The sequence below is a fragment of the Aotus nancymaae genome, unplaced genomic scaffold (genome assembly GCF_030222135.1).
Source record: "Aotus nancymaae isolate 86718 unplaced genomic scaffold, 86718_ANA_hifiasm-v0.15.2.pri h1tg000025l, whole genome shotgun sequence".
NCBI classification, from domain to species: domain Eukaryota; kingdom Metazoa; phylum Chordata; class Mammalia; order Primates; family Aotidae; genus Aotus; species Aotus nancymaae.
The window spans coordinates 24,384,873-24,616,700 of record NW_026988438.1 but is presented as its reverse complement, the minus strand read 5'-3'; the positions used below and the strand labels follow the sequence as shown (position 1 = coordinate 24,616,700).

Sequence of the window (231,828 nt, the reverse complement as noted above, 5' to 3'; positions counted from 1 at the left end):
AGTCTGGGCAACAGAACAAAACCCTGTCTCTAAAAAAACCAAAATTAAAAAACCGAAAAGAACCAACAAGTGCTTCACTGTTATGTTATCACATTGGGAATTAAGTAAAAGGAAAAAAAAACAACTACAACTGGTTATCTGTGAGCATTTACTACGTACCAGGTGTTATTCTTGGTGTTTTGCATGCAGTATCTCAGATCGTCTTCATAAGACCTTATGAAATAAGCATTGAAACTAAAGTTTTGGTCACTTTTCTGAGATCAGGTGGCAGACCAGGATTTGAACTCACCGTGCTCCAGAATCCACATACTTACACTCTGCTGTTTCTCAATAAGAAAAAGAAAATTTAACCTAAAGAAGAGGGGCAAATAATATTAGCAGGAAATGCATACACACAAATCCAAAGAGACAGCAAATATGTAAAAATATTACTAATAAAAATATAGATTTGAATGAATGGCAGTGGGTTATTGGCCCACAGGTGATGAAACCATAACCAACATCTCTGAGAAACAAACTTACACTCTTACTGGGAATAGAAACTGAAACAGCCTACTTGGATGGCCATCTGGTAACTTCCAGGAGTCTACTAACACACAGGATCAGATTGTCAAATCTGACTCCATGGATCAGAGATCTAACCCATATCAAGCTTTATGCATAGTTTCAAGGACACAAGGAATCACAAAGCCCTGGCAAAGCAAGGAGAGGCCTGTGTCATCCTGCATGCCTCCCAGGCTCTCGTTCCCACAGGAGACACCTGCTCTGTGGCCCAGCTTAATAGATAAGATCTCAAGGGAGGTTTGTGATCATCTCAGCAGGGAGGCTTCAGGTATGGAAACATTGCATTTTATGCCCTACATCATATAGTTTTTGTGGCTTTCTCTGAGGAGTCTCATCTCACAAATCCATACATTCTAAGTTTATTTACTGTAAGCAACCCTTAACCAGCCATATCCTACTAAGCGCTGTCACATATAAGAGTTCTCTCAGAAAATACCATTTGTCTACTTACTAGGATGTTCAGTTCTTAGTACGTTTTCCAGAATTTCCCTTACTGGAATCAAGGCCAGCTGTGCTAACTCTTGTCTCCCTACTTCTCAGACAAACTTACATGTGAGCAGAGATGTATACAAAAGGATGATCATTTACAATACTGTTTTTTATCTATCTATCTATCTATCTATCTATCTATCTATCTATCTATCTATCTCTATCAGTCAATTAATCATCTACCTGTTTATTGAGACAGTCTCTGTTGCACAGGTTGGAGTGCAGTGGTGCGATCTCAGCTCACTGCAGCCTCTGCCTCTTTGGTTCAAGTGATTCTCCTGCATCAGCCTCTGGAGTAGCTGGGATGACAGGTGCCCGCTGCCATGCCAGACTAGAGATAGTTTTTAAAGGGGAAAAAATAGAAATCAATAGTGAAAAAATAATCTACAAGCCCATTAGCAAGAAATTATGGTACATTTTTCCTACAAGACACCATGTAGTGGTCAAAAAGAATGAAGCAGGTGTATATATATTGACTTGGAAAATTTTCCAGAGCAACTTATGGGGGAAAGGGATATACCATGCAACATGGAACCATGTATGTAACATAGATGCACATCAATAGCTAGATAAAAGCGTGGAAGGAACCGCATGAAGTTGTACATGGGGAGAATGTTGAGAGCAGTGTGGGGTGGAGGAATGCTTTGACCTTTGACTCTGTTTTTAGAGTATTCGATATGTTTACAGTGAGAATATTTTCGTATATCACTCATGTATGTGGGCTTGTGAACACTTCAAAAATTAAAATCAAAATGAAGAATGAATGGAAGACTGAATAGAGACTTCAGGATATTGGATTGTGAAGATAAAAGCCTAACTGGGACAATAGCTTGGTGGGAAAACATTCAGGGAAGGATATTGCTGGGACTTAGAAAACAATTCTCCAAAAACAAGGCCTCGGAAGCAAGAGTTTTTCTCTGATCTTCTCCTGCCCTTCTACCTCTCAGTCCCATGCCCCTCCAGGGATAGCCGTGGAAACTAGAACTCCTCGTCCCCATGGTAAGTCATAGAAACAAGAACCTCTTTTCTCCAAAGCCAGCCTCAAAATCTAAACATATTTCTCTGACTTTCCATCTGCCTTTCTGTGTAAAACTGGCCATAAAGAAATGTTCTGACTGGCTGGGTGCGGTGGTTCACACCTATAATCCCAGCACTTTGGGCAGCTGAGGCGGGCAGATCACCTGAGGTCAGGAGTTTGAGACCACCCTGGCCAACATGAAGAAACCCCATCTGTACTAAAAATACAAAATTAGCTGGGCGTGGTGGCAGGTGCCTGTAATCCCTGCTACTTGGGAGGCTGAGGAAGGAGAATCACTTGAACCTGGGAGGTGAAGTTTGCTGTGGGCTGAGAGTTGTCCACTGCACTCCAGACTGGGCAACAAGAGCGAGACTCTATCTCAAAAATAAAAAAAAGATTTGACCTACCTTGTTTGACTGTACATGAGACCCCCATTCCAGAGCGGGTCCTGCTCCACACCCAGAAGGAAGGAATACGGCTCAGAGAGGCCAAGAATCTAGACAGGCCTTGCTGGCTTTCCCTGCACAGTCTATTTGCATTAAAAAAAAAGTTTTTTGTCCAACTTCTTCTACACATTGGTCTATGCTTTGTTGAACCTAGGCATAAAAATGGCCAATTGCTCTGGTATTTTTGGGCCTTCCTTCTGAAGGCTCCTGTGTATACACATTAAATAAATTTCCATGACTTTTCTCCAACGAATCTAACTTTGGTGAATTGATTTTTCCATGAACCTTCAGAGGGCCAAAGATAACTTTCCCCTTGACCTCAAGTTCTCCTTGGCCCCTACAGTATTTTTGAATGAGGAAATGGGCATGTTACTCTGCTAATGAGGAAGAGCCAGTGGTGATGGACAACCTGAAGATACAACAAAGAGTATAAGAGATGCGGAAAGATGAATTTGTGGAGCAGGATGAAGGGTAAGAGGACCCAGAAGATAGGTGGAGTCCAGAACTCCATGCCTACAGCATTTGACATGGTAGTTCTGGGAGTAAGTAAGTACTGAAGCAATGGGGCACCCAAACTATGCAATCATGCAGGACGAGGCAGCTGTGGAGTGATCTGCAGGCCCTACTCCTCATTCATGAAATAGACTGGCCAATGGGAGCCCTGGGGAGGCAGGTGCAACTGCAATGTGAAACAACTGTGCAACTGTTTCAAAATATGAACCGGGCACAGCCAACCGTTGCAGACAGGGAGACTCTGCAAAGGCATGTAGGGCAGTAGTCTCTAATCCCTAGAAGAGTTTATACCCTAAAAAGAGTCTAAACCCTAAGAAATGATATGCCCTCTTCCCACTTCGCAGTTGATATTTAAAATCTTGTATCAGAACTTTAAAAAGTTGCAAAGGATATAATTTCCATTATATTGGGAATAGTAACATTTCAGATTCAAATTTTTAAACAGGTTCGGTGGTACCTGCTTGTAGTTCCAGTTACTTGGAAGGATCCCTTAAGCCCAGAAGGTTAAGGTCAACTTGGGCATCATAGAGAGACCACATCTCTAAATATATATGTAATAATTACATACCTATAATTCTTATATTACATATATAAGAGTTCTATATTATATAGACTATGTAGAATAGAATTATAGAATAGAATATATATAGAATTCTATATTCTATATATAATAATTATATAATTCTTTTAATCAAATCCAACAGAATCTAAATGCAACTGTAACTTGATCCCACCATCATCTATTTAAAAATACACAGGATTTTAAAAAAGATTTTTATAGTTTATTGAATTGCTTTAATTCTCTCACATAATTTTATGTTAATGTAATTTATGTTTTTAGGTTTGAGAAAAATAAATCAAAATTTTTATTTATTTATTTTTTAGAGACAGTGTTTTCCTCTGTTGCCCAGACTGGAGTGCAATGGCGTGATCACAGCTAACTGCAGTCTTGAACTTTCGGCTCAAGCAATCCTCCTGCCTCAGCCTTCCAAGTACCTGGGACTACAGGTGCCAGCCATCATGCCTAGCTAAATTTTTATTTACTTATTTAGAAATTAAATTTTTTGGCCAGGTGCGGTGGCTCACACTTGTAATCCCAGCACTTTGGGAGGCCAAGGTGGGTGGATTACCTGAAGTCAGGAGTTTGAGATCAGCTTGACCAACATGGTGAAACTCTGTCTCTACTAAAAATACAGAATTAGCCAGGCGTGGTGGCGCATGTCTGTAATCCCAGCTACTTGGGAGGCTGAGGCAAGAGAATCGCTTGAACTCGGGAGACAAAGGTTGTAGTGAGCTGAGATTGCACCACTGCAGTCCAGCCTGGGCTACAAGAGCAAAACTCTGTCTCAAAATAAATAAATACAATTTTTTAAATGTTATGTTATATATTTTAATAATGTTATATTTTAATGTTAAAAATTATTCTGGATGGAATTATTACATTTGTTATTAGTTTACAATTGATCAAAATAAACATTACCCATTTGAAACATTTTAAACATAAATAATAAAATTTTATAAGAAATATATTTCTTCATGAGATAGATGGGTTTCTTTATTGATTCATTTATGGATGAATAAATGTTTGTTTTTAGAAAGAGGCATGGTTTAGCAACAACTCTATTTCTTTTTCATTTTTATAGATAACTAAAGTAGACAAAAATGGAAGGAATTTTGTTATAGCAAAGTCACTCAATTCCTTGAACTTTTAAATGATTGATCAAAAATTATTTTTAGTAATAAACTCAATTATTTTTAGCTGATGTAATAAGCAGGGTACAGACTATGCTACTATAAAAAAAGAATCATAGCAAAAATAGAAGAGGTAAAACAAGATAGAAGTTTCTTTCTCATAGGACAGTACAAAGAGGGGACTGGTCCTGGGCAGAGAGGTGGCTGTGAGCCTTCAGTGTATCCAGGGTCCAAGGTCCTTGTCCCAGACATAGCCTGGCCCTTGTCCTCATGCAAAGCCAGCTCACCTGTATCACATCCATGGTCCATCTTTCAGGAAAGGGGGAAGTGGAGAGCTCATTCCCAGTCATTTTAAGATCAAGACAAAGAATTTTCACACATCACTTTTCACATCCGTTGGCAAGAACTTAATCACACAGCCATACCTTGTTGCTGGAAAATGTAGTCTTTAGTTGAGTAACCACAACCACCCCTGCTGAAATTCACCAGGGTTCTACTAAACGAAGGCAAAATATGGTGCATTCAGGGGACTATCAGCAGGCCTTACCACTACTTCTAAATCCTTCCATTTGGTTGAAAGAAAAGATATGAAAACCACCTGACTTGAAAAAGGATTTGTTATCTGCCTTTAGAGTCCAGGAAAACCAGTATTTGGACCGTCCCTTTTCTTTTAGTATTGGGAGGGTTTTATGTCCCAGGAAAGCGGCTGTAGAGAGTTAGGCAGGAAGCACGACTTTCCTGTGTAAAGTGGGAGTGGAGGGGTGCCATTGGGAAGGCAGGGAGGAGGGAAGACAGAACACTTCAAGCAGTTTGACTCAAACAAGAGGATAGCAAAGTGGCTTCATGCGCATGCGCCCTTTAGGAAGTCTTCCCAAGCTCATGGGCAGGCGCCTGCCCAGATCTAGGGTATTAGGTTGTAACTGGCAGCTTAACTTCAAAATGCATTTAAAAACATTTTTTCTTTTTCTCCTGGGTTGAAGCAAACTGCAGGAGCCTTTTCCCTAAGCCTTAAAACAGACTCTGCGTCCCTCCCTTTCTCACCGTATATACTCCCTTCACGTTTATCCAACGTTATGCTAATACATAACTGTGTGCCTTCTTAGGAGTTCCAGAGGCTAATCTTGAGACAGACCCATCCTGGAGACACAGCTGCAGAATTCCAGAGATTACTTCAAGGTAACTAGTTAACAACCTGGTCATTGTCGAGATGACACCAGCCCAAGATCCAAGCGGACTGGGACCCAAGATAACCACCAGAACACGAGACGCAGTCACTGTTCCGAGCACAATTCTTACATGCCTTCCTTATCAAGTTTTCCTTTTTTAAACTCCTGCCTTCCCTGCAAAAAATCAAAGTGGTTGCTTTGGATGGGAATCTGGTCACTTCTCTACTAATTTTGGTTAATAAAATCACTTTCTTTCTACCAGATGTTGTTCTTCATTAGACCCTGCAAGTGGTGAGCATCCAGACCTGCAGTGGGTTACACGGTCATGGGGTGCGGTGTGAAGGTATTTACCAAAGGGCAAATCAGAGTGTCCAGGGCACATGGCAGTATCTCCCAAGTGCTGAGCTTTCATGGTCGTTTCATTGTCATATCGTCCTTGAGAAGGAGAACCCTTGGAGCCACAGCTGGCGGGTGGGAGCATTGAGTAGTGACGGTGCCCTTCCTGCAGGCAGCGAGGTGTTCGCTTTCTCACGCTCATGTATAGCTCGCCGTTCTCTCCTTCCTTAGAGAACTCCAGTTTCTCATGTCTTTAACTATATCTGTATTTATCTACTTGTCAAATTTATATTGACTATTTCCTCCAGTACTTTTATAGTTTTGTTTTGGAAGATTTGCTATCTATAAACACTAGTCACCTTATTGAACTACTTGATTAGTTATAATAATTTTTCATGATTCTTTTTGGTGTTCAGAGATACCAACCTCAAATAATAATAATGTTTCCACCTTTCCAACATTTATATCACACCTTCTATTTTTGTTCTCCCAGAACGATATAATGGTGATAGCAGGAATTCCTGATTTAATAAGAACGTTTGGGTATTCACTATTAAATATAATACTAATTGTTCATGTGAGATAGATCTTTATTTTTTGTTATATAAAGGAAATTTCCTTATATCCCTCTTTTTCAATGGTCCTCAGTTTCCAAATTTATAATCCAGATACAAAAATCTGACATTGCCCCCAAAAGGAAAGTTATGAACCACATTACTTCATAAATTGATGCCAGTTTGTGTCTGTGCTCTGGAAAAATTTACATAGCCTGGAATTTATCTGCTTTTTTTCTTTCCTTTTTTTTTTTTTGAGACAGTCTTGCTCTGTCACCCAGGCTGGAGTGCAATGGCACTATTTCAGCTCACTGCAACCTCTGCCTCCTGAGTTCAAGTGATTCTCCTGCCTTAGCCTCCTGAGTAGCTGGGATTACAGGCGTTCGCCACCACACCCAGCTAATTTTTGTATTTTCAGTAGACACAAGGTTTCACTGTGTTGGCCAGGCAGGTCTCAAAACTCCTGACCTCGTGATCTGCCCACCTTTGCCTCCCAAAGTGTTGGGATTACAGGCGTGAGCCACTGCTCCTGTCCCGCTTCTTGAATATGTTAAAGACTTGCCCCTACAACAACCTAGTCTTGGTACATGCTTTGGAGATAGTTTGTGTGTTAGTTATCTATTCCTGGGTATCAAATTACCCTAAAACTGAGTGGCCTAAAATGACAACATGTAGCATGTCACAGTCACTGTGGGTCAGGAATCTGGACTCTGCTCTGGCTCAGTCTGTCACAAGGCCACAGTCAGGTGTCACTCCTGGGTCTACTGTCCATCTCAAAGCTTGGCTAGGGAAGGGTCTGCTTCCAGTTCACTCATCTGGTTGTGGAAGGATTCAATTCCTCACATCATGTTAGAACGAGGACCTCAGTTCCTTGCTGGCTCTTGGTCAGAGGATACCCTCAATTCCTTACCACAGGGGCCTCCCCATAGGGCAAATAGCAGTTTCAACAGAGTGAGCCAGCGAGAAGAGCCGGGGTAGTACAAGCAGGATAGAAGTCTTGTTTTGCAACCTATTCCTGGAAGTGGTATCCCATCACTTTTGCTATATTCTATTTATTAGAATCAAATCACTAGATTAACCCATGCTCAAGTGGAAGCAATCATTGGGGGGCATTTTAGAAGCTTCCTACCAATCTTATTATAATGTTTAATTTTTTCTGTGTTTCTTGGCTCATATAATATTTCTACTTCATTTCTTTAAAATAATTTTTTTTTCAAGAGTGCAGTGGCACTATCATAGCTCACTGCAGCCTTCCTGGGCTCATGGGATCCTCCCGCCTCAGCCTCCCAAGTAGCTGGGATACAGGTGCACTCCACTGCACCCAGCTAATATTTTTAATTTTTTTGTAGAGATGGGGGCCTTGCTATGTTGCCCAGGCTGGCCTCAAACTCCTGGCCTCAAGCAGTCCTCCCTCTCAACCTCCCAAAGTGCTAGAATTATAGGCCTGAGCCATCATGCCTGGCTTTATTTCTACCTCTTAAAGAGATCTGGTAATTGATCTATCTCTAGACACTCATTCATACTTTAGGCTTTTAAATGTAAAACTGTGCATTCTATTTCCAGATAATTAAAATAAATTGTTTTTGTTTTTGAGACAGGATCTCCCTCTGTCACCCAGGTTTGAGTGCAGTAGTGTATGGCTCACTGCAGCCTTGACCTCCTGGGCTCAAGGATCCTCCTGCCTCAGCCTCCTGAGTAGCTGGGGCTGCCAGCGTGCATCACCACACTTGGCTGATTTTTTGTATCTTTTGTGTCTTCCAGTCTATTTTCTTCCCATTGTTCAGATTGGATAATTTCTTTTGTCCTATCTTCCAGTTTACTAGTACTTTTTTTCTGTTCTCTTTATTCTGCTGAAGTAAAAAATCCATAGAGTTTTAAATTCTGATTATTGTATTTTTCAGTTGAAATTTCCACTTGATTCTTCTTTATGTCTTCAACTACTTTGCTGAGACTTCCTATTTTTTTAAATTTGTTTCAAGTATGTTTGTGTAATAGTTGCTCACTGAAGCATTTTTAGGATGGCTGCTTAAAATCCTTCTCCGATAGTTTCAACATTTGTGTGATTTCTGTATTGGCACCTCTTGATTTTTTTTTTTCTTGTTCAAATTGAGATTTTCCCGGTCTTGTATAAGTGATTTAAATATTGTGCAATGGACATTGAGGGTATTATGCTATAACACTCTGGATTTTATCTGAACCTTGTGTTTTAGCAGGTCTTCTCTGACATCGTGCTGGTGGGAGGGAGGGGGTCTTGCCTCATTTCTATCAGGTGGGGGTGAAAGTCCAGGTGCCATTGGCCCTTGGGGAGGCGGGGCTCCTTGTTAGTGCCAGGTGGGTGGGAGTGGGAGTCCATGCTCCCACTAGGCCTCTGTGATAGCACCCAGGCTGGGAAGGAGGCATCTTGCTAGTGTTCCTCAAATAATCTTCACTGCCAGCAGGAGGGGAGGGAGTGGACAGCAGTGAGACATCCGGCTTCCCATGGACCTCTTCTAACAGTGGCAGGTGAGGGGAGCTCATCATCACTGGGCGGGGTTGGAAGTCAGGATCCCAAGTGGCCTCTACTGACTCCGCAAGGCTCCTGATTCCTGCTTGTCAAGAGTAGAAATCTAGGTACCCCACCTGGCCTTTGCTGACATGAGTAGGGGTAGGGCTGTGTATTTTTCTGTGGTGTTTGGCTGAGCGAGGGTGATTACTGTCATTTTCTGTCTCGTTAGACTGCTGCTTTCCTGCTCCTTTGGCTAGAGAGTGCAGGCTGCCCTTGGGGGCTTTCTGTTGTTGCTGTTGTTGTTGGCTGCCACTGACATTTCTGGGTTGTGGGCTTCTCTAGCATCCAGTTCAAGATACAGCATGCAATAGGAACACCCAGAGAAGTCACTACAGGTTGCTACATATGCAGCATATAGGCTTGAGTATAGCTTCCTTGGGTCTCAGGGCTTCTAGAGGGCCTTGCTTTTCTTCTACCTTTCAGTCTTCTAATGTTTGTTTTATAAATAATGCCCAGGATTTTAGCTGTGCTTAGCAGGGGGAATTGGGAGAAATTTTTCTATTCCATCTTGGACTTCTTGATTGATAACTGTTTATAATTTCATGGGTTCTCAAGCACATCTTGTGGGGTTTAATTATGTTATTTTAAAGGATCCTTTCTGTTATGGAGTAAATTGTTTCCTTTCTTTTCTGTTTTTTGTTTTGTTTTGTTTTGTTTTGTTTTGAGATAGAGTCTCTGTTGCCCAGGCTGGAGTGCAGTGGTGTGATCTTGGCTCACTGCAGCCTCTGCCTCCCAGTCTCAATCCTCCCATCCTGAGTAACTGAGTCTAAAGGTGCATACCACCATACCCAGCTAATTTTTGTATTTTTTTTGTAGAGATGGGTTCTCACCATGTTACCCAGGCTAGTCTCAAACTCCTGAGCTCGAGCAATCTGCCCACCTTGGCCTCCCAAAATGTTGAGAATTCAGGCATGCCTGGCTGTAAATTGTTTTCTTTAATCAATTCTATTAAGAAGTGTCCCAAAAGCTGTGAGTTGTTTTTAACTGCCTAGGCAGTTTTGGTAGATTACTAGTAAGATTGAGTATCTTCACATGTGTTTATTGGATCTACGTATTGCTTTATTTGTGAATTTCATGTTGGTGTCCTTTGTCCATTTTTCAGTTGTCCTTATTATTTGACTTATATGTTAGGGATATTGGCATTTGGTTGTATGTGCTTACATCTACGCTCATCTCCTTTACTAGCTGTGCAATCTTTAGCTACAGATTGAATATTTTAGCACCTACCACATAGATCTATTGGAAGCATTAAATAAGACAATGAATGTTAACTCCTCAGACCAGTAAAAAGGCAAAGAGTAAGTTCCCAGTAAATGGCAGTGATTATTTATTGTAGCATTAACTGCCCGAAAAGATCTGGACACAGGCAGAAATAAATCTCTTCAGGCTAATTGTCTTCCCAAGACCAAGATTTCTGCTCTTGCACTCTGAAGAGGTTTCTGGGAATTTGAAAATGCCTAGAAATTCTCTTGGCAAAGAACAACACTTTATGCCATTTGCTGAAGTTTTGTCACAGAGAAAATAACAGTAATACTGCAATTTTAGAATTGGCTACTCTCAATTATAATATCATTTTATTAACTTCAAAACTCCCTTGAGAAGTTAAAACAACTTTTACTTCTATAAAAAGACTGTATAAAATGGATTTAATTTGCTTTCTTCCAAAATTTAACAGTTTATGTGATTGAAGTATTAAAAAAAAATAACCTGTACTTCACAAGGTTCACAGGTTTGGGTGTAGTGTATGAAGTTTAGCAAAATGTGAGACTTCAGACTGAAAATGTACCGAGTCCAAGCTTATTCTGCTCACTGCACGACAGCCAGTAAGTGAAGAGACAAGGAGTTGAAGGAAACAATTTTATTTTAGAGAGCCAGCAACCAGAGAAGGTGGCAGACCAGTGTCCTAAAGAATTATCTTAGAAGGCATGAATCTCAAGCTTCTTTGTATATTTGGGATGGAGGAACAAGGAGGTGACTGCTGACCATGGGAAGCTGGGAGTCAGCAGAAGGAGGTTGCAAAACTCCTTTGTCCTTGGTCAGGTCACAATGTTCCTATAAATCTTTTGTTGTTGTTGTTGTTTTTGAGATGGAGTCTTGCTCTGTCGCCCAGGCTGGAGTACTGTGGCATGGTATCGGCTCACTGCAGTGTTCGGGTCGGTGTTAGCTAGCCCTTTTGTTTCCTTGCTGTGAGAGCAGTGCACATGAGCTGCTTCTAGTCTGCCATCTTGGTCCAATTCCATCTTGAAAGCCTTTAAGTAGGATGACAAACTCATCTAGTTTGTCCAAGACTTTCCTGGCATTAGTATTGAAAATCCTGGGAAACGCCTCTGTCCCAGACAAACCAGGATAGTTGGTCATTTTACTTAACCTCCCTCCTAGAAAAAGTTGACCATATTGTCATTATTTATTTAACACATCTTTACTGAGTTGCTGCTGGGTGCAGGCCCTGGGGTAGGGCTGGTGACGTCTGGTTGACTATGACATGGTCTTTCCCTACAAAGAGTTCACAGAGTCCTCTATATTTGCTGTGAGTAGTGAAAGACAAATGTCTGTGCTTTAGAATTAAAATTCCTCTTCAGTGTGACTGGTAGAAGAAGAAATGAGAATGGCTTTATATAGAGAATCATCTTGATATCTAAACATACTTTGTCTAATTGTGAGGGAATTTAACTTTCTTCATGTCTTCAACGATGGTTTCTTAACACAGAAAAGTTAGTGAAGAAGATAAATTGTAGCCATAATCACTTGATGTTTTCTGGGCTCAGTGCCTTTTGAAATATAAGCTGAAGGCTTTTCAAACCTGACAGTCCACTTGTGAAAGAAAGCTGTTGACAGGTTGCTGGCAGGTTTTGCTCATGGCTTAGAGACAGTGTCTCTGTCCCTGAAGGTGACAATGTTACGTGTTGCATTCTGGGCTCGATAGCTTGGTAGCTTGGAGCTTCTTTATGAAAGAGTATTACTAGTGAGGTAGAAAATGCTTTGCAGCCACCAGACCTATGAAATCTAAAATGCTGGGCAATATCTGACCACTAGATAACAGCTCCTTATGAAGGGATCTGGGCTTCCAGCACCAACCCACCACCTGGCAGAGAGGAGAGGCTTACTGCAGTTCTTGTATTGAATCAATTCGGATGAAAAATGAAAAAAAAAATAACCTTATTAAAGGTTATTTTAATAAGTGGTAAAGTGCAATTTAAAAAAAAATACATTAAAACTTTAGTTAATATATAGAATTATTGCAGGCTGGAGAAGATGCGGGAAGCAGATGCTGGTGATTCCTGTGGAATTCATCTTCTGCTCTGGTTTGATTAGGTTTCAGTTGACCTGGACAGTGCACATTGGTTGTTTACATAAGGAAGAGCTATATAATTCATTCTACAGATTCCTGCTCAAAAAAAAAAAAAAAAAAGGCTGTCCTTATAATACATGTGATGAATAAAAGGGAATATTTGAGCTGTGTGTGTGTGCAATCTCTTATTATGCTTTCTTACTTTATGTGACTTTTTCAATTAATGATTGCATTAGATAAAAGGGCTTCTTCTGAATTTTAATTTTAACATTTTCCCCTGTCACAATAAGATTGTGTATGATAAATTCTGTTTTTAAGAAAATGAATGTTTTGAGCTCACTGGCTGGAAGTGTTTTAGAAAAACTCTTAGGCTTTGTCATAAAACTAACTCTTGAATTCCACTGTTTGTCTCAGAGCAGTGGAAAGAATAGCTGAAAAGTTAAACAATAGGTTTGACAACAAAATAGGTAAGTCATCTCAGGCGACTCTTGACACGTTTCAAATGCAGAACATAACAGGGTCGGAAGATACTGTCATTGCTGACCTTGACACACTGGCTAGTGGGAATTAATTTACAAAAAGTAAATAACTGAGGACTCTCAGATAGGACTCCTTCCCTCTCTCTTTTAACATAAATAGTTTATAACTTCCATGTGTCTTGAGGCATAATAAGATCCCAGACCTATTCCTAATGGCCAATACAAACACACACAGTGATCATATTCCTGGAACTAAAAGTCCAGAAAACTGGTTTGCCAGTGAGACAGAATATTTGAAATTGAGACATGAACTTTACTTTTTGTTATGGATTTATATAAAGAAAGGTTTGTGACTGTTGCTAAAATTACTGAGAATATAAATTTGGACCCTCCCTGGAGAGCTGCCTGTAATATTTCTATTCTATCCCTGAGTAGGCCTTTGGAGACGGGAGATATCTCTCTTAGCCAAGGGAGGATTCAAGGTCTCACTCCAGGATCTGCAGATAAGAGTCTCTTAGGAAGAGGAAAAGAGCATCATGGGAGGTTCGAGTTCTCACAAAGATTCCAGACAGTGGCTTCTCAGACAACAGAATCTCTCCCGTAGGCTCCAAGCTTTAGACTGCCTCCCTGTCCCCCTCCTCCAGCCCATCTCCAACCTTACACATCCTCTGCAAGGCCAAGGGGACATGCCCACCCAGGGCCTGCATTTCCCTTTCTAGACCATGCTCTGGCATCGAGTCCTCAGAATTCCCGCCCAAATGGCTGGAGTCTGATTCTGGGGCTGTGCGGGCCTCTTCCCTGGGTGGTCTCTCAAAGGATAACCAAGATGGATGACTGTGTTTCCCTAACCCTGAGAGGTCACTAAATTAATAACTGACATGCTTTCCTAGTTTTTGTCTGTTTCCAAGTGAGGACCAACCATAGAAAGCCAAACATGTTTCTGTAACCAATCACATAAGATGCACTGCTTCTACTTAACCACCTCCGGCTTCCCCATGCCAACAACCTCTAATCAGGGCATATTGGGAGCCTTCCCCTTTTATCCCTGCGATAAAGCCGTCCTCTGCCTACCTTTGAGTCTCTGCCAAATTCAAGTGACAGTAGCTGACTCCCTTGCTAGAGCAAGCTCTGAATAAATATAAATAGTCATTCTCTGTTCTCCTTTGGGTAGTCTTTGTTTATTTCCACAATTGCCACAGTTTTTCAGTCTCCCTGATTTTCATATCTAACCCAAAGGCTGAGAATGATTAATAAAAATATTTGTGTCTTTATTATTTATTTAATACATTTAAATGTTATGTAGAGTTTTCTGAGGAAGAGTGAAAAAATTCAAAGTATTGAATGTTGGGAACCTAGGAATATGTATATATATAATTGATTGCATTAGAAGAAGCCCCCCGCCTTTTTTTTTTCGTTTTGAGACAGGGTGTTGCTCTGTTGCCCAGGCTGGAGTGCAGTGGTGTGATCTCATCTCACTGCAACCTCAGCCTCCTGAGTAGCTGGGATTACAGGCGCCACACCACGCCTGTCAAATTTTTGTATTTTTAGTAAAGGCAACGTATCACTATGTTGGCCAGGCTGGTCTTGAACTCCTAACCTTAAGTGATCAACCTGTCTTAGCCTCCCAAAGTGCTGGGATTACAGGTGTAAGTCACCACACCCATCCCAGAAGAAGCCCTTTTGTCTAATGCAATCGACTAGTTTAAAAAGTCACCTAAAGTGGGAAAGCATAAAAAGAGATTGCACTCACAGCTCAAACATTCTTTTTTATCACATGTATTGCAAGGACAGGCCTTTTCTTTGAGCAGGAGTCTGCAGAATGGATTATATTAGGTTGGTGCAAATGTAACTGTGGTTTTTGCCATTACTTTTAATTGAGGTTTTTGCAGTTCAAAGTAATGGCAAAAACTGCACTTATGTTTGCACTGACCTAAAGACAACCTCTTCCTTACATAACCAATGTGCACTGTCCAGGTCTCTAAAGAGAGCTAAATTTAAATACACTTGGGAAAAAATATGTATATTTGTGTATGTCTTTTATTTTAATTCTTATAAAATAGTTCTTTATAAAATGTTTACATTTACATTTTCTTTTAACAATTTGATGAAGATCTCAGTCTACTAGTGTGACTATCAGACTATTAGTATGAATTTGTGGGATTTATGATAAACATTTTGGAAGGAAATAGCACATTATATTGATTGCTTGTCAATCAACATAACCTCTTTGAGTTGAAAGATTGTTGATAACTTTAGCGGTAAGTGGTAAGTGTACACTTGCAGTTTCCAATCTCACCCATCAGATGGTGCCAATACTTCACTAGTAGTTTTGCCACATTACTTTGGTATCCTCTGAAGTGGCATTTGAGAAGCATTGAAAAGTTGATTACTTATATTCTTGATAAAGTTAAGGTTTTTATTATTAATTCAGCTTTAGATGTAGTTAAAAATGAGTACAAGTGTATGACATCCTTCTGATAAATTTATGCCAAAGAATTAAGCAGCCTGAAAGGAATGGAGAGCTATTTATTTTTTATAACTATATCCTACTTTATATTTAATTTATGCAATTACCCAAAACCTGTTTCTTTATTATTATTATTACACTTTTAAGTTCTGGGGTACATGTGCAGAATGTGCAGGTTTGTTACATAGGTATACACGTGCCGTGGTGGTTGGCTGCATCTATCAACCCGTCATCTACATTAGATATTTCTCCTAATGCTATCCCTCCCCTAGTCCCCCACCCCCTGATAAGCCCCAGTGTGTGATGTTCCCCCTCTGTGTCTATGTGTTCTCACTGTTCAACTCCCACGTATGAGTGAGAACATGCAGTGTTTGGTTTTCTGTTCCTGTGTTAGTTTGCTGAGAATGGTGGTTCCCAGCTTCATCCACGTCTCTGCAAAGGACATGAACTCATCCTTTTTTATGGCTGCATAGTATTCCATGGTGTATGTGTGTCACATATTCTTTATCCGGTCTATCATTTATGGGCATTTGGGTTGGTTCCAAGTCTTTGCTATTGTAAATAGTGCTGCAATAAACATATGTGTGCATCTATCTTTATAGTAGAATGATTTATAATCCTTTGGGTATATACCCAGTAATAGGATTGCTGGGTCAAATGGTATTTCTGGTTCTAGAACCTTGAGGAATGGCCACACTGTCTTCCACAATGATTCAACTAATTTACACTCCCACCAACAGTGTATTTCTCCACATCCTTTCCAGCATCTGTTGTTTTTTTACTTTTTAATGATCGTCATTCTAACTGGAATGAGATAGTATCTCATTATGATTTTGATTTGCATTTCTCTAATGACCAATGATGATGAACTTTTTTTCATATGTTTGTTGGCCACATAAATGTCTTCTTTTGAGAAGTGTCTGTTCATATCCTTTGCCCACTTTTTGATGGGGTTGTTTTTTTTCTTGTAAATTTGTTTAAGTTCTTTGTAGATTCTGGATATCAGCTGTTTGTCAGATGAATAGATTGCAAAAAGTTTCTCCCATTCTGTCAATTGCCTGTTCACTTTGATGATAGTTTCTTCTGCTGTGCAGAAGCTCTTTAGCTTAATTAGATCCCATTTGTCAACTTTGGCTTTTGTTGCCATTACTTTTGGTGTTTTAATCATGAAGTCTTTGCCCAAAACCAGCTTCTACAAGTTAGATCTTTCCAAATTTTCATGTGCTTGCCATCTGCTGCACTGTGGACCAGCCATGTAATATGAAAACTTGCTCCGAAGCTGCACGCTTAACTGCACTAATTATTAAATCTCAATTACTTTTGCACCAACTGAATATCTCCTGGAGTGCTTCCTGGAGCTGGCAGTTTGCACCTACCTGGCAGGCAGAGGGGAAGTCACTCAGTGCTCCTCAGTGTCTTTTCCGGGTTCCTGATGGAGTGGAGGGGACTTCTGTGGTCTAGTCATTCCTTGTTTCTTTTCCTTGACTCCATTTATTTGTTCAGTGGTGTTTCCTGAACAAAAGAGGTTATAACTTTTCCTCCTTAAGCTTTGTGACTTGACACTCAAGGGTTGTCTAGAAGTAGTGGAATGCTTTGCTCAGAAACTCTGCTTCTCTTTTGGAAGATGACCTTGAGCTCACTGATACCATGGAATTTACTCAAAAACAACCATAAACAGTTCACATAAGTTCTTTTATCATAAATTGAAAGCATACATAGGAGGTCTTGGTACTCAATGAACTGGGAATGGGGATTTATAAATTAATAATCAAATGCGGATGTCCTCTGGTTCACAGTTCCTTATCTGAAATTCTTTGGGCTAAATGTACTTCGGAATTCAGAATGTTTTGAATATGTAGAGCTAATATTATGCATATACTATCTATTACATAATGCTCTGGAAGGGTCGAGGGCAACTCCCTATAATCAAGCAAGTAATTTTTCTGCAGGGAAACATAAATGTTCACATTAAGTGGGATAAATAAAGCCTAAATTGCCTTGTGTCAAGGCAGGTCAGGTTGGGCCTCCAAATTGAGCTATGAAACAAATCTTTGGTCGTCAGAGCTTTTTGGATTTGGGAAATGCAAATAAGGTAATGTGGACTTGTATTAGGTGCTTTGTGTGTTGTTTCTTCTAGTCCTCATAGAAGTGCTGTGTTAAATATAAGGATATAAGAGTATGAGGAGCCTGAGGATCAGAGTGGTTAAGTAGCTTTCCTAAGGTTCTACCACAGAGCCAACACTCAAACTATGGCCTGGCTCTAAACAGGCTTAATGTTGCATCGGTTTCCACTTCACTAAATTAGTAAACTGCTAAAACTTCAACTTCCTTGCCTATGTTTGGCTTTCTGCCCATATTCTGCACTGTTCTTTATTTTCTTTGGCATCCATGAGAAAGAATATGGTTACATAGTGAACAATTTGTGCTCTGAAGGATGGAGGGAAAGGCTCTGGGTGGCACCTTTGCAGAGCAGTAGACGGGCTTGGGGAGAGAGCAGGGTCGCAGTGCTGGAGAACAAAACAGTCAGCTCTGCGAACGTCAGATTTTCCAGTGGTTGGATACTCCTGCAGTGCACTTGGTCCACACAGCCCGTCAACCTTGATGTCTGCAAAATTATCCAACATTTCGTTAATGTTTCTCACTTCCTTTTGCATGTTGTGCACTAGCTTGGACTTCTGCTCCTTTGAATGGGGACATCAGAAGTCACTTGGCTTAATCAAGTTGTCAGCAGGCCAGGGAGGAACCATTGGCTTTATTTTGTGCATTGTCTCAGAATGGGAATGAATTAAAATAGTTATATTTTAAAATTGTGCTTTCAAGGTAATTCACAAACCACGTTCCTTTTTTGCATCCTAATTATCCTTTTTCTCCGTTCCCTTATTTCTTTCCCTGTGCCAAATTATAACCCAGTTTATAGTCTAACATTTAGGGGTATGTGATAGTTATATTTTAAAATTATGCTTTCAAGGTAATTCATAAACCATGTTCCTTTTCTGCATCCTAATTATCCTTTTTCTACTTTCTCTTATTTCTTTCCCTGTGCCAAATTATAACCTATTTATAGTCTAAAGTTTAGAGGTATACAATCTTTTTCTTCCCTGATGTTTCTTTCTTACAATGAAATCAGTAACTTAGCAAAAGCATGGATGAGAGCTCTTTTTATATGCCTGTAAAAATATTGAAGGACACAATAAACTTCGTAACATTTTAATGGACTAAATCTTTTATAGACTTTCAAGATTTGTTAGAAAAATGATTCATCTATAGAAGTACGTATACCAATATGTCATTCTTAAGGTGCTTTTAAAAGTCCCCTTGGCTAATTTTTATGAAGATAGATAGTAGATACATACAGTCATGCATTCGCACACCCAGCCTTCTATCTATCCATAATATTTATATGCAATGACATGCACAAATCATATGTGTTTCATTCCATGAGTTTTGATAAGTGCACGTATCTGTGTAACTCAAACATTTATCAAAATAGAGCCAATATTCCAGAAAATTATTTCATGTCGTTTCCCAGTTAATCTCCAGCTCTCCTATCCCCAAATACTTTTCTGATTTTTTGCATCATAGATTAGTTTTGCTTGTTCTAGAATTTCATATATATATATGCATATATATTCAACATATATATATTCAGCATAATTTTGAGACTCATTTATGTTGTGTATATCAGTAGTTTCTTTTATATTGCTGAGTTGTATTTCATATTTTTATTCATACTGATGGACGACTGGACAGGTTTTAGCTTTTATTAATGAAGCTGCAATGGGCATTGTTGTACAAGGCTTTCCATAGACATGCGATAGTCGATAATTCAGAGAGAGCTTGCTGGGTCATAGGGTAGTGCATAGTAAGTTTTATAAGAAGCTTTTCAAGAGTGCTTCTATTTGAGAGTTTTAGTTGCTTTACATCTTTGTCACCACTTGCTGCTCTCAATCTTTTCATTTTTGGCCATTCCGATGGGTATGTAGGGGATCTCTCTGACTTTACATTCCATTTACCTGATGATTAAGAATGTTAAACATTGTTTTATGTGTTTTTTGGACACCTCTATACCTTTCTTTGTGATGTCTATGTTCAAAACTTTATTCATTAAAAACATAAGTTGCTTCTTTATTATTGAGTTATAGGAGTTCTTTAAATATTCTGGAGTCATTGTCAGACCTGTGTTTTGTTGTTTTGTGAATGTTTTCTCCCACTCTGTGGTGTCTTTGAATGATCAAAAGTTTGAACTTTTGTCTAATCTGACAGGATAATGTTAATTCTTTCTAAAAATGGATTTATCAAGTTCTTTTTCATTTTTGATTATTGTTTTTATGTCTTGTCTAGTAAACTCCTACCTGCCTCTAAATTGGGAAGATGTTTTCTTCTAGAAGCTTTTAAAGTTTTGGCTTTTACATTTAATTCTATTATCTATTTTTGATTACTTTTTACATAAGGTATGATATAGAGGTAAATATTCATTTAAAAAATCCAGTTGTTCCAATGGCATTTATTGAAAACACTTTTCTTTTCTCTTGGTTTCTTCGGCACCTTTGTAAAAGACCATAAAATGAGGTGTGTTTCTGGTCATCCTATTCTGCTTCCATTGAGTTAGTTGTGTGTCATGATGTCAGTAACAAACTGTCTTGATTATTATAATTATATTATACATTTTAAGTCAGGTAGTAAAATATCTCTATATTTTCTTTCTTTTTTTTCCCCCAAAATTGCTTGACTAACTTAGGTTCTTTGTATCTCTCTGTATATTTTAGAATCAGCTTCAATTAAAAATATCTTATATTTAGGATTATATTTAATCTATATATAAATTTTAGTAGAATCGAGAACACTGAGCTTTTAAATTTATGAATATGGCATTAATATATATACATCCATTTATTTAGGTCTCTTAAACGTTCTTTCAGCAAGATACTGTTTTCTCTCTCTTTCTTTTAAACTTTCAGCAAGGTATTATTTTCTCTCTCCTTCCTTCCTTCCCTCCTTCCCTCCTCTTTCTTTCTTTCTTTCGTTCGTTTCTTGACACAGCTCCCTCTGTCATTTGGGCTGGAGTGCAATGGTGCGATCTTGGTTCATTGCAACCTCCACCTCCCTGGTTCAAGCAATTCTCCTGCCTCAGCCTCCCAAGTAGCTGGATACAAGCATATGATGCGTAATAATCACATCAGGGTAAATAGGGTATCCATCACCTCAAGCATTTATTATTTCTTTGTGTTATAAACATTCCAATTCCACCCTTTTAGTTATTTAAAAATTTATAATAGATCATTCTTGACTGTAGAAACTCTGTTGTGTTACCAAATACTAGATTTTTTTTTTTTTTTCGAGATGGAGTCTTGCTCTGTCACCCAGGCTGGAGTGCAGTGGCATGATCTTGGCTCACTGCAACCTCTGCCTCACAAGTTCAAGCGATTCTCCTGCTCCAACCTCTTGAGTAGCTGAGATTACAGGCATGTACCACCAGACTCAGGTAATTTTTGTATTTTTAGTAGAGATGGGGCTTTGCCATGTTGCCCAGGCTGGTCTTGAACTTCCAATCTCAAGTAATCCATCCGCCTTGGCCTCCCAAAGTGCTGGGATTAGAGGTGCGAACCACCGTGCTCAGACCCAAATGCTAGATCTTATTCCTTCTATCTAGCTATTTTTTTGTACCCATTAATCATCCCTACTTTCCTTCCCTCCACTGTGCCTAGGATCTTGTAACTATCATTCTACACTCAATCTTCATGAGTTCAATTGTTTCAATTTTTTAGCTCCTACAAATGAATAAGAACATGTGACATTTGTCTTTCTGTGACTGGCTTATTTCACTTAACATAATAACCTCCAGTTCCGTCCATGTTGTGGCAAGTGGCAGCATCTTGTTCCTTTTTATGGCTGAATAGTACTCCATTGTGTATGTGTAACAACATTTTCTTTTCTTTTTTTTTTTTTTTTGAGATGGAGTTTCGCTCTTGTTACCCAGGCTGGAGTGCAATGGCACGATCTCGGCTCACCGCAACCTCCGCCTCCTGGGTTCAGGCAATTCTCCTGCCTCAGCCTCCCGAGTAGCTGGGATTACAGGCACGCACCACCGTGCCCAGCTAATTTTTTGTATTTTTAGTGGAGACGGGGTTTCACCTTGTTGACCAGGATGGTCTCAATCTCTTGACCTCATGATCCACCTGCCTTGGCCTCCCAAAGTGCTGGGATTACAGGCGTGAGGCCACCGCGCCCGGCCCAACAACATTTTCTTTATCTATTCATCTGTTGATAGACACTCATGTTGCTTCCAAAACCTTGGCTATTATGAATAGTGCTGCAAAAAAATGGGAGTGCAGATATTGCTCTGATATACTGAATTCCTTTTTGCGGGTATATACTTAGCAGTGAATTGCTGGATCAAACAATAGCTCTATTTTTAGCTTTATGAAGAACCTCCAAACTGTTTTCCATAGTGGTTGTACTAATTTACATTCCCACCAACAGTGTATGAGGATTCCCTTTTCTCCACATCCTCACCAACATTTGTTATTGCCTGTCTTTTGGATATAAGCCATTGTAACTGAGGTGAGATGATACCTCTTTGTAGTTTTGATTTGCATTTCTTTGATGATCTGTGATGTTGAGCACCTTTTCATATGTCTGTTTGCAATCTGTATGTCTTCTTTGGAGAAATATCTGTTCAGATCTTTTTCCCATATTTAAGTTGGATTATTAGAATTTTTTCCTGTAGTTGTTTGAGTTTCTTATATATTCTGGTTATTAATCTCTTGTCAGATGGATAATTTGCAAATATTTTCTCCCATGCTGTGGGTTGTCTCTTTACTTTGTTGATTGTTTTTTTTTTTTCTTTTTTTTTTCTTTTTTTTGAGAGAGTCTCACTCCATTACCCAGGCTGGAGTGCAGTGGCCTAATCTTGGCTTACTGCCACCTCTTCCTCCCGGGGTCAAGTGATTCTCGGGCCTCAGCCTCCTGAGTAGCTAGAATGACAGGTGCACACCACCACACTCAGCTAATATTTGTATTTCTAGTAGAGACAGGGTTTCACCATATTGGCCAGACTGGTCTTGAACTCCTGACCTCAGGTGTTCTGCCCACCTCAACCTCCCAAAAGGCTGGGATTACATTGTGAGCCACCACGCCTGGCCTGTTGATGGTTTCCTTTGCTGTACAGAAGCTTTTAAACTTGATGTAATCCCATTTGTCTGTTTTTGCTTTGGCTGCCTGTGCTTGTTGGGTATTACTAATCTTTGCCCAGATCAATGTCCTGGAGAGTCTCTCCAGTGTTTTCTTTTAGTCGTTTCATAGATTGAGGTCTTCTGCATTTGGATATCCACTTACCCATCTGTCATTTCATGTTATCTACTTTTTCCATTAGAGCCCTTAGCACACTGGTTACAGTTATTTTGAATTCCTAGTTTAATAGCTCTAACATCCCTGTCATATCTGAGTGTGCTCTGATGCTTGCTCTGTCTCTTCAAACTGTTTTTGCCTGTTAGTGTGCCTTGTACTTTTTTGTTGAGAGCCAGTCATGACATATCTAGTACTACTTTAATTGGGCCAGGCATGGTGGCTAGGGCCTGTCATGCCAGCATCTTGGGAGGCTGAGGAGGGAGGATTGCTTGAGGTCAGGAGTTTAAAACCAGCCTGGGCAACATAGTGGGGTCTCGTCTATACAAAAAACAAAATGAAACACCCCCATCCCCCACCTGCCACCCCACCACTTCTATTGGATGTTTCTGCTTCTGGGTTTCTGCTTCAGTGAGTTGGAATTCTCTGCCTCTGCCTCTCTTTCCAATGCTTAGTAAATGATTTGCCCCGTGACTTCAAATCTCTGACAGATCTAAGAAGGGGTGTTGATGTTCAGCCTGTCTAACCTTTTTCTTGTTAGGATGGAGTAACAACTTTCAAACTCGTTACATACTGGATCAGAAAACAGAAACCTCTCAATGTAGTTTTAAATTACATTTATCTAATTATAAGTGAAGTTGAACACATTTTTATATTTTTTTATGTGTAAGGTGCCTTTGATTTTCTCTGAACTTTGGCCATTCATTTCTTCTGCCAATTTAAAAACTGAATTGTTGGCTTCTTTCTTCTTGCTTTTTAAGAACTCTTTATGTTCCAGGGAGATTAGCTCTTCATTTGTGAAATTGGGAATGTGTCCCCCCATTTTGCCACCTGTCTTTTTACTCTACTTATGGCATGTTTTCACCTTTCAAAACCTTTTAAGAAGTCAATTTATTAATATTTAAATGGTTTCTGGGCTGGGTGCAGTGACTCACTCCTGTAACCCTAGCACTTTGGGAGGCTGAGGGGGGTGGACAGCTTTTAGCTCAGGAGTTTGAGACCAGCCTGGGCAACATGGTGAAACTCCATCTCTACAAAAAATACAAAAATTAGGCGAATGCTGGTGGTTTGCACCTGTAGTGCCAGCTACTCAGGAGGCTGAGGCTAGGGAATCTCTTGAGCCTGGGAAGCCGAAGTTGGAGTGAGCCAAGATCTTGCCACTGCACTCCAGCCTGGGCAACAGAGTGGGACCCTGTCTTGAAAACAAACAAACAAACAAACAAACAAACAAACAACAAAAAATGGTTTCTGGGTACTGAGTCAGGCATAAATTCTAAAGGAGTTTGGAAATGCATAATGTTAAAGAGGAATTATTTTATTATTATTATTTAAAACATCATTTGCCATAACAGCTCTGTCTCCCAAGTGGGTGGCATCCTTTCCCTCCAGAGCAGACTTTTTGGCAACCCCTCCTTGCCCCGACTAATGAATCATTTAATGTGAAAAGAGAGTCCTCAGAGGAACAACGTCATGAGAGAAGAAGTAATTTGGTCTGCACAATGATAAAGACTGTGTAAGTTTCAAGGAGTACCTCCCTAAGGGCCTCAGGGGAGGAGTGGAGGGAGAGGAGGAGCCATGAGCAGTGTGGTGGGGCCGGCTGCAGAGGAGGGGCCCAGTGGAAAATTCCAGGATGGGGTGCTAAAAGGCAGGGACATGTGACTGACTTCCAGTTTTAGGTCATCTGCTATTCTGTGCTGCAGGATAACTTTCTACATTATATCCAAACCATCATTAAGTATGCACCGGCACAGCCAACAAGAGAATGGGATAAGGTATGGTCAAGAAATCAGAAGAGGCCAAATGTGGTGGCTCACCCTGTAATTCCAGCATTTTGGGAGGCCGAGGCTGGAAGATTGATTGAGCGCAGGAGTTAGACACCAGCCTGGATAACATAAAGGGAAGAGGTCAATACAAAAACTATAAAGAAAATTTAGCTGAAGGTGGTGGTGTGTGCCTGAGTCCTCACTGTGGGAGGCTAAGGCAGGAGGATTGCTTGAGCAGGGTGTCAGGGGAGGGGGGGTCAAGGCTGCAGCATGCTGTGATTGTACCACGTCACTCTAGACAGAAATAAAGCAGAAGAAGGCTAAAGTGGACTTCTAGCAAGGAAGATAAGAAGGTGCAGTTCAGGTCTGACTCAGGAGTAACTGTGAGGCAATTTCTTTCCCCCAAATAGCCCAGAGCAGTGGTTTGCCACCTGAGCTGCACAATAGAATCACTCCGGTAGCACTTTGGAACTACAGATGCCTCGGATTTTACCTAAGCCAGTTAAATTCGATGTTCTGTGTATGGGATGCAGGCGTCACAAGAGTTTTGAAAGTTCCCAGGTTATTCCAATGTTCAGCCATAATTGAAAACCACTGTCTACATCAGTGCTTCCCCAACTTTAACGTGCAAACAAATCACTCGAAGATATTGTTTAAATGCAAATTATGATTTAGTAGTAGGCAGGCCTGAGATTTTGCATTTTTAACAAACTTCCAGGTGATGCTATTGATGTTGGTCTGAGGACCACATTTTGAGTAGCAAGTGATTGAGGTAGCTGACATGTGGGTTCCACATATTGCCAAATTGGCTTCCAGAAGGTTCTAATTTACACTTTGTAGAGATTGCTACTTGTCCTTCTATATCTATCCTCCCTTCTCTCCTGGTAATAGAACTGCCTATTTTCAGTTATCCGCTTGGCTAGACAAACGTTTTTAGCTTTCTTTAAAGCTGCATGGCCATGGGACTGAGCTGGGCCTCCTGGGGTGAAAGTAGAAGTTGCATCTTCAAGGAAGGAAGGGTGGCTTTCCTCTCTCCTTCCCTCTTCCTGCTGGCTCACATGCAGTCCTGGTGGTGTTGCTCGGGATGCTGTCTTGAACCACAAAATAGAAGTTACCTGCTGAAGGTGGCGGCAGCAGAGAGAAGGAGTCAACATAGAGTCCTGTCTGATGAGCCTTGTACCACCCACCACTGGGTGTCCTTTATCTGAGAAAAATAGCCTATTTTTTTTTAAATAGAAAAACCCTGCCAGGCCTGGTGGCTCACATCTGTAATCCCAGCACTTTGGGAGGCCGAGGTGGGCAGAACATGAGGTCACGAGGTCACGAGGTCGAGACCATCCTGGCCAACCTGGTGAAACCCCGTCTCTACTAAAAATACAAAAATTAGCTGGGCATGGTGGCGCATGCCTGTAGTCCCAGCTACTCAGGAGGCTGAGACAGGAGAATCATTTGAACCCAGGAGGCGGAGGTTGCAGTCAGCTGAGATAGCACCACTGCACTTCTGCCTGGGCGACAGAGCAAGACTCTGTCTAAAAAAAAAAAAAGGAAAGAAAAACCTATCATTACTCTGGATTTTACCCACAAGCAGCTGAACCTAATCCTAAAGATGTATATGCCCTCCAGTGGACTAGGAGTATGTCGGTATGTTTCCCTCTATGACAACCATGCAGGAGCTGAATCTTGAAAGAGGAGGAGTATTCCATTTTCCTGGAGGAACAGCCTATGGAAAGGCATGGAGCTGTGAGAGGGCAAACCTGGGTGTCAGTTCACTGTCGCTGCATAAAACCCCCCTCGGAAACTCAGAGGCTTGAAACAGGAAGAGTGCATTGTATCCCATGGTTCTATGGGTTGGCTGAGCTCGAGCTGGGCTGGAAGGTCCAAAACTCTCCTTCACACTTTTGAGTCCTCAATGTGAGCTGAGGTACCTCGGTTTCTTTCCATGTAGCCTTTCTCCTTCATGTAGTGTCTCATCCACTAGGGCTTCTTTTTCAGGAGCATAGCCTGACTTCCCCACATTGGTGAAGGAGTTAAGAGGCAATCACTTAGGCAGATGGTAAGGGTATGGGAGTCCCTGGTAAGTCTTTTCTCTTTAATGAAAAGCAGCCCCAAATCATTTTCTAACAAAGAACATCCTGTAAAGTCAAGCTGCAGACATAGATAAGCAAGCTGAGAGCTTGCATGGGTGAATGCTGGCAGGAACTAGGGACTACACATGTTCAAGATGGCGGCTCCATCTTCCCTTCTCTTTGTCAGCCACGTGTACAGTAAAGAGCAGACAAGATGGTGCTGATCAACTAAAAAGCTAATTTGCATAATATGATTAGGGTGGGTGACCAGCCTTCCGAGGTATGTAAATATCATACCTGACAAAACCAATCTGTGAGCCCTTAGTAAATCAGAGACAGCCTTCTCCAGCCTATCTGTAAAATCTGCTGCCTCTCCCCTTTTTGGATGTCTTTCTCCCTCTCTCTGTCTCTCTCTCTCTTCTCTCTCTCGGAGCTGCTCATCTCTCCTTTCTTCTATTAAACTTTCCACTCCTTAACCCACCCACATGTGTTTGCATCCTGAATTCTTTCTGGGGTTGAGGGAGACAACAAACCCCAGGGTATATACCACAGACAACGTAGCCTTTCAACATGGTGGCTCTGAGATCTAAAATAATGTAGAGAGGGCAGCTTCACTCCTAAGGGTAAGGCCTGGGTGTGGCAGTCTCACTTGCACTTGCTTCTCTGAGGGGTGGGAATAGTTGCGCCTCTCATTGGAGGAGCAGCAGGCACGCATGGCAGGTGGCCATTGTTGGCAGCCAGCTTTGGAGACTTACCTACAGCCCGTGTTTTGTAATGACAAGCTTCCTTCCTGTGACTGGGATGCAGGATCAAAGAAGAAATGGGCGGGAGAAGAGAGCCTGCAGAGACATGGACTCTGCAGGTGATGCGTTTGGAGTTTATGCTATAGGCAAAGCTGACTCTAGCACATGTGGTGGTCAGACCACACCCTGGTTCTAATGCTGCTAAGAGCCACTGTTCGTTCACCACTCAGCATGTTTTACAAACATCATCTTCATAATAAATGCAGGGTAGCCTAGCAGCTAGGGCAAGGACCCTGGAGCCAAATGGCTTGCCTTCAACTTCATAATTCATCACAGTATTATTATTGAGACAGGATCTCACTCTGTTGCCCAGGCTGGATTGCAGTGGTGCGGTCGTTGAACTGGGCTCAAGCGATCCTCCTGAGTAGATGAGTATATAGGTGCACCACCAAGCCTGGCTGATGTTTTATTTTTGTGCAGGGCCTCACTATGTTGTCCAGACTGGTCTCGAACTCCTGGGCTCAAGCGATCCTGCCTTGGCCTCCCAAAGTGCTGGGTTTGCCCTGACTCATCATGTATTAGCCCTGCAGTCTCAGGCAAGTCACTTAATTGTTCTCAGACTCCTATCTGTAAAAGTAGGGAATCATGTGGTTGCTGTAAGGTTAAGTGAGATCATATATGCACTCTGCTTGTCACTTAGCCTTCTGTAAGCATTAGCTCTTGTTAATGCTCACAACGGTGCTGGAAAAGGTACTATTGCTCCCATTTTAAAAAGGAGGTAACTGAGGCACCAGGAGCTTAAAGCTTCCAAAGCCTGTTGCTTCACGAATTCCCACTGATTGTGTTTCAATGTGTCCCCAGCTCCAGGAGGCAGCTGGACAGAATTGTGTTCTTTTCATGAGGCTTATATGAGCCTGGAGTTTCTACCTGTCCCTGAAGAGTCCTCTGCTCCCCTCGCTCAACCTCCTGGCTCCAGCTGATATTTGCAGAGAATCACTGTAATAATATTAACAGCTGGGGGCTTTTTTGAGCCTGTGCAAAGTGTGCATCTTGGAAGGCAGAGTCCTCAGGTGAAACTGAAAGTCTCTGGGGTCTGAAGCTGCCTTGTGCCTGGACCAGTCATGGAAGCCCTTAGTGTGTCCTCTCAGCCATCCTTCTGCTGAGGTTTATTGACTGGCGCTTTGTGAACCTGTGAGTTACATTTGCAGCCTGAAGCTGGAAGACTTTCTATAACTGCTCCATGTAATTAATTATAAACAAAGCGACCAGCCAGGAGCACAATAACCAAAGAAATCCTTAGCAAGCCTCAATGTGTGCTCCTTAGTTTTCCTCTGCCTTTCCATCCATCCAAGAGCTTCAGAAGTGTAATCCTCCTGAACGACCGATTCATGATGATGAGCCCATTATTTTTGATACTGCAGTTTTAAGAAGTGACCCAGAAAACAGGCTTTAAAAGCAACCTCTTCCCACTCCCCTTTACTCTAAGCAAAGGCCCAGATTAAAAGAGCCTTAGCTTGTATGAATATTTATGCTAGAGCCTCTGCCAAATCAGATTAGGGGAGTTCATCCTGCCAGGCAAACACGGATTCTGTACTCAGATTTAATGAGAAACTGACATGTTAATAGCATATTGATGCATCCATCCATCAGGAAATTCATACAGCACAACAAATGTGCACTGCACATCTTGGGGCCTGGAGAGATGCTCTCTGTCATTTTCGGTTCTTCCAGGAAAGCTGCTGTTGTAATAAAAGGGGTTCCAAAGACATTCTGCCTCACACCAAAGATGAGGGTTGGGAATTCTGGTCTTAATATACCTGGGAAATCCCTCCCTGACACTGCCAGGGAGTGTGTTAGACAAAGGCTAATTCCTCTAAACAGCATCTTCCAAGGTGCTTCTGAAGAACCGGACTCCACAGGGTGTTAATAGGTATCATGTGAGCAAAAAGCTTGGGTCAAAATGTTGGGTGAATGATGAGCTGAGCAGACATTTTTACTGCAGGACTTCCACTCTGTGACTTTCCAGGAAGCAGATAAATTATGCTGTGCATCCAGACTTTTTAGACTGTGGAGTTCCTCCTTCTCAAAGCACCGCCCCCCGGAGCATACAACCTTTTTGTGCCATGCAGCCCCTTGGCAGGTTGGGGAAGCCTGAGGATCGCTTCTCAGAGTAACGTTTTCGTTTTATTTTATTTTAGACAGGGCCTTTCTCTGTCACACAAGCTGGAGTGCCATGGTGAGATCATGGCTCACTGCAGCCTCGAACTTCCAGGCTCAAACCATCCTCCCGCCTTAGCCTCCTACGTAGCTGGGACCACAGGCATGTGCCACTGCACCTGAGTGATCTTTTTGATTTTTCATAAAGACGGGATCTCACTGTGATACTCAGGCTGGTCTGGAACTCCTGAGCTCAAGCAATTTTTCTACCTTAGCCTCCCAAAGTGCTGGGATTACAGGGGTGGGCCACTATGCCCAGCCAGAATAACATTTTAAAAACAAAACAAAACAAAACAAAAACCCAAAAAATCCAAAAAGCAAAAAAACACATAGGGTTACAAAGAAAATCAATTCTATTGAAATAGAATATTAAAGAATATTTTGAGATATTAAAAAATGAGCATGTACGAATATATGTGCTTCTTTTGAATGTGTTAAATTGAAGCAGGAGCGGCTGCAAGAAACAGACCCCTCGGGCACCAAACTAGAAAGGGAAGGGTTTTATTATTACGGCCCGGGAGCAAGGCTTTATGTTTTGTCCAAACGACCAAGCTCCCCTAACAAAGAGAAGCTCTGCCTTTATATAGGTTTACACTCTAGATATTACAAGTGCAAGGATCTTAGATTTACAGCCTTAGAAATTACAAGTGAAAGGGTCTTGGGTTTACAGCTTTAGAAATCACATATGAAAGGGTCTTGGGGTTACAGTTTTAGGAATTACATGTGAAAGGGTTCTGGGTTTACCGTTTTAGGGATTACATGTGAAAGGGTTCTGGTCTCCAGATGGAGGAGTGGGGTGGGGGTTTGATCTTGTTTAAGTAAAAACAATGTCTTCCAGAGAGATTCCCCCATACCACGCCTGCTCTCTTATGGTGATTCAGTAATCGCTGCCAGTCGGCCAGCCTTTTCTTCTATTGAAATGCAGTGTGTAGGTCAAGGGGGAGGTGATCCCAGATGCCTGGGTCTCCTTCCTCAAAATAACAAGATCCAGAGTTGGTTCTAATAACTACAGTTGTTTTGAAATATTGATGACTGTAAATGATATTTCAAGATATAGTTGATCCTCATTGTTTGCTGATAACGTATTTGTGAATTTGCCTCCTTGCTAAAACGTATTTGTGACCTGAATGTATATTCGTGACTCCTGTGCAGTCCTCAGTGCCCATGCACAGAGCAATGATAAATTTGAGCTGCCCAACTGCCACGTTCCCCAGCTGAGATTGGTTGGCAAGGTGGTTTGGCCTTCCTATTTTTTTGTTTGAAACCAAGTTTTGTTCTTGTTGCCCAGGTTGGAGTGCAATGGCACAACCTCAGCTCACTGCAACCTCTGCCTCCTGGGTTCCAGCGATTCTCCTGCCTCAGCCTCCAGAGTAACTGAGGTTATAGGCACACACCACCACGCACGACTAATATTTTGTATTTTTAGTAGAGATGGTGTTTCCCTATGTTGGCCAGGCTGGTTTCGAACTCCTGACCTCAGGTGATCCACTCTCCTCGGCCTCCCATAGTGTTGGGATTACAGGCATGAGCCACCACGCCCAGCCAAGTTTTGCCTTCTTGTTTCAGCTCTAATGCTGCAAACCCGTGTCCTCTTCACAGTATATTTAGTGCCACATTTTTGGCATTTTGTGCTTTTTCCTGGTGATGTTGCTGTTGAAAATGGCCATGAAGGGCAGTGCTGAAGTGCCGTCTAGTGCTGCTAAGAGCTGTGTCACAGAAGGCTGTGATGCACCGCGTGGAGAAAATCACCCCAGTGGTAGATGAGCTCTTTACAGTGCTGTTGCCTGTGAGGCCCGTGTTAATGAATCCACTGTGTATCAAATAAGGTGTCTTTTCAACAAAAGCCACACAAGTTATGTATTGATTGGTTGGTGAAAACATTGAGACTGCAGGCTCACAGGAACCCCGCCTTGTACTTCCCCTAAGGACAATGGTTCAGTATGTGCTAATTCAGTGTTCGTGGCAGCTTTATAGAACATAACTGCTACGAAAAATAAGAATCAACAGTATCTGCAACAACTGCAATGTGATGTGAAAATATTTGTGACAGACTAATTCAGCTGTGTTTTGTTACCTACATTCATTATGAAGTGGTATTGTTAATTTTAGCATTAGCATTTAGAAGACAGTGAAGACTTACTTTTTTCTCATTCAAGTTTACAGGCACTCTTAATTCTGGGGATCCCTAAGGACCCTAGTTAAGAATATTTTCTCGAGTGAAATTAAATCAGTGACAGGGAGCAGGGATGGATAGGGAAACTGGTGAGGATTTCGGGGAGATTAAGGTCCAGTTACATTGTGTATCAATACAAGGCCCATGTAGAGATTTTTATCTGATCTGCTTTTTCTGGGGGACTGACATTTTTTTTTTTCACCAGGGCCTAAACCCAAAAAGGCTCAGCATGAAATGAAAAAATGCCAACGATGGGTGGAAACAGAAATTTTGGTAATTATTCATGTGGCAAATGGTGAGCTCCACTTCAATAGTGAAGGGCAAGCCAGGTCTCTCCTCTGATAACAGGAGAGAGTATTTTTTTTTTTTTTTTTTTTGTCTGAGACAGGGTCTCATTCTGTCTCTCAGGCTGGAGGGCAGTGGTACGGTCTGGGCTCACTGCAGCCTTGACCTCCTACTGGGCTCAAGTGATCTTCCCAAGTAGCTGGGACTGCAGGCATGTGCCACCACGCCCAGCTAATTTTTATATTTTTTGTAGAGACAGGGTATCGCCATGTTGCCCAGGCTGATCTCGAACTCCTGAGCTCAAGCAACCCACCCATCTCGGTCTCCCAAAGTGCTGGGATTATAGGTGTGAGTCACAGTGCTCGGCTCGGGGAGAGAAATTATAATAGAGTTTTAGGGTGTCTAGATGAAGATCACACAGGAGCCCCAAGTCCCCTCACCAAGTGTGCCCACAGAGGAAGGTGCCTCTGATGGCTTTTCTTTCTTACTCTTCTCACCATGAGGAGCGAGGAGCATGAATCAATGGGTCTAATTCAAATGTGTCAAAAAAGAGGCTGCTAATTTTGCTTTTAAATAGCAAGAAATAACAGTGTGACCTGGAGAGCAACACTAACTTCTCATTCATTTATTCATCCAGTGCTATTTCTTGCGCATCTGCAGTGGCCAGGCATTGTGTTGGGGGGATGGATACAGGAGTACACGTGAACGACCAGGTACCGATCTCATGGAGCCTCAGTTCAGGTTCTGGTGCTTCTCTCCACAGCCTCTCCAGGAATGGGGAGATGGGGAGGGCTGCATGCCACCCTAGGAAAGCCCTTCAGGTGCCTCTCAGCAGACAACCCTCATACACCATCATTCCAGAAAACTTGAGGCTGAAGACAGTAGCTCAAGGGGCACTAGTGCAGAAATAAGGGATAGGTGCTCTTATAAGTACACAAAGCGCAGGGACAGGGCATTCTCAAGCCGGAGAGAAAGATGGTCAAATCTCAAAGAAGGAACATGTCTGGAGCATAGAAAATGCAGGCAGAAGTGAACGGACCTTGCTCAGGTTCCTGAGCCAGGGGAGAAGGCCTGACCTCAGACTTCAGTTTTGCAGACAATGGTGGTATTTAGTATTGATTTCTATGTAGTATTTATTTGCAGTATTTGCATTTTCTGAAAAAGTGAGATGGGGTCACTGTCCTCTTCTATCCCTTGAATCCTTGGTGCTGTGCCTCAGAGTAAGATCAGAGCTCAGGACCTGGGTACCTCTGTTTTCCTGCCTGAGCCCATTCAGAAGATGGAACTAGTTAGATGATTCCCCAAGGTTGTGGGAGGTCAGGCCTAAGAGAATTTAAACAGTCTCTTTTGAGGGGTGGGAGTGACAGGTTCAGAGGAGACATGTAGGGTGGGAGAAGGGAGGTGGTCAGGCCGGGGGACCCTCCCTTTACTCTGGAGTCTTCGTATACATATTAAATAAGTGTACTTGGGGTATCTATCACCTTAAATATTTGTCTTTTCTTTATGCTAGAAACATTGAAATTGTTTTCTTCTAGTGATTTAAAATGAAACGTACAATAGCATTTTGTAAACTATAGTCACCCTACTGATCTCTCAGACACTAGGCCTTATTTCTTTCATCTAACTGTATATTTATACCCACTAATCAACTCATAAAACATTTGAAAGGAAAAAAATTGTATTGTCATTTTTCTGAACTTTGCGAGGTTATGGTACTAGCCAATTTTCAAACATTCATCATTTGTTGTGATTTCTTTCCTCATTCTAAATGCGTATTCAAGTTCATATCTAACTTTGTATTTGTAGTTTGGTGTTATGTTTTTCAAGGGGGCCTCATGAAGCCTGCTCTGCCCCTTGTGTGAGTCCTTGGCAGCTGGCCAGCCGCCTGCATAGGAGGAGCCTCAGCTCTCCAGGCCATTTTTAAGACGTCAGCCACACAGGGAGGATCAGTCCCTGTCTTGCCAAGACCCTGGGTGAATTGCTGAACATTGCTGGACTTCTTAAGTGTTATTAGAAGCTCCTTTTAGAACAATTAGCTCTAAAGGGCACAGATACTCTCTTGCTTGGAATGGCACCCAAAGCACTTTATTAAAGGTTATTTCAGGAACAACAGGAGGGTTACTTATCCCAGAAGCACACAGCATTGCATGGTCATTCAGATATGCTCTTCATTGAGAGAAAGGCATTTTGCAAAGATGCTACTGAAGGAGAGTCCTTTAGGCCTGTGATGTAGCAGCCCCCATAGGGTTTGTGGAATGAGTTTACCTAAGCCTCTGCCTCCCTGTGCTCCCCAGGGGTGTGTGCTCCTGAGATGCTCAGTGCCCCCCTTGGTCTCCAAACACCTCTTCAATCTGAGGGTTGAATGGATTCTCCTTTCCCAGGACTTGGGGCCACTGGAGCTGCACCTTCTCCCATAAGCGATCTGCCAACATCAGCAAAGCCACCTGTAAGAGAGAACCCAAAGGAGGAGGAAAAGGGAAATTAGGACAAATCACTTACCAACAAGATTTCCTACATGCTCTCTGCTAGAGACAGCCTCTAGGGTGTCACCCTGACTCCCGCACCCACTTCTCTGTATAATCTCCCAGTAGTGGGATGTAGGAGTTCAGTCAGGGTGATGGGGGAAAAAAATGGACACAAACCTTTTTGAAGGCCGGAAGGTCTTGCAAAAGCCTCGGAATAGGATTTGGCTGAAGGCAGCCAGATTCTCTTATCCAGTGTCTGAAAGCTTAAGTTAGATAACTAGGGATGTAAAGAAACTGATCTAGATAAGTTAGTTTACTTAGGCCTCTGAACCTGGCCTTTAATCATCTGTAAGACTGCTCTCTCTGGGAGGGTGACCATGTTAATTATTCACAAGTGTGTTGACTCAAAGCCTTTATCATTAAATCTATACTGAATAAATGCCTGCAGTGCCAGCTTGTGAGGGCCGTGGCTGCTAACTCTTTACAGCACCCTCCTCAGTGTCTGGGAGTGGCCTGGACCCCTAGCCCACTCTTTCACGAGATATCTGTGTCTGATTGCATTTGTTCATCCATTACTGGGTCAGAGTCTGCAGGACAGACCTGACAGCAGGACCCATCACTTGGTTCTAACAGAGGAAGTGTGGCCATGGTGAGGAGATGCCGCCTCAGCGATGGTGTCACGTTGTGTGAGGCTTGACCTTGCTAGTGACTTGCTTTGGAGGCCCTCCTTTCTGGGCTGGAGCTGACGGTGACCCAGCTGCCATCCAGCCTGAACTGATTCCTCAGTCCTGCAACCTCACAGCAATGAATCTGCCAACAGCCCGAGTGAGTTTGAAGGCAGTTCTTCCCCAGACAGGTCTCCAGATGAGAACGTGGCCTGGATACCACACCTTGATTTTCATTTGTGAGACCCTAAGCAGAGGACCCAGTTAAACTGTGACCCACAGAAACTGTGAGATCATAAGTGTGTGTTGTGTTAAGCTGCTAAGTTTGTGGAATTTGTTTTTTCAGTAATAGATTACAAATTCACTTTTTCAGAAATCCACTTACTCATTTATCTGTGGACAGCTGGCATTTACTGCAGGCCTAAGGCTTGGGTTTTAGAGATGAGCATGGTGCATTTTTCCTTTAAGAAAGTCCTAGTAAGGTAACCAGACATGCAAAATGACACCACCAAGCCCACAGGGAGGGCTTGGAGGAGAATGCACATACCAGAAAGGGAAGAGGTGCCCCTTCTGTTGGGTGGGGGAAAGGGTGGGATTTCTCTGAAGAAGGTGGTAGCTGAGATGAATTTCCTAGGAGTTCCCCAGAGATATGATGTGGGGAAACAGTGCAATGGTAGAGGACACAGCATGTGCAAAGGCTCAGAGCTGTGGGAGAGAATGGCATGGTTGGGGAACTACAGGTACTGGGAGTGGAGGCTGGCTGGGTACCTGACTAGGGGTGTATCTTGGCAGGCTGTGAGTGCATGGAGTCCAGCCAAGGCACGAGAGAGGAATTTGCTTAATGCACAGCAGGCTCGACTCTGGCTCTCCCAGCCTGAGGCTTGGACTCTGGCTCTCCTAGCCTAAGGCTTGCTCTCTGGTTCTGTCATTGCATGTCAGGTTTCCCTTTATCCATGACATTAGCTGGGTCAATTCTTGGTTGTCCACTGTCTGGCTTGTCATTAGCATGCCTTTGAAGAGGACACTCTTTCTCTGCAGACAATGCCCTCATTTAGCAAATAGGAGCTGGCCAGGCCTGCAGGCTCCAGATGGCTCCAACTCAACAGTGGTTTTCAGTGCTGAGCAGTAAGAGAAATGTGATTGCTGAAGGCCTCCCAGAGGGAAGCCATTGCTCAGGAGGGATGCTCCACAGGGCAGCTCGCAGTCCCCTTCCTAATAGGCAGCGTGGCCAACTCGGGTCTGGGCCCAGCCCTCTCATCTGCACATTGCATGGGCGATAGTACATGATCCAAAGTCCTTTCTGTGTCCAACTGTGTGTGAGATTTTAGTAGTTAGAAAAAACTAGGACTGATCGAGTCACTGCATCAGGTCCCTGGCATTTTAATGTGTTCTGAGCCTTCTGAGGTGGATGCAAACTTCCTCTCATCCTGCTGTGTAACCTCAGTCACATCCATGCAGTGTTTCTCCCACGGCATAACACACACATACACCATATCCCTCACAACCCCACACCACACATACATATATCACACACACCCCACAAACACCACACACACCACACTTACATTTATCACATACACCCCCCACACCACACACAAACACCACACACACACCACACATACATACATCACATACACCCCCACACACGACACACACATACACCACACCCCTCACAACCTCACACCACACATACATACATCACACACACCCCACAAACACCACACACACCACACACACCACACTTACATATATCACATACACCCCCCCACACCACACACAAACACCACACACACACCACACATACATACATCACATACACCCCCACACACCACACACACATACACCACACCCCTCACAACCTCACACCACACATACATACATCACACACACCCCACAAACACCACACATACCACACACTAACCCCTTACAACCCCACACCACACACATATACATCACACACACACCCCACACACCTCACACAGATAACCACCTCATGCACACTCACCATGTACACATATCACATACACACACAACCCTCACTACACACATACACCACACATATACTACTCACACCACACACACCATACATATACAACACACCCCCACACCACACACATGTACCCCTGCCCCCCCAACTACACATACACCATACATACACATACCCCACATATACCACCAACACACCCCTACACCCCCCACCTCTCACACACACACACCACACAGACACATACAAACACCACACATACCTCACCCCCCCCACACCAGCCACAGAAAGCACACAGATACCAAACACACAGAGAAACCACACACCATACACACCCCACATATACTTCTTTGCACTTAAAAGCAGGAGCACGTCAAAGGCTGCCTGCGAAGCTGGCCTGTGCTCCAGGGAGGGCCGGATCATCTCACACAAAGCAGTCAGGACCTTTGAAGACAGAGGCCTGGGCTTGTGGCTGTTTTCCTGCCATTTCTCAACAAAGGAAACTGCTGCCAGGTCTGTGGAAAATTACTGGTTCTTCTGTTTTGTGTTATTGGCTTTCAACGTGATATACCTAAGCTGCCTTTCTAACAGTTATGTGGTACAAGGCTTTTATTTCCCTATGTGTGTTAATAAGGGAGGAGACAGGGTGAGGGCAAGAAGAGGAAAATAAAAATAAAATAGCTCAGATCTGAGCGTTTGGTAACTGTTTGGTTTGAAAGCAATTAGTTGACTGTCACTCTAATAGGGAATAAAATATTTATGAGCAGGCATTGAGAAAATATTGGGTCTGAAATGAGACTGGCACGCTTATCACTGAACTAGAGACTTGTGATAAAATGATCCACTGAAATCATTCATTCATTTGACAAATATTTACTGGGCACCTACTGTGGGTTTCTTATACCACAATCTCCTGTTATAACTCCCACAAGGCACCGCACAGGGCAGGGCACAGCTACCCTTTCCTTTCTTTATCCAAGTTGTTTTCTTTTTTTTTTTTGTCACAGGATTTTTCTCTGTCACCCAGGCTGGAATACAGTGGCCAGATCTTGGCTCACTGGAACCTCTGCCTCCCAGGTTCAAGCGAGTCTCTTGCCTCAGCCTCCTGAACTGATATTCTTTTGTGCTTCTCCATTCATAGTCTAAAATATAAAGCAAAGCCTGTTCATTTTAGAAAAACTGAAACCCACTTAAGCACAAAGAGAAAAACAGAATAAAAGTCATCTGTAATTAAAATAGAAGTAGCCTCTGTTAACATGGGGTGTAGAACCTTTGTGATTTTGTATATATATATATATATACACACACACACACACACACACACACACACACACACGTACATACATATATATATATATATATATATATATATATATTTTTTTTTTTTTTTGAGATGGACTCTCCCTCTCTCACCCAGGCTGGAGTATAGTGGCATGATCTCAACTCACTATAACCTCCACTTCTCAGGTTCAAGCGATTCTCCCACCTCAGCCTCCCAAGTAGCTGGGATTACAGGAACCCACACTACACCCAGCTAATTTTTATATTTTTAGTAGAGACAAGGTTTCACCATGTTGGCCAGGCTGGTCTCAAACTCCTAACCTCAGGTGATCTGCCCACCTCGGCCTCCCAAAGTGCTACGATTACAGGCGTGAGCCACTGCACCTGGCCCTGATTTTATATCTGAAAACACACACACACACACACACACACACACACACACGATTCCTCTTGAATGTCATTTTATAATCTGCTCTTATTGAAGTCAAATTTAGAAATAGTAAAATGAACTCTCTTTGGTAAACAGTGCTATGAATTTGACAAATGCATACAGTTGAGTCATTGTTCCTATAATCTGTAGTCTGATTGTATTTACTTTGCTGTACATTATAAACACATTTCGATGTCACTAAAGGTAGATTTTTTTTTTTTTGAGACAAAGTCTCGCTTTGCCACCCAAGCTAGAGTGCAGTGGCACAATCTCGGCTCACTGCAACCTCCACCTTCCAGTTCAAGTGATTCTCCTACCTTCAGCCTCCGGAGTAGCTGGGACCACAGGTGCGTGCCACCATGCCCAACTAATTTTTGTATTTTTAGTAGAGATGGTGTTATTCAGTGCATAGTATGCTATCACATAGATGCAAGTTAATTCATTTCATCAGTGGAAACTTTTATCACATACCCTCCATCCCCAGCATTTGTCCTCAGAATGAGAGGATGGAGACACCCTTCTTCTGCCAGTTCACACAACCTTGGCAGCTCAGGAGGGTCATCGGCTGCCCTACTAGGCATGTGTGTGGAATAAAATCTATTCCAGAAGAATGCTAGGGAATGGGTGCTTTGATTAAGTGGGATCTTCTGGTTCATAGAAATTCTTTTCCAGGTATTTTCCTTTGTAGTTGGACATCTTTCAGAGCCCACTTTCTTGCTAAGTTGCATATAAACACATCCAATTCATAACCTGGTAAAGCCAGAAGTGGTTTCTGAGTATATCAATTTAGTTTCTTGTAATACAGCATGATGCTTCGTTCAACCACCTGATGACCTGGAATCATGCTGGCCATCCTTACATTGGTCTGTGACCACTGAGGAGACTGTGGGAGGAGAGTGGGCACAATCTGTGCTGACTCCAGCAGGCACTCGACTTTGATTCCTTGAATAAAATCTCTGATAAGAACTTGCCTCGCTGTCCTGTGACTCTGTGTGGCCATTAAAAAAAAACTTTTTAAAATACAACTTTTCTTTCCATTTTTCTTTGTCCCTCTGGACTGGTTCCCTACCAAACCATCCTCCACGCTGCTACAACAGGCATCTATTTAGAACACAAGTTGGATCATTTCATTCTTGCTCGAGAATGTCCAGTGGCTCCTAATCTCCCTCAGGACCAAGGTCAAGCCCCAGACAGATCTTCCATGATCTAGTTTCCTAATATGCTGTAGATTCCTCCCTCTCAACTCCACGGTCATATTCTCCAGCCGCACTGAGCGCTTTGCTTTCCTCTAATATGCCATGCTTTATTTCATATTCAGGTCTTTGCCCATGCAGTTGCCTCTGCTCAAAACACTTCCTGTAACCCTTCTTCGCTTCCCTTCACTCTACTAGTTCATGGTCTTAGTTCTGACATCGCCTTCTCTGAAAACATTTTCGAAAACCCCCCTCTCCCATCCCACCTCGTAACGCTCTGTGGTGTTCTGCACTTGCACAGTTGAAGGCATTTACTACTTTATAGTTAATTGTCTGTTTACTCATCATTTTCCGACTCTATACTATAATTTTAACTGGCAGGGCATTTTCTTGTTCACTCTTGAATTCTCACTGCATTTGACACTGGGTAGTCACTAAATAAATATTTTTGGATGGCACATAGCCAATCTGGACTTTTCAGCTCAATATATGTGATAAACAGGCAGGCTTTAGGCCTAGCTGTTTATTCTTGCCCACTTTATCACTGGCTACCGGCACGTGAACAAATCTTGCAGGAATAGCATAAGATTATGGCACATATCGATTTTCAGTTTTGACTGTGTTTTCAATAACCAGATATAGGTGAAACTGTTTGAGTGCAAGATAGAGCCTCAATTTGACAGACCTTGAATCCCAAAGTCATTTTAAGAGTCAGGGACAGAATGGTTATTTGATAGATGGGATAAATATATCCTGAGGGATAAAACAAAGCTGTCTTTGACCCTCTTGTTTTTAGCTTGTTCCTGACATACTATGTGAGCATCTTTTCATATGCCCATTCTCTACAGAATCAGAAGGGTAAGATGCTGTTCTGTTCAGAGAATGATAAGAACTACGACCTAATAACTGCTAGAAAGAAGGGATAGACAATATACACAAACTCTTCTAAAACCAAAGACATCATTTTTGGGGGACAAGACCCTGATATTTAACCAGAATCTAGCCAATAATTTTCTTTGATCAACTCATCCAATTGATACACAGGAAGGTTAGCTATTCAGAGGTCATTACTCTGATTGTGTGTGTGTGTGTGGGGGGGTGGTTATTTAAATCTGTGAGGTGGACATTTAGCACTTACTTTAAAATTTGCTCAGCATTTGTGGGACACCACTTTTACTCATTTGTTGGGGAGTGGGCACCCTTCTTTTCCTTTCGGAGGTGATTCTTAGCCCTGCCCATGGGCACTGGCTGAACCTAGAGTTGGAGGAAGGTGGGCTGTGTTCACTTCATTCAGGCTCCTGAGGGGACAATCAGCCCTCTTGTGGCCTGGGTCTCAATGGCCAGCCAAGGAGCATCCCCCAGGCACGCCCATCAGGTTTGTACCCTTCGGTAGCCACACGATGCTTCCCCAACAGCTCGAGCAGAAAGGCTCTGTGATGTGGGATTCCCTGAGAGTAAATAGCCCTTCCTTCCCCATAGAGGAGCAGCTTTCAACATTTTACAAGTGGCAGAGCAACTCCCCTACTTCTTTTTCTTCTTAATAAAGAAATGTCATGAGTAAGTCCAGGACCATACAACAGATAAAAGTGGAGCTTCCCTGGTTGAAGCCAGGATAATGGGATGGGAGTGGAGCCGGGAGGGGACAGAGTCCCACCCTCTGGCTCCCCTTGCTTTGTGAAGAGACCGGAGGAGAGCTACCTGACAGAACTGTACTTTGGATCCTCAATGAGAAACAGCTCTTACTGCAGGATACTGCTAAGGACATCGTTCTCCTATACAGCACCCTTTCTAGAAAGATCCTTAGAATAAATTTCTTGTGGGTCTCACTTCCAAAAAATCCTTGTAATTTTCCTTCTTCTTCTTTTTTTTTTTTTTTTTTGTTTTTTGGAGTCCTTGATTTATTTTTTTAATCTTATGGAAGCCATGGCTTAATGCCCCTTTTAGCATCGCTGCTAGAAAGCACAGAGTTGATTTTGTAAGCCCCTTCTGGCAGTTTCTCAGGACTGCCCTGCACATATTTTATGAATTGTAGAAATTAAGTCAGGAATCCAGGTATAATTTCTACTCTATTTTCCTATTGTCCCGAATTTCACTTTGTTTTTTTTAAATCTTCTATCTTATACATGTGTGTACATTACCTCAAGTCCTTTCTGGAACAAAACAAGATAAAAACAAACACATGAATGTGTAAGGGCAATTAAAAACCAACAAACCAATAAACAGCCTTCTGCAACCACCGTGTGACTGCGCTCACCTCGTTGGGGTGGAATCCGTCCACGGGCTCGATGAGCTGCCAGGGCTGCCCGCCTCTCTTCTGCCACTCTTGTATGACTGCAGGGCACAGAACCAGAGGGTTACAGACACACTTGCACAAGCAACAGCCGACGTCCAAGGGCAAGGATATGAGAGCTGCCCAGGCCCTCACAGGCCCATGTTGACCCAGCCACGGCTGCCCCTGAGCTGCTCTCTTGCACTGGGGGCTTTCTGAACAGAAATGATCTTCCCACTGTGTGTGTGTATGTACCTTTTTCTAACTCAGGAAGAGAATACGTGAGAGTGTTAGATGAATGTGGTTTGTGTAGCAGGGAGGGCAGTGGGAAAAGGTGAGCTCTAAAATATTCAAAACCGATTTCAGTACATGTCATTTTTCAGTGGTGCGGTAGGATGGTATTACAGGAGGGGAAAATCCAAAATTTTGTTAACATCCCCTTTCATGGGTTGCCATTTGCAGACTCTGCCTGCGTGTGTCAAGCACTTGCCTTTCAAAATCATACAGTACGTCAGGAATATAATTACATAAAATTATCTCATTGCCACATTTAGAGGGAATATGGCTGCGGAGAAAATATTATGAGCCCCAAAGTGATGAAAAGCAATAAAACTGTCCTTCAACAGGGGTGAGAGACCAAGAATGTCAGTTGCTGCAAGGCAACAGCACAATTAACTCGACATCATTCCATCATACAGTCAGTAAGAACTCCTCAAGGAAACTTTAGATCCCTAGGGAGCCTCCAGAGAGCAGCATCTGAGCTAGCTGCTCCCGGCAAAGTTACGTCTTCACTTCTCCAGCGTCCAGTGAGGGGTGCAGGCACAGCTAAGATTTCTCCTCTTCTTTACTCTTCATTCCCTAGTAAACTCAAGAACAGAGGTCTGTGCCCTCTGAATCTCCCTTTCTTATCCCAAAGGAAGGATGGAGATTCTGTTGGGGGCTTCGATTGGACAAGAGGGGCTGGGCTTCCCCAGGCTGAGTCAATACAAGGCTGCTTTTGCAATTAGTCCTAATGTCCCAGCATGCCATCCCCACTTACTACCCAATCCCAGTTCCCTGGGAGTGGGGGGGTGGGGGTGCTGAAGATAACACTGCCCTTCTCAGAGCTCAGGAAAAAAGTTCATGCTAATGGTTTGGAGTCCTACACACTGAATTGGGGTTCCTGCTAGCTGACTCTCTGGTAGAATGACCGTCCCTGAGCCACGGTTTCATATTATGCTTCTGGCTTTTACTGGAGGCTGTTAGAAGAAGCAGCTGTTGGTAAGTTGCCTTTGCATTTCTTGAAAACTCAAACTGAGGATACTGTCCACTGTGTCACGTGCTGTCTACCACACAGAGTCTCAAGGGAGAAGCAGCAGCGTGTTGGTAAATAACACTTCTCTCTAAAGAAATGGTAGGCAGATCTGCACTGATGCTTAAACAGCATTCACTCTCATGAAAGTTTATTTGTTCTGCTAAGCCAGCATGCACCTTTCAACAATTTCTTTCTTGCCCTTGGCCATAATGTCTTGTAAAGGCACAGTTTTGGAGAAGCTTGCCTGGCTCAGTCTTCAGTTTGCCTGTTTTTTTATGCATGACCTTGGATTCCAACCTTCTGCTTGAGGTTCAGTTCTAACTGCCTCATCTTTCCCTCTGGACTTGACCTTCTGAAGCTTCTGTGCATTCCAGACTGCCCTCCTGGCTGCAATGCTAGCTTTGCTGAGTCAGGGATGCTGTCCAGCCCATCCCTTGCCATTCCCTGATGCTTCTTTTGGGCTCTTTGTTCTCCCTGTTATCCAGGAGAATGGGCCAATTTCTCCCTTTTGGGTCCTGCTTTTCTATTTTCTAACTCTATGCTGATTCTCTGTCCAAGCTACCTCCAATCTGGACATCCAACAAATTGCCCTTAATGGAGAACCAGGCATCTGGAAATATTTCTTTAAATGCAGAGTTAGGATCATCACCACTGAGCCCTCTCAGTTCTCTTTGTCCTTTTATAATCTTTGTCTCATCTCTCCTTGCAGTCCCACAGTAGTCTCTCAAACAAAAATTGGCAACGATGCAGAAAAGCCCAGGCCAGGTGAGATGTCAGCCTCCCAGTCCCCTCTGTGACTTCAGAGGTGACATCATCTCCATCCTACTTGTGCTCCTTTTTGCTTCACCAAAGTTCTTGATGAGCATTTTGTCCCTTTTCCCTTTATTTCTAGTTGGGTTTCACCTTATGCTATACAGATGCTAACAGAAGAAAGAAAAGAAAGAATGAAAGAATGAAAGAAAATCCCAATAGGGTGTTGCCAGGACTGAATGCTTGTGTCCCTTCCAAATTCCTGTGTTGAAATCCTAATCCATAGTATGATGGTATTAGGAGGTGGGGGCCTTTGGGAGGTAGTTATGCCATGAGGATGGAGCCCCCTTCATGGGATTCATGCCCTTATAAAATGGACCCCAGCTGGGCGTAGTGGCTCATGCTTGTAATCCCAGCACTTTGGGAGGCTGATGCGGGTGGATCACAAGGTCAGGTGTTTGAAACCAACTTGGCCAACATAGTAAAACCCCGTCTCTACTAAGAAAAAAAAAAATTAGCCAGGCATGGTGGCAGGTGCCAGTAATCCCAGCTGCTCGGGAGGCCGAGGCAGAAGAATCTCTTGAACCTGGGAGGCAGAGGTTGCAGTGAGCCAAGATAACACCACTGCACTCCAGCCCGGTTGACAGTACAAGACTCTGTCAAAATAAAAATAAAAACAAAAACCCAGAGGGCTCTCTCACTCTTTTTATTTGTTTATTTTTTTGTTTAACCATGGGAGGATACGACGAGAAGTCAGCAGTCAGCAACACAGAAGGGGGCCCTCACCAGAACCTGACCATGCTGGCATCCTGATTTTAAACTTTCAGCCTCCAGAACTATGAGAAATAAATTTTTGTTGTTTATAAGCCACCCAGGTTATGGTATTTTATTATAGCATTCTGAGATGAGAGAGATATTAAAAGATTCCCAGGCATGCTAATAAGAGCAGGTCAATGGGAATTGGGCCCAATCAAGACCTCAGACAGAGCCTGCTAAAAAGTTAGGAAGAGTTGGATGAATAAGACATGAGGCAGAGTCCTTTTGTAATAAGCAGATGCACAGCAAGCCATGGACCTGACCTGGAGTACCCTGGTGTCACCTGATGCAGTAGGGGTAGGAAGTCTCTTCAATACTTTTTGACTCTCCATGTTTGTACAGAGAGTTGAATGACATGTTGAATCAAACCCACGCCTGCAATGGGTAAAAAAACGTCTAGGAAAGGGTTATGGTGATCCGGAGCTCTGGAAAATCTAAAGTAGAAAGCAAATTTGAACCTGTTAAGGAAGCAGTTTAAACAAGATTGTGTTCCTTGACAAGAATGTTTACTAGGAACCTGATATTACCAAGGTGAGATTTGCTTATACATGAGTTTCTTAGACTGTGATTCAATTTTGGCATCTAGGCTTAAAGTAATTTTAGGCTATTTTCATTTTGATTTTCATTTTATGTGTGTTATTAATTACCAAACTAAAAACTATGGCCCTTAGAGAAAGAAAGAGAGGTGTTGATAGATATCTTCATGGAACAAGATAATTAATTCAGTTATCAGAGATAGTGACGCAGGTTGAGCATCTCACATCCAAAAAGCCAAAATCCAAAATGCTCTAAAATTAAAAACTTTCTGAGTGTCAACATAATGCTCAAAGGAAATGCCCACTGGAAAATTTTGGAATTTGTACACAGGATGCTCAACTGGTAAGTATATGTAATGCATATATTCCAAATTTGAAAACATCCCCCCAATCCAAAATCTGAAACATTTCTGGTCCCAAGCATTCAGGATAAGGATATTCAACCTATACTATGTTTTCAAAATGAGAAGAGATGGTCATTCCCTTTTCCTTCCCTTGGAGACTTGAGCAATTCCAAAACTGTGGGAATTATGGAAGAAAATCTCAGGAACAAAAACACAAAGAAAGAGAAGGGATATTTACTTGCCAAGATTTGCAGGGGAACAGGAGCATACCCTAGGGTTAGGGGCAGTGGGAGAGGTCTACCTTTTATCATCACCATAGTCCAGCAATTCTAAATGATGTCGATGATAACACATTCCTCCCTGCTAGGAAATTATTCCTGTCTCCCAGCCCCCATCCCTTCTCTACATTGGGTGACAACTACAAGGGAGTCTGGCCTTTGGAAGAACTTGCTTGCTATATAAAATAATACAATAGGTGTTAAAAGAAAATTCTCCAAGTTTACTAAGGCTACAATCTATCTATTTACAGAGGCAAACATCATTTTTCCCCCATAGGATTATTATGTCTGTGAGGGCTATGGGTCATCACATATATGTAGCCATCAGGACAGTAAAACTTAAGGGAGCCTCAGTAACTCACAGGCAAGTGTTTAGAATTTTAGCTGTATCATGACCAATGTCAAAGGAAAGATCCTTTGTTTATCTCAGGATGAAATTCTGCTTTCTCGGGAGAAATGCAATACCAGACGCTGGTCTTTTTACTTTTTCCATAATTGATTTTAAGGTGGGAGTTCCAATCAAAGATAACATGGTAAGTTGGTCAGTTTCCTTTCTACTTAGGAACCATAACTTAAAACAGAGCGATGAGTTCCTATTTGTTCTTCAGAAGATCTGGATTAAGTTTCTTGAATGATCATGGATGATCTGCGGAGATTTGGAGCATAATGTATTTTGTTTTGTTTTCTTCTTCTTAATGTATTTTCTTTATTTGTAAAGTCAAGGAAACTGCTAATCACCAGCTTTTCAAAAATGCAATAGAAAGAGTGGAGGAAGACTCATAAAACACTTGGTAGCTCTTGGGTGAACAGCAACACTAGCAGATATTTTAAAGAAAAGGCTGCATTCTGGTCAGCACCATAAAGTCATTGGCTGATTTTACAGATGTATTCATGGTGGCGGGAACCAAGAGCCAGGTTTCCTCCAATTGAGCTGTCTGGGAAGCTGAGGGCAGCTGGAGATATATTTAAACCATCGGTGTAAAAATGGCTTTGTTAGCCAAGTGGCATTTTCTTTCCTTTGTTGGGGATGTGTGCTGCAGACAAAGAGAAAGAACATCACCTGCTCAAGTTGGCATTCCCTGAAGGGAGGAAAAGTTACTGCCTCTGTTTAGTTCATAACCAGTTGGAGAATGAGTCAGCAAGAGATAAAAAAGAGTCTTTGGAGATGAGCAATCATCTTTCAGTGCTGGACTGAGTCTGTCAGGGCAGAAAATGAATAGGTCTCGTGTCTACCCTCAAGTGACAGGGACCCTCAAATGCAATTTGCTCTGTCACAAGGATGTGAAATTGTGAATTTTAGTATCATGAAAAATGAGAATATTTTTGACACAATAGTCAGCTCACATAAAGTACCAAAATGAGAGAAGAGATTTTCATGGGAATATTAGGACTGCAGACTTAATAAGCGACTCTGTAGGGTTTTAATTTCTGATAGAAAATTACATTTCTTCTTGGTAATGAGTTGCATTTCTACCATACCTTCCTCAAAGGAACTCAAAGTACTTCACAGGCATGAATGGAGCTGGGGGATGGGTTGGACCTCAGAAGTGAAGGAGATGCTTCACACACACTGATGGTGGCAGTGGGGGATGGCTGCTAACCGTTATTGAGCCCTTACAACTTTACACGTTTTGTTTCAGTTAATCCTTACATGGGTTAGTTATTTCTATCCTACATACAAGGAAACAAAGGCTGGGTGGTTATTTAATTCACTTGAGGTTACCCAGCTCCTCTGTGTCTGAGCTGGAACACAGTTGTAAATTCTGTGCCCTTTCTATAACCACACATCGTACCCACATGAGGTGGGTTTCTGGGAAGATGAGCTTCCCAGGCACGGAGGTGACACACGGAGATGGGTCTGGGATGGAATTATCCCTCCACCTGCTTTGGAAATGCTAAAATTTCAAGTTAAAAATGTGTTTTGCAGTACCTAACTCTGAGCTTAAGTTGAGACATTACCACAGTTACTGAAAACCAGACAGAAATGCTGGCTCTTTCGGGTGTGGACATGGTGGCACTGAGGCATCAAATGCAGGTGCTGTATCAGATGTTCATGGAGGCAGGTCCCACAGTGATCCCACAGTGCCCACATGCCTTCGTTAGTGGGGTGCCCACTAACTTCCTGAGGAGAAGGCGAAGGAGGCCCTGCACAAAAACTGGATCTTCACATTTCTTTTAAACAAATGGCAGGACATTACAAAACAGGAAATTCCTTGAACTGTTGATGGGAATCACTAAGCACGGAGAAATGGCTACGAGCTTTCTGCCACGTTGATGTAGACTGTTCAGTTCAGCTTAACTCAACTTTTTGCTTTTTCACTGCATTTATTATTGCTGTGAGGACAAGAAAGGGCTGATGAGGCCCTGCTTCCAAGCATGTCAGTTCACCAGTAGAATTCTGGCCAGTCAAGAATAAAGCTCTTCTGTCTGTATTCTTCATGGAGATAAGGACTCTTCTGTTTTGTTAACAATTATGTTCCCGGCACCTTCATAGCTCCTGGCACATAGCAGGACTTACAAATCTGATGACTGACCCAGCTCTTAAAGCATTATAGAACTCTGTTTATTAAAATTTATTTTTATTTTTATAGAGATGAGGTCTCTGTCAGCCAGGCTGGAGTTCAGTGATGTGATCACAGCTCACTGCAGCCTCAACCTCCCAGGCTCAAGTGATCCCCCGCTCACCTCAGCCTCTAGAGTAGCTGGGACTACAAGCATGTACCACCATGCCTGGCTAATTAAAAGAAAAAATTGTAGAGATGATTTTTTTTTTTTTTGATGGAGTTTCACTCTTGTTCCCCAGGCTAGAGTGCAATGGTGCAATCTTGGCTCACTGCAACTTCCGCCTCCCAGTTTCAAGCTATTCTCCTGCCTCAGACTCTTGAGTAGCTGGGATTACAGGAATGTGCCACCACACCTGGCTAATTTTTGTATTTTTAGTAGAGACGGGGTTTCGTCATGTTGGCCAGGTTGGTCTCCAACTCGACCTTGTGATCTGCCTGCCTCAGTCTCCCAAAGTGCTGGGATTACAGGCATGAGTCACCACGCCCGGCCATAGAGAGGTGAGGTCTTGCAATGTTGCCCAGGCTGGTCTTAAACTCTTGAGTTTGAGCAATCCTCCCATTTCAGCCTCACAAACCATTTATTAAACTTTAATGGGCATAGAAATGACCTGTGGATTGTGTTTGAATGCAGATTCTGATTAGGTAGGTCTGGAGTAGGGCCTGGAATTCTGCGTTTATAACCAGTTCCTGGGCAGTGTTGATTTTGCTTCTCCACAAGCATACATTGAGTAAGGAAATGGTACCTTTTCTGTGTACCAGGCATAACATTTAGGAAGCTGGCACATTATTTCATAGAATCATCACAAAGATTTGTTAGGAAGATACGGTATCCCCATTTCCAGGACTGGAAAGGGAATTTAGAAATATTCAGAGAATTGCCTGTAGTCCCAGAGATAATAAATGACAGAGCTAGAGATCACTCTGGAAAATAAAAGCCCCATGTGAGTGTTAGGCATTATTATATTTTTAATAACTTTATCTATATTCAAGGTTGATGATGATCAAAGATCACTTGGTGGCGCATTTGTTTACACCAGGAATTCATTAATGAGTCTTTAACTCTGCATTGTAATGAGAGGTTATTTATCAAAATGTCTCTCCCCATGAGGGAAATGTGTATCACCTAGGCAGGAAATCTAGTTAAGGGAGATCAGTCTTGTTGAAAGGATGTTTGGAATTGAACTACTAGAGTCTGCAAGGCAAAACCTGTCAGTGAATGTAATATTTGATAATTCATGATGGCCATCTGCTCCAACCCAGATGCTGGGGATGGGGCATTGGGAGTGTCGGACAGAGATGATAAACCATGAGGAATCTTCCATCTTTTGCCTGTACCGTGAAACTCTTCATTAGCATTATCTTATCTGGCAGTCAACAGGGGGCTTTGCTCTGGTATAAAAATTGCTTAGCAAAGAAAATGAATCAGGAAGGATTACACTCAATCAGCAATAATTTTTCAGACTCAAAATGTAAAGGGTAAATCAGTAGCTGTAGTCATCACACCTGTTTTTGTGTGGCCACTTAGCAGTGACGCCAGTGTTTGGACAGAATGCTAAAAACGAAACTTAGTAATGTCCTTTCCAGAAAACTGGGACATAGGTTGATCACTTTGCCACAGGCAAGTTCTTTGGTCCCTCCCTTAGAGGTTCTGATTAGGTTGGTCATGTATAGGGCCTGGGAATCTGCACTGCTCATGAGTCCCTGGGTAATTCAGGGTCCACTGTGAGAGGTGCCAGCCTATCTGTCATTTCTGTCGCATCCATCTGTGACCCACAGGTAACCAGGGCATTTTACCTGGCAAGAACACGTTAGTGAGTGCATTAACCTGTAAGTTGCCAGCCCAAAGCTCTTTCTAACCAGTCACTGGCGCTATTGCATCAGGGATTGTAAAATGATGGTGAAGTGCAGAGGTAATGCTGAGCCCAACCTTCTCAGAAAGAGTCCCAGATTTTATCTTTTTTCAATACCAAGAGCTATTAATGTATCAGAATCGGTAGTAGTAGCCCTGCCCAATCTGCTGCCTGCTGGCTTATAAAACCAGTTGCCCAGGCCCTAAACTAGCTGCTGCTTTCAACTTCTGTCAATACCCAAACAAAACCACTTACTTTCATGGAAGGCAAACTCCACGTAGAAAAGATGGAAGTTTGTAAATTTCTCTTCGGCTGCAATTTTTTTCAGTGTGTTGGAGAGTTGCTCTGCTCTCTGAAGACAGAGGAAACAGGGAGAATTCTGTGAAATCTAGACTTTGACTTTAGTGAGATAATTCAGGCAGAACAAAGAAATCGATCTTCCACATCCTATCCCACTTTCATTTCTCCAAGCAATCAGCATACCGCAGTTCTGCACTTTCAACTCTATTCACGTACAAATGGCCAATGAACATATGATGAATGTTAACGTTCATTAGGAATCGAATCAGTGTAAATTAGTGATACTAGTTTTTCCACCCTTGGGATTGGCAAAGGTAAGATAACCATAATATTGAATGTTGTCATTGGTAGGTGAATGAGAATATCATTAACTTAACCTTTCTAAAGAGCAATTTGGCAGTATGGATCAAATCCTTAAACACGGACATACTCTTTGGCCCAGTAATTTTTCTAGGAATTTGTCTTGAGGAAATAGAGATGTACACAGAGACATACATCTTTAGATATATGACTGTTCATCACAGTGCTATTTATCACAGTATAAATTTGGAAACCATCTAAATGTCCAACACCAAAGGATGAAATAAATCATAATATATTCACATGTATGAACTTTCGAATGGTTACAACATCATGATGTGGAGAAATAATCTATGAACACTGGAAAGCCTAAAAGAGTATGTGCATTCTCATACTAGGTAGGCAGAAATCAAATATATTGATCTCTGGAAGTGGTAATGGAAAGGCATACACATATACTGAATTTGGGTGGTGGAATTTGGGGTGATTTTATGCTTTTTTTGTGTTCTCCAAGTTCTAAAAAATTAAAATATGCTTTTTATGAAAAAATATTCAATGAGTCTTTTTTTTCCTTTTTTTAAGACAGGGTTTCCCTCTGTTGCCCAGGCTGGAGTGCAGTGGCGTGATCTCAGCTCACTGCAACCTCTGCCTCCAGGTTCAAGTGCTTCTTATGCCTCAGCCTCCCGAGCAGCTGGGACTACAGGTGCCTGCCATGACACCCGGCTAATTTTTGTAGTTTTAGTAGAGACAGGGTTTCATCATGCTGGTCAGGCTGGTCTTGAACTCCTGATCTCAAGTGATCTGCCCACCTCCGCCTCCCAAAGTGCTGGGATTACAGGTGTGAGCCACCACGCCCAGCCTCAATAAGTCTTTTACAAACAGATTAGTCACCATCTGTGAAAGAAGTGCAAACCATGGTCTTTGAGCAATGGATTCTCTAAGAGAAGGGAGGAAGGTTCTTATTTACCTCAGGAGAACTTTCATCATGCACAGGGGCCAACCGCAACCATTCTCTCCACCCCAAAACTATGCTTAGGACCAGCTTTAAAACATGTGTGTGTGTGTGTATACACATGTGCACACATAAGAGAGACAGTGGTTGAGAAACACAGTCAGAGGACAGACCCAGAGCGAGGCAGAGGGAGACAGGGTGCACCAGGTTCTCTTCGCTCCCCAAGCACCAGGGAGGTTTTGGAGGCCATCCCCCTGCTAGGATCTCATCCCCAGTGAAAACTCTGCAGCAAACACAAGGAAAGAATGATCAAAGATGGTATCAAAAGGTCTGTGACAGTCGTACCTCTGAAGTGAGAGTCCTCAACGTCTTGTTGGAAGACATCCAGCCGTGGCAGGGGCTGACCTGAGAGCAGGAAAACACTTTGATTACAGAGGAACAGGACGGGCAAGCAGGCTTGAAGCAAGTCAGTGAGTGCTCACCTGGAGGCAGTTCAGGAAGGAGTACAGCTGCGCATAGGTCACGTCTTTATTTAGCTGGCCTGGAAAACAGAGAGGTATGGTATGTTGAATGCACTCGGCAATAGCAGCGTTTAGAGACACTTGGGGGCTTCCCTGCCTCTCTTGTAGAAGGTCGCATTTCCAGGGGGTTGCCCTGATTTTTCATGCAGCATTGCTCTGCAAGAATGCCTGTGCTTTTCTCCTTTCTGAGCCCCTAGAAATTCAGACCCAGATTTGGGGTCTGAACTCCTGAGGAGTTCAATTGCATATAGAGCTCTGAGCATGGGCTTGGATGGGGCTGGGGCAGCTGGCCTCATCTGGACTCAGGAAAAAGAAATGCAAGTATCCTACAGCTCAATATGAACCAGGATGCCTTGAACAAAGCCCTTTAAGGATAGCACTTTCTCCTGGCCCTCGTATGAAATGCTCCCTGCATGGGACACGGGGAACATTTGAGGTGGCAGTTGACCTAATTCCCTTTTCTAGGTTTATGAAATGCTCAGGCCTGACCAAATTATCCCATGCCGATGGCCTGGCAGGACATTCTGAGTATCTGAAGCTTTGATCACGTAGTTCTCTGCAGTTTGGTGAACTGAGAGTCTTCAAAAATGCTTGGGTGGCCCACGGGATGGGGAAGATGGTACCTCATGTCTCCCTTCGTGGCACTGGAGTAAGGGCGTCCAGTGGATACCTTATTTGGCCCTAATTAGTAGATAGCCCTACCCTTATTTTTCAGTGCAGCTTATAGGGTACATAATAAAAGGTTCATCTGGTTCATGAACCAGGTGAGGGTTCATCCAGTTTTTCTAAATATCAGCTCTAGTCCCAGAATCTGTGGAGGTGATTTCTTCTCTCTTCCAACACTGCCCCACCCCGCCTACAGCATATCCACCCCTCTGTAGCAATTCAACTTTCATGCTGTGGCTCACAAAAGCCAGGTCTCCCCAGTCTCAGGGGTGAATGACTGACACTGTATCCATTAACACCCCTCACACTCTTGAAAACATAAAGGAAGATGATAGTATCTATCTCAGAATGAAGAGAAAGATTGAAGGTGATAGAACACAGTCTTATTTTTCACTTATACCTCTGATTAGTTAGACTGGAAGATAGATTCAATTTTCTTGTCATAGAGAAAAATTTTATTATCTCTCTGTGAGGGTGAATGAGTCCCAGGACGGGAAAGCCTCAGGCTCATTACGGCCACTTAAGTCACAGTGACCCGCCAGGTCTGTCTTCTGCACAGGCTTCTGTATCTTCGCATTTTAGATGAATCCCAAGTCCTTGGCTTTTGTCCTTGCTTTCATTTTATGGGCCCGACACTGAGGTCCCCTTTTCCCCCAAATTCCTACTTCTACCCACTGAGGCTTTGTTCCTTCTCTGTGTGTGTGTGTGTGTGTGTGTGTGTGTGTGTGTTTTGTCATTTCCCCCCTTCCTGAATGTGCCCCAGTTGCAGTGACTGACACCTTCCTTCTCCACGCCCCACCCTGGGCCCTCCACGTGCTCTCCTGGCTTGGCTCTTTCCCCCTGGGGGCTGCCACTGAGCCCCAGCTTTCCCTCTCCCCACCTTCTGTGAGGGCCCAGTGTCTCTGAATGCTTTTGCCTCGGTGCCTGGCACCATCTTGTCCCTATGTTGGAAATGGGGCCTCATAGTGAAACTTACGTAGCCTGGCTGGGGTCCTGCCACACTTCTGGGCCTTGGTGTGCCCCTCCCCCAAGGGGTAGCATCTCTCTGCAGCCCGACAGGAGGTGGCACCTCATGCCTGAGCATTCACTCTCCCCTCCCCACCTTCAGGCCTGGATTGCTTTGATATTCAGAGGGGCCAGAGTTTGTCCTGCTCCTGTGACACTGGGAACTTCATTGCCGGATCCTCCTTGGGAATGAAGGCCCTCCTCAGCCTTGTTGCACCCTGCCTGAGGCCCTCTCCTGCTGTCTTACTGCTGACGGCCAGCACAGGCCCTAAGGGGTACCCTCCTTCCACACCTCCTCCAGTCCTTCTCCCTTCCCCTCCGTCTCCTGGCTCCACCTCCAACTGGACCTTGTTGAGAACGGGAACGTCCTTACTGTGGGGAAGCTAGGTCTGCTGAACAGGAGGAGGGCACATCAGGTGCATTTAGAAGGACCTGGGAAAGTTGTAATGAGTCAGTGTCCCTCCTCTCTGGTGTCTCAGCCTGTTAGAGGGTAGGGACTCTGAAGCTGGACACGTGGAAGACTGGTTAGGGGTGCTTGCGATGGGCTTATGGCTTCAAGGAAGGGAAGAGGGAAATGGTTCTTAGGCTTTCTGCTTTATTGGTACCATCAGTTGGTCCCCCAATCTTTCTTTTTAGGCATTACCTTTTCTCTTTGTTGCTTTAATGTAATTTTTGCCTATTGATCTTGCCTCTATGGGGATCCTACAGAGAGACTGTATCTGTGACTCCCTGGTCAGAAAGTCCCTCTGGATAGAAAAGCTGATCAAGAAAGCCCAGGGGCAGGCCAGGAGGACTGTCCCACAGTGGCCAGGAATCACCAGGGGCCGAGGAGCTCTGTCTGTGTTTATCTGTGTATCTTTGTGTGTGTCCGCATGTCTGTGTCTCTGTGTCTTTCTCTGTGTCTGTGTATATATGTTTCTGTGTCTGTGTGTCTGTGTCTGTTTGTGTGTCTGTGTCTGTGTGTGTGTCTGTCTCTATATGTGTGTGTGTGTATGCGTCGGTATGTGTGTGTCTGTGTGTGTGTCTGTCTCTGTGTGTGTGTGTATGTGTCGGTATGTGTGTGTGTATCTCTGTGTGTTTGTGTGTCTGTGTGTGTATCTGTGTGTGTGTCTGTGTCTCTGTGTGTATGTGTCTGTGGGTGTGTGTCTGTTTCTCTGTGTGGGTGTGTTTTGAGTGTCTGTGTGCCTGTGTGTGTGTTGTGGGGAGCCAGTGGGCTGGCCCAGTGTTTGCCACAAACTCCTCTGAAGATCAAAGGCATGTTCTTCCCCAGCTGGCTAAGTGACGGTTTGTGTCTTTGTAATCTGTAATTTCTTTAGAGCAGGGTTTCTCGTATCTATTTAATTCTGGAAACGTAATTGAAATCTTAGGTACCATATACACTTAGTTCCAACAAAGATCAGTCATACCTCCATGAAATGCAACGTAAATGTATTGAAACCACATTCATTCAGACAGATAGAAACACCAAAGTATTTTAAAAAGACATTTGGTTTCAAGTTTAAGAGTAATTGGAGTAAGATGAAGTTGCTGTTTTGCGGCAGAAGCCCTTCAAGGCAGGCCCACTAGCAGACGAATTTGCAGCCAGGAGTCCCTGGCTTCCTCCCAGAGTCTAACCCTTGGGACGGCCCTGGAATGCCTGTGACTTGCCCATCCTCATGGACACTCGGCACATTCACCGTCAGGGTCCACAGAGTCTGTGTGCTGTGCTCCCCAGCGGAGTTGTCTTTTCTCTCTCATGTGAACACACAGACTGCATTTTATGTCATCTTTACTCAAAAGCACAGAATAGGAATCTCAGATATATTTCTGGAATGATCGCCTTCCTCACAGAGCATGGCTGAGAGGGCTTGTAACCGGCCAAGCTTGACTTTTCTTAAAAGACCTTCATCAGTAGAATCCCAATGTGCGAGGCTCGCTGTCTGGTAATTCCTCATAAAGACAATAAACTCTCACCAGGAATTTTAGTGACTGGTAGAGGCTGTGGGGTGCTTCGGTGGCCAGCGACGGATTGGGTAGTGAGTCACAAACCCAGCTGAGGAGGAGGGAGGCTAGGAGGGGCTCGTCACCCCCTCCTTCCTGGCAGGAGTGACACAGGCACCCGTTCTTGTTCTGGGCCTCTGTGACCTGCTGAGTGGGTGCTGTGGCATCTAACTGTGCCTTCACTGGTTGCTCAGGCTGAGTTCTTGCCTGTCCTGAGGGGAAAGGAGGCAGCAGAGACTCTGTCACTGACCAGGGGCTCCCCCAACACTTCTGTTCCCTGGACTCTTTCCTAATCCTCAAGAAGTGGCCAAAGTCAAGTCTAGACACTATTATCACCACATTTCTAGGCTCAAATTAATGGAACTCACCCCCTTCTTCCTGCTTTTTTTTCTTTGCACAACGCCCTTAGCACAACCCTTAATATGGTGGCCAGGAATCAGACTCGAGTGTCCAGCTGCTGACTAAGATGAGATCTACAATGGCCTAAACAGAGCAATCAAGCCCTGAGGCCAGTCCAGCACCAACCCTGCTTCACTGCTGGTGAGATATCCAAAGATGGGGTTTGGAGTAAGAGCAGAAGAGACACAGCGTGAGAGCAAGAAATGAAATCATTGTGGTTAATGAAAGCATCTATCTCACAGGGTTATTCTCAGAATCATACCTTCCCGGCCAGGCATGGTGACTTATGCCTGTAATCCCAGCACTTTAGGAGGCCAAGGCGGGTGGATCACCTGAGGTCAGGAGTTCGAGACCAGCCTGGCCAACATGGTGAAACCCCACCTCTACTAAAAATACAAAAATTAACCTGGTATCATGGCAGGTGCCTGTAATCCCAGCTAGTCAGGAGGCTGAAGCAGGAGAATTGCTTGAACCTGGGAGGCAGAGGTTTCAGTGAGCAATGATTGTGTCATTGTACTTCAGCCTGGATGAGAATGAGACTTCATCTCAAAAGAAAAGAAATCACACCTTCCTAATGTGGCCTCTTTTGAAGTCTGTTATGTTGTGTGAGTTATGAGACCTGCCAAATGAGGCCTGGGGATGCTGGACGAATCCCACCTACTTCCCCAGACTTTCTAGGAAGGACCCTGATGCTTTGTTGAGAAATTTTTAATTTATTTCCCATGGCAACCAGGCAGTAGAGATAATTTAGGATATGAATATTTACTTAAAAGCATCAAACAAATTTTAGATGGTTTCAGCTTTCTCCATGATTGGAGTTTTTTTTTTTTTTTTTAAACTGCTGATGTTTCTATAGAATGAACTTGTTCTATCTTTTTCTTCTTCCCATTTTGTGCTGTGACATGCTAGGTTGTGATTAGCAGCCAGAGAGAGTCCCCTTGAGGAGGACAAGGCAAAGTCTAGAGTCTTTCAACCCTGCATGACTGACAGTCTTGGTTGTGGGTGCCGTCTTGTGTCTTACAGATGTTTAGCAAAACCCCTGGCCTCTACTTGCTAGATGCTAGTTGCACCCCTCTTCTTCTTGATTTTTTTTTTTTTTTTTTGAGACCAAGTTTCACTCTTGTTGCCCAGGCTGGAGTGCAGTGGTATGATCTCAGCTCACTGCAACCTCTGCCTCCCGGGTTCAAGCGATTCTCTTGCCTCAGCCTCCAGAGTAGCTGCAATTACAGGTGCGTGCCACCACATCCGGCTATTTTTATTTTTACTTTTTGTATTTTTAGTAGAAATGGGGTTTCACCATGTTAGCCAGGCTGGTCTTGAGCTCCTGACCTCAGGTGATCCACCCGCCTTGGCCTCCCAAAGTGCTGGGATTACAGGCATGAGCCACTGTGCCTACTCCAGTTGTACCCCTCTTCTGTCTCCAGATATGGTAAAAGTGGGGTGGGGGTGAGTGGGTTGCCCCCAGTTGAGAACCACTGGCCTAGAGAATCTACAGAAGTGGATTAATCCCCCAATCATCCTTTTTTCTTTTCTCAGTCCTTTCCAAATTGCATGGAGTCATTCTCACATACCATTCTTGCACTCTTTTTTTTTTTAAGACAGAGGTTTTTTGTTTGTTTGCTTTTTGCTCTTGTTGCCCAGGCTGGAGTTCAATGGTGCGATCTCAGCTCACTGCAACCTCCACCTCCTCAAGCAATTCTCCTGCCTCAGTCTCCAAAGTAGCTGGGATCACAGGTGTACACCACCACACCTGGCTAATTTTTGTATTTTTAGTAGAGGTGAGGTTTCACTATGTTGGCCAGGCTGGTCTCGAACTCTTGACCTCAGGTGATCCACCCGCCTCGGCTTCCCAAAGTGCTAAGATTATAGGTGTGAGCCACTGTGTCAGGCCTCATTCTTACATTCTTATGTTTTTCCTTCCCTTAGTCCTTTCCAAATTGCATGGAGTCATTCTTACATTTGGTCTCATGTTTATGAAACCAAACATGTCTCATAAATCAAGTGAATTGTATGGCATATCGGAAAGAATTTATGGTGATGGCGTAACCAGAGTTCATGGAAACAAAATGGGATTTGAAAGCAGAAAATGGAAGTCAAGTCGCTATGATTGTGATGGAGTAAATTGGGAACAAACTTGCCTGCCTTCAGCTTCTCTTTCCTAAGCATTTCTTAGTATGGGAGAGACATTTAGAAATCTGAAAGAATCAGTTGAGGGCAGATGTACAATTTTCATATCCTGCAGTTCAAAGAGACATTTTTAGCCCAGGTTGTTATCCTTAATGCATGCAAAGCAGCCCAGAATGGAGTGAAGTTCCATGTGTGAGCACGTGATTTCTAAGGGGGCGTGGTCAAGGTTGCATGAACTATGCTCTACTTAGGTGAGGCTGGACAGCGTTTTGCTTGGATAACAGTATTTGTGACACACTAGTAACTCAAGAGGAAAATGGCTTCATCCTTATTGGTGGAGAATCTGGAATGTGTATGTCCACTATTGTCCCTCCAACTAAGAGATCAGGGCTCTTTGAGAGCTGGCTAAAGGACCCTTACTTTTTTCCCAGGTGGGGAGAGGTGGAATTTCCTGAGGGAGAAGTAGAATTGGACAAGGACTGCAGGAAGACAAGGGAAGATTGAAAAGATACACGCAAAGTTGTATATGCAAGAAAATGCTCTTGATGGCCTGAAATGTGAGTCTTGCTCCCACCCCCACACTCTAAGGAGGGCATGAAGGAATGAGTTTCAGGTCTTTGAATTTCTCGCCTGATTCCTAAGAAGGTGCTTGGACTGCCAGCACTTTTTAGTGGGTTGGGCTCAGGAGGTGAGTGAGGTAACACCAGGGAAGGGATAGCCCTTTCTTCATGATAGTTTTGTGCAGGTGCTGTCAATATGGGGCTGAGAGGAGGGTACCCAGGCCTCTTCTTATAGTTGCTCAGCAGGGATGACTGAGCCAGCTCCCTGTTCCTCTTCCTTGATCAGTTTTCTTCCTGTGGCACTTATCACCCTCTGACATACTTTTGAGTCATTCTCCCACTGTAATATAATCTTTCTGTGGGTAGAAACTTAACACTGTTGTGTTTGCTGCTGGTTACCCTGTGCCTAGAACAGTGTCTGGCACATAGTAGGCACTTAATAACTACATTCGTCCCTGAAAAACAGAAGGAAGAGTCCTGCTACAACCAGCTTACATATTCAGCGAGCTCTGTGGCATTTGGCAAGCCACCTAACCTCTCTGAGCCTTGTTTTTTTCATCTATAAAATGAAATTATTGTGGTTGATGAAAACATCTATCTCACAGGGGTAAGGATCACACCTTCCTAATATGAATTACTGGCACTTTTATGTTTGTATGGTATCAGGAATATGTGAGTTGCCATTAGAAGGTCCAGGGACATTTTAGAGCCATGGACCCCAAGAGAGTGTAGAAGCAGGCAACGAGCAGGCTGGAGGACCATGCTCTAGAGAATTCTAACAGGCCACCAGGAGGCACTCACCAGTGAGGTTCAGAGAGATCCATGCCTTTGACTCAGGGGTCTGTCTCCTGTTTGGGCTTCCTTAGCTCATTTTACATTTCACCTTCTGTTAGAGAAGTTTCTTGGTTTGAGTGCTTACCTTTCAGTGTCTTAATTCTTCATGAATTACTTCTACCCTTTCTGGCTTTAGATCTGATTCTGCCCACCTCGGTAATGACCTTTAGATACTGCACCTGGGGGCTCTTGCCTTTATCAGCTCTGACTCATGTTCCATGATGGCATTTTAGGCACGTTTCTATATGGCTTGAACCATATATACATTGAACTATATATACATTGATATTGTTAAAGAGAAAGAGAATCTTCAAACTGGTACCGAGAGGATGATATCTGTTGTGCAAATTATCCCAGAGAAAGGTTCCATCTGGTAAGCCATAAAAAATAACATGGCTGCCATTGGGCAGGTGGGAATTTAGATACTTCAGAGTCTGCATGATGTTGGAGTAGAATTTCTCAGGAGTGGTCATGGCTGGGACTGTGTCACGCTTCCTGTTGGTGGAATAAACAGAAAACATCTTGCTTAATTATAGGGATAGATGCATGCAAATTGCAAGCAAATACAAAATACATCACACACACACACAGACACACACACACACACACACACACACAATGGTGGTCATTGGGGCTATATACAAAATATTCCTGGATTTCCATCTTTCTGGCACATAGTCAGACTATATTTCCTGACTTCTCTGTGGTTGAGTGGAGCATGTGACTAGTTCTAACCAATGAGTGGTGAGCTGAAGTGACATGTGTCATATTTGGTGATGTGACACCTTCTAGAATGCTCTTTTCCTTTGAATGGGTATAGGGAACATTCAAGATAGCTGCTTAAACAATCTGAGTCCCAGAACAGAGTCCCATGGTGATCTCTGATGGACAAGCAGTATGAGAGAGACGTAAACATTTTTTGTTTATGCTACTAAGATTTTAGGGACTGTTTGTTCCTGTGTTCCTGTAGCATAACCTCACTGGCCTGACTTACGCAGTTTTTGAAATGAAAGGGGTCTGGTGTTGCTTATGATTTATTTGTCACTTTGACATCTGTAACTTGGTCTTTAAAACTTTTCAAATGTATCACAGTTAGAAAACAGAATCTTACTGACAAAGTTGTATTATACATCCACACTATATCTTGCTTTTTATCCTTCAGTTTCTGCACTGGATTTGGACTTGCATGCATTTCCTGATGGACTTCTATTCCAGGCTATACCCTGCAACACCATTTCCAACAAACAATTCCAGCTTGCATTATTGTCTTTATAGAGTAGTGCTTGTGCTCTATAGAGGGTATTTGAAATTTTAAGTTATATTTTCTCTTCTTATTTTGTAAAAGTAAAATAAACAAATAAAGTGCTGAAAGTAGTTATGAGAAACACAGGCTTAAAATCAAAGCACGTCAGATGAAGGTGAAATTCCTAAGTGCGCTGAAAGTGGCCAATCTTTACCCTCAATCAGACATTTATTGAATTTAAGCTGATTGACTTATTTTCATTTGGTTTGGAAAAGAAGTAAGGAATGTACACAATACTACAAAGATATCATTTGAAGTTATGTTTAAATTGTGTTCATTAATTGATTTAAAGTTATATTTCATTGGGTACTCTGCTCACCACCAGGGTGATGAGGTCATTTGTACTCCAAACCTCAGCATAACACAATATATCCATGTAATGTAATGAACTTGCACATGTACCCCCGAATCTAAAATAAAAGTTGAAATTATTTTAAAAAGCTATGTTTAAAAGGCAAGGGATCCTAAAATATTTTTGGCATTAATATATGTTTATTATTGTTCATTTTTTGCACAACTGACTTTTGCACACACCTTCAGGAACACACCAAATATGGATTAGGATCCAAACCTCCATTAACTTGGGAGTAACATACAGAATTTTATAGGGTTTTCATCTATTCTTTAGGCTCTAACTGCCTGTCTTTACCCTAAGTGGAATAATGCTACAGTGTTACTTTCTATTTTGTGTACTTAAAATTCCAGTTTCCCTAATGATCCTGCAGTGGGTTAAATAGTGTCCCTGAGAATATGACATTACTTGAAAACAGGGTCTTTATGGCTGTCATTAGTTAAGATAAGGTCATATGGGATTAGTGTGGGCCTTAAATTCAATGACCGAATCCTTCTAAGGAGAGGAGAGGACACATAGACACATGCCAGGATGAAGGCCACGTGAAGACAGAGGCAGAATCTGGGGTTATGGCTGCCAGGAGCCAAAAAGTGCTGAGGATCGCTGGGGGCTGCCAGAAGCAGAAAGAGAAAAGGAAGGATTTTCCCCTAGAGCTTTCAGAGGGAGCAGGACCCTGTGGACACCTTGATCTTGGACTTTTAGCATCCAGAACTCTGATGGAACACATGTTTGTGTTTTGAGTCATCCAGTTTTGGTACCTTGTTACGGCAGCTCCAGCGAACTTAATATAGACTGTGAACTAGATAAAATAAGTCCATCACTCAGAGGCTGGACGCAGGGCATAAGTGATCTGGGAAGAGGGGACAGAAAGGGGTCCTCAGGGATCCACACTTCTCACTTTTAAGGGAGCTCATAAATGAATATTGGCACTGTCTTTTTGGAGGGCAATTTTTAAAGATGTATCCAAATTTAAAGTTGGCTTAACTTTTGACCTTGAAATTTCACTTTCAAGAAGTTATCCTACAGTAACATTTCCACAAATATGCAAAAATGTACGTATGAGTATTGCAATATTACTTGGTATAGTGCACAACTGGAAAAAGATAAAAGCCTAAATACATAAATTATGGTACACCCATACAATAGAACTCTATACAGCCACTACAAAGAATAAAATAACTAGATACCATTGGTTGAACAACACAGTGAACTGGGAATGCTACTGAATTGTTTGCTTTAGAATGGTTAGTCTTACATTATGTGAATTTCACATGAATAAAACAAATGAAGTAATTTGTATGTATTAATATAGAAAGATGGTTAAAAAGTACTGTTGACTACAACAATACTTTTGGAGCTGTGGGGGTAGCCAGTGGGGTGGCAGCTGTGCTTGGTGTATGTGCTTCTACCCTATGTAATGGATTGCTGGAGTCTCCTAAGCGGGGAGAGAAGAAGATGTCTAATTTTACAAAACCTCAGGATGTAGAACTGCATGCTAAATTCATGTTTTCCATTGTCATGAAAAAATTATACTATTTTAAAAATAAAAATATTTCTAACCTGATAAAAAGCAGCTACAAAGATTTGCGACTAGGCAGCCTACCTACTAGGGGAGAGAGGTGGGGAGGGGCTTTGACTTAATTCCCATATGCACAGAAGCAGCGCTGGAGAATCTGCCCAAAGTACCCAGGTTCTATATTCACTGTGTCTGAAGTGTGAAGTGACAGCAAGGGTGAAATGAAAGGCAAGTTGGGTGTCTACATCCTTTTTTCTGTCATTGGTAAAGCTAGCACACACTGCCTGTTAACTTTTGCCTTGCCACACCTTTTTTTTTTTCTCATGCTAATACAACAGCACTTTGGCACAAAACAATTGTGCTGAGCTAATGTTCTCCAACCACATAAAGGCAAGATGAGTTAAGATGGACAAAGTCTCCCCAAATCCCCATTGAATAATTAGTTTTTTGGTTAGAGACACAACCCTGATGCTAAATGAAGAATTTGAGCTAATTTGTGCTTATGAAAGGGCACCCACAAATTAAGCAAGTATAATCAACATGGTTAATTGCTAAGTGAAATCAAAATGGAAGCCTTGGTGTCGCTAATGGAACATTCACCAGTTATCTTTGTTGCATCTGGCACAACCATATAATTTACTTTAAATTTGCAGAGCAACATCAACCAACTCTTAGCTCAGGTAAGGGCAAGGGAGTCTATGTGACTCATGGGGGAATCGCCCCTTCCAGATGCCATAGAAGATGCCTTCTGACTTCTTCCCTGAAAAGTTTTCAATGCCATTTTGATCTGTGTACTCTTTCTCCTCTGGTGATGCTTGGGGAGATTTAGTGCTAGTATTCTGGAGATCAGAGAACCCTAGTGATTGGGAACTATCTCCTAGGTTCTTTGGTGTCTGCCAAAGAACAAATGGGCTGAGCTGAAAGTGTCTAACCCTTTTCAACTCAGGTGTCCCAGTCACCTGCCACCCTCAGTTTGCCTGCCCACCCCAGTGTCCTGGCGCCCCTTCTCACAGTGAGCTCACTCCAGACACTCAGATGGATAGTTGAGAGATCAGGAGTGCTAAACTAACAGAGAAGATGTGAAAACCAGCCTGGGACACAGTGGCCACACTAGGAAAAATAATGAGAGAGAAACTGGTGCTCACTGACATGATCTCACACATGTTGGGAACACATGACCGACTCAGAGCAGATGAAGAGCCTCACCCCTGAGGGTGGCTCTGAAGCCTGTCCTGCCCTAATGAATTGTGTCTGATCAGGCAAAATAAGCCTGATCATTTCATTACCCTGGCAGGTAAGCCAGCCAGATTTTACCTGGCTGGTGCCAGAGAGAGGTATCCCTTCTCAAGGAAGAAATTGATCAGCTTGTACAAAACATCGGCTTCCTAGAACCATAGCGAAAGCCCAGATCACTGTAGTGATCAAGTGCTCAGACCTCACTCATAGCTAGATCTGTGTTTTCAAAACACCCATTTAAAAGGGTTAGCCCTTTTCTTCATGCCAGCCAGTTGCAATCACATCATTGGGCTCCCATCCAATCCCCTTGAAGAGTTTTTTTTTTTTTTTAAACAGATACAGGGTCTTGCTCTATCACCCAGGCTGAAGGGCTGTGGTATGATCATAGCTCATAGGGTTGAACTCCTGGGCTCAAGCTATCCTCCCACCTTAGCCTTCTAAGTAGCTGGGGAGAAGGGGCATCTTAATACAAACTGGAAATGGGATGAGGACTTCCACATTACCCCATGCATAGAGATATATTAAACATCCCTTAAAAGTGGGTGTGGCCTGGAACATGCTGGTTGGTTGGAACTTCCTTATCTTTCCCTTTGCTACCCATGTCTCTGACTGAAGAGGCTAGGAGAGAGAATTCCTCTGAGCAGCAGGAGCTCTGTCCATTCCCTTCCCTGCTGGCTTTTCTATCATCTGAATAAATAGCATTGATTGTTTCTCACTAGTCCAGGCTCCTTGGGGCCTGCGACCTGTCAGTGCCTTGGCTGGCTTCCTCTTAACACAGTGCTGCTGCCCAGGGTGTAACCTGAAGCACTGGCATTGAAGAAAAACAATGGTTGGGGCCAGAGGGCACAGACAACCTGTGTGGGTGGTCCTGACTCTCTCCATAGATTAAAATGTATAATGTATTCTTTCTGTGTATTCTCCTAAGAATATGATGCTTATATGAATGCCATCTGTCCTGTGATTGCCCACTGTAACAAATGAAACCATATCCATTTATGGGGCTAGTGCTAGACGCTTGGATAATTCTATGGCATTTCCAGCAATTACCATGTTCATTTCAGGGATGCCATGCTGGGATGTTGGGGAAGGGTTGATGCTGGGATGTTGGGGAAGGGTTGTCACTGGCCTTTATGATTGGATGTTCTGAGGTCATTCTCATTTCCCACTGCTGCCTCTGCCACCAAGGTTCTGCTGCTGTAGTTCCCCCACATTTGCCCTGTTTTCAGGAATGTTTCTCCTTCCATATCACTCATATTACATAGCTCTCAAGAGCAGTGATCGGAAAGGCATAAAGGAAGCTGAGTTAGTTAGCCTAAATCAAATTGAGCAGGGTCAAAATGAGAAAGTCAGGTTCTCTATATGACCTTTCTTTTTGACTTTCTGATTCTAAAAGCTATCTTCCTACTGTGACCCTCATTCATTTAACAAGTATTTGTTGAGTAACTGCATGAGTTTAGAGAATTGAGAAAGAAACACATAAATGCGTTACTTCAGTAAGAACTAGCATCGTCACAGAAAAAGAAAAGAAAAAGTCAAGCAAATATCCTAAAACTTGTTCCAGGACAGACTTATTATGTAACTCGTTGCTGCCTGAGCTTTTTATAAAATCCCTTTGCTCATTTTGGGAAATCTACTCCACCTTGACATTCTGGCAGATGGGGAGGTATAGTTGCCATCTGTCTTTATTTTTTTAACCCCTCCACAGGACATCACAAAGTGGGCACCGCAGGGACATCCCATACTGCCAACTCTGTTCTTTCACCCAAATGCTTGCTGTTTCTCTGCCCAGATCCCTAGCAGGGGAGAGGCTGGCACAGGTCTCCGGCTGATGTCTGCCTGCCCTTTAGCTCTTCGGGAAAGGAAAAGTAGGACTGGGCTGGAGGGGTCTGGGTAGGCAGGTTGTGCTGGAAAAGTGTGGTTTCAGGGTTTTGGCTTTTGGAGCCAGAGTCTCTTTCTGCACATGTTCTTTATTCAGTATAGTCAGTTTGCTCTCTGTCCCTCTTTGGAAGGACATGCTCTGGGGGCTGGGAGAGCACTGGCTAGTCTGACTGTGGCTTTATTCTGTTTCATGATGGTGACTAGGGGCTGAAGCATGGTGTTTCTCCTTCCATTAGCTTCTTGATGTCAGGGGCTGTGGCTTCTTTGCCATTGTATCCTAGAGCCTGGCACAGTGCTTGGCACATTGTGGGTGTTCACTGTATATTTAAAAAAGTGAAAGAGTCAAAGAAAGGAAATAAGACAGTGTGGACTATAGAAAGGGAATGGAATTTGGTAGAGAACCTGATTTGGCTCCTAGCTTTGATGCTCGATACCAGAACAGGCAAGTTCCTTATCCTTGCCAAAGCAGTTCCTCATCTGCTAAATGGGACAATCATCCTTGCCTCTTAGAGCTGCTGGGAGGATGGAATGATAGAGAGTGATGTACCTCTTGGCTCATGGCAGTCATGGTGTTTGCTGTTTATTAGAAAGTCCCAGGTGGCTCTTCACAGACCTTGGTGCCCAGCATGTAGCCTTGGCAACTTGGGGTTCTGAGGACATCAGTAAACTAGCCTAAGGGCACCAAGGTGACATCTGGCATATCAGTCTCTGGATCATTTTGTGGTATATCCTGCCCTGAACGCACTTCACTGATTATGTCTGCATCTCCTTTGCCATCTGAATTTTGTCTGTGTGGGCAAACACACTTTAATACTATTGAGTTTTGTTTTCAGCGCAGGCTTGGAAAGCCTGGCAAGCAAAATACAGGAAAGCAAATGGGGCGAGTGAGCAGGGTGGCCACTTCTAGCATAGCTGTGGTGGAGTCCAGCTCTGCCATTAATCAACCCTGTTGCCTCGGGCAAGTCACGAACCTCTCTTGGCCTTACTTTTCTGTTTCCTGAAATAGCGAGTGGGTGGCTATTGCTACTGGGGAGTTGCTCTAAATTCTGTCTCACTAATTTTTTTTTTCTTTTTTGGCCACAATCACAGGACAGATGGCATTCATACATGTATCATATTCTTAGGGGTGTACACAGACTTTGAGAAAACTCCCCAAATGTTGTATAGGAACTAAGGAATTCACCATTTTGAAGTCACTGCTGATATCAGCAGTTTAGCAAAATTACCTTCTTGCTAGGGGCCATGGGCATAGATAGGATTGGCCATGAGTTATTTGCAGTTTCTTTGCAAATGCTGTAGGTCTATGCATCTATGCTGTCTCTTCCCCATGAGGGCGTAAAGTAGGTGAGAATATGAGTGAGATCGATATTCTTATGGGGTAGCTGTGCTTCTGCCTTATTTTACTAAAAAAGTCACAATTCCCAGTCTTGGATTCTCAGTCAGTAGTGGCACATTTCTTGTGATATAACTGATGAGGACATACTCATCTGTTGTTACATCAGAGCTGATAATTAATGGAGCAGACATTTTCAAAAGGGGTTTTCAGCTTCATAGATTGGTTCTCTTGATTTCATATGTGTCTAGGACTTTTTTTTTTTTTTTTTTTTTTTTTTTTAAGACACAGTCTTGCTCTGTCATTCAGGCTGGTGTGCAGTGGCATGATCTCAACTCACAGCAACCTCCACCTCCCAGGTTCAAAAGATTCTGTTGCCTCAGCCTCTCATGTAGCTGGGATTACAGGCACATGCCACCACGTCCAGCTAACGTTGTATTGTTAGTAGACATGGGGTTTCGCCATGTTGGCCAGGCTGGTCTCAAACTCCTGACCTCAGGTAATCTGCCTGCCTTGGCCTCCCAAAGTGCTGGGGTTACAGGCATGAGCCACTGCGCCCGGCCATGCTTTTAAGATAGAGAAATTCAACTGAAGAGCAGGCTGCTATAATGGAGTGGAGTTGGTGAGGAGTGGGGTGGGGAAGAGCTCAGAGCCAAAGAATCTTGAAAATACTTTTTCGCAATAACTCACCCATTGCAGACATCATTTCCAATCATGGCATATATAACGATGGCGGGATGGTCCAACATCTTGTTTCTAGACAAGCTGAGAAAGCATAGATGGAATCCGAATGTCAGAGACTTGGAAACCTAGCTTTGTAGCCAGTGACACCTTTGAAAATAATCTTGGTATAACCACTCTGTTGGCAACTTTTTGCTATTTTTCTTTCATTTTAGTACAGCCAACCACCATTCCCATTTCCCATTTATTCTCCATAATTATTATCCCACTTGCCTATTACAGAAAGGCCACATAAATGCATAAAATTGAAAAGAGTGGATTGAAGTCCTGGGTAAACAGACACAATACTGTCTTCTTTCACAGTGATTGCATCAGTAAGCACAGGTGAGTTATTGAGTTACTTATGTCCACGTTCTTAGAATATCCTGGCAGCTGTGGACCCACAGTCAACTTTGAAAAGGCAAGGGCTTCTTGAGGCTTCCGGTCAGGATACCTCAAGCCTTGCTTCTGAACTTTAAGCCCCAAATGAGCACAAAAAAGTTTTCTCGTTCATAAAGCAGGAATATGACATCATCCTTTTGTCTTTTCAGTTACTTCTGACAGACCTAAGTTTCACCCACTTTGTATGCATCTTTATCACCCTTCTTTGAGGACATATGCAAATTAATCACTTTCTATGCTCACTGGCCCAAGGAGTGCTATCCTAGAGTTTGCATAGTGACCAACAAGCATTTATGCTCAGTAAAAATGATTATGGGATAATAACAGAGTTTTCATTCCTTATTCAAAATGAGAAACCAAATTAAAAACAACTTCTTATCTTCCGCTTACCTTTCTATAAATGTCTTCAGGTTTTGGGAAGATGCACCTGAATAATTAAAATTAAGAAAACAATTAAAGTTAGTGAGTTCAATTTCACACCATCAATGAGGGAGTCTGATTGACTGAACTCATGAAAGCAGCATTACCGTTTGGTCAAAGGTTGTTCCGACCAACACGCTGATGGAAATAATTTCCTTCCAATCAATTTCTGTAGTGTTTAATCCTGGAACTCTCCTTAAGGGCTTTTCTGTTTATTTAGCAGTATATTAACATAACTAAAATTTCTTTGGATTCAGGGGTCTTCAGACATTTCCTAAGCATGAATGAGTAAACCTTCTAGTAGATGTGAGAAAAAAGTACGTATCTACCACCAAAGAGACAAACTACTGAAAATATTAAGGAATGAGTTGAAGAATTAGACGAAAATGAAAAGAATGTTTTAAGAATCACCCACCTCCTTGGAGAGCCCCATTTAATCTCCTATAATTCCTGCACACTCCCAGAGCTCCCGCAGGCTGTCTGACCAGCACAAGGTTCAGATTGTAGAGTTTATATATTTCAACTCTTATAATATTATGAATGACCATCCTGCCCCAATCCCTGTTACCACCTGTAACATATCTCTTATATGAAAATCCAGGCCGGGTGTGGTGACTCACGTCTGTAATCCCAGCACTTTGGGAGGCTGAGGCAGGCGGATCACTTGAGGTCAGGAGTTTGAGACCAGCCTAGCCAACATGGGGAAATCGCATCTCTACTAAAAACACAAAAAAAGTCAGCCAGGCATGGTGGCACATGCCTGTAATCCCAGCCACTCGGGAGGCTAAGGCAGGATAAATGCTTAAATCCAGGAGGTGGAGGTTGCAGTGAGCTGAGATCATGCCACTACACTCCAGCCTGGGCGACAGAGCAAGACTTCATCTCAAAAAAAAAAAAAACAAAACCTGTTTGTTGAATACTTATTTTATTCTAGGTGCTGTTAAACATTTAGAGCTCATTTAAGCTGTGTTACAATTGTGTGAGGTAGGTACTGTTGTATTCCCACTTTTAAATAAGGAAACTGAGGCCCACTTAATTGGCTTTCCCAAAGCCACACAGGTACTCATCTGAAGGATTGCAGTTCAAACCAGTCCCTTCCATCTGCCATGCTGAGCTCTGGCTTCCTAATGTTCCTCTAGGCTGCAGCTGAGAAAGCGTGAACCCAAACCAGTGTACTGCCTTTTTGTCCCCAAGAGGCAGATCTGCTAGAAATAAGCAAGTAATTGTTAGGTGGGTGGTGCAACTCAGTGGACGAGTGGAGAAACACCATTCAGTTGCCCCTTTCCACAGGAAGATTTTCCTATAACTTCCAGCCTTGGAAGCTTGGGGACAGGTGCATTTCCCGCAGACCCAGACATGTTCTTCCAGTTTCACACGGGGAAAAAGGGCAGTGCAGAGCCATGAAGTCTGGGCTGGCCTGTGTGTCCCTGAAGCTGTGTAGCTGTGCATTGATTGCCTCTCTGTCACATACAGCTAGTTGCAAGCTGTACAAGCAGCACTGATGTTCTCTTGGTTGATTCAGGAATGTTAGCACATTAAATGGATATTGCTTTTTGTCTATTTTATTATGGTAAAATATACATCTCATTTCATCTTTTAATCCCTTTTGAGTGTACAATTCAGTGGCATTAATTGTTGTGCAACCATCAGCACCATCATCTCCAGAACTTTTCCATCATTCCAAACCAAAACTTGAAATGCATTAAAGAATAACTTTCCATTAACTTCTCCCTCCAGCCCCTGATAACCACCATTCTACTTTCTGCCTCTAGGCATTTGACTATTCTAGGCACCTCATGTGGATGGCTCATGCCATACTTGTCCTTTTGAGTCTGGTTTATTCTACTCAGCATAATGTCCTCAAGCTTCATCCACATCACATTTTGTTTATCCATTCATTCGTTGATGGCCATTTGGGTTGTTACCACCTTTTGGTTGTGAATAACGCTGCTATGAACAGTCCCTGCTTTCAAGTGTTTTCAGCATATGGTATACCTAACTGAAAGTACTGGGCTATATGGTAATACTATGTTTAACTTTTTTTAGAATTGGCTATACCATCTTCTTTCTTTTTTGTAGTGAGGCAAGGAATCATCATTATTGTTTTAATTTCAACTTTTATTTTTGATTCAGGGCGTCCATGTGCAGGTTTGTTACTTGGGCATATGTGTGATGCTGAGGTTTGGGGGACAATTGATCCCATTGCCCAGGTACTGAGCATAGCAAACCCAATAGGTAATTTTCTTTCTCTTTTAAGTTCTGGGGCACACATGCAGGATGTGCAGGTTTGTTACACAGATAAATGTGTGCCATCGTGCTTTGCTGCACCTATCAACCCATCACCTAGGTATTAAGCCCCGTATGCATTAGCTATTTTTCCTGATGCTCTTCCCGCCCCAGCACTCCCCTGACTGGCCCCAGCATGTGTTGTTCCCCTTCCTATGTCCACGTGTTCTCATTGTTCAGCTACCGCTTATAAGTGAGAACATGTGGTGTTCCGTTTTTTGTTCCTGTGTTAGTTTGCTTAGGATAATGGCTTCCAGCTCCATCCATGTCCCTGCAAAGAACATGATCTCATTCCTTTTTATGACTGCAAAGTCTTCCGTGGTGTATATGTATCACATTTTCTTTATCCAGTCTGTCATTGATGGGTATTTGGGCTGATTTCATGTCTTTGCTATCGTGAATAGTGCTGCAGTGAACATACACGTGCATGTATCTTTATAACAGAATGATTTATATTCCTTTGGGTATATAACCAGTAATGGGATTGCTGGGTCAAATGGTATTTCCGGTTCTAAATCTTTGAGGAATTGCCACACTGTTTTCCACAATGGTTGAACTAATTTACATTCTCACCAATGGTGTAAAAGCGTTCCTATTTCTCTGCAACCTTGCCAGCATCTGTTTCTTGACTTTTTAATAATCACCATTCTGACTGTCATTTTCAATCCTTGCCCCCCTGCTTCCCTCCTCACATCTAGTACTCGTGTCTGTCCTTGTCATCTTTATGTCCATGAGTATCCATTGTTTAGCTCCTACTTGTGAGAACACATGGTACTTGGTTTTCTGTTTCTGCATTAATTTGCTTAGGACAATGGCCTCTAGCTGCCTCCATGTTGCTGGCAAAGATTATTTAGTTCTTTTCATGGCTGCATAGTATTCTATGGTGTAATGTACCACATTTTGTTTATTCATTCCACTGTATGGGCACCTAGGTTGATTCCATGTCTTTGCTATTGTGAATAGTGTTGTGATGGACATATGAGTGCATATGTCCTTTTGGTAAAATAATTTATTTTCTTTTGGTTATATACCCAGTAACGGGATTGCTGGTTCAAATGGTAGTTCTCAAAGCTCTTTGAGAAATCTCCAAACTGCTTTCCACAGTGGCTGAACTAATTTACATTCCCATCAGCAATGTATAAGGCTCTTCTCTGCAGCCTTGCCAGCACCTGTTGTTTTCTGACTTTTTAATCATAGTCATTCTGACTGGTGTGAGATGGTATTTTACTGTGGTTTTGATTTGCACTTCTCTGATGATTAATGATGTTGAGTCTTCTTTCATCTGCTTGTTGGCTGCTTATATGTCTTCTTTTAAGAAGTGTCTCTTCATGTCTTTTGCTCATTTTTAAAATGGGGTTATTTGGTTTTTGCTTCTTCAATTGTTTAAATTCCTTATAGATTCTGGATATTAGACCTTGGTTGGATACATTGTTTGTGAGTATTTTCTCCCATTCTGTAGGTTGTCTGTTTACTCTGTTGATGTTTTCTTTTGCTGTCCAGACCTCTTTAGTTTAATTAGGTCCCACTTGTTTTTGTTTTTGTTGCAATTGCTTTTGAAGACTTGGTCATAATTTTTTTTCCCCAAGGCCAATGTCTAGAATCATGTTTCCTAGGTTTCCTTCTAGGATTCTTATAGTTGAGGTCTTACATTTAAATCTTTAATCCATTTGAGTTAATTTTTGTAGGTGAAAGATATTGTATGGTGAAAGATACGGTTCTAATTTTATTCTTCTGCCTATGGCTTGTCTGCTATCCCAGCATCATTTATTGAATAGGGATTCCTTTCCCCATTGCCTATTTTTGTTGACTTTGTTGATGATCAGATGACTGTAGGTGTGCCTTCTTATTTCTGGGCTCTCTATTCTGTTCCATTGGTCTATGTGTCTGTTTTTGTACCAGTACCATGCTGTTTTGGCCTCTGTAGCCTTATAGTATAGTTTGAAGTTGGGTAATGTGATGCCTCTAGCTTTGTTCTTTTTACTTAGGATTGCTTTGGCTATTCAAGCTTCTTTTTTTGTTCCATATGAATTTTAGAATAGTTTTTTTTCTAGTTCTGTGAAAAATGATATTGGTGGCTCCATAGAGATAGCATTGAATCTATAGATTGCTTTGGGCAGTATGGCCATTTTAACAATATTGATTCTTCCAATTCATGAGCATGGAATATTTTTCCATTTTTTTTTTTGTGTGTGTGTGTCATTCATGATTTCTTTCAGCAACGTTTTTTAGTTCTCCTTGTAGAGATCATTTACTTCCTTGGTTAGATGTATTTCTAGGTATTTTATTTTCTTGGGATATTAGAAATGGGATTATGTTCTTGATTGGCTCTCAGCTTGAATGTTATGGATGTATAGATACTCTACTGATTTTTGTACATTGATTGTGTGCCCTGAAACTTTGCTAAAGTTGTTTATCAGTTCCAGTTCCCGGAGCCTTTTGGCGCAGTCTTTAGGTTTCTTGTTTTGTTTTGTTTTGTTTTGTTTTTATGGAGTCTTGCTCTGTTGCCCAGGCTGGAGTGCAGTAGCGTGATCTCAACTTACCACAACCTCTGCCTCCCAGGTTCAAGCGATTCTCCTGCGTTAGCTTCCTGAGTAGCTGGGACTACAGGCCTGCACCACCATGTCTGGCTAATTTTTGTATTTTTAGTAGAGATGGGGTTTCACTACATTGGCCAGGCTGGTCTTGAACTCCTGATGTCGTGATCTGCCCGCCTCGGCCTTCCAAAGTGCTGGGATTACAGGCGTGAGCCACTATGCCCAGCTGTCGTTAGGGTTTTCTAGGTGTAGAATCACATTGTAGTGAAGAGAGATGGTTTGACTTCTTCTTTTCTTATTTGGATGCTTTTTATAGCTTTCTTTTGCCTGATTGCTCTGGCAGGGACTTCCAGTACTATGCTGAATAGGGGTGATGAGAGTGGGCATCCTTTTCTTGTTTCAGTTCTCAAGGGGAATGCTGCCCAGGAATTATTAAAAATACACATAATCTTACAAATAAAGAGTAATCAGTTCATTTCAATGTGCATTTGTTCCTTTACCTACTCCATTCATTTCTTGAGCACTGGCGTGTGCCTGCCATAAAGCAGGGATTAACAGACGAGCTGGACACAGCCTCAATACCTTCCCAATAGTATCTATGGGGGTAGACACATAATTGAGCACTGGGAACATTTTTTTTTTTTTTGTCTGTCACCCAGGTTGGAGTGCAGTGGTGCAATCTTGGCTCACTGCAAACTCCACCTCCTGGGTTCAAGGGATTCTCCTGCCTTAGCCTCCCATGTAGCTGGGATTACCAGTGCCCACCACCGTGCCTGGCTAATTTTTGTATTTTTAGTAAAGATGGGATTTCATCATGTTGCCCAAGCTGGTCTTGAACACCTAACCTCAGGTGATCCACCTACCTTTGCTTCCCAAAGTGCTGGGATTACAGGCATGAGCCATCACACCCAGAAAACAATTTTAAAACGTTAATGAAAATCGAATCCCAATGCTCAAAAAGAGGAATAGCCAATGTGATTTGAGGCTTATTATCTCTGCTCAGGGAAGGTGCCGGATTTCATAACACTGAGTGCTCGGTAGAGGGGATCCTGTCTTTCCGGTTATGAGTGGTCCCTGTTGTCCTCCAGAGGACAGAAGAGAAGAAGCACAGCCCCCACGCACTGTGTGAATCTTGTGGTGGCACACGCATCGGCTGGGCCCTTCATTCATTTTGTTCCAGTCCCCGGACTCTTGGCTTCTTATTTTCAGTGAGATAATAGATCAGGAGATGTTTAATTCTCATTCTTTTATTTTTTCTTAATGAGAAAGGAAAACTAAGGAAAGCTCAAGCCATGAGTGGGGAAAAATGAAGCACGAGGTCAGAGCAATAATTTTCTTCATTGTTTAGGGTACAGCTGGGAATGTGAGGTGTAGAGCACCCACAGAGCTTGGAGAAAATGAAAATGAAAGCCTGTTGTCACATGCCACATGGTCTTCCCCTCCTGTGCCCACACCCCTGGGTCGCTTGGCCACTCAGGACAAAGATGGGAGACCAATGGCAACTAGCTACGGTAAATTTTTAAAAAGCAATCACAAACAGCCACAGAGTGAGGACTTGTCTGTTCGTTACCCAAATGTCTATTTTCATAGTAGGTTTCCATACTAGGAGCCTAGAATTCTCTTTACTCCAGGAGAGTTCTTGTGCCTTCTATGTTTATTTCCTTTTGGAAATCTTTTTTTTTTTTGAGATTATGTAATTTGCTTATGTAATCCCCAAAATTACCCTCTTCCTTCTTAATTTCCTTTTTCTGTTGTTCTATTATCCTTTTGCCAGACTCAGCAACATTTTGTGTCTTTTCCCCATTCCTATTGTTTTTCTTCAACTGCATATAGACTTCTCCCCAGCTGCTTGTCGTGTTGCTGCTGCTGCTATCATTAGAGAAACTGCTTACTGCAGCAAGAAAAGATAGATACCTCCTAGCCTGTGGGACGTGGCAACGTAAGGCAAACATTTCAGGAACTGGCACTTTACCCTCAATAAGTCTATACTCTGATCCCTGCAATCATAGTTTGGAGAAGTGAAAGAGGTCTGACCTTGGAATAGGAGCATTTTATTTATTTGTCAAGATGGTCCAAATGGAGAGCCTACCTGTCTCCAGTGAAGAGAAGAAAAGGGCCTTTAAAATCAGAACTCTGATTCACCCAGTCTCTTTTAAATAAGGTGCAGGGCATTGAAAGAAGAGAAAGGTTTACATAATCCCAGCATTGGTTATCCCTCCATGAATGCATATCCAGAAACACCTTTAAGGAGTTGCTTTCTGAAGATTCTCCCGTCCCATGAGCTCTCTAGTACTTTCTGGTTTCCTGGGCTCTGCAATTTGGTCCTGTAGCCAGAAGGTTGGGGCTTTAGTGCTCCACCCTGCTGTGCTCTTCCTAAAAATTCACTCATGGTGACTCCAAGTAATGGGAGGACAGAACAAGAAAAAATGCAATGGGGGTTTGCCCTACCTTCCTGGGACCACAACTCTTCCAGTGGAGAGGCAGTCTCCCTCCAACCTCCTTGGAATTCTAGGCACTTATATGTCACCACTATTTCTGCTGTCACTGCCAGGAGGCCACTTTTCCATCTCTAGAGTGAGAACTAGAGAGTTTCTTCTTGAAGTATCCTCTCTGTGCCACTGGCCACTTCTGGGTTTTGGGCTGCCTTGAGTCCAGGTTGGGAGATAGCAGAGGTCAGCACAATGCTAACCTCACTGCTGGTTTGGTGGCCCTAATTCTGGTTTTCTTCTTCACTTGGCCTGCTATTTACTTTACAGAGTGCTCCAGCTATTCCATACACTCTGTCCAGGTTTTATAGCTATTTTCAGTGGGAGAGACAGGGTGGGGTTTGTTTACTCCATTGTACTTGAAACCAGAAACTGGAATCTGTTAAGAAGAGTATGAAAAGATCTTGAAAAATGCGGTGTCATACACTGACTTCAAATACATCTATTAACATTATTGAACATGAATTAGAACTTTAAATATTGCAGATTTTGCTTTTATTTTATGATTTAGAAGGCATTTTCAGGAGAATGATTTGCTATAATCCAGTTAAAAAATCCATCATGGGCCGGGTGCAGTGGCTCATGCCTATAATCTCAGCAATTTGGGAGGCCGAGGCGGGTGGATCACTTGAGGTCAGGAGTTTGAAACCAGCCTGTCCAACATGGCAAAACCCCGTCTCTACTAAAAATACAAAATTAGCTGGCCGTGGTCGTGCATGCCTGTAATCCCAGCTACTCTAGAGGCTGAGGCAGGAGAATCACTTGAACCTGGGAGGCAGAGGTTGTAGTGAGCCAAGATTGTGCCACTGTACTCCAGCCTGGGCAACAAGAGCAAAACTCCATCTCAAAAAAAAAAAAAAAAAAAAAAAGAAAGAAAAGAAAAGAAAAGAAAAAAGAAAAAGAAAAAGAAAAAAAAATCCATCATGAGAATTTAAATTCTTTTGCTTCTCTAAAAATATTTGCTTGCAATAAGCAGAAACATTGAGATTAATATATTGAACTTGAGCTCAAAATAGCAGGCACTTAACAATTGTTTGTTGTGGCAATTGCTAATGGTGTTTCTACTACTGTAAATGCTTTCAGATTTACAAGTGTGGTTCTGAATTTCAGCTAAATGATTCTCTAAAACAGATTTTTAAAGGAATGTATAATAATAGCCTTCCCACGGTGGCTGGAATCTGCCTCCAGTCTCAAAACCTGACACAGCCCCACAAACATCTTTCAGCCATGTCACACTTCTCTCTCCCTCTTCCTCAAAGATGTCCTGCTCTCAGAGCCTTCCAGCTCTGAGTCACCATCTCCCTGTCCTTATTGAACTCCTATTATTTCTTCAGGGCTCTCAGCTCACATTTTAACTCAGTCTTCCTCTACTTGTCCAGACAGAGTTAAGTGCTTTTTACGTCCAGAGGCCTCAGCTTGCCTTTATTCCACTTCCCTTTTACCAGAAGCACAATGACTTCCATTTTTGTCTCTGTTTCTCGTTTGGTGAAGATCTCCCTGAAGGCAGGGGCTTTGTCTTTCTCATCTTTCTATTTCTAGCACCTATTGCAATATTGGAGAGAAAAGAGAGGAGGGGAGTGGTGGGGCAAAGTCAAGTGGAAAATAAACAGAAGGAAAGTGAAAGAGAAGAGCAGAGGTAAAAGGCTCATCCCGGGATGCTTTGGAGCTAATAGAAATGGCAGCTTGCTCAAGCTATCAATACAAGCAGCAGATAACTTTCTGTGATGTCCTTTATCTCAAGCCCTAAACAAAAGACATCTGTTGAAAGGACATCCCACTAGGACTTCGGGAGCCCTGGACATTGCCAATGACATTAAAAAAGTGTAAGGCATTTGCTTCCGAATTTTCCCTCTGTAGTTGTGCTGTTTCAAGCAGTGAGGGATAAAAATCCTGACAAAACAGATGGATCAAAAGCACACACTCCTCACATTACAATCACTGTCATACCCTGCTCCTATCTAGATCGCTTGCAGGAAACAGTAAGCCAGGAAGAGTTGCATGGGTACATCCTAAGAAATAGTCCCACTTGAATCAGTGTCTCCATTATTTAATGAAACTTTAAATTTCGAAAACTTGAAGGTATTAAAAATGGGAATAATAAATAATAAATACACGAGTAATAAAAGAGTGATTTGTTTCCCTCTATATGAGATATGTCATATTGAATTGTTTCTTTTTAAAAAGTTTCTAGTGATTGGCCAGGCACCGTGGCTCATGCCTGTAATTCCAGCACTTTGGAAGGCCGAGGCGGGCGAATCGCCTGAGGTCAGCAGTTTGAGACCAGCCTGGCCAACATGGTGAAACCCCATCTCTACTAAAAATACAACAATTAGCTGGGTGTGATGGTGCATGCCTATACCCAGCTACTTGGGAGGTTGAGGCAGGAGAATTGCTTGAACCTGGGAGGTGGAGGTTGCAGTGAGCTGAGATCATGCCACTGCCCTCCAGCCTAGGCAACAGAGTGAGGCTCTGTCTAAAAAAAAAAAAAGTTTCTAGAGATTAAACACTGTATCTTGGAGACGCATTTTGTCCTTAGCAGAAACAGCAGGTTTGGATGCTGTAGGCATTGAGTGTATCTATAAGCATTTGCCTTTTAGATGAAGCATCTCGAAACTTGGTACTAGAATCTGTCTCTGTTGCTGTCACCACACTGTATCAAGGCTCCCCAAGCAGAAATGTCCTCATTGTTTTGTTATAAATAATTTCTGTCATTATCCTCTCAAGGTTTTGGGTTGAGATCAAATGCTCAACCCAGTAGTTGGGCTCACCAGATACTTACTGAGTGAGTGCCTGCTTGAGTTTGACAAAGGTGACTTCTTCGCTGCTTTCCAATACTCTTTTCTGTGGCTTTTTAAAAATTGTTTCCAAATTTTCATTTTGAAATGATTTCCAAATAGTTGCAAAAGTAGAATGAAGGATTTGTACATGCCTTCACTCAGATTATCTAAATGCAAACATCTTTTTTTTTTTTTTGAGACAGGGTCTCACTTTGTTGCTCAGGTTAGAGTGCAGTGGCACAAACACGGCTCGCTGTAGCCTCTACCTCTGGGGCTCAAGCCCACTTTAGTCTCCTGAATAGCTGAGACTACAGGTGTGTGCCACCACACCTGGATGATTTTTTTTTTTTTTAGTAGAGGGGGTCTCGCTGTGCCTTAGCTTGCCTTGAACACCTGAGATCATGCAACCCTACCTGCTTTGGCTTCCCAAAGTGTTATGATTACAGGCATGAGCCACCGTGCCTGGCCACATGTGAACATCTTCAATAATTATAGTACATTGAGGACAATGAAGAAATCCACACTGGTATAATACTGTTGCCTAATCTATAGACCTTATTTAAATTTCACTAACTGTTCCCGTAACGACTGTGTTCTGGGCTAGAATCTGATTTAGGATCATATACTGTATTCAGCTATCGCATCTCCTTAGTGTCCTTTTAATCTAAATTGATTGCTTAGTCTTTCTTTGTCTTTCATGACCTTGACACTTTTAAGTAGTACTGGCCTTTTTTTTTTTTTTTTTGGTAGAATGTTCCTAATGTTAGTTTGTATTGTTTCCTCATGATTAAACTCAGGTTATGCAATTTTTGGCAAGAATACAATAGTAGAAGCTCAGTTAGCTAGTTAAAGGTACAAAACCTATTTTGTTCCATAATAGAGATCATGGTGGGAGACAGGGTTACAAAAATAGTTAGTCCTTATATGTGTAACTGAATTCAGCTAAGCCTGGATTAATACTCATTTATAGTGTGTCTCTTCATCCTTATTTATTTATTTTTGGCCTCTATCTCGTCTCAAGAAGGCCACTTTTGATAAAGAGGACTGGCAGAGTACTGGGTTCCCTGGGTTCAGGTATTTAATTCTGACATTCAGCATACTCCAGGACAGGAGTTCACTGTCTTGTCAGAGCAGGTAGCTAGTCAGACATGAGCAGGGCAGGGGAGGTCTCCTGCCCCCTGGAATGCCAGGTGACCATCTCTCTAAAATAATAATTGGTCACAGCCAGCACCAGTAAAAAACTGGCTCCCAATACATAGAAAACACCTGAAACTGGTGATCAGCAGCTGCTCCATAAGATCATAGGAGTCAGGTGAGTGGACCCAAGCATACGCACTAAGAGGCAAAACGGTGGCATTTAACTGGCATTTGACCTTCCTCCAGGAAGACTTGACTGGTGAGGGAAAAATGCCTCACGTGAGCATGTGTATAACCTCAGTGAACACACTGTGTAGAGACCCCTCCCAAGTGCTGGCACACCACATGTGCATATAGAATGCCAGCATATAAAATCCCAAGTCAAAGGTCAAACCACGCACTTGAATCTCTCCTGTCACCAGCTTGGCCCTCTTCCAACTGTACTTTACTTCCTTTTGTTCCTGCTCCAGAACTTTATTTATTTATTTTTTTCCCCAAGACGGAGTTTTGCTCTGTCACACAGGCGGGAGTGCAGTGGCACGATCTCGGCTCACTGCAACTTCCACCTCCTGGGTTCCAGCGATTCTTCTGCCTAAGTCTCCTGAATTGTTGGGATTACAGGCATGCGCCTCCATGCCCTGGCTAATTTTTTGTATTTTTATTTTAGTACAGATGGGGCTTCACCATGTTGGCCAGGGTGGTCTCGAACTCCTGACCTCAAGTGATCTGCCTGCCTCAGCCTCTCAAAGTGCTGGAATTATAGGTGTGAGCCACCATGCCTGGCCACTGCTCTAAAACTTTTAAATACACTTTCACTCCTGCTCTAAAACGTGCCTCATTCTCTCCGTCTGCCCAATGCCCCCAACTGAATTCTTTCTTCTGAGGAGGCAACAATTGAGGTTTCTGCAGACCCATATGGATTCCCTGCTGCTAACAGTCTGAAGCAGCAGAGTGGTGATTTTAGAAGCCAGAACCCAAATAGGGGACAGTATGGCATGGTTGAGAGCATGGTCTTTAGTATGAGACAGACAGGGCTTGATATACCCCTGACAAGCTAAAGGACTTTGGGCAAGTTACTAAACCTTTGTGAGCCTCAGTTTTCTCATCTGTAAAATGGTGTTTCTCTGTGAATTAAATGAAGATGGAGTGTATAAAGTACTTAACAGAATGTCTGGCTTAGAGAATGTAAGGTCTTTTAGGCTGACTGACTGCACCATGGACTGCATGGTAACCTCTGTGACCTGCATGTACACCTCCAGATGAGTTCCTGCAACTAGAAAGTCTGAAGTAACTGGAAGATCACAAAAAGAGAAGAATGACCAACCCCTGGGGTGCCTAATTAACTTTGAGACATTCTTCTATTGTTTCTTATTCCCGCCTCAACTGATGAGGCAATGGGACTTTGCAACTGACCTTGCTCAACTGACAGGTAAACTTTGTGATTCCAGACCCTAGGACCCCCTCCTAGCTTGAAAAAACTGCTCTGAACTGTAACTTTATAAAGCATAACCTAAACCTATAAAACCAACTCCTATCCCACCGCCCTCTGCTGACTCTCTTTTCAGATTCAGCCTGCCTGCGCCCAGGTGAATAAACAGTCATGGTGGTGACACAAAGCCTGTTTGGGGGGGTCTTTTCATTCAGAGTACACTTAACAGAGAAGATACTTAGTATTAGCTAAAAATCTATGAAAGTAATAATAGCAACCTCAAACAACTCTCCAGCGAAATTTACACATTCTGCTAATGGATGGCCATGGAGAATTGGGCCCTGAACAATGGTTCCTGACAATATTGGTGGGTAAAACATATGATTAACTGTTTAGGACCTGTAAGAACATCAACCTATTCTGTCTGGCTTTGGAGTAAGGCCTGAATAGTGGTTTTCTTGTGCCCAGGGCAAGCTCCTTTGACAATCTTCTTGTCTATTGAGGAAGCAAATTTTTTTCTGTCAGGTCTCTGTAGGTTAACAGCAGGACGGACTGCTCCCTTGTGTCTATTTTTGTTAGGATATCTCTCAGAGGCAGCACCTTTCCTTTGGCTGAACACTGTAGGGGAAGAAAAAAATATTTTCCTTTACCCAGCTTAGGTGTTGCAGCTGGGGCCCTGCTTGTTAGATTGACCAAAGGCAGATTTACAGGAGAAAAGAAATAGAAGTTTATTAATATGTGCATTGCACGTGTATACATGGGAGCATCTAGCAATGTGTAACCCAAAGGGGCAATTAGAACTTGGGCTTATATATACTACCCTAGGCTAAAGGAAAAGGAATTTGGGAGTCTGAGTTGGGGGAGGCAAGTTATGGGAAGGTAGGGAGGAAAAGTATGGTAAACAGGGGTTGTTTAGTAAGGTTTGCTATGCAGATTTAAGTTTAAGAGTAAGGTGCCTTCCCCACTGATAACAGGTGTTAAGAGTCCTCCTCCTCCTGGTACAGGGAGTGGGAGACACCTTTTACAAATGTACATTTCCTTTATAAAAGAAAAACTGTCCTTGCATCTGCCAGTTCTAAATGGCCTTTAGCTCAAAATAATCCTTATGCCAAAGAGGCACATTGTGCAGGGAAATATTTTGGTGCCTGTTAACAGCCAGGGCCTGGTGAACTCTCTGGAGCTGTTCCTCACTCTTGCAAGCCTTTCTGACTCATTGGGCACCAAAGTCATCATCCTACTTTCTCTTGCGGTTCATTCTCAGAGCAGTGCTGTGTTGAGAAAACAGTCCAACAGTCATCTAAAGGGAGTACTGAGCTGTGCTCATAGCATAACTGCAATGCACACCCACTTCCCCTCTCTTCTGGGGTTTCCCTTCACTGATTCTGCTCCAGGACCTCCCTCCTCAATCTCCTTGAGAAAGTCTTTCTTCACCCCTCCCTGCCCACATTTTTCTTCTCCTCTCCCCTTCTTCCCCTCTCCTCAGCCTTCCTGACCTGAATGTGAATTGCACATGCTAGCCTCAATCTTGCCCCCTTTTCTAGTTTCTCTAGGTCTGCCAGATTCTCTCCCATTTTACAGATGTTTTAACCAAACCCCAAAGAAGGGAACAAGCAAGATGAGGCTTTTTCAGAGTGTGGGTTGGGGATAGGGAGCAGCCTAAGAAGTTCCAGACCACATGTGGTATGCAGCAAGAGGGTGGGAAGATGAGCAGGTGAGACTGTAAACACAGGCACTTCAGTGAAGTGTTAAAATTCTCATTTCTTAAAATATCCAGACATTTCATGTGAGTCCTGTGCTCCCTGCCCTCCCTGTAAGTGGGTGGACAGAGAGGGGAGGCCCCTTACTGTATGAATGGAAGCCTCATCCCAGGAAAACATGCCATTAAACACTTTAGAATTTGTGAAAACAAAATAACCCCAAAGGTTTTGCTAAGCTTGCAAAAACAATATGAAGATGCCTGCCAGTGAAAAAGACATTATGTTCCAAGCGAGGAAAGTCTTGTTTGCAAACTATAAAGAGGGCCTGTGTGCATCTCAGTGCCTTCTTCTCTGCATGCCATGGCGGCCGCAGTGAAAATTTAGGCTTGGGATTGATTTGTGTTCAAAAGCAGATAAGTTTTGCCTTGCAGATTTGTATTTACTTACAAAATGTGTGTGTGTGTGTGTGTGTGTGTGTGTATGTTTATGTATGTGTGTATATATATATTATTATTATTATTTTTTTTTGAGATGGAGTTTCCACTCTTTTGCCCAGGTCAGAGTGCAATGGCACGATCTTGGCTCACTGCAACCTCCATCTCCGGGTTCAAGTGATTTTCTTGCCTCAGCCTCCCAAGTAGCTGGGATTACAGGGGCCCACCACCACACCTGGCAAATTTGTTTGTAGTTTTAGTAGAGATGGGATTTCACCATGTTGGTCAGGCTGGTCTCAAACTCCTGACCTCAAGTGATCTGCCCGCCTTGGCCTCCCAAAGTTCTGGGATTACAGGCTTGAGCCGCGCCCAGCCCCTACTTAAAAACATATTTTATACCACTTTACTATTTGTTTTTCTTCTACTCTTTTTTTTTGTCTTTTATCTATTTTTATGTTCTCTTGTGATAAGAACACTTAACATGAGAACTGTTCTCTTAGTGAATTTTTAAGTGCACAATACGATACTGTCATCTCTAGGCACAATGTCACATGGCAGATCCTGAGGACTCACTGATCTTGCATAATTGAAATTTTAGACCAGTTGAATAGCAACTCCCCATTTCCCTCCTCTGTCCCGAGTCATTGGAAACCATCATTCTACTCTCTGCTTCTGTGAGTTTGACTATTTAGATGCCTCATGTAAATGGAATCAGGCAGTATTCATCCTTCTGTGACTGGCTTATTTCACTTAGCATAATGTCCTCAAGATCCATTCATGCCGTTGATGTTGCAGAATGTCCTGTTTTAAAGGCTGAATAGTATTCCACTGTGTATGTGTAGACCACGTTTTCTTTATCCATTCATCTGTTGATAAACATTTAGGCTGTTTCCAACTCTTGGCTGTCACGAAGAACGCCTCCATGAACACGGGAGTGCACGTAGCTCTTTGAGATCCTCAATTCTTTTGGATAAATACCCAGAAGTGGGATTGCTGGATCATACGGTAGTTTAATTTTTAAGTTTTGGAGGAAACTCCATACCTTTTTCTGTAGCAGCTATACCACTTTGCCTTCCCACCAACAGTACACAAGCTTCCCGTTTCTCCACATCCTGTGTGTTGTCTTCTGTTTTTTTGATAGTGAACCTTCTAACTGGTGTGCGGTGATATCTCATAGTGGTTCTTATGCTTTATTTTAAATGAAACATAATCTTGCCGGTTGTGGTTTTTGCCCACCTTGGAGGTTTATCAGTTGGCAAGCTGGATTTAGTTGGATTACCATTTGCCCTTTAGTTATTCTCAAAGGTTTGATGTGACACCTGGCTCATTTAGGTTAAAAAGAAATGTGTGTTAGATGTACACGTCGCTGCTATGTGAAGCAGAGGCTGAGCTAACTGTCAGGAATACCAATATCGGCCCCACGTGGCTCCTGTTCCCTGTGGCACTGGACATCCGTCTCAAAGCAAATAACTGAACCGCACAAGGAAAGTGGAACAACAGAGGCATGAGCAAAGGGCTTGCCTGGTGAGCCAGGTGGAGTGGCTGACCCCTTCTGCTGGGCGTAGGAATGTGGGGGCATGAGATCACACAGGGACGGGGAGGGATGAATAAAGTCTAGTATTTACTGAGTTCTCACTGAGAATGAGGCCCCCAGGAATAATGCCCAGGTCTCGAAGAGTGAAATCTACAGCACAGGGGTAGGAGGCGGTTCAGCATCCACATTTGTCCTGCTGGCCTCCCCAGCTGGGTACTGCCGGGAGCCATTTGCTGATGGTCTTATCTCCCGAAGGGTGGACATTTTTTGCTGGAGAGAGGCTGAAACCCCTCATCTGCTTCTCCTCTACCTTAAGCCTCCACCCCCAGCATGTTCCAGAGCTCCCAGCTCAATCAGCCAAGGCTGCTCTCCAGTCCCTTCCAATCCTTAGCCCCACCATCCTCAGGGATTTTTGGCTGCCTGGCCCTCGGCACTGTCTCCTCTCCCCCTTAATTCATGTCCTTACCTCCTGGTTCCTCCCCAAATGGAGTCCTGAGCCCACTCCCCAGGCTGCAACCATCTCTTGCCCCTCAGGAGTCCATCTGCTGCTGCTCACTTCTGTCAATCTCAGCATCCATCACTTCCCACTCCTCCTCCTAGCCCAGCTTTTTCCTTGCAGAGGGAGCCCCTTCTTTCTGCATGATACTCCAGGCCCATTCAGCTGCCCCGGCTACCTGCTGCCTCCGCTGTCTCTTGGGGCCTGGGTATTCAACCCTGGAGCCCTTCTGCTACCCTCTAATTCTAGGAGCCACAGGCCTTCTTATTATTAACATGTAGCTTTTGAATTTATTTATTTTTTTGAATCGACTTGTTTCTCTTAAAAACATTTTGAAGTTGATTAATGGGTACGAATATACAGATAGAGGAAATATGACCTGGCATTCTATAGACCAGTAGGGCAACTGTAGTTCATATTAATCTATTGTACGTTTCAAAATAGCTACAAGAGAATAATTGAAATGTTCCTAGCATATAGAAAAGAGAAATATTTAAGGTGATAGATAACCCCATTACCCTGATTAGATTATATAAATGTATCAAATTATCACATATACTCTGAAGATCTGTACATCTATTACATAGCAACAAAAAATAAATAAAAAATAAAGTTATTGCTAACAATGACAAAAAACCTTTTGACATTGAAAAAACGATTGGGCCAGGCACAGTGGCTCACACCTGTAATCCCAGCTTTTAGAGAGGCTGAGTCAGGAGGATTGCTTGAGCCCTAGAGTTCAAGACCTGCTTTGACAATGTAGCGAGATCCCTGCTTCTACCAAAAAAAAAAAAAAAAGTCAGATGTGGTGGTGCATGCCTGTGGTCCCAGGACTTGGGAGGCTGAGGTGGGAGGATCACTTGAGCCCAGGTGTTTGAGGTTACAGCAAGCTATGACCATGCCACTGTACTCCAGTCTAAGTGACAGATTGAGACTCTGTCTCAAAAACAAACAAACAATAAAAAAAAGAAAGAAAATAAAGAAAAGAAAAAGCAACTGATTTTTCAAAAACACTGAGTAAATAAATAATAATACAGATGGTAGGGGAAATTAGCAACGCTGTTTCACTGGTACCCTAATGCTGGACATTTATGAAGCCCTGTGTTTCTCATTCAGCCTTCAGCAACCCCATGAAGCTCAGGTATGTACTATTCCCATCCCTGTGTGTAAGGTGGGCCATATCTGGTCAGTCACGCACCAGGTTTCATGATGAATTCCACAATGTCACATGGAATAGTTTAAAGAACTGGCTTTAATGGAGAAAAGCTGGGTTTGCAAAAGATCAGAAGGCAGCTTTCTCCAGCACCAGCTTACCCCAGTGAGTTTGGGTGCAACCTCTCCCCCAGGAGGATGGGGAAGATGATTCACTCAAGCTGGTTTGTTGTCTGGGCAACCCTGAATGAGATCCAGGGTCACCTTTGGCAACTGTGCTCACTGAACCATGATCCCCATTTTACAGATGCAGACACAGGCAAGAGAGACTCAATGATTGGCCCAAGCCATACACCAATTCCAGGACCCAAAGTCAAAACCAGTCTACTTTATATTTCAAGGAAAAGAGACAATTACATGAGGCAATCAGGAGAGAAAGGGCCGCGTTCTGTTTTTGGGGCCCCATTTCCACCTTGGAGAAGGACCAGAGGAGACAGGCTGCTCTGCAGTTCTTGGGTCCTTCCCTCTTTCATGTGCTGGCTGCCTCCCACCTTGAGCCATTTTGGTATCTGGGAGTTTCTGAGAGCCACTGCAACTCTCTCCTCTGTTGATTGTAAAAAAGACTTGGCAGGACACCTGTCGTTCCTAACCTCTGCACCAGAGAATCATTCCCTGAATTAAAGATGACTTCTCCATTCTCTGTTTTAAAATGCATTATAGGGTCGGGTGCGGTGGCTCACGCTTGTAATCCCAGCACTTTGGGAGGCCAAGGCAGGTGGATTGCCTGAGGTCAGGAGTTTGAGACCAGCCTGGCCAACATGGTGAAACTCTGTCTCTATTAAAAATACAAAAAATAGCCGGGTGTGGTGGTATGTGCCTGTAATCCCAGTTACTCGGGAGGCTGAGGCAGGAGGATCGCTTGAACGCAGGAGGTGGAGGTTGCAGTGAGCTGAGATCGTGCCACTGCACTCCAGTCTTGGTGAAAGAGCGAGACTCTGTCTCAAAAAAATTAAAAAAATGCATTATAGTCACTGACTGGGGTTCATGATAGAGTTGTGTGTAGATGTTTTCGAGATCTCTTACATAAGGATCAGGATGAAAATAGGAGCTGTTTCTTTAATTCTTACTATTCAATTTTTAAGAAACACTTTAGTATTCTATTCAACTCTTCCCTTTTTTCCCTTTCTTTCTTGCTGGTTCTGAAAAATAAGTGTAGCCCCAAAAATATGCAGAATGTGAAAAGCTGACTTTTCCTATATCTAATAAAAACCATGGAGAGTAATTGAAGTAATTTGGCATGGATAGTCAGGTTACATGCTGCATAATATCAAAAGAGAGTCCACAACAAGGAAACTCAAGAGAAAATAAGAAGAGGGGCTGGAGAATAGAACCAGAACATTAAATAATGAGTAACTGAGAAACTAAAAAAATATCTTTTTAGAATTACAGTCTTAGAAAATTAGTCGAGGAGAGTCAAATAAGTAATACTAGACAAAGTAAACATTTTATGCATTTATAAGGACTACAAATTAAAAGGAAGAAAATATCCCCTCTTCCCCGGCATTTATTCACTAGACAAAACGTCTGACAAAAGCCACAGCTTTCGGGCACATTTTGACATGATTAGGTTCTCCTCCTGTCTCCTGTCCCCGATTTTTATCTTTTCAATCTGAATTTTAAAGGAATGTTGTCAAGCGAGCAGATCACAAAAGGAGAACGATTTACTATCAAGTGTCCTAGGTATACTTTTTGGATTATCTTACTCTAGTCTTTATGGTTTTATGAACGATGACTGCGTTTATTGTGGGTAGTAAGGTGATGTTGACTTTGCACACCTGGGTGTTGTGAAGGAGAAGTGCTGGATTAGAGTCACAAGTTACGAACAGCAGCTTGCAGCCTGCATTTCTGGCAGAATCCTATCACACAGTGTTCTGCCCTAACCTCACACCTTTAGCTACAGAACCTTGGACAAGCCCTGTACTACTCCTAGACTCAGTTTCTGTCAAGTTTTTTAGATGTATTTCTATATAAAAATAAACATCAGGAAACAGAAAAGTAGAAAAAGGTGAAAGCAATCACCCATAATTTATCAAACATAATGATTTTCTATATTTTCTGCCAATCTTTCCTATGTATACCTTTTTTTTTCTTTCCTATTTTTTTTTTTTTTTTTTTTTTGTGGAGACCGAGTCTCACTCTGTCACCCAGGCTGGAGTGCAGTGGCGTGATCTCAGCTCACTGAAACCTTGGCCTCCCGGGTTCAAGTGTTTCTCCCACCTCAGCCTCCTGAGTAGCTGGGACTACAGGCATGTGCCACCATGCCTGGCTAATTTTTTTGTATTTTTAGTAGAGATGGGGTTTCACTGTGTTAGTCAGGATGGTCTTGATCTCCTGACCTTGTGATCCACCAGCCTTGGCCTCTCAAAGTGCTGGGATTATAAGCATGAGCCACCACACCTGGCCTTTTTCCTTTTCTTTTAAAAATATGGTATAAACTAAACTGTATGATTCAATTTTATATCCTGATTTTCCTTTTGGCAGTGCCTTGCCTTTCCAAATAAAAATATATTTGACCTTTAGCCATCATTTTCTAGGGCTGCATAATATTCCACACAGATGAGTTTTGTGCTTTGTTTTTTACAATCTTCATTGACAGAGGATATTTGACAGTGTTGGGGGCTATTTGAGTATCTCACTAAAGGAAAAAGAATGTGCAGCCACAGGCCTGATGTTCACTTTGTATCTGTGATGGGTCACATGGCCAGATTTGACTGTAATTGTCCATTAGCTATTGGTTGTATTCACATGCAGAGGGATGAGGGTGATCTCTTTGTGCAGATCATCTGGGATCATAGCTCTATGACTCTATTATCTTTGTTGGTATCTGAGTGGAGTGAGACAACGTGGGTAGAAGTGTCTCCTCTGTAACTTACTACCTTTGTGGCTGCAGAAGAGGTTCTTGGCTTCTCCATGTCTCCATTTCCCCAGCTGTGACAGTGTGGATATTATTTTCATGCCCAATTCTGAGAAGTATATTTTAACACATTTGGTATTGAGTTGAATGCTGCAATCAATGGGTACATTGTAATTTTTCCTTCCTTTTTCCTCCCTCAAAACTCCCTAGAGCTATTACAATCAATGGTATCTTAGTACTGAAGAAATTTAATAATACTTGCCTTACAGTGTCTGTTGTTGAAAGGATCAACAGAAATAAACATCAAGTGTTCTTAGCACTTGGTAAGAGCTCAGTTAACGACAGTAATTATTTTATTAATAAAAAATCTATTTTGTTCTTAGATGAGGGGGGCATTCATTCTGTATAGAATATTTATTATAAGAAATGCATTATTTGTAGGTCACATGTTTAGTTTAAAAACTTGCTGCTTGGAAAAGTCCTCAACATGTTTTGTTAATTAGAGATAGCACAGGGATAGCAAATAGGTTTAACTTCATGTGCCAAGCCTAATTTGTTGATGATGATTGTCAGACGTGCTGTGTTTCAAGAACTGCTGAGGCAGAATCTGAGCATAGCAGACAAGAGTGCCAAGGCTGATTAGCAATATCTTTCCCAGGCTTAGGAAGACGGAGTGGCAACACACACACTGTTTACCATCTCTACATTATGGTGTTACAAAACATTACTTGGCAATTCATTAGGCGTTAGCCAGGCCATGGTTTATCAATCAGAAGTTTCATCAGAATCTTGTGGCAATAGACCACCTCCAGGTCCAAGGGGGAAGGTTGAAACCCACACAGGTGAAACTGAAAACTCCAACCCCAGCAGAAACGTGGGAGACTTTGCACCACTGGAGAAGGCGGAGCTTTTGCAATGACCTTAACTTTGCTCTGCTCTTGCTCTGCTAATGCTCATTTAGGTCTTCCCTCCTGAGCCTCAAGCATCCTGTGCCTTGGCCTTGCTAGAACTTTGCTATGGGCGAATGATCTGCTCTTTTGGTCTACCCCTTGACTACAGCTTGTTTTTGTTCTCCTTTGCTGTGGGTAAATGGCTCTAAGCACAGGGCCCTTCTTTCAGAAAGGGCAATGGTGTTGGAAGGGAGACTGTTCATTTTATTCTGTGGTCCTTGTTATGTAAATCTCAGCTTTTGAGGTACTTCTAAAATAAAATCAATCATTACAGGGTAAAGGCTTAAATGAAAAGCTACATACCATTTCTTGAAATATTCTGGTAGTCCCTGTGATTACAGTGGTTTCTTTTCCATAAGCGAAGGTAAATAGATTTTTCTTTAATTCTGAAACAAATACATATGTATATATTTAAGGTCAGGAGACTCACATGAAGAAGTTAAAAAAAAAACATGTTTCTATCAAGTTTTTTAAAAGTACTGTTAAAACGAACTCAAAGAAATCAAATCTCTGCTGACAAGTTTTCTTTGAACTGTGAATGTAATATTGGCAGTTGTTATGAGAAGCAGTTCTATGAAATGAGTTGTACGGGTGTCGTAAGAGTACTGCTGAAGACATAAAACTTTTTCTTTTGTACAAAGACCTCCAGAATCATCCCTTTCAAATTTTTTTTAACCAAGAACTGCTGTACATTTCTTGAGCAATTGCTCATCTTTATTAACTCTGCTATTTTGAAGCTAACCATGTTTTCTTTTCTTTTTTTTTTTTTTTTGGTTGCTATAAAGCTATGGTTGGCACTATTATTGTCCTTCAGCTCTGTTCTCCCTTCATGCACTATAATAGAATTTTTAGCAAGACCCATGTCTGTCCAGAATGAGGATTGCATTTTCCAGCTTCTCTTGCAGCTAGGAGTGGCACATCACTAAGTTCTGGGTGATGAGATGGAATTAGAACTATCCAGTGGCAATTTCTGGTAATGTTTCTTAGGAAACAATTGGATGATGACTCTGTTTCCTTTTTTGTACCTTTTCTTCAGTCTCCTGCCCAGACTAGGAATGCTGCCATCTTAAACTATGGGAATAAGGTTCACATTGAAAAGGTGGAGGGGTCAGCTGGAAGGGGCCTGGATCCCTGAGAACTACATGGAGTTGAGCTCCCATATCAATTCTAGACTGCACATTTTCTAAACCTTTCTGTGTGAGAGAAATAAACTTATATATGTTGAATCTCTGTTCCCTGAGTCTAATACTAATGGACACAGAGCTTACAGACAAATTTGACACCAGTATCAGGCTATAATTATACATATTTTAAGTCATTTTCTTGACTCCCTTTTGTCTCATCTTGGAGTTTTCCTTTTCTTTTGCTTAATTTAGATGTAAGTAGTTTAATTAATACAATGAAATTTAGTTTAATTTAAATGTAATTAAATATTGTGTTCTCTATACTGTCATAGGCTTCCTAAAATCTTTTTGAAACAAGACAAGATATAAACTAAAAAATAATAATTTAGCTTAAAATATTTGCATAATCTTCAAATATATTTTGTCTTATTTTCATTATAATAAGTTCACATCTCACAACCTTACATATAATACTGTTTATTAAGTGTTATATGAAATCTTACTCATTGTATCACAGTGCATGGCAACTGTCTCAGTGCTTCAGAAAGGTAAGCATATATTCTGTTTGGGCATTCAGAATGCATTATAAATAGTATACATTTTTTGAAGTCTGAGAATACCAATGATAATGTTTTTTAATAGAAGACCAAGATGTCTGAGCAATATTTTAAGTGTGAGATTTTTGTTTTGTAGTAGAATTTTGAGGTGAATGATGTATTTATTTTTTAAAATCAAAGCTACCCATGCACATACCTTAAAATTAATTTACTTAATAGATGTTTATTGAGCACCTGCTACATTCCAAGTATTATTCTAGGCACTTGAGTTATATTGGAAAATCAAAAAACATGATCCTTGCTTCTGTGTTGTTGATATTTCAACATAAAAAGACCAATAAAAGCATTAAACATTATAAAAAAGCAAATGACAGCATATGCTAGAAAGTTATAAATTCTATGAAGCAAAGGATAAAAAGGACATGAGAATTAGAGTGGCCAGAGGAAGTCTAATTGAGAAGCTAAAATCAACAAAGACTTGAGGTGGTGAGTCTCATAGAACCAAATAACTTACCTATGTGTGTATATGAGACTTGTGATGATAAACAGCAACTCCACACTTCCCTCCAGTATCCATGTCTCCATTCCCATGGCAACTAATTCCAACCTGAACTGGCTGGGTCTTTTGATATTTTTCTTTTCATCTCTAAGCAACATACTTTCAAGGCTACTTCTTGATTTTTAGTCTTTGACATTATCTGTTCACTTCTTACTCTAGAAGAGGATTTATCTATTGACAACTAATCTATGATTGCTTTCTATTTTCTTTATAACATTTTTATTTCTGTAGAGTTAATAACTGCCTTTTGTTTCTTTCCTTAATTTTATCATTGTATTAGTCTATTCTTATATTGCTGTAAAGAAATACCTGAGACTGGGTAATTTATAAGGAAAGAGGTTTAATTGGCTTATGGTTCTGCAGGATGTAAAGGAAGCATAGCAGCATCTGTTTCTGGGGAGGTCTCAGGAAGCTTCTAATCATGGCAGAAGGCAAAAGGGGAACAGGCATGTCACGTGGCAAAAGCAGGAGCAGGAGAGCAAGGGAGAATGTGCTACACACATTTAAATGACAAGATTTCATGAGAACTCACTCCTTTTCATGAGGACAGTACCAAAAGGGATGGTGCTAAACCATGCAAGAGAAATCCACCCCTATGATTTAATCACGCCAAATTTTTCATAAGCCTAAAACTACTAAAAAAAAAAAAAAAAAAAAGCCTATTAAAAAAAAGGCCCTGCGTGGCTGAACTCAGCCTTTCAGTTGTCCCTTCCCAGGCACGTCATGTGAGTGAAGCCATCTTAGATCCTCCAGCCCAGCCCAGTCCAGCCATTAGGTAATGTTATCGTGTAACCACAATGTCATATAGAGAGGAAAAATTGGCCAGTCAAGCTCTGCCTGAATTCCTGAGCCCTTCAAAATGCGAGATATAATAAAATGACTATTGTTTTAAGCCACCAAAGTTTAGGGCAGTTTGTTACACAACAATAACATAAATCTATATTAGTCAGGTTCTCCAGAAGGGATATATATATGGAATATATATATATATAATACTTAATCAACTCCCATATATATGGGAGTTGATTAAATATTAACTCACATGCTCATAAGATCCCGTAATAATAGGCTATCTGCAGGCTGAGGAGCAAGGAGAGACAGTTCAAGTTCCAAAACTGAAGAACTTGGAGTCTGATGTTTGAGGGCAAGAAGCATCCAATACAGGAGAAGGATGTAGGCTGGGAGGCCAGGCCAGTCTCTCCTTTCACATTTTTCTGCCTACTTATATTATAGGCGCACTGGCAGCTGATTAGATTGTGCCTACCCAGATTAAGGGTGGGTCTGCCTTTCCTAGCCCACTGGGAATGTTAACCTCTTTTGGGAACACCTTCACAGACACACCCAGGATCAATACTTTGTATCCTTCAATCCGATTAAGTTGACACTCAGTATTAGCCATCACAGTTACGATCTTTTTCCCTCACAAGTCTGAAGGAATCAATTGATTCATTGGCTTTTGGCCTCCCCAGCATTGTTAATTAAGTATGAAGCAATTCTGTGTCTTGATTCTTTGAAAGCCTATGGTAGCATCTCATTCCAAGTGTTCTGAAATGTTATAACGGCAGGCTTGGTGTGGGTCTGCTTTCATTCACAGTGTTAGACTTTTGATAAACCCTTTCAACCTGGAAATTCATGATGTTCAGTTTTGAGAGATGTCCTTAAATTATTCCATTGATGATTTCTTCTTTTCTCTTTTCTCCCTACAACTCTTGGGTCATCGGAACTAGTCTTGTAATTTTCCTTGTTACACTGGTCTTATAATTTTCCTTGTTTCTCTGTCCTGTTTTCTTTTTCTTTCTTTTTTATTTTTGAGATGGAGTTTCACTCTTGTTGTCCAGGCTGGAGTGCAGTGGCATGATCTCAGCTCACTGCAACCTCTGCCTCCTGGATTCAACTGATTCTCCTGCCTCAGCCTCCTGAGTAGCTGGGACTACAGGCGTGTGCCACCATACCCAGCTAATTTTTGTATTTTTAGTAGAGATGGGCATTCTCCATGTTGGCCAGGATGGTCTCAATCTCTTGACCTCGTGATCTGCCTGCCTCGGCCTCCCAAAGTGCTGAGATTCCAGGTATGAGCCACCTCGCCCGGCCTCTCTGTCCTATTTTCATGTCTTGGTCTTTTTTCTCCATTTTCTGGATAATATTCTCAACTTTTTTTTTTTTTTTTTGAGACGGAGTTTCGCTCTTGTTACCCAGGCTGGAGTGCAATGGCACGATCTCGGCTCACTGCAACCTCCACCTCCTGGGTTCAGGCAATTCTCTTGCCTCAGCCTCCTGAGTAGCTGGGATTACAGGCACGCGCCACCACGCCCAGCTAATTTTTTGTATTTTTAGTAGAGACTGGGTTTCACCATGTTGACCAGGTCTCGATCTCTTGACCTCGTGATCCACCTGCCTCGGCCTCGCAAAGTGCTGGGATTACAGGCGTGAGCCACCACGCCCAGCATCAACTTTATTTTTTAACCATTCTATGAATATCACCTGCTATCACCAGAATAATTTCCAAATGACCTTTTTGGCTCTGTAAATATCTTTTTAATTTTAATGTTCTTATTTTACGAATGTAACATCTTCTTTTATCCTTTTTTGAAGCACTTGTCTGCTATAGAATTCTTTTATTTTTCTGAAGATGTTAATTTCAGTTATTTTAATAAGTAGGCTATTAAACTTTCTAAAAAGTTTTATCTCCCTCAGTACATAGTCTCTGTTTCTCTAAGTTCATTTTTTTCCCTTTTGTTTTTGTATTGTCTTTCATGTTTGAGGTTTCCTGCAGTTGTGTAATGATCCTGGGTTATTGGCTTATATTTAAATAATGAAACCGGTTGTCAGCTAAAAAGGTGATTTATTTTGATTGGAAACTGGGCCCCTGGCTGTGCTTGTTAACTATAGCCCTCACTACAATGTGAGATGCCTGGGCTTTTCTTGGGGAATCCTGCTGTCAGCATCTCTGGGACTCTCCTCTTGGGATGTTCAGATTCCCCAGGGAAGAGTCTTCTCGTCTGCAGCCAGGAGAGTATAGGCTGGGTTGCCAGAACTCTGGGGCATATGGGGAAGGGTCTGCAACATTTAGCATTCATTTGTTTTCATAAGATACTCCTCTCCTCATTTATGTTTGGTGTCTTCTGGTCCAGAGGCCCTTGGCGTTAGTGTTTCCAGAGAATAAAGCTCTAGTCTTATTCCAGAGTCAGGGAGGGGCAGTTGACCACCTGTGGAGAGTTGGAAGGGATCTGAGGAACTAACTGCTCTTCAGCAATCCTCCAACCAATACTTCTGGTTTGGCCTCACCTGCATTTCTAGAGACCCCACGTGTAGCCAGTCTCCAGCTCTTCTGGGGCTCCTGCAGTGTGAACTGGGTTGCTTCTTGGCACCTCCCACCAGCTCAGGATGCAGCTCTCCTGAATCTACTTAGTCACTTGCCACTCATCTGTTTGATTCCTAGCTTCCAACATTTTGTGGCTGTTGGCTTTTCCTGTTTTCTTTGTCCTCGTTGACAAATTCATTTACTGTTGTTGGAGGAGGGCTTTTCAAGGGAGAGATGTAAATGCTTGTGTTCAATCTACTATCTTACTCAAATGCCTAAAATGGATATGGGCTTATACACTGCATCGCTTATGCTATCTGCCTTGAGTATTTTCTTATATTTTGGAAAAACAGATGGGAAATGGACATTGGATTTGAGTTCAATACAAAATAATTTTATGGTCAATATAGAGAGGTTATTTTTCTTTGGGAAAGTAATTCTTACCTATTTAGTCACAAATGCATTTTTGATAATGCTAAAAATGGAATTTATGTGCCAAAATCCTGTTTTGCTCATGTCCTGCTCATGAAGAGTAAATAGTGTGGGTATTATACATACAGTTAGTTGCACCTTTCATTATAAGAATATAGAAATCTTTACCAACAGGAGACAGTTTTATTAACATTTCTGACTAGAAATAGCATCTAGAATTTTGGAATGAGAGTCTTGTACCAAGCACTAGAAAGTATTTCACATAGTCAAAGATACTGTTTTCTTTCATCCCCATCCCAAATCTATAATCTCTCTTATAAATTTTAGGAACTGCATTTCTCATGGAGTGATCAGAAATATAGTGGGATTAATATAATATTTTGTTACGCCTGCAAATTGAGGAGGTAGCTTAATAGAAAGTTTTACATATGCAGGGTCACTTGAGCTTGTGGTCATAGGACAAGCTGAGGTTACTAGGGTGCTATGCATAATGAGGTTAAACTGTCATGATCATTCTGGCCTCAAATCCCACTCCTCTTGCCCTCCTTTCTCCACAAAAATCCAGTATCCCAGTGTGATCTTTTATTTTTCTCTTTCTGTCCTGTTACATATAACAAAAGCCAGTCCAATGTGCTGGGAGGAGGTGACTGCTTTTGGGCTTGTAAGTTGAGGGATGCACAAGAGGGATACTTAAAGTTCTCTTCAGCCGGGTACAGTGGCTCACGCCTGTAATCACAGCATTTTGGGAGGCTAAGCCAGGAGGATCAGGAGGTCAGGAGATCGAGACCATCCTGGCCAACATGGTAAAACCTCGTCTCTACTAAAATACAAAAAATTAGCCAGATGTAGTGGTGTGTGCCTGTAGTCCCAGCTATTCAGGAGGCTGAGGCAGGGGAATAGCTTTAATCCGGGAGGTGGAGGTTGCAGTGAGCCGAGATCGCACCACTGCACTCCAGCCTAGCAACAGAGCAAGACTCCGTCTCGAAAAAATAAAAAACAAAAATTTCTCTTCTCCACACCTTGCCCAATGACTGCAGAACTGAACCTTCAACTCCCGGCAGCAGTGTGGAAGTGAACCATGTTAACGTTCCAATTTCACCAGCTCTTTCTACTGGAGGGCCTGGCAGTACAGGCATTCAATGTGAAAACACACTGGTTGGGTTTTGATTTCTAGCACCATAATTCAAAATGGGTAAAACTCAAAACAGAATGGCTGTTACTCTTCCTAGCATTGGCTCAGGGAACACAAAAAAATCACTTCCTCTGAGAGCTTCCTAATGTCTCCTCTGCTCACTGCAGTAGAACAAAACAGAGTAATATCAAGAATGGGCCTCAAGAGTAATGTAGACAAATTGAACAGGTTGATTTAAAATGGAATAATGATTACCTTCTATGTTGACTCAATATGGAGAGAGGCTAAAATGGAGTTCTTCCATAGGCTTCGCAGCCTGTCAGAGATCTCTGAGATAAACCAGATGTGATATGATTCAAGCAATAGTGATGCAGCATATTCTGATGAAATTTTTTAGGCAATGTCCAATGTCTTTTTTTTTTTTTTTTTTTGAGATGGAGTCTTGCTCTGTTGCCCAGGCTGGAGTGTAATGGCACAATCTCAGCTCGCTGCAACCTCCGCCTCCTGGGTTCAAGCAATTTTCCTGTCTCAGCCTCCCGAGTAGCTGGGATTACAGGTGTGTGCCACCATGCCAAGCTAATTTTTGTATTTTTAGTAGAGACAGGGTTTCACCATGTTGGCCAGGCTGGTTTTGAACTCCTGACCTCAGGTGATCCTCTCATTAGGCAATTTCTGACTCTCTTCAGAGGCACAGCTTGCTTGAGTTTAAATTATGAGGCTCTGTTACTTTGAATCTTAGTGAATAAATCACAAAAGATGGGCTCCAGCAGTAGGGTTGGTGAAAGATACATGGGGACATTTGATGTGAAGGCTTGAGGAGGGGAGTAGATTAGGATAAAATTGGGTAACTTAGAGACTAGACAGGCTGTAAGGCTTAATCCAGGGACCTTTTCTGCTAGGAAATTTTAAGAAAAGGGTGGATAACTTTCTTTCTAATGTGGTTGGAGGTCAGGCCAGCATAGGGCCAGGAAGGCAGATTAAAGACCTTTAAAGATTCCTTTGATATTAGCCACATCCCAGAGTCCTGTGTAACCCCTAACTCACTGCATCGTAGAACAACTAGGACACAGCCTCAGAGAGTGATAAACATGCAGAATATGACTCACTGTGGACTCACAGAGACTGGCAATAGGCTACTTATGCAGAGGTGAGACTGGCTACAGAGGAGGTCCTAGGAGTTCACATACAAAAAGATTAGTGAGAGAGCATGATAAATTTTGAATTTGGACCAGAAAAATAGTACAGGGAAATAGACTTCATAGGCATTATGTTCAATAATTCATGAGCTGCTAGACTCAGACAGGGCTTCCTACCTGTTACGTTAACCTCTCACTAAGATTTCCTCCCCTCTTGTTCTCTGAGCTTGGAGCAATTCTAACTCTGTCCTGGCCTTTTCCAGCCACAGATTTGATTCTAACCCACTGTATTAGGGTAAACGTTAAACTGTGATAAAGTGGAGACATTTAAGGCTGTGGATGTTTATACGTCTGAAAAGATTAGTTGTGACATAGCAGATGGTTTTAATGACCTAAATGGCATTTCTCAAAGGATGCTCCATGAAACACCAGTTTCTTTGAAATTTTCTCGTAAAACACACATACAAATTCTACATAGTTCTGTGTTCAAATAAGTTTAGGAAATGTTTTATATTTTGTAGTCTTTTTTGAAGATATGCAATGCTTTTTGGCATAGTAAAGGCTATAATAAGCCTTATACCAAATAAACTTATTTCCCTTTATTTAAATTAACTTTTCTAAAACTTATTTGACTTAACACATCTTTTAAAAAATGTGTGTTAGTACCCTTTAACATCTTGTGGAACTCGTATTTCACGGAATAGTTTATGAAGAATATTGATGAATTATCTCTGTGATCTGTATTTAAGCATTGAGATAACCTAAAATCTCAAGTTCAGTTGGTTACAAAGTTTCTACTACAGAACTCTGAGAGTGTTCACTGACTTTGATCAATCTGGGTTGCAAAATTACATCATTCTGGGTAAAAATTCATATCAAGGTTTGACTTATCATTAGCCAAATTCACTTCTTAGCAAATCTCCTCTTTGTTTCATTTTTCCCACTTGGCTGCTGAATTGATGTTTCTTTTAAATTCATTTTCTCCTATTAGTTGATTACATGTGGCTAATATTTTAATGTTAATTATGTGATTTAATATTTTAATGAATTTTGCTAATTTCTTGCAGAACACTTTTATTATAGGACATAAAAAAGGATGAGTTCATGTCCTTTGCAGGAACGTGGATAAAGCTGGAAACCATCATTCTCAGCAAACTGACACAAGAACAGAAAACCAAACACTGCATGTTCTCACTCATAAGTGAACAATGAGAACACATGGACACAAGGGAAACATCACACATCAGGGCCTGTCAGGGAATGGTGGGCTAGGGGAGGGCTAGCAGGGGGTGGGGTGATTGTGGAGGGTTAGCATTAGGAGAAATACTTCATGTAGATGACAGGGTGATGGATGCAGCAAACCGTCATGGCACATGTATACCTATGTAACAAACCTGCACATTCTGCACATGTACGCTAGAACTTAAAATATTTAAAAAAAAACAAAAACAAACAGAAGTTCTCAAACTTTTGCTCTCAGGACCACTTCACACTCTTAAAATTATTGAACTCAGAGAGCTTTTGTTTATGTGAGTTAGAGCTATCAATATTTATCGTATTAGATGTTAAAGTTGGGAAATTTAAATGTACATTTAATTATCAATTTATTTTACATTAGTATACTAAACCCATTACCTGTTAACACATCACTTTTTTTTTTGAAAAAAATATGTTTTCCAAAACTGTCCAAGAATGGCATTGTTTTACATTTTTACAAATATTTTTAATGTCTGGCTTAATAGAAAACAGCTAGATTCATGTGCTTCCGCATTCAGTCTGTTATGATGTTTCAGTGAAAGTATATTAAGAAACTGGTTTTGGCTGGGCACGGTGGCTCATGCCTGTAATCCCAGCACTTTGGGAGGCCGAGGCGAGTGGATTGCCTGAGCTCAGGAGTTTGAGACCTGCCTGGGTAACACGGTGAAAATCTGTCTCGACTAAAATACAAAAAATTAGCAGGGTGTGGAGGTGCACACCTGTAGTCCCAGCTACCCGAGAGGCTGAGGCAGGAGAATTGCTTGAACCCGGGAGGTGGAGGTTGCAGTGAGCTGAGATTGTGCCACTGTACTCCAGCCTGGGCAACAGAGCAAGACTCCGTCTCAAAAAAAAAAAAAGAAAAAGAAAAAGAAAAAAAAAAAGAAAATGCAGTATCTTTTTTTTTAAGATAATTATGGATAGCTATCTTTGATTCTATACCAGAACTCAACAAGTAGTAGTTTCTTAAAGACTGATTAATTGCAAGGTTGAATGTGAAATTAAATCAATGATCTTTTATGCCTTGTTACATTAAAATGCATTGGTCTGTCTTGCACTTTTAATGAATCTTTTACTCATGCATTATCTTAATCATACACTAGTATTTAAAATATATTGGTTCCTGAGTTATGAAGAATGTTGATACATTTAATGCTACAACATCAAAAAAATCATATTTGTTAATAATGTTACATATCACATTAGGAGAGTCTTAGACTACTAGGAAACTGCGAAGTTCATACTAGAATATCCAAATTTTCCAAAATTCAAATATTTTCTTTGAAAGCTCAAATTTTATAATTAACAACCCAAACTGTCAATTATTTTCCTTGAAGCAACAAGCTCATTTCATTCATTTTAGATAAAATATCTGCTATACATCTAAGTCTGAAAAACCATGATTTGTTATCAAGTAATTTTTCAGCAAAAATGGTATTCCATGAAAAGTGGACTCAGCTCTCATCTCACCTACATAAGTGCTTTCCCCTAAGACAACCATCATACTTGGTTAATTTATTATGCAGTACAAATGCTTTATGCATATTTCACATTTCATCAGATTAAATTATTTAAAAATCAATTTAATAAAATTTATAATGTGTTTTCTGCTTTGTACCACACTTCATTTTTAAGGGAGGATGTGCCCCTCTTGTTTTAAACTGGGAGTGTGTGGAGGTGAAGAACACGGTGACTATGAATAGACCTTGGTGCCAGTGCTTGATTCACACTAATGCATCAACAGTTCTACCTACCTTTGTTTTGTACCATCTGTACAAATGGCTACATAGCAAAAAGCCAAATGCTGTTTTAGTATTGTTATAAAAGTAGTTTTTTACCTGTGGATCTCCTGAGAGGGTCTTAGAGATCCCCCAGGAGTCCATGGACCACACTTGGAGAACTGCTGCTATGGACACTATCCCACTCCGAGCCTCATCCAACTTCAGATGACCACCTCTCTGGTTAATTATTTGTTTTGCAAAGTATAATTATAACAGGGCTAATCATTTGCAATTGTATCACATGTAATTTGCGAATAATGGATTTAATAAGGTTATTAAGCCCATTAGTGTTTAGTACTTACAAGTCCCTTTTTGAAACATGAAATTAGGTTAGCAAATTTTAGCTGCAATTCCCTACTCTCCAATTTTCTGGCTTTACTGCCCCAAGTGACTTGGTTCAGTGTTATACACTGCTTTTCAAAATTATTCTCTCATATAACATCTATTGGGTAGGAGAGAATAGATAACCTTTAACGCTTCGATTCTAGGGCACCTCTCATTAAAGATGTGCTTAAATGCCCCTGAAGAGCATTATTGTGCCACTTATAACAATGGCTTTGTCTGAGCATTTGCTGCATCTTTGGTCTGATATGGAAAATTTAAGCTGGAGGCAGAGGGAGGAACATTTAATCTAGAAAATGTCATCTGGCTTGCACTCACTTACGCTGACTACAGATCTCAGTCTTATTTTACCAGCTTGGTGTGATAATTTTGGTAGCTGCTTTTGGTTCTTTTGATCTTTGTGGCTTTTTATGATGAATTTTAGCTTTTTACTTTTTTGAAAAAGCTCTGATTGTTGCCCTGGTTTTCATCTCTATCATTTATCCTTGGCCTGCAGAACCCTACTGACTGGAGTGACTCCTGGTCCCACCTTCAGAACAAGGGGATATGAACAGCCAGAAATGCTCAGTTCAGATGTGTTGGGTTCAGGTGGTTATTTTTGTTAAGGGTTTAGTTGCCTGTTTTCCTCTTTTGGGTTTGCTGGAGAGATACAGTAAGCATAAAGGACAATAATGGAGTCCCATTTTTATTTAACAGCTGGTCAAGCACTCAATATCACACAGCACAGGGCTTGCTGTGCATGAGACTGCACTATACCACAGGCTCTATACCCTGGGCAAACACTGTTCCAAGAACATCAGGCTCTGACCCATAAAATTAGCCATGTCTTGTGTCAATGAGGTACAGGCTAGTTAAAGGGTAGAGGAAGACAGAGAGAGTAGCAGAAGCAGGAGCATCTCTCTTGAACAATTTCCCTCAGTACTTCTAAACCACATAGCATCATAAATAGGACCATCATGCCCAATACCCATGCCCCATGAGCATGGGGAGAACTTCAGAGATCATCTAGTCCAACTCAATTTGAGCACGTAAATGAGGTTGAGGAATGCTAAATGTTCTACCTGAATAATACAGAATGAGCACTCTTGTAACTGAAAATACAGACTTCCTTTCACTCTATCATGCCTAATCTGGAATTTTAGATGCCGCTTTCAAATGAGAAGTCCTTCCTTCTTGTAAAAGTTTTGGTATTGTTGGCTGGGCGCGGTGGCTCATGCCTATAATCCCAGAACTTTGGGAGGCCAAGGAGGGTGGATCAGAAGGTCAGGAGTTTGAGACCAGCCTGGCTAACATGGTGAAACCCTGTCTCTACTAAAATACAAAAATTAGCTGAGTGTGGTGGCAGGAGCCTGTAATCCCAGCTACTTGGGAGGCTGAGGCAGGAGAATCGCTTGAACCAAGGAGGTGGAGGTTGTAGTGAGCTGAGATTGCACCACTGCACTCCAGCCAGGCCGACAGAGTGAGACTCTGTCTGGAAAAAAAAAAAAAAAAAGTTTTGGTATTGTTTCCCATCCTTCTACATGTGTTATTAGATCTTTGGTTTCTTTAATGTCAGTGGGATTTTCCTGTTACATGAATTGCTTTGGAAAGTGATCTGAACATGAAGTATTATTTTAATCTCTTTTTAAAAAAATTTTTTAATTTTTATTTTTTTAAAGACAGGGTCTTGTTCTGTTGCCCAGGCTAGAGTACAGTGACATGATCATAGCTCATTGCAATCTCAGCAATCTTGAACTCCCGGGCTCAAACAATCCTCCCATCTCAGCCTCACGAGCAGCTAGTACTATAAGTATGTGCCACCATATCAGGCTAATTAAAAAAAATTTTTTTAAAAGATGAGGTCTTGCTATATTGCTCAGGCTGATCTCAAACTCCTGGCCTCCAGTAATCTTCCCACCTCAGACTCCTAGTAGCTATTTTTAATCTTGTAAAAACACGTTTTTCTTCCTATTTATAGTTATAGTGCTCTCTTGCCGGCTCTCAACCCCCACGAATACTTTTTTTCTGCTCTTGACCTACTCAATTCATTCCTGAATCACACTGAAGAAAAATCCCAACATACTATTTTAAGAAATATCACTTATTGAATTTTCTGAAGCCCAGGAGTCAAAAAAACAGGTTTTGTTAACATCTACTCAACTAAAAGAACTAAAGATTTGTAAAACTAATGGGTTATGTTTGTCATGTTATGCATGCACATAATTTCAATTAAAGTCACACTCATCTCATGATGGGGATAATGCATTTTGAGAGGACAAAGAGCATAAACAAAGAATGAAAGAGAAGGAGCCATTTTCTCTCCTGATGCTTTCACAAGTTGCATTTTCCAAAGAACGCTGTTGATACCTGTAGCACTAGGCTGATCATGATGGTAGAAAGCACATTCTAGAGATCCAGTTGAATAGAGAAATACGCTAATTCTGTTGATAAGTATTTGGATTCAAGGAACATCTGCCCAAAATGCCCACAGGAGCTGTGAGAGGTGTCTACCTCTCAGAAATTCTGGCTCTAGGTCAATATTCTTTTCATTTTCCTGATTCCACAAGACAAGGACCTCCATCATATGCCAATCTCTTTGATATTTTTATATACTTTATAACTTTTTATTATTCTAATAAGGAGATTGGCTTAGCACAGATTATCTGCAGGGATAATTTATGCACTGGTATGTGGATAGTTTAGCTGTAACTACTGCTGGGAGGGACATAGTGAGTGGTGATCCTATGCATTGCAGTGTCATATTGCCTCTGTTTCTGCTTAATAGGGGAATCCATTGCAACTCAGATTCCAAACAAAGAATTTCCTTTCCCATCAAAAGGAGTTGGAAGATTCTTCCCCATTCCAGCTGAGTGGCAGCGAACACAGGCACAGCACACAGTGCACTGTGCAAACACTTTTAAAATAGCTGGCAAAAAGAGCACTCTGAGAGGGACAGCTAGAAAGCTTAGGGCCCCAGAAACACACGGAAAGAAAAGTTCCTGCGGGGGAGGTGAACAACCAACTGTGGTGTGTGCCTCGTTAGAAATACAACAGCTAAGAACAGGACTTACAGTCAACACTGATGAAGTTGCTTAAGCAGAATATGGGTTTTTTTTTGTAAGCAGTAATAGAGAACCTAATACAAAAAGATACTAAGTCAACAAAGACTAGCTCAGGATACAGATGATTTTCATATAAGCCATACCTAGATGGTCACTTACTTTGTGAGATGGTGTCAGAATTTCTCTGCATAATTCTTACAAGAGTTAGAAACCATTCATGTTTGAAGACTTTCAACTTTTCCTCTCCCCTTACCCCATTCCCATGCTTTGATGGAGGATCCTGTTTGCCTGCTGGGCTCGGATCAGGATGGTGGGTAGAAACTGCTGCAGGACTGGAGAGCTAGTAAGATTTTACACTGATAAGAGAGTAAACCACTGGTGGGAGGACAGAACAGATGCAGGAAGGAAGAGGGAGGTTTCCCTCTCATCCACCAACAGAAACTAAAAACAACTGAACAGAATCTGTTTGGGAGCAGGAGCTAAGTGTGGGTCAAGTTTTGGGGAAGTTTAGATTCAGGAAATGCAGGGCAGCTACTGAGCTGTAAGTGGAAAGAGATGAGGAAACACATTTTTATCAGTTTTGCTGGGCATGGTGAGTGGATTCCTCTTTCATTCTTTGAGTGACTCCAGTAAAGATTTAAACTACTTGGAAATTAATTTTAAACATTAGATTGTTATTTCTTTTATGGCAACTTCATAGGGCCAAAAGGTACTTGAGATTTATAGAGTCAATATATAAAAATTTAAGCTTTCATTGAAGGTATAGTAAACTGTGTTCACTGTTCATACATGACTAATTCTTCCTGTTATTGTCATAAAAGCCTTGATTGAGAGAAAATTCCAGATGTTTTTATTGAGAGATGGCTAGACTGGTTGGAGGGTAGGTAAACATAAATATTTTTTTCTTTTCTGATGTTGACATCGACGAGATGTCCAAGGTTCTATCTTCCATAAACCTGCTGTGGCTGGGTTATCTCTGGATATGTTCCTGGTAAAGACAACAGAGGCTGTAGAAGAGGAAAGAGGGGACTGAGACTGGGGCTCAGGAGGTCCCGGACATCTGGGTGTGCTGGGACCCTAAGGAGGCATAGATTCGTGGCTGAAACAGTGCAGGCCACACCTCTATATGGGGAGGACTTCTTTGGTTCTTAGACATTTCCCCGTCCCATAGCTATACTCTCACGCAGAGAGACAATGGTTAGAGTGAGCCATATTCCCACACGAAGAATAAAAACAACACAAAGTTTGGGAGTTGTGGGCCAAATTATGGGAGGCAAGAACATATCTTTGTTATATCTTTGTTATGAAATGACACACGGTTCCATGAAAACAGACCCTACCACTCTTGGCTGAACAACCTTGGTCAAGATTCTTATTCTGCCGATTTGCCCTTGGATCCCTCAACTGCAAAGGCAGAGAATGATGCCCCCTACCTCACAAGGAGGTTAAACAAGAGAATCTCTATATGGCACTCAGTAAATGCTTGGCATATAGGTACTTCTTACTTCTCAAATGTTACTTCTTACTATCCCTATTAGTAAGTATTTTAGTATTTTTACACTAATGATAAGGACTGGCCTTTTTTAAAAAAACCTGATTAAGCTTGAAAACTTATAACTACACTGGAAAACACATCTTCTTGGCTTTCCCTATATTCACAGATGATGTCTACGTAAATATGAGTATGTTTCCCTGAAGGTTAGTTATCGTTCCTAGTTTCTTCTATACGCATTTCCTCACCCCAGTATCCTGTGTGTTTTTCCCCAAAGGAAGTGGCTGTTGATCACTTCCCTGAGCTCTTTCTCCTCAGAGCTCGGCAGCTCTGCGGGAGACCTGTCATTGGTACATCTCCCTCGCATTACCATTATCTGTTCACTTGTCTCATCTGCCTTACTTGATTGTAATTGACTACAAAGATGGGACAAGCCCTATTTACCTTTAAATGAACACGTGCAACATTAGTGCTTGGTTAGGTGGTATTTAAGAAATATTTTTAAAGTAAATGAGTAAAGATCATCAAATAAATATTCATGGTACGCAGCATCTTTTGTTCATTAGAATAACTGCTTGTTAAAATGATTAATGTCTGTCCCTTGGGGGCGTTCCTGCTCCTTACAGATTTGGGTAAATCTTGCCCCATGCATACTTGCCCTCCTCACAGTTCTCATGGCTTATCTCATGGTCCTTTCCAGGCTTCTGGTGCTGTTGCCTGAGCCAGAGAGGGGCTTCCTAGCTGGTTCTGTCCTGCCTTTAGACCTAAATGCAAACTTCTACTTTCTTCTTTTTTACACATGGAAGCCATTCATTTGCCACATTCCTTGTGCTTATTAACTGTCATAAATGTTTAGGGGATGTCGGGAGAGAAATTACCTCTCATATCTGTGACATTCTCCCATCCAAGTACTAACCAGGCCTTGCTTGGCTTCCAGAGATCAGACAAGATCTGGTGTATTCAGGGTGGGATGGCCATAGACTCATATCTATGGCTTTCTACCATGTTAGGGACACTTGCAAAGTTTCACCAGCATCACAGGTGTCCCTGCCAGGTATAGCCCTGGGAAGCAGACACCAGGTCTTAACACCCAGGCATATGTAGTGAATTGGGTTTGTGTGTCACTCAAACTCATCAGGCCTGGTCTCTACCTACAAATCTGGGGCATTAAAGCCAGGATGATTCCAGGACCTTGAGAAGTGCCAATTGGCTTCAGCCATTAACTTTATAAATATTAATTTCTGAGAATAAGTAATCAAGTAAACTTTGTTTTACCTTGGATCAGAAAATTTCAGTGATGTGTTTAGTATTTTCCATCAGAAGTAAACTATGGAACCCCACCCCACCCTACCCATAGCAGGAATATGCCCTTCTTGCCAGAACTGCTAAAATGCAATTTGCATTACATCCTACTGTATGGTGGATGAACTTGAATTTATGTTTTAGAAGCAGTTCCCAATAATTCTTATTTCAACATCTTGGGAGCAAGCCCCATCTCTTGTTCTTTCCTTATGCAGATGTATTGAGATATCTGAGGATATGCAAACACACTTACCCAACAGTGGAGTCCAGAAATCCTGTAGCACCAGAGAGCTGGGGCCAGTCGAGCTCATCAGTAAGAGCTGTTGGTAGACTGATGAAGGAGTTCTAAGGAAAACAATAAAGTAGCAATTTTCAAAATGGTCATTTATTTTCTAAAGGTAGTAAGAAAAGTCATTGCCTGAGCTTTGCTCTCTGTCTGTCTCCCGCTCTCAATCTCTCTTTAAGGGCTTTTGGTATTCAAGGTAGATGCCTCTGAACCTTAGACTTTATCAGAGAAGTCACGGTGATCAGCATCACCCTTGACCTGGCTTCTACTCAATTCCTGTGAAACATGCAGAACATCTGGCATCTCAGACATTCAGGAGGGATGCTTCAGCAGACAGATAAACTTCCCACTCTTACATTTGCTGAGATTTCCTCCATTTTTCAGTTTAGGCCATCAGAAAGTCAATCATCTGAAAAGTAATTAATCTGAAAAATAATGCCCAAGCCCTCAGAAAAAATACCTTCCCTGGGTTCAAAGCTATGGCCTCAGTCATTAAGGTGGTGCCCTCTGACCTTCTTGGGGGTCTCAGACATTTTTGAGAATCTAATTATGGTTCCTTTCCCCACAAAAATGCACATTGGCGTGTGATTTCAGGAGGCTCACAGACCCCCTGCAACTCCTGCACAATTTGTCAAGAACTCCTGATACAAAATGTTGACAAAAATAGGATTCATTTGAACCACATTTCTATGGCTTGTGCGAAATCAGCAAAGAAAAATGTGATGAGCTACAACCTCTTAGTGCTCCTTTTATGAGTGACTTCTGGGACAAATCTCTCCTGTGGTCTAATTTTTAGAAAAAGCTTATCTAAATTGGTATGTTTGGAATAGGGATGCCAGATTTAGCAAATAAAAATAAAGGGTGCCAGCCAGTTGCTGTGGCTTGTGCCAGTAATCCCAGCACTTTGAGAGGCTGAAGCAGGAGGGCTGCTTGAGCCCAGGAGTTTGAGACCAGCCTGGGCCACATAGGTTAACTTGGTTTCTACAAAAATAAAACAAATTAGTTAGGTGTGGTGGCATGTGCCTGTGGTTCCAGCTACAGGGGAGGCTGAGTCAGGAGGATTGCTTGAGCCCAGGACGTCGAAGCTGTGGTGAGCCATGATCGTGCTGCTGTACTCCAGCCTGGACAACAGAGCAAGGCTCTATCTCAAAAATAAATAAATAAATACGTAAATAATAAAGGATACCCAGTTAAGTTTGAATTTCAGGCAAACAAGAAATAATTTTTTAGATAAGTATGTCTCATGCAATGGTTGGAACATACTTATACTGGAAAAATTTGTTATTTGTCTGAAATTTGAATTTGACTGGGTATCCTGTATTTTATCTGGACATCCTTCTTTGGATAAAACCTTTAAAAGCCAATATTCTCTTTTTGCCTTAGCTAACAGGAAGCCTCTGTGAGTGGTTGCAAGAAGCTTCTGCATTTCTCAATATTGAAAACCCGTGTTCCCTTTGGGTAAACATGAAAACCTTGAGTCTTCCTTTGCTATTTTAAAATTTAAAGCAAGTTAAAGTAATGTCTAAAGACAAATACATCAAAGCAATTGTAGTTTTAACACAATTTTCCAAATGGCACATTCCCCTGCCTCCTGCTTTTTTCTTCACCGGTAAAGATCCCTCTCCTAAGGAGACTCTGATGCTAGAGGCTGTGAGGGAAAGAAAAGCCATTCACTTCTTGAAAATGTGTCTTTATTGTTCTTTCTTATTACAAAGTAGTACATAGGTTTGTTTTAGAAACACAAACATTATAGTCATTTACAATGGAGAAATGAAAGCCCCCGATCACCTTCCCCTAAGAGATAACCCTTGTGAGATAACCATGTATAACAGTTTGTGTCATATATAGAACAGTTTATATATGAAATCTACCATAAATCTTTAAACTGGGAAAAACTGAATTCTCCTACCTTCAGAGAGACAGAGGATGAGTACTCCAAATAAACAAAATACAAATTTATATTTCTCAATTGTGGACTTTTATGGGTTGAATTATGTTTCTCTAAAAGATGTGTTGAAGTCTTAACTCCGCCCCACCCCCCCGCCTCAGAATATGACTTTGTTTGGAAATAGAGTGGTTGCAGATGTAACTGGTTAAGAGGACATCATACTGGAATAAGATGGGCCCCCAATCCAGTATGATTGGTGCTCACAAAAAGAGGAAGAAGAGGCGGAAACAAAAGACAGAGCGGGAAGGCCATGCATGGTGGAGGCAGAGATTCGAATGATGCTTCCGCAATCCAGTTAATGGCAAGGATTGCCAGCTGTCATGAGAAGCTGGAAGACAGGCATGGAATACATGTTTTTGCAGACCCCCAGGGAGGAACTAACCCTGCTGACATCTGGGTCTCAGACTTGCAGCCTCCAGAATTCTGGGGCAATCAATTTCTGTTGTTTCCAGACACCCAGCTTGCGGTACTTTGATATGGCAGCCAAGGAAACTAATACATGGCCTAAATTGGACAATATGCTTGTTGTTTTTATTATCCAAAGGGCTAAGACATGAATCCCTTTACTATGTTTACTTTCAAAATAAGTCCTAGAACAAACAAATGTGTTCAAATGCAGCAGTCATCCCATGCTGTATATTTCCTGTGGGTCTCTGAGCTTCCTCTGCTCCTCCTTTTTCAATTGCCTCTATGAAATCCCTGTCCTTATTCTTATTCTAAGTGTGATTTCCAGCACAGTGAGGTCTGGAAGATGGAGGGGGGTGGTCAGCAAGTATGGCATCCTGGGATGCACCTGTATTAATGATAATTTAACCTCTTCAAACAGCCAAAAACAACCCCATGGAAAGAAGGCTCCCGGTAAATCTCAGAGGATCATGCAGTCTCAGTGATCGGTACTTTGTCACCTCTGAGCATTCAGTATCCACCGCTTCCTGCTCAAAACTCCACCGTTACTGTGACTCAGCTATTCTCTTTTTGAGTTTCTATTTCTCCTGCCACTATAAAGCAAAACTTTTCTCTGTGTTTTATCTTATTTTTCCCTACATCTTTCTGCTTACAATGTGTGTTTACTGTAGGATTTGAGAATATTCAATTCTGCCAGACAAGACATGAAAAACAAATAGAATGGATGAAACTCACAAGATATGTTTAGCAGAGATAGTGAATAAGCAAGTGGCTTGTGAGACGCAGGCAGAATTTATGAGCTGTATTGAGTCAGTAACCTGCAAAACACGTTGAAACTTAAAAGAATGATTCGGTTCTTTTCCACCCTACTCCCTCACCTTTTTCTCTGTCATCTGTGCAATGGCGACGCCAGACTTGGGAAATTAGGTGTGGAACTAGGTTTTTGATTTTGTCTGGGTCTGCTCTCCCTTTCACAGGAAGGAGTTAGACAAAAACTATGCAGGCACAGGGATACTCTCTGTAACCTGGGACACTAATTGAGAGGGAAATAATTCTGAAGTGTGCCAGCAAAGTAGAGAAAGGGCTTCGCTCTAGAAATGGTGTGATCTGTCTTCTATGTCTGGGTCTACAAATACAAAGAAGAAACACAAATCAAGAAAACTCTATATTGGATCTGTTATCACTGGAAATAGGTTCCACACCCCCTGCAGCCTTCATTCTCGGTCAGGGGTGGGTGATGAAGTTCTTGTCTTCAGTGGTGGAAGAAGGGATGTTGAGAGGTAGGGTAGGTGAGAAAATGGCAGGCAATCTTGTCTTGGGAAGTGGGGTCTCCATGTTCCCTCATTCTCCAAGCTCAGTCTCTCTGGATCAATCTGAAGAAATGGGGCTCAGCTACCTGGGAGATTCCTGGAATCCTTGCTGGTATCTCGGACACTGCAGTCAGCCCTGGAATCATCCCCATCAGGATTTAAACTGGAGTGGACAGTGGCTGGTGCTGAATCACAACTGGGGCCAGGGTGAGTTTGTATTCCTCAGAGAGAGCCCTGGAAGGCCCAGGCAGACCAGTTGCACAGATTTATCCTGGTCATTCAATTAATCTCAAAATATAGTCGTGTTCAGGACAGACCACCTAATATCCCTTTCCAAGTGGACAGGTTTAAGAGAAGTGACATTTATTTGCCAGATAATAGAAAAGATTTGAGCAGACCAATAGAAGCCTTGGCATATTTTTTCTTCCTTAGTAAATTTGGTAGATAAAAATGAAAAGTAGTGGCTATTAATAGCAAATGTTTTATAGACCCTAGCAAAAAGAGAATGTTTAAGTCCTATCACATTAAACAGTAAAAGCCTTATTCACACAACATTATATCCAAGATATTTCAGGCATTTGAGGCAGGAGGAATGCAAATTAAGATTTTCCTCATCAACTCCTGCTTATTCCTCTGGAGTATTTATGTTCTCAGGAAATGCATCTTAAATGTATCTTAAATGTACATATATGAAAAAGACTGAATATTTACCAAGAAAAATTTTCCAAATTTAAAGAGCATGAGCAAACTAGTGAATGTTAGATCGCTGCCGCATTGCTTCAAAATTTCTTCTGACCTTTATCAAGGATAGATATTTGTTTTTATGGCTTAGTTGGCACATGTATACTATTTTGTGTAATATTTTCATTTAACGTTACCCTGTGTATGGTTATGTATGTGTGTATTTCCATGCATTGAGAAAGCTTACTGGTTCCCATTTTGATGGATATTTAGTAAATACAATAATTTGAATTTGGTAATATTTTAAGTCCTAACTTTAACAAGCAATTGATGTTGGAGTTTCTTTTCTTTTCTTTTTTTTTTTTTTTTTTTTGGAGACAGAGTCTTGCTCTGTCACCAGGCGTCAGGAAGGAGTGCAGGGGCGCAATCTCGGCTCACTGCAAACTCCACCTCCAGGGTTCAAGCAATTCTCCTGCCTCAGCCCCCTGAGTAGCTGGGATTACAGGCAGGCACCAACAACCCCAGCTAATTTTTGTATTTTAGTAGAGACAGGGTTTCACTTTGTTGGCCAAGATGGTCTCGGTCTCTTGACTTTGTGATCCACCCACTTTGGCCTCCCAAAGTGCTGGGATTATAGGCATGAGCCACTGTGCCCGGCCCTGATGTTGGAGTTTCTTAAAGCTTTGCTGCATGTGAGAAAGAGAGTAATGACACCAGTCCTCATTCATCTGATTCTGCCAGTCTTCTGGCAATGCAGGGAGCATCCTCAGTGCCTTTCCTTCACTGTTTACATTTGAGCTCTCTCCATTTTGCACTGCTGTGGACAATTTGCACAGTATATTCTCTTTGGGCAATTGTGGACAATTTTCTGTTACATGTACCTGCATAAGATCTGAATTGATTATTTTCAAACAGTACAAAGTGACTTGGAGGAATCTAAGTAACCACTGTTGGAAAAAGATGAAAAATATCATCACTAGTTAAATAAGCATTGCTTTATCCATTTCCCAGCATTAAACTCTCAAAGCAGATGGGGGATTGTTACTTTACCAAAAGAAGGAAATAGCTCTTGGATTGGTATTTTTAATAATGCAGGAGAGTTTCAAGACCTGAGAATCAGAGACAAGGGTTACCTGCTTAGCGTTGGGACCATGGGTCTCCCAGTTCCGCTGGTTGGCTCCTTCTCCATCTGTCCTGCAGCGGTGCTTGCAGAAGGTAAGCAGGGTTCCTCCTGCTTTCTGCCTCTCAGTCCCACTGTGCCACCACACGGCCTCCCACCTACTCAGGTCCCCACCCCCCGTCACCCTCATGCCTTTCTTGTGTGAACACCACGTTATGCAACTCTCAAAGCCCTCCTTGGCCCTCACACACACTTTCCTGCCCTACTCCCATTCTGTAGCCTTTGCTACATGAATCTGTCCTATAAATAAATGTCTACCTATTCATGATGCTTGGATGTGCCGCTTCCTAGATAATTTGCATTTTAAGCCAGAGTAGGGAAGGGAACTGATACTGTGTTTCCCTTATGTGCCAGGCACTGAGACAGGAAACTTTCACAAATTATACACCTCTATGAGGCAGCCTTCCTCCCTCTTCTCCTCCCTCTCTCCCTTCTACAAATGCTTTAGAGCAACTACCATGTATCAGGTTGGATATTCCCTCTAATAAAGAACAAGTACTCACACCTCAGACAAACGGCAGCAAATTAAATAACCAACTTTTAACCTGTAAGAGGCTCTGGGAGAGGGCCCCTCTTATGATGGGCACCTCCTCTGTTGATTCAGGACCCTGGAGGACTTCTGTATTTTCTGTTTTTTGGAAGAATCCCTTATGCAGGGCAGTGCAGGGCCCAGGACTGCTCTGGTCTGAACTCAGAGGGAGTCTGGATGACTTGCCAAGGTCATAGATCTGGTAAATAGCAGGGCTGGGATTTGAGCCCAGGTTCTGGTGGAACGAGAAAGGGAGAGGCATAGAGCAGGTGGGGTCAGCACCATCCTCAGCTTTCCATAGCCCACTTGTATCTGGTCCTTGCTTTGCCCTCAAGATGCCAAATTCCAAAAAATCACAGAATGTGCCAAGCTGGGCTTGATAGTTCTTGAACATGAGGCTTCCTAGTTGCCTGCTTAGGAGGAAGTCTCCCAGATACTGCTTTGGGTAAAAAGTTCAGAAGTCCACAGATGACTGGAGAGCTGCTGCCATTTTTTCTTTCTCTTTTTCTGTTTTATGGAGGCCATGTCTAACTTATAAAGAGTGCAGAATGAATATTTTGGAGACAAATATTGAAACAATACGTGACCCTACACAGCAACCCACGCAGACCCTATTCTTCTGCACCCAGGGCCTGTCTAGTCTGACCTATCCAAGGGAAAGGCTTCCAGGGAGACTGCGCACACCACTGCTCTGGAGGTCTGTCTTCCAGTGAGGCCTGGCAGATGAAGTTCTGGGAGAAGGGAGAGAGGATGTATCATCTGGTTTCTGCTTCCGTCATCTCAGGCTTAACTAGATTAGGTAGCACAGTTCTCATAAACGAAGGCTTTAATATAGACAACTTCAAGAAAGTAATTTAACTCTGTACATTTGATTTGTAAACCTTATAATCTCGCATGCAGTGAGATGAGTCTCATATCGAGGGAAAGTCCCTGTGGCCCTGTGATTCATCATACACACACAGGCACACAGAGGAAAAGAGGGAGGGAGGGTGGGGGCAGGGGAGAGGGAGAAACATCAGACACCAGACTGTGCTGGGCACTCTGTTGAACATCATACCTGGCAGCTGTGGGCTCCTTCTTCATGGGACTCACTATCTAGAGAGGCACAGACAATAAACACTTCCCATCTGGGTAACCTAAAAGACTTTCCTTAACCCTTCTACGCCTCGGTTTCATTACTAATAAAAATGGCTTAATAATGGTGCCTATCTCATTGGGTGGTTGAGAGAATTCGAAAAGATAATCCATGCACGACGTTTAGACTTGTAAGAGCTCGATGAAAGTTGGCCGTTAGTAGTAGAAAGGGCAGTCCAGAGTACTGTGTCAGTACCTAGAAGGGACATCTGTCCCACATGTGGGGCTTTCAAGAAAGGAATCTTGAAGGAAGTCTTATCTAATGTGTGAGCCCTGGAAGGCTAGGAAGAGAGAACCAAGCACAGAGGGGTAGGGGGAAAATAGTTCCGGCATTGCTAACACTGCAGCAAAACCTCAGGGCCAAATTCATCATATCATGTCCAAAGGAGACCAACAGACACCAAGTATTACAGTTATGTATTTTCAGGTAACAGCTAACCCCAAATTTAGTGACTCAAAATGTACTACACACCAGCAGACCAGTAGCAATAACTGCTCAGCACCTGGTATGCTGCCTACTCCATGCACATTTAACTTCAGTGAAATAAGTCATTTTCAGGGAAAAAGTAGAACCTTTCCTCTTTGACCCTCTGCCAGTCCAAAGGCTTATGGGGGCAGTGGATAAGCAGTCAAACAAAGAATTCTAGCAAAATATGACCAGGAAATACAAAGAGGACAAAAAGGTATATAACACTCATTATTTCATCATTTTGCTTGAATATAGCTCTTTTTATTTATTTATTTTTTACCTTGTCAGCTCCTCTTAGTTTCCTTCTTTCCCCTTTCTATTATTTATTACTTAAGCTCTAACCCTATGATTTATTTATTCAATGAATGAGTTGAGGGATGCATTTCTCTTCCTGCTGCATTCCAAATGAGAACATGCTGTACAGTTAAACTCCTTCTACTAAATTCCCTTCCATTGTTTTCCTTTCCAGGGTGATTGAAGTACTTTTTCTAGATTCATAAAAGCAAGAAAACAAGAGTATAAAATATCCCTCTCATAGACAGAGATAACCACAAGTCAATTCTTTTGTAAGGCCAGTGAAACAAATTCTTTCACAAACAAACAAAAAAAAATCCTCCAAGGTCCAGGAACAAGCAAGAAGAGGTACACATCCTAGAGGCTGACTCTTCTAATACCTTTGATTCTGTAAAAGTTCAGTCATTTCTGAAACAGCCAGACTGCAATTTGTCTGGGATGTGGGTAGTTAACTGGAATTTGACATCAAAAGAAGTCCAAGGTCAAGTTACAGAGGGGAAAGTGGAGGAGCCCTCACTGGGGCCACCTGCTCACCGGGACTCACCTGGGCTCTTGTTCCCCATTACCACGATCATAAATGATGATCTCATTTTCTTTCTCTCCTCTCTATCACTTTATACCAAGAGGCTATCCCAAAGCCTTGCCATTTCACCCCTCTGGGCGTACACTTCTGCTGGCCCCAGGTGACTGCAGCAGCCTTTGGCCAGGGGACCTGCCTCATCACTCTCTTCCTACATCTTTAGCAGTGTTTCCCAGAATCTCATAGGTAGCTTACTTAACGTAAAGATCCTGATTGGGTAGGTTTGTGGTGGGGCCCTAGAATCTCATTTTGAATAATGCCCTACATGACTGCAATGACTGGCCAAGTATGGAAAATCTAATCTATAGGCTACTGTAGCTATTCAATGTTGTCCTCCACCACAGGGCGCCTCCTTGTCCCCAACCTCTCCTGACAGCCTTCCTCTCCCCACTGCCTCAACCACCTGGGTCCCCTGAACCTACCCCTACCCCCTCAGACTTCCAGGTCTCGTCACAAGCTCTTCCTCCTACTCCACTGTCTTGACTGCTCAGTTTCTGCTCATCAGCCAAGAGTCGGCTACGTCTGGACTTCCTCTCAGAGCCTTCCTTGGCTGCCCTGGCCTTTCTCTGTTAGGTGTCCTCTTCTAGGTCACATGGTAGCTCGTGCATGCCTAGCTAATTGCACCTAACCTTCTAGCACTAGGGCAGGGGCTGGCAAACTTTTTCTGTAAAGGACTAGACAGTAATTATTTCAGGTTTGCACACCATTTGGTCTCTGTGGTGACTGCTCAGTTCTGCTGTTGTTATAGATAATATGTACACGAATGGGCATCGCTGTGTTCCAGTGAAACTTAGTTTACAAAAATAGGAGGGGCAGTGTTTGATCCAAGGGCCATAGTTTTCTGACTTCTACTCTAGGATCCAACAGACTCAGTTTGTATCTGGGCTCCATATTTAACCTTGGGTCAGTTAGCTAAAGCTAAGTCTCAGTTTCTTTACCTACGGAATACATATAATAACAGAGTCATTTTTATATTGTCTTCGTCCATTTCCTGCTATGTTCCATATTCTGCTCTATTTCCTCAGCCTATATTCTGCTATAGCAAGATACCTTATAGTGTAATTTATAAACAACAGAAACTTATTGTTCACTGTTCCAGAGGCTGGGAAGTTCAAGATCAAGGTGCTGGCAAATTTGGATCTGGTGAAGGCCCTTGCTTCGTAAATGGTGCCTTGTTGCTGCATTCTCACATGGGGGCAAGGGAGCTCTTTTACAAGAGCACCAATCCCGGTCATGAGGATGGAGTCCTGATGACTTCATCCCTTTTCATCGGCCCCACCTCTTCATACTAACAGTGGGTATTAGTTCCAACATACGAATTTTGGGGGGACACCAACATTCAGACCATTGCAAGTATTAAATAAGATAATGCTAAATATGATACTTGGTATTTGGCAAACAAAGAGTAATATTTGCTTCATATTATTATTATTATTATTGTGAGCTCATTTGTTTATCTTCACAACTAGACTTTAAATTCTTTGAGGCTAAGCTGGTACTTTTCACCTCCGGAGCCCCAGTTATCCACCTTTATCTATTTCTCTGTCTTTACATAAAAGAACAGTGATAGTTGGGCATGGGGCTGCCTAGCCGGAGACTGCACTTCTCAGTCTCTTTTGCAGCCTGGTATGGCCATGTGACTAAGTTTTGGACAATGAGGTGTGAGAAAGAAGTGATATTTGCCACCATCGTGCCAACTTCTTTCAAGGGACGAGTGTGCCTTCCCTTGGTCTTTTTTATTCCCTCCAGGTGACAGGTGGCAGGAGTAGGGGCAGCTATCTCAGACCCCGGGATGGAAGCTGCATGTTGAGGATGACCTAACTTTCCTCCAGCCCTGGATTGCTTCCCTCTGGATTACTGCATGAAAAGGAAACACACTTCTATCTTAAGTCACCAAATTTGGGACTCTGTGACCGCAGCTGAGCCCGTATCCTGCCCTATTAAGAAGAGCTGATGCATCCACTCATTCTTGTTGATTCTCAAATATATGTTACCAACAGGAGATCATGACCTCTTTGCTGCTTTCTGCTCCACTTTCCTTTGAGCTCTTTAGCAGTCAGGCTTAGTGATGCTATCCTCAATTTCTGCCTCCGGAATCTTCGGCATCTGTACTTCATGCATGCTCTTCTTTATATTCCTCCAGGAACTGTGGTTTAGTTCATCACTCTGCCCAAACTCCCAGCTATTGCCTTGAGTGGGAAATCCCCATGAAATCATACAGAAGCCAGTCTTGCCCCCTAGCCATTTGACTAGAGCTGGGCTGGATAATCTCTGCCTACTCCCACTCCTCCTAAGGAGTTGCATGGAAGGAATTAGTTGAAAAAAAAAAAATGAATGAACGGTGTATGACGATCAATTCCAACCACCCAACATTATTTTTAAATGATGGCATTTTCTCTTTCCACATCCCAATGAACTTGAGATTCTAGGTGTTTCCCCTGTGATGAGTAATTTCATGAGCTCCATTTGATGGCTAAGGAATGTGGGGGAGAGTGAAGCAGGTGACAGATGTAATTGACCAGGGGCAAGAGATTGTCCTCCAGTTGCAGCAGCAGGCTGGATAGCACAGGCATTGCCTGACTCATGCTGCCTCCCGATATAGAAGTCTTTATTTCATGTGCTGGCAGAGCAGGTATGTGGGCTGAGTAATTATAAATGCTTTTCAGAAGTATGAAGCTTAAAATAATTTCCTCGTGTAGTTTTCATAACAACTGGTATTTGGCTTTTTACTTCTCTCAGAAGGCAACAGGGCCAGGATGATGGATATCTTCAGGACAATGAGCTGGGAGTGCACCTGCATAGCTGGCAGGTGAGAGACCTGGACTCTCACCTTGAGTAGGAAGAGAAGGGCGTCGAGTTGATCAGAATTCAAGAATGGCCTGTCTGGCCTGTTCATGAACAGGGAAAAAGAATGGAAGAACATTCTGTCTCTTGTGGCCTGATTGCTGCTGGAGAGAAGAATTCACCATGGTGAATACAACTCTCTTTTTCTGACAGAATCAATGAGAAGTAACTAGGATTGAGGTTTCTCTCCTCATCACCTAGCATCTTTAATCCGCTAGCCTACAAGATGGCTGAGGAGCAGAAGATATAATTTTGTCCAGTTTTACTAAACAATAGCTTTTCTTCATCTTAAAAAATAATAAGAAGTCAGTATAATGCTTAGATATTTCTGGAGTTGACATGAAGGTAACTCAGACAGAATTTCCATATTTTGTACACATTGTCAAAATCTTCCTCTGTGCTTAAGGGAAGCTTTATGTGCACTGATAAATCCAGAGAGCGGGAAGCAGGGCGGGTGAGTGAGAGCAGGGTGAGAGCTTTGATTTTGCCTGTGCTGTTTGTGGGTTAATAAAGAGTAGCCAAACCTGATATACAAAATCATCTCGAAGGGAGAAATGAAGTGCGTATAAGCGTGAGAGATGGGAGCCGCTTTGCTCTCCAGTGAATATGCATTTTCAGCAGCTAGATTAAGGATTCATTTTGTCCTTGACACAGCACGAAATTCAATCTGCGTCTACTTACCCTACAGACAACAGCCTGCCAGGGGTCGTGCTAAGATTTTATAATAGGATAGGCAACAGCCTTAGCTAGCAAAATAAACATTTGGGAAATTGTATTTCAGAATCGCTTCTCTCTCCTCACCCCCCTCCCCCAACCCGTCATTGCAATTCTGGTTCAGTGAAATGCAGCACTTAATATTTTGGAAATAATTTTCGAACAGATGGGGGAAGAGGCAGGAGGGCAGCATCCCTTGCTGGCCTCAATGATCTTTCCACCTCCCCTTCTTTTTCAACAAACAACTCAAGCAGTGATTGTTTTTTCCCTTGAAAGAAGAAAAGAAGAAAACCCAAACCAGTGTGAGAATGTTTTTGGATTGCTCTTCGTCTCCTTTGACATCTTTCTAAGTTGAGGTCTTTCTTGTGGCTTGAGTAGGTCGATTTGAACCTGACTACTGAGGCTTAGATGTTTCAGAGAGAAGCTCAGGTTGTTTAAGGAGAAAGGGAGCAGACAGGTCGGAATGAGACTCAGAACCCTTTGTTTCTGTGGAACCATGAGAGAGAGTCTTCAAACTCTCTTTATTGAACTACAAATATCTTTCCAGATGAACACATTCCTAATCTAATTAGCTGTAAACAGGACTGCTGGGTGCCATACTACTTAAGCAGAGGATGGCGAGAGCAGGAAAGGAGAGGGGCCGCTGCAGGGAGAATGCCCAAGACAGTGGATTCCTTTTCAGCGGACACAGCTGGGATGGGCTGATGGACTCACAGACGTGTATTCTGCCTTATAGGGAGACAAAGGCAAAGAAGTATCAAGTAGCCTCATAGAAGGCAGAAGGGCCCATTTTAAAACCATGCACACTTGTTTTTCTACAGCATTATACTGTCCTTGCCAGACAATACGATCAGGTCCTTGGTGCAGCAAAGGAATGGAACGAAACATGTCTGGGCTCCCTGAAGGGTCTTGATTTGTAATATGCATTCCCACCATCAGACCCCGAGGGAGACTCCTGCTGGTGTTTGAGGTCTTTAACTGGCACATGAGACAGGCAGCACTCGTAGGGTGCAATGAGACGATTTCTTTCTTTTTCCCACTGCCCACTCAACTGTGGTGCTCCTTCATCCCTTGCCCTGGAAGAAAATCCAGACCAGCCCAATTATGCATGTGCTCATCCTCAGATAACGTACACGCCTCTGGTTATATTCCATTCCATTTCAGAAAAGAAAAATGTTCAGTCCTCACAATTTTAACTTCTTTCTCCCTGTTCACCCTGGGCTTGAGGCTGGCCATCTGTACCCAGGGACGGGAATGTGGTTCACTTTCTCTGTCTATTTGACCAGTTTTCCTTCCCCTTGCTGGCAGAGGCTGCAGTGGAGGGAGACGAAGTGTAGTTGGGTGTGACTGCCACTAGCCCAGCAGATGTCCAAAGCTGACTTTCTACAATGAGGGCTGTTGTGGGGTCTTGAGAGGCGCTGTGGGGAAGAGTGACTGAATCTCCATGGTGGAATGGGTGCATTCTCTACGCACCGCTAGCCGCTTAAGTTTGCTGCTTCAGCCCTGGTCAGCTGGAAGTTAAGCCCTGTGAAGTCACCTTGCCCCTGCAGGCCCTCCTCTGCAGGATGGCCAGTGGCCCAGGCTGGCTCTCCCCTCCTGGGGCTCATGTCCTTGTCCAGGGCCACACTCTTTCTGTCCTGCTGCCTTGGTCACTGCCCTTACATTCCGTATGGGGGTGTCGAATACCAGTCCTCTTGAGCTCAGTCTCTGCAGACCCCTATCCAGTTCTCTTAGTGGTACCTTTATGGAGTGGGGGAAGCATACACATTTTCCCCCGCCAGGGAAAGCTGAGCTCCACGGTCCTCCTGACACCGACCATTCCCAGTCTCAACTCTTCTGGACCTTTGAGTCTGGAGATAAGTGACAGGTTGCAGAATTGGCTTCACTCCCTTCCTTTGCAGGTTCTGTGGATATGGTCTCATCTTTCACTTGGAAGAAATATTGAGGGTGGGAAGGTGGGAATAATTTGTCCACATTGTCTCAGGGCTTTAGCTAAAATGTAGGTAGAAATAAATAGTCCAATTTTTAACGTCCAGTTATAAAAATTATTCCCAGTTTCTGACAAGGTAGCCATCATTATTTATACTTTATAGATGAGGAAACTAAAGCTCAGAGGTAAGAAGTAACTGTAGGTGGCTCAGACAGGATTTGAACCCTGGTCTGTCTGATTCAATGTCCGAGACTATTCTACATTTAAGTTAGGGGCTTGAGATTCTCCACTGGGTGCTGCCGTGACTGTGGAGTCTGCTTGGCGCGTCGCTCTCCTGCTATGGGTAGGGTGGCCAGACATCCAGGCTTGTCTGAGCCCGTCCGGGTTAATGCTAAGGCCATGGCATAATTATGACAGTGATCCTTCTTCTCTCAAAGTGTCTAGTTTGGATAATAAATTTTATGCTCACCATAATTATTAATATTAGGAGCTGGGGGTTCTGGTACAAAGAGACAAGAAGCACCAGAAGTTTCCTAGCAGAGATGGCTCTCCAAAGGCTGCCTGAGACCCTGTGAGAAGATCTGCAATTGGCAATGAGCTCTAGGCAGTCTTCCCCAGGTGCAAGGATGCCAGGGGACAGCCCAGGGTCAACTCCAGCCTGGTGAACCATCTGGCTGGGGGAGGGTGCCATCTTAAGGAACCCTCATAAAGTATACAGGATGGGAAAGGTGCATTGTCCACTGTTGATTCCAGACAGCTCCTGAGTTCGTCCATCTTGTTTCTTCCCCACTGTACTTTTCTAGCTTAGCATACTTTCATTAGAATTATCTAGAATTCTCCTAGCTGGTCTTGCTGCCTGATTTCCCTCTCTCCCCCGCAACCAAATCCTGCCCATTGAAATCACAGTAAATGTTCTAGAATTCAAATATGCCCTTTTCTCAGTTTAAAACCCTTCAATGACTCCAGCTTGCCTTCAGGATAAACTCCAGGCCCTTTGAGATCTGCCTCCCATGCACCCCTCTAGGCTCTTGTCTCGCTGTCCCACCTGGTGCTGGATGAGCTTCAGTTCAGCTGCACTGAGCTCCTCAGAAGGCTGAACCCTCTTGCTTTCAAGTCTTTGCACGTGCTCTTACCTCTGCTAGGGCACTCCTTCCTAGGGTGACTGGGACCCAATTACCTTCAGCTCTATTCCTCTATTTTGAACACAGTGTCTCTTCCTGCAGGTAGCCTTTCCTCCAGTTTGCGGGGGAGCATGTGCACATTACAGCACCAATGGCTCTAGAACTGCCATTTGCTCGTCTGCATTGCCCCATGGGGTTGTAAGCTCTATAGGCACCGGAGATCTTTCCATCCTTTTCCCCATTGACATTAGCCCCATCACAAGGCTTGGCACATAGTAGACCTGGCTAGCATTTGTTGAATTGATTGATGCATGAACAGTGCTGTGCTGTTGAGCCTGCAGAGATGTGACTCTAGAATTTTTACCTAAGTTAGAGGTGATATTTTGTTTACACTTGCTACAAGCACGAAAGGCCAGACAATGGAAACATGAGGTGTCTGAGCTCAGCAAACCTCATGGATATTGGCTAAGCCTGGTATTCTTACCTAGTCTGACGCTGCATAAATGAAGAGATTCTGTAGATAATAGTCTTTAAAAAATGGAAGTTTTTTTTTTAAAGGAGAATGCTCCAAAATAGCAAAAAAAAAAAAAAAAAAAAAAAAAGGCAACCCAAAAAACAAAAAACGAATCCGTTTAACATCCTGCTGTAGGTGAGTGGTCAGTAGATTATTGCATGGTGCCTGAAAAGGACAGTATGGCGCAGCAATAAATATAATGAGTATAAAGACAAAGTCGTAATGAGGAACATAATTATGAATTGAGTAGAAGAAGAACTACCAATTGCAAACTTGCTCTTCTTGTAACAGCATAATATGTGTATATATAATATACACATATATGCATTAGGGGGCAGAGTGCTGGAAAGAGTGCAAAAATACTGTGAAAAATTTAAGATTTTTTTTTTTTTTACTTCTTAAAATTAGCTCTATTATCGACTTTAACTTAAAAAAAAAAATAAAAAGAATATTAAAAGAATATTACAAAACAAACCTGATACTCCAACATGTTAAAGTGACACTCTCTGGGTGGTAGTATTAAGGAGGAAGTTTAATAATTTCCTAATAATTTATATATTTTCACATTGTTCTCAATCATATATTTAACATGTATAATTAGATGAGAACAATAAAGCATATTTACTCTCTTCCTTCTCCCACTCTGGGCAGTCATGCCTCCCTCTCCTGATTGTGGTCATGTGACTGGCTTTGGCTGTTGGGTTGATGGTGGACAGGGCACAGATTGCCTTCTTGCACTTTGACATCACCATGAGAAGAAGATGCTCTGGATAGATTGCCCAGCCAAGAAAAATGAGAGACACATGGCACACACCTGGGTCCAACCTGAAGCTTGGGGCCAACACCAACATAGCTCAGTTGAAAACAGCTGATGCCAGACCACCCCCGGATGCGTGGTTGAGAAGAAATGATGATTGTTTTAAGTCACTGGAGATTTGGAGTGGTTGGTGGTTATTATTTTGGCAATAACTTGGCGATAAAGCTTCATGTTCAGTTTCAACATCCTAAGCAAAATAATATAGACATATTTCTTGCCAATAAATATGTCTATTAATATGTGTATTAACTGTTGCACAAAATTTCATTGTACGAATATAGTATATTTTTACATCCCCTATTTTTTGATTTTTGGTTTCTTTCCTCATTTTTGCTCATCACCTCTGTGATGAGTGTTTCTGTACATACATTCTTGAGCAGATAATTGATCATTTTAAAAGGTAAATTTGCAGATATGAAATTACTAGTTAAAAACCACAAACATTTTAATGTTGCTTTATACATGCTGCCATATTGTCTTTCAGAGAAGTTCTAGTAACTTCATCTCTTGTTGGTGAATTAACATGCCTGTTTCACCATATTTTTGATAAACCCAGCCTTTGTCACTTTTAACCTGTTTGTTTGATGGATGATAAATGAATTGCATTGTTATCTTAATTTATGTTTGTTACTGCTGAAAAGAAAACTGTTTTGTATGTATTGGTTATGTTCTTGATCCTTAAAAGTTAGTATTTTTCTTATTGCTATGTAGAAACTTTGTTAGAGGATTTAAATTTTGCCTTATATTTTGTAAGTATTGTTCTAGTTTTTCATTTGTCTTTTAATTTGTGAATTTTTTGCCATTGTATACATTTAAAAATTGTATGTAATAATATCTAGGTGTTTGTGTGTGTGTTTCCTTTTATACTAACATGCTTAGAGAGACTGGAGTATTTCTTAAAATAATTTTTTTTTCCAGGAAGGCATATATCTGGTATGTTTTCTGAGTCTTTGAATGAGAATAAGCTTCTGTAGTCCTTATGTGAGAACAATAGCTTGGCATACAGCATGTCTGACACAAATTTTCCTTCTCAAAATTCTGTAGAGAGGCTGTTCCACTGTTTCCTGAAATTTAGTGTTGAGAGATAAGTCTGATGCCAGGTGGATTTTCCCTCCCAGTATGTTCCCTGGTTGTTGGTTTGTGTAGGATGATTTCAAGATTTTTCTTTATCCTTGGAATAAATAAGGAAAAGCAGGAAACACAGGGAGTCTATTTTACACCCCGGCCTGGCACGCAGTGGGGGTTGCGGGCTGAAGACGGATTTCCCCAACTCAAGAAAATACTCTTGCATTACTTATTTAGAAACGGCTTCCTCCCTGCCTGATGTCTTTTCTTTTTCTACAGTTTCTGTTCAATTGCCAGGACCTTTCCTGCATGCCTATCTTCCCTCTTGTTTTTCACATCTGGCCTTTTTCCCGAGTCCCAGAATCTCCCCAGCTGCCTGATCGCTTCGCTCTCCTGTTTCCTGCATCATCCAACTTGCAAGTCAGTATTGTCACTGCATTTTTCTATCAGGTGGTTGTTTCACCTTGAGGAAATCTTCCCCGATTTCTGAGTTCTTCTTTTTTATGTGTACAATTTCCTCTCAATTATTGTTGAGAACCTGAATTTAACATTTTACAAAATGTCACTCTCTTTCCTTCCATAAACTTTTTTCCAAAGAGCACCTTCATTTGTGTTCTTAGCACTTTTTATATATATCCAGATGTGTTCCCCAACTTGCTCATCTTTACAGAGGGAGGTCTATGCTTGCCCATTATGGGACCTGGAAGAGATTCTATCAGAGTGTTTGAATTCATATTCAATTTCTTTAACCTGGGAAGAGAAGGTCAAGGAAAAATGATGATTTCTGCAGGTTAACTTCTGGATCAGTTTCAGTTTTCTGGGAGAGGGAAGAGGGAAGTGCATCCATAGGTGGCTGTATGACTGGGCTTCCCCACTGTGCCCACATCCCTTTCTGGAGGGCAGGGGCACCACCCCCTTCCCTAATGGACAGGGTGGCTCTTGGCGTGAGCCTATTGTGGCAATGCGCCCACATTGTGTTACACCATTTTTATTGTGTTGTTTGATAGGGTCATCGAGAAGTAACGCCCCCGAGCTGCTGTTCCCTGTGCACTGCGTCAGACCTGGGCAGGGCTTTATGGGTGTGGCATTTATGTACCCACTACTTGGGTGTGTGGCATTCAGACTGCCCTTCCCTGCACCCTCCAGCTCCCACCCTTTGCCACACATTCTCCTCAGGTGTTTGCACAGTTTGAGAGAAAAATAATGGCCCTTCTGATAATGCAGCAAGTATGTGTGCAGGTGACGAGCTGGGAATATAGAGAATTGTCATTATATGTCTACTTCATATTTAGGAGTCGTTCTTCTGAGTAATGCATATAAATCTCACTTATAGTGGCTGATGCCTGATATAGAGTCAATAAATGTTGGTTTCCTTCCCCTTTCTTTGCCTTCTCTGAGTCTGTCATTGTTTGCTATTTTGCCTTGTGGCTGTCTTCTTGTTTTTTATTAAAAAACCCTCCAGGACAGTCTCATTGCTCTTTGGGAATGGATAGCAGGCTTGTCTGTCTTCTGACGCCTTCTGTGGAGCACAGCAGTGGCCATCAGGAGCCGAGCAGCCGGCTTAGCTCAGTGCTTCTTGCTTGCTCAGATAAAAAACAAGCTGGGTCAAATGTTATTTCTATTTCTATATCCTTGAGAAATCACCACACTATCTTCCACAATGGTTGGACTAATGTACACTCCCACCAACAGTGTTAAAGCATTCATGTTTCTCCACATCCTCTCCAGCATCTGTTGTCTCCAGGTTTTTTAATGATCGCCATTCTAACTGGTGTGAGATCTCAATGTGGTTTACATTTGCATTTCTCTAATGACCAGTGAAGATGAGCTTTTTTCCAGCAATCCCATTATTGGGTATATACCCAAAGGATTATAAATTATTCTACTATAAAGACACACACACAAATGTGGCACATATACACTATGGAATACTATTCAGTCATAAAAAAGGATGAGTTCATGTCCTATGCAGGGACATGGATGAAGCTGGAAACTATCATTCTCAGCAAACTGACACAAGAACAGAAAACCAAGCACCGCATGTCCTCACTCATAAGTGGGTGTTAAGTAACGAGAACACATGGACACAGGGAGGGGAACATCACACACCAGGGCCTGCTGGGGGGCGGCGGGGCTAGGGGAGGGATAGCAGGGGGTGGGGGAATTGGGGAGGGATAACATTAGAAGAAATACCTAATGTGTATGACAGGGGGATGGATACAGCAAACCACCATGGCATGCGTATACCAATGTAACAATCCTGCACATGTACCCCAGAACTTAAAAATAAAAAAACCCAAGCTGGACAGTCCCCGGAGTGCCCCATCCCGACCTCCATGGGGAAGGCAGCCTGGTGGGCTGTGTCCTTTCTATGCATTCTCCACCTTCTTGACTCCCCACTGCTGCCTTCAGGGTTCCTGGCAGCAGCTGGGCTGAGGCTGGAGAGGTGAGCAGAAGGAACCTTTTGCCATTTGTCTAGGACTGAAGTGACTGTGGATATGCCTTTTGTGGCAGATTTTGCTGAAGAGGGAAATTTGCACCTGTTTGGAGTTGGCATCACATTTAGAGAGAGTAAGGGGAAACAAAAACAAAGGCCAGCACATCTGGAATGATTACTGCCAAAATTACTTACCAAAGACATCTGCGACGCTGTGATCCATTCAGGAGAGATGTGAAAATGAGCCCCAGCTGAGTCTCCCAGCAAAATGATTCCCCTGGGCTGTGAACCTGGGCAGCACAATTTATTTACATTATTTATACACTCAAGTTGTTTGGAACCTCCAGACTGGATAGTTATGAGAGCAGATACCCTAGTGTGTATTCCAGGCACCGAGTGTTATAACAGCAATGCATTAACACTTTTTGCATGTTTGAGAGTGAGGGGCATAGCATTTAGGAGCTGAATGAGACTTCCAGGCCATTGGAGCTGCTAGCTAAGATGTAGAGATGCAGCTGTGTTTAGTGTGTTTCCCAGCTCAGCATAAAACAAACTGCTGTACAACATCTTGAGTGAATGATGGATGAATAAATGAATCAAAGCTTTATCTGAAATCAGAAATATGTCCTAAATTTTGGTTCTGGAAATTACTTTCTTGAAAACACACCGATGTCTATTACAATTCACTTTAAGAGTTAATGATCTTATGGAGCGATTTTGATTTTTCAAAGATGTTGTGGCCTTTTAAAGCCCTTAATCCATACAGGCAAAAGCACTGGATAGACGATTCTGGCCGATAAATGGAGAGGCGGAGATAGAAAGGTCTTCATGCAGCCCTGTATGGGCAGAGGTTCAGAATCACTTAATCTGACTCTGAGGTCCATCCACACGAATTACTCACCTGTGAACACATTCTTCCAAATTCCTTAAGATCCTCAAAGAATCAATTGATGCCTCCCAGAGGCAGAGAGAGGCATCTCCTTTTCCACTTCCAAATGCCTTAAACCATGCAGGAGGATAGCCTAGTCTCACTGCCTGGACCAGGGGTCTCACTCCTCAGAGCATGGAGGACCCAGCCCACTGAGTGACTGGGACACAGGGTCTGGGCGGATTCTGCAGTCTCTGAGCTGGAGGTCTACGTGTCCTGCCATCTTCAGTACCTAAGATTGATGCTTCTAAAGAAGCGATTCTCAAGGGGTCAAGCTGGCACATTTCTTTACCCCCTGAGGACATTGGCAATGTCTGGAGAATCTTTTCTGCTGGGGGTGCTACTGGCATCTAGTGGATAGAGGTCAGGGATACTGTTAAATATCCTACAATTTGCCACTTCAGTGGCTCCCCAGCCTGGGCTTCATGGATACCACTACTTGGTCACACAAATGGGGGCTAAGAAGGCCCAGGACATCCCGGAGGGCACAGGGAGAGTAGGATGTGGGGAATCTAAGAGGCTTTGCGCCAGGGCTTCACCTAGATCTGCCTATATTTCATTCATTGGTTTAATTGTTCATTCGTTCTTTTATTCATCCAACAAATATTCCTAAACTGCATAAATATGTAATAAGCCTTTACATTTTCTTTCCCTCTTCATCCCCTCTGAGAGCTTAAAGACAATTAGGCTTTAAGTTGATAGAATGCAAAGACGATATACTTTTTTTCCATGAAAACTCACAGCCAACTATAGCTCTTGGTTAGAATCGAAATCGTTGTTCAGAAAATGCCTGTTGAATGAATGAATGAATGAATGAATGAGGTGATTGTGAAACTGGGGAGAAAAGCATTGCCTAAACATAAAACAGTGACGTTACCATCAAGTGTTGGCATCACCATGAGCATATTTTCAGTAATGTGTGGGTGGTGAGGTTTCCCCAATGGAACTGGTGGTGCAGATGTTTGTGTCATCTGGGCACTTAGGGCACAGAGTTTTGCTCAGCTATTTTTGGGAAGCCCTCACAGGTTATAGCCTGGCAGTCTCTCTCAAGTCATTCAGACATTCAGATATGCATCTTTAGCCTAGTAGACACAGAGACTCATCCCGTCAGTAGAAGTCCAGGTGTCTGACCTTGCAGTGTAATTAGAAGAAAATGAAAAAGATTAAAAAATGTGTTATCTCTGCTGCTTGGTTTCTTATTTGGAAAAGTGCTAGATTTCCATTGCTCTTTTATCCATTTTGCAGCCTAATCCTCAAATAAAAGAGTCAATTAAACAAATTGTTTTGCTTTTTAAAGATTCTGCCCCCTTTTCTCCTTTTCTGAACCTTTTAAATAGTTTTTTTTTTTTTCTGATTTTTCATGAAAAAAATGTAAGTTGGTCAGCAGAGAGTAAATCCTAGCATCGAGCATGTTCTGACTTAGGTGGTCTGCTCAGTTCAATTTGACTCAGACTACGGAAGAACACACATCGTCATCACCACACTGACATCCACAATTCATACCTTCACAGAATTTCTTCTCATATGGAACTCCATCTTTTGGATCAACACCCTTTAAAAGAAAAATGATGCAATTAGCAGTTTGGTTTTAAATTTATGAGATAGATACACTAAATCTCTCCTAAATGGCTTTAAAAGCACAAAGGCAAATGAATAGACAAAACCCTTTAAAGTCTCTTAAGTCCCTAATTCAGCATAGCAATGCCCAGGCGAGTGAGAAGGGTTTGGGGGGAACTGAGGGTGGGAGTAAAAAGAGAGCCAGACACTGGGCCATCTCATTCAAGGGGATGCCGGGTAGGGTTCTGGGAGAGGTGCCTGGACCAGGGGTCTCAGTCCTCAGAGCATGGAGGGCTCACTGAGTGACTGGGACACAGGGTCTGGGCAGATTCTGCAGTCTCTGAGCTGGAGGTCTCCGTGTCCTGACATCTTCAGTACCTAAGATGCTTCCAAAGAAGAAATTCTCAAGGGGTTGATTTTGCACATTCTTTTACCACCTGAGGACACTGGCAATGTCTGGAGACATTTTTTGCTGGGGGTGCTATCGGCATCTAGTGGAGAGAGGTCAGGGATACTGCTAAATATCCTACAGTTTGCAAGACAGCTCCAACAAGGAATTATTCAACCCAAACATCAATAGTGACCAGATTAAGAAACCCAGAAGTAACACTGGGTCTGTGAATGGGACTGAATTGGCATGGTTGGGATATCCTAAAACCTAAAGTTAAAGCTACCCCTTAGTGGAGCTGCTAGTCCTTGGAAGGATTATTTATAGTATTCCAGGATGAAGGCACTTGCTGATCAGAGATGTGTTAACAGGAGCGTGCTTACTCGCCAGTCTTGGGAGCTCCCCATGCCCATTAAAACATGAAAGAACCTATTAGCATCACACTCAACACTGGGGTCCCTGGGACACATTCTGGGCAAGGCTGGACTTCACGGTTGTAAGACTCCCTCTGAGTTTATGATGTTGTGGCTCTGTGAGTTGTGCTTCTTCTGTGGAAGGGGATAGGTATGAAGGTGCTATGCCTTCTCCCATCACTGCTGATGAGCATCTTGCCTCCCTGAGCTCATGATGGATTTCCATTGATCTAGTACAGTCTCTCACTTGGCCTTCCTCCTTATATGGGTGGCACACCATGTCTGCAGCCTGGGTGGGACCATGGAATGCAGACAGGGCCTCGCACATTGATCAGTCCCCTTTGTCCTCCAACATGACAACTAGACCTGGGTTTTTCAGAACAAGAGCTAACTCGGGGATCTTGTCACCTTAAGCTCTCTAGGGGAGATGTCTTCTCCATGAAAAGGAAGCATGACTAGGGAATAGGATGAGTGGCGTGGGCTGGGGCATAGCCATCTGCCATGCTTTCCTTATCTTGGAGGCCATGGGACTGGAAGGCACACGGGTAGGTGACTGTTGGTGCAAGCCTGCACTATGAGTATCCTGGAGAGAGGAAAATATTTACAGAAACTTTTTCCTCTTCATTGAAGCAGATACATGAAGCAACCATTTAGAGGCAATTTAGATAATTTATTTAGGTAGGTGTACAAATGATTGCAGTTTTTGCATTAATTACAAAAACCACAATTTTGCACCAACATAATATCTTGAAGTTAGGGAATCTTAAGCTTCAGGGCCCATCCCAGCCCCCTGCCCATGTGAGTGCTGGGAATGACTGGGAGCTATAGAATATTCTAGGTGGAGAGGGGAGGCCAGGCAGCAATCAGAACATGTTTCCATGTAAACACTTCTGGTAAATCAGAAACAAGATCTCAAAAGAAAGGGAACTGAATTTCTGAGACTCCAGGAATTTATTAAGATTTTTTTGATGATTGTTTTAAAAATTACTCATTTTCATATTTGATTTTGTATTTTTAATTTGATATTCTTTTTCTTCATGAGGAACCCTGAAATCATGTAAGCTTAATACCCCACAAACTTGAGTCTGTTTCTGTGTTACTTTTGGCTTTCCTCTTTTCTTCCTTTTTCTTTCCCTGGAAGCTGCAAATCCATCATTCATAGGGAACTAGGACAGCAGCATTAAATGCCTCAAGGTGTGAGTAGTAGGGTGAATACTGGGTGATTTCTGCTCTGCCTGGCTAGGCTTATAGAAACGGAAAAAAAAAATGGCTGCAACAAAATAAGGACAGCATGTGGTTTGCTCCAACAGCTGTGTGGGTTGCTGTAAAACTTTGTTAACACCACTCTTCACTTAATTTCACACTGTTCAAAACAGTATAAAGGGATTAGATGTGGGTGACCTTAAGCAAGGCTTAAAGGAGCCATGACTGAGAAAGGCTACACTCTCATGACATCGTTGACACTCTTCATGCGTCGTCAGCATTCTAAACCCCTCTTCTAAGCAGCAGGAAAAGAGCTGCTTTAGGCTGTCATAGGCTTCCTTGGATCTAACTAAAGCAAATATGTGATGAGCTTCAGGAGAGGGAGGAATAAAGGAGAATGGGGTTCAAGGTGAATTTAGTTGCTTACCCAAATGCCATTACAATTTGAATCCTGATGGACATCCCAGTTGTCTGGCCTAAGAAGAAAGCGTTAACATTGGTCTTTGGCATATGCTTGTCTCTCAGTGAATGTCAGTTTTGTGCATGCATGCATGAATGAATGAATGCTACATGAAATGCCATGGAGAGACAATAGCATTCTTCATAGAAGAGTGTCACATCCCATTGTGTGTTGTGACATCAGAAGTCTCCATTCAGCTTCCTTGCTTTAACCTGGTTTGGGATATTTTCTGGGAGCTCTGGACCAAAATCCTGTCTTTTTCATCATTGATCACATTCATGGACCGCATTATTGTGGAATGGTGCCGATGAACATAATGAAAAATCTGCATCCCATTGTGCCTCTGAATGCCCAAATAACTGGTTAAATTAATGTTTTGATACTATAGTCACAACAAAGACGAGGGCTAGCGTATCTGTTTTTTGATATCAGAGATGCAACTGAACATCAGCCCAGGGCTAATGTATGACATGTTTTCCATTCATTGGAGGCTTCTCCTTACTCCCGGGGTAACAGGCCACTATTTCTGGGCCCAATTCTGCATGGAGGACTGATACAGAAGGCTGGATAAATGTCTACAATAAGATAATCTGTTCACTTGATTGTTTTTCCCAATTCACTGTAAGCTCAAGGAGAGGAGGTGTATTTCTATTTTGTTTACCACCCAGCATGATGCAAAGTGCTTGGCAAATTGTGGGTCCCTGATAAGCATTTCTTGGACAAATGAACGAATGAACGCTCTTCTTTTTTCAGTGAGCTTTACTTCAATCAGAACACGAAAACCTCTTCTCTCTGTAAGTGGGAATCCCCTAGGCTGGGGGAAGGAAATGTGCCTCTCGCCTTCTTTTCTGAAGATAATTTTAAAAATCAGCAACCAGCAGAAATAGTTACCTTCTGCCTGGGTACACCGACTCGTCACTGTCATTACAATCTCTCCCCCGCCAGTGATAGCCCCGCAGCGTCTGAAATTGAAGAGCACACACAGGAGGGGTTCAGCCCACTTTGATGTTATCCACGAGGCAGGTTAATCAGAGCTGTCTGAATGGCATTGACATCCACAGTTTTTAATTCAAATTCAATCTAGGATCACTAAAGAGCACTAAGAAAGTTAAGATTAATACAATAAGACATGCTGTGTGAAGTGACATGTAATATAATACCAGGGCCAATAACAGGTGGTAGGGTGTGTACATGTGTGTTGTGTGACATTGTGTGTGCCTGTATGTGTGTGTGTGTGTGTGGGATGCATGTGTGTGAATGTGAATGTGTATGTGTATGTATGGGGGTATGTGTATATGCATGTGTGTGTTTATGTGTATTCATATTGTAGATGTGTGTGCATGTGTCTGTGTGTATATGTGTTTGCTCATGTATATGTGTCTACAAGCACCTCCAGAAACAGCAGACCCATCCAACTCCCCAAAATCCCTCTATTAACCATCAGTCCTCTCAGGCTGTGAAACAATTGGCCTGTTGGGCCAAATTATTAATTTTGTTGGATAATTCTAAAGTCTCTAGCCAAATGGTTAATCTATGTAGGTTTAAATATTTGACCTGAATGATTGGAATCAAGAGTTATAATAATGTCAAATAATATTTTTATTTCCTCCTTTCCCAAGTAGCATATCTGAGATTTTCCAAACTTTTGGGACTTTGTGACATGTTACCTGCTTGTCGGCTTTCCCAGAGAGAATACTCTGACATTTTAACTGTTCTGAATCAAATGCACACACACTGTTTAAAAAGTAAGCTAAAGTAGATTTAAGAATTTCTGAAATAATTCACAAAACTTTTCAAGATAATTATAGTCCCCATGGAGAATTCCAGCTGGGAATGGAAAAAAACCGGTCTGGACCTAAGATTTACTTCAATGGTTTGTGTATCATCACAATGCTACACAGTCTGTCAAAAAAAAAATGTGAAATGGGCTGAGTGCGGTAGCTAATGCCTGTAATCTCAGCACTTTAGGAGGCTGAGGTGGTCAGATCACTTGAAGTCAGGAGTTTGAGACCAGCCTGGCTAACATGGCAAAACCGACTTTACTAAAAATACAAAACTCAGCCAGGTGTGGTGGTGCGCGCCTGTTATCCCAGCTACTCGGGAGGCATGAGAAGCACTTGAAACCAGGAGGCAGAGGTTGCAGTGAGCAGAGATAGTGCTACTGCACTCCAGTGTGGGCAACAGAATGCGACTCGGCCTCAAAAAAGAAAAGAAATCGTGAAATGATATATTGTTCATCAAATTAATAATGCATTCAAATGAAATTCAGCCTTGTCTTATTAAAGGAAAGAAATTTGTAGGAAGCAATGTGATATTAGTGAACATCTGGTTATTCCTAACAATACTTACTGGGAAAATGCTGTATTTGTCTGAATCTACGTCTTTGAATGGCACAGACTGTTCTATAGCTCTAGGAAAAAGAAAACAAAACAATCGATGAGCTAAGAAAAAAGTAGCAATGTTGGTGAAAAGAAATAGACGTTTTCTGATACAGCTGTGTTGAGTTTATGCCACAGAGGGCCATTCTAAACAGAAAATTAAGAGTCTGTGTGGTATCAGAGAGAGCCAGCAAAACTTTGCCAATCTCTGTTCTTCACCCAACAGAACTGTTTTCTCTGATATTAACTTGGCCTGTACAAGGAAGTGAACGAATTGAATTGAAATTTTAAAGGGCAAGGGATATTGATGTTGAGATTCCCAGGAAATATGAGATTGCACTTTGAGTCTAGTCAATGAACTCAGCACTACAAACTGAATTTTTGCCATTTTCCGCATTCTGTTATAGAAATCTTTTCTTCACATTTTACTCTTTTCAGTCACTTATCCTGAGAATCCTGATCATTTATCGGATATTAGCTGACAACTTTCACTCCCGTTCACGAGTCTGGGAAGCCAAGGACCCTGATGTGATGACTAAAGAAATTCATGCCAAAGTCATGGTCATTCTATGAGGGGGGATTTCCCCTTTGGAATCCTCACTACCAGACTTTTCCCAGCTTCTAAATGTCAAACATGGCCTTGGGTTTAGGAAAATCACTTATAGAGTAGCAGAATAATGCAGTCATATGGCAAAGAGACAGGAAAATAGGGTCTGGAGGCAGGGAACATAAGGCCGATTCACACTTCAGCTATCACAGGAAATATCCTCTCCATAGGGCATACGCCGTAAATGACTTTGCAACTTTACTTCATCCTCTTCATTTACATAGGATGTACCCCAAGGAGAGGGTATTCAAACTCACAGAAAGTCTGTAACAGGGCCTTCGAGCCCCTATTCTCAGGCCCGCTCCCACACTGTGGCATGTACCTTCATTTCAATAAATCCCTTCATTCCTTCCTTGCTTTGTGCGTTTTGTCCAATTCTTGGTTCAAGACGCCAAGAACCTGGACACCCTCCATCATTAACAGCAAGATGAGTCTTTCCTTGGAGCCTAGAATTTAGAGTGAGTAACACAACCTTTTATAGGAATTACGAAATAGTCTTTTGAATAAAGAGCATCTCAACAGTTCTGAGAACCTCAAGGCAAATAAATGCTAACTGCCACCCTGGAGCCTGTCTTATGAACTCTGGGATGTGGCAGAAGCTTAGCTTATAGGCCTCTTCGGTCAAACACTGAAGGGCACTGTGCTGGTTATATTAGCCTCTAAGGTTCTGTAGCCTGTATTCTGCTCCGTACTGTTGCGCTGGGAATTTTGCAAAATACACTTACCAGGTTCCCTTGGGAACTGGAGCTAGCACTGATGGGCAGAGAGAGCAGGAGGAGGAGAGGAGAAGTTGTTTTCTCTCTCTTTCTCTCTCTCTCTCTGGATGTTCCCTTCAGGACTCCAGCTCTAGTCACTGTGGGCCCAGCACCCATGGGTGGCCCCTCATCCATGGCTCCAGGACTGGCCCATGTGGCCTCTTGTTTTGCCCCCAGCACCCCAGCAGCAAGTGGCCTCCTAAGCCTGAGAACATCATCTCCTGCCTTTTGCGTCCTCTGTTCCCCTAGGGATGCTGGCTGCCTCCTGTCGTGCTCATAGCTGGGTAGCCTTGCCTTTCCCTTTTCACTCTTTCAGTCTTTTCAGCACTTTTTAAACTGGTACCTTATATTAAATCCTCTCTATGTGAGATGCCTTGCACAGCTCTGTTTCCTGACTGGACCACTGAGAGGAGGGCCTGGGATGTGTGAGTGCTGGTTAGGGTACTCAGAAAGGGTAGAGAGTGTGGGGGGTCGATAGCCACTTGGTGGACCCAATGAAGACAGAGCTTCAAGCTGATGTCTCATTGCTAGTCCTTCCTATATCCCTGCCCTGGGGAACAGAGGAGGCTGGAACCCTGAAAGGACAAGGCAGCAGGCTCCCTCTTAGGGTCCCCAAGAGGAATTATCCTTTTGAATTCAAGTGCTCTTGCCAGATACTGAGTTGAGCATGGTGGTTCAGTAAAGACTCTGGAGTCAACAGTTGGAATCACAGCTCCATCCACCACTTCCTCACCAGCTCTGCAATTCTCAGAAAGTTATTTAACCTCCCTGAGCCTCATTTTTAAATCTGTAAAATGTGACTCCTATCAGCTTTCTCACAGAGTTAAGGTGGGAGGATTAAGGGAAACCACATGAAAAGCTCCTGGCATTGGTCCTCACAAAGTGCTTGCAGCTGTGGTTATGAGCTCCTGCTGTAGGAAAGAGGAAATTCACCTTCCCCTTCCATTTGGGGTGGGGTTGAACAGGGCCAGAGACAGAGCCACCAGCGGGGAATTAGAAAGGTTCTACTCGCTGACTGCACACATCCACACTTACAGGGAAAGTGAGAACCAGCCCTGTGGAAGGTGGAGATTGTCCAGGAACAATTCAGGTGTGGGCTGTAGACAAATTTCACCCCCATCATCACCCACACCTTGATTTTCCTGTGGTGGGAGCGGAGGGGAATGGAGCTTCCCCGGTGGGCTCAGATGCTGTAATGCTACTTTCCCTCATGCAGGAGAGGAGCTAGGGCAAGATCATTCTTGGGGTCCTTCCTGCCTGATGCTCCAGGGTTTTTAGATCCATCCCATTCCTTGTCTACTCTGAGCTACAAATGTTTTTCTCTCACTTTAATCATCTGTCAAGAAATCTGGAAAAGCTTGGACTAAATGACATGCAGTCATCCAACGTAAGCTGTGACTGTTAAGAAAAGTTTTGGAAAAGGCTTTGAAGATCACATTTTTGGTGAGACTAGGCAATTTTCCTCATATATGTATTTGACCTCTTGGACAGCATTTATTTTTCTAGTTGAGAAAAGGAAGATAAAGAAAGAGAGCAAGAGCAAGGGACAGAGAAAGACCAATGCTGGGGGTGGGGGGGGAGAGAGAGAGAGAGAGAGAAATGGCATGGACTCAAACAGCCATATTTTCAGCCTGAGAAAGAAAAAGCTGCTGGAGGAAAGGTCTCATTTGAGCGTGCATCAAAGCTGTCCCCTCCCACCGTTGTTACTTGGGGTTGAGAGTTTGTCCTTGAAAGAAGGAACAAAGAGTGGTTTTTAGAATTGGAAAATTGATTTATCAACCTTTGCTTACTTTAAAGGCTCCAAGTGACTGACCAAGGCCATGGGTACTCAAAGTATCATAAACTGCAACTTGTGTAAACTCTACAATCCCTTCTTCGAAGCCCCTAATCTATTTTTTTTTTTTTTCAACTTAGAAACAACTTCGCAACAACTTCATTTGGTGGCAAAACTTGACCTGAACTGATATAGGGCAATTTGTAAACTTTACCATACTTAGTGTGAAAATTCATACATTTCACTCCAAAATACAAATATGATTGATCAAGAGGTACTGGGGATAGCAGGTAAGTTATGTATATGCACTATCTGTTACTTTACTAGAATATAAAAATATCTGAATTTCAAATCATATCTGGCTCCAAGGCTTTTCGTTTGTTTTTATGGAGACTAGATCTTGCTCTGTTGCCCAGGCTGGTCTTTAACTCCTGACCTCAAGTGGTCATCCCACTCTGGTCTCTCAAAATGCTGAGATTACAGGCATGAGCCAATGTGCCTGGCTACTCCAAAGTTTTAGATAAGGCATTGTTGACTTTTACTAAAAATTATTTCTGCAAAATTGCATCTGAACTTGATACCTTGTGTATCCTTAGAAATATCTAGTTGTATGTTGAAATGTTCATTCATTCATTCCTTCATTCCACAGGCATTTGGGGAGTCTCTGCTGTGTGCCAGGAATCATATTAGATACCAGAGATGAGTACAAGACACAGTTCCTGCACTTGAGGAGCTTGACATGGGCAAGGAAATTAACGCATCAAAAGGTAACTATAGTCCTACATCAAAAATGCTGTAAGAGGTTGTGCATCTAGAGAGGAAAAAACATTTCTAACTCTATATGGGAGAAGAAGTGATCTTAAGGTGAAACCTAAAGAATAAGACAGCATTTTCAAGACAAGTAATTGGACTGAGGGCAGCTTAGTGGGAAGGAAAAGCTGTGGGAATTCTTTTAACACAGCTCCAGGTTCTGAAATTAGATTCTCTGGGTTTGAATCCCAGGTATGGGTTTGAATCCCAGCTGTCTCCTTGTCAGGTGATCTTAGGCAAATTCTTTAATCTTTTTGTGCCTCAGTTTTCTCATTTGTAAAATGGAATCAATATCATTAACTATTTCTTAGATATGGAAAGCACTCGAAAAAACAAAACAAAACACATGAGCTCTTCCTGTCATGTGCAATGGGAACCTCGATTGCAAGGATGGCTCCTCGGGTGGGCAGCAGGAGTCAGGTGTCTGTTGTCAGCACGGTTTGATTTCTAGAGACATCCCCAGCCCAATCCATGGCCCCTTGTCAGATGTTCAGGCTTCTAGCCACACGACATTCTATCCAATTACCATGCAGCCTGGCATCACCCACTCCCCCTGATCTATACCTGCCTGCCAGATATCACCAGGTATCAGGTGAGTGGGCTTGGTCCAGGGAGCAATTGTAATTATGGCTAAATGTTATTAATGACACAGTATTGAGCTATTCAAGTTCAATCTCCCTAAAATTATTTCATGAAACTGGGGCATTATGACAAAGGAAAAATAGTGAGAATGAATCTCCATGTGTGCCTGCCTCACATGTGAGTCCCAGGTAGCTCTCGAGAGCCGGGCGTGGGTTGGTTGCATCTGTAGGTGGATGTGTTATGTAGGTCTCTGTCAAATGAAATGAGAACACAGAAGCCATGGAAAGGCACACCTGCCTGTAGACATGGCTCAGCTTGGAGGTGGGGGCAGGACCGATGTGGGTAGAAGGAGCAAGGTATGGGGAAGGAGGAGGCTAAAAAGGAAAAGAAAATAGTGTTGAATTAACACAATTAACATGGGATAGGATGGTTTGCACGTATTGATGTGAAATAATATGAGGGTTTCTGCATATAGACATTAAATAAAGGCACTGTGTATCCTGATTAAAACAGAACGCCAAGAAACTCCATCACCCTGTGGTCATAGCCTGATAGCTACACATTTATTTTCCTGGTAAAGTGGTGCTTTTTCTTTATGTAGTCCCTCATTTTCACTGAGCTGCTCCTGCTAAGAAACGAGATCCCTGCTCTCCAGGAGCTTATCGGTGGTGTGGGAGACCAGTGGGGAGGCAGGGATTGAAGAATGGGATGAGGAGGAGCAGGCACTGGGGCGCTGGGGTCACTGAGGGGGAACTGGGGGCACCAAGGGGGAGCTGGGGGCACCGAGGAGGAGCCGGGAGCCCAGGAGGGCTGTGCAAATGACTGAAGGTAGCCTGGGAGCTGGATGCATACCTGGGGAGGGGACATCTCAAATTAATTTTTAAAGCATTAGACCAAGTGAGATGGAGGGCAGGTAGAGGCACAGGGCAGGTAAGGCATTCCTTCTGGGGGAATTTTATCAAAGGACTATGCCACAGAAGACAGGCAGGTCTTGTCTTTACCATGTGAGGACTCCATGCTAGTGGGTCAGGCATCTAAAACCTACTTGTTCCTCTAAAGTGTAGGGCTAAGAGTTGAGGGTTCAACGGGATGCAAACTGTTGGATTCAAAGGTCAGATTCGTCCATTACCAGAGCTGTGACCTTGTGCAAATGATTTAATCTCTTTGGACAGGAGATAATAACAGTGCTGACCTTAAATAGTTGGATTTGCAACAGTTTTGGGGGCATAGACAGCACCAGATAACTTTCAGTTATCAATCTTATTAGTGAACCACGAATTGCTTTGAAGAATACATGAGACTGCATGTGTGTGTATACGTGCTCTGTAAGTCATAAAGTACCGAACCAATTGTGACCTGCTGCATATGACACTTGAAACACAGTGATTTTTAGAAAGAAGGAAAACACAGTTTTTGCTTTTTCATGAAAGAATAATTTTCCCCTTTAAATTGGACCAAGAAAATCCCTGGCCGCTGATGCTCTTGAATTCAATTTTTCAAAGGTGGTTCAATTGAAGAGTTGTCACTTTGGCCCTGTTGGGTCCTGCTGGGCCACATCTAACACAGAAAATACAATAATGCATTCAGCAAGGAGGGGGCAGGGGTCTCCATTTAGTAGGAGCTAGGCATGATGACATGACTGGGGGCCTGGGGAGCTGGCGGCATCTCAGCCTTCCAGCATCATCTTTCATGTCTGATATCTCCCCTCTACTCCTCACATCCTGATGCTCTCTGCATTCATCCCCAGTCATGAAAAGGGGTGTTGCTACCATTTCTGGGACCCGCAATGACACTTTGCACAGCTAGCTTGCAGGGGCTTATGCCAGCAGATTGATCAGGAAGACTTTTAAACTGTTTAACTCTTGGATCTCTAAGAGGCTCTGAATGTGGGTCTGAATCATAGCTTCCTCCTGTCCCTAGATACTATCACAACAGACAAGAGATGTTCAATGGATTTAGTGCTCAGGAAACTCATGAGATAAAGGATGGCGGAAGGAGGAAAAGTGCTTTTGTTAGGGGTTGAATTGTGTTCGTGAAAAAAATATGTTGAGGTCCTAACCCTGGTATCTGCGAATGTGACCTTATTTGGAAACAGGCTCTTTACAAATGTAATCAAGTTAAGATGAGGTCATTGGGGCAGGCCCTCATCCAATAGGACTAGTGTCCTTGTAAAAGGGAACCACAGGCACCCAGGGAAGATGGCCAGATATGAAGATGAAGGCAGAGGCTGGAGCGATGCCACTGCAAGGCAAGGTGTGCCAAGGCCTCATGGCTACCTTCGCAAGCTAGGGAGAGACAGAAAGGATTCAGCTAGCATCAGGAGCATGGCCCTGCTGCCATTTTGGCTTTGGACTTCTGGCCTCCAGAACTGAGAGAGAGTTGATTTCTGTTGCTCTAGGCCACCTAGTTTGCGGTGTTTTGTTGCTGCAGACATAGGAAGTGACAGCTTCTCTGTCCAGGTGTGCAGCCTAATTCTCACCTCTGTGTGTTCTCCGGTCTAACCACCCACAAGGCTGGACTAGCACAGGCTAAAGTAATAGGAGCTCCTGTAGGAGAGGAAGAGTAAAAGAAGCAGGGGCTGGGGCAGACCGTGCGGTTAAATAAATATCTGGCAGCTAGAGAACATTATTCCGAGTCATTAAAGCATCACCTGCATGTGTAGCATTCTCAGTCTTGCGCCTGAACTAGAAGGCAAGCGTCGGGGTGGACAACAGCCGGGAGTCTAGGTGTAGGGGGTCTAATGGCCTAAGAATTCCCTGGAAAATTTCCAGGAAAACACAACACTATCCCACCAGGTTTGGGGCCAAGGAACCTGGACTTTAAAAAGTTTCAAGATGATTCTGAGGAATAGGCAGAATTTAATTGTACTTTAACTTTAGATATGGGGAAACGGGGCTCAGAGATACAAGCGGCCCGAGTTTTCAAAGTCAGCTCAAGAAGCAGCGTTGCAAAGGAGTTGAGAATATGTATGTTCGCAAAGAACACATGAGATCAAATGCACCTGGGGGTGTATCTTGGGTCCTCAGTGGCCCAGCAGACGTTACTTCTATAAGGCTGAGTTGCCTTCTCTGTGAAATGGGAATAATAATAACCTTTACTTCATTTTGTTGTTGTGAAAATGAAGTGAGGAAACATATTGAAAGTTCAGCATCTGGCACCTAGAATGGCGCCCATATACCTGATAGCAGCAAAGCAGCAGCAGTCACATTAGAAGTAGCTTGGTGGGATGGGCACGGTGGTTCACGCCTGTAATCCCAGCACTTTGAGAGGCCAAGGCGGGCAGATCACTTGAGGTCAGGAGTTCAAGACCAGCCTGGCCAACATGGTTAAAACCCGTCTCTACTAAAAATACAAAAAATTAGCAGGGCATGGTGGCAGGCACCTGTAATCCCAGCTACTCAGGTGGCTGAGGCAGGAGAATCATTTGATCCCAGGAGGCAGAGGTTGCAGTGAGTTATGATTGTGCCATTGCACTCCAGCCTGGGCAAAAAGAGCAAAACTATGTCTCAAAAAAAGAAAAGAAAAAAAAGATGTAGATTAGTGGAGGGTAGATCCCATGCTATTTTGCCTCTGAGTCCAGTGCCCTCTCAAGACATTGTTTTACCCTTTAATGTTTTGAACAGCAGTTACTACAATGTCTAGCATAACCCAGACTCAAAATGGAGCTGGAGTATGGACAGGAGGGTGTGGGAATTCTGGACGGTGTTTCTGCATTCGCAACCCTATTCCTACATATCTGAGCCAGATTTCTCATGTAATAGTTTGGGCCCTGTGAAAAAACAGTTGCCAGCCTTGTGAGTGCCTTGCACTGAAGATGCCCAGAGTCCTTGCCATGCCCAGTTGCCCACCCTGGTCCGTAGCTCACACAGCAGGGAGGGGCTGTTTCCAGGTGTAGTGCAGTGGGCACCTCACTGGCAGGCACTGACCAGCAGTGAGCCTCACTGCGGGCTGCATTCTAGCTTGGGGCGCAGATCAAGTTTTGAGATGCAAAGATGCTGGCATTCGGTATATTTCCCAAACGATTTTGTTCAGAGCTCATTTGTCTTCTGGTCTCTGTGCAAGTCATATTTTGAGAACAAAACACCTTTACCTTCAGGGATGCCTTTTAAGTGTGAAGATCATTTTAGTCATTAGAAAAAGGGGACAAGCAAAGATGTTGTTGCATGCTAGTGCTCAGGAAGGTAGAAATTGTATACATACAACTTAATTTTCTGGCAGATCTTGGCCAAAAACGGGAGTGAACAAATGTCAGAACCACTTCTAGAGTATTTCTGGGGAAACAAAAAAACAATAAAAAGAGAGGTGTTTAGTTTAAGGAATGGCTCCCCACCTTCTAAGGGCCCCTCTGTACTTGAGGTTTCTGGATCCTCCTTCCTCTAGAATCCAGCCCCATTTCAATTCTCTAAATTTACCTCTTGTTCCTGTCCCCACAATCTGTATCCATGCCATGGCCTGTGCCTTTGCCCACCGGGCTCCTCAGCCCGAAGGCCGCCCTCCTCCTCTTCTCCCAGCCAGCTCTTCCCAGTTTCCCAGCCACCCTCAAGCTCCACCTTGTCCCAGGAAGATCTGGCAACAGCATTCCTCTACCCGAATGCTTTAAAAATAAAGGACATTTTCAAACAAAATAATTTCATCTTATTATGGAAATAAAAACTAAAGGGAGGGACACAATCTGGGGCCTGGGAGGAAGGAAGGCCCCTTCCCCCAGGGAGCAGAGAGGTGCACAGACCAAGCTCCTTATGCTTCCTGAGCCATAGGGTTCTAGACAGCGATTTCTATGAGACTCCAGATGTGAGATACACTAGAAGCCCTGACATTTTACCAAACAGTGCTTTTAGAAAGATTGCCGCTTCCACAATGGTTTCCTCAAACTAAAGAAGAAGAAGACAACAGGGTAGAAAAGTTAGGCACCAGTATTTATCAATGAAGGGAGAGAGACAGTGGATTCCTGCCAGCCGAGTCCTTCAGATGGCTATGAGGTGTGTTATGGGCATTGGTGATATTTGACCCTGGCAGGAGAGAATTGGCAACCATTTCAGAATATAAATGAGGTACTTAAGGATTTTTGAGATGCCTGCCCAGCTTTCTAGGAGGAGAAATAATCCTGACTGGTGGCCCAGTTCCACAAAAGACATGGAGATAGAGACTGCCCATGTCCTCAGTTCACTGTCGAGTGGAGGGCATAGGTGGACAGCCCAGCTCTGGGCACACCCTGTGGGGTCTGCAGAGGCCAAAGCAGTAACAGGGGTCTCTAGGAACCTGGAGGAGGATGCAGATGACCCAGCAGATGGAGGCAGGTGGGAGAGAAGAGAGATAGCCTGAGGCTTTGTGACTCACAGTGCGGGCCACAGTCTTGCTAGAGATGCTCATCCTTGCCTTCCACACCCCCACCTCAGGTCTGCTGAATCAAAATCCCTGGGGTGGGTCCTGGCAGCCTATGCCCTCCAAGTCATTCTGGTGCCCACTAAGGCTTGAGAACCACTGCCCTAGGTCCTTGCCACTCAAGGTGTGATCTCAGATGAGGAGCATCAGTGCCACCTGGGAGCTTCTAGAGATGCAGAGTCTCGTTTCCTGCTGCAGACCTACAGAATCAGAATCTGCATTTTAACAAGGTCCCTAGGATGCACACTAACGCTGAAGAAGCCTGGCTCCCGGTGGAGGGAGCACCTGAGCAGTGCTGTGGAGGTATGAGAAAGTTTGGTGTCGGGGGAATGCCAAACGTTCCCACCTGGCGGGAGCATCGGAGTGGCAGATACAGTGAACCACGGGAGTCTGGAATGCCGCGCCACATGTTACCCTGAGGACTGTGGGGAAGCGGTGGAGGTGTCAGGCAGAGGAATCAAATTTGTGTTTCGGAAAGGTATCTCTAGGCGTGGGGGGACGGTCTGGAGGAGGATCATTTGAGATAAGAGACTCTAAGGCCCTATCTCAGGATTTCAAACCTCGGCGCTATTGCCATGTTGGGAAGACAGTAATTCCGTCCTTGCTGTGCGGGCTGCCCTGTGCACTGCGAGATGCTGGTAGCATCTCTGGCCTGTGACCTCCAGATGCCAGCAGCACAAATCTGCCTCCAGACACTGCCAAATGTCCCCAGGGTGGGAGTGAGGGGCAATATTGCCACAGATTGAGAAGCACTGATGTGAAACAGGGTGGAAGAGGGTGATGGTACACAGAAGGGGTGGTTAGAAGGGTGACTCCAGAGACTCAGTAGCTGACTGAGACCAGGGTTGTGGACACGCTGCAAAACAAGCACCAGCATAAGCTTCTACAACATCGATGGCACTTTGGAAGTACAGACACTATTTGAGATCCAGAGTCCGAAGTCAGGTTGCATTTGAATGTTTGAGGTTCTTTTAATATTCAGTTTAGTCTGAAGTCCTTGGTCTAATTCTCCTAACAACAATGTAGATGTTAACACTGATAATAACCAATATATTTTAAAATGTATATGAACAGTTTTATAATTACTACACAAAAGGTACAATAGAATACAGTTGTATAATTACACAGCTGTTTGCGTTCAAAATTCAGCCTGGTGACTGCAGCTGCCTTTGCCATTCATTGTGTAAAAATTGGGGTTAGGAAATAAGGGGCAGATGATGTAGGGCCCCTAGAAATCCTCCTGTTTAGATAGAGGTTTTCATTATCCGGTCTTTTCGTTACATAGTATGGGAAAGACCACGCTTCTCTCACAATTTACTTGCAAAGAGAACAGAGATGGGCCCCGAGCAATATTGTATGGGTCTTCCTTGCCTATTTGCCAGCCTCCTCCTTTCAATTTGAACTTTGCTAGATAGAGATAAAATGTGGGCTGTTATTAACTCAGCAATACATTTAAAATATTGCAACTGGCTGCATCTAATCCCATCTAAAATGAGAGTCTCAAATCAGGGCTGTCCCTGGGGAGAGGAGTCATGCAGCATCTTTGCTTTGCAATCTATTTAACCAGATTCCTGAGCTTCCCCACACCAGGATGTCAAATGAATGTAGAGCAACAGACAGGGGCTGAATAAAGAAAAGTGGGCTGAATGGGGTACATGGAAAGTCAAAGGGGGACAGTCATCACTCTTCTGTACACGGCCAAGCTGAAATTGAATTTCTGTGTGACCAAGTGCTTTACAATCCTTGTCATGTATTATATTACCTGGATTTAATTGGTCTGGGGTGGGGTTTGGACATCAGCAACTAGTAAAGGCTTCCCAGATGATTCTATCTAGCAGGTGGGTTTGTGATCGGGGCTGTCGTTTAGAGCTGCACAGGCTGTCTACTGTTTGATTCCAATATCCACATAGCCTGTGATATAAATGGTGCTCCCCTAAGTTTAGCACTAAGGAGGCCTTGCTGAAAACTACTGGCCTGGTAGAATGTGGGAATAGCTAGCTCTGGATTTAAATGTGGGGTTTCTCACTTACTAGCTATGTGGGGTGAGCACATAACCTACCTGAGATTCAGTACTCATCTGTAAAGTGGGGTTGATAACAAAATACTCTGTCTACTTTGTAGAAGTGAGAATTAAATGATTCTATAACTCAGGTGCTGTTAGATATTCAATGCTCTGTCAAATCCATGAAAGGTTCCCTCTAGGAGCCTATCCGGGCCTCATTGAGATCCAGGCTTTCTCTGGAATGTTTGATTTCCTTCAATAATGCATAACTGTTTCCAGGTCTGAATTCTGACTGATAGGTTGTGCTGAAATGATATGCAACCTACTGAGTGCAGCTCTCTGTGCTCTGGCCAGGTCTGCAGTTATGTCAGCTGTCACGGCGGAATTAATTGCAGCCAATACTCTCTGAGCAGTTTTTTCAGAGATACTTATTTGCATTTTCTGATTATTTTTTCCTTGATAGCTGTAATCTGGAGAGCAAATAAATTGGTGGAGGTTTCAGAAGAGTATTTTTATTGTTGAATTGTTCAGTAGAATTTTTTTTCCCTTCTCCCAAGTAATTATTGGAATCCTGCCCCATGAATTATGCTTGCAATTCTGGTGACAGAAGTAAAAAATTGTAAAATCTCAATTAGGAGTTAATGCCAAGCCAGTTTTTGCTAGTGAAGTAAACAATGCCTGGAGAATAAGTTCTTAGGGGTGTGTTGAGAAGAATAAAATACGTGTCGTATTGTTCTCCATTTCTGCTCAGAATTCTGAAGGGAGTCATCAAGAGTTTCCCACGGCATTTCAATATCTTATTCAACAACTTAAGCAAATTGGCTAAACAGGCTACTGTTAGCCCTTAATTATTCACTGAATTAAATAATGATTGACAATGCAGACATTGTGATTGATTAATCAATTATGTAGAAATGCCTACATATTGCCACTTAACATGTATTTATTGGTCTTGTTCATCAAAACCCATATGCTCTCTGTGAGCAGGGTTGCCAGATAAAATATTGCACTAGATATACTAAAACACTGTTTGTTGTTTATCTGAAATCCAAATTTAACTGGGCATCCCATATTTTTACTTGAGAAATCTGGCAAGCCTAGCCATGAGGGATTTTCCTCCCTTTTATTTCTATGTTGCCAAATCAATAATACCTCAAATGTAGTGCATCAAGGTGAATGATGAGCTAGCTAGCAGGGAGAAGCCAAGGACGAGGTCTATGCCCTCCCATTGCTGATGGATACTTCCTTACCACCAGAATCTTTGGCATTGACAATGATGTTGTGCTTTAAAGATCTACTTTTCTGCTTCATTTTCAAATGGGGCTGATTTGCAACCAGGGCCTAAGTCAATTAAGCCTGTGAAAACTGATCTGAAGTAAACATTCTATCTGTTGAATGAGAGTGTTATTACACAAGAGGACAGATTAAGGAAACATGAATAAAAACTGAGCTAACTTTAACTCACATTTATTGAGGACTTGGTAAGTCCTAGGCAAGATCCCAGATGCTCTCTGAACTCTCAACTCTATCAGTCCCGACACTGGAGGACACTATTATCACCCCTGTCTTACAAACAAGAAAACTGGGGCTCAGTGAAGTTGAGCACCTTGCTTAAGGTCACATTTTTAGAAAGTGGAGGAGCAGGAGGATACAGCCTCCTCCAAGATGGTTTACTAGAAAGCAGCAGTTCTCAACAGGGGGTGTTTTGCTTTCCAGTGGACATTTGGCAATGTTAGGAGGCATTTTTGATTGTTGTAACTGGGGAGGGGTGGATGGTGGTATGCTGGCATCTAGTAGGTAGAGGCCAGAGCTGCTGCTGAATACCCTACAAAGCCCAGGACAGCCAGCACCACAAAGGATTATCCTGCCCCAAATGTCAGCAGTGCTAAGGCTGAAAAACCACGCGGCAGTGAAAAGGCAGGAAACACAAGTGGAAGCAGCTTATGTTCCTACTTCCATCCCCATGTAGCTATGGTGCGTTGCAGGCTTATATCCAGAGTAGTCCTTGCCTTTGGGATGTGAGAGCTGGGGCCAGTGAGAGAGGGCATGCCAAGGAAAAGGCTGGCATTCTACCCGCTGAGTGCTTACCAGAATCGGGGACTTCTTGACAATTTGTCTTGCCTTCTCTAGTGTAAATTCCCATGCCTCCTATAAAAGCAAAGTTAGATAACATTACAACTCATGTCTTATCTTTTCTTCCTACATCTTTTCTAAAGTTAGGATATTTAAAGTCCATAAGTTTTCAATAAATGAACTACTCTGTAAATTTGTGATAAAATAATTCACAAGAAGGCAATTGCACATTAATAGCTCCCTTTATTTTGGACTTTGCTTTGTGTCAGATGCGGTGCTAAGTATTTTGGGAACATTATCTTATGTACTCTTTAAACAGCCCTGCAATATATGACCATTCCACAGATGAGGAAACTGAGATGTAGAAAAACTAAGAGATCTCATAGCTAGGGTATGGCAGAGAGACAATCTGAACCTCTGCTTCCTGACCCTTCTGCTACACTGATCTCCATAAGCAATTTACTATTCTTGTGTCTAAACCCCTCAGCGGGAAGCTGTCAACAGCCTGCTTGAGTGTCTTGTGCTTTAATGGTGAAGAATGACTGACAGTTGCTGTGCAAGCTAACACCTCATCTCTCAGTCACCTCCTCTTCCCCTGGTTGGAGATCCCCTGTCCTCTTTCAACCATTGTGAGAGCATCAAAGTGTATCTTCCAAGTGTACACACATTGCAAAAATAGTTAGCTCATTACTGCCAGTGATGATTGCTGTGAAACTCCTAAGGCCACTGTGTTTGTCTATTTGTTGCGAGGTGGAAGAAGAGCAACCCTGAGGTGGGTGGGGATGAGGAGGATTTGATCTCAGCACTGCTTCCCAGAGCTTTCAAACCCAACTGAACGTACATGTCCTGGCCCTGCCACCTCTCTCCTGGGCCTGCTACCTGTACAGCCCTAAAGTAATCTGCTCAATAATTGGAAAGCTCTGTCTGCTGGCTGCTAAGACTGTGTGTTGATGACTTGAGAGGAAAAGTTGCTCTTCAGGTGGGTTTGGTTGCCAGGATGCCCTGCTATGGTGTATGTTTCCTAAAACATTGAAAGCCTACTGTGCCAGTTGGTGAACAGCTGTGTCCCTAAGCCCTTGAGGGACCTCCACTCCTGCCCTGACCATCCGGCCTCTTGCTTGGACTCCCCCAGGCCTCCTTGTGATCTGTCTACTATGGGGCCACTGTGATAGTCCCACCCAGTGGGCACCTCCAGGCCGTGCTCCCACCGCACCTAGTATCCCTTCTGATTAGTTGGCAGTAGGCCAAAAGAGTTGATCCCGATCTTCACTTTTAAAACGTGACATCTTTACTAGAAAAGCTGCTTAGGGAATGGCCCCATTCAAAAACCGACCTCATTAAATGCACTTTTGACCTTTTCTGGAAATTCTAGCAAACACTGAAAATTCTCCTGTTGTGTAAATTAAGCAACTCTGGCATAGTCAGTGTAACAGACACCAGATTTTAGTGCAAACTTCCTTATGGTGTCCTCTGTGGCTGCTTCTATCAGCCAAGAGCTCATTCTCCACATTTTAAAACGTGAAGGTCCTCTGCCTCAATCACGTGCCCCTGCTTCTCTGTCTCAGAAATACTGTTTTGCATTCTCAGGCCCAGTTTAAAATCTTCAGAGCCTCTCAGTCCCTAAGCCCCTGAGGGTTGTTGCATAGTAGGTGCTCAGTAAACATGGGAATAAACGCAAAAGAAAGTGGTTAAGATAGTATGTTAAACGAGGAAAACAGGCTACCAGATTTTATGCACATAGAAAAAAACCTGGCAAAGGAATACGCTAGAATAATGATGGGTAGTAACTTTCTTCTTTTGCTCTGTTCAGGTTTTCTAAATTTTAAACAATGAGTACCAGCTCAGCAATAAATGCTTTCAAAAAAGAGCTCAATCCATGGTGTCTTGTTTCTCATGAGGAAAATGATGTGCTCAGTGCACCAATACGCAAGTGAAGGCCCCGGAGATCTGGCATTGAACCCCATGGTGAATGGCATAGACATCCCTTCCCTCCCCGATCTTCATCCCTGGCAAGGAAACTGACCTCGAGCAAGTACAGTAAACAGAAGTGGGATGAAGCAGAGAGTGCTGAATCCCTTTGCAAGAACCAATTTGATTTTAACCCCACTCAGTTCTCTGGGGCTCGATGTTTGTTGGGAGGTACTGACAAACCATGAAAATAGGATGTGGTAAGTGCTACAGCAGAGGCTGTGGGGCTGAGGCGGGATGGGGGCTTGTGGCGAGGTCTAGGGCAGGTTCATCCGGATGTGGCTGAGTCCCTGATACTAGTGCATCTGGGGGTGGCAGAGGGAGCCAGGGCCCAGGCTGCAGGGAAATGCACCAGCTTTTGCGAAGGAGGGGAGTCAAAGCATCCGAGAGTGGGAACAGAGTCCTGGTCTTAGACGGACAGCCAGACACACCCATTTACTCAGCACCCGCTTCCAAATTCCACTCACAATAACTGTTGGGAAAATACAGGTTTCTGCTGGAAACTGGGGAAGGGTAGGACCCACAAACTAGAAAATTAGAAGCATTTCTGCAAGATGCAGTTTGGGTAACATCAAATTGAAGCAAAGAGGGAGCAGTCGAGCTTTTAGCACATTCAAAGATGAAGATGCCTTCATCTGTGCTGTAAAGAGGACAGCTGCCTACTTCCCAGCTGCATGGGAAGTAGGCAGCTGTCCTCTTTACTTACAGTGCAGTCCACCCAGAGGTCAAGTACCTCACCTGATCACACAGGTAGGGGCAGAATCCCATGCAGGTAGAATCCCTGGGGTGGAATCTCACCAGCACCCTTGACATTGGGGCAACAGGGGCTCAAACAGTGCAGACACAGTGGCTGTGTGTAGGGTGCAAGTTTTGGTGTGACAAAAATATGGAGTCATGCCCTCAGACCCAGGGTTGCCTGAAGCCTGAGCCACAGTGGCTCTCACTACTGCCCCTTGGCAGAGGCTGTCCCCATGGTTAGGGATGACAACCTGGCGGTGATGGTGACAGACTTGTCCTGCAGCTGCATTTTCAGGTATGCTACCTAAGATTCAGAAAATGGCAATTGACTCTACCCAACAACAAAGTGAATAGTGGCAGAAAGCTCCAGAAGCCACCACTGGCTCCCCTTGGGCATCACCCAAGGCTGGAGAAGGGCCCCAGCCTGGTCAACGAAGCTGCTGCAATAGCATAGGCAAGGGCCTTCAGGAAGCTCATGGCCTTGAGTAGGTGGGGAAGGGTGAGTAAGTCAGAGATTCCAGGGTCAGAATAGCTGTGCACAGGAGCCGAGGGGGCACAGGTGCAAAGGAAGATAGCTTACCTCACACTTAGGGTGAGAAAGCTTCTCAGGGGACCTTCAGCTTGAGCTAAGCTCTCACTCAAATCCCTCATCACCCCTAGAAAGCAAACATCATCCCTCCTTTACAGCGCAGTCCACCCAGAGGACAAGCACCTCACCTGATCACACAGGTAGGGGCAGACTAGAGGGAGGTCTGCTTAGGAGTCAGGTCCAGAGCTTTCAGTCTTCAAAACCCATGCGCAGCTTTCTCGTTTACAGTGTGCCAGATGATAACAAAAATGGAGTTTCCGGCCTTCAAAACTGGCATCACACGGATTCACACGGGAACTGGCATTCTAGAAGTCCCCGCCCTAGTCCCATCTGGATAATTTTCCAGCTGCAGAACTGAAGTCTTGTCTCTCCAATAACCCTGCGAGCTCCTGGGTGAGGGGTTGAAGCTCTGGGCTATAATTTTTCATTTCACTTGACATCTTCAATAATATTGAGCCCAGGGCATGTAGGCAACAAGTATCTGTTGACTTAAATTCACAAAATTACGAAAATGGAAAGGACTAAGTAGAAACTAGGAAAGGGCTGTATTTTTCAGATATTTCCTTTGAAAGCTCAATACAAGGGTTGCTTCCTCTTGAAGCCGTCTCTGCTTCTCTATTTCTTGGGTCGAGCTTTCCTGTTCTGTTTTCTTTACATTCCACATTATAATACAGTCCCATGCATAGAAGTAATGTTGACTGAACAGAGGAATGAGAAAATGTCTGAAAAATACAGCCCTTTTCCAGTCTGTGTTTAGTCCTTGATCATCAGATCACACAGTAGTGTATAGCCACAGGGGCTCACCAAAACACTTCTGTCTAGAATGATTTAAGTGTCTACCCAAACCAAAGCCAGCCCAAAGTCTTCAGACAAGAGGAGAGGCTTGGGGATTACTGACTGCTTTTATGGGTTGAATTTTGAATTGTGTCTCACCAAAATTCATATGCTGAGATCATAGCCCTGCAGAAGCTCAGCATGTGACCTTATTTGGAAAAAGAGTCATTGCAGGTGTAATTACTAAAAGTATGACAAAAACCACAATTACTTTTGCACCAACCTAATAGTTACACTGAGATAAGGTCATATTGGAGCAGGGTAGGCTGGTATCCTTATAAACAGAACACCATGCAGAGGAAGAGAAAAAGACACATAGAGGGAAGATGATGTGAAGATACAGAGAGAATGCTAACTGTAAGAAATGCCAAAGATATAGGTGAAGGGGAGGGAGGCAGCAAATCATACTGCCAGGTGTGCACCTGTGCAACAACCTTGCATGTTCTTCACATGTACCCCAAAACCTAAAATGCAATTAAAAAAAAAAAAAAAAAATTCCCAGCAAAGCACCAGAGCTGAGAGAAAAAGGCATCTCTCAGCTGTGAGAGATTTTCAATCTCTCTGTGAGAGATTTTCTCTCACAGCTGTCAGAAGCTAACCCTGCTGATTTCTTGAACTTCAGCCTCCATAACTGTCAGACAATTGTTTTCTGTTGTTTAAGCACCCCAGTTTGTGGTCACAGCCCCACAGACTCATACAACTCCTCTTGCTCCCCAGGAGTTTGTGGTCACAGCCCCACAGACTCATACAACTCCTCTTGCTCCCCAGGGTGATTTTTGTTCTTCACCTTGAACTAAGAGTAATTTGGATGATGGAAGAGCAAGGGCCAAGTGCTCATCACTATCAGTTTTTTTGGGCAAAGTGGTGCTCTGTTAGGGTTTGTACTCTGCCAGGCATCAGTCACATGGGAGCCCAAGGGAAAGGAAGAAAGCACTGTGGTCTGATTTAGCCATTTGGATGGGAGCAAAATGTTCATTTTTAGTAGAAACTCTTTAAATATTGGCCTCTATTGTTATTTGCCATTTAAAATGATTTTGGACCATAGAGTGTTTGTGGGTTCAAATCCTGGCTTCATTAGTTATTAGTTGTAGGACCTTGGACAAGTTAGTTAAGCTCTCTGAGCCTCAGTTTCTTCATCTGTAAAATGGAGATGATAATAGCATTGTGAGGATTTACCAAGATTGCACTTAAAAATAGTGTCTTGCATATTAGTAAGCATGACATTAGTATTAGCAATAATTGATGTTTTTATTTTGGTTTGTAATGTCATCAATACACAACTGGAAAGATTATAATAATTGCAATGTCAGCCTACAGAAATGTATGCTATTTTTCAAGGATCTTGAAAAGTGCCCTGAGAAGAAAGCATTACTCTCCAGGTTTTACAGATGATAAAACTGAGGCTCAGAGAGATGACACAATTCAACCAGGGCCAGTCTGCAAGCACAGCTGACATCAGCATTCGAATTTCCATACTCCAGTGCCTTTCCCACCACTGAAACACTGTTTTCCAAGAATGAAGTAAGCCCGAAATGTTAACACAAGCAAGAAAATACGATCTATGAGGTTTCACCAGGCCTTGGGGAATGGCAAGTGTAGCTCCCATGGAGTGAAGACAGTTTAATGCAAAAGGTCAGATAGAGGAGAGGACTGGCTCTGGGTGTCAAGAACCTAAGCACGTGGGTGGAAATTCATGCAACCCCAGTACAAGCATGGTAGCAAGTATATGATTGGTAAGGAAAGGAGAAAGAAGTATTCTCCCAGTCAGTCATTTCTCTGTGCAGTTGTTCATGCCATCCATTTATTTTACAAATACTTATTTAGTGTTTATGTTTGATAAGGTTTGGATTTGTGTCCCTGCCTGAATCTCATGTTGAATTGTGACACCCAGTACTAGAGGAGGGGCCTGGTGGGAGGAGATTGGATCATGGGGGTGGATTTCCCCCTTGCTCTTCTCATGATAGTGGGTGAGTTCTCACGAGATCTGGTTGTTTAAAAGTGTGAAGCACCACCCCCTTTGCTCTCTCTTCCTCCTACTCTTGCCATGTAGGATGTGCCTGCTTCTTATTTGCCTTCTGCCATGATTGTAAGTTTCCTGAGGCCTCAACAGCCATGCTTCCTGTACCCGCCTGCAGAACCATGAGCCAATTAAATCTCTTTTCTTTATAAATTACCCAGTTTCAAGTATCTCCTTATAGCAGTGCAGGAATGGACTAATACAATGTTGTGTTATGAATTACATGCTGGGGACATAGTAGGGAATGAGACTTCAAGAGTGTTATAATCTAGGAGAGAAGATTGACAGTAAACACTGTAGTTAAAAAACAGTTTGGAAAGTGCTAAGTAGTAGCTGCTATTCTCCCTCTTCTATAGATGTGGTAAACTGAGTCTTAGAGTAGATAAATAACTCCCCCAAAGTCACAGAGCCAATGAGTGGCACAGCCCAGATCCAGTCCAGACCCACTTGGCACAAAGTCCATGTTTTTTCACTCTGCTCTGGGAGATGTTAAGAGGTATGCTAAAAAAGAAACTTTTTTTTTTTTTTTTTTTTTTTTACGTTTAACAAAAGTTTGTGAAACCTGAGAATGAAATCCTCCCTTGAGAAAGCCACACCACGGCTTTGGGCCGCTTTGTGGAATCAATAGTATTTAGATTGGGCATTTCCTAAACATTCAAAGGTTTCAGCCAAAGTCCATTCAGCTATATTGACTACAATGGTAAGCACACAAAGAGCATGGCAAACAGGGGATCCTCAGGGACACAATGGAATGTCCAGAGCTATTTTAAGAGTATAGAAGAATTGCACAGGACACATTCAGTAATTGGGCTTTCTAAGGTTCTGTGATGTTAAAGAATTGGATTCTGGTACACTTAGGAAGGAAAGAAAAACAGTATTTTTAGGCATGAGTTTCTACAGTGAACAATTTTGAGTGATCAAGTTCTCTGTTAACAATTATAACATCAGTAGATTTGAAAAGTACAAAACGTGCCTTTGTTCATTTCACATGGTTGACAGCAGTGACAGATTCTCACAAAGGAGAAAGCCCCTGGGAAGTAAAATGATGATTCGAAACGGGCGTTTTTTATTGTTAAAGAGCATGCATGAATGAGGGGGGAGGTGGAGGGTGGGGAGACTGCTCATCTATGCCAGATCTTTTCTAGAAGTTTGTTAGGACAGGTTGTTCCTAACGCCTGAATTCACTGGTATAAGTTGATTTTTTAAATGGAGCAAGGATTGAAAGATGAGATCTTCAGGGACTTTACTGCCCACTGGAGGAGGGGAGTGGGTAAATAATTACAGCATGAGGCAGTGTCTGTGTTCTCCCACCCAACACCAACCGAATTCCTAGGTTGAAACTCTGATCTCCCTCTGATGGTGTTTGGAGGTGGGACCTTTGGAGAGTGTGATTAGGTTATGAGGGTGGAGCCCTCACAATTTGAAGAGTGCCCTTATAAGAAAAGGCTAGAGAGAGCACTCTCTTTTCTCCATGTGAGAACACAGCGGTCTGCAGCCAAGAAGAGGTCCCTTGCCAGAACCTGACCCTGCTGGCACCCTGATCTCGAACTTCTGGCCTCCAGAACTGTGAAAATACATTTCTGTTGTTTTTAAGGCACCCAGTCTAGGATATTTTGTTAGAGCAGCCCTAACTAAGACAGGAAGAGCAGAAAGAGCCAACAGAGAGGTACAGGAAACGGCTTCAAGGCAATTTCTATTCAGCAGGAAGACAAATGCAAGAAGTTCCACTGCTTGTGGGTTCTTATCAAACAGTGGCATGTCCAGCCTTTGTGTAGAATTTGCCAGTCTGTTATTATATCTGCATTCTGCTGTATCCTACAGTGGCTGTTTTCTGATTTCAGGATTTAGCTCTATCAAAGCCCAATTTGGTTTTCAGGTTCTGACATTTTCCAGCTCCAATGGGCATTTATGACTTTAAATTATATGCTAAAAATAAAGTCTGTTCACGTCATTTTCTTCTTCCAGGGATGAAAAAAAGGTTAAAAGTAAAAGAAAAAAGCCATTACTTTAAAATGCATTCCCTTTTATCACTGAATGTCTCTTCTTCATACACATTTTACTCTTAGCTGAATTTTCTTCTTTCCCGCTTCTAGGCTAATTCTGCATTGTACAACTGTTAGTATCATCAGTGTACTTAATCACGCACTTGCTGTTGCTTCCTTTCTCCAGGCAATACCTTCTTAAAAATGCCTTAATTTAAAACAGCATTATTTTTACCGATTCCTTTTCCTGATACTATTATTCATTGATTTTACCACCAGCATCACATACCACTCTGCTGTAGAGTTCTTAGAGTTCACACCATAGGGGTTCTTCTATGCCTTCGAGTTCTATACCAAACATCGTATATAGTTTATCTCTAAATTTTATACTAACTCTGCAAAATAGGAAATAACTGTTCTTAACTCTACTTTGTAAATGAGAAATCCAAGACCCGGTGCTGAGTGAATTGTTCAAGGTTTCACAACTGATACCATTGTCCCATTTTGACTGTTTCTTTCCTAGTATCTGGGCACATAGACAAACTCTCCAGTACTTGGCTCTATGGTATATTCTTATTGATAGCATGTTGACCTATTCTTTATACAAATGATTTCTGGCAAATAATTGAGTTAATCTGATGGTGAGTATGGTTCAGTCATAAGGTCTTTTGTTACACAGTCTTTTACTTTTTTTCTATTTGCCTTTAGGTTGTGTGATCAGTCTTACTCTGTGTTACACAATAAATCAATTATTTGTATTAGTTTCCTATTGCTGCTCTAACTGATGACCCTAAACTTAGTGGCTGAAAACAGCACAACTATTTTTTTACAGTGCTGGAGGTCAGAAATTCAGGGCTAAAATCAAGCTGTCTGGAGGGCAGGGTCCTTTTGTAGGTTCCCAGGGAGAACCCATTCCTTGCCTCTTCTAGTTTTTAGTGGTGATGGCCTCATGGCTCTAAATGCTGCCACCGTTGTCACATTTTTCCCCCTTGCTCTGATCCCAATGCTTGCCTCTTGTAAGGATTCTTGTGATCACATCAGACTCACCCAGATAATCTGGGACAATCTCCCCGTCTAAAATACTTAACTAAATTGCATCCCCAAACCTCCTTTTGTTGTCTAAGGTAACAGACACAGGTACTGGGACTAGAATGTGAACTTGCGGGGTGGGAGAGATTATTCTTTCTGTCATACTCTCATTCAACAAATAGTTGTTGAGTAATTAATGCATGCACTGAACTATGTAAGGCTCTGAGGAAATTTCAGGGACTAGCACTATGTTTGAAGAATAAAACAGACAAACTGTCTCTGCTTTCATGGCGTTTACACTCTAGCAGAAGATGCAGACATTAAATAATAGTTTTATAATTATTGAATTACAATTGTAATAAGTGCTGGAAAAATGGAGTGTGAAGAATGGCAAGGAATTGTGGAGGAACTGGCTTAATTTGGCACATCAGGGAAAACTTAGAGGGAATGACTTTGAGCTGAGCTCTAATGGGGGCGATTAATTAAGTGAAGATGAGGGCCAAGAGTGGATGCTGGGAGAGAGTGATTAAAGCCTTAAAACTCAAAGGATCTTTTAGAACCATTCCCAGTCATTAGCATCATTAGCTTTTCTTTAGCTGAGGGAATTAATAAGCATGTTCTCGAGAGAGAGAGTTGTCATTTTCTGAATTTCTCAAAAGCAGGCAAGAAAAATGTTCATATCTCAAATATCACAGAAATATCTTCCTTGAAATAATTTGATTTCTTCCACTTATCAAAAGTCAATAGTAACTTAACATTTGCGTTATTTTTGCTGTCCTCTGAAGAGTTTTAACACCTCTATGAGTTAAATAGTCCCCAAATCAGTCTTTATACAAGTTTAAGTAGATAAATTAGCCAAGATTCCAAATATGGATGTTAACAAAAATACATCTTTGAATCTATGGCAAGATCATGTGAAATGCTTGTAGAAAAGAGTGATCAGTAGAGCATAAGTCCAGACATAGTGTTCCAATGTTCCAATGCCGTCCTCAGTTCTCTCAGAGGTAAGATTTTTTTTTTTTTTTTTTTTTTTTTTTTAGATGGAGTCTCGCTCTATCACCCAGGCTAGAGTGCAATGGTACAATCTTGGCTCACTGCAACCTCCGTCTCCTGGGTTCAAACTATTCTCCTGTTTCAGCCTTTTGAGTAGCTAGGACTACAGGCGCATGCAACCACGCCTGGCTAATTTTTATATTTTTAGTAGAGATGGGTTTCACCATGTTGGACCTCAGGTGATCCTCCTGCCTTGGCTTCCCAAAGTGCTGGGATTACAGGCATGAGCCACCTCTCTAAACTCTAAACTCTAAGGTTTTAAGCCCTTAAATATGCAGAGGGCAACTTAATTTTGTGGTCTCCGATACAGAAAGCCTTTTCTATTTCTGTGGTAATTTCTTGCCTAATCACCATCAAAGAGCTTTGTGAAGTCAAAATACACAAGGGGGATGAAATCTCATCTTAATTTTTCACTTTTTAAATTATAAGAAAGGGTGAACATTTTCTCCTAAATTTTCAGTTCTTTAATCTTTTTCCTTAAACCATTTGTTTGTGTCCTTTGCTGACTTTTTTTTTCTTTTTGATTTTTTAAGGAGCTATTTGAATCAAAGAGAAAATAATTCATTGTGTGGTGTATTACAAAAACATTTACCCAGTATGTGATTTCTCTTTTAACTTTGTGAAGGGGGCAACTTTTTACTAGTCAAATGTATTAATATTCCCTTTGTGACTTTTCAATTACAAATTACAGATACAATTGCTCAGGTTTTTTATCATTCAATTTTTTTAAGTGATTCAATCTTTAATCATTTGAAATTTATTTTGCTATAAGGTATAGATAAGCATCTAGCTTAAATTTTTAAAAAATGTCTAGTCTTTAGTCCATTGTGTTTATTGAGTAATCCAGTGTTTTAGCACTGATTTGAAATGCTATTTTAATCAAAAACAAGAATCTCAAATGCATTTAGGTTTATTTATAGACAGTATATTTTGCTCCATTTTAAGCTGACTTTCTGTGTCTAGAAAACTATATTCCCTTGTCATTTATCTTGTTGTTCATAATTTTCTCAGATGTTCAAAGAGGAACTTTTAAAAACATTGTCAATTATACAACTTCACAACCAACAATTTGAATTTTGATTTTTCTCCTCTGTAAAGTAAGATAATAGAATAGTCTTACAATTGTGTGGGAGGTTTTAGATGATGCATATCTGCTAAGTACTTAGTCCAATTCCATGGCAGTCATCACTGCCTTTTATTCTACAGCCCCTAATGTGTACAGGTACAATAGAAGCTTAGTAAAGCTTTGAGCTTCCAGCCCAAGTGGGCCGGCACCAGAATCTGTGCTCATCATACTGAACATCATACTGAATCGCCTCTCAGTTAGAGGCAGAAGAAAAACTTGATTTCTCTGGAAAGCTGGAGGGGAATGAGTGTTCTGTGAGGTTTGTTTTTATACGTATTTTTTTAGAATGGGAGAGACTTGGGCATGTTACCGGGCCTTCTCATTTTCTTCTTTGGGTGTAGATAACTTCAGTGTACCTTTGTAATTAGTCAGCACACTATTTTGAGAAAATCCACAGAAAATGAATGAATTCCAAATACTTTAGGTCTAAAACTCTAGTTCTCTCTGTCCTTCTAAGAGGCCTTATTCCTAGGGGTCTGGAAACTGGAAACTCATAGCTGAAATTAAGTTGATGAATCAATCGGAAGGGGTAGAATCAAGGAATGGTTGGGGAAAAGGATGCAATGAGAGGGCAAGTGGGGATACGTGGTTTTGGATGTGTGGGAGGTGAGAAGCAGAAGGGACAATGCTTTCAGACTTGTCGATGAGAGCTTTCAGGCTTGGGCCAGGCTCCAGCACTACAGTTCTCAGCCTTCAGTGCCCGTCAAAAGTGTTATGCAAGTGCAATGCTCAAATCCCACCCAGGAATACCAGAGCGGGTGCCCTGAGGTGAGTCTCGTGTTTATTTCTGAAAACTGCTTCACATTCTCAAATAAGCAAAACGCTTTGAACTCTGGTATAGTCCACTGAGACCAGACATCCTCACAAGGGAGAAGGTAAGGCATGTCCAGGATTGCCCTTCTCATCCTATTTTTCATTCAACCAATCTTACAGAGCACTTACTATGTGCCAGGTACTATGCCAGTCCAGAAAGACGATGGTGAGCAAAAAAGACAGGGTCCTTGTGTTCAGATGATATCAAAGAAATAAACAAAGTGATGTGAGAGAGCAGGAAAGGGGAGTTTCTTCAGGGAGGTTGATCAGGGAAGGTCTTTCTGAAGAGGGGGTACTTAAACCAGCAGAGGGACAAGGTGCTGGCCATGCAGGGAACTGGGAGTTCTAGGTAAAGGGCCCAGCACAAGGGGCGGACACAGGCGAGGTGGAGTGTGCTGGGCAAACTACTCTACCCTGAAAAAGCCACCTCCACTCCTGTTCCCTCCAGGGCGAGCTCAGCTCTCATCTGCTGGTTTCTGTTCCTCCTCACACCTTGTGTGAGCACACTCATCTCTTCCTCACTGTTTGTCTGTGAGCCTGCCTCTCCTGCTAGAAAAACTATTTACATTGCTATTACCTGCCACATTTGCTGGATTACTGTTCTACATAATTCATTCTACATAAATATTTGCTGGCTTATAAAAAGAAAAACAATTATTCTGTAGAAAGTATGGGACTTCAGGGAAGTCTCTCAGTTCTCTAGGTATTAGTAGCCTCATTTATAAAATGACAGAATCATATCTGTCCTGCAGACTTGGGATGGTTAAAAGAGATAACTTATTAGGGTACCTGGCTGTGGGGTTGGTACACGGTAAGGGTTCAAGAAATGTTTGTTGAGGCATGACTAAGTGAGCGAATGTCTCTATGGTTTGTTACTGAGAAAGTTGGGATATTGTGCAAGATTCTTGAAAATTAAGCTGTTTATGATATTTTATGAAAGCCAAAACTAAAGCTGCCTTTACTTCCCTCTGGCTCTGAGAAGTGCCAACACTGAATGTGCTCCAGAGTCTGTGCTAAACACAGACAGTGCTGACGTGAAGAGCTGGAGGTCTAAAGTCCAGGGCCCTGGGTTGAGTTCAGATTCTAATCACTACTTATGAGGCTTGGGTAAAGGCTTTAAGCCACAACTACAAAATATGTCTGATAATCACACCTATAAAATAGAGTTTGACCCTGTGATACTAGGTTAAAATTAGAGATATCAGTATGAGCTCATGTCCACATACACACACATAGAGACACACATACAGACACAGAAATAATTGTAGGTGCCCTGAGGTGAGTCTCGTGTTTATTTCTGAAAACTGCTTCACATTCTCAAATAAGCAAAACGCTTTGAACTCTGGTATAGTCCACTGAGACCAGACATCCTCACAAGGGAGAAGGTAAGGCATGTCCAGGATTGCCCTTCTCATCCTATTTTTCATTCAACCAATCTTACATGGGTTGTATACACACATACTTCACTTAGCTCTCCACAGAGAAGACCAGGACCTAAGAAGGCCAATCAGCAATGACATCCCAGTAGCAATGGTCACACCTAACACCCAGATCTTGGTTTCCAAATACCATTCTCCAATTAAAGGAGTCAGGTCTCCTTAGGGACATTCTGATTCGAGGACAGGGGCAGAAGAATACAAGATAGCAAGATGAGCCTGGATCACCTGGCAGTGTCAGAACATAAAGTAGTACAGAAGAAGAAAGAAGGACAGAGGAGTGTCAAAAGGACACAGGAGTCTCCCTAAGCTTCCAATGGTAGCAAAACCAGAAAAGTGGAAACATTTGTGCAATAAAATAGTGTATATTTGAATTATAACTCAAAGTATAAAATACATATACATGAATCTGTGTTAATGTAAATAAATGATTGGCTTTAAATAAATAAGGGAGAAAGGAGGTGTTTTTTACATAGGAGAATTCCAAAAGATATATGTGGATATTCCATATTGTGGGAGCAGGGGCTTGGTCCTCCCTGACCTCCCTGAGTGTAGGCAGGACTTGGAGACTCATTTCTAAAGAACAGAGTAAAGGAAAAGGGGGGAAACGGTGACTTTGCAATTGTGAAACCTGGCAAACGATCCTTTCACCGAGTGATGGAGGTTGACCTCACTAGGGATGTCGTGTGGCATCATTTAACCCTGATAGGATGTCATGAGAAGGGCGCTTCACCTCTGTGGTGTTCTTTCCAAAAACCTCTAAAACCATTAAACCAAGACAAAAACGTCAAACAAACCCCAATTCGGGGAACATTTTACCGATGTACCTGTACCCCTGAAAACTGTCCAGGTCACGATAAACAGGGAAAGATGAAGAATCTGCCACACACCAGAGGACACTAAGGAGACACGAAAAAGAAATAGGCGGGTGATGAACAATGAGAACACTTGGGCACGGGGGAAGGGAACAACACTCACAGGGCTAGGTGGGGGGTGGAGGGGAGGGGAGGGGAGGGACAGCGGGAGTGGGGCAGGGAGGACGACCAGGGATAACACTGGGAGAAATGCCTGGTGTAGGTGATGGTGGGGAGCGGGAGGGATAGAGACAGCAAACCACCATGGCATGTGTGTACCTATGCAACAATCCTGCAGGATGCAGGACGTGCACATGTGCCCCAGAGCCCAAATACAATAAAATAAAAAATAAAATAAAAAAAGAAATGCAACATGTGTCCTGGACTAGATCCTGGAACAGAAGAGAACATTAGAGGAGAAACGGGTGAAATCCAATAAAATCTGGGCTCTAATAGCTACTAAGGTATATACAGTTGTAATATTGATTTCTTTAGTTTTGACTAAGTAATATTAAGATGTTCACATTGTGGGGAATTAGACTTGGGTGAACAGTGTATTCTCCTGCAGTATCCTCACAACTTTTTGTGAATCTGAAATTATTACCAAAAAAGTTATTAGAAATAGCAGAGTACGGGGGAGACTAGACAGTAACACGTCTGACAGTGTGTTGTATGCTCTAGGGCTAAAAACAGCATTATGAGCATCAGCGTTCTGTGGATTGTGCAGAATGAAATTTAGTGGTTATGGAATCTCAGAAAGTGTCCAATTTCCTGTCCATCCGTGATTCTTTTTCTAAACATTACCACCTGAGACTGTCTACTAAAAGAGATGCCAGGTATTTTATTTGACATGTAGCGTTTAAAAAATAAAAGTGAATTCCTGAGGTCAGCTTGTTTATTGCTTCGGCGAACCAGAATTTGTCATGTGTCACTTTCTCATAAAAAGAGTGCAAATTTACTTCTTGCCAAACCTATTTATGTCAGTTCCCTGGTAGTTTGGATTCCAGGGAAATAGGATTTCCTGTGCATACACACCTTCCCCCACCCTCAGCATCAGAGAGCTTTTGGTTCTTGCAGAACCCCAACTCACTGTGGGAAAAGCTGTTTCAAAGTCTGGGTTGCTCTCCTAAGGCAGCAGGTCTCCCTGCCACCCAGCAGTTCAGGAGGCCCCAGGGAAATATGGAGAATATCTCCACACAGGGCTTACATTCTCAATAGGATTCTCTTTTAATGTGGATCAACGTGACCGAAGTAAATCTTGAGTATGCCTTGGAGATGTGGGAAATGCAGCCTGTTCCTCCAGCACTGCTGTGGTTAGGAAGGGGTCTGTTCAAAGCTATGAGATCTTTTGGGGATCGATCTCAAGCTTTGGGGACCCAAGTCGAAGCGGCTTAAAGCTGAGGAGGCTCCAGGAGGCTTCTGGCTCAACTGGGACTCATGCAATGTAACCTTCTGATCCAAAAAAGAGAGCTTTAAAGAGCCACTGGATATACATGAATGAGCTGCATTCAGTTTTCAATTTGTGGGCTGTGGTGTCAGAATCATAGTTTTGGACACATGTGTATGTGTCCCTGTGCATGTGCACAAGCAGACACACACACACATACACACACACACACAGCAGCAATCAATGCCCTGTTTTGGGTGCAAATGAGAAGAGTGGTAAAAATAAACTCCCAAGATAGGTAACACGAAACCACCCAGCTGGTCTTTGCAATGAGGCTTGCAGCTATTTTTCCTTCCCTTTCTTCCCCATTCCTCTTCTCTTCCTCCTTCTGTCCTGTCTCCTTTTTCTTCCTCTTCTTGTACTAGTGGGACTTTGTAGATTTTTCTTGTTTTAACTAATTATGGATGAAGTTTGTCCTTTTTGAGCACACGGTAGATAGTGGTAGGGAACATGGCCACAGGACCAGCAAGAAGTGGGCCTGGAATTTCAGGTGGGTTGTAGATGAAGAACAGGGCTTCACTGTGGATTCCAAATGCAGTTCCACCTTTAACTTTTGGCCCCACTGAAGCCAGATCTCTGTTGCTCTGCATTGCTTGCTTCTGTGCTCTGAGCTCCCTGGTGCAGAGGGACCAATCCATCCATTCCATCCCTGCAGCATGCATATCATAGAGCAGATGGCTTTATATTTATATTGTACAAGAGTCTGAAATGTGTGAAAAGCCAGACATAGAGGGTGCAGAATCCTGCTTATAAGGAATTAGCTGGCCCAGGAGCAGTGGTTCCATTCAAAATGACAATGCCCAAGGAGTCTCAGTGAGGCCGAGAGGGCAATGAATGAGCATTTGGGCTTTAAGACAAACAGATCCAGGGATGAATCCTCTTGTGTTCCTCACTAGCTGTATAGCCTGGGAAAATCCCTTAACTTCCCTAAGTCTCAAAATTCCTTAACTGTAAAATAAATATAGATGTCAGAGCACTGTTAGATGCGATCACACATGTCATGCAGCGGCTGGCAGGCCGTCAATAAATACTCGCTTCTGCTATTTTCATTTTTATCCATATACCAAATAAGTATGTGCCTGGCACAGTAGAGGGAACAAATATGGGCAAGGTACAGGCCTGCCCGCCCCCATGTGCCTGCATCCTAGTGAGGAAATCTACAAAACTTTAGTATCTTGATGTCTCTCTGCCTCACCTTCCTCATCTATAAAAGGTGGACAACCATACCTACTTCATAAGATTAAATGCATGAATACACATAAGCGTTTAGAAAAATATTAGCACATTGTAAGTGCTCGAACAGTTATTTTACAATGATTGTTCAAAGGAGAGTTAAAATTTTGTTGGCACTGTTAGGAATTACTTTACAGAGAAGGTGACCATTGATGTGAGCTTGAGGGATGGCTGGAATTGTTAAAGATGGTCTGGGTAGAGGGAATGATGAACACCCAAGGTGCAAGGTCGGGGTGGGGAGGGCTTAAGGGAGAGCCAGTCACTTGCTGCTCGCTGTGGCACAGGGTCCACAAACCTAAGAGGGAAAGGCAAGTCTGGAAAGACTTTTGGAAGGTCCTGAAAAGCTAAGTGAAAATTTGTGCTTAGTTATGTAGGCAACGTGGAGATACTAAGCTTGTTCAGGATCAGAAGTACACACTAGGAAAATCAGTGAGGGCTTGACATGAGAAAAGTCTGAATTCCCATCAGGGATGCAAATGAGAAGCTAGTGACACTTCATCCATTCATTGCATCAACACACATTTCTTTGGTATGTGTGAGGCACTGTCCTAGACACTGGGTATACAGTGGTGAACAAGACAGAATTTGCCTTCCTGGAGTTCAGAGCCCAATGAGAGAGACAAACAGGCAGGCAGTCACACAGAGATGTATCTTTTAAAGTGGCAAGTGCAAGAAAAGAATATACAGGAGCTATGACAGGAGGGTTACCTAATGGGGCCACCTCCCTGAAGAAGTGACATGTAAGCTGAGACGCGAAGGATGGGGAGGAATAATCCACCAAGTGGAAGGACAGAGTGAGAAACTGCTTTCCAGGCAAAGGGTTGTGCTGGGGTGAGAAGGTCATATTTATCTTACAGCAAGGCATTTGTGGCATCAATGTGGAAAATGTATTGGAAAGAGGGCAAGAGCAGATTTGGTTGGACTCACTGGGACAGTAGAGTGGGAGCTACATCAAAAGACAACTGAGAGAATTCTACAGGAAATGATGCTGTTCACCCAACGTGGGATGAAGCTCACAAGCAGAAGAAGCCAGACACAAAGGAGTGTATGCTGCGGAGGTCTTTGATACAACGTTCCAGGATAGAGTTTCCTAAAAATGAACGAGCCAGTGGCGACCGACTTCAGAATAGTGGCTACTCCAGGGACTATTGACAGGGAGTGTCATGAGAATTCCTTCTGAGGGGACTGAAAATTACCCACGTCTGCATTTGTATTTTCACTTGCCTTCGGTAGGTAGGAAATTCCACCTAAGCATTCATACGTGCTATGTAAGAGTGATCTGTAAAATGATAAAAAAAAGTCTGCTATATACCATTGAAAAATAGATGCTCAAAATGTAATGTTAAGGGAACAAAGTAGGGTATAAAACTGTATATACAGGATCATAACTCTCAAAGAAATTATCAATACAGTATAATTTATTTGAAAAATTAAAAGGAAACACACATCTCAACATGGGTTGTTTCTGGTGGTAGGATTTCAGCTGACTGCTGTAGGAAGACGCCCCAGGGGAGTTTCTGAGACACTGACACTGTGGTTAGAGATCAACCAAGCTCTCTGAGTAGAACAACAGAGGTGTGAATCCCAGTTCTGTTCTTTCCTCAGGGGAAAGTGACTTTTGGGAAGGCACATAACTTTTCTAACCCTCAGTTTCCTCCCCTGTAATAGGGAGTCATAAAGACGCCTCCATCCTAGGCTTGCTTGGGAACAAAACAAGACCACGTGTGAGCCTCTGCACCAGCACTGGGCCCACAGTGAGTGCCCAGTCAATGTCAGTTACTGCCATTCAGGGGAAGCTCAGAGGCAGAGGAAAGTGAAGCTGTCCATGTGTATACCCACCGTCCCTCTTTTCTGGGTCATCTGCAGAGATGGAGGCTGGAAAGGGGGAACCGAGATGGAGGGTGAAGGCCTAGAACAGCCATCAGAGGAAAGTGAAGGGGGCTGTCCAGGAAGCAGTAGCAGGCTGCCCAGAAGCACTGAATGCCAGCTGGGGTGGAAGGTGATGGTTCCCGCATGAAATCCTCCAATTTCCTTGTAGCCAAAGAGGATGGTCAAAATGTTACAGAGTTGGGAATTGAGAAGGGGGTCAGGGTGGGAAGACAAGGACATGAAATTTCAGATGTAAACTCTAGACAGTATAAAAAATAAAGAATGCCATTTTAAATGGGACAGTTTAAAGTTGAACTTGTTGTGACTATGTATACCTGTGAGTGTAATGTATAAATGATACTATTTAAGGAAATCACAAAACCTGTATCATTTGCCTTTCTACACAGAGACCCATTTCTTCCTTGCAATAACAAACAGCAAATATTATGATATAATATTCACATGCTATTTGAACACATGAAATTTTTTGTTTTTATAATTAAAGTTAACTAACCCTTCTAGGTACCAGTGGAGCCCAGAGCTCCTCAGGTGGAGTTAGGGGAAATTTAATTGGCACTTAGTCAGTGACAGAGGAAGCATGAAATATACACGTTCCTCAGGTATTTGCATCTCTTTCTTCTTGTTCAAGGAGACAGGCTTATGATATTTAATACTGTCCATCAGCAAAATCTTGTTCACTGGTTAGACCACAAAGCACTAAAATGGACTTCATTTTAACATGAATAAAAAGGAAATTACAATTAAAATAGAAACCTATTGTGTAATATACAGAAAAACTACAATTTGAGAAAGAAGGCATAGAATTTTTTTTCACAGGGAGCTCCTGAAAATCTGTATTGTGTGACCCAACTGGATTCAATACTATCCTTTCCTCCAGAGTGTGCGGAGGGCATTGTGTCAAGCTTGTCTCTGCAATCCAACTAAAAGCTGCACAAAATGATACAATGCACACAGGGTCCTCTGAACAGCTATCACTGAATAACAATGTTATCAATAATGATTATTTAGCAATCATTTTTATGAACACTTTTAAAACTGTATCAAGTATTGTGCTAAGCATTTTTTTATGCATTAGCTCACCTACTTCCCACAATAAACCAATGTGGGAGGTAGTTTATCAAAATCCATTTTGTGGGTAAGAGCAATAAAGCTCAGAGTAGGGTGACCAACTGCCCAGGATTTCCCAGGATGTGGGGCTCTCGGTGTGTATGCCAGAAAAGTCCTGGGCAAACTGAAATGAGTTGGTGACTCTATGAGAGTGACTTGCTTGATTTTTAAGTGATAGGGATTTAAACCTCTGTGTCTCTTTGACTGATCAGATTTCCTACCTCTTGCCAGCCCAGCTCAAAATTACAGTCCACAATGGTTGAATGGCAAAGACATTCTTTGGTAGCATGGGAGTAGAGATCTAAGCTGAAACGCAGAAATATTATTTCTTGCAGGGTAATTGAAAATGTCAACTTGTCTCTCCCTGTCCCCAAAACACTGATCGAGTGGAGCTAAGCCTCCTTTTCTAACATTTCCAAAGGCCTTGCATGTCACTGGAAACAGATGTTCAGAGTGAATACCCACTCACCTTGGGAAGAGGATAGAGATGACACAATGGTTGGCCAATGTTCTGTTTACAAAACTCCAGAGTGTGACATACCACATCAGCATTCATATCTGCGCTAAGCCTGGAGGGAAATGGGGCAAAACAAAGACTATTCAGATCTCTCCGGCATTAGAAAATAGAAGCTACTGCAAAGAAAGGTAAATCCCCAGAATGGATTCTAATCCCCTCAGCTAGTCGCAGCCTGGCCTTTGAGCCCAGTCCTGTGGAGCTGCTGGATTGTAATGATTTCCTGCCATGTTGCTCTCTCCTGAATTTAGAATGAGGCCCTAAGGGCAAGGATGGAGCACCCACAGCACTGAGCTGCCAGTCAGCCTCCCACGCGAGTGTTCGGATTCTTTTCAGGAAAAGCCACACATAAAATTGGGAAAGAAAAAGTGGGCAGGGATGTAATTTGATGGAAACAGTATTTTGAAGTTTGGGCCTTCGAAACATTTGGTGACCTTATAGTGAAAAATCATTTACGATATAGCCTTAAACACCTAGACTTACTTTCTTAGGAACAATCCATCTCTTTCCTTATGGATGGAAATTCATTGGTTAGACCACAAAGCACTAAAATGGACTTCATTTCTTTTTCTTTCTTTCTTTTCTTTCTTTCCTTTCCTTGCTCTCTCCTTCCCTCCCTCCCTCCCTCTTTCCTTCCTTCCTTCCTTCCTTCCTTCCTTCCTCCCTTCCTCCCTCCTTCCCTCTTTCTCTCTCTCTCTTTCTCTCTCTCTTCTTTCTCTCTCTCTCCTCTCTTTCTTTCTTTCTTTTTTTCTGGTTGTGGGAGACCAGAGTTTTATTATTACTCAAATCAATCTCCCCAGTTATTCAGGAACAGAGGTTTTTTGTTTGTTCGTTTGAGACGGAGTCTTGCTCTGTCGCCCAGGCTGGAGTGCAGTGGTGCCATCTTGGCTCACTGCAACCTCCGCCTCCTTGATTCAAGTGATTCTTCTGCTTCAGTTTCCCAAGCAGCTGGAATTACAGGCACCCACCACCATGCCCAGATAATTTTTATATTTTTAGTAGAGACAGTGTTTCATTGTGCTGATCAGGCTAGTCTTGAATTCCTGACCTCAGGTGATCCACCAACCTTGGCCTCCCAAAGTGCTGGGATTACAGGTGGGAGCCACTGCACTTGGCCGCCAGGCATATTTCTTATTCTTACAGAAGAAAGTAAAAGGTAGCTGACTGGTTTCTTTCCCTGAGGATGGTATAAGGATAGTTCTCTTTAAACATTTAGTTTATATCTAGATTGGATGGAGCTAAAACAAACTTTCCATGTCCATTTTTTCTTTCCCACCCCCAAAACTCTTCTTACCAAGAAAAATGAGTATAATTTTTCGAATGAAGTGAAGAAGTATAAACTCTTAGTACATTTTACAGGCAAATTATGGATTCAAACCACAGGTCAAATCAAGAAAACAAAATTTAAAAACTCCAGCAACACAGGTTGGTGATACCCAGAGACCAATCTTTGTATTCTGTGGCGGGACAGTGATGGAGTCTAGAAGATACTTTCTTTGGGTTTCTTCCCAGCTCACATGACCACTTCACTGTCTCCCTTTGCCTGTCGGGGTGGGCTCCTGGTAACTGTGTTTATATGCTGTAGCTCCCAGCCAGTTAATTAGAACTCATTAAATTACTGTTTCAAGCAGGACCAATCTGATTCTTAGTAACATTTGGAAATGTTGTTAAAAATGTTCAGCTTCACTCTGGGCTACTCTCAGAATAAGAAAAGCTAGAGAGAGCTGGGATGGTGCTGTCGTAATTTTCTACCATGAGGACTGAGTATCTGGAAAGCTAGTCTGAGGGGTGGGTTCTGAGGGTATTTTCCTGCCCTTCAGTCCCATAATCTGTGTGCTGTAGGTTCCTTTTAATAAATTCACTCCAACCTCTCCCCACCCAGCTATTATAACAAGTACCTCTACAGTGACGGCAATGACTAACACCTCTCTTCTCTTGCTGAGCCTGAGCCGCCGCCTCCTCCTCTTTTTTCTTGTGATTGAAGGCAGTAACAGCCCACACACGGGCCAACTCTTGAGCACTGCTGGTTAGCATTGGAGTGCTTGTCCCCTTTTAACCCCGGGCCTGAATGTGAGTCACCGAATCTGCTCTCTCCCTGTACTCTCCTCTCTGCTTTCTCTCCCTGATGCCCATTTCACAGACTCAAGTAAGTTGTCTGCTTCCCTAAGGGAATGTTATACCTGGGCATGAGAATAATAAATGGAATTTAGAACGATAAAAAGCAAACGAAACAGAAAAACACTCTTGGTTTTCACTTTATGAGTAAGCAGCAGTTGCAATAGTTGCTAAACATAAAAATCTCTTTAAAAATCTCTAAAAATCTTATCTTGGGACCACCACACCTCCAAATACTGGGAGGGGCCTTGAGCGTTTATTTCTACCGTGCACCTTCCAGTAGAAAGAACTACCCTGTGTTAATGGAAACATATCTTCTCAAAGCCCATCACAGAAAAGGGGCCACCTTGGAAATCTCTAATTATTTTAGGATAACTAATATGTGAAAACAGGCTGGAACCATGGCTGCCCAAATTTCATTCCAGCTGAATGTGGCTAACATTGTGGCTGGCAAGATGGTTTATCAACCTTTTGTGAGCACCTAAGTAAAGAGGGAAATGGAGAATTCATCAAGTTTATCATGAGAGTCACCTGCTTAGCCCCAGGGTTCCTTCAAGGGAGGTCAGGGGGTAAGACTGCAACTAAAAGTATAAAAGATGTCCTCCCTTCTAAGCAGTGGGGAGGCTGCTTGTGACAGATAAAGTCCATTACCAAACTAATGTCTACCGGGGTCAGTAAATCAGGAGAGGGTGGCTGTTTTCACACATCTGTTCTCAATTTAATTGTTCATTTATTTAACTGATGACTGCTGTCTTTATGGGGGTCTGGTAGTTAGTGGACTCAAGAGAGTGATAAATAGGGCTCTGCTTGATCTTTGTTTTTAACCTAAGGCCAGTATCCCATCTGTGGCAATCCAGGACTAGCAGAGCCAACTATCATGTGATATGTAAGACCTAGCCTCTGTTCCCCTCTAATAGGCCACAACTTCAAGTAAGTGAACTTGAATGTGAGAGTGGAGATTTGGACCACTCAGAGAGTGAGGCTGGCCACCATCTTTGAGCTGGGGAGCAGAAGAGGAGAACTGGGCATGTAGTATCCCTCTAGGTCCTCTAAGATAGAGATTCATCATAGAAAGACATAAAGTGACAAGTATTCCTTTGGATAAAAAGAGAAAATGACGAACCCCATACATCTACACAAATTTAAAACCATTAGGATGTGCAGGATGCATAAGAAGTGGCAGTATGGCGTGCATACTCTTGCTCAGCCTTGGGACAGAAAGCCTAGACTACGCATAATTTGCTGAATCTTTAAGCAGTCTGCAAACTCATAGGGCCAATTCCCACCTTTTCTTTTTCCCAGAGCAGCCAGTAAAGCCAAGAGAGGGTCACAATTTTAAAAAGACTTTTTCTTTTGAGCAGTTTTGGGTTTACAGTGAAATTGAGAGGCAAGTACAGAGATGTCTCATTTACCTCCTGCCCCCATACACGCATAGGCTCCCCTATTATCAGTATCAGCCACCAGTAATTTCTTAAAATTCATAAACCTGCATTGACACATTATTATCATCCAAAGAGTTTAGTTTACCTTAAGGTTCATTCTTGGTGTTGTATAGTCCGTGGGTTTGGAAAAATGCATAATGACTTGTAGTCACCATTATAGTATCATATGGATTAATTACCACTGCCCTAAAAATCCTCTGTGTTGTGCCCGTTTGTCTCTTTCTCCATCCTAACCCCTGGTGACCACTGATATTTTTGTAGTCTCCATAGTTTTGCCTTTTGCAGAATGTCATATAGTTGGAATCATACTGTATGTAGCCTTTTCAGATTGATTTTTCTTACTTAGTAACGTGCATTTAAGTTTACTCCATGTCTTTTTATGACTCGAGAGCTCATTTCCTTTTATTGCTGAATGATATTTCATTGTATGGTTGTACCATAAGTTGCTTATATGACTGAACATTGTGGCTGCTTCCAGTCTTTGATGATTATGAATAATGCTTCTATAAATATTCTTGTGCAAGTTTTTCTGTGGACGTAAATTTTCAACTCAATTGGATAAGTGCCTAGTGGTATGAATCTTGGCTTGTATGGTGAGACAACATTTTGTTTTATAAGAAACTATCAATTGTTTTGTTTTTTTGAATTTTAAACATTCCATGAACAATAATATGTCATTGTTTTAATTTGCAATCCTCTAACAGCATATAACGTTCAGCTTCTTTTCGTAAGTCTATTTGTTATCTGTATGTGTTTTTAAGTGAGGTGTCGTTTAAGGTCTTTAATTTAAGGTTCTTTTTTTAAACTGGGTTGTTTGTTATTGTTGAGTTTTAAGAGTTTTTTATGTATATGTTTTGGATAAGAGATCTTTATCAAATATACATTTTGCAAATAGTTTCTCTGAGTCTATTTATTTGTACTCTGTAAAAAGTCATCACAAAACTCAAGGTCAACCATATTTTCTTCTACACTTTTAGGAGTTGCATTTTAAATATAGGTCTCTAATGCATGTTGAGTTCATTTTTGTGAAGGATGTAAGGTCTGTGTCTGGATTAATTTTTTTTTTTGCATGTATATGTCCGTTTATTCCAGCACCATATGTTGAAATGACTATCTTTTTTAAAAATCATATTGCCTTTACTCTTTTATCAAAGATCAGTTTACTGTATTTATGTGGGTCTATTTCTGGGCTCTCTACTCTGTTCCATTGATTATTTGTCTATTCTTTCACCAATACCCTACTGTCTTGATTCCTGTAGCTTTGTAGTAAGCCTGAGTTCAAGTAGTATCAGTCCTCCAACTTTGTTCTTCTCTTTGATCTTTTGCCTCTCCATATAAATTTTAGAATCTGTGTGTCAATATCTATAAAATAACTTGCTGGGATTTAGATTGAGATTGCATTGAATCTACATGTATTAGGCTGTTTTGCATTGCTATAAACGAGTACTTGAGGCTGGGCAATTCATTAAGAAAAGAGGTTTACTCAGCTCACTGTTCTGCACGCTGTACAAGCACAGCTTCAGCATCTGCTTTGGGTGAGGCCTCAGGAAGCTTTCAATCATCGTGGAGGGAAAAGGGAGAGTGGGAAGTATCACATGAAGAGAGCAAGAGTGAGAGAGTGAGAGGAAAAGTATCACACTATTTTAAACAACCAAATCTCATGTGAACTCAGAGCACAAACTGATTACCAAGGGGATGGCACTAAACCCTTCATGAGGAATCTGTCCCCATGGTTTAGTCCTCCTGCTAGGCCCTACCTCCAACAAGAGAGGTCACATTTCAACGTGAGATATGGAGGGGACAAGTATCCAAACAATATCACTATAGATCAAATTGGGAAGAACTGACATCTTGACAATATTGATTTCCTCTATTCATGAACATGGAACATCTTTTCATTTACCTAGTTATTTAATTTATTTCAATAAATTATTATAGTTTTCCTCATATAGATCTTGCACATATTTTGTTAGATTTAACATAAACATTTTATTTCTAGGGGTGATAATGTAAATGGTATCATGTGTTTAATTTCAAATTCAACTTGTTTGTTGCTGATATATAGGAAAGTGATTCACTTTGTATATTAATTTTTTTTTGGCTGCTGTCTTTGGATTTTCTACATAGACAATCATGTCACCTGGGAACATAGTTTTATTTCTTTCTTCCCAATAAGTAGACATTTTATTTCCTCCCCATCTTATTGCATTAGCTAGGACTTCCAGTACATAGTTGAAAAGAGTGGTGAGAGGAGCATCCTTGCCTTGTTCTTCATCTCAGTGGGAAAGCTTCTAGTTCTCAGCATGAAGTATGATGTTCATTGTAGTCTTTTTGTAGATATTCTTTATCAAGTTGAGAAAATTTCCCTTTAGTTATTTCTAGTTTACTGAGAGGTTTTTTAAAATCATGAGTGAGTACTGGAATTTGTTAAATGCTTTTTTTGGTGTCTATTAATATAATCATGAGACTTTTCTTCTTGAGTCTGTTGATATGATGGATTACAATATTTGATTTTTGAATGTTGAACCAGTCTTGTATATTTAGGATAAATCTCACTAGTTGTAGTGTATAATTCTTTTTATACATTTTTTATTTGATTAGGTAATATTTTGATGAGGATTTTTAAATCTGTATTCGTGAGAGATACTGGTCTGTAGTTTACATTTCTTGTAATATCTCTGTCTGGTTTCGGTATTAGGATGATGCTGACCTCATAAAATGAGTTAGGAAGTATTCGCTTAGCTTCTATCTTCTGAAATAGATTATAGAGATTTGGTATACTTAAATTTCCTGAATATTTGGTAGAATCTACCAAATAGTGAATCTATCTATCCTCATGTTTTTTATTTTGGAAGATTATTAAATATTGATCCCATTTCTTCAATAGATATAGGTTTTTCAGATTGTCTATTTCTTCTTGTGTGTTTTGGCAGTTTGTGTCTTTCAAGGAATTGGCCCATTTCCTCTAGATTATCAAATTTGTTGGCATAGAATTATTCATAGTACTTCCTGATTATTGTTTTAATGTCCATGAGGTTTGTAGTGATGTCCTCTCTTTCATTTCTGATATCAGTAGTTTGTGTTATCTCTCTTTTCCTTAGTTACCCTGGCTAGAGCTCATCAATTTTATTAATATTCTCAAAAAACCTAGCTTGTGATTTAATTTTATCTATTGATTTTCTATTTTCAATTTCCTTGTTTTCTGCTCAAATTTTTGTTATTTATCTTCTGTTTACTTTGGATTTACTTTGCCCTTCTTTTTTTGTTTCTTAAGGTAGAAGCTTAGATGACTCATTTTAGATTTTTCTTTTTTTCTAATATAGTCATTCGATGCTATAGATTTCTCTCTAAGCACTGCTTTTACTTTATCACATGAATTTTGATAAGTTTGATTTTCAATTTAGTTTAAGATTTAGTTCAAAATATCTTAAACTTTCTTTTGAGATTTCTTCTTAGGTCCATATGTTATTTAGAAGTGTTTAATCTCCATGTATTTTGTGATTTCTAGTTATCTTTCTTTTATTGATTTCTAGTTTAATACCATTGTTGTCTGAGAGCAGACATTGTGTAATTTCTATTCTTTTAAATTAAAATGAGTTCTATGTCTCAGAATGTAATGTATCTTGGTGAATGTTTCATGTGAACTTGAGAAGAATGTTCTGCTGTTGTTGGATAAAACAGTCCTTAGATGTCAATTATATCTGGTTGATTGATAGTGTTGTTGAGTTCAACTATAGTAGTTTCCCCTTATCTGAAGTTTTGATCTCCATGATTTCAGTTACTTGTGGTCAACTGTAGTTCAAAAATATTAAATAAAAAATTCCAGAAAGAAAACAACTCAACTTTTAAATTGCATGCTGTTTTGAGTAGTATGATGAAATCTTGCACCGTCCCACTCCACCTCACCTGGGATGTGAATTGCTCCTTTGTTCAGCATATCCATGCTGTATACATTACCTACTTGTTAGTCACTCAGTAGAGTTCTCAGTTATCAGATTGATTGTCACCATCTCACAGTGCTTTATGTTCAAGTAACGCTTATTTCACTTGATAACAGCCCCAAGGCACAAGGGTACATGCCTAATTTATAAATTAAACTGTCATAGATATGGCTGTATAGGAAAAAACATAGTATATATAGGGTTTGCTACTTTTATCCATGGTTTCAGGCATCCACTGGTGGTCATGAAACGTATTTCTCACACATAAGGGAAGATTACTATATATTTTTACTGATTTTCTGTTGACTGGATCTGTCCATTTCTGATAGAGGGATGCTGGTCTCCAATTACAATAATGGATTCATCTATTTATCCTTGCAGTTCCATCAATTTTTGCCTCACATATTTTGATGCTGTGTTTTTAGATGCATACATATCAAGAATTTTTGTCTTCTTTTAGAACTGACCCCTTTATCATTATGTAACTTTTATCCCTTTATCTTTGATAACCTTTCTTGCTTTGAAGTATGTTCTGTTTCATGTTAATATAGCTACTATTTCTTTTGATTAATGTTAGCATGGTACAGTGTTCTCTATCCCTTTTTAATTTATATGTATCTTTATATTTAAAGTGAGTTTCTTGTTGACAGCATATAATTGAGTCTAATTTTTTTATACACTGACAATTTCTGTTTCTTAATTGGTACATTTAAACAATTGACAGTCAAAATGATTATTGATATAGTTAATATTGATATAGTTAATATATTTGTTACTGTTTTTTGTTGCCCTTGTTCTTTGTTTTCATTTTTGTTTTCTACTCTTTTTCCACTTTTTTGTTCTTTCATTGAGCATTTTTTTGAGATTCAATTTTGTCTTTTATTAGCATATCAGTTGTACTTATTTTTCCCTTTCTTAGTGGTTGCCCTAGAGTTTGCAATAAACATTTGCAACTAATCTAAGCCCATTTTCAAATAACACTATGCTACTTCATGTGTAGTGTATCATATAATAACAAAAAATTCTCTTTTCTTCTCTCTTTTATATCATTACTGTCATTCATTTTATGTGTATATAAGCACACATGCCTATAATTAAATACATTTTTGCTATTATTACTTTTAACAAACCATTATTTGTTAGATCAATTAAAAATAAGACATATAAAAGTTTTAAATTTTACCTTCAATGATTCCTTCTTTGATGCTTTTCCTTTTTTAAAATGTAGATGCAAGTTTTTGACCTATATTACTTTCCTTCTCTCTAAAGAACTACTTTTAACATTTCCTCATTGCTTGCAAGTCAGGTCTATTGGCACCCAAATTCTCTCAATTTTTGTTTGTCTAAGAAAGTCTATTTTTCTTTTACTGTTGAAGGACTGTTTTGCAGGGTATAGAATTCTAGGTTAGTGGGGTTTTTTTTTTTTCAACATTTAAAATATTTCACTTCATTCTCTTCTTGCTCACATGGTTTCTGAGAAAAAGTCAGATGTAATTCTTATCTTAGCTCTTCTCTAGGTAAGGTTTTTCCCCCTCTTGTGTTCTCTGAGTTTCTTGGATCTGGGTTTGGTGTCTGACATGAGTTCAGGGGAACTTCTTAGTCACTGTCTTAGATATTTCTTCTGTTCCTTTCTTCATTTATTATCCTTCTTGTACTCCTATTATGCATAAGTTATACCTTTTGTAGTTGTCCCACAATCCTTGGATATTTTGTTCTTTTTTGTTTTTCCAGTTTTTGTTTTCTTTGCCTTTTAGTTTTAGAAGTTTCTGTTGATATATCATCAGGCTCAGATATTCTTTCCTCAACTGTTTCCAGCCTAATAATAAGCTCACTTATTAATAAGCTCATTTTTCATTTCTGTTACAGTGTTTCTGCTCTCTAGCATTTTTAAAAATTATTCTTTGTTAGGACTTCCACCTCCTTACATTGCCCATCTGTTCTTGCATGCTGTCTACTTTATCTATTAGAGCTCTTAGCATATGAATCATAGTTATTTAAAAAATTTCTTGTTATTACCATGATAATTTCAACATTATTACCACATCCAGTTCTGAGGCTTGCTCTGCCTTTTCAAACTGTGTCTTTTGCCTTATAGTATGCCTTGTAATGTTTTCTTGTTAGCCAGACGTGATGGACTGAGTAAAAGGAACTTCTATAAATAGATTGCTGGCAGTGTGATGGGGACTTACAGAGGGAGGGAAAGCATGTTAGTTCTATGATTAGGTCTCAGTCTTTTAGTGAGTCCATGCCTCTGGACTGTGAACTTCACTAGTGTATCTCAGCTCTTTACTCCCATCTTGCAGGAACAGGATGTCTAGAGTGGCTGGAGTTGGGTATTTCCCTTCCCCTGGGTCAGTTAGGCTCTCATAAAACCTCAACAGTTTAGGCTCTGATTACTAGCTTCTCTGGAGGGCAGACCTTTTTAAGAACAGAATGCTCTGGTGTATTTCAAAATGGTTCCCTTCCCATTTCTCCGCTGCCCCCTCACTCCTACCACCAGAAACATGAGAGGCTTTTTTTGGTATGTGTCTCTAATAACTACTGTGAGAAACTCCTGAAGGTAAAACTCATAAAAGAGTGGGCACACCTCCATGACTTGGTTCTTCTGGAGTTTTTAACACAGACTTGTCTACAACCACCTCTAGCAATTTGTCTATTACAGTACAGATTATCTTTCCTTGATACTGGCTCCTGTGGCAGTTTCTGCTCCAGAAAGTTGTGATTCTCTGTATCCACCTATTTCTCCCAGTTTTCGAGGCAGCAGCTTGCTCAATAATATTACTTCTCTTTTTTTTTGTCGTTGTTGTTTTTTGGAGACAGAGTCTCACTCTGTCGTCCAGGCTTCACCTCCTGGATTCAAGAGATTCTCCTGCCTCAGCTTCTAGAGTAGCTGGGATTTCAGAGGTGCACCACCATCTCCAGCTAATTTTTGTATTTTTAGTAGAGATGGGTTTTCACTTTGTTGGCCAGGGTGGCCTTAAACTCCTGGCCTCAAGAGAGCCACCCGCCTTGGCCTCCTAAAGTGTTGGCTTTACAGGTGTGAGCCACCATGCCCAGCTCTGAGCTTACTTCTCTTAAAGATCTAGGAAGTGTTGTTAGTTTTTCAGTTTGTTCAGCTTTTTACCTGCTGTTAGAACAGAGTGGTGACTTTCAAACTTCATAATGTTGAATCTATCACATTTTAATTTACTTCCCTTTATAGAAGTGCATAGGAGTGCAGCATGCAGGAAGGGGAGGGTTTCAACACTTTGGCATAGCCAGCTAATTGACAGTTTGATTTAGAATCATGGTAGAATTACAGTTGATGATGATGACCATCATTATCATCATAAATCTCAAGAGGAGAGCAAGGATGACCAGACGGCAGAGCAACAGAGCCTATGGCAGGGATAGGGGAATAGAGACTTTTTCACTTGAAAGTGTTCATATTTAGACATTTGACATTACTTTCAAAAGAGGTTTTATATATAAATTGTAGTCACAGAGATCCTCCAATAGAACTGAAAGATCTTCATATAACTTAATACTTTTATCCTGCTTCTAGGTCACATCCTTTGTAGTGTACTATGAATTGAATCATTTCTATAAATCCTGTAATTATCTTGTGAATAACAGAATTATATTGGCCTGTTTTTTGTTTTTTTGTTTTTTGAAATGGAGTTTCACTCTGTTGCCCAGCCTGGAGTGCAGAGGCATGATCTTGGCTCATTACAACTTCTACCTCGGATTCAAGTGATTCTTCTGCCTCAGCCTCCCAAGTAGCTGGGATTACAGGTGCCCACTACCACGCTTGGCTAATTTTTATATTTTTAGTAACGATGGGGTTTCACCGTGTTTGTTAGGCTGGTCTTGAACTCATGACCTCAAGTGATCCACCTGCCTCGGCCCCCGCAAAGTGCTGAGATTACAGGCATAAGCCACAGAGCACAGTGGCTCTGCCCTGTGTTTTTAATGCCTCTCTTTAACCCATTAATTACATTTAAGGTATACCATAATTGTTATCAGTTCTGTTTTGCTTTTTTTTTCATAAAACTGTTAGTAGTTTATGCCTGTACTGATTCATGAGAGCTCCTGGGCTTAGGACACAAGCATTTGTGATTTAGAGGGAAGCATAAATAGATACCAGGAAGGAACACAGCCAGACAGAGACCAGAGTTAGGCTTGCTACAGCAATGGAGAGAGCAGTGGCCATTTGGGCCACACAGAGGGGGATCCAGCTGTGGTCACTGGCTGGGATTGGGCTTCCCCATGAAGTAGCTCCTCCTTGCATAACTCAGGTTCTTGGGGGTACCCCTGAGTTCTCAGGTGCCCTTTTTTTTTTAACATCTTGTGGCTCTGCCTATGGGAAGGAAATGTAATTGCTGCATAATTAGTCCATGAATTATTGAGAACTGAGTGGTGTGAAATAATGAGAAAGGATGCCCTTTGGGTTAGAAAATACATTTAATATTGAAAGACTGATATTCAAGTAAAACTAAATCATGAGGTTGTCATTTTCAGAGTCTACATCAATCTCGAGCTGTGTCTGATGGCTTAAAACAAGCTGTATGAACATGTCCAATGAGGAAAAATTTCTATCAGCTCACAACTAATAAACATAGTGGGAAATTATGGACGAAACACATGGTAGACAGAACCACGAAGGGGGGATCAGACATCTGTCATTTGTTCATTTATTAGATCTGTCGTTCTTCAAAGTGGCCCACCTCATGCTAGAGAGAATTAGTTTCTTTATTAGAAAGAAAAATGTGATTCCTCCCATCCCCACCACATGTTCAGGAGTGAGTCCCTCTTTTGGTGACTTGCTGGTCCCATATCTTCTCTACACCTATGCCCGCTTATCTCTCGTACAGTTCACATGCTGTACAGTTTGCATCTGCAGTGATGAGTACTATGTCTGTTCTTTCTCTGATCCTTATGCTTCACTGATTCTCACACTCACCACTCTACAGCGAGATACAGAAGAGGAAGCTGTGTCTCAATTACCCCAGGCCACTTCTCTATGACTCCCACCACACTGCTCTTGGGAGCTGTTCTCTGGCACCCCCTTTTGGACACTTGCATGTACTGCCCCTTTGAGTTCTGGGACTTCAGCTTGCTGGTCTGATTTCGGGATCTAGGCTCCTATTAGGTGTATAAATAGATTCACCGAATAGACTAAAAGGGATTTTTTTTCTTTCTGTCTTTATACTTTTAAATAGCTTTCTTCAGAGAAGTCTAGTCATGGCTCATCTGTATTCATACTTTTTTAAAAAAATCCATTAATTCAACAAACACTTACTGCAGACTTTTTATTCTTAAGAATTGCACCTGGATCTGGAGATACAAAGCTCTCTCCTTTCCTCTGCCAACCCTTCTTACCTCTTTTGCTTACTTTCTTTTGTACTTTCATAAACATATAGTCAGTATTTTGCTAAGTGCCTGCAGAGAGATAGAAAGATGAATAAAATGTAGTCCTATCCCTCAAAAGATTTTTCATCTAGTTATCAACTTAGAAAAGTAAATGGATAATTCAGTCACAAACAGATGAGGTAAGTGCCATGCTAAGGGTTTGCACAGGGTATTAGGAGAACATGCATGCTCACGAATGTACATGTCTGTAAGAGTGTGCATGTGCTTATATGCATGTGTGTGTATGTGTGTGTGCATATGTGCATGTCTGTGTGTGTGCACGTGTTTGTGTGTGTGTATATGTATATGTGCCTGTTTGCCTGTGTGTGTGGGAGTGGGGCCATAAGATTTGTTTGGGGTAGAAGTAGGGAGTAGAGGTTTTGGACATGCTAAGCTGAGTGAACATCTCATACAAAGATCCTGAGTCAGAAACCTCCTGTTGTGTTGAGAGACTGACCACAAGTGGTTTGGAGTGTGGTGTGCTATGGCGTGGCAAGGGGTGAGTCTAGAAATGTCCTCAGAAATCAGTTACTGATGAGCTTTGTGTGTGGAGCTAGGAGTCCTGCAGAGGATGTGAAGACTTTGAAAATCTTTACATTAAGGGAGTACTATAGTTAGGTTTGCATTAAAACATACTACTCTAGCTATAATGTAGTTTATGAAATTGCATGGCAATGGGCAAGTTTGTAGGCCTGGAGTCCAGTTAGGAGACAGTGGCAATAATAATGCCACTAGGTAAGAATAAAGGGTCCCTGCCTTCCAAACACAGCCTAGGGGTTATGAAAAGTTGTTTGCCATAACAGAGAGAGATCACTATTAGGAGAGGCAGGTGCATAGCATGACAGATCACTGATGAGCTCCCTGCCTGTATGATATTAACTTTCTTCTGTATTTAAAATTTTGTGACTCTAGGATACCCTGTTGTAGAGGGTGATGCTGTCCTTTGAACATCTCTGCTCTAAGGCTAATGGCCCCTTGAGGAGGAATCATGTAAGAATATTCCTAGGAACCAACTCAAGTGCCAATCAATCATAGCCTGAATAAAGAAAATGTGGCACATAAACACCAGGGAATACTATGCTGTCATAAAAAAGAATGAGTTCATGTCCTTTGCAGGGACATGGATGAAGCTGGAAACCATCATCCTCAGCAAACTAACACAGGAACAGAAAACCAAACACCACATGTTCTCACTCATAAGTGGGAGTTGAACAATGAGAGCACATGGACACAGGGAAGGGAACATCACACACTGGGGCCTGTTGAGGGGTGGGGGGAAATGTGAGGGAAAGCATTAAGACAAATACCTAATACATTTGGGGCTTAGATGATGGGTTGATAGGTGCAGCAAACCACCATGGCACATGTATACCTATGTAAGAAACCTGCACGTTCAGCACATGTATCTCACAACTTAAAGTTTAAAAAAAAAAAAGAATGTTCCTAGGAGCACTGTTCACAAGAGTTAAAACCAGAAAGCAATCAAACACATATAATTTATGTATAATAAATTATAAAATGTTTATAATAACGTATTATGATGATAATAAATACTTTATATTTTTATATTTTATACATTATAAAACTATGGAAAACCTCACAATTTTTTATAGAAAGCAGAAGAAGAATAAACATGGAATTTAGGATGATGCTCACTGGGGTGGGAAAAGCCTGAGAACAAAGGGGAGGGTCCATAGGGACAGAAGAAGTTATTGTCAAGGTCCTAGACTATGTTTTGGGTGGGGGGTTCTGGAGCTTATTTCAGTATTCAAGGTAACTAAGTAAAAAAATAAAAAGTGTAAGACAGCCATGTATAGATCATTGATGAAAGAGTGCCAGGAACTGAGGAATAGGGCTTATTTGATTCAGTGCCCTGAGCTCAAAAAAAAGAACAACAGTAAAAGAAAAAGCAGACCGTGATGATGCGAGGAGCAAGGGCTGGGAGTGGGGAGGTGGAGAGAAGCCAGGAAACCAGCTAGGTGGGGAAAGAGGAGGTGGCCTGGGAATCCAGGGAGGCGGAGAGCTCAGGAGAAAGGGTCAATCGCCCAAGTTTAGCCAATAGGATAGGGCCATTTTGTTGCTGGAATTGTTTGTGAAATTCCATCTGAAAGGCTCTTGGAGAGAAGTTGAGCCAGGTTGCCATACTGTAATTCAAGGGAAGCCTTTGCGTATAGTGACGAAGGATCCAAATCAGGTTCCAGTTGTCTACTATTAACAAGAGCTGGAATAACAGCTCGAGCCCTGTCCAGTAAGCGCAGCAAGCTGAACGCAGAGCCTCCTGCCCCCCAGTTTTCTTGTTCCTCCCATGCCCCAGCAATGGAATCCGAGTTATGTGCCACGGCATACTCACAGTTTTACGATGTCTGATCCAAACTTGTCAACGATTAAATAGCAGGTGGTTTTCAAGAACAGTTTTTCTAAGAAAAATAAAGAGAGCAAATTGAATATATTTTTATTCTGATGAATTTAACACACAGTAATTATGAATATCTTTACTAGGAACTGAAGTTGAGTGATTAATTTGAATATTTAATTTTAAGGATTTGAAGGAAATGTTACAGCTAATATATCCATTAAATATCACTTCTATATCAGGTTTATGCGAATGCCACTTAACCGTCCAGGCTAAAGTTAACCAGATTATTCTAAAACACAGTTCAATGTTGGATTTTTCTTTTCTTTTCTTTTTTTTTTTTCTACAGGGAATATCTGAATATTGGCTATGACCTCATTTACTGAAGTTGAAAGAAACAAGACCTTCATTAAAGTCAATAATCTGAAACGTAGCTCTGTTAGAAATGTTCCTTTCTGATGTTTATTCAAAGGAAAATACTTCACTTGGATCCCTTAGTTTTTGCTGTTGTTATTCCAGAGATGAAAGGAGATGACAGTTACAGGTGTTCCTGCACTGCCACCTCCATCATAGGACACAGATACACTCCACACACATATACACCCACTAACAGCATAATCTTTCCCCGCTTCTTATGAGAGCAGATAAATGTTTTGTGAGTTAGTCAATCTACACAATGAAACCTGTTAGCTCTTTGGTCATATTTCTCCAGTTTATGAGTCTACTGTGGAGCCCTGGTAATTCAACTCAGGATCTTAGCAGAGTTAGGGACAGATAAGCTGTCCTGGAAAGAGCTAGGAAACTCTGATAGAAGAGAATCTATTCTGTCATGATGCCTCTCACATAGGGGGACCCAGGCTTTGCTGGAGGATGGGGCGGTAAAACAAGGATGTAAATATGGGAACTCTCCCTGGCACTTCAATTTTGCTTAATGTTAAATAATGTTAAATATTATTTTTGTATTAAAATAGATATATTCTATGACTTTTTAAACAAAAAAGTATGAGACTTTAAATACATTGTGCTCTCGAAGTAGGAAATTAAAACCATGTCCTCACATTACTAGTGAACTTAAAGAAATAAAAAGGCACTTCTCTGAGAAGTGCCTAATGTGGGTGATGTGGGGGATGGAGGCAGCAAACCACCATGGCATGTGTATACCCATGTAGCAATCCTTCAAGATCTACACGTGTACCCCAGAACTTAAGAGATCTATATATCTATATATATGTATCTCTATCTCTATCTATCTATCTATCTATCTATCTATCTATCTATCTATCTATATATCTTAAGCATATATATATGCTGTATGGACAAAACAAAACAAAAAACACAACTTATCTATTGTATTTGGTAGGTAATAGGCAATGATCGATTGTCTGTTATCTCTAGGCCTTAGTATTTTTCTCAGTGATTTTGTGGGTCCTTTGAAAGATTATTAACACTTTATTGATATTTGATTCAGCATTTTCTCCAGTTTGTGATTTGTATGGTGATCTTGAAAATTCTTTTCCATGTTAAGAATTTGAACATTTTTATATTTAATAAAATATATTACAAAATTTAAAAAAGAAAAGAAATAAAAAGGATCATAAGGGAATATTATGAACAGGTGCATGGCAATAAATTAGATAACTTAGATAAAATTAAAAAATTTTTAGAAAGACACAAAATGCCCAAATTGACTCAAGAATAAATAGACAATTTTAAGAAACATGTAACAAATACAGAGATTGAATTAGTAATTTAAAACTGCCCACAAAGAAAAGCCTAGGACCAGATAGCTTCACCAGATAGGATTCACTGGTGAACCTACCAAACATTTAAAGAATTATTAACAATTTATCAAGAACTCTTCCAAAAAATGGAAGCAGAGTGTTCATTTCTTATTTATGAGGTTAATATTATCCTGATACTAAAACCAGACACTCTCTTCCAAAAAAATACAGACCCAAATCTCTCATGAATAGAACCATAAAGATTCTCAACAAAATACTAGCAAATAAAATCCAGCAATACAGAAATTATACACCATGATCAGATGGGATTTATCCCAGGGATGCAAAATTGGTTTAACATTTAGAAATCAGTTAATGTATTATTCCTATATTGATAGCATAAAAAACAAACACCATATGATCATCCAATATAGGGTGAAGATATTTGACAAAAAATAACATTGCTTCATGATAAAAAAAGAACCCTAAAAGCAAAAACAAAAAGCTAGGAATAGAAGGGAACTTCCTTAACTTAATAAAGGTTATCTACAAAAAACCTGACAACTAACATGATGTTTAGTGGTGAAAGATTGAATAATTTCCCCTGAGTGTCAGGAAAAGATAAGAACATCTGCATTCACTACTTTTATTCAACATTGTAAGTTCTACCCAGGAGAATTAGGCAAGAAAAAAATAAAAAGCATTCAGATTGGAAAGTAAAGAAGTAAAACTACCTTGTAGTTGATGTGATCTTCTGTGGAGAAAATCCTAAGGAATCTATTAAAAATTATTAGAACCAATAAATAAGTTCAGTAAGGTTGCAGTATACAAGATCAATATGCAAAACCAACTGTATTTCTATATAGCAGAAGTGAGCAAATCAAAAATGAAATTAAGGAAAACAATTCCATTTACAATAGCATCAAAAAGAACTAAATTCTTAGGAACAAATTTAACCAAAAAAGTACAAAATATATACTCTGAAAACTACATTGTTAAGTTAAAAAAGACCTAAATAAATGGAAAGACATTCCATAATCATGAATTGGCAGACTTAATATTGTTAAGAGGGCAGTTCTTACCAACTGATCCACAGATTTGATGCAATCTCTACCAAAATCCTAGCTAACTTCTTTGCAGAAACTGAGCAGCAGATCCTAACATTCATAGTAAAAGTCAATTGACTCAGAATAACAAAACAATATTGAAAGAGAAGAACAAAGTTGGAGGATTGACATTTCACAATTTCAAAGCTAGAAAGCTACCATAATCAAGACAGCACAGTATTAACATAAAGATAGACATATAGATCAATGAAATAGAATAAATAGTTCAGAAACAAACCCTAATGTTTAGTCAAATGATTTTCAGCAAGAGTGCAAAGACCATTTCATTGAAGGAATTTAAGAAATGATGCTGGGACAACTGGATAGCCACAGGCAAGAGAATGAATTTGGACACCTACTTCACACCATCTACAAAAATTAACTCAAAATGGATCAAAGACCTACATGTAAGAGCAAAAACCATAAAATTCCTACAACAAAACATTGACATAAATCTTAGTGACCTTGGGTTAGGCAATGTTTTCTTAGATATGACATCAAAAGCACAAGAAAAAGAAAGAAAAATACATACAAACTTGACTTCATTAAAATAAAAATAAGTTTTGTGCTTTATAGAACACCATCAAGAAAGTAAAAAGACAACCCATAGAATGAGAGAAAATTTTTGCCAATCATATATCAAATGACCTATCACAGTACTAGACTACATAAAGGACTATTACAACTCAATAATACAAAGACAAATAGTCCAATTAAAATATATGCAAAGGATCTGAATAGATGGTTTTCCAAAGAAGATATGCAAATACCCAAAAGCACATGAAAAGATACTCAACATCATTAGCTATCAAGGAAATGCAATTCAAAGCCAAAATCAGATACAACTTCTTATCCACTATAATGTGCTATATTCTTAATATTCTCACTATAAAAGAGAGAATAAAAAAAGAGAGAGAATGATATGTGTTGGTTAGGATGTGGAGAAATTAGAAAGCTTGTACAATGCTGATGGGAATGTAAACTGGTGGAGCCCGTTTGTAACCAGTCTACCATCTCCTCAAATTGTTTAACACAGAGTTACTATGTGATCCAGCAATTCTACCATATATATATATATATATAATTCTACCATATTATATCTATATATCCAAGAGAACCAAAAACATATGTTCACACAGAAACGTGTACACAAATATTTATAGCGGCATTTTGCATCATAGCCAAGAAATGTAAACTGCTCAAATGTCCATCAACTAATAAATAAACAAATGTGGTATGCCCATACAATGGAATATTATTCAGCCATGAAAAGTAATAAAGTTATGATACATGCTACAACATAGTGAATCTCTAAAACACTATGCTAAGGGAAATAAATCAGTCACACAAGACCATATATTGTATGATTCCATGTATATGAAATGCCCAAAACAGGCAAAGTCATAGACACAGAAAATAGATTAGTGGTTGCTTAGGGCTGGAAAGAGTGGGTGTCTGGGAGATGCTAAAAGGCATGTAGTTTCTTTCTGGTGTAATGAAAATGTTCTAAAATTGATTGCGGTGATGAACACACAACTCTAGGACTATACTGAAAGCCACTAAACTGTACACTTTAAATGAGTGAACTGTATGCTATGTGAATTGTAGCTTAATAAAAGTATTTGAAAAAACACAATCCTTTCCCCTTGGGTTCCTTTTTAGGGGTACTACTGTGGAGAGGGTCAAGAAGCTCTGATGTCATAGTATACTCAGAGACCTGATTTTCATTCAGCACCAGTCCACTGGCTTCTCACCTTGGAGAAATTGCATCCCCTTTCTGGACTTCTATTTCCTCATCTGAAAAATGTGGGTGTAGGGTTTGGTCCCTTTCACGATAGTGTCTGCTAAGTTTGGAGACTTTTGTAAGAGACATTCAATACTAGGTGAAGGTACTTTGGAAAAAAGTTTAAAGTACTGTTAATGCAGAACTAGCTTAGCCTAGAGCGGAGCAATTTAAAAACGGACATTAGGGTGTTCTTTGATAAACTTCTAATACTGGCTGAAAGGCAGAGAAAATTCATCTTCTTTCTGGTAAGATAAGCAGGCTGTGTGTGTGTGTGTGTGTGTGTGTGTGTGTGTGTGTGTGTGTGTGTGTTTCTTAGAATTCTGTTTAGCTCAAGTCAAAGCTAATGGCTGCAGGTTACCCCCTCTGAGCAGGAGGACCATTTGAACAGTCAGTTTCTGCCAGTGTCTTCTGTGATTGTTAGCTTGAGAGGACCCTGGAGCAATGGCTGATGTGGGACATCTCTGAGAGCTAAATTCTGAGATCAACACAGAAGGGTACAAAGCAGAAATACACAAAATCTCCAGAAAGAGCCAGCTATCTCCAGTCAGCATGATCAGAAGGTAATCTGATTGTTACTGATACACCTGAAGAAAAATTTGGCATTTGCATATTGACAGTAACCTAGCTAAAGTAAAAATTACACTGGTAAACTCTGCCTGTGACAAGGAACATACAAGAGCATTTAATTTCTACAGATTCAAAGAGACTTGGAACAGCATAGACAAAAAGAAAATGTGGCTATTCCAAAAGGCAAAAAAGGGTTAAAATAAGACCAATTGAGTAGTTATCATACATTGGGTGTGTACAGATGTATGTGTAAATAAAACGTAGGACATTCCAATTTGTAAGTTACCTTCATGTTTACCATCACTTCCTTTCTCAAAAGAATCTTTTGAGGGAGTAGTTATTTTTATCCTCATTCTATAGACAAGAACACTGAAACTTAGAGAGCTTAAGATCACAAACATAGCAAGTGGTTCAGCTGAGATTAAAATATTTTACTCCAAAAGACCTTGTTACTCGTGCTATACATTTACATGTGCTTAGGACATTTTATTTGATGCCTTATCTACCTCAAGTATAGCAGGTATTGTTACACATTAGCGATTGACGAGAAACTTGAAACATGGTGAGACCAAGTGACCGCACAATTTTATAAGTACATATTCTAGGATGCATGCAGACTTTCAGAACCTACAGAGTAGGCTTGAAGTGCCTTCTTCCTTTTAAGACTACATGAGTTTTTAAAAATTACATTCCACAGAGATAAGATTTCTGCATAGGTGACCCAAGAAAGTGAAGTTATAGCAAGACTCTCAGGGCATATGATTCTGTTGACCCCTGCCTAGTGAGACTGATTCCATTAATCATTTTTTCCATTAACAATTCTGAGATTCTTCCAAGGTGTTTCCTAATGAGAGCCAGAGGCAAAAGCAGTGGATGAAACTGAAGGTCGGAAATGCTTTGCACATTAGAAAAAAACTGTCTTATAGAGCACAGGGAAAGGCAACGTGATTTACTGAGAGATTATTTTCAAGAATGGTGCTTACGTGATTTCCCTGCTAAAGCTTTGTTTTTTGTACTTTTTTAGCTTTGGAGGTGAAAGTAATACTTAACTGAAAAATAATTTAAAAATAGTTGTGTATTTATGTGCTTAATTTCATACCCTTCTATCCTGCCTTCACCTGGCCTACCAGACAGAAGGCAATGCAATACTGGATCCCAGTAGGTGCTGTGGGCCAGGCCTATTATGTCTTCATGGAGAAATCCTTAGCTAGGAGAATGTCTATCTTGCCACCCCACACAACTCACTTAACCATTCTGTTTCTGTGCACTGCTTTTCTCATCCATAAAATGGGAACAATACTGCCCATGGTGTCCTTTAACCTGAACTAAGTGTTGTATTTTCAGCTGGAGGTAAAACATGAATTAATAAAATGAAAACCCCCAACAGCCTTCTTAATCCTTTAAAATTGCTCCAATTGAAAAGGCAACCCATCACTGAAAACCAAAATATCTACTTTGTTTCCCTTGGTGAAATACCAATTTCCACTTCACCAGAATCTGACTTTCAGCCTCTCTCTTGATCTTACCAGGCTCTGACATTTCCTGTTTGAAGTCAGAAGAAGCTAAGATGGTACCTCAAAAACCAGCAATCTTGTTTTGGGTTGTTTTATATTTTGCTAGTATCTTAAGAAGAGAGAATAATCTAGGAAATAGGATTTTTAGTCGGTCTTTCACCTTTGGACAATGCAACTTTGCCTAAAAAGAGAACATCTAACTCGAAGTACAAACCGTTATATCTGCCAATGTTGCCTATCACACAGAAAGACAACCAGTTAAAACAGGGCTTAATGATAACTGTGACTGTTCTTCACTGTTTTCCTTTTGTCACATGGTAAGAATATTTTTCTTCTACTTCTCTAACTCAGAGATGTAAAAATGCAAAGTAAGGCTTATAACAGATTGTGAATGTTCAATAGAGGAATAAATAAATAAAATATAGAACTTATATGGTAAAGAAGTATAGCATAATTAAGAGGCTTGGCCTAGGTCTATATGCCTTAACACGTATAGATCTTAAAATCATGTGTGAAAAACAAAACTTGCTGAGCAATGCATACAGTAGACCGTTGATGTCAAATTAAATCTTCACAGGAGTGGAGTATGGAAAGATGATGGTGGAGACAGCAGAATTTTGGAATCTCTTTGAATCTCTACAAAAAAAAAAAAAAAAAAAAAAAAAAAAGGAGTGGCCAGATGCGGTAGCTCATGCCTATAATCTCAGCACTTTGGGAGGCCAAGGCAGGCAGATCACCTGAAGTCAGCTGTTCAAGACCAGCCTGACCAACATGGTGAAACCCTGTCTCTACTAAAAATACAAATATTAGCTGGGCATTGTGGCAGGTGCCTGTAATCTCAGCTACTCGGGAGGCTGAGGCAGGAGAATTGCTTGAACCCGAGAGGCAGAGGTTGCAGTGAGCCGAGGTTGCACCACTGCACTGCAGCCTGGATGACAGTAAAACTCTGTCTCAAAAAAAAAAAAAAAAAAAAAAAAAATAGAGTACCTGAATAGCAAAACCCAAACCCACAGAAAGCAGTTACAATAGGTATATCAATAAACTCTAACGTGCAATTAGGTGAGAAAAAGCCATTTCACAACCACAAGACCTATGGGTTATCAACTTCTGTAAGGGAGAAAGAAGAAAGAAGCAAAGGATGGTAGACAAAACTGAGAACAGGAGACTCCCCAGATAGCTGACAGATGTTGACTACCAAGCATGACGGGCCAATTAAAGAACAGCTGCTGGACTGGGAAGGATTTTGCCCACTCAATAGCTGATGAATGCAAGGAGCTCAAGACTAGAAGGAATTAGGGGCTAGAGTCATCTGGCACCCACAACGGTCCCACCGGAGCTCCTTTCCAGGGCAAGGCCCACACTGAGGAGAAACTGCTGGGTATAGAGAAAGTTCAGATGAAAGTGAATAGGGAAACAGAAAAATCTCAGAAAGCAAGCTGCCACAATTTTTTTTAACACTACCCCAAAACAACAGAAGAAGGAGCTCTGTGCACTTAGAAAAACTACCCTGAACCACCTCTCTTTCTAAGAGTTTTTGAAAACTAATTTCATATAAAAATGAGCAACAGAAATGTATCTAGGTCAACTCCCATACAAAGTTATTATAAGAAGAAAAAGATTAAGGAACAGAATAACATCCCTACAGATAGTAAAAGCATGCCAGAAAGTCATGCCAAAAAAGGATTAAAACATAACATATTATTTCTAAACATATTATTTTAAAATGAGCTAAGAGGCGCTAATAAAATGATATAAGACATGAAAAAATAGCAAGAATAAGAATTAGAAAAACTCAAATATGGAATAAAAGATCTCAGGAAAAAATAAAGCATGAAACAAAGAATAAAGAAGTGAAGTCTAAACTAGAATGAACACAAGAACAAGTGAAAACAGTAGATGAGGTCTTCAGTGAAACAGAAGGTAGAAAGGAGGAACAATTTTAAGATAAAAAATAAACAAAGAGATTAAAATAAATTCAAGAGATAGGCAAAATAGTGAAGACAGGCAAGGAAGGGTCAAAATGTGGATAATAGAAATCCCAGAGGAAGAAAAGAAAATCAAGAAAACTGAAAAACACTAAAACCTTCCCTAAAATTAGAAAATATATATTTGAAATAACACTGAGAGAGCACACTGCATACCTGAGAACATCAATACACAGCAGTTGGCACCAAACTATCTTCAGTTAGATGACTAAATTTTATAGAAAAAAATCCTCTGAACTTCAAAGTATAAACAGCAAATAACTTGGAAGGACAAGGTAAATCAGATTATTAATAGGTCTTTGAATAATATATTTAAGATGCTCAGGGAAAGACATTGTGTGCCAAGGAGTTTTATATACAGAAAAGCATTGACTTTCAAGTATAAAGGGGTCAGACAGCCTGTTATCAACATGCAAGAATTCAAGGAATATTTGTTCCTACGAGCCCTTCTGGAGGAATGAACTTTAGACAACAACTCAACTAGAGAGACATTCATATAAGGGCTGGTGGTGAACATTAATCATACAGTTGCTGATGCAGCTAAGACTAAATGAGGGTGAAAAGGGAATGGATATTATATGTAGTGGCTATGTGCTCAAATAATGTAGGACAATGATTAAAAAGGGTGGTGGGAAAGGCATAGGTGAAAAACCAATTTTAACTGCTCATAAGAATTAGAAGATTAATGATGGTAGCATTAGAATCAATATTCTGAGACTATTTTATGTGCAAGGAAGGATAGGCAAATGAGTAATGATTGGAGATTTTTATTCTATCAATCCCTTTGTCCTTGAGAATTGGGACTTTGTGTGGAAAGGAGATATAGATACAATACAGAAGACATTAAGAAAAAATTTTGTGGTTCTGAATTTGAATTTGAAGTGTCAGTATGAACTCAGTTGTTTTATCTTAAAGCTGATGTTCATAAATGTATACACATAGGTTTCCTATTTCTGTCCACTGAAGAGGCCTAGAAAGAATGGCCAACTCAGTAACAGTGAACATTCCTAAGCATCTGGTTTGTGGTCTTGAAACACTATTTCTCACTAAAAGAAACCAGGGCTTCTGAGAAAAAATGACTGATTTCAAGCCTGGGGCTTGAAATGTACAAGACAGGGCTGGAACATCTTGTGATATCAGTTAGTGAGGAAACTATTGAAGGTTACTGAGGTTCATGTCAAAAGGACTTGAGTCAGCTCCCAGTGGGTGCCACCGGTCAAAGCTCAATGGGATTGTCTGAGCTTCAAAAGGATAATAATTACACTTGACTGAAACCCATCAGGTATGCTTAAGTTTATCATGATATTTTAAGGAAAAACTAATTGCTTGCTGTGAGATGATAACAGAAAACCAATGCATTACCTTGAAAACTGATAAAAGGAAAAGAATCAAGCATTTATCCTGCCTTTCCTAGATGCCTTTGCACTAGGTACTGTGGGAAAAATGTTTCTAAAATATAATGTGAGAAAGCATCCAATATATGTCAATTAATAAATAAGAAATAATAGATTAGGATATCAAAGATTTTAAACCCCAATAAATTAATAGATCTCATCTTGAACATCGACAGCTGCTACCATCACAAAAAGGGTCTTGGCACAGTGGCTCACAACACACCTGTAATCTCGGCACTTTGGGAGGCCAAGGTAGACAGATCACTTGAGACCAGGAGTTAGAGACCAGCCTGGGCAACACAGAGAGACCCTGTCTCTACAAAAAAATTTAAAATTAGCTGGTGTGATGATCTGTAGTCCCAGATACTTGGGAGGGTGAAGCAGGAGGATCTCGTGAGCCCAGGAGGTCGAGGTTACAGTGAGCACTCCAGCCTGGGCGACAGACTGAGACCCTGTCTCTAAAAACAAACAAACAAAAAGAAGAAAGAAAAGAAAGATAAAAGATAAAACCACCTATGGCCGCCTTCTGATGAAAGAAAACAATATCATTTATAGGCTTGTCAAAGGAATCAGACTGGAATAGGATCAAGCCTCTGGTCAAGCTGCCAAGTTTCAGGAAATACAGAGCACAGAGAAACATACTCAATTATACTACAGGAATGCAATCAATACCATTCAGACTGTGGGAAACTCTACAGGTCAAATTCCACAGGTAAATGACAAGAAAAAGAAAGGAAACTTACAGATTAAAATCACTCAGAGAGATCCAAGATGGCTGATCACTAGCAGCTCGGGATTGTAGCTCCCAGAGAAAACGCACAGAACGAGAGGATGCCACACTTTCAGACGAATTTTTGTTACCCATGGACCAGAAGATTCCCAGTGGAGGAGCCCCACGGGTCGCCAGGGTGACTCTTGTGGCCGGTGTCACGGTTTTGCTGGCACCCCAGCGTGGCAGTTCTTGGTGCAGAGTAAACGGGACTGATTGATGTTTGGAGCTCCGGGAAGGCAGACTTGCCCATTTACCTGATTGAAGAAGGGACTCAAGAGGGAAGCCAGACTGGAGATTCCCAGGCAGAAAAGCACCACGAATCTTGATGCCCCTGTTTTGGCTGGTGCAGTGGGTTGCTCAGATTTCGGCGCTGGGAATCAAAAAGTTGGACATCCACTCAGAGACCTAATTTGAAAGTAGGCAATTACAAAGACGACAGGTGGATGAACTCACAATGAAGGGAAGAAACCAGCATAAAAAGGCTGAGAATACCCAAGATCAGAATGCCTCTCCTTCTACAGGTGATCACAGTTCCTCATCAACAAGAGAACAAGACCTGATGGAGAACGAGTGCGTTCCATTAACAGATTTAGGCTTCAGAAAGTGGATAAGGAACTTTAGTGAGCTAAAAGAACATGTTCTATCCCAATGTAAAGAAACTAAGAACCTTGAAAAAAGGTTTGATGAAATCCTAACGAGAATAGACAATTTAGAGAGGAATATAAGTGAATTAATGGAACTGAAGAATACAATACGAGAACTCCGTGAAGTATGCACAGGTTTTAACAGTCGAATTGATCAAACAGAAGAGAGGCTATCAGAGGTTGAAGACCAACTAAATGAAATGAAACGAGAAGACAAGATTAGAGAAGAAAGAGTAAAAAGGAATGAGCAAAGTCTCCAAGAAATATGGGACTATGTGAAAAGACCTAATTTACAATTGAAAGGTGTACCTGAATGTCATGAAGAGAATGAATCCAAGTTGGAAAATATTCTTCAGGATATTATTCAGAAAAACTTTCCTAATCTAGTAAGGCAGGACAATACTCAACTCCAGCTAATCCAGAGAACACCACAAAGATATTTCTCAAGTAGAGCAACTTCAAGACACATAATCGCTAGATTCACTAGGGTTGAAATAAAGGAGAAAATTCTAAGGGCAGCTAGAGAGAAAGGTCACGTTACCCATAAAAGGAAGCCTATCAGACTCACAGCAGACCTCTCACCAGAAACCCTACGAACTAGAAGAGAGTGGGGGTCAATATTCAATATCCTCAAAGAAAAGAATTTTCAACCCAGAATCTCATATCCCACTAAACTAAGCTTTATAAGTGAAGGAAAAAGAAAATTTTTCGCGAACAAGCAAGCACTCAGCAATTTCATCACCGCCAGGCTTGCTTTACAAGCGCTTCTGAAAGAAGCACTACAAACAGAAAGGAACAACCAGTAGCAGTCATCCCAAAAACTTACCAAAACATAAAGAGTATCTCTATAATGAAGAATCTACACCAACTAATGGGCAAAATAGCCAGCTAGCATTAAATGACAATATTGAACTCACACATATTAATATTAGTTCTAAATTTAAATGGATTAAATGCCCCAATTAAAGACACAGACAGGTAAATTGAATAAAAAGTCAAAACCCATCAGTACGCTGTATCCAGATCTATTTCACAAACAACGACATACAAAGACTCAAAACAAAGGGATGGAGGAAGATTCACCAATTAAATGGAGAGCAAAAAAAAAGAAAAAGAAACAGGAGTTGTAACTTTCGTCTCTCACAAAATAGACTTTAATAGTAACAAAGACTAAAAGAAACAAAGAAGGACATTACATAATGGTAAAAGGATCAATGCAACAACAGGAGTTAATGATTATAAATATATATGTACCCAATACAGGAGCACCCAGATACATAAGACAAGTTCTTAATGACTTATAAAGAGACCTGGACTCCCGCACAATAATAGCGGGAGATTTTGACACCACATTGTTAATATTCGATGGATCAATGACATAGAAAATTAATAGGGACATCTATGATTTGAACTTAGACCTGGAATAAGTAAACTCAGTGAATATTTATAGAATTCTCCACCCCAGGTCCACAGAACATACATTTTTTCTCAGTATCACATTACACCTATTTTGAAAGTGACCACATAATTGGAAAATTAGAAGTAAATCACTCTTCAGCATTTGCATAGCATTTCACAGACTTAAATGAAATATTGGTTGGCTGTTTGTTTGTTATTTTCTTCCCTTATTCCTTCCTGTCTCCGTTGTTAAGCACAATTATCGGCATAAAAGAGGTTTTTAATACCTATTTTTAGATTGCATTCCAGCCCGGGCAATAGAGCAAGAATCCTGTTCTCTCTCCCCCTTTTTCTTTCTCTTTCTTTCTTTCTCTCATAAAATAGTAATAATAATAATAAATAAAAATAGAAAATAAAATAAAATCGCTCAAAAAACACATCAAAATTTTAAATACTGGGCAATGTCATGGTGTCATGGGATGCGCACTGAGTGATAAAGCTATAAAGAAATGCAATAAAATAATTACCATAAAAGTAAGCACATTAAGCTTTTTGCAGGGGGAGGATGGGATGGGGCAGGTGGATAGGACTTCAGGGGAGGCCATTGATCTGTTCTTTCTTGACCTGGGCTATGCTTACAAGGGCGTTCGTCTTTCAGCAACTGATGAAGCTATACACTTGGTTTGCATGGTTTTCTACATTTGTCTTGTTTTTACAAAGAAAAACAAAAAAAGATTACTGGCAGAACAATATACATTGTTCATGAATTCATACAAGTGAATGTGTAAATATAAAATCTGACAAGAATGATACTCATTAAGTTCATGTGAAGGGTTCCTTCTAGGGAGGTGGGGCAGGGGAGAATGGAACTGGAAGAAGGGAAAGCTGAAGTTTCCAAGTTTAGCTGCCATGTTTTAATTTCACAAAAGGAAGATGTAGTTATGATGTGAATATGTTAACATCTTAATGGTTCATTTGGGACATTCTGCACACGTGTGGTTGTATATTGCCTTCTCCCAGTCCTTGTTTTTGAATTATAAACATTTTAGCCTGTGAATGCATATTATGACTAAGTTGAATAAATTCTCTGAAAAGACTTGGATGCTCTTGGCACAGCGTACTGTGTCAAAGATACAATTACCATTAGTCCAACTACCTTACTTAACAGAAAAAATAATGTAGGTGCCATAGATGAATTAGTTCCCATTAAGTGAATAAAAATTTGACTCTCAACAAAGTTTATTCATCATGACTGTTCAAGTAACAGTATTCTATAATGAAAATATAATTAATATTTTCTTTCTACTAATACTGAAAAACAAATATGCAACTAGCTTGAACCACCAATCAGTTTCTTCTTTTGGTGAATGTATAAGGGACTTTATTGAGATCCAGTTTAAATCAATGAAATGTTCCAGATTATTTTCCCATTTGAAATTTTGAGATCAGTTGTCCTCCCAGCCCAAAGCTCTGTGTTGGTAGGGTTAAGTGTGCATCTTGGTATGTGAATATTGGTCAAGTCAACATAAAATTATTGAAAATTATTCTTTAATTTGACTTCTTAGTACTTAAGGCAATGATCAGTAGATAAGCAAATTATTATTAACATGACACATCAAACAACAATTGGCCATTCAGCATTTTATTCCCTAAGTGTCTACAGCACTTTTATTATGCCATGATGGAAAATGAATGTCAGGGAGAAGTTGCTAGAGCATTTTTTTTTTTTAATTTCTATGAGCCCCATAAGAATTTCAACCTGCAGAAATAGCACAATCAGATTCTTCTCTGTAAGCATGGGCAGGAAGTAAAGCCAGTCATGATGACTCATGAGTGAGAGGACAAGCAGACCCCAGCAGGATGACCCGTCCCATATTTACCAGGCAGGTAGCTGCACAGTCTCTCCATCGCGCCCTGGACCGTCGAGTTGTGAACTTGAGCGAGCTGTTCAATCACAGACACCACCAGCACACACCCTGCCAGGGAGGAGAAGACTACGTCACCAGTGTCACACAGAAAACTGAACTGGAGGGACGAGAGAAAGAAAGTTGTGTGTGTGTGTGTGTGTGTGTGTGTGTGTGTCCTAAAGAAGGCCAGCCTTTCCAGAACGAGAAAGTGATGATGTTTAAATGAGATGGTGCAAGGGAAACAGCCCACATAAAGTAGAAGCTCAATAGATGTTAGCTTCTCTCCTCCACGATTTCTCTCATTTCTGCAGTAGATGGCTGCAGAATAGTATTTTTCCCATCCTGCACATTCACTTGGTAGGAGAATCGGGATCAAATTTTTAATTTTGGAAAAGCAATGGAAATTGCCTGGCATTTGAAGTCGAAAGATCTGGGATTGAGTCCTGACTTAGTAATCTTGAACTAACCATGTGGCCTTTCTGAACCTGGTTTCCTCCTTGCAAAGCAGGTAATATGTTTCCCATAGGGCTGCTGTGATGGTTAAATGAGATAAAAGTGAGACTGAGTGTGTCTTTGAAATCATAACACACTGTAAAATATTATTTTACCTCACAGCTATAAAGCATACTACTTGAAAGCATGCACGAACAAGATAAGTGTCTAGGTGGACACTTGTATTAAGTTAGGAATATATTCCTTCTGCTACTTTGATATGTAATAAGCGTGAATGCCTAGAGCTGCTAGGCTGACATTCCTAGAAAATTCTATCACCTGCCTTGACTTACTGAGCTGCAAGGGAAAGTCAAACCTCCTTTTTGCAAAGGAAAGGGACTCTTTTTTTTTCTTATAAACAAGTGATTGGTCAAAGATCCGTAAGTATGAGAAAGAAGTGTATCTCATTGTAGTAAGAAGAATGGACACTTATTAGCAGAGGTTCATTTCTAAGGAGGAAAAGGAAGGTTTATGCCCTACAGAAGATGTTCCAGGGGGCCTGTGCCAGCAGTAGGCTCATGATTGTCCGTCTATGCAAGGAGCTAGAGACCCACATTTACAGGCGTGGTGTCATTTAAACCAAATTCCCAGCAGGAGTCCTTGAGGGAAGGTGGTTGATAACAGATATGGACAATATAATTGGGCATTTCTATACATAAAGAAGTAAAATCTTCTGTAAAATGGGAGACTGCTGCCGGGCGTGGTGGCTCATGCCTGTAATCCCAGCACTTTTGGAGGCCAAGGTGGGTTGATCACGAGGTCAGGAGTTTGAGACCAGCCTGGCAAACATGGTGAAACCCCGTCTCTACTAAAGATACAAAAAAATTAGCCAGGTGTGGTGGTGTGCACCTGTAATCCCAGCTACTCAGGAGGCTGAGGCAGGAGAATTGCTAGAACCTGGGAGGCAGAGGTTGCAGTGAGCTGAGATCTCGCCATTGTACTCCAGCCTGGGTGACACGGGGAGATGCCATATCAAAAAAAAAAAAAAAAGAGAGAGAGAGAGAGAAAGAGAGATTGCCAATGAAGAAATGAGAGACTTTCACTTTGTAGACACTGAAATGTCTAATGGTGTTTTGGCCTCGATGTTCTGTCCCCTCTCTCTGGACAAAGAGAAAGGTTCACCACATCTGCCACAGTGAACTCTGGATTATCACAGTCTTCCTGGGCTCTGAGAGTACTTACTTGAGGATGTATTGATCGCCGTTACCTACCAAGGTTGATTGGCTGTGTTTCTAGCCTCGTGCATGGCACTTGAGGATTTCCTTACATTGCAATTAATTTAATAGCTGACATTTATTAGCACTTTATGGTTTTGCATGTTCATATATATTTGTTTTATTTAAAAATAACTTTTCAAAAAATATAAACACAATGCAATCTCTTTTTTTTAATTTTGCAAAATACAGAACAGTATAAGAAAAGATAATAAACATCACTCAATCCATCCAGAGAAAACCAATTTTACTTTTATTATAAATATATACAATACATTTAATACAAATAAATATTTTTGACATTAATAATGTATTTTTACACCCTGGTTTATGTCTCTGATAATCACCTATTGTGATAGGTGGAGTTAAATAAATTTTAACAACTACAAATAAAAAATAATGATAAGTAATTATATTGCTATGTGTTAAGAGTATGCAGTATGGCGTAGTTGAAAAGAGAGAGGCTTTGACATAAACTTGAGTTAAAATGCTGGACCAGCCCTTTACAAATGGAATGGGGTCTTACCATCTCCAACTTTGACTTCCTGGCACAGTGCCTGGGTTGGAGAATAAAGGCAAGAGACTTTAAGTTACACACACACACACACACACACACACACACACACACACACACACGTATGTATGTGTATATAGATATATATGAGTTGAGCTCTTGCTATCTTGGCCAGGCTGGTTTCAAACTCCTGGCCTCAAGAGAAGGGAGGTTTACTGGCTTGAGTGAGCTGCCTCTAGAGCCACATGAGTTGCATTGCTGTTGTCAGTTGCTGGGGGTCTCCCTAGCAAAGGGCTGATGGGTGCACCTTCAGTTGCTTCCCAGCTCAGTCATCTCACCCAAGTTGCTTCCTCTCTGTTCCAGCCTCCACTTGTGGACATGTCTCCACTCCTCATTCTGGCGTGAAACAACCAGTGCCCTCTCTAGAGCCAAATAGCAGCTTCTGTAGCAAATGGTCATGATGTGCTGCTGTTTACAATTAATGAAGAATATGGTGGAGACTGGGTTGTATGTTAGTCTCTTCATGCAGCTATAACAAAATACCTGGGACTGGGTAATTTCTAATAACAGAAATTTATTTCTCACAGTTTTGGAGGCTGGAGAATTTAAAATCAAGGTACCAGCCAATTTGGTGTCTGGTGAGGGCTTGCTCTGTTCTTCATAGATGACACCTCCTGCTGCATCCTCATGTGGCAGAAGGGGCAGAAATGCTGGAGCATTGTGTCCTCCCATGGCTTTGATGGGCCTCTAGATGAATAGAATATGATCTTTGTTCATAGGAAGCTCACAATGAACTTTCAAAAATCACATGAACTGGATGGTAAATACCAGTCAAAAGCTAGGGGAGATGTAATTTTGGAGAGACCATAGCAGAGCAGGTGGGAGAAGAGGCACTCCCAAGAGAGAAACAAGACTTGGTGGCCTGAAACCGCCTGGTATATTTCTCCATATGTTTCTCACTTTAATTAGCAGCAACCTTTCTTTCTCACTGATACCTAAAATAATATTCTTGCGATCAATGGCATAATAGAGTTGATGAGATGCAAGAATTGAAAACCAACAATAGTTTGGCGCAGCAGGAATAGTGGGTGATGGTAGGGTATAAGGTGACCTTTCCTTGGAATTTGACCTTGAGGTGTCTCCACTCCTAGTGACCCCAGTGATCATAAATTTTGGATACTGTTTCCTTTCCCTGAAAATTCAACTCTAGCATTTGCATTTGTTTTAATCCATGGCTTAGAAGGATAAATTCAAAGCGAATGGGGCAGCTTGAAACCAACCTGCTTCTTTGTACTTACACATATGGGATTTTCTTCTGAGTTTTACTCAGAGAAATCCCATCAAGGACTCTTATGACAGTTGTGGCTTCTCAGCACTGCTGGCTAAAATTGGAAAATCATTAGGTAGATAAAAAGAAGCAAAAAAAAAAGTTATCTGTCTCTGTTCACTGAGTGAGTCTTACCACTATCATCACTTTGCCCAGTCAAGAGTTATGATGATCAAAAGGACCCTGCAGAAAAGGCCATAGTGGGGTTTGAACTTGTGAACACCCAGGTTGGGCTCAGCTCTGATCTGGAGTCCTGCGCACTCGGCCATCTCTGCCTGTCTCCAGTGGGCTCAACTCCCCTTCCAGTTGAATTGCTAATTTCAGGTGTGCAGTGAGATGTGTTCTGAATCCTTTGGCAGCAAAAATGGAGAGATTGACTTTTCTACAGTTTCCAATAAGCGGTTTCACTTCCTTGACAGGCTAACGAATGTTTTTCCTGGGAGAGATGCATGGGCAGAGTAATTCCTCCTATTACAGACTATTCTCTGGCTGCTAATAAAAGGGCTGGCTCTGTTAAAGTGAATTTGTCTGAGTTGCTGTTCATTTAGGAAGTGAGGCAAGGGGGCGAGAGCTATGCATTTTGCTCAGTGGCCTCCATCTCAAATCTCACATACGGAAAATCTCTTCTCACCTGGTTTCTGAAAATAATGAGTGTAATAGAAACAGACACTCCTGGTAGCACAGGAAAAGAAGCAAATGGGCCCGAATAAGAACACCTGCCACAGGGATCACATCTGGCCACATACCTCAGGTAGACTGCAGACTGGGCCAAGGAATCCTTTTGATGTGAAACAGACTCCTGAAACTCTAATTATAATCATATCTGTGCTGGCTGGAAATGCAGCCAACTGCGGAGAGCGGTCTATTAGATTTCCCATTTGTTTGAAACCCACACTTCGCTGAAAAGCCTTGAAAGCACCTGGCGGTTGTCAGAGCCACAGTCAGCATGACTATACTTCCTTTTTGACCCTGAGTAGAAGCATGAATAATTCACCACATTGCTGGAGTGTGCCCTATGGTTTTCAAAGTATTTTTGCATACATTATTATCTCATTCAAACTTCACAACAACTCATAGATGTAGGAATCATTACTCTCATTTTGCAGATGAGCACGTGGAGCCTGAATGGGTAACCACCTTGCCAAGTATACAGCTAGTAACAGGGGAAATTGGGACTTGAACACAATATTTGGTGAAAAGAAAACAAGGAAGAAAGGTGCAAAAATAGTCACCTAAAATGCATCCTACTGCTGGCCTTGTTTCCCTAAGATGTTAGTTACTCAGAGAGCGTGGCACATAACCCTGGTGTGAATCTCACTGCATCTTACCCTTTCTTTCTGCTGCTGCCTACTTTTAGAGTCTGAACATGGATAGAGAGAGACAAGGGAGGAGAAAGAAAGAGAATGGAAGGGAGGAAAATGAAGGCTGCCTAAGGTGCTCTGGTATAGCAGAGAGTAGAAGAATTGGGGGGTCAGAGGGACCTGGGCTCAAATCCTGCTTCTGTTATGAATTTGTGTATTTGGCAGGATTTTGGCCCCCACAGAATGGAATAACAATGGCCCTTGTTTTGTATATTAGAAACAGCCACATAGTTTTTGCATTTCTTTCCATAAAGTGATGGTGTCTGTATCCCAGCACTTTGAACCTGGACTTGTGACTTGTTTTGACCAGTACGTGGAAGGAAGGACAGTGTGTCAGATTGGAACTGAGTTTTCCAAAAACTTTTCAGCTTCCACTTTTGCCCTCTTTGACATTGCAGCCATGAGCCTGAGCCAACCTGCTGGAGAGGCCCCATGAAGGGAAACCGAGGTGCCGCAGCCAACAGATCACCCAGATCATTCCAGATCTCCCTGCCTCTGCCATTCCACCATCTACCAGCTGAGGGCAGCTGCGGAAGTGAGCCGCAGGAGACCAGCTGAAGAATCACCTAGCTGTGCCCAGCTCATAGAATCTTGGGCTCATAAATGATGGTTGTGTAAGTATGGGGTTTGTAATACAGCAAAGGCTATCTGCACATCTGGCAAAAGTGTCGTGAGGCTTACCTGATACAACACATAAAATGCACCTGGTGCCTGGCACGGAGCAGGCATTTAACAAATGTTAGTTCCTCTCCTGTCTACTAAGGCCACCACAGGGAAGACACATCTTTTCTCCATGAACTCTTTAAAAAATAAAGGCACAGAAGCTCATCTTTGAAAACTATGTTGCATCATCAACATTTTTACTTTCGTAGGGCTGAATCTTCTTTTATTGTAGACAACTAGTGTTTTCACTACATTTGAGTAGATTAGACTCTGTGGCCTAACCTAACTACTACTTGAAACATTGTTTTTATGAGAAAATGCTCAGTGGTTTCAAAACTGCCAACTCTGCCAAGAACATTGGCAACCAGAGAGGCACTGTTTTGGGCAATTAGTGGTGAAAACAAAGGCCGAGGGCATTGATGAGTGAGCAGAGCCCAAGCAAGAGAGTGAGAAGAAATTAGCAGGCTGTGTTAAGAGACATAGGGTGACTGGTTTAGCTGATTTAGAAATATATTTAAATGAATGATAAAGAAATGAGAGTGAAGATGCCAGGACACATACATCCTGTTGTTTATTCAACATGTACTTTTCAGCTCCTACTATGCTCAGAAGCTTGAAGAGTCACAGGTGAATAAAAGAAGTCACAGACCAATGGGGAAAACTGATGCCTAAATAAACAATCCCAGAAACCTGTAAGTATTGTGATAGAGGGAGTAGTGGTAGTGCTTTGGCCGCACATAGGAGGAAGAAATTAACTATTCCTGGTGCAATCTCTCAGTGATAGCTTCTCGGAGGAGCTGAGTCTTAAGGGATAGGAGGACCTCATTCATCAGCAAAAGGAGAAAAAGCCTTCCATGTGTAGCGTAGTAGGATTTCTTAAGAATTGTAGGTAAGAAAGAGAAGAGTTGGTCAAGGCTAACATTCAGAGTCAGTGGGAAAGGAAGATTGAGAGAGGTAGGAGGGGGCTAGACTGTGAAGCACCTTGAAGGCTACAGGCTTCAGGCTTCAGGCTTCAGGCAGTACAGTCTAGAGTCCAGAGCGGGAACTAATGGTTTTCAACATTTTGCTCTGTATCTTCTAAAATAAATTTGAAAAACTATGAACTTACACATTTTAATGGATATCAAGAAATTACTAATGGATATCAATCTAAATAGTTGCAAAGGATGTAAATTTGGGCAGGTTGTAAATATTACAGTGGAACGGTTACATTAACCTTCAATGTGTATGCAAAGGAGTCTAAATACTATAGTGCTTTATGCCTAGTCTCATATATGACCAAACTCTTATTTCATAGTAATTAATTTTCCATTGATAATTTCTCTTCTTGAATTAAAAAGTCCATCTCCTTGAATTCTTCTTCAATCATAAAATTTTATCCAAATATAATATATTTTTATAGTTGAAATTATTTTACTGAACACACTATTGTACTTCTCAATACTAAAAACATGTATAAAATTTAAATAAAATTTTAAATTTCCTGTGATACTCCACGTTTGGAGTCTGGATCGAGTTTTCTTTGTTAGTAAAATCAACTTATCTAAATAGTAGATAGCCAATTTGATAAACTATTATTAGATGATAAAAGTAAAATGTTATTGGAATTGCACCTCTTAATGACATTATTGAGCCTTTTTAATTGGTACCTATATCTGTTGAGAAATGCTGCTTATTCATGTAAAGAGACAAGGTTCAGCATCACTTTTATTCCTCTTTTTCATTGTTAAAGATGTAAGTACTGAGAAACATGTTGACTTGAATAAATAGATCAGAATTGAAGGACTTTTGATATAGCAATGTCACAGAATTCTTTGAACTTCTTCTGAGTTAAATGCCAAACATGTTGAAGTGAACTATCATTGAAAATTATTTTAAATGGTCTATAACTTGACAATTCTATTAAGTTCCCCTTCCATTTTATTGAAAGCAAAGAACTAGAAACTACCTGACTTGTAAAAACATGTTAAATCAATCATCTTTTACTTTCTCATTTTTTTGGGGTGGGGGGCAGAATATGCAAAAAAATTATAGCGGTTACTTAGCAAGACCCACTTAAAATCCAATACACTCAGAAATAATTGGATAATGGAACTATTGTCCTTTTCAATACACCTTTGCCTATACTATATTTTAAATAAAATGCCTTTATCTTAATGCATGCTTTATATACATTTTTGTCAAATGTTGGAGCTGAGATTTACTTCATTCAAGTTATGAAAAATGTCTTCTGTATAAACCTAAATAACAAATTCAGATCTTATTATTAAAGAAATTAATCAATCAATTTTTTCTTTCAGAAGAATATAACTTCATTTTTCAATTCACTTCAATATTTGCATTCTAAGACCAATAGTTAGACATATAAGATATAGAGAATGGATGGATAGATGATAGAAAAATGAATGGATGAGTGGATGGACAGATTGATGGATGAATGGGTGCAAAGAAGGATAGACAGATGATGGATGGAATGGACATATAGGTAAATAGGAGGAGAGAGAGAGAGAATAATTTTATACGCAATACTATTCTGTCTTTATACACAAACCTACTTGCAAAAGAGGAAATTTTTCAACTGCCAACAAATGCTTACTACTGCCAAAGTTTTTGCAAATGTTTTGTTGACTGTCTATTCAACTGTTCAAATTTAGAAATATAACAAAAGAATAGGACAAAATCCAAAGCCTACAAATGTATACCTAGATGATTTTGAAAGAAAATATACCAAAGTATCAACAGTGATCATCAGGATTTGGGAATTACAATTGATTTTATTCTTTAAAAGCACTTTTCTATATCCAAAATCTCCGTGAAAACCATGTGTTCTCTTATAAAGAAAAAAGCAAATTCTATTTTTTAAAACATAACTTATTAAATATGCTTTTAAATAGCCACCTTCTACCTTAATACATTTGGGAAAACATGAAATATGAAAATTTCTAGAGTGCCATTTTGTGTTTCTGGCTGTCTGGTAGGTGTTTTTACAAACTATATCTAATTTAATCTTCACAACATTCTCATGAGATTCCTTCTTTCCAGATTTTCTTAGAAATCTGAGGCTCAGAAAGGTTAAACAATATACTTTAAGCCTTTCAGATCAGCAGTGGCTAACTGGTGACTCAAATTCAGAACTCTTTTACTTTAAAATTTATATTCTCCTAAGCACCACACTATATATGTTAAAACAGCATCCTTCCAAAGTGAAAATTATCAATCATATTAATTAAAACAATCATTGCTGTACTAAAGTCTATGGGATTTGCAAGTATTGCTTCCAAGTCTCTGGCTAATCTTTTGGTTTTCTAGTGTTTTCTGGAGAGCAAAGAGTTTAAATTGGATAAAGTACAATTTATCACCTTTTCCTTTCGGATGGTGCTAAGAATCTTTGCTTCATCCAATGTCACAGAGATTTTCTTTTAGAAGTTTTATAGTTTTAGCTCTTACCTGTTTATCTGTAGGTTCAATGTTCTATTTTGAGTTCAAATTGTGTGTGATTTGAAATATCTAAGTTCTACCTCACCCTTTTTTTGCATATAGATATCCCATTATTCCAGTACCATTTGTTGAACGACTACCCTGTTGCCATTGAATTATCTGGGAAACTTGGTTGAAAATTAATTGCCTATAAATTTATGGGTTTATTTCTGGGCTTCCTATTTTTATCATTTGTCCATGTCTGTCCCCACGCTAATACCACACTGTGTCAGTTACTGTAGTACCTACAGTAAGTTTTGAAATCAGGTAGTGTAAATTATCCAATAGCATTCTTCAAAATTGTGGCTGTTCTGGCTTCTTTAAATTTCTATGTAAATTTTAGAATCAGCTTTCCAGTTTCCGCAAAAGATCCCATTAGGATTTTCATTAAAATTATGTTTAATCTATAGATCAATTTGGAGAGTGCTGCCATCTTAACAGTATTGAATCTTCCAATCCATTGATACAACACATCTTTTCATTTCCATAAAGCCTTCTTTAATTTCTCTCAGCAATGTTTTGTAGTTTTCAGTGTAGAGTAATTTCATTTCTGCTGCTAATCATTCATAAGCATTTTTATTAGTTATGCGTAGGATTGTTTTCTTAATTTTAATTCTTCAAAGTCTGGTGCCAATATAAATAAAAAATCAATTTTTGTATATTAATTTTGAATCCTGAAACCTCATTGAACTCACCTATCAGTTCTAATAGTTTTTTTTTTTCGTAGATGTCTTAGGCTTTTTCTATATTTAGGATTATGTTGTCTGAAAATAAAGACAGTTTTACTTATTCCTTTCCAATCTTCATGCCTTCGTCATTTTTCTTTTTTTATTAAACTGAATAGAATCTTCAATACGATGTTGACTAGAAGTGGTGAGAGTGGACATTTCTACCTTGCACCTGATCTTAGTAGGTAAGCATTCAGTCTGATATCACTAAATACAAAAAGTCAGCAGTAGGGTTTCATAGATGTCATTTATCAGGTTGAGGAAGTCACCTTTTCTTTCATAATTTGTTGAGAGATTTTAACATGAATGGGTGACAAATTTTTTCAAATAATTTTCCTATTTCTATTGGACTGACAATGTAATTGTGGCCTCTACTATACTAATTTGGTACATTCCATTAACTGATTTTCAGATGTTAAACAACCATGCATTCTTAGGATAAACTCTGCTTGGTCATGATTTGTTATTCATTTTACATGTTGCTGGATTCAGTTTGTCAATATTTTGTTAACGGTTTTTGCATCTGTTTATAAAATCTTATTTTCTCTCCTTGTGATGTTTCTGTCTGGATTTACATGACAGAAAAGCACAAATGAAGTGAAGTGTGTTTCTTCCTCCTTTATTTTATGAAAGAAATTGTGTTGAATTGGCATTATTTCTACTTTAAGGATGTTTTAGATTTTACTAATGAAGCCATCTAGGCTTGGGATTTTCTGTACCTGGTTGAATAGTGTCCTCCTAAAATTCATGCCCTTCCTTGGACTTTAGAATGTGCTTTTATATAAAATAGGGTTCTTGTAGATGTAATTAGTTAAGATGAAGTAATAGTAGGATAGAGTGGTCCTTAATCCAAAATGACCAGTGTTCTTCTAAAAACAGAGAATCACATACAGAGAGGAGAATACCACGTGAAGACAGACACACAGAAGGAAAATGGCCAGGGGACAATGTGGGTAGGACTGGAGTTATGCAGCTGTAAGCTAAGGAATGTGAAAGATTGCTGGCAACCACAAGAGGCTAGGAGAAAGAGGTGAACCCCTAAGTGCAGACTTGTAGCCTTCAGAATTGTAAGAGGATAAGTTCTTGTTATTTTCAGCCACCTAATTTATGGCAACGTCTTTATAGCATCCCTGGGAAACAAATACAGTTTCTAATTATGAATTCCATTTCTTTACTTGATACAGGCCTATTCACGTTTTCTATTTTTTCTTAAATCATTTTTGGGTGCTTGTCTCCTTTTAGAATTTGTATATTTTATCTAAACTCTCCATCTACCTTCTTGGCACAAAATTGTTTATGATTTTCCCTTATAATCCTTTTAATTTCCTTTGGGTATACAATGATGTCCCCTGTTGTTTTATTCCTGATTTTGATGATTGTGTTTTCTCTCCTTTTTAAATGGTCTAGCTAAAGGTTTATCAATTTTATTGATTATTTCAAAAGAATGATATTTTAGTTTCATTGATTCTCTCTGTTGTATTCCTGTTTTTTATTTTCCAATTTCTGCTCTGATCTTTATTATTTCCTTCATTCTACACAATTTGGCTTTGGATTCTTTGTTTTCTGGCTTCTTGAGGTGAAAACTTGTATTACTAATTTTTATATTTTTGTTTTTAAAATGAGTGTTTAAAGTTATAAATTTTTCCATAAGCACTGCTTTAGTTGCATTCAGTAGATTTTAATATATTATGTGTCCATTTTCACTTAGGCCAAACTATTTTCTAATTTTCAAATAATTTTACTATGTTTTTATAGATACATAATAGATATACATATTTTCAGGGCACCTGTGATTATTAACACAATTTTATAATGTTTAAAGATCAACCCAGTGTAATTGGGATATCTATCATCTTAAACATTTGTCATTTCTTTATGCTAGAAACATTTGAATCATTGTCTTCTAACTATTTTGAAATGCAGAATAGATTATTGTAAACTCTAGTCACTCTACTAATCTATTGAACACCGGGTATTATTTCTTCTATCTAGGTATATATTTGTACCCATTAATCAACCTCTCCTCATTCTCCCCTCCCTCTATTCTTCCTGGCGTCTGCTAACCACTGCTACTCTATCTTTATGAGATCTATTTTTTCTTTTAGCTCACATATATGAGCGAGAATATGCAATATTTGTCTTTCTGTACTTGGCTTATTTTACTTAACATAGTAACCTCAAGTTGCATCCATGTTGCTGCAAATGACAGGCTTTCATTCTTTATTATGGCTCAATAATATTCAACTGTATATTATACCATATTTTCTTTATCTATTCATCCATTGATGGGCATGTAAATACTGCGGCAGTAAACATGGGAGTGTGCAGATACTGCTTCAACATATTGATTTTCTTTCTTTCAGGTATAAACACAGCAGTGGAATCGCTTAATAATATAGTAGTTGTATTTTCAGTTTTTTGAGGAACTTTCCTACTGTTTTCCATAGTAGCTGCATTAATTTACATTCCCACCAACAAGGGTTCCCCTTTCTCCACATCCTTGCTAGCATGCATTATTCCTTGTCTTTTTAACTGGGGTGAGATCAGATCTCATTGCAGTTTTGGTTTGCATTTCTCTAATGATTAATGATTTTGAGCATTTTTTTCCTTTACTTGTTGTCCATGTGTGTCTTTTGTTGAGAAATGTCTAGTCAAACCATTCGCCTATTTTAAAATTGGATTTTTTTTTTTTTTTTTTTTTTTTTGCTACTGAGCTGTTTGAGCCCCTTATATATTCTTGTTATTAATCCCTTATTGGATGGATAGTTTGTGAATATTTTCTCCCATTCTGAGGGTTATTGAGTCACTTTGTTGATTGTTTCTTTGCTGTGCAAAAGGTTTTTAGCTTGATGTAATCTCATTTTTCTAATTTTCTTTTTGTTACCTGTGCTTTTGAAGTCTTACACACAAAAATTCATTGCTCAGACCAATGTCCTGGAGCTTTTCCCCAATGTTTTCTTGTAGTAGTTTTGTAGTTTCATGTCTTAGATTTAAGTTTTTAATCCATTTTGATTTTATTTTTGTGTATGGTAAAAGATAAGGGTCTAGTTTCATTCTTATGCATATGGATACCCAGTTTTCCCATGCCACTTAGTGAAGAGACTGTTCTTTCCCCGTTGTATGTTCCTGGTGTCTTTGCCAAAAGATGGAATTGGCTTTAAATGCATGGATTTATACCTATTTTCTATTTTTCCTTAGATTTTTTCTTTTGCTCATTTTTATCTTTCTTTTAAAAATACTTGTATAAATGTAAGAAGTATAAGTGCAGTTTTGCTACATGTATATCATGTATATATTGTGTAGTGGTGAAGTCTGGGCTTTTCATGTAACCATCACCCAAATAGTGTACATTGAACCCATTAAGTAATTTCTCTTTCCTCACTCCCTTCCCTTCCTTCACGTCACCAGTACTAATTATTCCACACTCTACGTGCATGTGTATACAGTATTTAGCTCCCACTTATATGTGAAAATATGTGGTGTCTGACTTTCTGTTTCTGAGTTGTTTCACTTAAGATGATGGCCTTCAGTTCCATCTATGTTGTTGCAGAAGACATGATTTCATTCTTTTTTGTGGCTGAATAGTGTTTTATTACATATTTATACATTTATATACACACCATACTTTCCTTATACAATGATCCATTGATGGACACTTAATTCCATATCTTTGCTATTGTGAATAGTGCTGCAATAAACATAAACATATGAGCAGGTGTCTTTTGATACAATGATTTCTTCTTCTTTGGGTAGATGCCCAGTTATGGGATTGCTGGGTTGAGTGGTAGTTCTATTTTTAGGTTTTTGAGAAATCTTCACAGTGTTTTCCATAGAGGTTGTACTAATTTGCATTCCCACCAACAGTGTATAAGTGTTCCCTTTTTTCCTACATCCTTGCCAACATCTGTTATGTTTTGACTATTTAACAATAGCCATTCTAACTGGTATAAAATGATATCTCATTGTGGCTTTAATTTTCATTTCTCTGAAGATTAGTGATGTTAAACATTTTTTAATACGCTTTTTGGCCATTTGTATGTCTTATTTTGAAAAACATCTATTCATGTCCTTTGCCCACTTTTTAATGGAGTTATTTAGGGCTATTTTGTTGAATTGTCAGAGCCTTTTTACAGTTTTCTTTAAGGAGGTGTGTTGTATTGCTTCCACATATTGTCATCTTTCCAAACTTTTTCCTATTGTTGATTTCTAATCTAATTTGAGAATTATTTATGTGATTTCAATTTTTAAAAATGAATTGGTACTTGATTTATTACATAACACATGGTCAATCCTGGAGAATGGGCCATGAATGCTTTTTTGTCATTGAAGGGAGTGTTCTGTAGATGTTAGGTAGATCAAGTTAGTTGTGTTATTAAGGGCTTCTATATCTTTACATACTTTTTGTTCAATTCTATTGATTAAGAAGATAGGAGTGTTGCAATTTTCAAGTCTATTGTTGCATTGTCTGTTTTTCTTTTCGGATCTTTCAGAATTTGGGGACTTTTAAATTAAGTTCATATATATAATTAACATTGATTATTATTATTGATATAATTATCAATATATTATTACTAATTATATAATTATCAATATATTATTGGTATAATTAACATTAATTACTATTGATAATTATTATTATATTAATACATAATATAATAATTATAATTATTATTTCTTTCTTGATATCATGGCCCCTTTCTCCTTAAGACATATACCTTTTTGTTTTGGGGATTATTCTGCATCTTAAAGTGCATTTTCTGGTACTAATACATTTATCCCTATTCTCTTACAGTTACTACTTTATGATATATGTTTTTCCATCCTTTCATTTTCAACCTGTTGTGTGTCTGAGTCTAAAGGTTGTCTCTAGCAAACAGAGTATACTTAGATGTTGCCTTTTAAAATCTAGTCTAAACATCTTGCCCTTTGAAGTGTGCAGTTCATTCACATATAATGTCATTTTCATATGGCAGCTATTTCTGGACCTCTTGGGTTTTTTTTGTTCTTCTTTCCTTGTTTACTATCTTTTTTGTTGGAAACAATTATTTTTTGTACTCTTTTACTTCCTCTGGTAATTTTTTGTTTAGATGTTCATATTTCTAGTGGTTACTGAGATTACAATGTGCATCTTTACCTTACCATAATGTATTTTGAGTGAATACTGATTTAATTGTGGTAAGATATCACAACTTTCCTCTAATATTGCTTCATCCTCAACTTGTATTTGGGCTATTTTTGTCATACATTTTATATCTATAAGTATTATAAATACAACAATTGTAGTGTTACAATTATTGCCTTAAACAAATTTTTTATTTACAAATAAATTTGTAAAAGTGTTTGTGTGTGTGTGCATATACATAAATACTATTATTTTATATTTATCTACATATTTACATTCCTAGTGCTTTTCATTTTTTCCTAGGGATGCAAGTTACCATTTAGTGTTATTTTCTTTCTTTCTGAAGGACTTCTTTTTTTAGCATTTCTTGTGTGGCATGTCTGCCAGTAATGCATTTTCTCAGTTTGGTTTATCGGGGAATGTATTTATTTTGCCTTCATTTTTAAATAATATTTTAACGGGATTCAGAACTCTTGGTTGATAACTTTTCTTCTTCTCAGCATTTTAAACATGGGTATATCCTAGAGATATTCACTTTCAGACCACCACGATAAAGCAAATATCTCAATAGTCACATGAATTTTTTGGTTTTCTAGTGCTTATAAGAGTTATCTTTACACTATACTGTTGTCTATTTAATGTGCACTAGCATTATGTCTTAAACATGTACATATCTTGATTTTAAAAAGACTTTACTAGTAGTAAAAATTGCTAGTGATCATCTGAGCCTTCAGAAAGTCATAATCTTTTTGCTGGTGGAGGATCTTGCCTCAATGTTGACGGTTGTTGACTGATCAGAATGGTGGTTGCTGAAGGTTGGGGTGGCTGTGGCAATTTCTTAAAATAAGACAATAAAATTTGACACATTGATTGACTCTCCCTTTCATGGAAGATTTTTCTGTAGTAGGCAATGCTGTTTGATAACATTTTCCCCACAGTAGAACTTTTCAAAATTGGAGTCAATCCTCTAAAACTCTGTTGCTGCTTTATCAACTAAGTTTATGAAACATTCTAAATTCTTCATCATCATTTCAGCAATGTTCAAGCATTTTCAGAGTAGATTTCACTTCAAGAAACCACTTTATTTGCTCAGTCATAAGAAACAACTCCTCATCCATTCAGATTTTACTAATGAGATTGCAGCAATTCAGTCACATCTTCAGACTTCACTTCTAATTCAAGTTCTCTTGCCATTTACATCACACCTGCAGTTTCTCCATTGAAGTCCCAATCCCTTCAAAAATCATTCATAGGGGTTGGAATCAATGTTTGCCAAACTTTTCTTAATGCTGTTATTTTGACCTCCTCCCAGAATGTTCTTCATGGCATCTAAAGGAAGTCCTTTCCAGAACGTTTTCAATTTACTTTTCCCAGATTCATCAGAAGAATAAGTGCCTATGGCAGCTGTAATGGATTATACTTATGTAATGTATTACCTTATGTAATGTATTTCTTAAATAGTAAGACTTGAAAGTCAAAATGACTCCTTGATTCATGAGCTGCAGAATAGATGCTGTGTTAGAGACATGAAAATAACATTAATCTCCTTGCTCCTCTCTATCAGCATTCTTGGATGACCAGGTGCATTGGCAATAAGGAGTAATATTTTGAAATAAATCTTTTTTCTGAGCAGTAGTTCTCAACAGTGAGCTAAAAATATACAGTAAACCATGTTACAAACAAATGTGCCATTATCTACATTTTATTGTTCAATTTCTAGCATACAAGCAGAATAGATTTAGCAAAATCTTTAAGGGTCCCAGGATTTTCAGAATGGTAAACAAACATTTGCTTCAACTTAAAGTCACCAGCTGCATTCGTCCCTAACAAGAGAGTCAGCTTGTCCTTTGGAGCTTTAAAGCTAAGTATTGACTTCTCCTCTCTAGCTATGAAAGTCATACAGATGACATCTTCTAATAGAAGGCTATTTTGTCTACATTAACAATCTTTTAGTGTAGCTACCTTCATCAATGATCTTAGCTAGATTTTCTGGATAACTTGCTATAGCTTCTACATCAGCATGTGTTCTTTTTTTTATTGCATTTTAGGTTTTGGGGTACATGTGAAGAACATGCAAGATTGTTGCATAGCTGCATACGTGGCAGTGTGATTTGCTGCCTTCCTCCCCTTCACCTATATGTGGCATTTCTCCCCATGCTATCTCTCCCCATGTTCTTTCACTTTGCACTTTTATGTTATAGAGATACCGTCTTTTTAAAAACCTCATAAAGCAACCTCTGATAGTTTTATACTTTTTGTTCAGCTTCTTCACCTCTTTTAGCCTTCCTAGAATTGAAGGGAGCTAGGGTTTTGCTCTGGATTAGGCTTTGGCTTAGGGGAATATCATGAGTGGTTCAATCTTCTGTCTAAACTACGAAAGTTTTCTCCACATTAACGATAAGGGTGTTTCACTTTCTTATCATTGGTGTGTTTACTGAAATAGTGCTTTTAATATTTTTCAATAGCTTTCTTTTTTCTTTTCTTTTCCTTTTTTTTTTTTTTTTTTTTTTTTTCACATTTACCACTTGGCTGTTTGGCAAGTGGCCTAGCTTAGGCTTATCTTGGCTTTTGACATGCCTCTCACTAAGCATAATAATTTCTGGCTTTTGATTTAAAGTGAGAAATATGTGACTCTTTCTTTCGCTTTAACAGTTAGAGGCCATTGTAGGGTTACTAACTGGCCTAATGTTAATATTATTATGTCTCAGGGAATTGGGAGGGCAGTGGAGAGGGGCAGAGATGGGGAAATAGCTGGTTGATGGCACAGTCAGAATACACACATTTATCAATTAAGGTTGCTGTTTTATATGAGTGTGGTTCATGGCACCCCAAAACAATTACAATAGTAATATCAAAGATGACTAAACACAGAGCAACACTACAGATATAATAATAATGAAAAAGTTTGAAATAGTCTGAGAATTACCAAAATGTGACACAGAGACATGAAGTGAGCTCATGCTGCTGGAAAAATGGTGCTGACAGACTTGCATGGCATAGAGTTGCCACAAAACTCCCATTTGTAAAAAATGCAGTATCTGCAAAGTCCAATAGAATGAAGCACAATAAAAAGAAGTGAGGCTGTGTGTCATTTTACTACCTTCTGGCCTCCGAAGTTCTGATGGAAGTTTAGTCATTAGTCATATTACTGTTTTCCTGTAAGTGATGTCATTTTTCTGTTTGTGCTTTCAAGATTTTTATGTTGCATTTGGTTTTCAGAAGTTTGAGTTTGACCATAAGGTATCAAGGCTTACTTGTGTTAGTGTATTTGGAGTTTCTTGAGATTCTTGGATCTGTAGGCTATTATTTTTTTTTAAACAGACAGGGTCTTTTTCTGTCGCCCAGGCTGGAGTGCAGTGGTGTGATCGTAAGGAACTGCAATGTTGACCTCCCAGGCTCAAGCGATCCTCCTGCCTCAGCCTCTGGAGTAGCTTGGCACACATCACCACACTGGGATAATTTTAATTTTTTTCAGAGATGGAGTCTTGTTATGTTGCCTAGGTTTGTTTTGAACTCTGGGGCTCAAGTGATCCTTCCACCTCAGCCTCTCAAAATGCTGGGATTACAGGTGTGAGCCACTGCGCCTGGTCCTTTTCTCATTTTAAAAAAGGTCCTATTACATTTCCAACGACTCTTTACTCCCCCTTTGCTCTTTCCTCTCCTGGAACTCCTGTTTTATAAATGTTGAGATACTGGATATCACACTACATGTTTTTGAGGCTCTGCTCATTTTTATTCAAGCTTTATTTTCTCTATTCTTTGGTTGGGATTATTTATATTGATGTGTTTTTAGGTTCATTGATTCTTTCTTCTTTGAACTCAAATTTTCTGTTGAGCCCATCTAGTACATTTTAAATTTCAATTATTGATTTTTAAGTCCAGAATTTCCATTTGGATCTTTATTATAATTTTACATCTCCATTGAAATTTTCTCTATTTGCTGAACACTGAACACTGTCACAATATTTCCCTTTAATTCTTTCACTATGGTTGTGTTTAATTCTATTGATATTCCCATAACTGCACTTTGAAGTCTTTAATTCACTCAGAGCCACTTTCCATTGACTGCTTTTTTCCCTAAGTATGGATCTCTATTTTCTGTTTCTTTATATGTCTACTATTTTTTTGTTGAAAACTGAAAGTTTTAAATAATACATTTGACAGCTTTGGATTCTTTTTATTTTTATTTTTCTGAGGGTTATTGGCTCTTCTTTTCTAGTAAATTTTCCTGGCTTCAACTGCAGATCTGCTTCCCCTGGAGTGTAGAATTTCTGATATCTCTGCTCATTTATTAGACCGATTTTTTTTTTTTTTTTGAGGCGGAGTCTTTCTCTGTTGCCCAGACTGGAGTGCAGTGGTGCGATCTCAGCTCACTGCAACCTCTGCCTCCCAGGTTCAAGCGATTCTTCTGCCTCAGCCTCCCGAGTAGCTGGGACTGCAGGGTCTCGCCACCACACCTAGCTAATTTTTGTATTTTTAGTAGAGATGGGGTTTCACCATATTGACCAGGCTGGTCTCGAACTCCTGACCTCGTGATCCACCCACCTCAGCCTCCCAAAGTGCTGGGATTACAGGCGTGAGCCACTGCGCCTGGCCATTAGCCTGGCTTTCTAAGGATCAATCCAGTGTCTACATAGCTTAGAGTCATTGAGCAACTTGTGCTGAAACACCTCAAGCTTATAAGGCCTCTAACTGTTCAAGTTAAAAAAGGTGTCACTGTTTGTGACACATGTAAGTTAGGGAGTATATTCAGAGTTGCAGCCAGTTCTCAAGACCCCGTCAGCTTTCACTTTCTGCTGAACTCTTTTAAGTCTCCCCCTGCACATGCATGGTTTCCCGATCAATTAGGAATATGTAGAGAGCTTATCTCAGCCCTTCTATCATGCTCTTCTCCAGATTGTTTCCAGGATCTTTTTGTTAAGCTTCCGGCTGATTGCCATTGCTTCATCTGGGACCAAACCTTGAGCTAGCAAAGCTGTAAGTTCTGCTTGTTAATTCCCAACAGACTTTATCACTTTTGGCCAGGAAAGCCATGGCTCTTCATACCTCGGTTAAATCATCTGTCCCATTAGCAGTAAACTTTCCGGTTTTTGCATCCAGTTCCACAGTGATAAACCTAATGTTCTCACTAACCAAGCTGAGGGCAGGGTAGATAGAACAGCCCCAGGCACGGAGGCCACAGTCTCATTGCTTTTCCTAAAGTTCATGCAGTTTTTAAAAAATAAACATTTCTCAATTCATTGTATGTCACTGATGATTTCCTGTGCCCTGAAACATTTGTGACAGTTTTTCCAGTTTTATACTTGGTCTTTTGCAGAGGAACCTCTGACACCTTCATGCGATCATCATCAGAATTCTCTTTTGTACTTATTTTTATCTGAAGGAGCCTAGGGGTTTTAGGTTGAATAAAATAAAGGTCAAGTTAGACTTCTCTAATTACATTTGCATTTTGTTAAATTTCAGGGGTCATTTTAAAAGACAGATTTTTTTTTTTCCAAAGCAACATTCAGGCAAGGATTTTCCTAACACTGAAAAATAACCGTTTTATAAGCAAAAAGGTATGACACTGGAGTGATTTGTTTTCTTTCGTAATTTCCAGAGTGTGAAATCCATGCAGAATAGCTTGCACATAAAAAACAAAAAATGATTAACAAACCCAAAACCCAAAAAACTTGTTCAGTCTGCAACTTAATCTTCATCTATTGATTTCCATTATGTATTCATATCTATTTGGTGAATCACTTTGGAACTAAGTCACATAAATTCTCTTTTGTGATATTCTGAGTGTTTAGTTTGAAGGCTTTTTTATTTTTGGTCTTTTTAAAGCATTTCTATGTGTAGAAGGTAGAATAATAGTATTTCTGCCTCCTGGTGAACACACCTTATTTAATTCCCTATTCTGAATAAGGGCAGAACCTATGAATATGACTGGATATCACTTCCATGGTTATATTCTGTTATATGGCAATGACAGAAAAGATTCTGCATACGTAATTAAGGACTCCAATCAGTTTATTTTGGGTTAATCACAAGTTTCCTACATGGGCCAGGCATAATCATGGAGCCCTTTAAATGTAGAGTTTCTCCAGCTGGTTTCGAAAGAAAGAAATAGGTATGCTACTAACTCCCTAGGAAGAGGGGCAGCCTCTAGTTACTGAGTGTGATCCCTAGCTGATGGCTGGGAAGCAAATGGGACCTCAGCCCAGCAACTGCAAGGAACTGTATTTGGCCAACAACCAGTGAACTTGCAAGAGGACCTTAGTCTCAAATCAGACTGAAGCCCTGGCCAACACTTTGACTTCAGCCTTGTAAAACTCTGAGCAGAGAACCCAGTTATGCTGTGTCCAGACTTCTGAAGTGCAGAAACTGTAAGATAATAAATTTGTGTTGATTCAAGCTGACAAGTGCTTGGCAAGTTATCACAGAGCAATAGAAAGCTAATACACTGTGAAATCTTTCTTTATAAATGAATCTTCCCTTAAAACACCCAAGATTTGAGAATTTGTATTTACATAAGATACAGTTATGTATCTTATGAAATTATTCAGTTATTCAGGACTTTTTGCCTTACAATAGGTTTAATTTCAAGACTTCTAAAGCACAGTTTCTGTGCATTTCTTTCTTAATTTTCAAAAGAATAATCACAACCCTTTTGTGTACTTGCTATGTAACAAGCACAGTTCTAAGTGATGGGCTGTTCACATCACCCTGTGTAATTCTCATTTTGCAGATGAGGGGAGTGAGGTGGTGCCAAGGGTGAAAGTATGTCCCCAACGTCACATTTGTACAGAGTGATAGAACCAGGATTCAAACCCTAGAGCCTCATGCTCTGCAGCTCTTAACCCTATGCCTTTTGCTATTGCTTCCACAGGGACATTATAGAAAGTGTGGAAAACTCAGAAAAGCACTGAGAAGAAAATAGAAATCACTAGTAACATCTCCATTTAAAGATAGCCATATAATCACTATGAACATTTCGGCATTCATTCTATCTAGGAAAATAGCTCTGTCAATAGAGAGGTGGGCACATTTTAACTTAATGGGGATTTTACTCTGCTTAATGCTTTACAACTTCCTCTTTTTTCCCTTTTCCATATAAGTATTTAAAAATCTTCTATATTCTTGCCCATAGTATTAATACATTTACCAAAAAAAAAAAAATTTTTTTTTCTTTCTTTCTTCCTGAAGTACAGCATGCTGGCATCATAGATTTTTTGGGTTTTGCTCACTGTGTGACCTTTACTCAAAGTCACAGACCCTTCTCAGAGTGTCTTTGTGGTCTTTCTCTTCAGGTTTTGACTTCAGAGCAAACCAGGAAAGAGAAAGGCAGATGGGTGGTGGAAAAGTCAGATGATCAGAAACCTACCCTTTGTGCTAAGGTTGGGGTTAAATGCAATGATAATTTAAAAATAAAGGTAGAGGATTATGGAGAAGAGAGAGCGTATGGGAATGCCACAGTGAAGGGCACGTGCAGAGGGCAGCAGTTGTGTCCAGGGAACAGGGGTGGTCCAGCGGGACCCAAGGATCTGCCCGGCCTGTGAGGGTGAAACGTGTGGTGGGCCAGATGTGGGGCCCCTGTCCAGATTGCACAGCTGAGCCAAGACCATGAACCCCACCAGCCCCGAAGCTTCAATTGCTGGCACTCTTAGGGCTGAAGACAGAGGCTACCTCCAAAGGCTGAGAACCGTGAACATCAGAGTAACGAGTAAGTCCTCCTGGAGAACTAAGATCAACCCTCTCAGAGGAGGGAAGGAAGAGGAGAAGCTGAGTTACCCAAAGGAGACTAAATTTAACCACATAAATGGCAAGATGAAATGTTTTCTGCTATCAGCAGAAACAGTGTCTTATGAACAAGCGTTCAGTTATAGAGAAATAGAGAGCATGAAATTTCTGTGTATCTAAGTTGTGATAATAAATTTTCAACCTTCTGCTGGCTGTGTCTAAATCCTTCCTATTCTTGTCAGTGATACTTATTTTATCGCTCACATTGGCTTGAAATCATGAGGCCACCTCTGTCTTTTCATCAATCAAACTATGAAGTCATCTTGGACCACTCTGTGTGTGGTATGTGGGTATGGAGAGGGATTACAACCTGACACTGAAGGCACTCTATATTTAACCAAATGTGAATAAGGGAAAAAGTCAGCTTTTTTCTTAACCTTTTAAAAAGCTTCCTGAGTACCAAACAGTGCTTTTCAAAAAGTCAACATTCAGTGAATTAATTTGAATGTCAATGACTTAGAAACATAAGGATTACTTTCCCCCTAAATCACCCACGTAAAGAAATGGTGTTTTGCAAAAATGAACACGTCTTATTACTGATTCTGCAACATTTGAAAAGTGGCAGAGAGAGGCACAGCCTGCTCAAGCATAGTTGAACCTGCATTTGCTTAGTGTTCAAATGGGATGTACTGTTCAGTGCTAACGAATACGGTAAACTGGGGAAGGGACCTTGGGGCTTTCCACAGCTTAATTTTGCTTTGGGAATACAGTCATGACCACATCCTCTGGTCTTCTGGTTGGTTCCCCACTGTAGGGCTGCTCCTTAGGATTGAAGCAGGGGTTGTTTGTGATGGGGATGTAGGCTCAATAGCTCAGTAACTTCTGTGGGGGCTCCTTTTGGAGTATCTCTCCAGTCACAACAATACCCTGCTTCGGTGAGAGCTATCCCCTCACTCCACGAGTCTGGCAGCCATATCTGTACCTCGAGCTCTCCCCACTCACACCTGTCCCTTATTCAGTGGACTAAAGACTTAGCTCAGATTCTCTCTGCTGGGAAGTTGGGACTGACCACCAGAAGGTGAACTTAGTTCTGTGGACTGAACTACTGCATACAAACTCAGGGCTTGTGGGAGCCATTAGTTGGCCAAAGGGTGGAGAGCATTAAACCAGCTGGTCTGTAGGGATAGAGATGGAGGCAGTGGAGAGGCACCAGGAGAGTGAACTCTCTGGGTTCCTGGCAGGGCAAGGTGCCAGGAGAGAGAACTCTCTGGGTTCCTGGCAGCCAACATTTTTTATTTCCTAGCTTAATTTTTAAGGCTGTTTTCTTCTTTTGATTCTAAAATTCACTCTTAGAATTCTCACAAGCAAATTTTCTCTTTTTCTTTTTTTATGCTTAGCCTAGTTTAAGTTGATTCTTGTTATTTGCAACCCCAGGAATTTCGCTCCTGGTTCCCATATTGGTGGTGAGGAACTCGGTGTCTGGGAAATAAGATAAAGGAATAGGCATATGACAAGAGAAATCCAATAGCTGAAGCAACAATTTTAAAATATAGGTCTTAGTTATGGCACCAAAAATACAAGAGACGAAAGAAAAAAATAGATACACTGGACTCCATAAAAATTACTAAATTTTGTTCTTGAAAGGACACCATTATGAAAGTGGAGGAAGGAAACAGAATTGGAGAAAATAGTTGTGAATTATATGTTTGAAAAGAGACTTGTATCTAGAATATACAAAGAATTTTTACAATTCAACAGTAAAAAGTCAAATTTAAAAAGGGGCAAAAGATTTGAATAGAAACTTTTTTCAAAGAAGATATACGAGTGGTCCCCAAGCACGTGAAAGGATGCTAACATCATTATCCTTTGAGAAATGCAAATTAAAACCAAAAATGAGATCTCACTCCACAGCTACTATGATGGTGATAGGCAAAAAGATGAATAACTAACTGTTGGCAAGAAGGTGGAGAAGTTACAACTTTCATCCACCTCTGGTAGAAATGTAAAATGGTGCAGCTGTTTGGAAAATAGTTTGGCAGTTTCTCAAAATGTTAAAGATGGAATTACCATATGCCCCAGGAATTCCACTCCTAGGTACTCGCCCAAGAGAAATGCAAACACATGTCCACGCAAAAACTTGTACATGAATGTTCATAGCAGAATTATTCATCATCACCAAGAAGTGAAAACAACTCAAATGTCCATTTACAATGAATGAATAACAAAATCGGATATGTCCATATAATGGAATGTTACTCGGCTGTAAGGAGAAGTAAGGTTGAGGCATGGTCCTTGAAAACACTATGCTAAGTCAAAAAGGCCTCTAGCAAAAGGCCATGTCTTGTATTATCCTATTTATGTGAAATGCTCATAGAGACAGAAAGTAGATTGGTAATTTCCAGGGGTTATAGAGAGAAGGAAATGGGGAATGACTGTTAAGAGAACTGCATTTTTTGAGGGGAGCAATGAAGTATTCTGGAATTAGATATTGATGATCAATGCACAAGTCATGAATATACTAAACACCACTTTTAAACAAGGGTGAAGTTTATAATATGTGAATTATATTTCTCAATAAAACTGTTACTTAACACAATATGGGGAAATATATTATCCTGATTTAATCACTTCAATAATAACATAATCACAATTAAAGTAAGGAATAAGCCAAGTTTTAACCAGGTAGGTAACCTTGAACAAAGTTACTTATTTCTGTCTCTGTTTTTCACCTACCGAATGAGGATAATGATAATACAGACTTCATAAGGTCATTGTAATGATTAAATGGGAATACACGTAAACCTTTCGGAAGATGGCTTATCACACAGTCAGTGTCCAATAAATGTTGGCGATTATTATAACTATTAACTTGCAAGTGTAATTTGTGTGGCTGAAGAGCACTTGGTTGTAGTGACTTTCTCCAGGCGTCACTCCAGTTAGTCCACATTCAACTAAAAGATGGAAGGTACTATCCCCTGGAGAAGTATTGAGGAGACCAGTAGCACAACAAACTTTACGAGTAAGCAACAAATATGATTACTCAACAATAATCTTCATAAAAATGGATGAAACCCACCTAATTCAGTTGACCTTGAGGAAAACAGGAAGGAAGAACTTCTTCCATGAGTTGGGAAGGTGATACAAATATTTTATGTTATTATGATCTTATAAATCAAGGCAAGGGTATCCTTTTATGATCAAGGTAAGAATTTATGTTGGAATGGCAACTGAAAGCTGACAATGAACAAAAATGAAGAGGGCTGGACACAGTGTCTCATGCTTATAATCCCAGCACTTTGGGAGGCTGAGGCGGACAGATTGCTAGAGCCCAGAAGTTTGAGGCCAGTCTGGACAACATAGTGAGTTCCTGTCTCCACAAAAATAAAAATAGAACAATTAGGCAGGCATGGTGGCGTGTACCTCTAGTCCCAGCTACATGGGAGGCTGAGGTGGGAGGATCACTAGAGCCCGGGCTATTGAGGCTGCAGTGTGCTATAATCGCACCACTGCACTGTGGCCTGGGTGATAGAGCAGAACCTTGTCTTTATTAAAAAAAATATATGAATCATTCTTGCTTAAGTTGGGATGATCAGAAATCCAGCTGCCTAATCAACTTTTGCTCAGAAAGGTTTCTACGGCCCAGGGTCTTTCAGCAAGCAAGTGAATGCAACAGAATCTTTGGGATAACTGAGGCTTCCTTATTTGACTAGCAATATTCAGGTAGAAATGTTTCTAAAATTCTGAAGTTTTAAACACTCTTTTCCCTTTTGCCGAAGCTATTACTTCACCTTCCCCTGGAAGCTTTATGAAGTCCACAGTGCCCACTTCCAAGCTGTGAGTCTCTGCCCTGCACTTCATGGGGCTCTGCTGGCTCGGCATTGGCAGTTTAAAGAGTTCTAGAGGAAGGGTATTATCAAGGGCACTAAGGGCCCAGTTCAACATTCATTTTAAAGGACTGTAATCTTTACAAGGCTCCAGGTTCTCGTTTTCCTCTAAACTGGACAGTGAATTTCCTGCAGACAGACATTCTAAAAATCCTTCTTCTCCTTCATCTGTTTATCCTTGGCTCGGGGCACAGGGTTTGCATATTCAGTGGCCATGTGAGGAATGAGTGCATGGAAATGTTTGGGGACCGCCTTTCTGATGGAGGGTTTGAGGGCACATAATCCTGCTTTTTGTCAGAAAGTTGTTAGGGTGTTGGCAACAAATGTAGAGTTAGAAGAATTACAATCAACAACTCCTTCTCTTCTGTCCCCTCTTCCACATACTTCTTCCTCTTCCCACCAGCTGTGAGAGAGCGGACCTCACTGCTTCCTGAGACGCTTCCCACATGCAGCCCTTTCAGTAGGTACACCCCAGGATTCCCTATCAGGAGACACTTGCTCCCCAGCTTCCGGAGCCATTGGTCTGAAGGATGATATTAACATCAGAGTCAGTCCCTTGCCAGATTTGCCACCACCAACGAGAGATGTCTGAAAATTACAGCTCTCCCTTGGGGTTAGGTCACATCCAGAGACTGTTTGATGTGGGAATTCCAAGACCGGAACTGACTTCAGGACAACTCTGAAGAGCTATTTTAGTTCCAGAGTTCTCAGTGGGATCCCCTAGGCCTTCTTTTATGGCTGCAGCACAGCCCGCCTTCACCCTGCCAACCCCACTGCCTTCCTCTCTTGCTGATCAAGAGCACTCCTCAATAAACTCCCCTGCACACACATATCTAATCCTGTCTCCTCAAAAAGCCAACTTCCAACAGTGAGGCACCAAGTTAGACTACCTTTAGCACCTGTCTTAGCACACAGGCAGGGCTCAGAAAGTGTTCACCACAAGACTGGACTCCTCCTGCACCCCCCTTTCTTGCTATTATGACAACAGGTGAGTAAGTCACCTAGGCAGAGTTAGCCAGAAGAAGTTATGAGTTGCTGGGAAAATGGGTGCTAAATCATCCTCAAACCTAATCAACAACAGAGTCTCCAAGCTCTTGGGGCCGTGAGAATTTGTGTGGGTAACCAAAGTGAACCTCTGTGAATCACAGAGATGACCACATATTTCTAGACCCTCTCCATCAAAATGAGGGGTCTATGCCCCCTACCTTTGAGTCTGGATGGAGGAACCTGTGAATACTTTGAGCAATGGAGGATGGCAAGCGATGCTGTGCCTGTTTCCAGACCCAAAATTTGAAAGATTGGCAACTTCTAGCTCCTGTCTTTTGGAGTTCTCTCTGAGATTCCTAGGCTGCCAAGGAGAAAGGCTTACTACCCAAGACTGCCATATGTGGGCACTCTGATGGCACTCCAGATGAGCCAACTGTCTAGCCATTCCCTCACCCCCAAGGTGCCAAACATGTGAGTGAAACTGTTTTTGTCAGTCCCAGATCCATCAATCCACCATGTGAACACCACCTCCTAACCTCAGTCACTTCTACATGGAGAAGAATCACCAGCCAGATCTGAACAAATTTTTGACCCATAAAATCATAATACAACAAGATGGTTATTATTGTAATTTTTGATGCAGCAATAGAAAACCAGAACAACCCTATCCTGAAATCCCCCCAACACCTCCTTTTTACTCTCTATGACCTCACTGAGAACAGGGCAGAGAAAGGAATGAGTATCTCCTGTCCATTTTACTGAAGCCAAGGTCCAAGGATCTTAGGTTTGACAAGGTGCCCAAACTCAAACATTTAGTTTGCAACAAACCCAGAAGTAAAACTGATTTCATCTGAGCTTTTCTCAAGTGTATTTCCATTTGATAGGCATTAGGATTTTGTTTTGAGAAAAATGAAAGGGTGGTAAATAATTATTTAAGGAAACCAAATGCTGGGTGAGGATGATCTCCCAGGCATGATTCAAAGGGCCATACCTCTGCTTCTAGGTCTCTGGAAAATAGAGTCTCAGGGAATCTGGGTCTTAATTAAAACAAGACTTTGAAAGTCAAGGTGGATCTCCTAACATGTACAATGACTGAGGCCATGATTTTGAGGAAGTAGAACTAATTCAGATATTTTTCCATATTGTCTCCAGAAAAAATTAAGTGTCAGAATCTGTGTCAAGATTTTCCATTTGCAGCATGTGGCCTCCAAACTTATCCTAGAGTTCTTTTCCTGGCTTCTCAAGCTAGGATTCTATTTTGAGGTCTGCTCATCGAGCAATTACTTACTACTCGGAGTTCTGAGTCTATGTGGCTTTATGGACTGCACCATCTAAATAACACCACTGCTATGAGAATTCCCATGTTATGAGAGCTACAATGTGAATATCAACAATCTTACCTTACTTCCTACTGTCATCCAAAAAAAACTTGGGAAATAAAACACTTCATTAAAAGATAAGCCAAGAAGCCATATCAGTGCTCAGCGTTTCCAGGTGATCGCCAAATTTGGATTCTCTGAGAGATGGAAGAAAGCTAAGATGGTTGAGTCCTTACCGTGTGCAAATGCCACAGACTTACATGCATGGTCACAATTTTCACGATACCCCTATGAGGTGGCTCTTAGCTTCAGTTCACCACTAAGGGCGCAGAAGCTTGGAGAGGGTTAAGTACATTGCTCCAGGTTTTCCAGCGAGTAAGAAATGGGTGAGAAGGGTAGGAGGTGGGCAGCGATTCAAACTCAGATGTGTCTGTCTGAGGTCAAAGCCCATGAAAAGCAGTAAAAATTTCAGGTTAAAATAGCCTGAAATAATAGTTGCCTACACAAGAAGCAAAAATTCCAATCACCAATGAGGTGGAAGAGTTTTATGCCCAATTTAAACTCATATGCTTTTTATTCACATAGATATATGCAGTGTCAATGTCAACCCTTAGACTCTACACTTTTCTATGTCAGTGAGGTTACTGGTACCACTTGGAATCTTACAACTCTTGATATCATCAAACATGCTATTGATTATGCAAACAAAGTATTGGACCCCATTGTTATGTCTATATAAAAAATACAAAAATATTTATTTACATACCTACACAGGTGTGGCCATTGGAGTGGCTGAGCCTGGACTGGTCTTCATAGGGTGGAGAGGCCGAGGACTGAAGGGGAGGAAGAAGGAATAGAGGCACCACCATAAAGATTTTCCAGGGGGACTGCATCTCTGAGCTATGCACCCCAAGTGATCAGCTGGCTCCAGAAGCTACCAGCTGAGGGACACTGGAGTTGAGGTCGCAGAATCAACTGGTCTCTCTCTCCTTCTCTTCCTCACTCTCTTTGACACACACCCTACCCTCTCACATACACACTTTTCAATAAGTGTGAAGTGAATAAAAGCACACATAAACACTCACAGACCCACAGCTTGCTCTTGTGGGACCCTGAGAGAGCCACACACGAAGAGCTGGGGAGAGTCCCTGGTGTGCAGTTCTGCTGAGCTAAAAACTGCAGGATTAAAAAAAACAAAACAAAAAACCCGAGTTGCACAGTGGCAGCAACTTCCGTGCTCTCTGGCTGAAGTCAGTGACCATAAACCACGGGAGCCTCGAGGCTTGCCGGAACTGATCTGTTGGGTTGGTCAAGAGGCCCTTCCCCTTTCATTCTTGCAAAACAAAACAAAACTAAAGCTAAAACGGAAAAGAAAAAGAAAAAAACTAAGCCACAAGCACACAACCCTTTAACAATTTGATCAGCAGCACCCACATATTGTAGGCATTGTAAGTGGTTACATTCAGAAGTTACTTAGTCTTGTTTTAAACAGCTCTACATGGTGAGGTTGTTCTCCTTATTTTGTTGTTAAAGAATATTCTGGTCAAATAATATCTTTCCTCTGGAGAAGTTGGGTTATTCCTTGAAGGGTCAGGGCCTTTCATTTGGTGTGCAGAAGAGAAGCAATGCAGAAAATAATGGGCAGTCAGCATGGTGGGATTTTAGATCTAATGAGAAAGAACGTGGGTTAGAATTAATCAATTCACATTTGCTAGGCTGCCTGTGCACAATGCATCTTTTTTCTCGAATTTCAAAGTGCATTTACATTTCCTACTTGTGGATGATTTGTTCATTGTTAAGAGACTGATTTTCCGCTCTGAAGAAGAGAACT

General features: G+C 41.3%; 1 protein-coding gene across 3 annotated transcripts; it reads right to left on the bottom strand.

Moving 5' to 3' along the window:
- Positions 1-34,376: 34,376 nt before the first annotated feature.
- Positions 34,377-231,272, bottom strand: AOAH (acyloxyacyl hydrolase). Of its 3 annotated transcripts, XM_012461274.2 has the most exons (21): positions 230,764-231,271; positions 201,161-201,256; positions 186,391-186,457; positions 171,107-171,206; positions 150,537-150,596; positions 145,265-145,335; positions 136,508-136,568; positions 135,050-135,120; positions 134,126-134,174; positions 131,641-131,689; positions 129,405-129,499; positions 109,205-109,296; positions 91,802-91,884; positions 69,643-69,679; positions 68,821-68,895; positions 60,835-61,007; positions 52,903-52,961; positions 52,766-52,825; positions 51,124-51,220; positions 42,422-42,498; positions 34,377-34,593 (listed from the first exon to the last, which is right to left on the bottom strand). In XM_012461274.2, the coding sequence occupies exons 1-21, from the start codon at positions 230,888-230,890 to the stop codon at positions 34,465-34,467; spliced, it is 1,728 nt and encodes a 575-aa protein (XP_012316697.2). In that variant the 5' UTR covers positions 230,891-231,271; the 3' UTR covers positions 34,377-34,464. The 3 variants fall into 3 exon arrangements, with proteins under 3 accessions (XP_012316697.2, XP_064236520.1, XP_012316698.2); XM_064380450.1 differs by lacking the exon at positions 201,161-201,256 and having other exon boundaries at positions 230,764-231,272; XM_012461275.2 differs by lacking the exon at positions 51,124-51,220 and having other exon boundaries at positions 34,500-34,593; positions 230,764-231,270.
- Positions 231,273-231,828: the final 556 nt, after the last annotated feature.

Bases quoted from the DNA above. Each gene is read 5' to 3' on its own strand.
- AOAH (XM_012461274.2), bottom strand. From the start codon at position 230,890: ATGCAGTCCCCCTGGAAAATCTTTATGGTGGTGCCTCTATTCCTTCTT. The intron at 136,569-145,264 runs GTATGTATACAA...TCTTTTTCCTAG, and splicing joins ATCTGCCAGAAAATTAAGTT to AGCTATAGAACAGTCTGTGC. The intron at 91,885-109,204 runs GTAAGTGTGTTT...TATTTGTTTCAG, and splicing joins TTTCTGGACTCCACTGTTGG to AATTAAAGAAAAATCTATTT.